This window comes from Opisthocomus hoazin, chromosome 6, assembly GCF_030867145.1.
Source record: "Opisthocomus hoazin isolate bOpiHoa1 chromosome 6, bOpiHoa1.hap1, whole genome shotgun sequence".
NCBI classification, from domain to species: Eukaryota; Metazoa; Chordata; class Aves; order Opisthocomiformes; family Opisthocomidae; genus Opisthocomus; species Opisthocomus hoazin.
Window position 1 is genome coordinate 54,987,546 of NC_134419.1, and position 257,425 is coordinate 55,244,970.

At 44.7% G+C, this 257,425-nt stretch overlaps 7 protein-coding genes across 11 annotated transcripts; 4 read left to right on the forward strand and 3 right to left on the reverse strand.

Annotated features, from left to right (window-relative positions):
• Positions 1 to 4,342: 4,342 nt before the first annotated feature.
• On the forward strand, positions 4,343 to 114,744 carry MCU (mitochondrial calcium uniporter). Of its 2 annotated transcripts, none has more exons than XM_075423192.1 (8): positions 4,343 to 4,498; positions 94,993 to 95,062; positions 102,448 to 102,618; positions 103,550 to 103,654; positions 106,797 to 106,957; positions 108,514 to 108,717; positions 111,550 to 111,666; positions 112,819 to 114,744. In XM_075423192.1, exons 1-8 carry the CDS (start codon positions 4,373 to 4,375, stop codon positions 112,894 to 112,896), a joined length of 1,032 nt encoding a protein of 343 aa, XP_075279307.1. In that variant the 5' UTR covers positions 4,343 to 4,372; the 3' UTR covers positions 112,897 to 114,744. The 2 variants fall into 2 exon arrangements, with proteins under 2 accessions (XP_075279307.1, XP_075279306.1); XM_075423191.1 differs by having other exon boundaries at positions 112,823 to 114,744.
• A 5,527-nt stretch (positions 114,745 to 120,271) lies between these two features.
• OIT3 (oncoprotein induced transcript 3) lies at positions 120,272 to 145,184 on the forward strand. Its single transcript, XM_009934925.2, has 9 exons — positions 120,272 to 120,441; positions 124,779 to 125,153; positions 125,630 to 125,740; positions 129,531 to 129,653; positions 132,567 to 132,689; positions 137,433 to 137,593; positions 138,245 to 138,660; positions 142,923 to 143,022; positions 144,505 to 145,184. Exons 1-9 carry the CDS (start codon positions 120,378 to 120,380, stop codon positions 144,691 to 144,693), a joined length of 1,662 nt encoding a protein of 553 aa, XP_009933227.1. The 5' UTR covers positions 120,272 to 120,377; the 3' UTR covers positions 144,694 to 145,184.
• A 3,371-nt stretch (positions 145,185 to 148,555) lies between these two features.
• PLA2G12B (phospholipase A2 group XIIB) lies at positions 148,556 to 160,058 on the reverse strand. 2 transcript variants are annotated; one of them, XM_075423194.1, is made up of 4 exons: positions 159,704 to 160,058; positions 153,422 to 153,498; positions 151,705 to 151,870; positions 148,556 to 150,041 (listed from the first exon to the last, which is right to left on the reverse strand). In XM_075423194.1, exons 1-4 carry the CDS (start codon positions 159,936 to 159,938, stop codon positions 149,923 to 149,925), a joined length of 597 nt encoding a protein of 198 aa, XP_075279309.1. In that variant the 5' UTR covers positions 159,939 to 160,058; the 3' UTR covers positions 148,556 to 149,922. The 2 variants fall into 2 exon arrangements, with proteins under 2 accessions (XP_075279309.1, XP_075279308.1); XM_075423193.1 differs by having other exon boundaries at positions 153,410 to 153,498.
• Positions 160,059 to 165,540: 5,482 nt separating this feature from the next.
• Positions 165,541 to 208,059, reverse strand: P4HA1 (prolyl 4-hydroxylase subunit alpha 1). Of its 3 annotated transcripts, none has more exons than XM_075423197.1 (15): positions 207,910 to 208,059; positions 194,074 to 194,190; positions 193,075 to 193,171; positions 190,439 to 190,590; positions 189,252 to 189,389; positions 186,513 to 186,752; positions 185,142 to 185,332; positions 184,438 to 184,614; positions 180,524 to 180,594; positions 174,731 to 174,830; positions 173,104 to 173,157; positions 171,085 to 171,150; positions 170,513 to 170,581; positions 169,713 to 169,809; positions 165,541 to 169,255 (listed from the first exon to the last, which is right to left on the reverse strand). In XM_075423197.1, exons 2-15 carry the CDS (start codon positions 194,159 to 194,161, stop codon positions 169,185 to 169,187), a joined length of 1,611 nt encoding a protein of 536 aa, XP_075279312.1. In that variant the 5' UTR covers positions 194,162 to 194,190; positions 207,910 to 208,059; the 3' UTR covers positions 165,541 to 169,184. The 3 variants fall into 3 exon arrangements, with proteins under 3 accessions (XP_075279312.1, XP_075279311.1, XP_075279310.1); XM_075423196.1 differs by lacking the exons at positions 173,104 to 173,157; positions 180,524 to 180,594 and adding exons at positions 173,221 to 173,274; positions 181,697 to 181,767; XM_075423195.1 differs by lacking the exon at positions 173,104 to 173,157 and adding an exon at positions 173,221 to 173,274 and having other exon boundaries at positions 165,542 to 169,255.
• Positions 208,060 to 215,559: 7,500 nt separating this feature from the next.
• NUDT13 (nudix hydrolase 13) lies at positions 215,560 to 221,280 on the forward strand. The gene is made up of 8 exons (XM_009934919.2): positions 215,560 to 215,642; positions 216,537 to 216,676; positions 217,328 to 217,435; positions 217,806 to 217,912; positions 218,806 to 218,931; positions 219,140 to 219,251; positions 219,893 to 220,047; positions 220,635 to 221,280. The coding sequence occupies exons 1-8, from the start codon at positions 215,560 to 215,562 to the stop codon at positions 220,827 to 220,829; spliced, it is 1,026 nt and encodes a 341-aa protein (XP_009933221.2). The 3' UTR covers positions 220,830 to 221,280.
• A 7,206-nt stretch (positions 221,281 to 228,486) lies between these two features.
• Positions 228,487 to 241,098, reverse strand: ECD (ecdysoneless cell cycle regulator). Its single transcript, XM_075423199.1, has 13 exons — positions 240,894 to 241,098; positions 240,518 to 240,635; positions 240,238 to 240,325; positions 238,470 to 238,648; positions 237,501 to 237,693; positions 236,517 to 236,645; positions 235,891 to 236,016; positions 234,913 to 234,998; positions 233,733 to 233,839; positions 232,690 to 232,867; positions 231,243 to 231,310; positions 230,894 to 231,114; positions 228,487 to 230,309 (listed from the first exon to the last, which is right to left on the reverse strand). Exons 1-13 carry the CDS (start codon positions 241,081 to 241,083, stop codon positions 230,079 to 230,081), a joined length of 1,914 nt encoding a protein of 637 aa, XP_075279314.1. The 5' UTR covers positions 241,084 to 241,098; the 3' UTR covers positions 228,487 to 230,078.
• An 892-nt stretch (positions 241,099 to 241,990) lies between these two features.
• FAM149B1 (family with sequence similarity 149 member B1) lies at positions 241,991 to 254,919 on the forward strand. Its single transcript, XM_075423200.1, is given in 14 exon segments — positions 241,991 to 242,588; positions 243,575 to 243,717; positions 244,349 to 244,468; positions 245,075 to 245,245; positions 246,940 to 247,127; positions 247,402 to 247,532; positions 248,111 to 248,164; positions 248,614 to 248,726; positions 249,371 to 249,577; positions 251,386 to 251,512; positions 251,837 to 251,962; positions 252,891 to 252,972; positions 254,736 to 254,764; positions 254,767 to 254,919. Coding segments are annotated over 14 exon segments (1,881 nt in total). The 5' UTR covers positions 241,991 to 242,351.
• The last annotated feature ends 2,506 nt before the right edge of the window (positions 254,920 to 257,425 follow it).

The window sequence follows — 257,425 nt, forward strand, 5'->3', positions numbered from 1 at the left end:
ACATCAGCTCAGCAGTGCCGTGATTTCAATTACTCTCATGCACTAGTAAGATTTAACCATCAGGAAAGCGTGTGCCTGAGTACGTCACCCAAAAGGGGCTTTTTTGGACGGCAGAGGAGCTGGGAGTGAAATGACACACCTCAAAAATAAGTGCAGCTGGGTGTCATCAGTGGCTGGGATTTGGGAGAGTAAGTGTTCCTCCCCCAGGACGGAGCTATGCTCTGGAGTCCCCATCTCAAATAGTTTCCACAGCAACAGGGGAACATAATATTTTTTAGCAATCTCTGAGATGGGATAGTCCCAAAATGTAAACTTGGAGGCTGATGTTTGAACTGAGGGAGGGACCCAGCAAACCCAGTAGAGGGATGCTATTTTTTCTGGGGTTGTGGATGGGCACGTTGGCTCATGGGGCCATGCCCGGCAGCTCAGGAATGGGATGGCACCAGGAAAGGAAAATTAGAAAGGCACGCCTGGGTCATGTGCGCCTCGGCATCTAGATCAGAGGGAGGATTCACTGCTAGGGAGGCTAATTTTAGATATTTTAATTTTAGTTGCTTCCAGATGTCTCTTAGGTTGGCTCTTTTCAGGCTTTAATGAACCCACCATTAAAAAATACATTTTCCGGAGGCATAAATAGATGGCGATTGCTCTTCAGGAACAGGAGAGGCTGCTGATTCCTGCCAGTGCCCTCCTGCAGTGAAAGCGGTGCAGAGATTTCTAGGATTAACCTTTTGGCAAGGCTTAAGGTGATGCCAGAGACTTGGAGGTGTCGCTGGGGGACTGGGGTGCAGTGGCACGGGGAGGTCTGGCCACCACTGACAGAGACACCAGACCCTGAAAGGAGATGGGAGGAGAACACGCCATGGTAAGCAAATGCTGGTGTGTTTGAGTAATTCGGGGTTTATTGTCGAGGTCCTGCAATAGGACAGGGACCATCGTCCTGCCCAGCCCAGGGGCATTTCCCCATCATATCTTGCTGCTCCACTTCTGGAAAATGGCCAGTGCCGTTCCTTTATCAGCAGGTAGACTCTGCCCCCCAGTCTCATGGCTGCACTGGGTTATCTGCGTTAGTCTGAAAGCACCAACCTTTCTTCTAAACAAAAGGAGATAAGATGCACTTAGACCCGGTATCCTCCTGAATTTCCTCATCCACCCACACCTGACGTGCCTGCAGGATTTTGAACGTGCATCGACCTCCACGTGTGAGATTTTGCAAATATCATTGCCCCAGACATCTACAGTAATAAAACAGGGTAAATTCTAAATTTAAGTAACACAAAGAAAGTGATGAGCCCATGGACTAAGAGACCATTTGGGTTTTTTTTGTTCCTAGCCAGCTTATTTAATCCGAGCACTCTGGCGCTTGCTCAGGTCTGAGCCAAAGTGTTGGGCTTGCCTATGGCTCATCACACACTTGCTTTCTCTTAAATCACTATTTTATTTGCAGGAGAACAGCATCCATGCTTCTGTCGGCAGTGTCCGGATGGTTTATGGGGGTTTGAGGCTTTAGCTTTCCACCTCACTCTTTCCCATGGCAATAATACTAATTACTAACGCTGGCGTGCTTTTCCCCATGAATTCTTCTCAGGAGCAGCTTTCCAGTATTCAGCCAGCTGTAATTATAAGCACCAGGAGAAAGCCTCATTAAATACATTATTTTATTTAGGCTTTCCAAGAGTGGAAGATGCTTCTAGCAGGGTACGGTGAGCTATTTGACCTAAAAAGACAGGGCTTCATTGTAGTGCAAATATCCTCTCCCCTTTTGCCCCCCGCACTCTTGAGAAGCCGTTCTGGCTTGTTTAATTGCACGGGGTATTGATCTCGGGGCTCGCGTTTAATTCCCATTTCTATGTGTTGTAACGAGTGCCCACTCGCTCAGCACGAGTTTGCTAACGAATCATTGGCCTATCCGCTGCCCTCAGCCTTTGCTCATAGCCCATATTCCCCCACATCTATCAAATACTCTCTGGAAATGTTTAAACTCTGCCTAAAATTACAACTTCAGGTGAACACTTCCAGCTCCTCTCTAAATAGAAATACCTAAATATACAATCTGAATGGCTGCAGGGGCAGGGAATAGGAGACAGTGGTTGGGGCAGGCCCGGAAGCCCAGGGTCTGCTGGACAAGCCCTGGCACTGCCAGTACTGACCCCCCGTAGGAAACCCCATGGGGAGGGCAGTGTGGGCTCATCCTAAACATGTCCCTGCTCCCACAGACAAAAATAAGCTTTGGGTTGGGTAGCTTATGGCATGAAGAGGTGGCTGTGTCCCAAAGCGCTGCTGGGGCTGCTCTCCCCAGGACCTTCCCCATCCTGGGGACTTCCTTCCTCCCCCTTTCCTGCCTCTCTAATCTCCCTTTTCCAGATGCTCCAGCTACACTAACCCAAATTTTGCCATTTTGAGGCTCTTAATCCCATTGTGTGGGGATGCTACAAACCATAGCAGGGAGAGATTGATGACCCCAGAGAGGGACTCCCTGGCTGTGGTCCACAAGGTGACTCTTCAGCTGAGATGTATGCGGGAGCATCTTCCAGTGCAGATGCTCCAGGGTCATCGCAGAGGGCTGCACTGTGCAAAATGCTTATTTTAAAGCCTTTTTCCTCCTGCCATCAATTTTCAATGTGGAAGGAGAGGGAAATACAATGAGCAGGGACTAAGCAAATGTTTGATCTGATCTGAGAAGTGGAGCTCAGAGCAGCTGCTCTAATAGGTCTCCTTGATCTTGCATGTAAAAGCAAATAATTACTGAAGTGCTAAATGTGCTATGCTGGAAAGATCATGGGTAAATCCTTCCAGAAAGACACAGTCGAGACTTGATGGCTTCAACCACGTTTTCCCAACAGACAAAGAGAAGCAAGGGAAAACCTGTCCCTGCAGGAAAACCTATCTGGAAATGAGGCCTGAGGTAGAGGATTGCTCAGGGATGAGCTGTGTGGCTCCAAAATGACGTTGCTTGGGGAAAAGCTGAGAAGAACCCATCAGCATCTGAGTGGATGCGCAGGCAGGACGTGGTGAAGGCAGCACTGGAGGGAGGTGGGGATGGAAGTAGGAGGGCACTGGTGTGGGTGATGGCATGGGCGATGGCTGAAGCACATCTGTGTCACCCCATCGTGCTCCCCTCTGTATTTTTAGAAGGTCTTCATGGCAAACAGGGGTGGTAAATAACAGCTGAAGTCTTGCAGCTCACGTGTTCCTGACTCTTTCGGCAACCTCCAGCCTCGTTACAGTTCTCTTGCCATTAATTTCCAGTGACTCTCCTTTCCTGAGCACCCTCCTCTCCTCAGCTCCCAGAAGAAGGTGCATCCCGGTCGCTCCACGTAGCGAGGACCCAGGCTCCTTGACTTCAATAAATTGTGATAACATAGGATCCCAGCTGCTTTATGCGAGGCACGTTGTTTCAGTCCCAGCCGTAACAGTATCACTGCACGTGGGAACTCCTTGTGCATTACTATTTTTCAAAGCTCCATTTTCTCACAAGCGATTCCGGGGCCACTTCCAGTATTAAAAGCAACAGGCTCATTTCTCTTCCGGACTATTCCTTCCCAGGAATTAAAAAGGAGCTGCCAGCAGTATTCTAACAACTCCCAGGCTGAAGGGAAAAGTCTTTTATAAGAAAGATAATCCAAGTAAGTCACCTTTCAAGAAACAGCTGAGCACATCTTATTTAGCCCGGATGCTGCAAGCTCTATGTTGGCAACCACGTATGCACGTACATCCCTCTCTCTGCAATATATATATATATATATATATATATATATATATATATGTATTTTTTGATCACCCACTTTTTCTGGTGTTTAGAGCTGCCAGGGAGTGGGATGACTGACCCGGCAGCCCCCCACGCCGCATCCCCAGCGCCATGGTGGTGCCTCTGTAGCCTCCCTTGTTGCACCCCAAACCCCTGCACCCTCTCCCCGCCGCACCCCGTTACCCTGCACCCTCTCCCCGCCCCTCCCCGGCCCCCTCCACCCTCTCCCCGCCGCACCCCGCACGCCGCTAGCCTTGCCCCGCCCCCGGGTGCCCCCGCCCCTCCCCGCCAGCCCCGCCCCGCCGGCCCCGCCCCTCGGCGCCCCTGCTGTGGAGTTTCCCTGCCCTCTAGCCCGAGCAAGGCCCCGCCCACCGCCGGCAGGGAACGCAGAGGCCAATCGCCTCTCCGCGTAGGGCATCCGCGCGGTGACGATTGGTGGCCCCGGCCTGGCTTGACGAGCCCCGGGCCAGCGAGAGGGGTGCTGCGATTGGTCGCCGCCGCCGGCCGGCCCCGCCCTGCCGCACCCCTGCCACCCAGCCCCCCCCCCCCCCCCCCCCCCCCGCCCGGGCGGCAGCAGCAACCGGCGCCGCCGCCGCCGCAGCGTGAGGGGGCTCCAGCGGCGCGATGGCGGCCACGGCGGGCAGATCGTTGCCGCTCCTCCTCTGCCGCCGCCCCGCCGCGCTGACGGCGGCCGGCTGCTTCCCGGCGCTGGGGCGGCGCCGCCAGCAGCAGCAGCAGCGACACCGGACGGTGAGTGTGGCGGGAGCCGTGCCCTTCAGGCGGCGGCCGGCTGAGGCGGGCGCGGTGCCGGCGAGCCGCGGGGCCCCCGCTCCCCCCCCGGTTCCACGGGTAGGCGGCGGGCCCCGGCCCGGCCCCGGCAGCTGTGCGTTATTCTTAGCGCCCGGGCGAAACTTGAGCGGGGCGGGCGGCGGCGGCCGAGCCCCCGGCCCTCCCCGCCGCCGCTCCGCCCCGGGAACAGCCGATCCCCCGCGCCCGCCCTGCGTCGGGCCGGCTCTTTGATCCCCCCGCTTTCCGGCGGGAGCGGCCCGGCGCTGCCCGGGGTACCGGGGCCGGGCTCCCGGGGCGGGGGTCGGGTCCCGCCGGGGCGCGGCCGCCAGGTGGCGCGCGGGGCCGCCCGGAGCGGGGGGGGGGCGGCAGGCCCCGCCGGGGGGGGGGCACCGGGCACCGGCGGGAGCGGGCGGGCGCCAGTGCCCAGCCGACCCTCGCTTTTAGTTGGGTTTTTTTTACTCAGTTTCCTCTTCTTTTTTTGCCGCCCCCCCCAAGGTCAGCCAGGGGAGAGGCGCTGGGGGCTCCGACCCGCTCCCAGGCGGTGCCGTCCAGGCTGGTGCAGCTGGGGGGGCGGAGGAAGCCGGCGCTGGTTTGGTACCTGGGGAGCAGCGCGCTGCGCGGCTCTGCTGGACCGGGGGCGACGGGCGGCACACGCGTGCCTTACTGCGTGCCTCGGGGCGGAAAAAGCTGTAAAGGCGGCAGGTTGCGTCTTGGAGCTCCAAAGATTTGCTAAAAATAACGGGAGGGTTTTTTTTTTCTTTTTAAACTGAGGGAACAGTATGTAACCGTGGGATATTCTTCTAGCTTTTGCCACAATCTGTTTTATTGCTGCCTATAAAAAAAGCTGCCGTCGGAGGTGGGCACCTGTCGCTCGCTTGTTTTGCTGAAGCAACTAATTGCGAAACTACCTAAAGCCACGGAAATCAGCGTGAGTCGGGTGATGGAGCAGGGCTGTGAGCTCCCTGGGCACAGCAGATAGAACGCCGGGTCCGTGGGGTGCTGGTTGAAGAGCAGCTGAGTGTTTGTGCCTTGGATCTTCAGGGTGCCGGGAGTTCCTCTAACGGTGCTGCTTTGTTTCCACAGCGGTGGGATGCCGGAGGTTCTCTCGGTATTGAGTGTCTCAGTTGCATGGGTCCCGTATTCACAGTGTGATCTTTCACGTGTGTGAAGCGACTTCTGCAGCGCTGGCTTCAGACTTTGTAAATTCCAGCCTGACAAGCGAGGCCACTGGTACCCTTGGGTCCTGGTCGGGTGTGGAACAGCCTTTTCAGCTTTTGTAACTATCGTTTAAGCTGTCTCTTTCAGCAGTCTGGCCCAGTGAACAGGAAGTTATTTATCTAAGTTGAAGTTGACCTTTGCGATTAATTTAACAGACTCAGATTCACGCTTGATTCCACTAGTCAGGTTAAATGTAGCAGGAAACCTGCAAGAAGATTAAAAACAACAATTAAAAAATACCCTGAATCTCTTCTGTTTGTCTGGGATACTTTGCTGCTGCCATGGTCCTAGCTGAGCAGACATGGCTGCGGTGTGGGCACACTTGGGAGCACGCTAAAATCGTACTGTCTAAGCAGTCTCCTTTGGGTGCTCGGGGAAGAAGAAGGATTTTGCTTGTGTGGACTGATGATTAGGAAGTTCTTCTGCCTTTAGTAGTACCGGTTGGGTTATGCTGTTTGATTTTTGGCAGCTTGGCTGTTGGCCATTTGTGGTGTTGCAGTGATTAGTTTGGGGGATTTTCTTCTTTGCCATAGGGAGATTGTGTGCAAGTCAGTCTGTTAGGTGTTGAATGGTGAAGTGTCCCTGTGAACCTAGGGGTCAAGTGAAAGCTTCCTGTGAGCGGGTTGGCACCCAGGATCCTAGGTGTTCCTTTTGATGGCATCTGTAATGTGCTCGTTTTATCTCCTCACAGACAAGACAAGTTATCCTTTCCATCACGCAGCACGTGAGAAATGCCGTGGACTGGTGGGGGAGAGTAGAGACCCGAGAGCTGCTAAATCCTAGAATAAATTATTTCCAAGGAGAAATTAAAGGAGATGGTAGGCTCTTCATAGTAGAGAGAAATTCAAAAGGAGGTTGCTGCAAAGAGGAAGCAGAAAAACAGAAAATCTGTGTTGGCCAGGAGAAGTAATGGGCTTACGGTGCGAGAAGAGGGATTTGGCTAGGTGCTGGGAGGTTTTTTACTGACAGTAAGAGTAGTGAAATGCTGAATTATTTCCTGGGAAAGCTGTTCAATCCTTGTTGTTGGAGGTGGTTAGGACAGGTTAGGCTGACATCAATCAATTGCGGCTGATGAAGAATTGATCCTGCTCCATGATAGGACTGGACCGTATAAGCTTCCTCAGTCGATAGATGATATGGAAGAGTTTGTGTAATATAGGTGTAATTAATAGAGTGATTATATTAGGTATGTTTGTGCAGTATTGTCTTTAGTACAATAAATTCTACTCTGTTACTTCTCAGGATGGCTGGTTTCTAGCAGAGGTGATGAATTAAATGGGCTTTCTTGAAAGAGGGTGGAAATGCGAAATGGTCTTATGGATGAATTTGTTCAAAATGGATATAGAATATGCTGGAAGAGCCTGGGCCAACTGGCCAGACTACTGTGAGAGGACAGTACTTTAAAACTAACAAACCAACCCCTCCAGATGCGTAAAGGGTAAAGAATGAGGTTGTGATAAGATCAAACAGTAGAAGGGGGCAAGGAGGTCCAAACTCTTGCATAAATACTTGGTTTATGAAGTTTCAGATGGGAATACAGTAATACTGGGAGATGTAGGGCTTGAATGAAGCACTCGCACAGCTTTCTGAAGAGTTTTGAAAGCGGAGAGAATTGGGAAAGGCCAGGCAGCTTGGCGTATTGATGTGGGGTTATGGCTACCCATAGAGTATTCGCATTAGGGCCCAGCTGAACAGTATCACAGGGTGTGAGAGATCTTGGGAGGAGGAAGCAGAAAATTTGAATGAGGAATTTGTTTACTGATCTCAGAATAGGAAGAAGCAGGCAGGAGGAAGTGTTTACTGATACTTGTGAATTTCCGCTGTGAAAGAGATGTTGTGCCTCACAGGAGGACCGTGAGGGGCAAGGGGAGAGTCAGCTGGCATAACCATGTAGAAAGTGGGGCTGGGGCATCCATAGTGTTGGAAGAAGACGACAGAGCTGAACAAATAGACGTGTAGCCCAAGCAGCTGAGATAGCATCTCTTTCCACTCTCCCAGTCTTGGTTAACATACATGAGAGTGGAAGAAGCCTTGTAGAGGAGGAGAGTCGGCAGGTACCTTCGCAGTGAAGAAACTGTGGAAGTAGGTAGGAGGGGTTGTAATGTCGGAGGGAGTGGGTGGATGGCTTCAGCTTTGGAGATGAGTACTGCTGAACAGTTTGTAGAGCGAAACGTCAATAGTATTGGTGTTTGTTTTAAATTGATGGTGTGTGCGGTTCCTCCTTGGGAGGGGGATGTGGAGATCTGATGCATTGCTGGGAGGTTGCGTGTGAAGCTGGGAGGCGGGAAAGGCACTTCGTTTAATCGGGCCAGGGTAACTTCTGCTGGTGGGAAGATCAGAAGTGGCAAAAGTTGGTATCAGCAAGCAAGATGAGGTGGAAAAGACGTGTTGTGTGTGGTTTCTTTTTCTATACACCAGCTATATGCGAGAAGTGGCAGAGGATGACGGAGGAGCAGCAAGAGTGGTGAGGAGGAGCCTGGCTGGTGCTGGTCCGCAGAGCGCTGGGCTGTTTGTTACAAGGTGTGCTGAGGAGTACGAGCGCACAGTCCTGCGCACCAGCTTCTTAAGCAACAGGGGTGGAACCGGATGGAGCTAAGTGCTTCGTGGGCGATTAGGTGGCATTTCTCTGTTTAGTGGTGTTTGTTAGGTTGTAAAGTGGTGGGAAGCATAGCAGCCGTAAATCACGATACTACCTGCTAATTAGGGCCCCTGTCCTGCGGTAATTTCCAGTGCTTAATACAAAAATTGCTGCTGTTTGCTTGTTAGACAGCTTGCCCTCAGAGGAGCGTGGAGAGAGAATTGATGTGGATGTTCCCTGGAGGAAACTTTCTTATGAAGAAAGGGTAGCCCTTTCCTTGACTCCTGCTTTCCAGGTGCTGTGGGTGTTGACGGTAAGCTGCCAACGGCGAGAGCTCCGCACCGCTGAGATGTGGTGGGGTTTGGAAGCAGTCCTGTGTGAAAAAAGGTTCACAAAGAAGTAAACTGGAAACATTTTTCAAATATGCAATGGTAGACAAAGGCCCTAAATGAAATGCTCTGCTTTTGCATGTTGAATGCCTAACCTGGCTTTCTTCCTACAAAGATTAGAGTCTCTTGTGTTGTGTTTCTTAGTGCATGTGGCTGGTGGTTGAGTTATGTTGGATCAGTATGTAATCAGCTGGTTCAGAGCTGGAAAAAATACCTGTAGAAAATCAAGGGATCGGCTGTATGTGGCGTTCCTATCGTAGTTAATCCTGGCAGTTCTGGATAGATCAGGAATAATGACTCCTAGTGACAACTTCTAAGCCGTAAAAGGAAAAACTGAGCCTAACTGAACTGCAGCCAAATTTCAAGTAGGTATCAGGTAACCTGCAGGTTTTTATGTCTGCTCCAGATGAGGACCAGGATCACTTGTGTCGGTCAGTCCTCCAGGTGGGTTAGGATTTTGGTGCGGTATCCCTGAATTAAGGATGCAGTAGAGAGTGTATCCCGCAAAGACAAGAGGACTCTGTGCCAAGGAAAGGTGTCCTGGGATGCGAGAAGCCTTACCAGGAAGACGCAGTGGCCATCATGCTGAACCTGTCCTTTACTTGGCTTAGATACAGTGTGAATTTGGTGATTTCTCCCCTTCCCCCTCCCCCCCATGCTGTGGCTGAAATTGCAGCATCAACTTCCAGAGAAGCTGTTGCTTGGCAGTGTGGTAATAATTTCCCTGGTGGGCCCCTGTAACCACCTCAAGCCCTTGCTGTCACAAGCAACAGTTTATTGCCCTACTGTTGCTCATCAAACCCAAACAAATTCATTGAACGGGTGAGGCTTGGGGCTCACAAAACTCGCGTAGTGGCAGCGACTGGCTGCGAGGATGGTGAGGCTTGGAAAAGCGTTTGGTACGGTGTCTGTATTTTTGCTGAGGGTGGAAGTTGACGGGCTGCTTTAATTAACTGACCTTCTATTTCCCTGACCTTGCATACTGCTGGTTGTAATTTTCAAATGAATGATTAAAAAGCTGAAGAGCTGGTGGCTGTCCAATGGTTTGAAGGGTCATAAAACAATTATTCTCGCTGGATCTTCGGCTGCACTTGTTGCCTACCCTGACCTCAAATGTTTCCCATGCTGGGACACCCATAGGAGCAGAGACATGCTGCAGACCAGGGAGAGATGAGTCCGGTGTCACTTGGGAAGTCAAGATGGGAAGTGGCTTGGACTGCAGTGTAAACAGATATCAATCCAGCAGAACAGTTATAATGTCAAGGAAGCCCTAGGCGAGTTGGTTTGACCATAAAGATGGGTCTATTGACCAAACCTCCCTTTTCTCCTGCTTCTTCCCACGCACACACACTTGCCGTGCTGCTGACTCCTCGCTCGCCTTGCCCAGCCAGAGGGTGGCAAAAACGTAGCGATGTCTTGTAGCTGCCGTTGCCACTTGCCCGCTCCCGTGCTGCCTAAATTGATGAAAATGCAAGGGGAAGCAAGGTCTGCTGCTGCATACCAGATTTACTGCCAGAGAGGAGGCGATGGCTCAATGCTATTTTGGAAGTTTCAGAAGGAAAGAAAAGTTTTTCAATGTTTTTGCTTCAAATGAGAGGAGGGATTCTGCCCTTAGCTAATTACAGAGCAATGGAATACCAGTACTAAGTTGAAAATTTTTTGCTTTTTAGCTTTTTTGTTAGATTGTGTTGGGATTTTTTTTGCTGGAACAAAAATTTAGAGGGGAATGACCAGCAAGTATTTTTTGGTGTATGAAAGTGGCCAAAACATTCTCTTAATCACTTTTGTTCTTACAGAGCAAAATAGGTTTTGAAGGGAGGCTGAATTAAAAAAAAAAAAGGGGGGGGGGGGGGCATTTCATAGCTTTTGATGTGCCTGTTCATTCAGTGAATAAGAAAAAAGCTTTATTTGATAGTGTCCAGAGAACACCCTTCCTGGGCTCTTTTTACATGAAAGAGGAGTACTGTACAGAAAGGAGTAGATGGTGGGGGTTTTTGAGAATTATTTGATGATATTACATTTTTTTTTATTTGTAACTCAGCCTGTGGGAATAATCAAAACTTTGTATGTAGGGCCTGTGATGGGAAAGGAAGTTACAGTCATGGTAAAAATGATCCAGTCATTAATACAAAAATTTCAGGACAGATCCCCTTCTCTATGGGGAGTGTTTCTCGGCTGCCCTCAGACAGGGTGGGTCTAGCTCTCCTTACCAGAGTCAAGCGTGAAAAGGAAAAAAGAAAAAAATTTTGTTGTTGTTCATTTTCTAAAGCTGTTTTTAGACTGACCATAGAGGTGAAAGTTTGTGTGATGAGGTCCCACCCAGTCTTGAGGGTGATACGTAACTTTTATGATTCCGTTTCAGATTTATGCTATGAGTCACTTGTTTGCCATTCTATAAAACAACATACAGGTGACACAAATCAGTAGTTTCAATTATTCTTCCATTTGTAGGTCCATGGAAGTGTAGAAGTGGTTTTAGATTTTTGGATGGCTTTATTTTTTGGGGTTTTTTCATTTCATTATTTATTGTAGTGTCAGCTGGTGGTCACTCTTCCTGAGATCCCAACTGCTGCTTTCTGCTCCCATGGCCTCTGGTAGCCCTGTGTGGGATGAGAAACTGTCCTTGACAGTTTTGCTGGATGAAACTGTGTGTTCTCTGCTCGCTGTGGAGGCATACTGCTAATCTCTGAAGTGCTCTCTGGGTGAGAGACCACCTGCGATACTGCTGATGCAATGCCGGTCATATTTCAGTAGTTGCTTTTTGAGAGAGAACGGGAGCGATCTGGCTTTAAGGACTGTTTTGTCCTGGAGTATTTAATGATGAAAACAAAATGACTTGTCCCTTTTCTATTAAAGCTTTGGCAAAGGGTTTTCTTCCTGTTATTAAAGTCTCAGTTGGTCATCAAAATGAGATGTCATTTTAGTGAAGATGAAAATATGCAGCACTCAAATGTGACGTGGAATTATTTTGCAGTAGGGAACGCATATGGGGTATCGCTTATGTCTCATGTAAAATACAAAGCATGTCCACTATTTTGTTTCTGCTTTCTCGGCAGCTGTTAAGGAATTAGGAAATATAGAATAACTTGCATAAGCAGGTGAGCAAAAAATGTGCAAGCAAGCTTGTTTCAGCGATTCACTTTTGTTGGCTTCCTCAGGAGGAAGGGACTACCATGCGATGAGGAAACTGTCAAATCTCTGAAACTGCTTGTTGGAGTAATTAAAACTTGAATTTCATGTGGATAGATAACTTAGGAAGGATTTACCGGGGGCAACCACCATAAGGTACCTCTGGGTGATTGTCTTGCGTTCTGTCCTGTAGCCTGCTGGAAGTAAAGTAATTCACTCTGAGGTCATAGCCTAAGAAGTTTTATAGGGTTTAAGAAAAGTTTTGTGGAATGTATTGTTGTTTTGAGAGTATTTTGGAATAATGCTATGGTAACAATTTTGCTTGTTTATGTCACGTAGGTCCGAAGATGCGTACGTAGCTTGCTGCTCCTTCCGTTATCCAAAGCTTATGTAGACTCAGTGGTGTGAGGCTGTAGAAATGGGGTGAGGGAGAATGGTTGCCCCATAAAAGTGATAAACCTTGGCTTTGCAGTGTGCCTCAGAGCAGGGTCTATTCCTCTGGATGTGTGCAGGAGCTGGGGATGCCTGAGCACTCTGTTGGATGGCTACCGCACGGAGCTTCTCACTGCAGAGCATCTGGATTTGGAGTTAGGTGAGGATGCCTTTGCTGGTGGATTTAACTTTAGTTAGTTGACACACATGGGCTGGAAGGAGGAATGGAAAATAACTGGATTTGTTGGATCAATGTGCGTGCAATTTCAGGTGGGGAAGCTCACCGAGCAGTTGATGAATGAAGTGACTGTAGGGTTGGCAACTGGCAAATGACATCCTTTCCTTCCAGATTGTGAGGGGAGTTTCCAGCTCATCCTCTGATTTTCTAGGTCAGTTGCTGGAAAAGAGTCTAAAGTTTCTCCATGTTTTCTCCATTCTGTGTCACCATGTTACCTTGAAAAGCTAGGCAAAGCTTTCCTTGTTTTATATGGTTATGAAGAACATTATGTTTCCTTAAGCTATACAGTAAGTTTATTTGGATGAGCTCATGTCAATTATTACAGTACCTTGGAGCTGAAAAATGTGTTCCCTAAGTGTAGTAACGGAGATGGCTTGCCTCTACATTTGAGACTTGTGTTTTGGAAATGGCTGGAACAGTAACTTTAAGAACTGTTCAGTTAGAACACGACATACGGTCCTTGTAAATTCATGGCTTTGTCAATGACTTGTAAAAGGTATAGTTTCCAATGAGCAAGAGGTACTCTCATGACATATGGGCTTACTCACTGTCAGCTGAAATGTAAATTGGCGGTATCTGCTGAACCATGACTGTTTACTCCCTGTCAGCTGCGCTTCTATTCTACACGGTTTCCTTCATCTGTGTGCCTATGTCACCTGACTTACATACCATAGACGCCCTCATTAAGGCATGGTGATAATTGTCTTAAGCCTCATTTTATTCTGCCAAAAATGACTTCTAATGATGCTGCGTTCTTTTTGATTTGTAGCTGAAATCTGTAGAATGAATAGCAAATGGATGTTCATCAGCCTGAATGCAGGTTGTGAAAGTTAATTAGAATAGTGGACTCTAAGGTATGTCTCGAAATTAAAGACATTAGCTGTGACAGATTATTGTAAAAGGAAACAGAGTTACTCTTGCCACTCAAAACATTTTTTTAAAATACACCTTCCGAATTTACTCATGTCTTTTTTCCTAGGGGTTTGGACTTAAGTATTCACTTTCTGCCCGGCAAAGTAACTCCAAAAGTGACGATTTTAAATACTACTCTGATAAATGATGGTTTTTTAAAAGAGAAAATAGGCTGTCCAAGATAGCACAAGAGTGACTCAGGAATTTTTCAAGTTGTGTGTTAGAAAGCAGTTTCTGGGGTCTGGGTGATGGTTTTTGTACAGAACTTTTCCTGTATGATTCCTATTTAGTCATTATGTACATCATGTGTACCACTGAGAACAAATTGATAGACCATGTCCCATTCATGTTTTCTGGTTCCAGACAAAACTCGGACACCATCAATACGCAATGCAGCAGTAACCTCTTTAAAGTAATTGAAATTAATTGGGAACGTGTCCAAAACATTGCAAAGATTCTTGTGTGTGGTGTAGATGGGAGGGAAGGCTGGCAGAGAAAGTAATTTTTCCTTGAAATAGCAGTGAACTGGAAAAGTGCAGAGATTTCCCAAGCGGAAAAAAATGCGGTTCCTTTTTTTGGTATGAAAATGCTCTAATTTATCATGTGACTTGGGAAATCCTCTTGGCTTCCTGCAGAGGGGAAAGGGGGAGTTGAATGTTTCATCGGATGACAGAGCATGGCATGTCTCTGATGTATAACAGCATCTGCTGCATAAAAAGCTCTCAAGGGAGACTGCTGCTTATTGCAAGGCTACTCCCATTATCAAGGGACTTGTTTCGAAGGCAGTGATAACAGAAATTCCATTGTCTAAATATTTAGTAGATTTGATAATTACACTAGTGCAGCGCTGTATGGATTCCTCTGAGTTTGGGGATATTGTATTTGAGGAGAGTGGGATTCTTCGCTTGGACGTGGGTGTGAGGGATCCAAGAGAACCGAATCTAGTCTCTATCTTAAAGAAGAGTTGTATTACAAGCAGTGTGTATTGCTAGTAATGAAACAAGCTCCAAATACTCCCCTCTGAATTAAAGGACTATATTAAAGAATTTTCCCTTCCAGTTGCAAGTTCCAGATAAGCTGCTCTTGTACTTCTTGAACTGCTTGGAAAACTTATGATGGAGTGCTATTTGGCTTTCATTCAGGCTATGGTCAGTGGCATGCATCATGCAGAAGGACTGCGGAAGCAGAGGGCATGTTGCTTGAGACTGTTTCCAGGCAAGTGAAGGCGGTAGGAGTGAAGTGTTACATCAATATCCAGACTCCATTTTGGCTGCAGCATCACTTGAAATTGAATGTACTGGCTTACTTGCAGCCTGCCTGCTGCAAAGTACCAGGTTGGTTAACTGGAGATGATTTTGCTGCTTTGAGGCAGCCGTTTTATCCTGAAAAGCTTTTTCATTAATAGAGCTTTTTTCATAATTTAAGAGGGTTGTTATTAGAACTTCTTGCGCTCTTCAAAAGCGTGTTACAGTGCCGTATTATTCACAGAATTTACTGGCCAGACAGATGAGGCAAGGCTCTGAAGGGAGAGAGGTTTTGAAACATTTACAGTCAGTCTCACTGTGGACCTTTTTTTCCGGGGGGGGGGGGGGGGGGGGGGGGGGCGTTCGGGGTTTTTTTTTTTTGACACCTGGAGAAGTGGAAGAGAGAAACATGTGTTGAACACACCACCAAGCAACCAGGAGTGGAGGTATTTGCGTCTGATTGCTAAGTAACAAGAAGCTGATGGTCCAAAGCAGAGCACTGGTTTAAAGCCAGAAAGCCATAGATTTCTCTGACCACAAAGTTGAAGAGTGATGGTGTCCAAGGTAAAATTAATATTAAGAATAATTTTGTCCAAAGATAAAAAACATGACTCAGATTTGCACACGTAATCATTAAAAATAAATCACAATTTTGAATCAGATAGTCACTCTTGTGTGTAGGAGTGACCATTTTCATATTTCCTTTTGGCATTTAATGCTCAAGAGAGTAACAAACAGTTTCACAAAATACTCCTCTTCATTATTTAGTTAGACTGAGTATTGCAGAGTATGAGACTCTGCAGATATGGTCTGCTGAGTTGGCAAGGGTGGTGTAAGAAAGGACTTTGAGAAAAGCATTAATACTACACAGGCACTTGTGAAATGAATTGTTTTGTAAATAGCTTTTTGAACAGATATTTTTTATCTTTCTCAAAGGTGGGCTCTTTCTGTTGACTGTTCCTGTATGTCATTCAGGTTTTCTCTACATAGAAGCTCCTTTTCTTGTGCTGATGTCTGCTTGTAATTATAGCATCATGCTTTTTTCCTTTTGCAGTCAACGATGCCCTCGTTTCATCTGTTGCAGGACATCCTGCTTTCTCCTGTCCCAAGCACGCAGGTAACGCAGAGCTCCAGTCTGAGTGGAGCGCTGAGGGCTTTGGATCTAGGGCAGTGAGTTTGGTGGAGATGCTGTTTTCGTCACCTACTGCTTGGGCAAGCATGGAAGTGAAAACCGCTCTTGGTGGTTCCAGTGATCTCTCATTGGAGAGATTTTTTTTGTAGGCTTTGTCTTGGGCTGAAAAATAATCAGACTCCAGTTTGATACAGTCTTACTCCTCAAGGTTCGGAACTGGGTGTCCTCTGAACTATTCAAGTGTCAGTGAGGAGTAGAGGAATAGGTAAGAACACCTAAGCATGGAACAGTGCTGTTTTCAGTATTTAAAACAAGCACTGTTTTCTTCTAATGAATCGTTTGTCGTGGTCAGCCAGATGTAATTAATTTCTTTGTCCTTCAAAGAGAGGTAGGTGTGTAATCGATTCATCCTGAACACTTTTATCCATGTTTTTACTTTCATTTAGGAGATTTGGCAACACTTGTAAAGCTGAATTGCTATGATTAGCCTGACATTTAATAAAGCGCGCCACAGAGGGCTGTTTGTTCTTGGAATTACAATGTCGAAGCGCCACAGCACTTTTCAAGGCAGTATTTAGATAATTTGTGTGGATTTCTACATTAGATGGAATCCGCATTGCCATGTGACAAGCAAATCATAGGTGTATCTTGGTGTTCACTGCGTATCCGGACTAGTTAGTGTACGGGTTTGAAGGCAGCACAGAGCTCTGCTTGCCTCCTTCAGGATGTGATTTTTCTAGCCACAAGTTAGAGCTGATGATGCTTCAAGCAGGACTCTGACTCATGAACACAAGTTTTCTTATAATCTTGGGAATGTGGAAATACATGGCTGCAGGCACGTGAAGAATGCTGACTTGCTATCATAGTGCTCTGAGACACCCTAGAGTCCGTGGAGACCCTGCTATATGGGTGTCCGAGTAAGCGGACTGTGGAAACTCGCGTATCACTAGGGATGCATATCGTTACTGAAGCCTATCATCGCTGAATTGCCTTGGCTGAAAAGTAAAGTAAGCCCTTACCTCCTTTTCACTGAACACGCATACAAAAACCCCCTGATTATTGCCTGGTAGTTTTTTTAATGCACTCCAGCTCTGTCACTCTGCCTCCTTCAAGCTTTTCTAAAAAAAAAAAAAGCAAAAAGGAAAAAAAAAAAGCTTTCAGTCTTTTTATTGTCATACTTTCCAAGTTCAGGACGCTTTCAGTTTTCATAGTACTAACTAGTATCCCATGCATTGTTTTTAGGTGAGGCTAATGTAGTTCTCAAAAGTATTTTCCTTTTGGTCCATTTGTAAGCATGAGGTAGTTCTACATGAGTTACTTCGGCCACAGTTTGTCTTGGAAAAAGCACCCTCTGAAACACTTCTTTCGGAGATAGTTCTACTTACCTACTGGAGTGTCCAGCTTGGTTTGCCACCCCTGGCAATAATATGCATGAAACTTATTTAATCTAAAGCAATTAGAATTTGCATTTTGTGAGTTGTGTTTATGGCTTCAGCTCTCCAGCTCTAACTATGCTGGAATGAAGCTTGCACCTTAGTATTACTTGTCTGTCATGGATAATCATTGAGTTATGAGGCTTTTCCCATCCTCTTTAGCAGTGTCTGCAAGGTTTCCAGCCTGAAGGTTGTACAAATGAACAGATCTACCTCTAGCTTGTCTGTTGTCTCAAGAAATATAGCTAGTCAAAATAGAAGAAAAGATGTATTTTGTTGTTGTTACTGTATCTTCCCTCCTACTGCAATGGTATTTTGCAGAGTCCCTCAACTTCTAGTGGAGGGTGTTTGAGACGCATGAAGAACTGCTACATAAACATGAGATACGCACTGGAAATCTGTGTGACTTCTCGGTAGAGAAATTTTGATTTATTATCTGAATGTAAAATCCTTCCAGCTCGCACTGTGAAAAATATCTACATAATTCATTGCAAAACTGAAAAAATATTACACATGTTGAAAGGACATTGTAAGTATAATAACTTAAGCTTTTTGAGATCAGTTAATGAAGTTCAAGTTGAGCAATGTTGAAAGTCAACTTAACTTGCTGATCTGTATAAATAAATCTCACTGACTCACTGGCAAGCTAGTTGTTTTCCAAGGTAGAGGAGAAAGAGAGTTCCAGGGAGAAAATCAAAAATGATGGGGGGAAAAAAAAAAGTAGATGAAGAATAGGATGCAGTTGAACTGTTGTCATCTGTTCATAGTCCACTGTGCCATCTATCATTATTATTATAAGTACAGGAATTTGACGGCACGTCAAAGCACTGCAGTGACTTCTTTTATATTCCTGATTTATATTCTGGTAACTTTGGTGCAAAGATGCTGTTCTTGACCACCACTTGGTCTTTCCAGTGCTATTGCTGCAATGTTACTTTTTCCCCCCTTGCTTAATAGTGTACTTATACTGATAAACATTTTTTTTTTACCTCACGCTGCTAAGGCTTTTGTCTAGCAGTGGAGTTTTTTCTCATCCTTGCTGTGAGAATGAAGACTACCAAGTTATTCTGGGGCTATTAGTTGTGCTTTTTTAAAAAGTCCTGAAGGAGTACAACCCTACACATGACTCAACACTAAATGTCTTAACTTTTAACAGTTGTAACTGCTGCTTGCAGGCTTAATTGCGATGTGGCTTTTGCAGGTAAATAAATTGATAGGAGAAAAATAACCAGTCTCTGACTAGACACTTCCTTCTTTTCTACCCACAGCTCTGAGCCATTAATTATCTTTCCCTCTACACAGTAATTGGGATTGACCTATGAAGCTCAGAGGTTGAAGATAGTATATTAACCCTTGTGTCCTGAAGAGAGGAGACGGGAAGGTATGCCTTTGTGATGCCTTCCTGTGACTAGAGTGACAGAGAAAAGAATCTGCTTTTGTCAGCTTTAGCTGGTGTTCATAAAAATATATGCTTTATAGAACAGCTTCTGGGTAATACTCAGGTAGAATTTAGAATAATAAAGTTAAAGAAAACATGTGACAAAGCGATGTGAAGCTTTCCTTTCCTGCTAAAAGCTGCTTGTTTCTTTTTTCTTATTAGCTGCATAGGAAACATCCCGAGTTCCTCAGCTATAAATACTGCTAGTAGGGCAAGAGGTTTACCACCTTTACATTGCAGTGTGGACCGTATGAATGCTAGCATTAGTTTTTGTAGTTATATCTAGTGTGCAGTGCTTTCTTCAGAGTACAGGACCTCCTCCCTCTGGACTAGCAGTCCTTGCTTCATCTGTCAGGAGACAAGGAATCTCCCTGGATCCTGTGGAACAAAATTAATTATTGCATATGGGGTGTTTTCCTCTTCAGCTGCTAGTTAAATGAAAATTGCCTTTGGATCTCTGAAACAGGCCCTTCAATGCTCCTTGTGACTGAGCATCATTTCTCTTGATTGCCAAGAGCTCCTTCCAGCCCCTGTGATACTGGAGGTACCCTTGCTGCTGCCGTTCGGGTGTGCCCGCTATTATATCGTCAAATGGGTGCACATCTAACGAGGTACAATCTCACCTTGTACATCAGTCCTTCTTTCTTTCTAGTGCTTGTTCTGGTGTTTCTGAGATGCTGTGCCCCTTTGTAGAACTACTGACTGTGACTAATGTCTTCCTTGCTGAAAAAGCTAAGTACCAGTAGCTGGCAAGATTAATTTTATATAATGTGCTGACTTGAAGCTCCAGAGCCTCCAATGATAAATATGTCTTTCTTGCACCTCTCCCTGTCCTCTCACTCTCCTTTTGTCTTCTACTAAGTAAAGTTTCTGAAAAACAGATAAACCCAAGCTCAATCTTACATGTCTGCAAATTAATTTTTGATTAAAAATTTGCGAAAAGTTGTAAAAGAATGCATGTGACATGGAAAGAAAAAAAGCCAAACCCAAACCAACTATGTTTTAGAGAATTGTTGATTGACTCATCTTGTTCAGACCTTTTGCTGATGATAATTTTCGGAAAAAATTATTACTTGTGCTCTAATTCTTAAAGTAGTACTGGGAGGCTTTTGGGGAACCTAGAACTTCTGGGGGCAGTTTTCATTCAGAATCCATTGAAACTGATTTTTGGAATACAAAGTTGAATATATGTACTTTCAAATGTCTTATCTTACTGTACTTACGTTAAGATTATCCTAGTTTAGAAAAATAACATGGAATTACTGTCAGTAAAACGGAAATCTGGCAGACTGCTGCGGTACAGATTTATATGGATATGCCATCAGTATTGCTAATAAATGACTTGCAGTGAACTGAGCAGAGGTTCAGCGTCAAATATTTCTGGCTTTCTTGTTGTTCATATTATAAATTCAGATGAGATCAAATGCCCCATGTCTGTTTGTACAGTGGGAAGTTTAGGTGAGAGTTTCTTTACATTTTGCTGATTCCACAGTCAAACGAGTGGAAAATGACTTGTATTTTTTTGAGTTTTATGGCCATCACAATTTTTTTTGCCTTCTCTTGGTTTCTTTGAAAGCATTTCTTGGCAAAGAACGGTTTCACAAGGCATCCCTGATGAAGCTGGAACTGTTGGACTGTACACAACCTCATCAATTTTGTGGTTACAGTTATAGTGCGCTCTGATTTGTATCTGTTTACTGTGGGAAAAGTTAATGTTTGGGTTGGAGGACTGTTCTGATCTGCCTTTAGAGTCAGAGGTGTGAAGGCATTCCTGTCTGCTTTTCATTAGCAGAAACTGGCATTGGCATAGTCCTCTGTCAGTAAAAGCATGCAGAATGACCAGCTGGCTGTTCTCCAGGCTTTACGGACGAGTACGTGTGGGTTAATAGGCAGGAGCTGCAGGGTGACCCTGCCCGGGAGAAGCGGCTGTAACTTATTTCATGCTGGCTTGGTAGTTGCCGCCGGCAGAGAGGCCTAGAATGAAGCAATTTCTGCAGTTCCGGTGCCGGCAGATGATTTACCTTTATGAATCCTTCCTTGTCTGGCTGCGAAAGAGCTTTTCGGAGAAGGCAGAAGCGGCTGTGGGGATTCTCTCAGGTTTTCTGTAAGTAAATACTTGGTTTCTAAGAATCTCTGCCCTTTGAATGGTGACCTTTGAATCATTGCTGGAGTAAATGGCATGCTTCTTAGACCTCTTGAAGGATATTTGACTTGTGATGTTAAACTGGCTATTTGTTCTGGTTTTAAAACTGCCTTTGGGAGTGTGGAGTAGTTAATGTTGCAAGTGTGAGCTGGAAAGAAGGAAGCTTGTTGTCGATCAGAGTGGTGTCGGTGAGCATCCCTGACACCAGGCTGCTTTGGTACAGGGTTTCTTCACGCAGGTCTTGGGGCTTGCCAGGGATGAGCAGAAAAGGGATGTCACTTCATGCCACTAAATGAAACCAATGTAATTAGTGTGAAGTATACTAGAAATAGATGTATAGTGCATAAAATGCGACTGGTTGTTTTTTTTTTTCAGTTGGTTATATCAACAGTTGATTTTCCTTGAACTGATGAGGTCTAATTCTGCAGCATGGCAATAAAAAATAATCACCTCTTCAAATATAGCGTTAGTGGTTTTGTGCTTTAGGAAGTATCTTTGTGGAGTTGAATCTGTATGTGTGGCTGCAGTAGCACGAGGGTTAGAGCTTGATTTGTATGCAGTGTAGTTATGCCAGGGTGGTTGCTGCCGCAGAAAGTGTGCTATTTGTGGACGCTTCGGAAAAGTGCAGGAAGCTTGAAGGGCAGAACTGCTTACCAGCCGGGGAAGCTACCCCTCTTTTCCAGCACCTACGAGGAAGAGAGTTTATATTACTTCCAAAATTGCTTCTACCATCACATTATTTATCTGGCTATTTTCTCTATGGCGTGCCTAGGAAGCCTTAGTAAGTTTCAGTGTTTTATGGCAAAAATCCACAAACTCTTAGGAGAGAGATTGAACCAGTTAAGAACTTTGCTAATATATTAACTGGTTTTAAATAATAAGTACAAATAACAATAACAAAGGGGAACACAGCACAATCCCTTCTGTTGTGCCTTGTCTTTCCTAGCAGGGGATTTTTCTGTCCTTCTAGCAGCTTTGCTCAGTGCTCAGAGCAAAACCAGCTGGGTAGAGAGGGGCCGATTGATCTCGGTGAGTTTGGAGGGACGAGTCCCACCTGGCCCCATGGGCTCCTCTTCCCTCTTCAGGGGTCCGATGGGCTTCGTGCCTGCTGGGCGCCGGAGGAGCGGCTGTGGAAGGGGCCCTGGCTCCCGGGTGAGTCCAGGGGATGACATCGGGCATGGGCTGAGCAAAAGGGCTGCAGGAACGCCATCCCCTTGCTTGGCGCTGCGACGGCTTTCCCCTGCCTCAGTACGGAGTGTGCGGTGAGTAAGACGTGTTATTTCTGCCTAGAGGGTTTTGGGCTGCTGCTTCAATTAGCCTTCCAAGTTACTTAATGTGTTGTGTTGTAATTATCTGGCATTTTAAGTCTGCTAATCTTTATGTGTTGGGCCAGTGCTTGGGGTGTTATGAATGTTCAGCGGCTGGGGGAAGTAAGAAGTTCTTTGTAAAGAAAGAATGTAGTATTTACCACCAGGACACTTGCCTGGGGGAAATAAGTTTTTTTGTTTTTTTTTTTTGACTTGCAAGCCTTGTTTTCTCTTCCACCCTTTCCATAGGCTTCGAAGGAAGTACGTAAGACTTGAAAACTATGGCATAGGTTTTTTTCAGTGCCTCTTATACTTATTTATACTTCGGTAATAACTTTATTAAAAATCTGTGGTTCAGGAGAAAGCATTTGGAATCTTTACAACCAAAACTTGATGTCTTGGTAGTTATGTGTGTACTTAGATCAGAATAAGCCTTTTATATTGGCAGGGCAAGGGATAAAGAATAGCTTTTTCAAGCATGCAAGTGGTTGGATAAAGTAAATCAAGGTAATGCCACACATTTCTGTCGGCTAATTGGATTGTGTATGATAATGTGCTGGGTATGTTTAAAATATAAAATATGGATGTTTAAAAAATAAAAAATTTTTGAATGCCAAAACCTGGATTTGCATCCTATTTGTGAGGGTAAAACAAGAATTATGTTCAACTTTTAGTAAGGGAAAGCTGACTGTTAAGACAATGTGGAGTGTGAGAAGACAGACAGCTCTCTGAGCACATGCTATAAATTTCTAGCTGTGCCGTCTGTATGAGGTAGGCTGTAGGGCTGCTTTCTAATGCTTCTGCCCATGGAGTAATTGGTTCTGGGTGAAGTTCTGAGTGAAAGCTGGTGGCATCTCTTATAACTTATCTTGGGAGTTGTACTTAGTGAAAGGGCAAGGAGTGTAAATGAATATATGGATACTATACATGTGGCTAACAGTTGTCATTTTTCTTGGGCTTGCTTTGGCTGAAGCTGTGTCTTCCACAGGGGCAGGTGGTCAGTGGCTTACTAACATGATGGTCACATATGATTCTTGTTTATCAACTGGGTGAATACTCTGCTTCTGTTGCTCATCTAAAATGGCTTTTTCTAGCATATATTTAGTAACTTTGGCTAAAGAATCTTGTCCAAGTGAGCCTATGTGTGTGAAACGATTGTGGGAGGAAGAACTTTGCCTCTTTCCCTTCTTTCTTCCTTGCGTTTGATTGATGCTTCCTGAATGTGTGGTGGAAAATATCACCTGTAGCTCTCCAGAAGTACAAAGTCCTCCACTGATAAACAGATAACCACACATTTTTTTAGTATTCTTGTTCCAAAACACTCAGTATCTGATCTAAAATTATAAATTCCTCCCTCTTGTTTACAAGTCAGTTTTATTTTTGGTTTTCAAGCTAACAAATAGGTCAATATTAAAAATTCTGCAGTTGCCTTTTCAACAGAATTGTGTAGGCATGATTATCTGGATTTTCCTAGAGGCAGAAGTCTAAACAAATGTTGCTAACAAATGTTTTGTGTAAGTCTTTATTAAAAATTTAAAATTGTTTTTATCATGACAAAATTCAAGTCAACTAAATAGCCTGAGGTTATATGTATCTTGTTTTTTCCTAAGGGACCAAGATCATGGCAGTCCGTGTAGGGCCTGAAAGTGTATATACTGTCCAGGCATAAACAGGAGTACAAAGGAAAGCTTCTTCTGCAGGATTAGGTATTCATAGAAATCTAAAATACAGTTCCTCAATGAGTTTGCCTTTATACTGATCATTAATTTTGTGTAGAAAGAGTAAATGAATTTACATACACAGTCTTCTTAACAAGAACTGATGAGGAGTCTTCTCTACTGTTGGAACTAGTGGCAGAGTTGCCCTTTTCAGCACTGCTTGGTAAAATTCAATTCTTTACAATATATTAATGTGAAATTTGTTGCATGTTTCAGACCAAGTAATTCCAACAAAAGCCCACAGTTTAGGAACTGCGTGAGTGACCTGCTGGGACTGAGTTATCAAGAGGTAGTGTTGATGGCCTACTGCAGGTGTGTATGCTCTTACTTCTCAGGTGATTTCACTTAGGAATGTAGATACTCCCTCTTCAAAATGGGCTCCTGAAACTGGGTTTCCTTTTTCTGCCAAGCAGAGTGTGGAAGCTGTGGCTATTGAGCAGGGGGCACAGAATTTGAGTGATGTTAGGAGATTTCGGTAGCAGTGTGACCATTTGAATGCCATAGGGAATGAAAACTGAAGTGAAATGTACAGGCAGATTATTAAAACTTTAAAAGGTCCTGCGGTAAATCCCAATATCAGTGGTGTGGTATTGTTGTTTCTAAGTTACCGTAGGCAACTTCTTAACTGAAAATGCATCCTATTAGGACCTTCAGATGGGGCTAATTTCCTGATAAGCAAAGAAATTATTAACTAACCACATCTGATAGGTAAAAAGTAGCGTTCATAGATGGACGGTGGTTTTGCTTGCAATGTCTAAGTGTTGGAGCACAAACTTGTTGGGAGTTTTTACGTTGAAAACTTCTAGAATGGAGAATCTGAACATCTTGAAGGATGTTAAGATAACTTAAATGATATTTATCGTGATTTTGTCGGTATTCAAGTTGCAAGAAGGGTCAAATTTTGCAAGTTTGTCTTATGAATGTTAATCAGCAGTAGACCTAAACCAGTGTTGAAAATGCTTGGGTAGTTTTGACTGAAGGGGACCTCTGCAGGTTGGCAACTTTAACCTATTCGGAGCACGGCTGGATTCAAGGCTACATCAGGTTGTTTAAGGCGCTGTCCGGTTGTGCTCTGAAAATCTAAGAGGATGGAAATTTGGCTGTCTCTTTGGGCTGTCTTTTCCAGTGCTGCACAGCTCTCATGGTAACTCTTCCACCTTTTTTGTGCCACTGAGAATTCTGTTAAAACAGTTTGTGTTTTGAGATTTTGCTGTGCACCCCTGAAGGCTCCATCTTGCCTGCAGTTCCTCTTTAGGTAGTAGGAGACTCAGTGGATCATGCAGCAGTCCCTTCTCCAAGCTGAACAACCTCTAGCTTCTCTTTATATGTGCCTCTACCATAGGCTCTTATATATCCAATGCTCCAGACCCCTGACCATCTGGTGGACCTTCTCATGTGCTCTTTCCGGTTTCAGACTTCTTCATTGTACTGTGGGTGCACAACTGAACCAGCTGTTCCAGGTATGGCCTCGTGAGGCAAATAACCTGCAGGCAGATGGAAGCAGTTATGATTTTGTTAATGCAGCACAGCATGTGGTTATAACTACATTTGGGTTTGAGCCTCCTGAGCTGCTTGCTTGCCCATACGTCTGACCTACTGAGATGCCTTGTCCTTTGGCGTATCAGCTATTCCACCTATCTGATGCGGTCTTTAAATGTGCTGAGAGTGAATTCTCTGCCCTCACCCGGGTCAGTGAGGAAGGTACTAGTGTTGCCCCAATATGAATTGGTGTATGTGTGGACTTACGACTTCAAACAAGACAAATCTCAATTTACAGCTCCACTTTTGCTTTCCATCTCTTATTTTAATGCCGCTGCACTAAATCTTCATTTGTCTTGAACTGCCTGCATTCTGGGGCTGGATACTTCTAGTTAAAAAATAATTTAAGTTGGGAATATGGCAGTACTGTTCTTTCCACACTTTCAATTAAACTCTTGCCTGATTAATGAGGTTCTTCACTGTTTCCCTTCCACCCCTGCCACATTACTTGTTCTCTACTGGTGTCTTTTTGTTTCTCTTCAGTGTTTTACCATTTTGATCTGCACGCTTTCGTCTACCAGCATGAAAGTGAAAAGCTGAAAGTTTTGGATAGTTAAGGTTTCAGTTCTTAGAGGTATGTTAAGAGATGTTGAATATCATCATTGATGCGTTTCAGTGTCTGTTAATGGTAATGAACTTCTGAGGCTTTTTGTATAACATGTAAAAGGCAAAAAGAAAATCTTTGTTCTCTATGTGCTAGTCTTAAAGTTTCATTAAAGGTGTGAACTGTTGATGTGCTTTGAAAATAACTTAAAAAATTGCACCATGTATTTGGAAGTCCAGTAGGGTTTTGACTGTTGAATATATCCTTCTGTTTATTGGGAAGACTGACCTAAAAATCATTTGGGAGGAAGTAGATGCAATTTGTTCAAAAAGTGATGTTAATCTGTATTTGTTTAAGGTTAGCAATGGCTGATGAATTTTTGAGTAGTAATATAGAATGGGATATGAATTATTATGGTTAAGATGTGATTTAATAGGTTTTCTGTATCTGCTGATGGAGATTGCTGTAGCATTTCTGAATGAGGTTGATATGGAGACCAGTCTGTTCATTTTGTCATGCCTCTGAGTTTTTCTGATGAGAGTTTAACTGTATACGGAAACTTCTAAGTCTAATACAGTGTATTTATCATTGAACTGTGTTTTAGAGCTCTGAGCGTGTTCTTCTCAGGCCGTCAAGTCAGTGAAAGGTGTAGAATGAGAAAGTCTCTATTCAGCATGGTGCAGCATTATGAGACCCACTGAAGTCAACAATCAATAGGGTGATTAATGCAACTACTAAGTCAACAGTGTTATTAATTCAGTGGCTGAATCTTATTAATCCTGTTTCCCTGTGGATGTAGCTGTGTGTAGAAGTTCCTGGCAGCTTAAAGCTGAGGATGAGGTGATGAATGCCTGTGACTCAGGAACCGGTGGGTGCAGTGGTCAGAGCTGTAATACTTGGTGGTTACTGTATTGCCTTGTTGCTGTTGCAGAAACTAGCTTACAGCTGAATAACTGCATTCATTTATGAACTACTCGGCACATCTTGAGCATGTGTGTTCCTGTCCTGCTGGGGAACTGACTGAATATTTGACCAAATGCAAGCTTTTATTTAAAGTCTTCGTTCTTGGCTCTTGTTATATTTTTGCAGGTATTTCAATGGATTTTTGGGAATTGTTATCACTATGATTGTCTCTCTCCAGGTTGCAGTACTGCTTTAGATGGCTGTTAAGCCTCTGAGTGCTGAAAGGATGTGGTAGTCTGTTCCTCTTGAGGACTGTCAAAACCCCACATTCTTTCCAATAAAGGCAAGCAAACAGAAGAAAGTCATAAGGGGTTTTGTGAGCTAGGAGTGTTTGCTGGGCAGAAAAACATCTTGGGTTACAGTATGCTGGGTCTTGACGAATCAAGTTATTCGCCTTCCTAATGTTTGACCTGATAGATGATTTAAAACAAATTGAATGTCCACTTTTATCAGTGAAAAATAATGAAATGGCAGATAAAACTGGCTTTCCTACTTTAGCTATAACTGTGCCTGACTCTTGCTTTCCTTCCTATGTGTTCTGGTTTTGGCTGCAGCCGGTAACAAAAGTGCCACGTGGCCGCCCCTCCCCCCGCTGGGGTGCGGAGGAGAATGGAAAGAAAGAGGCAGAAACTGTGGGTCGGGATAAGGGCAGTTTAACAGAGCAGCAAACAGAGGGAACAGTAACAACAAGGATACAGAAAAGGGGAATACACAAAACAAACCCACAGAACAGACCCGCTCTCTCGGACCGCACTGCCGCTGTGCCCTCCTGAGTGAGTTCCTGCTGCGCCGCACCCCCCCTCCTCCCCCCCAGAACCCAGCATGATGGCACATGGTATGGAATACCGGGCTCTGTTTGGCCAGGTTGGGGTTGGGTCAGCCCCCCCCGGCTGTGCCCCTTCCTGGATTCCCTTCCTGGATTCCAGTGAAAATTAACCCTGTCCTGGCCGAACCCAGGACATTATCCACTCCTTATTCCATACCATCTATGTCATGCCCAGGTCCCCCATTGTCCAGTTGATCACCACCACTTCTCCTGTCTCCAGATATCATTCCCTTAGTCTATGGATCATCACTCTAAAGTGTCCATTGAGTTCATTTAATCCATGACTTCGGGCTCCATCTGTCGTAATGGTCTTCCGTGGCAGGAGAGGTGATGTGTGGTGATGGGCAGTCACTTGCTGCATCCGGACCTCATGGCTGATGTATCTGGTGCGGCCCATGCCCACAGTCTGCAGGTTGGAGACGTCGATCTCGATGAATTTGCTGGGTGCCAGTTGTTGAAAACCAGGTCCAGTTCCATCATCGCTGTGCTCTGCTAGGTTTTCATCAAAAAGTCCATCCTTCTTTAATCTGGATGATTCTTACTACGATACTACTGGTACAAAATATAACAATCATAACAGTGATAACAGACAGTGACAGGGTTATTTAACAATTAACTTTATACAATTTATTTATTTATGGACTATTCTCACCCAAAATCAAATCCCCGTGAGGTACACATCGGACTTCCCCATCATTCCTTATTACCCACCAGGTACACCCAGGTCCTTCAGCAAAAGCAATCCCATGGACGGGCTTGCCTTTGCCTGAGGCAGGACTAACCCAAACTGTCTTCCCTAACATGTTCCGCATGTGCACTGCAGGGACTTTATCCCCTTCTACGGGGAGCTGAGGTTTTGACTGAGCAGGACCAACCCGGTTGGTGAATCCTCCGGTGTTAAACAACCGGGTGGCCTTTGCTAAATGAGTATCCCAGTTTTTGAAAGTCCCGCCCCCCATTGCTCTCAAAGTGGTTTTTAGCAGCCCATTGCACCGTTCGATCTTTCCAGAGGCTGGTGCGTGGTAGGGGATGTGATACGCCCACTCGATACCGTGTTCTTTGGCCCAGGTGTCTATGAGGCTGTTATGAAAGTGAGTCCCGTTGTCCGACTCAATTCTTTCAGGGGTGCCATGTCGCCACAGGACTTGTTTTTCCAGGCCCAGGATGGTATTCCGGGCGGTGGCATGGGGCACAGGGTAGGTTTCCAGCCATCCGGTGGTGGCCTCCATCATTGTGAGCACATAGCGCTTGCCTTGGGGGGTCTGTGGCAGTGTGATGTAGTCAATCTGCCAAGCCTCCCCGTATTTATATTTTAGCCATCGTCCTCCATACCACTGAGGCTTTACCCGCTTGGCTTGCTTGATTGCAGCGCATGTTTCACATTCATGGATAACCTGTGCGATGGTGTCCACGGTCAAGTCCACCCCTCGGTCACGAGCCCATTGGTATGTCGCGTCTCTTCCTTGGTGGCCCGAGGTGTCATGGGCCCACAGAGCTATAAACAATTCACCCTTATGTTGCCAGTCCAGATCCACCTGAGCCACTTCAATCTTAGCAGCCTGATCCACCTGGTGGTTATTTTGATGTTCTTCAGTGGCCGGACTCTTAGGGACGTGGGCATCCACGTGACGGACTTTTACAACCAACTGCTCCAGACGGGCAGCAATATCTTGCCACAATGGGGCAGCCCAGATGCGTTTGCCTCTGTGCTGCCAGTTGTTCTTCTTCCATTGCTGCAGCCACCCCCACAAGGCATTGGCCACCATCCAGGAGTCAATGTAAAGATAGAGCACTGGCCACTTCTCTCGACTGGCAATGTCTAAAGCCAGCTGGATGGCTTTCACCTCTGCAAACTGGCTGGACTCACCTTCTCCCTCTGCAGTTTCCGCGACTTGTCGTGTAGGGCTCCACACAGCAGCCTTCCACCTCCGCTCCTTCCCCACAATGCGACAGGACCCATCCATGAACAGGGCATACTGTTTCTTATCTTCTGGCAGCTGGTTATACAGTGGGGCCTCTTCAGCACGTGTCACCACCTCCTCTGGTGATGCTCCAAAATCTTTGCCTTCTGGCCAGTCCATGATTACCTCCAGAATTCCTGGGCAACTGGGGTTTCCCATTCGGGCGCGCTGGGTGATCAGCGTGACCCACTTACTCCAGGTAGCATCGGTGGCATGATGCGTAGAGGGGACCCTCTCTTTGAACATCCAGCCCAGGACCGGCAGTCGTGGTGCTAGGAGGAGCTGTGCTTCAGTGCCGACCACTTCTGAAGCAGCTCGAACGCCTTCATATGCTGCCAGAATCTCTTTTTCAGTGGGAGTATAGCGGGCCTCAGATCCTTTGTATCCCCGGCTCCAATACCCCAGGGGTCGACCTCGAGTCTCCCCTGGTGCTTTCTGCCAGAGACTCCAGGTTGGGCCATTCTCCCCGGCTGCAGTGTAGAGCACGTTTTTAACATCTTGCCCTGACTGGACTGGAACAAGGGCTACGGCATGAACTATCTCCCGTTTAATTTGTTCAAATGCCTGTCGTTGCTCAGGGCCCCATTCAAAATCATTCTTCTTCCGGGTCACGTGGTACAGAGGACTTACAATCTGGCTGTAATTTGGGATGTGCATCCTCCAAAAACCCACAACACCCAGGAAGGCTTGTGCTTCCTTTTTGCTGGTTGGTGGAGACATAGCTGCTATTTTGTTGATGACGTCCATTGGGATTTGACGACGCCCATCCTGCCGTTTTATTCCCAAAAACTGGATCTCTTGCGCAGGTCCCTTGACTTTACTTCGCTTAATGGCGAAACCGGCTTTCAGAAGGATCTGAACTATTTTCTCCCCTTTCTCAAAAACTTCCTCCACTGTGTCACCCCATACAGTGATGTCATCAATGTAGTGCAGATGTTCTGGGGCTTCACCCTTTTCCAGTGCAGTCTGGATTAGTCTATGGCAAATGGTGGGACTGTGTTTCCACCCCTGGGGCAGTCGATTCCAGGTATGGATCTGACGTGCCATGCCACCGAATCCACACCGTCCAATAAACCCGGTTGTCCCTTTCCTCCACCTGGCTGGAGGCAGGGCCCCTCTAATCCTGGTCAGAGAATTTGCTGCTCATCTGCTGTAAGAATGACTTGGAGGTCCCTTCCAGAGGATCGGAATCAAGATCAAACTGTCTGCCTGGTCTGGAGTGCTGGCTGCTGGAAACTGGAGCGGCATTTTTCCTAACAGAATCCCCTTTTGTGATTGTTTTACCTCGCAACTCACGCACTCGTGCCTCTAGGGTTGAGGTGGGTTTTCCATCCCACTTCCTCATGTCCTCTCCGTGGTCACGCAGGTAGAACCACAGGGTGCCCCGTGGTGTGTAGCCTCTGTATTCTCTCTCCTGAGCAGAGAAATGCTTGTCCCTAATGGCTGAGATGCTGGCCTGTAGAGGTGGGGAGTAGGGCATATCCTCTTTGAATTGCTGGAACTCCCGGGACAATTTATTCACAGATGATACAAGGGAGGAAGAGAGGCTTTCCTTATATTGCCAGAGTCTGACAGCCACCTCATCCACTGTTGGTGCCTCCTTACCTTTCCAGTTTACTACTGCCAGTGAGTTGGCATATGAGGATGGTGCGCTCTGCACAAACTTCCTCCACATAGATGCTGTGCGCTGGACTTCATCTGGGTCTGTGAGTAACTGCTCGTCTGGTTCATAGTAAACCAACTCCCGCACAGCTAATTCCCTCAGGTACTGAATACCCCTTTCCATATTGGTCCACTTGCCAGGACAGCATACAAAATCGTCACTGAAGGGGTACCTCTCCCTCACGCCTGACAGAAGTCTCCTCCAGAGGCTGAGGACTTGTTCCTTTTTCCCAATGGCGTTGTCAATGTCCCCATCCCTGGCCAGGGATCCCAGCTGCTTGGCTTCCTTGCCCTCTAATTCCAAGCTGCTGGCCCTGTTATCCCAGCACTGCAGCAGCCAGGTGGCAATGTGCTCGCCTGGGTGGCGGCTGGAATCTTTCCGCATGTCTCGCAGCTTGCTCAGGGACATGGACGGGGTGATGATCTCTGTCTCTATCTCCCGCAATGACCCTGGCTCATCGTCATCTCTCCTGGAGCGATCTGCTCTCTTTGCATCTTTCTTTAGTTTCACAGGGGCGACTGCTACTGGCACAGGTTGGTCATTGGGCTCAGCTGCGATGCCTGCAGCTGGAGCTGGAGCAGCTGCCGTGCCCACTGGGGAAGCCAGGACAAGGCCAGTGGCTCCAGCAGCCGTGGTGCCGGTCGGGGGGGCTGTGACTGCCTGCTGGGCTGGAGGGGCTGCAGGGCTGGCTGGGGGGGCAGCGCCAGTCGCAGTGTTTGCTGCTTCGTTTCCCCCCCTTCCCCTTTAGAGCACTGAATCAGGTTGAACAGGGCTTGGTAGGCGTGGGTCAGACCCCAGCACATCGCGGTGATTTGTGTCTCTCTGGAGTTCCCAGGGTGGCAGCACACTTTTTGCAGATATTTTACTAGTTTTTCGGGATTCTGCACTTGTTCAGGGGTGAGTTTCAAAGACACCAGAGGTGCCCACTGCTCTAGACACCTGCCCATGCTGTCCCACATGCCCAGCCACTCAGAGCTATCCTGCCCCGGGGCAGCTCTCTGCACGATGTTCTTAACTACTTGTTTAACCCTAAAAAAGACCCAAAACCCATTCAGGAGGCAGAACAAAAGGAGAGTGCTGCCCTGAGCATCCCACGGGTACTCGAAATTCTCAAAAGCCTAGGACTAGCCTGAAGGAGAGAGGGGGGATGAAAGAGTGGAGGAAGGTATCTCCTCTGGTTTTCCCCACAGATTGGGTTTGATTATTAATAAATTCTAAGACATAGGATCCGAGGTATGGAAATGACCGCAGTGCTCATGCAAATACAAGCCTAATTTCATGCACAGTGATGTTATCGTGTCATAAGTCAATATCGTACAGTACAGGAAAATCATCATCCTGGTCCTTTTTCCCGCGATGGTACACAGCACGGCAATGAACACATACAGCAAGTACGGATTCAAATACCAGAGCCATCTGATCAAAGTCAGAAACATTTTTACCGGCAACTGTTTAACTAACACAGTAAATGCGTACGATAAATTTTAACAAAATCTAAGAAAGCTGTTTTAACACACACTGCTCAGCCCTGCCGTTATCCCCGCCCCACGCTTGGGCGCCAATTTAATGTTCTGGTTTTGGCTGCAGCCGGCAACAAAAGTGCCACGTGGCCGCCCCTCCCCCCGCTGGGGTGCGGAGGAGAATGGAAAGAAACAGGCAGAAACTGGTGGGTCGAGATAAGGGCAGTTTAACAGAGCAGCAAACAGAGGGAACAGGAACAACAACGATACAGAAAAGGGGAATGCACAAAAAAAACCCCAGCAGAACAGAACTGCTCTCTCGGACCGCACCGCCGCTGTGCCCTCCTGAGTGAGTTCCCCCCGCGCCGCCCCCGCTGCCGGAACCGCACATGGTATGGAATACCGGGCTCTGTTTGGCCAGGTTGGGGTTGGGTCAGCCCACCCGGCTGTGCCCCTTCCTGGATTCCCTTCCTGGATTCCAGTGAAAATTAACCCTGTCCTGGCCAAACCCAGGACACTATGGCTGAAGTCTGCGTGCAGTGGTGTACTATGGGGTAAGACTGTTTTGTTAGAAGAGTGTCACACATGTCAGCAAGAGCCAGTTTAGCAATATGTACTTTGTGGTGTTTTTTTCCTCTTTTGAAGATACACGGTATACTGAAGGGTGAGCGGGTGGTAATGAGAGAGTTCTTTTATAGCTTCATCACATCTTCTGGAGTCTATAAACAGCAAGAGCGGGAGGACTGGTGCTGGAGGATGAATTTGCATTCTTGGCATTATTTGATGTGTATTTATCTGGCAAACTTGTAGAACCTTTGAGTACTATGAAGATTATCTCAGTATGCCCTACATACATCCTCCAGTACTGCTTTAGAGCAGCCTTTGCTGTTGTGACATCTGTTACTTGTTTATCATGAATGGTTAAAGCACAGGGAGTGTGATGACATTTTGCTGATGGCCTGAAATTGTAAGATGGGCCTGTATTTATATATCGGTTGTATATTTCAGATAATTATGATTCTTCTGGTATGTTCTGTGCTATGCAGCTCAGCAGAAACATGCAAAAACATTTGTACGAGTCTGTGGAAACATGCAAAATCTTTAGTATGAAGCTGCAACCGATCTTTTCTCCTAACCAGTTCAAATGTTAGCGATGGAATTCATGAACAAGCCTTTCAGGTGATGGTCTGTCTCTAAGGCTTGTGTCCATTCCGGTCTTAGATTTCAAGAAATAGTCTCAAATAATCTGGTGGACTTAATGCTTTTGTCTCATATAATGCAAATTTATTTCTTGACACTTAGTGGATTGCCATGATTAGCAAGTGACTTGGCTGATATTCTGTAGCAGGTCAAGAATCTGGGACAAATTCTATTTGGTGAACTTCTGTTGAATGTTTTTTTAAAAAAAAACGAAATAAACATGCTTTAGAGATTTGTCTGTTCTCTACCTTGCTTTTGTGGTAGATTTTGGCAGTAGATGCAAATATGCAAGCATGAGTTTGATTAAAGTAAATGCTCTTGATGATACCAAACTCCAAGGTGCTGTCTTAATGTTAGCGTTTTGATGTTACAGATGTACAATCATTTTTCTTTATAGTTAGACTGCTTTTAGCTCAAGTGACACAACACTTGTGTTTTAAATGGATAATGCATAGTTTACAAACATGTAAGGCTTTATGCTTTCTTTCCTTACTGAAGTGTTTCAGGCCAGAATCCCTAATACAATTGATAGGGTTGGGGGAGGACGATAGTAGAATAAAGGCAGGAAATAAATTTTTGCTTTTTTTCAGCTGTGACTGTTTTGCTTTATTCAGGTCAAAGTGAGCACCCCCCTCAGTTTGACAGACATTTAGTCTGTGTGGAGTGTTTTCTTGTGGGGTGGATTTTTTTGCCGCCTTCTGTACTGGACCTGTTCTAAATTGAAGCAAGACTTGTGATTTTTCAGGTGATAAACATAGTTCACATACCAATGGCTTGAGAGGGAATTTATTTAACAGGAAGCAGATGAAGTATTTTTTGAGTAAGTTCACCTGGTTCCTCTAGGCTCTCCTGAGTTCATTTCCTTCAAGGCTAAACTTGGGAGAACCTGATCTGTAACTTCATATGCAAAGGACGGATTGTGCGTTAGCGTGAGACTTTAATGCTAAATGTGTACATGAACTTGGTAGCTGTGCTCTGGAAATAAATTCTGAATACCTGTCATACAGCTGATTGGACTAACCTCACTTGCTCCATACTTTTATTTCAATGCCGCACTCGTATTCAGATAAACATACGGAGGAGGGCGATGGTAAACACTTGTGGTTGTGCACTCGTGATGACTACAGCAGTGTAAATTATACTTTGGGATGAAAGAACTGGTAGTATCTGTAGTTCTTGCGAATCTTGGCCAGGATGTTAGTTTCTGGAAGGTAGTCTGGTCATTTTCTCCCCCCCCCCCCCGCCCCTGAAAGCATGTATAAAAATAAATGTAATAGAAATGGATTTCTTAGTAGTTTTTTAATGAGGATCAAGATCAGGCATATGTAATAGTAGTGGTGATCACAGGTGCGCCTGGGCATCTCCGTAGGACTGCTGGCTGGGATAGCATAAGCAGGCAGGACGCATCCTGTCTCGCCTTGATACAGCTGTATTCTTTTGCAAATTTACCAAAAGGAGACAGAGACCTTTATCAATGGGTAGAGGGATTTGTGTGTGTGTAAATAGTGCAAGGCTGTTTAGACCTGTGTGGGTTTGGGGTGTGTCTGTCCCTCCTCCCCCCACCCCCAAGCTGGTGTTAGCTCATGGTGCTTCCCGTTGTGTACTCTGGGCAGATGGCAGGAGTGTAGGTATTGGTGATGTGAGTTGAGCGAAGCTTTTCCATAGGCTCTTGTCTCTGGCTTTTGTTGGTGGTTCTAGCAGAGTTTGTAAAACCTACAGTAGAGGGGCTGCTGAAATACAAGGCAGGATCAAAAATGTACTTTCCTCATGGGCTGGGTGAGGGTTTTTGTGTAGCTTGAGAAATGTTTGACCATGATTTCTGGTTTTCAGTTCTACTATTCATTTTTCTTCCCTACCATTAAAATAATATTTTTGATAAATTCTACTTGTAGAGTGAGGGTGATGACTTGGCCAAAGCCATCTTGAATTCTTAGTAAAAAGCTTAGTTTGCAGACTGACAGGTGAAGCGCATGGATCTGGCTCTGTTCAAACAAGTCCATCTCATGGGTGCAAAGCCAGATGACGCTGGACACAGGGTTGTACATAGAGTATGAATTCTGCAGCTTCACGATTTATCTAGGGACCAAGTGTTATTTAGAGCTTAAAATCACAGATAATCAGAGTGTGAACAGTGCTACGGATGTCAGGCTGTAACAGATTTTGACCAACTGAGCTGATGCTTCTGGGTGGGTTATTTGCCTGCTTATTTGTCCCCTGCAACAATGAGACCTGTTCTTTCCCAGATCTTTTTGTTTTTCCTCCCTCTTCAGAAGACTCCAGATGTTTTTGGAGGGGGTTGGTGGCAAGGTGGCATGTCTGAGGGTGTTGTGATGTTAGATAAATACTGAAAGTAACGAAGTTGGGCAGAGTAGAGGCAAGCTGTTGATCTGATTGAAGCTCTGAGAGGTGTCCTCAAGAAGCAAAGACAGACCTGCTTGCCCGAGAGCACTCTGAGAACTGATGCAAGCCTGGGAGGACTTGTCAGTGCTCTATGGCTGTCTGCAAATTGCAGTCTAATTCAGAGTTAGCAGGATTTTGCAGTAGCCAGAAGACTTGTGTGGGAGAGGGATTTTTTTGCAGCACCTTTGAAATAGGAAAGCTATTTCAAACATTTGTGCTTTATGTGCTTTCCTAGAACTTCATGTGGGCTAAATGGTAAGGCTGTACTCGCCAGCTGGGAAGTGTTTTGAGATACTTTTATATATATATATATATATATATATATATATATATATATGCACTTTTATTATTAGCATTGTGGGGAGTGGGTGTTAATGTGCTGGGGCAATGAGAAGGATGAATAGAGGAAGAACAGATGTGCATTGCAATAAAGGGCTTTAGAGGGGTCACACCAAACCATTTTACACTGTAACAGGAACAGATGGATCCAGACTTCTGAGTAATAAAGTCATCTGAGAGACGGAAAAGTTGTACTGACATGATAGTACTACATAGTACTCAAACCACAGCTGCTTACACCCCCTCAGTTTTGTTCCTTGATTATTAATGGAATGGGCTCCTAACAGTTCTTTGCCTTTTGCTGTAGATCAGCTGCTATGTGGGTTTCTGAGGTAGAAATCTCGGAAATTCTGTTGTCCCTGTCCAGACTTTGTGCAGCAGCTGTAAATAAAAGACCTGGCACATCCAAGAACATTCCAGATGCTTGCAGCCTTGAGGATCCTGTTGACGTTAACCTTGTGGATGAGCTCCTCTCTCTCCCTTCTCCTCCACTGTTCCTAACAGCTCTTAAACTGATGTGGTGGTCAGATTGGGGGAGAGCGAAGGGCAAGTGTTATTATTAGATGTATTTGAGAGACAGAATGAAGTCTTTTGAAGCATCAGGTTGCCATACATAAAAAAGAATTTCCTAAAGCACAAGCTTTTTTAGATTTTACTACTGAGAGCTGTTGGAGCCCTCCAATTCAAATTTGGTACCCAAGCACAGATGTTTATGGGGAACACCTACATATTACAGACAATTTTTAAATGCTTAACATAATTTTCACAGAAAATCCTGTGGAGAATGGATTTTCTTGATGAATTCCTGTGGCTATAATCATGATGTTACTTTTGGCAAAAATTACGTAATTTAATCCTGCTTAATGCTTTCTGAAAGAACAGGTAACAAAGGAAATGCAAATTAATACATTTCTCATTTTAGCAGGCTAGGATATGTCCAAATGTAACTGTTGACAAATAAAATATTACATGCTTTCCTCTGGTATTTGATAGAACTTAATGTAGTGTTGCACAAAAATGTAATGGAAATCTAGAACTCCAGCAAGAGATTGTGAGTCTGAATAGAGTTTTTTGTTATCTAGTTTTGACTGTTTAATGAGTTATGTGCTCTTTTCCTGTTAAGAGTTTAAAATCATAATGAAAGTATACTCGTGGTTTAAAATGAAAGCTGCAGCTTTTTTCTAAACCAGTTTATCATCCTTCACTGGCTTTTCAGAAGTCTGTCCAAATGTTTAGCTTGCTGCTTCTACTCCCTCCTACTGTTTTTAGCCCTGTGTTTGGTAGGAAACCACTGTGACGTTTGGACGCTGGTTTGTCATCTATGAGCAAGCTGTAGTGACTGTGTCTGCATGCGATGCTACTTTCTTTCATGATGGTTTAATTTGTCTTTGCTGCTTGAATGTTGTCTTCCCTTAGCCTTCCATTGAGACTGAAAGACCAGGTAATCCTTTTTTTTTTTTTTTTGAAGAAAGGAGTAGGTGAGTTCTGTGGGTAATGTTGTTTCTTACCGATACATCAAAGTTTGCCTTATAAACATTCTCAACTACATTGCTCAAGCAAACTCTAGTAAAACTAGACTCTTTTGATGGGTTTCAGCTATACCTACTGGGATGCTACTGCTTCATGGGGAATCTGTGGGAGTGGTTGTCTGTAACACAGCAGTGGACTACGCTTCACTTCTCTCTGGATCAAAAGTGCTCCACTGACTATAGAATGAGCAGTAGTGCTCTGATGTGTTCCTACTATCTCGTGTTAAGAGCCTGTCAAAACATACATTGAGATTTCATTTTTCCTCAAAGCATTCCTTACAGGACCTCTTCGCTGGATAGTTGGGTTACACGATGGGAGCTCTGAACCCTTTGGAATAAGGGCAATATTGTTTTATTTCCCATCATGAAAACTGTATGGGATGCACAAGTGACTACAGTACATAACTGTGCAGGCACATCAGGTGTTTTAATAGTGCTTATGCTCTCCTGTTCTCTGGCCAGCTTTCTCCTTAGAGGTTTGGGAAGCAGAACTGGTATGCAATAAATACACGAAGCCTTCAGTTGGTGTTTTCCTTGTAAAGCTGCAGAGAAACCGAAATATTAGGGATGCTGTGTAGAGTTTGTTGCCAGAAGCATTGGGCTCCTTAACACTCTGCGTAGTGTGCGGGTGCTGGTTCTTAGTCATGTAGAGGTAAGGGGAAGACCCATCTTGCCTGTCAGGGATATGAGGCTTGAGAGGAAAGGGAGGATTAAGTGTAGATGTATGTGCTGAGTGGCTTTAATGGGTGAAGAGTTCAAGCTCCCTGTCAAACTGTCAAGGAACCATGCAGCCTGGTTAACTTTGAGATAAGTGTTCTTGTTGATACAGCGCTCAGTTCGCACTAATGTCAGTTCATAGAAATGACACTTCTTTATCTTGCTTCCATTATAAATGCTTAGGAAACATGTTCTGTGGTCCATGTATCTGGATGTCAGTGTCCGACTTCTGAAGAACAGTGGAAACCCCTCATGTTGGTCACTCCTTGCTGATCTCCTGGGCACTCCCTAGCTGGGATCTCGTTTGGCATGGAGTTTGTTCTTACAAAAACTATGTGTGTCTAAATAAAAACAAAAGCTCTGCCAAAATCCCCTGGTATCTCTGTTATGAAACTTGAAAGTCAGCAATCCCAAGGCCTCCTTGAATCTTTCAATTCTGTTGTCCATTCATCGACACATTCTTACTCATTGCTGCTACAATTACCACTCTGTGTAAAATGTTTTGTGTGGTTTGAATCCATTTAAGGATCTTGCTGTCAAAACTGCAGTGATCATTAAAGGCCTTTTTCTGAAGGAGAGCTTCCATAAGAATGCTTCTGAGATTATGCAAGGTGGTTATTTTTGAAATATTGGCACCAGAGCTCCTTGCTCTGAATTCCTCTTTCCCCTTTATAAAGAGGCCATAACTAGTTCTGAATCTAAAAACAAAACAAAAACAGCCTCCCCCTCAAATTACTCATTAGAGACAGCTTGGAAAAACAATGACATCTCTAAATATATTGGACAGGAAACCTTATGTGAGAATCTCTATCTTGAAAAGAAAAATAATTAGTGTCAGACTTTGCTTGGTATTTGCCCCTGGTTAAATAGCGTTGCCCAGAACCTAAAATGATACCTACAGACGTGGGGGAGGGGGGCAAGTTTAGGTAATTGTAGCAATTATTTTGTATATGTCCCAATGACCAATTATCTAATTTTTCCTTCTATTTGAGGATTAGGGTTACAAGTTCAATAGTACCAACTGAAACTGGTGCATCTGAGCTGTGTTACTGCAGTCTGGCGAAGGACTAGGCATCTGCTTTGTAGCGAGTGACCATACAAGCACTCTTCCTCGTCTGCTGGGCTCTGAAATGAATGGGAGGGTATGAAACGCACCATCTCAGCATTTAAAAGTGACCTTCCATGTAGTGCAAGGCAGAAGAAATGCAGCTGTTGGCTGTTCTGCAGTAGCTGCCTGCATGGTAAATGTGTCAGCTCCCATGGCCCCAGAAATAATACAAATATGTGGCCTAACAAGGTGTTGCTGTCATTGCCCATATCGGGCCTAGCAGTTGAGTCAACTATAGTAGTTTGGATATTCTCTTATAAACACCTCAGTGCACTTATTAAAAAACGTGGAAGGTCTACTACAGTGTAACAGTGTTTTTATAAAATGAATTAAGTGTAGATTCAGTTGAGCTTCACCACACAGTTAAGAACGGGGTGCTTTGGGTTTTTAACTTAGTTGTACTGTTTTTGGGAGATAAAAGCTGTGGTCACCATCTGCTTTTCATATCCTCTGATAAGGACAAATATTCTTCCTTTCAGAGTCTGCTAGATGTATGTTGAGCTGTTACGCTCACTGTTAATGCTGGAGTGAAACACATGTTTGTACAGAAGAGAATGTCGCTTTGCTCATCGTGGCCCCAGATCCTTCCAGCAGCTTAATGTTTTTCTAGGCAGTTGATAGGATTGGAAAACCAATAGAGTTGAGACAGAGGGAAAAATAGATTTACCCTACTAAAATGGACTGTTCAGTTGCTGTCGCAGCTTCTGAGATGTAGCCACTTGGTGCCAAATAATTATATGCTCTCAGCTGGAAAGAAGCTGCTGCATTCCCTCTAGCAGAATAGAAAATTAATTTCCTGTGAATATCTGCTCAGCCCTACTTGAATGTCCTGTTTGGGAGTTTCTTGAATTGTCGAAAGGTTGAAGTCAAGGCCAGCAATGAGCTCCTCTGCTTTGTGAGCAACTTGAGAATTTTCTGGCCAAGTCACAGTGGCATTCTGCAATCCTGGAGCTACCAGGCCAGGCTCAGCCCAAAGGGACTTGGGCGGGTGTCTTGTGCCCTGGGTTTCTGCTGTGCATCTGCCATTCCCCTGCTAGACCTGAGCTGGTCCTTGAGCTCTTGGCCCCATCCTTTGGTGTGAGACTAGTGACCCCTCTCCATATGATGTGCTCCAATATGTAATGGTGTCACACACGCATCTCTGAAAACAATGCTGAAATTCTTAGAGCACAGAGCCTTTCCTTTGGAAAGATGACTTAAGAAAGCGAAGTTTAAAAGTAACTAACATATATGCTTAACCTCTTTTGTTCTTTTTGTTCTCTCTCCAGTGCCTGGCAAGTGTTTTGCCAAGTTCAACATTGCAGAAAGCAACCGCTTGTCCTGTAGGATAGAAATGTTAATAACTGGAGTTGTTGCTAGTGGTATCTCCACTTCTGTGCACATGGCCGTATCTGAAACAGGGACTGAAGTGCTTGTTAGTTTAAAGACTACTTTTGTATTTCTGGCAAAGGCAGTCCTTATTGAAGGAAAGCTGGTGTTGCAGGCAATTAGTGATTGCAGTGGCCCACTAATTTTCAACCAGTGTAAACTCTGCCTCCTGTAATGAATGATCTTCAGTGTTGCCAACTGTCAGCCCTAACCCAACCCCAACAGAATTAGCCTTAAAACAGGAATGCGAGAGCCTTGATAAGTCTCATGTAATCCCTTGCAGTTGGAAAAACACAGTGCACATCTCAAACTGTAAATTTAAGACCACTGGTGTAAACAGATGGAGCTTCCAAAATAAATGAACTGCAGGAAGATATCTGGAGAGATGGTGTTAGTGCTTTACCTTTAGGTGTAATGCATTAGGTAATAGTGAAGTGAACTATACCTGCTTAAAGAATAAAACAAGCACCTTCATCTAATCTTAATTGAGTATATTACTGGGGTTTTTCCCCCCCTTCCTTGACTGTGAGATGACTTGTCTGTGAGGATGCTAGTGTGGAAGGTATCTGAATATCGTCAGGAGCTCTGACATACCCAGTCTTCCTTGCTTTGGAGTAAGTAATTTCTCTTTCCTTTGAGGTAACAGAGTGAAGCAGAAGAGAAGACAGGCAATGGGAGACCTGAGGCTTGATAAAATAGCAGTATAGATGTATTCAGTGTTGTCCTCAGGCATTTGAGCTTGAAGTAATCTTCAAGTTATTGTGTATTCTTTCTTTCCGTTGTAGCCAGGGGGCTGCAACTCTTGGAAATTAATGTAATGCCTCTTCCATAAAGCCTCAGAAGCACTCGGATGATTAAGAAAACAAATATTAGAAGACTTACCAAAATGTACTCTTGCTTTCCCTTGGGACAAATTAACCTTAACATAAACTCCCAGTGAAGGGAATTCTTTTTTCTGAGCTGATAACTGTGGTGACAAAAGTGCTTGCAAGTTTACAGCCTTCATTTCAAAATAGCAAGCTTATATATATGTGTGTGTGTATGTGTCTGTGTATATATATATATATATATAAACATGGAGAGGATGTTGTGAATTTGCCTGGGATTTGGGTCGCTTCTTGTAAAACATGAATGTCTACCAAAAAAAAGAGGAGGCAAGGAAAAACCTATTGATTAAATGCTATTCGGTAAGAGGAAATAACAGTATTAATGGTTCAGATGTATCCAAAGTGTTTTAAAAATCCTGTTTTCTCTGCTTTCAGGGGAAGGCTTTTTCTTGTCTAGGAGAGTCTGGAGCACTGTCCCTGTGTAGCTTGGGCTTTCCCTTTCAGTATAAAACTGTCTCTGTGCTTTTGTAGACATGACTAATCTTGCAACTTGAGCTTCTATTTCCTGCAGGAAAACCCTCTTGAAGATGAGATTCAATTCAGTTCTGCAGTATCCAGTTCCTATTGTGTATAGCAAGGAGTCTTTCAGGTCTTATGGCAGCTGGTCATCTAAGTACTTGTCTCTAACAAGCAGCTTGGTGTAAGTTAACTTTGAATTAACTTTGAGCGAGGATCAAACTGTGGTGTCAGAAGAGGAATTTTAGCCTCTGGAATTTTCACTGATACTAAGCCTGATGTAATTCTTCAATTAAGGTGCTCTAAACCAAAATGGTCCTGACTGGTTTAGGTTTCTTGCCTGTGGCCCCGTGTAGAAAACTGTGGTTGATTTCCCCCCCCCCCCCCCCCCCCATCATCCTAATCTGACTGTCAGGCATTTTACCAGCTGCAGTATACTTGCCATGAGGTTGTGGAACTGAATGCTGACTTACTCTGCAGTCTTGGATGCTGAGGTGTTTAGAGAGACAGTACATTGTCTGTTACGAGCTTAATTGGTGTCTGAGCTTTGAATCAAAAAGACATTTGCATATAATTTTTTTTTGCTGTGGGGAGGCTCTTGCCAGGTGTTATGAATAGCCTGAAACAACATACATGCTTTAGGTAGTACTCAAGAACATCTACTGATTGGTAAGCCACAACTTAGTAAGCCACTCCCCTCTGGCATTTATGCAAGTTACATCCTCCTGTCTTTGAGGCCTTTATCCCTTTGCATCTTAGCATTCAATGGAGAGAGGGGGAACTAACGAGGCTTTATAGTCGCAGAAGTTGAATGTCTAGTCTTCAGTGACTTTTGGCCCTACCTATCTTTTAAGAGACTTTATTGGGAAAAAAAAAAGTGTAATTGACTCACTCATTTCTGTTGTTGCTTAGGCCCTTAAAGAAGCAGCAAACTGTTGCTGAGCCTGTCCCTTCATGACTATGATGGACCCTTGTGAGTGGTCAGACAGCAGTGGAACCAGCGCAATGGCTATTGAGAAGCACTGTGCCAGGGCAAGGTGCCTACAGGACAATAAACAATGTATAGCTGTGATATCACCCTGCTGCTTTCGTTCCTTTTGGTTCTCACTTTCTATGTTTCCTGGGTTAAAGATATGTTAATAATGACTTCCACTTCATTTCTTCACAAGGAAATTCTTCTGGGCTGGTGTTTTAAGTCCTTTGAAGTGGTTTATTCCATGTAAATTACTATAGGAGTTAGTCATATATCTATGTGCTTAGGTAGGGGGATAGAAGCCAAAGCTGATTTCATCAGTCAGGCAGAAACGCCAGGAGGCCTACATGGATGAACAAGGAGCTCCTGGCCAAACTCAAGCAGAAAAAGGAGGCCTACAGAGGATGGAAAAACAGATAGCTTGGGAGGAATACAGAGAAACCGTCTGAGTAGCCAGGGAGCAAGTTAGGAAAGCTAAAGCCCTGACAGAATTAAATCTGGCCAGGGATGTCAAAGGGAACAAGAAAGCCTTCTATAGGTATGTCAGTGATAGAAGGCAGACTAGGGAAAATGTGGGCCCTCTCTGGAAGGAAGCTGGAGACCTGGCTACCCAGGATGGAAATGGAGAAAGCTGAGGTGCTTAATGACTTTTTTTTCCTCAGTCTTCAACAGCAAGTGCTCTAGCCACACCGCCCAAGTTGCAGAAGGCAAAGGCACGGACTGGGAGAATGAAGAACCGCCCGCTGTAGGAGAAGACCAGGTTCGAGACTGCCTAAGGAACCTGAAGGTGCACAGGTCCATGGGGCCTGATGAGATGCATCTGTGAGTCCTGAGGGAATTGGAGGACGAAGTTGGCAAACAACTCTCCATCATATTTGAGAGGTCATGGCGGTCTGGTGAGGTCCCCACTGACTGGAGAAGGGGTAACATCACCCCCATTTTTAAAAAGGAAAAAAAGGAAGACCTGGGGAACAACAGGCCAGTCAGTCTCACCTCAGTGCCTGGCAAGATGATGGAGCAGATCCTCCTCGAAACCATGCTAAGGCACATGGATAACAAGGAGATGATTGGGGACAGCCAGCATGGCTTCACCAAGGGCAAATTGTGCCTGACCAACTTGGCATCCTATTACGATGGGCTAACAGTGTTGGTGGACAAAGGGTGGGCAACTGACACCGTCTACCTGAACTTGTGCAAAGCATTCGACACTGTCCTGCATGATGTCCTTGTCTTTAAATTGGAAGGACGTGGATTTGACAGATGGACCACTTGTTGGATAAGGCATTGGCTCGCTGGATGTACTCAAAGAGTTGCAGTCAATGGCTCAATGTTCAGCTGGAGACCAGTGATGAGTGGTGTGCCTCAGGAGTCTGTACTGGGGCCGGTGCTGTTTAATATCTTTGTCGGTGACATGGACAGTGGGACTGAATGCACCCTCAGCAAGTTTGCTGACAACACCAAGCTGTGTGGTGTGGTTGACACGCTAGAGGGAAGTGATGCCATTCAGAGGGGCCTTGACAGGCTGGAGAGGTGGGCCTGCGTGAACCGCATGAAGTTCAACAAGCACAAGTGCAAGGTCCTGCACGTGGGTCGGGGCAATCCGAAACACAAGTGAAGAGTGGCTCGAAAGCAGCCCTGAGGAGAAGGACTTGGGGGTACTGGTGGATGAGAAGCTCAGCATGAGCAGGCAATGTGCGCTTGCAGCCCAGAAAGCCAACCGTATCCTGCCAGCAGGGCGAGGGAGGTGATTCTGCCCCTTTACTCCACTCTCCTGAGACCCCACCTGGAGTCCTGCATCCAGCTCTGGAGCCCCCAATATAAGAAGGACATGGATGTGTTGGAGCAGGTCCAGAGGAGGGCCACGAAGATGATCAGAGGGCTGGAGTACCTCTCCTATGAGGACAGGCTGGGAAGCTCAGGAAGTATGGGCTGGATGAGTGGTCAGTGAAGTGGACTGAGAACTGGCTGAATGGCAGAACTCAGAGGGTTGTCATCAGCGGCGCTGAGTCTAGTTGGAGGCTGGTAACTAGTGGTGTCCCTCAGGAGTCAGTACTGGGCCCAGCCTTGTTTAACTTCTTCATCAACGACCTGGATGAAGAGTTAGAATGTACCCTCAGCAAGTCTGCTTATGACACCAAACTGGGAGGAGTGGTAGATACACCAGAAGGCTGTGCTGCCATTCAGCGAGACCTGGATAGGCTGGAAAGCTGGGCAGAGAGGAACCTGATGAGGTTTAACAAAGGCAAATGCAGGGTCCTGCACCTGGGGAGGAACAACCCCATGCATCAGTACAGGCTTGGGGTGGACCTGCTGGAGAGCAGCTCTGTGGAGAGGGACCTGGGTGTCCTGGTGGACGAGAGGTTGACCATGAGCCAGCAGTGTGCCCTGGCTGCCATGAAGGCCAATGGCATCCTGGGGTGCATTAGGAGGAGTGTGGCCAGCAGGTTGAGGGAGGTTCTCCTTCCCCTCTACACTGCCCTGGTGAGGCCTCATCTGGAGTACTGTGTCCAGTTCTGGGCTCCCCAGTTCAAGAAAGATGAGGAGCTACTGGAGAGAGTCCAGCGGAGGGCTACAAGGATGGTGAGGGCACTGGAGCATCTCTGCTGCGAGGAGAGGCTGAGGGAGCTGGGCTTGTTCAGCATGAAGAAGAGAAGGCTGCGAGGGGACCTAATATATGCTTATAAATATCTGAAGGGTGGGTGTCAGGAGGATGGGGCCAAACTCTTTTCAGTGGTGCCCAGTGACAGGACAAGGGGCAGTGGGCACAAACTGAAGCACAGGAAGTTCCTTCTGAACATGAGGAGGAACTTCTTCCCTCTGAGGGTGACGGAGCACTGGAAGAGGCTGCCCAGGGAGGTTGTGGAGTCTCTTTCTCTGGAGATATTCAAGACCCGCCTGGACAAGGTCCTGTGCAGTCTACTGTAGGTGACCCTGCTTTGGCAGGGGTGTTGGACTAGATGATCCCCAGAGGTCCCTTCCAGCCCCTACCATTCTGTGATTCTGTGAGTTGGGGCTGTTCAGCCTGGAGAAGAGAAGGCTCCGGGGTGACCTTATAGCAGCCTTCCAGTACCTGAAGGGGGCCTACAGGAAGGACTTTTGGCAAGGGTGTGTAGTGATAGGACAAGGGGGAATGTCTTCAAGCTGAAAGAGGGCAGATTTAGATTAGATATTAGCAAGAAATTCTTCACCGTGAGGGTGGTGAAACACTGGAACAGGTTGTCCCAAGAAGCTGTGGCTGCCCCCTCCCTGGAAGTGTTCAAGGCTGGGTTGGATGGAGCTCTGAGCAACCTGGTCTGGTGGAAGATGTCCCTGCTCATGGCAGGGGGGTTGGAACCAGATTATCTTTAAGGTCCCTTCCAACCCAAACCATTCTATGATTCTGTGATCTCATAGTAATACTTATTTGGAAAATCCTGTAGGGTTATTTACATTGGACTACTTTGGCAAGTGGATAACACTCATGTTAGTAACTACACACGGCAAAATGCACAGTTACTGAATGTGCATATTGAATATAACGAACTCTCAAACCTCTTAGTCTGGTTACTTCACCATAACAGCAGGAACAGAAACCTCGCAATTGAGTTGTGCTAGCTTGCCTTAATTTTAATAGTAATCTTTATTGTTTCTCTATAGCTGTGCCAAATAATAACTACTATATTGAAGTAAATATTGGTCTCTTCGGTCTCTATACTGTAACAAGACTTGTCTTTGGTATATTGAGTTATCTTCAAGGATTGAGACTGGTTTGTCTAGCTCTCATATGGTCTCTTCATAAGCAAAAACTTGCCAAGAAATAGCTTTTCCAACAGGTGAATAAGCGGGATGAAGTTAAGAAACTTGCTGGCCAGTTGCTATAATGAGTTCCTCTGAGGAACTGTCTGTTCTTTAATCGTTCATTTTTTGGAGAAGGGTTGCAGTTTTGTGAAGAGGCTGCTGTGTGGGTGTCGTGTGCTCTTCTCCCAGTCCCAATCCCTAATGTCCGTCAGTGATGATTTTCCCAACTCATTTTCTCTGACCTATGTTCCTATGGCCTTTCTGTTGGATGTGATGCTAGTGATGCCTTTCTCCCTCTCTACTTTACTACTTCTCTGATGTGATGCCTTCTAGTTTCTGTTGGCACTGTAGCCTAGCCTAATCTCACTGAAAAACCTGAACGTTGCTTTGCTTCCACCTTTCCAAACCGGGTAGAAACATTCATAGAACCTGATGACTGCCAGATCATTTGATAGTGTGCTGTTAGGTCAGGTAATAAGCCCTTGTGTATTGTCAGCTTGTTTAGGCAAACAGGGCTCCTGTCAACACTGAAAACTGGAGAATTTTCTAGTTTCGTGCTGGTCCTGAATTTAAATAAATGGTTCTGCTAAGGAAAAGTTTTAAGGAGAGAAACAAGGTCAATATTTCCAGTAGAACTCTATAAGAATCGTCATGAATTTCGGCATCTTAAAAGTTTGAGTCAATCATGCAGTGCTACTCTAATTTGAAGTGATGAAGGACCCTTGAGTGTTGCTTATCTGAGGCGAGAATTGGCACCTTCATACCACTCCGGTATCAACAATAAATATCTCTGATCTTGAAAGGAGGACTAGTGACTCGAGACTTGGAACTCCCCTGGAACTGCATCTTCCACTGGCTGCCTTGAAAGCCTTGGTGTAATACACCAGGTCAGGATATTTCCGGGAATGTGTAGAAATAGCTGTCTGATTACATCTCTGTATTTTTTCCTTGGCAGACTTGAACCTTGAAGGGCACGTTAAGGTGCATCGGGTCGGGGCGATGTTGGCAGTGGCAGGCAGCCTCATGTGGGTTCCTGCCCAGGAGGTTTGCAGGGCAGCCTTTGTCATGCCCCACTTGCTTTGTCGAAGCAACATTGCTTGGGCTCAGCATCACGGCATGAGTGCAGGTTTGGCCCATTGGTGTTGAAGAAACCTCTGTGAATTGAAAGTAGCCCTGGTCCTCTACACTTTTTCTCAGATGTAACTCTATAGTCTCAAGATTTTTATTTATGTTACTGCTTGGCAAGTGCCTGAATCCAGAGATACTTTTACTTAGCCTTTGGATGTTTTACCTGTTGTGCTGGACTGAAAATTGTTGGTCAAACTGTAACCACTCTTGTCATCCTTCTGTTTCCCTGTATGATTAATCTCTTGATTAGAGAGCAAGGATGTGTTGCTTTTTTGGAGAAAGTGTTTTATCTTTAGAAGAGACCACTTCCATTTCCTTCCTCTCCATGTAATTGTTGATGTGTCTCGTGTTTGAGTTAGCTTTTTCAAATGCTTCTCTCCATTGCTGCTGTTGTTTATTCCTCCTCCCATATGGTAGTATTCGTCAGTTTAGTTTTAAACAATGTCAAATCTTCGAACGTTGAAGTGAGCGATAAAGAGTCGGACAGGATTTCCCAAAAAATAGAGAATGTTCTTATTCCTGTTTTGTAAGTAGTTTTGTTCTCTTCTGAAGAGAGAAAGGAATTTTGTTCAGCTGATGATAATCTGCTGTTTTCTGAATTGAATGTACATAATCCATACTTGGAGAAATGTCTTTTATTTTTTTAGTTCTGTAATTTAACAGGATTCTGAAATAATTTTGGCGTTCCATGCGCAGATTAAAAGGGTGGAAAGGGCTTTTTGCTTCCCTTGAGCCATCACCCAGTCCTTCTGCTATGAAGACTTTCTTGATCAGATGATTTATGGATGAACTGTAGTTCAGAGATAAGAGCTGTTTGATTGATCTCTAGACTCTGCTTCTGGATAATACAGGAGACGTGCTATCCTTTGGAAGCTGGTCTTCTTTCTGCAGGAAAAGGGTGGGGATGAGAAGCAGTATTTTCAAGGTCTTGTTTATTACTGGGTCATCAGTGGAAAGTTGGAGGTTCTGCAGAGCAATTGAACAGTACGCCTCTGCAAACTGAAATAAATGACCTTGAAGAACTTGTTGGAGTAGCATTGGGGAACTGTTTCTTCACCTGTGGATCTTGTGGTGCACATGTAGAGAACTTTTCTGTTTCATCTCTTAAACTGCTTTCTTGATGCTCGGCTGTTTTCGTGAATACTGCACTTTCTCGTGACTTAAGTTCTTATACAGTACTGCACATAATAAGTATTTTTAGTCAAGCTTCACAATTTTATAAATTTTGGCTTAAAATCATCTAGCAGAAGATCCAGGGAGAAGAGTTGAGTGCAAGGAATTTTGGTTGTTCAGATAATGTATCTATAAAAAGACCTGTCTTCAGATGAATAAAGCACTGTGCTTGCAGGAGTTTGAGGCTTATGGTGGCTCTAGGAGTGACATGGATTGTGTAATTAGTAGCCGGTAGTATTGCCTGGGCACTGCCCCACACCTGTTGCTGTGCCAGTAGAAGCGAAGAAAAATTAAGATACTGTGGCATTTCTGAATGTGCAGTGGCTAATTTGGTATAATGCTTTCTGAAATAAAGCATGTAACATTCTAATCCCCTGAGAAATGTGTGCAGCTGTTTAAAACAAAGTTTCTGTTAAATAATGAGGCAAAATACTGTAGGAACCAAGATGTTTCACTTGGATCAACAGATTGTCTCCAAACTCACTTCTTGTATATAAAAAAAAAAAAAGTGGTGATACAGGTTTGCAAATACCATGAGGCTTTGATTACATTGAATAACTGTAATACATTGTGCTGTGAAAGCCATGAATCATGATGTAGAATGCCGAGGAACAAATATTAGTATACTGTGAGTTAATATTTTTATTAAAGGTTTGTTATGACACTTACCTGTGTAGCAATTGAGACCTTAACATATTTAGTTCTTTTGCATGGCTCTGCACACTATGATAAAATGGACAGACTGTAGAAATGCCTTCAGTGTATCAGTTATTTTGTCTCTTGCCTTAAGAATTTCTTGTTAAGAAACTGGTTGGCATACTGGAGTGGAAAAAGTATAAATAAATTCCAGCTTCAGACATTGCATCCAAGACTTCAAATCCAGGTTAGCAGCTGCTTGCATTGCCTTCAAACTACGATTTTGGTTGCCTTTGGCCCCTAAACTCTGCAGTGTGCCACGTGAGAAATGCATGAGAGTCTAATAGCTGGTAGAATATCCACTTGCGATGTCATTTGAGTTTTCTGTAATGCATCTTGCTATTTCATCATCTCTACTGCTTTGAAACAAGTATACACTGGAAGAATACTCCCAGGGACAAATCTAGATGTGGTATGTTATGCCTGAGACACAAGAAGAAAGCCTTTTTCTATGTAGCGGAAGGAAAAAATCTAATTAGCTGGTATCTTGGATACTTGAATTGTTTTAAAATAAATTTGTTGCACTTGAAAAGGCAGGTCAGTTGAGGTACAAAGACTGCCTGAAATAGAGATCTAAAATTGCTGGAATCTGAGAAGAAGAAGGGAGATTACTTGTTATTCATGGTGTTGTCCTAATAATTTTGGGTTTTAGCAAACTTGATTTTTATCATGTGATACTATTTTTCTTTAACATTTTGGACTACGTGCTACTACCCAAAACAGCTGAGGTGAGAAAGAATCATTTAAAAGAAAAAGTGAGGACTTGGGGATTCTACCATGAAATTAGGAGGGAACAGGTAACCCGAGTATTACTTACAAAAAAGCTGGAGTCTGGTTATAAAAGGCATCACTGAATTTTTAAATTTCAATGGTATTAGATGGTGGTTAACCAAACGGAAAACTACTTTCTTGCCATATCCTTCCTATGGTGTCATAACCTGACAAAAAACCTGCAGTCTTCTTTCCCTCTTCTAAAACTATTGCATGCAGTGTTGTGGGAGTGCTTTACCTGTGTGCCATAAACACTGCCAAAAGGGGCTTTGTGCATTGTATTCTTGGCTCTGTGTGGCTTGAGGATACCTAGCAAGAAGTCTTCGGTCAGTGAAATTGTGCTGCTGGCAGTCTGCCCACTCTATTTTGGCTGTTTCTCCTAGGCAGCAGAGTAGGAAAATGCTCGGTGGTCAATGTGTAGTTAATAAAGAAGAGGTTAACAACAAAAATAGATGCCTTGCTGTAAAGATCTAGCAGTTTGCTTGTCTTGTCCATCGACACACCAGTGGCAAGATGCTTTTACGGCCATTTTAGCAGGGAAGGGGGTGTGTATATCCTTTTGTGCTCCCTGTGAAGTGGGAGGCAATGCAAACGCTGCTCCACCAGCACTTTGGGCACACTGGTACAAGGGTCACTGGAAGTGTAAGGGTTTCAGTTTGCACACCTGACAGTGTGCGAGACTAGTGTGGCTTAGAACAGAGGTCGAGCTAGTGATTTCATATGTCAGAGCTGTTAAATACTTAGGCTGACTAATATTTAGCTCATGAAAACATCCTGCGGTAATCCGCTGTCTCCCCTGAGGATGTGGAGTAGCAAGGATAGAAGAGCAGCAGCTGTAACTTCATGTGTAACTGGCTCGTGAATTCTGCAGAGGCATATTGTCCCCCTTCCCCTGATAAAATCATTCCCTTTCTCTTCCTACAGCCAACATTTCTAATTCTCTGCAGCTTGATTAGTGGGAAATGTTTTTTTTTTAGGCGTAGGTACATAAAACTGGGCGTAGTAAAAACCAAGATGCAATCAGGTCTGCTGACAGTGGAATTGATGAGCTCTGCTTTCGAAAACGTACGCTATCATTTTTTTCCTTAAGACTTGCATAGTAAGTTCTTTTTGCATGTCGTTAATTATAAATGCTGGTAGTAATGATGGTAAGGTAAAGCTAAGATTTACTGGGACTCAGTTCTGCAAAGCAGGTATGGCTGGCTGTTGGAAGAGCTGTTTCTGTAGTGTATCTGTAGTAGGTGGGATGCTTACCTAACTGACCTGGGTTTGAATCTCCGTTCACAGAACTGCATAGGCATTTTTTCATTATTTATTGAAGAAAAATGCGTAATCAGGCCTGTTTTTCTATTTCTGTCTTAAAGCAATGATACTGCCAATGTAAGGGTAACCTTTCAGAGCTCCAAATGCAAAATGAAATGATGGTACTGTTTCCAAATCTGTTTATTCTGAGTTTTGTTACATGCAGTTTTATTTCTCTAAATCCCAGGGTTCACAAATCACTTATGGAAATACTTCTGTCTCTTAAAACATTAGTTTCCTACTTCAGTGGCTGCAGTGAAAATAGTTAGTGTGACACAACTCTCCTCCTTAAAGACATACTGAGTGAGGACTGTGCTAATGTTGCTTGTCATCTCATTTGTAGATTCCTTAATTAACAGGGTTGACAGGAACAGCTTACCTCAAGTGAGCTCTATCAAGTGTATTTAGAATAAATAACTGTGGCACATATTTTGGGAGGTATATTGGAATTGTCTCTACCTTTAAAATTTAGACTCTTCAGGACAGGGCTTTTTATCCTGTACAGCCCTGAGTACAGTGGATCTGATAACCTGGCCTGGTTGCTGTGGGAGGAGACTTGCTTCCTTAAGCTGCTTAAGTACAAGACAAAGCTGATGGGCTAATTGCCGCCTTTGTTTTGCCAGGTACTGCTGCTCTGGAGTATTATTTGCTATTGGCACTTACCATCTAGAATTAAAAAAAAAAAAAATCGCTTTTAAAGACTGTCTCTGGAGAAGTATCTTCATACTCAGTAGAAGGTATCTAGCTGAGACAAATGGTTGCATATGAACCCTTGCAGAGGGAGAAGGTGACTTAAGTAGGAGATTTAATGAAGTATGTTAAAAGAAAAATCATTGGTTGACTGGGCACGCAGCTGCCCAGAAGAGAAATTAGGCTTCTAGTATCTTTGATGCTATAGGAGTTTGTCCTGGACCACGGCTGGCTTTTCTGTGCTAGCAGTACGCTTGAAGAGTGATGGGTGAGCCATTCTGGGAATTGGGAATGCCTTCGGGTGGGAACTTTCTTAATGGTACTAGACAGTTTTCAGCGTGGCTTTCAGTATTCATCTGAGCCACCAGGGAGCTGAAGAATATCCTGTGGAAAGGACTTGGGTGGCTGTTATGGTTTGGCTGCGGCCGGCAACAAAAGCGCCACGCGGCCGCCCCTCCTCCTGCCCCGGGGTGCAGAGGAGAATGGAAAGAAACAGGCAGAAACTGGTGGGTCGGGATAATGGCAGTTTAACAGAACAGCAAACAAAGGGAACAGGAACAACAATGGTACAGATGAGGAGAAAACACAACACAAACTGCACAACCCAGAGAATCGCCCTCCACCACTGCTGCTGCGACCTCCCGAGCCGCGAGTGAGTTCCCCTTGCCCAGCTCCCCCCCACCGGAACCCAGCATGACTGCACATGGTATGGAATACCCGGGCTCTGTATGGCCAGGTGGGGTCAGCCCATCCGGCTGTGCCCCTTCCTGGATTCTGGTGAAAATTAACCCTGTCCTGGCCTAACCCAGGACAGTGGCTTTCTAAGATTTAATGAAAAGAAAACTAAAACTGCAGTTTTGCTGATACTGCCTCATAATGAGAGACCATTAGAGTGATCAGTCTAAGACAGGAAGCCAGAGAAAGCTTTTGGTCACATAATAACAGCTTGTGCCTAGGATCAAACTGCAGTATAGAATATTTTTTCTGGTTTGTCTGCAAGGTATACACACGTTGCTGTGTATGTGAAGGTACGGATCCTCGTGTTCCGCAGCTGATGTGGAGAAGGGGAGCAGAGGAAATAACACTCTGCCCAGTGCTGTTTCCTGTCCCAAACATAACAGGACATGTATGGATAGCCTGCAGTGGATCTCCTGGATATCACGGGTATTATTAAAACAGGGAAACAATTTCACAAAAGATTATTTTTAACCTGTTCATGTCATCTTAAGTTGACCTGGAAGGCACAAAATGCTTGGAGCTGTTGAAAATGCAGTCAAGGACTCTTCAAATTCATCATCTCAAAAGCTGTCATCAGTGTGTTGGTTTTTTCCAACATCGAGAGAATCCTTCAGCTTCTGAAATGGGAAGGCGTGAGGCTGGTCACTGTGGATAGCCGTGCAAACGCAAAACGTAAAGTGTTTGGAGGAGAGTGTGACTTCAGCTCTGTTTGCTTAACGAAATGGTCCTGGCCTAAGATTTTGCTTCTTGAGTGTTTTAGATAACTTATTGCCATAAAAGAATTTCCACTGTGCTTTCAGAGATTTTTTTGCGCATAACTAGTGGAAAAAAGATGGTGGCTAGATTCTTGCTGGCAGGTTTAACTACACAATTAGACACTACCTCCCTCCAAAAATAAGATCCAAGTAAGATGAGCAATCTAAAATCGCTTGGCTTTAGGGCACAGTCACACACTGTGTGGGTGTTGTTATTTTCGATGTATTTTAATAAGCGCTGAGAAGACTCAGTGTTTTCCAGGGTTGAAGTGCATCTCGACCAAACTCAAGACCATCTTCTCGAGCTTTCCAGATGTCACTTGACACTGGATGGTTTTCCTCTTGGTCTGACAGCCTCATAAAAAGCTACAGCTTTCCCTTACAAGGGAGGAAAAAAACAGTAGCCATGGGACACTGGGACTCCGCTGAGCTGCTGAGGGCTCAGGTATAACTTCTTAATTTGTGGGAATTGTGGTAATGAGGAACAAGTAGGTGACATAATTCTTACAATGGATCACTTGAATATTTTCTTTGTGCCAGTACAAGAACTGAAAACTGTTGGTTTGCCTTTTCGCCTGAAAGTTGCCGTTCTCATACAGGCTGGAAAAAATTGCCTTAAAATCTGGATCTTTGTAGAACTGAAGATGTTGACTACATAGTAACCAGCATAATGGGATCATAACATATGCTGTGAAGTTGCCCTACATAAATGCATGAAAAGATCATTTTGTTTTCTGAAAGTCGTCCCAGGGGTATCACAAGACAGGGGAATTAAGCTGAGATGGTTTTAATGTGAAGGTGCAGTGTTAGTCAAGTATGCTGTTAAAAATTGTCTGCCCCCCCCCCCCCCCCCCAAAATAATTCAGGGTATGTTCTTGTGTTTCCCATTCTATACAGCTTGTTTTAGAAATGTCTCGTCAGCCATACTTTCAGCACTGCTGTGTGTTGTGTGTGCCTGTCCCAAAGTACGTGGGGTTGATCTGAAGAGCGGTAGGTGCTAGGGTGCTCCAAAAGGCTGCCGGTGCAGCAGTGGGAAGTGTGTTGGCACAGCCTGCAGTGACACTCACACAGCGTGCACAGAGCAGATGTTTAATGTGCTTCAGGAGCAGATCTAATGGAAACCACTTCTGGTGAGTGTGCAAGTCATTCAGAGCATGTGAAGTGGATGGGGTGTCCCTTCCTAGGAGGACAAAGGCAGTGTGGTATGGACAACTGTGGATGTACGCAAGAGGAAAGCTGCCGAACACTTTTTTTTTTTTCCTCTTCTCTGAAGCGACTCCTTCAAATTTGGCTGATGTGAGAGACTTACACCTATAAAGCAGTCATCGTCTTCTCTTGAGTGTATTATCATCTTTTTGCTGCATATCTGTTAGGCCATCTTTAAGTGAAAGCAAATCTCGTGGGGGGGATGGTTACATTCTTAATGCAAGTCACTGGTGTTAAACTTCGCCCTTTCTGTAGAGGCCTGGACGTGTCTATGAGGTGATCTGTAAGGCGTTGAAAATGGTTTCATTTATAATGTCGAAGACAGCTAGTGGCAGCTGGCACAAATCTGTGTGAAGTGCTTCTGGTTTGGCTTGCATGCTTGTTGGGAACTCCAAATTGAAGAGCTTCCTGCAAAAGACACTTAGATATACATAGGCTCTCTGTCATGATGGATGTAAAAACTGTTGTTCAATCGAGCTTTATAGCAGTCTAAGTTAACTTAGCTTACAATTTGTTTAAAGAGAAGGTTTAATTGTATTGGAATAGTTATCCATGTGGAGATCTATTTGGATAGATTTCCAAAAAAATTCATGCTTTTATTCTTCCCTTTTAGCTGTATTACAGAATGCTATGTTCTTTTTCACATCTGTTGGCTGAAATATTTTGATATCTTTGATATTCCATTTAAAGCCATAGTAAAAAGATGCTAAAAATAGTGCTTAGGTAAAGCAGCTTGTTCCTTGTTTTTTCTGAACTGCCTACCCAAGAAAATTTCACATCAGAGCGATAGCTGACTTGGATTTGATTGAAAGAATAGTGGCAGCTCCAGGTAATAGTCGCTATCTAAGAAGTTGTGAAAAGGCTAGCAGTTTATAATCCTCAGAGATATCCCGTAGTCATCTTGTTTCTATTATCCTGATTACCTGACCTTTGACCAAATGGCTCTTTGGGGATTCTTTTTAAGACAGAAAAATTCTTGACAAGGGAAAACCAATGGACGTCATCTATCTGGATTTTTGTAAAGCCTTTGACACATTCCCTCACAACATCCTTCTCTCTAAATTGTTGAGCCATGGATTTGATGGGTGGACCGTTCGGTGGATAAGGAATTGGTTGGATGGTCGCAGCCAAAGGGTAGGGGTCAATGGCTCAGTGTCCGGATGGAGACCAGTGACGAGTGGAGTCCCTCAGGCGTCCGTACTGGGACCAGTGCTGTTCAATATATTTATCAACGACATGGACAGCGACATCGAGTGTACCCTCAGCAAGTTTGCAGATGACACCAAGCTGAGTGGTACGGTTGAGACACCAGAAGCACGGGATGCTATCCAGAGGGACCTGGACAAGCTTGAGAAGTAGGCCTGTGTGAACCTCATGAGGTTCAACAAGGCCAAGTGCAAGGTCCTACACCTGGGTTGGGGTAATCCCCGGTATCAATACAGGCTGGGGGATGAAAGGATCGAGAGCAGCCCTGCTGAGAGGGACTTGGGGGTACTGATAGATGAAAGGCTGGACATGAGCCGGCAATGTGCGCTGGCAGCGCAGAGGGCCAACCGTGTCCTGGGCCGCATCAAGAGAAGCGTGGCCAGCAGGTCGAGGGAGGTGATTCTGCCCCTCTACTCTGCTCTGGTGAGACCTCACCTGGAGTCCTGCATTCAGCTCTGGAGCCCTCAGCACAAGAAGGACATGGACCTGTTGGAGCGGGTCCAAAGGAGGGCTACAAACATGATCCAAGGGCTGGAGCACCTCTCCTATGAGGACAGGCTGAGAGATTTGGGCTTGTTCAGCCTGGAGAAGAGAAGGCTGCGGGGAGACCTGATTGCAGCCTTTCAGTACTTAAAGGGAGCCTATAGGAAAGATGGGGACAGTCTTTTTAGTAGAGACAACAGTGACAGGACGAGGGGTAATGGTTTTAAACTAAAACAGGGTAGGTTTAGGCTGGATACAAGGAAGAAATTCTTTACAATGACGGTTGTGAAACACTGGAACGGGTTGCCCAGAGAGGTAGTGGAGGCCCCATCCCTGGAAACATTCAAGACCAGGTTGGACGAGGCTCTGAGCAGCCTGATCTAGTTAGCGGTGTCCCTGCTCGCTGCAGGGGGGTTGGACTAGATGACCTCTAGGGGTCCCTTCCGACCCAAAATTTTCTATGATTCTATGATTTTTGTGACAGACTTCTGAATTTTATTGGTATGGAGCTAAAAACAAAAGCTTGTTGTGGTCGAGATGGCTGTGCTTGCACAGGAAGGTGACAAAACTGCTGATGCGTGCGTGGGGGGAGTCCTGATCTCACTTTGCCTCTATGCCCTATAGTTTTGCCTCGGAAGGCTTCTGGCCTGCGATGGGAGTATCTGCTGGGAAATCCCAATCTCCTCAAGAGCAGAAGAGGTCTGTTAATGCTACAGGATGAGCAGGTGGCATTTTAATGTAAGGTAAATGAAGCCCGGAAGATGACTCTGAGTATTCTGGAAATTTATATCTGCATTCCCCCTGCCCCTACCCAGGAAGGTGCTCATGTTGCATTTTAGATGCTTACCTGGAGGAGATAAAACAACCTGGAGGAGATAAAAAGTTAGTGAAATGACTCAAACTTTTATTACTCTAATACCTGAAACCTCAGCTGTTTTCACTGGAGCCCTGGCTGACTCTCATGGCAGTAGGGCATTCCCTATTTAGCAACAGGGACATACGATGTCTAGGGTCTCAAATGTCATGGAAATGAATAGGTGAGAATTCATTGGGACTTTCTCTTTGCAGCCTTCATCATCAAAGTATGTGCCTATTGCTGTGGAAAACATGTCTACCCCCTGATTTTATTATAGAAAAATATAGCTTTAATATTAGAATTGATGCTTTCATGCATCTTCTGCCTGATATTAAGGTACTGAGGTTAATTAAGCCTCGCAACAGGAAGTGAGATAAATTCAGAGACTGCTTCTTGTCTGAAATACGGATGTCCTGATGGGATAATAAAACAGTGCAAGTTTCTGGTACAGCAAAGCTAGGAAGTCGTATGATGTAAAAATAGTCATAGGAGATAGGAGCAAAGAGGAGACGTCTTTCTTGCCTGCTCATCGGAGTTTGGAGTTGAGCAAAAAAACCCTGAAGAGCTTGCAAAAACCTGCAGGATCTCTAATAAATACTTTGCCTGGGATTTTTTAGCCCTTTATTGTGATTGAAATCTTCCTCCAGTGGCACTGTCAGTTCAGCTCTGCTCTGCAGGGGGAAATGCTTTTCTTCTCATGCTGGTGCAGTTCACTGATCTCATCTCAGTGTGCCTGTGGGAGAAGGACCAGCATAGCCTTGAGGTATGTTACCTAGTGCACAAGAGTCCCTGCTCGGGTCGTGTGGGTGTCATGGGGTCATGTTATCTTTTTCTCCATTTTACTTCTGTCTGTATGTTATTCCTGAAAATCTGTAACTTTAGGATGAAAAAAAAAAAATGTTCAAAATAATGGCATGTAATTTTCAGCTTCAAAGACAATTATAGCAAGAGTGGTGTGGACCTGGAGTAATGAATGTTTTGTGTTTTTTTTTCTTTCCCTGAGATTGGATGGAAAATCTAGTGTTTTCTGCCAGGTGGACTGTGGAAACACCTTTGGGGATGGAAGAGAAGGGTTTTAGTCATCTGTGTTGAGTTGATAAACAGCGTCTTGTTGCAGGTTCTGTGTGTTTGCTAAGCGAAAGGATGGTGGTGGTTGAGGTTATTCAGTACTGGCATAGATTTTCTGAATGTGTATCAAAATTAGTAGCTGAAGAGGCAAGTGATGCTTCAAATCAATTTCTGCCTTATAAAATGGTCTTGAAGAAATGAGAAAAAATACTGTATTAAATGTCACAAGAGACTGTAGCTTGTATTTTCCACTTCGACGCATCTGCAAACTGAAATGTCTTGTCCTGAGGCTTGGGAGTCTGTTTCCTGGCTATACCGTTCTTTAACAAGGAAGAGAAGAGCTGTGTTTTCATTCATAGGCTGTGTCGGACTGAATGTTTTGAGAGCAGCTTCAATAAAACTTTTGCATTGCTGGTTGCTATGAGCTTGTGAATAGGAGTTTATTTTTGTCTGCACTTACAAGCCCTGGCACCTCCATAAACTAGAAACATGGCTTGCTGCTATGAAAATGGGAGTGAAATTGTGAACACAAGCTAGCAGCAGATTTATCTGTGCTCTTTATGCGCTTTAAAGCTTGGCGCCATCACTCTCATGAACGTGCAAGAGTGGTGGAAACAGGTTGTAAGCAAGGGTAAAGAGCTAGAGAGATTTAATGCAGAGTGTCAGTCAGAGATGTCTGCTGCTCATCATGCAGCCTTCAGGCTAAAATATGTGAGTTTTTCCCCGCTACTTGCATGATTATTAATATCACTCTGACACAGATGAAGTGTTTTAGTGTAAACGTGCTCCTCCAGCTATGTAATAGCCTGCAAGCTGTTGTCTTTAGGGAAATTGTATAGCAAAGCCTTGGAGAAAGAGTGAGGGCAAGAGCGTATTTACTTTTCCTCTGACTTACAGAATTACCTAATATGGACAGAAATTATCTCATTGTGGAACATATATGCGTTTTTCTTAAACTCATTGATACTGTGAATAAGAATTTTCCACTCTTCATAGTGGTACCACAGCTGATGAAAGAGGCGCGCTGTTTCATGTGAAGAAGTATTCTACTGGTTCGCTGCCTCCCAAGTTATTTTTTGCATGTGTGGTATCCAAAATGTGGCTGATGTTTACCCATTTATCGGTGTCATGCTGCCATTGTACCTGGGTGTTTATAAAACTAGGTATGTAACAGGATATTGGATAAATACACTGAGCAGAATATTCCTGTGTCTAATAAACAACAAAGTTTTAAGTTGTAAAATGTAGTTTTGTGGCTTGTCTGCAGCTTTTCTTTTTATGTTCTGCTGTTCTCCTTGTCTTTGAGGTGCTGAGCGTCCATGTAAGATGCTGCTTAGTGCTTACAGGTGGAAATGTTGTGCATCGTAACACACTGTTTTATTGCCTACTTTCTTCTTGTTTTGCATAGGGAGAGGTGTTCACTGTGATGAATTGCTTAATTCTTAACATTGGTGCTTGTTGTCCAAGAAGTTGTACTTTAATTGAATGAGTTGAGGACTTCAGGGGAGAGCAAGTACAGGGTGTAGGTGTAGATGGACAGTTCCTACAGGTTTATGTGCTCAGCTTTTGTGGGCAAGTAGTGGTCTCATGGACTGTATTTGCTGTACAGACGGATTCTGCATGGGTCTTCAGGTTTGTCCCTTCTTGAGCCTTTTCTGTCTTCAATGCAGCAAGTGATAAAGGTGTTTTGCTGCTTCTTGAAGACTGGGATTCTGGCTTGGAAGGGAAAAGCCAAGGAAAAGCACTTTCTGAATGTGACAGCCTTCTTCACTGCATTGCTTGATTTGGTGAGGTGCAGGGGCTGCAAGGCTGTGTACCTCCCGTGTGTGTTGTAGATGTGAAGCACAGGCAGCTGATTTTCCAGAGAAGTTTATTGAAATAACATACAGTCCAAATGAGTGATGTTGCATCTTCATATAAGGTCTGATTTCACCCCTGCCCTTCCTGTAGAGCTCTGCTGCAGCTGGAATGTGGATGAGAAGTTGCATTTGCACTTCCCTTCCCTTTAACCGCTCGGGTTCCCCATCACAGCTGCCTTCCTGCGCAGAGCCTAGAGAGGGGTGCCAAGCTGTGTGGGTTGGGTGTGAACTCCATGGGTATGTCTGCAACAAATGCTTCAGCCCTACGAAATTCAGCGGGCAGGTTCAGGTACCAGGTGTGATGTAGCTGCTAGCTTGGGCAGGATGTGAAGTTCCTCTCAGCTTGAAGTGGAACCAAACTCCTGATACTAAAAATGTTCACCTGCTTCAAAAATTTTACAGGAGCAAGTGGTGTGCAGGGGTGGGAAATCCAGACTTCTTCGTTTGCATTTGCTGAAAATCTGAAGTTACTCCATAAACATCCCATTTAGTATTTTCACTTACTTGAAACAGATACCGATCTCAAATGCAATGTAATTAGAAGTAATAATATGGAATTAATGGGTTGTAGAGCGCAGTATATTACTACACTGGAAACGACCATTGATGCAACCCGAGGACGTGTTCTGCCTGGAGCTGGGCACACTGTCTGGGGCAGGACTTGCCCTGCCCAGGGGATGCTGGTGTAGGGCTCAGGCACTCTGTGGCTGGTGAAACAGCGATTGTAGGAAACATAATGCTTGTTCAAGTCTCCTGTTTGAGAAATGGGCTGCTGAGGGGAGTAAGAGAAAGTAAAATGTCCAGGAACTTTCTGTTTAGTGTAAAGATTGTGGTGTGTAAGTTTATTTTTTTAGTTTAAATCCTTGTTGCTATCTCAGAATTAAGGCACTCCACCCATCAATCCTGTCTTCTGAATGTAGTGACAACCACTCTCATTTCTCACACTTGATTATTTTAATTTTTTTGAAGGACAAGACATCTGTTGGAGCAGGGAAAAAACCCATGTTGGTTCTTTCATGTAGTCTCCATAATTAGTTCTGCTGCTTAGTGATACATGTAGATAGAAGATGTTACACTGATAGGTGCACCACAGGATAAAAAGAGCCAGTTCTTAGTTTCGGCAAACACTGTAGCGTATTGCAAAGACTTTATTCTGCAGCCGTAGATAGCTGCAGTAGAAGCATTTGGCTGTAGTAAAGAGCAGAATGATTTCTGTAGGAATAACTCATAGAATTAATGCAGCTCTGGATCGTGCTTGCACTTAGGTAAGTAGTCTTCACAGAGACAAATTATTCCTTGTTTAGCAAGATGGGTGAATGCAAAGGATCTTGAAGCGTTAACATTTTTAGGCTAATTTTGCAAAGTCCATCTATGCTATATAAATATGCAAACTACTTCTGCGTGAAGCATTTCTGCATCGTTTTAGGTGGGTCATTTGTTGCAGTCTCCAATCACTCCACTGCTTTTTCAACACTATCTCTTCTATACGCTATTTTTCTGATATTATGTGGATTTTCTTGCTTTTGCTCTTAGAGCAGTGTGATTACTTCTGGGAGCAAATTTCCAAACAGAAAACTGGTGAGGTAGAAGTGTAAAAACATCTTAACGTATCTGCTGGTGTTGCATGCTGTAGTACACTAAGAACTGGGGGAGCTGATGACAAAATTTTCTGGTCTGTTCTTGTACATCCGTAGCTGCCTGCAGCTGCTCATGACTGTGAATGCGATGCAGAGATAAGGCTCTAATTTCAAAGCAGCAGGGCAACCCCCAGCACGCACGCACAGAGCAGCGTGTTGGAAATGAGACTGCGGAACTGCCTTGCGCTGCTGATGCTCAGTGTGGGAGTTCCCTGCAGCCAAGGTAATTCCCCAAAGCAGCAGTTGCTAGCAGCGCTGAAAAGAAGGAAAGAAAAGAGATGGAGATTCAGTTAAACTTGATTTCAAAGCTGCTTTTTGTTACGCCTTATTGAAATCTGTTCAGCAAAGGTATCCTATTGCCAGGGGAGCTGGGATTCCTCGTACCACATTGCTCTTCCCGCACTTTCCCAGTTAGTATGCAGGGAGAGCTGCATCGTCCAGCAAGGGTATCTCCCATCTCCTGCTCAGCAAAGCAAGCGGCAGTGGATGGAGGCAGCCCCTGCTGCCGATGCTCTGCTAATAACCTTCAGGCTCCTGCGGCAAGGTTGTTGGCTGTGTCGGCTGAAACCTGTAACTTCATTTCCCACATCGGGTTTTCTGGGCTGACCCTTTGGCTCTAAAGCAAGCGCCCTTTTAAAAGACAGGAAAAGAGAGGGGATTACACTTTGCTTTTGGAGCGTGCTGTTGAAAATGCTGCTGGTGGAGTAGCAAAATTTGTACTACAAAGCCTGCTGCTAACAAGTAGGTTTCCTTTCTTGAAAGAGGGGAAAATATGTATGTGATAAGGAGACCTAAACAGATGGTCTCAGTGTGTTTGGTTTGATCAGTGAATTCAGAACCAATGTGATTTGAGTGCTCTAGTGCCAGAGTGTGAATTATCCCGGGGGTTTGCAGAGCAGGATGGAAGGGAGGCGTTTAATCAGAAAGAATTGCTTCCTGTGCAGTCACATTAAATGGAAATCCCTTTGTATTCATTGCACTCCTCAAGTATTCTTCATTTTGATATGGACCTTGCTGTGTGACTTGGCTGGTTAAAGTGATTATTATATGGAGGGCTTTCCCAGAACAGCCGTTTTTGCCCTCACCTTGCTTTTCAAAGTGACTCAAATATTTTGACCTGTAGGCAATGCAAGAGAAACAAAGGTCACTGTTAGGTTATTGCCTGTCTGCAGGTTGACATCACTGTCTCAGCTATTGTCCTGTGCTTTACTAATGTTGTGTAGTAGAGATTAGATAATCTTTCTGTAGCCCTTTGCTTAGCTAGACTTCAGTTCTACACTCTGCAGACAAAATATGATTGTATATGATTTTAGACTACTTGAAATGCGAATCTGTGTGTCAGAGGTTGTAGGAATGAACCACTGTCACTTATGCAGATACTAAATTACACCATCTGCACTGAAAAATTACTCTAGAAATGTCAGAATCAGTGTGAGACTGTTTTCAATCTAACCTTGTTGTATAGAATATATTGAGATTACAGTTCAGTTTCTCTGCATGTGATTTTTCAGGTGTTCTGAGTACCAGCCCCGGTCCTGGTGACTCTGCCAAGCCGTACTGCATTCAGACTTGGCTTTTGATGTTCCCATGTAAACCATCAACACCTGTGTGGTTTTGCACTGGCTTTGGTGAAGGCATTGGTATACCAAAAAAAAATATCTGTTTTTATCTTGCCTAGAGTGAGTTCAGCATGACAACCCTGTAAGCTATGTATGTTGTCAACCCTTTAAATGAAACAAGGAAAACTGTTTTTCAAAGAAAAAAATGCTCAACTTGTGTAGGGAGGCTTCTAGGTGTGTTTTCAGATAGACTGTATATGAAGAGCTTCTGCTGGAAGTTTAGGAGTGCATGTAGGGACTTGCAATATGAATAACTGTTGCACACTTGAGGATATTGACTTCTCTGAAACGTGCTGCATATTTCTACAAATTATAGCCAAATGTTCTTGAACATGAGGTGCAGGTTAATTGGTAAAATCCCTGTTAGGATATTTCTGCTTGCATCTTTTTCTAAGTCTTTTGTGTGCTTTCCTTGAACTCGAGGCTATATACAGGTTGCTCTGTACGTAATGTTGGAACTGGTCCCCTGAGCTGTGAAACACCAAGCAAGGTGACTGTGGAGTGGATCATCTCCTGAGCATCTTCCCAGGGCCCAGAAGTGCAAACAGCCAAGGAGTGGCACGCTGGAACAGGGGGAGAGTTTGTTCCCCTCTCTGAGGAAGAGAGGAACAACTGCTGCTGCTGTGGTCAGGCAAAGCTACAGGCAGCAAAGAGATGGTCCTGGGCAGGAAGGAGTCCTTCTGGAGATCCTGGAGGTGGGCTTTCCATGTGCCAGCTGTGTGGGCTTGCTGTGCTGAGCACAGGAACAGCTATTGGTGATGAGGGACGTAGGTTTATCATAGCGAGGGTGCTGGTCCTGTATGAGGAAGATTTGATCAGTCTATGTGTTTTACAGCCTTGAAGTTTGGTGGTAAAAGTAAACCAGCGGTATTGTTGTGCAGTGAGCATGCAGAGTGAGGCGGTGTGGTGTTGGTTCTGTTAGTTATTGGCGTGAGTGAGAAACCCATCACCCGTTTGAACTTCAGTTCTCTACAGCTGGAAATCTGAGAGGGGTCCTGTTAAGGATGTTTGTGATCCTTATCATTCAAACAAGGCACTATTTTCTAAATAAATGCTGCTGAAAACACATTCCAAAAATCCATGGGGCTTACAGCTGCTGGGATGGGATCAGGCAAGCAGGGAGGGAGAATGATTTTCTGCTGTTTTGCCCTTAGGACTCCAACTTCATTTTAACTAAACTTTCCTTCACGCTGCGTATGAAAGGTGGTGTGCTTCAGTCCGTGCTGACTGAACCGATGCTTTTATATTTTGCTAAAAGCTGCAGTGCTCTGCCTCCAGCAGATACTGAGAAGGTGTATGGTACCAAAGCTGGCTAGAAGGCACATGGGTTGGATGATTTATTTGTATGGCTTATGTACAATCTGTGCTTATCATTTTCCTGTGTATGTACCGGAAGAAACATTATTTGTCTTCAAGAGGTTCCTTTTGAAAGGAATAGATACTCTATTTTTATAAAAACTGACTCTTGCTTTACTTTTCTCCTGCTTAAATGGCTGAGTAAGGTTTGTGTTACGCGTTCTACATGGTCCGCTAGCCAGAAGGAAATGGGGGTCAGGCATCTTGCAACTCTCCTCAGATTTTACTGGGCAGATACCTGTCAAATGTACCAGATGGTGGCAAATAAAAGAAGGTCCACTCTTGGCCTGAGGATCCCAAAGCCAGGCTGTTGCCTTGTTGTGGTGCACAGTGTAATAATTGCTGGACTTGGTTGTTTTCAAAGGGTTACTTAACAAAAAGCTTTGAACAGTTTAGGCAAGTCTTGCATTGGAGGAAAGGCTGGTAGACAGAGGTTTGTATTTTGCGTTGATGTTTCAGGTTGAAGTTTATCAACATTTCTTAACTTGCTTGGCTTTAACAGTGTTTCTCAGCTTGTGACCTGACAGAGGAAATGAAGCAGGAGAAACAGGCCCTTGGCTCATCCTACAAGCAAGCCACTTGGAGGTGTACTGAAAATGTTCGTAATTTATTTTAAGCACAGTGAGAATTTGAGACCTTAAGACATCGTTGCTCTAGAAGCCTGACTTCCAGAAGCACAAGCCCAGACTAGTTAGTTACTTGGGGCACCTGTCATGCTGACGTGCTCTTTTCGCCAAAGTAAAACCCGCTGTGTAAATTGAATGGCACGAAGGGTTCGTTAGGCGATGGGCGTGCTGACAGGAGCAGCCCTGCGCTGGTGGAAGGACAGGCACACTGCCGCAGCCTGGAGCTTACAGCCGGGGTGGCATGCAGACGGGTTACTGCTCTGTAAGCTGAGAAGGATGGAGAGGTGTGAAATGGGTGCTGTGGTCTTTGGGGCCTCTCTGTACCAGAGGACTTCAAGAAAATACATGCTTTAGAAATGATCACTTGCTACGAAGCAGAACTTGCACAGGGTAAACCTTGCAGCTGTCAAGGTGAAACACAGCTGTCAGTCATGGGTTGGCTGTACTGGGACACAGTAAAACATATGCAGACTGATGCTACTTTGTTTGGAAATATATTGGGCTGTACAAACAGCTTCAGCTGTGTTCACATTCCGGAGCGGACCTCTGCACTGACTTTCAGAGCATGGCAGTGAGTCCACACTTATTTGAGGCCTGTGTCCTACTGGAAAACTTCAGTCTTCTAGCTGACATGAGGAGGAGAGGCACAGTAAAAGTACTTGACTCTCCATGTGTTAGTGCGTAGGTGCTGGGAGTCTTTTAATTGCCTTTTCCTTGAAGGTTTATGATAACCTGGTATCTTAGTGCACACTGGCAAACAGAAACGAGTAGGCATGAGTGATGAGTTATATTACTTGGCTGCCAGCAGATTCAGCAGTCTTTCGAACCTTACTTTATTCTTTTCCTGAAGCGCTGAGTCCCAGCATCTGGACATCTTCTGCCTTTTCTAGCTGTTACAAAGCATGTAATTACAATGGTAGCGGAGGATGAGATAAGCCTTGGGAGACAGCTGAAATGTGGCAGGGCTGATCTCTTCAGTAGAAATTCAGTAGCTATTTCAGGTAACCCTACTTTGGTTCCGCTGAAGGATGGATGCTTTTACATCTCCTGCCCACTCAACAGTGGGAAATTGGACTGGGGGAAGAAGGGAAGGGTTAATTTTGGGTAACTGTAACCCTGAAGGTGGATGGAGGAGCAAGCTCAAGGGGCTGCTTCTGTGCTGCTTAGTATGGATCTCGTTTTGATTCGATGACTGCAGCATCGACAAGCGTTCTTCTGCCTGAGGGAAAGTTTAAGGTAGATGCTCACAGAAAATGTGTGTGTGTTGCTGAAGAAAGATAAATTTGGCTGCGAACCTTGGTTTATTACGAAGTGATACTGGGGTTGATGAGAACAAATAAGCTTTTCTGCGTGTGTCTATCCGAGTGCTGATATTGCATGGACTCCAGAGTGAGTTTAAACCCCATCAATTTAATAGTGGAGTTTTTATTGAATGTTTAGTTAATTAATACAATGGTTTTCTTTTTTTTTTTTTTTAATGGTGATGAGAAAACAAAGGTCTGACCCAGCCACGTGGCAATGGCCTTGTAGGGGCAAAATGTTACCACTTTGCTTTTATGGCAGTAAAGTTAGAAAGTTCATCTGAGGAACTCGTGTCTTCCCTTTGTGGACAGCAGAACTCTTCTGAACAGTTAACACGATATTTGAGGCTTTATTTTTTCTTGACTTTATTCAATTAAAGGCATCAAAGCTTCAGCTGCTGCTTTTGGTGATGCTTGTGCGGTTTTCACTGGGGAACAAGGATGAATGCAAACAAAGATCTGCCAACAAGTGGTACAATGCTTAATAAGGTTAAGCTTCCACTAATGCTAGCCTTAATTTCTATTTAGAAAGAAAAATGTCAGCCCCAGATGTGAGCAGGGATGATGGGGTGTTTCTTACCTTCCAGTTGTGTGGCTAGGCAGCAAGATGTATTGATTGTCTTATCTAGCTGATAACTGTCCCCACAGGAAAAAAAAAAATGGTTGCGCTTGAGTGCGCAAGAGGACATCAGAGCCCTGTCATGGGCAGGAGTTGGAAGTCAGCCCCTTTCAGTGGCAGCACAGTCTGGGCTCTACTTAATTAAAGTAATGCAACAGATAGCGTTCTGGTAGTCACCAGGCTTCATATGAATAGTAAATTGAGGTACATTTTATAGGAACAACTCTCAGGATTCGTGTAATCTGTGTTTGTGTTAGCACCGACTGGTCCAGGGAAACCCTCCCTAAAGCTTCGCTGAAGGTGAAATGCTCTGCAGACGCTTAAGACCGGTGTGAGATGGCTGGTGCATGCTGACAGCCTGTGGGGAATGCGTTGGCAAGCAGGCAGCAGAGACTCAGAGAGGGATGCAGGGGATACATCAATGTCAAAGCTTAGTCTTGTTTAAAACGCAGCCCCAAGAGGGAGATGAAGTGTTGATTCCCTGGATTTCCGATTGGCTGCACTGTTGGGCACGATTCTGGGTTAAGCTTGCTTGTGTCACAGAACACCAAGGTAAGTGTTTTGGCAATTAATGTGAAGGGTGAAGAGCTGTGAGCTGCATGAGATTTGAGCAAGTAAAGATCCAAATGACACTGACACATGAGGTGTAATAATAAAAGTACCAAACGAGAAGTATTTCCCAGAGGCAGCGTTTGGTGGTGTTGCGCAGTCTGAGGTTTTGGACTCTAACGTTTGGAAGATGCACAAAACCTTGCCACACCAGCCCAGGGCTGCTGGTGTAACTGCCACCCACCAGCATGAGGAAAGCTTTGTGATTTCTCCTCACAGTGCAGCTGTTGCTGCTGTGTTTCTTGGTCTGGGAGCAGCATGGGTGAAGAGCAGCACTTCAGATGGAGGCATCCTGAGAGTGGGAGTCTAGTTCTGATCCTTGCACCTTTTGGCAATGTTTGCTTTTGCAAACAATGTTCATTTTAAAAAAAAATGTTGCCAATATGTTGACAGAATTGGTTTAGTTCAGGAAACACTTGCAAGAAATGCTTCACTGTGTCAGTTTGTGTACAGTGCTCTGCGTATTTTGGAGGGACTGACGAGGCAATCTTGTATTTCTGATTTTTTTTCTGTAGTGTAGCAGTTTGATTAGTTTTCCAGGATACACATGTATTTTTAAAAACAAACAAAACAAAACCATAATGAATTTCTTCTTTCACAGGTGGGTTCTAAACAAATCTATCATTTTATATGAGTACCTGAACTGTTGTGCTACAGGGTTCACTCAGTCTCTGCTGGTAGAGCTACCCGTACTGTAAATGCGACACGCATTGGACTGGGCAGGAATGTGTCTGTCCTTGTTACTGTGGTCCTTGCCCTTTTGGTGTAATGGTCATGATTTTTTTGTGAGTGGTGCCTCTGCATTTCTGAAGCTTGCCCATTTAGAAATTTCTGAATCTCTGAGGCTCTTCTGTGTTGAAATAAAAAAAGGTGAGATCAAATCTCTAGAATCACTATTAGACAACTCCTACTTTAAAAACCCCTAAGCCTTGCTTGTTCAAAAGCTTGTGTTTCTCTATCTGCTCACCAAGATCTCTATACCCACTGACCACTGTAACTGCAGTAATGCTTTTGAAGTGGCGCCTCTTAACAGGATCCAAAACTATTTTAGTGGATTCGTCAGTCCTGTGCCAAGTGGGGAGAAAAACGGGTTATTTGAGTAGCCTTAGCCATGGGTCAGCGTTGCCTGGGTGAGCAGGGCTGCTGAGCTGGCCAACGGCTCCCCGTGCTTCCCTCGATGCTGCTAGCGCAGGCAGAAGCTCTCCCTGAGCATTTTGGACAAGATCTCTGCAGGCCACAGCTTAGGGTGGGGGAAGCCTCCGCTTTGTGTGTGCACTGCTTGTCCTAAAGGAAATAAAACCACTGGCAGAAAGGGCACAGAGCCCTGAGTGTTACTGGGATTCCCTGATCTTTGTTTATAGGTCTCAAGCACTGTGGAAAGCAACCAAAAGCAGAAAGTACTGGGTGTACGGAGTGACACGCATCTTGCCCTGAGCAAAGCATGAACGGGATGGCTGGCTTTGAGGTCATGCTTAATGCTGATGCAGTTAGCATAATAATAACTCTGTCTAAATCATTCTTTTAGCATAATCACTGGCAGATTTTGCACAGATTTTGCAGACAGAATAAATTTAAATTCACTGTCTGAAGTGTGGGCTAGATGGGATAATGGGCCTACTGAAAGATGTCAGCTTATTTTTTAAAATTTGGGAGGGTACCAAACAGAAAGAGCTGATATCTGTGGAATTAAATGGGCAATGACTATTTCATCTCATTTGCAAGAGACTTCCTCTGCCAGAGTCAGTGAAGTGTCTTTCTTTTTCTTTAGCTTTGGGCAGTTACAGCTATATTTTTTGATCACAAGGCAGGTAAAGCCAAATGCAAGACATTGACTTTCAAAATCAGAAGTCAGGTGTCAGGCTTTGAATATTTTGTGATGAGGATGCCAAAAGATCTATTTTTGTGCGTGTTAACTTTATCAGACTTATTTCTTGATGCAAAATAAGCATAAATAGTCTTAAGTATGCTAAAGTATTTTAATTATTCTATTCTTGTAAAACTTGACATGTTCATGTTTTAAAGGGGAGCTGCTTTTAAAATACAGGCCGGGAGAAGGGATTATTCCTCATCATTAAGATCACCTTCTAGTCTGTAAAAGTCAGAATTGTATGTACTATGTTAAATATATTTTTCTGCACTTGCAGTGGGAAATGCAAATATTCCGTAGTTTTTTCCCAGGTGTAAGTTTTTTAGCCCACATATGCTAAATTTTAATATCTCTTATTGAAGTTAACAGGAAGTTCACATTCCTTAACTTAAATGTTATGAATAATCTGTGTTTAGAATATTGATCTATCAAGTACCCTTAAGGTCGCTACATTTGACTTGGATATTTATATTTCAACTTCAATCTGACTAAGTCGTAAACATGTCTTATTTAGTAAATCTCTTTGGTTTAAATATATCTAAAAGTATGTGAACTACATAGCTATTTAAATGCTGTGTATTTTCTGAGATAATATGCATAATAATAAATGGGGAGCAATTATTACATGGTCTGATCAATGCACCTTGAGTATAGGTAAACCTCATGTCACTGGACATGAGCTGCATTTCGGGAAAATAAAGTAGAAATGGTGAATATATTTAGGTTTGACTATTTAAAATTAATTTTCTTCCTTGGTGACTTGACTTGTGATTGAAACTAGACATTCTTGAAATTGCTTGGTTTTGAAGTCGTATATTCCTAATTTTTGTATTGTGGTATTGCTAACCCAGCCGTGAAGAATGGGTAAGCAGGTTTTGCCAGGCTTGATTAAATCCAGTAGTGTTTTTTTTTTCCTTACTTGAGAGTGGATATAACTAACCTTTCTGCTCTTAAGTGTTAAATCCTTAAGAACTCTAGCTAAAACTGACCCAAGCATCAATTGCTGCTCCCAAACCCCTACATGGAAGCTTTATTCTTTTTCTCTTCTGTGCGTTTCACACTTTAACATGTTTTTCTTTTTATCAGGAATGTGCCTTTGAAGGTAACTGGGTTCATGTAGATTGCAGCTTATTCATTTTCTAGATATATCTTTGCTGCTCCTAAGTACTGTGGGCTGCTGGGGGAAAACAGGACTATGAAGTCATAATTTGAAACTTATGCTTTTGTTAGAACAAAGATTAGCTTTAGTGAATGTATTTTTTTTCCCCTCCTCTTCCCAAGTGCAGGTGGAGAGTTACTGTGAAGTCTGTCATTGGTATATAGGTTTTTCAGGAAAAATACCCAAAGTCTGGATAGTACCATAATTACATCCTGGGTAGCACTTAAAGGCACTGTCAGGGATCACCTCATGATCCAGGCTAGGCTCTGTCTTTGCACAAGTTCTGCTCTTTGTTTTTCTGTGGGTGCTAAGAAAGACCTCCCTTACAGTTTTAATGACAATTAAGAATATTTTTCCAGAATTTCAAGTTGCTTGGCTAACGATGTGCCCAGTCCTTCTCTGAAACAAATTGCATGGGAATAACATGGATCATAACTGGTTTAAGTGATTTTACCTTGGCATTATCAGGTGGCAGTTCTGTTGTGGTACTCGTCGTGCTCCCTGTAACCACTGGATAGTGCAGTGATGAGGTTAAATGAGGTGGGTGAATGCAAGTTAAATGATCTGGGATATCTGCTCTCTGGGCAATAATGTTATTCAACAGCTAAAACAGGGCAGGGGGGAGGAGGATGATGCTTTCCCAGAGCAGCACCTGAAATCCTACCTTCACAAGTAGAATTACTAACTTTAGGTTTTCTTCTTAACAGATGTCTGAAGCTACACACAAGAAACTAGCTTGCTAAGTGGTGTACTGGTTTTAACAAGGTTTTTCTAAGCCTGTATTGCTGAACAGAGCAAGGTGGAATGACACCGCAGTTGAAGGCTGGGTGAAAGGGTGCTAACTGCTGGGAGGGTCATGGCCTCAGCGAAGAGCGAACTCGGCCAGGGGAAGTGAGTAGAGAATTCCCATCAGTTCTCAGGGCGCGTCCCTCTTAGCTCTGGTTACAGGAAGAGGGGCTATGAGGGCACAGCTCTGAAATGCATCCTGGCGTTAGCCATAACCTCAGCGGTGCCAACACACAGCGTGTGGCAAACAAGGGCAGCAAATGGCTGCTGAGGTCATAGCTACCCAAAAAAAGCGGGGCTTTTGCTTTTTGTTTTGGGGCTGGGTGCTTTTGCTTTAGCTTAAATGCGTAGCCTCACAGCCACTGTTAGAATCATGACCAGCAGCCTGCCAGTAGATGCATGCTTACCCTCCCCTTGTGCGCCCTCTCGGACTACTGCCTTTGAAAGGGCACACGTTCTTCGAGAAGTCTTTGCTCGAAACGGCCTGTTAGCTTCAGCCTTTCTCTAATGCAAGCACAGGCTTATCGCCTGCTGCCCTCCCCTAGTGTCCTTGGGTGAAATGCAGGCTAGTAGATGAATTCCAAATGTTTAACAGAAAAATTGCTCTAAAATGTTTATTCAGTAATTGGGTTGAACGGCTTTTGCTCTTCAATTTAATCAACTATTTTATACCCACTTCAGGCTGCAGGTAATAGACTGAACTGAATGTTTTGTATCGTACCTCTTTTGCATTATTCATAATCTATTGTCTCTGTTCTCATCTTGCGAGATAAATGACCTCTGTTTTCAGCAGTTAGGTTTGATTTATTTTTTTTTCAGCTTGTGTAATATTTAACCAATTCCTGGACAGATTTGGAAGGTAACTTCTTGAAGATACGAAGTTTAGCATTGCATTGATCTAGCATCCACTGATGCATCAAAATGACAGCATCCATTTGAGGGGAAAGCAGACCGGGAAGAACTTATATTTGAAGATTGTAAGTTGTCGCTTCCACAAACCAATTCCCCCACCCCGACAGTATTAGAAAACCAGTTCCTTTTAATCTTATCCTGATGACTCATCTACTCTTTGATACTATAAGAACTATCTAATACCACAAGTTGTACACTATGCTTTTCAGCAGTAGAACTGTTTTAAGAAGTTTGTCCCTGCAGTTTGTCCTGTTTAGCACAGCGATTGCTTAACTCCTGTGCAATGCATATGCTCTGTGCAATGGCCTGAGGGGCTGTGCTCCAAGGAGTGCCAGGTGTAGAGGTTAAACCTAAATCATATAAAACAGAACATATAAGTATTGGAGGTTTTAATTTAAGTAACAGTGATGTCCTGGCAGCGTACCCTTATACAGTGGGTGGTAGGATCGCTGTGGGTGAATGAGGAGTTTGGGGGGTAGTAAAGCAAGAGCTCGTAGCAATGAGAATTCATCCTTATTATAAAACGGAAGTTTATTTTACAGGGAGAAAAATAAAAATGGCTATTTGGAGCTGGATGACGTATTTTGACTTGTGTTCTTCCCATTTTCTGAGTTGAACAATCTATTGTGTCAAATGTCCGTGTCAAATCCTTCCTAGGGAGGAATAAAGTTTATTGACTGGAGGAAGAACACTTTCTGTATGGAGGTACGTGGATAAATCACTTGCTTTTTACCCGAGTTACTTCTTTTGGTTCTTTCCTGCATGAAATCTTTCATTTGAAAGAACCTAATGAGTAGTTTAAGTGTGGTGCAAACAGAGGGTTGTAAAGAGTAAGGCAGTGACCCCTTGAGAAGTTACACAGCTAGTTTACACTTGTTAGTTACTTTAAATGGGAAAAAAAAAATCGTTTTCAATTCAGAGATTACACTTGAGTAGCTCCTTATGGAGGAGGATAAAGAGTGTGAGTGCGTGCATTCACACGCGTGTGCCTGTTATGGAACTGTTCTGCAGTGTCTGTTCTGTAGTTTCTCCATTTTTGGCAAGTCCTTGAGAATAGTTTTGTGATTAATTGAACTGTTGATGTACATCACAAAGCAATGATCTCATGGATAAACTTGCTTAGAAACTACTTTCTCAACTATTGTAACAAATTTAGCCAAGCATTGAAATGCTGCAATTTTTTTGTGTGTTTCTGTGCCAGAAATGTTTTAACTGCATTAAATATCCTTGGATATCTTTGTATGAGCTGGTGATAACTTTTCTAATGTCCGTGAGCCAAGAAGATAATTAAGGTTGCACAGTTCAGTAAAATACTTTTCTCAACTTTGCTGCTGTAAGGAAACGGTTGTGGAAGTTTTCCTGGACTGTAATAAAGAGCAATGAGGGGTCGAATGACTGGAGGCAAGGACACCTGAAGAGGGTGGATGTTATAAAAGCCTGTCAAGAGCATCACACTGTGCACAGTACTGGGGTTTGGCAATTCACTGTGGGATGTACTGGGCTAGTAACAACACAGTACAGTCCAGATGACTGGAAACTTGGGGCAGTAGGTATTGGTTTCCTTCCTCTGGTATATTTGACTTGCAGTTCCAAAATGTTAAAATACTGCCTGGCTGGTATCTGGGAAGAGGAAAAGCTTGACATGAATAAAATAACCGGCAAGGCTGTCGGAAGACAGCCTGCTGAAGGGGAGGCTTTTGCTTGTTGAGCATGTGCAGATGTGCTAGTGAAAAGCAAATGCGGAAGCTGCTGATTTGTGATCTGTTGTCTGTTCCCAAAGGATGGGTTCCAGGTTGAGTTGCTGCAGTCCTTCAGGCATTCAAGCCATGTGCTCTGTGCAACAGGATGGGGTGACGTTTGGACATTTTCTTGTGACCTGTTAAAAAACCCTGAAATTGGGTATGCTAAGGGTCAAATTAATATTTTCAGTGCTATGTAGAAACAGGCTTCAAGTTTGTACCTGACATTTAGTAACTGATTCTGTTTTGAGTTTGGCTTTGATCCTGGTGTCTCATACTGATTTCATGCTACTGAGTCTGGTGTTGTGGACCTGCTTCCTTCCTCATGCTTCACCACCATGAATTTGCTTCTGGAGAACTACAGCTGAGCCACCATTTCTGATGTAGAAGTATGGAAAATTCTTCTCCACTCTTGTATTGTCCCCACAACTTTAAAAAAAAAAACCCAAACCAACAAATTCCCCCAAACGCAAAGTGAAGTACCTGAGCCTTTTCCTTCAGAGCAACTTGGTATTTCTGCTCATAACTAACGCCCTTTATCTTCTGTCTTCTTTCTCTTCCAGGAACGCAGAGTTTGTTTTCCCTGTGCAATGTGATTTGAGCTCTGAAATATGTTACTCTGTAACTGGTGACTGGCAGAGGCATGTTCCACTCAGATTTTAAGCCACAACTGGTAGTCTTTGACGATACAACATAGGTTTTCACTTTGAGACTAACCATGTAACTCTTGACCAGTCGTGCAGTTATAAAGAGAAAGCTTTAGCCTTTTTGTTTCTCCCTGTCTGTATGGAGCAGTGCGTGAAGTGCTTATGTTGGTAAGGTATGTATAGTATGTGGTGTCATGCACTGTGCTTTGAAGATGCTGAGGTCGGAAGTCGGGGGGGGGAAGCTGGTAAGCGGGGCAGGGGCAGCCTCTTGCACATGAGAAGTGCTAGATGACTGGTGACAGCTGGTGAAACAGCTGCAAATGTAATGCATAAGGTTGCCTAATATGTGGCATAGCCCAACCGTGTATCGCTTCTTGTATTTTAGGTTTGCTCTGAGAAGGTGTTACGAATAAAACGTAATCGATAGTGCTTTATTAGTCAAGTTCAAAACTTGCTCACTCACTGCCTTTCAAAGATGATTATGTCGTTGGGTTTAAGGACTCATTTGGGGGTTAGTGATGCAATGGAAACGTTCCGTAAAGATCTTTGCTTTCAGCTAACTTTGGCTACAGAGAGCTTGTGGAAATGTTCAGGGTGACAACAGAGCCAGTGCTTTTTGGAACTGACCCCCTTCCGCTACGCTGCATGTACCTGATAGACACATATGGATGCTTTGAAGGTGCTTGCCACTGTTTTATTTCACACTGAAATGGGTTACTGATCTGAAAGTCTACTTATCCCCCTCTTTATGTTGGTCACTAGTGACCCTGTTGTTCAGAACTGTAGTACGACTACAGCTTTAGACAGCTTCTTGTGTGTCAGATGTGGATGCCACAAAGACTGTAAAGATTTGTTTAAGTTGTACTGAATCCCTTGCTCCTTGTTTGCAAGCTGTGTTTAAAAAAAAAAAGTAATGGAAAATTACAGTCTGAAATGCACATAAACTGGCTGAAGAAAATCTCCCATGTCTTGTATGTGTGCATGACATCTGTTGCTTGCTACATGCAGTAAACTGAATGCTATTCTCCTTAAGGGGGAAAAAATCAGTAGTACAAGTGCACTGGTTCAGAAAGATAAACTTATAGTAACGTGGTCCTCTTGCTCATCTCCTGATTTTTTTGGTTTTGTGTATTAATGTTGATAATGCTTTGTGGTTATGCGAAGCCCTTAATTTTTCTTTCACAATTAAAAAGCTAAAAAAACCTCTGTTTTTTCAGCTTGTGGAGGGTTCTGAGAAGTTGTTCACGTTTTCATAGCATGGACATCCATAAACTGCCCTGATAATACCATCTTTGATAGCTCATGAATTTGCTATTCATTTTGTTCTTGTTGACAGCCATTAAAGCTGTTACCAGATGATGGCTGCAAAAATGATGGTGGCAGAAGCTTGAAACACTACCACTGTCTTGCAAAATGTTGTTGTAACTACACAAATCAGATGTGCTGTCAGCAACAGTTTTTAAAAAAGCCAGTTGGCTTTGCGTGCTTTCTCCTGTTCATGCAGTTTGTTCCATGGCTGGTCATTTCTAAGATGACCATGGTGACTTCTACGGAGACGGTCTAACCCCCTGCCCTGTGAAGCGTGAGCAACTGTACTTGGCTGACATGTGAAGGCAAATAGCTTCTGCAATGATCAGCAAAGTACTCAGTCTGCATTGTATTTTAAGGTCAAGTCAGTAAAGGAGACCTTTAAAAGCCCATGTAGAATTTGATTTGGTTCCCCAGCTGTGCCAGGTTAGCTGCTTCTCCATGGCCTGGGACTGTAAATTCTGCTATCGTGGCAGAAAAGGGGGGGAAAGGATTCCCAGGATTGGCTTGCAAGAGACCTTGGAAGTTTTTTTTTTCTTGCGATGTGGCAGAATGGTATAAGAAGCATTTGTTGTGTTATACTTCGGTGATTTCTATCATGTGAGATTCCTTTTAAAGGATATGGAATATCTTTTCTAGACTCCTCTTGTTCCCAGGTGCTGTTGCGCATAGGAGAGGAAACAAAAAGGTGCCAGTCACCCATGGCTGTTGTGAAATCTACCTTCTGTGAAGAGCAAACGCTGACACTAGTTTAAAGCCTCTATTATCATCTCAACCTTCACTACAAGCAAGCTCTTTGCTTTTCCTTGCTGTTCCCGAGGCCCCGACAAAGCCAGTGACTGCACAGAAGGCAGCTAATCGGGGATGCTTGTCTGCCCGAGTCAACTGTTGTTTCCAGCTCTTCACATGGTCCACAGTTAAAAGAAACTTCATGCCACTCTGGAATTGGTAAAGACGTAAAACTGGTCAGCCCTGTTCAGGTGTATGTGTCTGCGTAGCTTCGGTTTCCACTGTCAGCCAAGAACTTCACAGACCCATCCTTCTTTTGAAGTGGAGGCTTGCACGTCTACTCTTTCTGTATAGCATTAGACTTAGGTTGCAACGTATCTAGTGAGAATCAAACCAAATAACTAGGTGGAAGTTGATGTAGAACAAAGTAGACATGAATTTTGAGGAAGCTCAGCTGAGCAGATGAGATCTGATTGAAAGAAGATACAGCTCAGAAGTAACACTGTATTTCCAGGTGCTTTGCAGTCATGTGCTAAACTGCAAAATGCCTGCTATTGAGATAATAAATCCACTGCTATGAAATCTGGACTTTGTAACTGCCTTTCATTCTCGCACTAACAAAGAGGAAAGACTTAGTGGTTCAGAGACAAGGTGTGGAGGGAATGAATTGCTGAAGCAGTTGCTAAGCAGGTAGCTGACAAAGTCAGTAACTGTGGTTGCTGCAGCAGAAGGTCTCGGTGTGTCAGACTTGCAAAATGGTTCCTCCGTGCAAATCTGTATTTTGGACAGAAGGAGAAATTTTCCTAGAAGGAGAAAGCAGGTGTTTTGAGCTCAGCTGTTTATGACTCCTTGATGCTCTGACAATCAATTTGGGCATGATGACTTGTTAAATGATTTCTTACTGTTTACTTAATAATCTAATTTGGGATCCTTGAAGGAATCACCAGGTGGAACAGGTGGAAAAACACTCCCTTCATAGACCTTAGCCAGCTGTCAGGCGATTTTTGAAATAAGCTTATCACTAAACACCGTACTGTCTAACTTTGTGTTCACTTGAATTAGTCTGCTTCCAAATAGATGTGAGGCACAGGAGTCTTTTTCAGGTAGCAGCAAATGACTGAACATGCTGTATTTTCTTCTAATATGGTAAACACGTAAAGCAGCATTTCAAAGTTGGAGCTGATGGGCTCTAATACTCTTTGCTAGAACATGTCATAGGAGGTCTCAGACTTCAGGGTTGTAAAAATTAAGTAGGAAGGGTCTTTGCACAGTCGATGCTGAAGTACAGAAGGTCGATGGTCTTCTACTTGGCTGTTGCAGCTCATATGTACAGTAGTGCTCCTGAAGTTACCCACTGGTGGTTCCAATATCTATCTGTCATGTTGTCCTTCACAGATGACCTTGGATGCGGGGTGCCAGGCAGGTTGGAGTAAAGTTATGGCTGCTTGTTTTGTCTTTGTTGTCAATGATGAAGTCTCTACGGTTCCCCAAGCAGTGCTTTTAACAGCTGTAGTCATAAGCATGTGCAATCTAAAGATCAGTGGTGATTGTTTCTCGGGAGTCTCCCTCCCCCCGGCCACTAAAATTGAGCATTGCTCTGTCAGATGGAAAAGATACCACATGTCAGCTAATGATTTGCTTAATAGTGCAGTTAAGCACCAGTGCAATCAATCTAGTGACAGAGTTAAAATTATCTCCTAATTGCATTGAGAATCAAAGAAATCCTAGCTTGTGGAGGGAGGAGGGAAGCAGGGAAAGAGATTGCATTTAAATGCAGTTCTAGGAAGGTTTGAAGCGTAAAAGGAAGTTCATGTCACCCTGTTAAGGTGAGCCTGACACTTTTGTGTGAGCTTCCTCTAGCCAGATCAGAAGCAGCATTTTAAACCTGTTGCTGGGCTGAAAATGGTGTGGGAAAGCTTACTGAAATATGTTTTGGGCTACTCAGGCTTCCTTTCTGTTTATGTTTCTAACTTCCTTTTATACGAAGTCTATGAATACTTCTTTTTCTTACCCAGAAATAAGCTACTGCCTAAACTAGCAGGTGTCAGAGGTGTTGATTCTTCTGTGCAATTCTTTTAAATAGGGGATAGTGGGGCAATTGGAACAGCACCACACTGTAAATCTCCCAGTACCCAAAAGGATACGAGGTGGACCTCTACAAAACTGCGGGGGCTTGTTTGTGACTTGGTAGTGTTGGGGTGGCTGTGAAAGAAATGTCCGCAGGGGCTGCTGCAGTGAATGCCAGCTTCCTGGTGTGCAGCAGGGGACCCTGATGCCAACGACACCCGTAATGGGGATCAGTGAAGTAACAGCACCATGGCATGAAGTTGAGTTGGCTTTGCGTGCTCGTGGCTTTCAGCCAGCAGGGACGAGGGGTGCTCTAATTTTCTGCTGTGATTTCTGGGGGGATTCGGGGCATTTAAACATCATGGGAGCTGCCTCTGTCCAGGGAAACTATATACAGATCTGACACTTTGGTAAGAGGAGTGATTTGTACAGGATGCTTTCCTAGAGATCTTGCTGCTTTGGTGAAACCAGGTATTTAATCTTCCTTAGGTAAGACTTTGTCTGGAAGATGCAGAATTCCAAAACAGGAGTTTCAAGTTATCTGAGTTAAGAATAATAAATGTGTGTGGGAAAACTCCCTCTCCTGGAAGAAGTCCTTCAACTGCCACATGCTTTCCTACAAACTTGTCAATGGGTTTTCCCACAAGTCCCCAAAACCAAAGGGATGGTGGTTGTTCAGTGGTCTTGGAGATGATGCTTTTGAATTTTTCAGTGGTCTGGAGGATGGAGGTTTTGGCAAGCCTTTGGTAATCCAAAGAGTCATGGTGTTAAACTCAGTGAATTTAATGCTCTAAATTTAAATCTGTCTTCCCTTTCTACAATAAGCAAGGAAGAAGACGAGGAGAACAGCAGTTATTACTGATCAGACTTATTACTGTGTAGTGTTGGTCTATCAAACTTACTTCTGTATTGTTAAATATATACTGCCTGTATTAATAGCAAGTTGCACCTACCATGAGAAATAAAACAGGTCTCGCTTATGGGTGTTCCCAAACCAGTGGCCACTAACAGACTACATTCTAGCCTGTAAAGCTGTTACTGTATCTTTTCATTATGGTTATTAATTAAGAAGCTGAAGTACTGTGTTTTGCAACGTACATGATGATAGTAGCCTCCTGGTTTAAGTAGGGGCTAGTGACAACTTATGGTTGGTGATGGTCTCATTCAGAAAGGCTGGAACAGGCCAATGTTTTTCCCCATCTTTCCAATACAGCTTAGCCTCATAAATACCTTCTTAGCTGTTGCATGCTGAGAACCTCTCAGTGCCACCAAAATAGCTGGTGAACTTTAATTAATCTTGTTGCTCTTGTCTGTAGGCATATTGGAATGAGTCTTCCTTGGTTTCTAATGTGGAACAGAAATTTGTCCCAAGAGGAGGAGGGTGTGCCAGTCGCCCACCACCCATGCGTGATTTCACAGACTATATTCCAACTCTTGCAATTGTAACTTGGGCTTAATTTTTTTTCCAAGATAATAGTTATGTTCTTGAATTACAGGAGCTCAACGTAGAGATGAGACTTTTGCCTTTTTAAATCAGCTTCAAAACACTGAAGTGCACTGTGCCCGCTGTGAGAAAGGGCAAGGTGAAAGGATTTTGGTTTGCTCTCCAGCCTCCTTATTGACAATAGCACAAGGTTATTCTAAATGCTGCTGCAGAAATCGTGCTTGTCTGTGGGCAAACCACGTCTTCTTGTCATCCATGTGGGATGTACTCTGACTGAGTGGATTTACTGTGTTTTCATATTCCTGAAACAGTACTGTTTGCAGTTGGTGCAGTGTCCTGCTCTGCCACACAGCATTGTAGCAGGGCTCTGAGCTTTGTTCCTTCCGTTTTGCTGCTCTGTGACCATGCTAGCTACCGCTTTTCAAGCCATGCTTTGTGCATGTTTTTGGTTTCCATCATCACTGTTTTCCCTCAGAAATTAGTGATCTTTGATATTTAATCTGGAATTGATGTAAGTATTACTGGTTTGCGTATCTAAAACAGTGGTCTGCTTTCGCACTGATTTTTCTGCATCTAGAGCTCTTTTACGGAATTGCCTAGTATTCAGCCGGACAGCCATTTCCATTGCTTATAGCCAGCGATTTCAGTACTTTTCTTAATGCTTTCTCAATGGCTAATGTGTTTTCACTGCTGTGCCGAGAAAGCCAAAACTTGGCGTGCTATCTGAATTGGTTTGAGTGCTGTCAGGGGACTTGGTCTCTGCAAATATAAATTGTTTGGTTGGAAGTGTCTGGGCCTGGTACCTGAACTCTTAGCTAGTAGTGTCTTGCTGTATTCTGTCTTGTTTTAGTAATAAGCTTTGTCTACACCAAAAAAAAAACCACAACAGTGAAAAGAAGATTTAGCTTTCAGTGTCTCATGAGAAAATTTCTGGACGTGCAAGCTTTTAGCAGATGCAGTTGGAAATAATCACGAGTAGCAGCTGTGACAGCTAATTGTGGTTCACTTACAAGTTGTTTTGATCCAGTTCACCCATCAGTGAAGTAGCATAAGCAGGCAGGGATGAAAGAAAGTGATTGTAAAGTAGTCATAACCCTGAATCACTCTTCCTTTACATCTGGATCTTGAAGTCTGTTGATGCATATTTTGGACATGATGGCAAACTGTGCCTCGATGCAAGTAGAAGACTGAAGAACTGTAAACCCAGCAGGTTTCACAAGCTTGGAAAATAAAGCAGGGTCCTACCAGTATGTCAGTGGTGGAAACTTGCTCTCTCCATTATTTGTTTAGTCAATACAGCCGAAATAAGACTACATCAAGACTCAGATGGGAACTTCGACCTGCTTTAAGATGATGGCATCCTTAGTGTATAGGACTTCAGCTTTTCTGGTTAAGGAATGACCCAAACTGACTGACTGGTCCTGGTGAAGGTCTTGATAAATCTTCTGGTGTGTTTAGCCTGTTCTCGCTTGCACACGTGAAGTTCCTGTAGTGCGGACAGCACGATGGAGTGTAACTTGTCTCCAGTGCTGTGGCTGTTCTGCAACAACTTGCTTGCATCAGTTGGCTGGTTGTAGGGGGAAGGTATTTGGCTCTTTGCTCACTGGCTGACACCAAGGCAGGGGGTGAAGTTGTCAGGAGGAGGTGTCAGGAGGAGGTGTATGTATCTGGGAAATTGCAGGGGCTTTTACTGGACTTGCATTAGCACAGGCTGTGGATGTGTGTGAGGTGGAACAGTTGTGTGGTGGCAGAAGGGGGCTCTCTGGCCTCTTAAGACTGTCCCCTTAGAGGAGAAGAAACCTGGGATTCAAGGTTGGAAGAATTTTTAAGTAGTAATTAGTATTGGATCAAAGGAAAAGTCCTGATTCCCAGGCCTATTTACTGCAGTGAAAAAGCATTAAAAAGGTTCTTGGAAAGAAAGTGTGGAGAGTATGCTATTCTGCAAGAGCTGAGGCAACCTCCTTGCTTGGATCGAAAGCGTATGTTCTGAAGTCTTTATCTTGATGCCTGTCCCTCCATGGTTTTTCCGCAGAGGCTTTTTTGCTCTGTTTCATGTGTATATTTAATTTTCCTGAGAAGAATGATTCAATTTTCATTAACTACCTGACAGATAAAACACAAACTGTAAAGGTGTCTCTGACAGGTTGTGATTCGGGGCCAAACTGTGAACTGCCTTCTCGGCCACTGAACCCTGTACAATATATTAAACACAGTTTAATTGATTTGGAAAAGCTTTAAGGAAGTGACCTAGCCAAAGATCTCCTGTTATTCTCCATTCCAAATCCCCCTCTTCCAGAATGATCTATTTCCCCAGGACTGTTGATTCTTAAGTGGTCTTAATGACTAGAAAAATGGTAATTATTTTTTTTTCTAGTGGTTTGTTTCCGGGGCTTCTCAGTCTCTGGATATGAATTAAGCCTCAGTGTTCATATTGGAAAGAAGCATGAACTGCAAACCCATTGTAGTATGCATGTCTCTGATATGTAGTTTACAGATTATAATTGGGCAAGCAATTATAATTTGCTTTTTAGGACTGGCTGTTGAAAACTGGTTTGTTTTGTGTTGGATCTTCCTTGTGTCTTATTCTTTGGATGAAGCTGCAACAATTTCTGTGGCAAAAACTTTAAAACTTTTAGATGGGTAGAGGTATAAACACAGCAAATGTTATGTTCTGAATTTGTAGAAGAAAAGAAAAATACTTGAGCTGAAACAGTCTGAAAAATTTCAAATAAAATCTTAGTAAAACAATCCTTGTGGTCTGGATGGCACAGAATTAGTAGAAAATAGTATTTTTAAATCAAAAAACAAAACGGAACCAAATGTTTGGGAGCTCCTTTCATAATGCTCCCCTGTAATCCTGGTTTATCACGTGTACTGGCAGTGGATAACTTGATAACCACTGAAAATGTGTAGGAAAGTTTTTGGTCTGTTTTTCTTTAAGGTTCTTTAACTAGTGATTTAACTCGGGTGCATTGACTTAATCATTATGTAAACAAAAGGTGTGTTTGTGTGTAGTGTATGTGTCTGTAAACCCCGGTTCAACTAGTTTCCCGAAGGCAGAGGAGGGAGGTGAAGGAAGTGGCAGAAGTGATGGGTGCTGACGAGGCCCTGGCCGCGGGCCCTGCGGTGGCACCTGATGGGGAGAAGCAGCCCTGCATTAGGGTGCTCAGCCTCTCGTGAGGAGTGATGGATGTGACGGAGCTTGCTCTGGCTATCAGATGAGATGATCAACTTCAGTTATTAGCTTTCCTGGAACTTTGATTAGCTGTTAGTGCCTCTGTCGTGCTTTCATGCGTTTAAGTGTATGTTGTTCAGTTTTGTAGCACAGTAATTCTGTGCAGGAGATGCCGAAATTAATAGCTTTGAGCTAGTGAGTGCTACTAGGAGATGCTGTTACAGTCATTCCCTTGATCAATGGTCAATTAAGTAAAAACCTTTTGATCTCTGGGTCTCCTCCTTGTCTTCCCAGAGATGACTGATGATGAACTGGTTGGTGCAGGCACTGGAGTTCCAGTCAGACCCACTTGCTGCCAGGGTTGGCAGCAGGGTGTTTTGGGGAGCAGTCCCACAGATGATAAATCCTTGCCATCTCCAGAGGAGCTGGACCAAAGTGGCTCTTCTGTGCGCTCCCTAGCCAGGCTGGAACTGTAGCGCAGTATTTCCCAAGCTCCTCAACACTGCTGTGAACTTTGCGTTTCTGAAACCGTAGATGGAATGCTGCAGGGTACCATACGGCTGTGCCTTCTGCTGTATGGAAGGGCTCAACCCCCATTTCCTATCGCCGCCTCTCGCAGAGTGGCCAGGTGAGATGGGCTGATGAAAGCTGAACTGGGAAACCTTCAAAACTGCATTTAATGTGCTATTTAAATGTCAGGTTCAAAATAAGCATGTCTGTGTTCTTACTGCACTTCATTAGTATGTCGGTAAAGATCAGCCTCTGCAGAGCGCTGCCCTTCACTTGCGCTTGACTTTGGCGGAGTTGCCTTCCCTGGACACATACCGATGGCGCACAGTAGGTGAGCATTGCACTGTTTCCTCTCGCAGGTGGAGGTGGGAGGCTGTCCAGTGAAACAGTCAGGCACAAGGTATATATCATTGACTAAAAGTTATTAAATATCAACATAGAGGGATATTAAGTTTGCATGTAAGTTTCCTTGATCTTTGGTCTGTTAGTATAATGAAACAATGCTCTTTAAAGGCTTTAAATATTCATATATTTTTGTTGGAATTTTTTTCATTTTCTTCTGTTGCTTTCATATGACGATACCTTGCCAGGGAACAGAAGTGATTTACAAATCAGAGATGCACAGTAGCAATCCTTATGGCAGATAGCATATCTAGGGGAAAAATGTCAGGCTTGCACCCTTAAATGGAGATTTTTCCAGGGCTTCATGAGAAGATGTTTGTGGGACTAGAAAAAGGATTGAATTTTACTGTAGCACGCACACCTGGAAGTGAACTGATGCAAACTGACTGTAGAAAGCGAAGCAGCATGCCAAGCTGAACATCCTATGCTTTGGTATCTTACGTAAGAAACCTGGCCAGTGTTAACTGGGCACAGATATTTGTAGCCATTTATCAAACTTGTGTTCTTTGTCTTAGAACCTAAACTTCTGAATGTGAGAGTTTCTGTAAGGCTTATCTGGCACTTCTGGGCAATGAGTTCTTAAACTTGCAATGTAGAGTTCTTAAATTCCCCAACTAAGTGCCTTGTAAAGGGTTAAATCCCAAAGCTAATTCAGTCTCTGAGCTTACCCTGTAAGGCTCATAATTTGGGAGAAGGGACTACTTTTTGTCTTTATGCTTGGACTGACTTGATGCGACTTTGTGGGTACAGAAGGATTGCCTCTTAGTGTCCGAGGCACTCCTCCGCAAGGACCGCTACATTTCTGCTCCACCAGTTCCCTTTTTGGACCAAACTCAGGTAAGGTTAGATAGATGAGATTTTTTTTTTTTTTTTTGCGGTGGTGTTTCCTGCAGAAAAATGAGCTGGGAATTGATGGTGTAGGATTCCCCCAATACTAGGATGTAGTGGGCTGCTGTGGCTTGCAGAATGTTGAACCTCTCTGTATTTCAGAGCGTGCAACTTTTCCGAAGCTGTACGTACGCTGGCGCCGACTCTGAAGTCTGCGAGGGCCTGCTGTTTCTTTTCAAGAGCTGAAAGCAAGGGTATCTCGTTTCTGAGGTCATTTCCCTGGAAAACCGGTGCGAGTTGGCTGCTCCCCAGCATGCACCAAGGCAGAAAGAATTTCCTTGCACTTGTGGAAATCTCACTTCATAGTCCTGCGTATTGTTTCATTCTTCATGGTAAGTGCCAGGGATGTGTCCGTAAGCTGCTCTTTCCTCATGAGGAGGCTCTTTGTGCAGTAGGGCAGTGAGGTGGGAGAAGAGGGTAAGAGCTCTTCTTTTAAACTGGCTCTAACACAGACAAAAGGAATTGCCTAATGGGGTTGATAAGTGCTAGAGGAAGAAAAGCAAAAAACCAAACAATAAAACAGCACTGGCTGCCCTGGGGGAATCGCTGAGAGGAATCCGCCTGTTTCCTTCTCTTTGGTTACACAGTTTTCAGCTGTAAGTGGCTGAAGAAGACAAAATCATGAACCCTGAAATCAGTGGGATGAGAACTCACTAAATTCTTCAAACTGCCTTTTAAACCAGGGTTGGTAGCCCCTTTAGTTTGAGGAGAGAGGTACCATCCTTTTCAGTGCAGGAAGCTTCAAGTACTGAATCTGGAAATGAGGAGAAGGATTTCAGCTGTGCCTTGTCTTTGTGCTCAGGTTTCAAAGCTGACACAGGCTTAAATATATCATGGTATTTTGTTTGGTTTTTGTTTTTCAAGCCTTCAGAATGCAAGGGAAGTAAAATTCTCAGCTTTTTTCCAGTAACCTCGAGGGCTGTATTAAAGAAATGGAATTCAAACCATCCTACTCCAGTAAAGCAGAAATATTTTCATAGTGAAACTGTGATCTGGCACCACAAACTGAAAGGGAGATGTTCCAGCCCCGCTTTGGGTTGCCTGCTAGAGGTAGGAAGGACTGTGTGAAGTTTTGGATGAAAGGGGGAATATGGTGGCCTGGTGTACCGTGGTTATCATCTATTTCAAGTAAAGTAGGAATAGTATAATTTTCTTTGTTGTTGACGCTTGCAATAAACTCGGGAATATAAATGGAGAGAAGAGGTTTTCATTTGGGCTTTTGTTTTAGTTTGTTGTTATGGGAAAAGTGGTGTGGATGGTGGCAAAGGGAAGCATCTGTTAAAAGCAGTAGAGACTGCTGGACCAATGTGCTTAACATGTCTGTTAAACTTTTTCTGTTTCATTACCTGCTCTTCCCTTTCTTGCCCCCACGAGGCTCTGTCAAAGTCATCAAAAGCAGTGATGTTTCTGTTCGAAGACTCCTGGTTGCAGCATCTCCACAGCAGCAGTAATGCCTGGGAGAAAGGTGCAATGAAGAACGAAGAGCAAGTTGCTTCATCCCTTTTTTCCTTTTCTGCAAAGAATGAATCTCCTTCCTCCTGCCCCCACCCCTTCCTGGACACTATGGATTACCTGTTTCTTTTTAGGCAGATGGGCAAAGGAAGCAGGATGAGAAGGGAATATTTATAGCTCACCTCCTGTTTATGTTCCTTTCCTAGCAGATGTGATGAAGCTCTGTACTAATGCTGGAAGAAGAGAAAATTCAGGGAGGAACAAGACCATTTGCTAATGTGTAGGTCGTACAAAATGCTTCCAAATGCAAAGATTAACACTTCCCACATCTTACTGGCATTGCCTTTTTTGTGTCCATCTCAGCCTGATTTTAAGACAAAAAAAGAAAAACAAAACTAAAGAGGAGCAGCACTGCAGTTCACATGGGTTCTCGTTTGCTGGACCTTCATCCACACAATCATTGCCCTGTGGAGGCAATGGGTGCGAAATGTTCTTTTCGGGGCAAAATCTGACCTTTTGAGTGGGACGTGAGCAAGGGCGTACTGGCAAAGAGGAAGAAATGAGTTCAAGCCAGTCAGATTTAATCAGGCAGGTGCTTGGGTCCTGCAAGACAAGCTGTATGGTTTAAAAAGGCAGCCATTTGGACTTGTTGGAAACTGGGGAGAAAATTGTGCTCAGGGGCATGAGACTTCTCTGCTTTTGCCACAGGCGAGCTGCCGGAACGCAGCTCCCAGGCACAAGGGCTTTCCCCAGCGCGCTCCCCTCCCGGGCCCAATGTGGGGGATTTGCAGGGCAGCAAAGTGGTGTGGTGTGAGCGCTACCCTAGTGAGAGCAAGTGCTGTTTTACTGCATACCAGGCTCTAACAGAAGCACAGTGTGTGCCTTGAAGGAAATACTTCACCTAATAATATTTACTATGCAAATATATCCAGAGACTGTTATAAAAAGTTGGAGGTGGTCTTCCGTACAGGGTTAGTGATTTGTTGAACAAATCCCTGCTAAAGTTGGGCTCAATTTCAGAGGAAGATTGAGACTTTTTTCAATGGGAAATCATGGAAGCAGACTAAGGTGTCCAGATGTCTCAGGAGAATGGAGGTGGCAGAGAAGGGGGTGAGAGATGCAGGCAGAGATCTCTGATGCCAGACTGGCCCATTTTTATCTCTTTGGAGGCTTCTGAGGAAGCCAGGGAAGATGCTGAAGAAGACATTTGAAATGTCTTCAAATGCCTGCTGCACCTGGGTGCTGGCAGCAGCAGGATCCCTCTTTGCTGGTGTTGTGGGCATTAAGGGCTGCCATGAGGTCTTCTCCCTGACCCATTGCTGTCCTCAGGCCCACATGAGGGACTGCGGTAGGTGTCCATGTCAGAGGAATGAAGAGGTCCTGTCTTGTCAGAGCCCTGCATGGGTTCGTATGTGAAGGACTTTATTTGCACCCTCTGCTTTAATAGTTGCTCTATTAGGTGCCATGGGGTGAGGAGTCTCTATGAGGAGAGGCTTGCACTGCCCCAGGCTGGTTCCAGTGACCCCGGGCGAGGCACAGCCCAGCCCCTCAGCCCCGCTGATGGTGCCTTGGGCAATCTGAAGTAAGAAAGAGGAAAAATGCTGGAAAAAGTGAGAGGAATGAGGGGAAAAACTGAGAGGAACAGCCCCACATGCACTGAGGGGGGAGGAGGAGGAGAGGTGCTCCAGGTGCTGGGGCGGGGACTCCCCTGCTGCCTGTGCTTGGGCACGGGGTCCTCCGTGGGCTGTGGCCAGGTGGATGGTGCCAGAAGGAGCCTCCGTTCCCCTGCACTCCTCAAGGTGGGAGGAGTTGGCAATGAAGGGATCCTGTAAATCCTTCAAAAAGGGGTGGGGGGAAGGTGTCGTAATTTGTTTCTTGCTGTTATCTGCTTTAATTGGCAGTAAACCAGCCTTCTCCTAGTGAAGCCTGTTATAGCCCTGATGGTATCTGGTGAGTGATCTCCCTGCCTTTAACCTGGCCCACGACCATTTTCATCTTGCACCCTCCTGTCCTGTTGAGGAGAGGAGTGAGAGCGCAGCTGGCTGGGCAGCTGGGCACAGTCAATCCACCACAGTTACATGTACTGAAATCCAGTAGGACCCTACTTACTGGTGCAAAAAATACTGGCTGTTTTGATAAGTTACACGTCACGGGGCTTGAACAGCAGATTTCTGGTCAGAACACAGTTTTGTTCTGTGTCTCCTCTGCTTTGCATACACAGCTGGTGTGAGGGGGAAGCAAAATGGGAGGACAAAAGGGGACCCCATGGCATATGATGAAAGTAATGTTTTCTGGAGACGTAAAAATGTAACAGACTGAGCACAGGAGCAGAAGCAGTTGCAGTCCTGAAGTGAGGGAAAGATGGATAAACAGAGCTCTTCAGCACTTTTGAGGTGGGTGATTTGGGCTACTGTGATTGCTCAGGGAAGCTTGCAGCAGCTTTTGTCACTGAGATGCTGGCCAGGAGGTTTTAGGATAACCACTGGTAGAGTCAGGAAAGACATTCAGTTTTTTATGCTGTGAAAGTTGGGCTAGAGAGGAAGATAGCTGTTGCTTGTTGGAAAAGGTGACTTGCTTCATGTCAGACTTAAGGCAGCCTCATTTAAAGGAGGCCCTTCATAAATTGCGAAATAGATGTTGCTGCTGGCACTTGCAAATATATTTCTTAGAGTGTCACTCATAGTAAGAAATTTTTACACGGAGAATTTTCTGTTTTTCACAAAAGCTCTGCAGCTTTTGTTGGACTGATACTTCAGGTAATGAGTTAGCAGCATTGTTGTACTTGTGTTCTAGATTGACATTCACCTTTTCCATGCTTGGGGTGGGTTTTATTTTTCCTAGAATCGTAGAATCACAGAATGGTTTGGGTTGGAAGGGACCTTAAAGATCATCTAGCTCCAACTCCCCTGCCATGAGCAGGGACATCTTCCCCTAGACCAGGTTGCTCAGAGCCCCATCCAACCTGGCCTTGAACACTTCCAGGGAGGGGGCAGCCACAGCTTCTCTGGGCAACCTGTGCCAGTGCCTCACCACCCTCATACACCCTCTGTTTCATGGACAACTTATTTTCTGATTTTTAGTTACAGTTTGGAGACTTGGTACTCTGAAGTTGTCACCATTCTGTCATTGATAAATACATAAAATGCAGAACATGAACTCTGCCAGATTGCTCCTTTTCCCATCAGAGAGCACTTGCTGGTAGTCTTTTCCAGTAGGGCTTTGATTGACTTTATCTGTGTAGAACTGAGGTAGCTACGTTAGGGCCTATAGAGATGCTGTTATTTTTACCTTTCGATTGTCCAATATAGACCTTGACAAGGCTGGAGGAAGTGCTGGTTTTGGATGAAGGACTGGGAGGTTTGTTTTTTTTCTCTTGCTCTCTTAAGCATTCTGGGAGTGAAGCTGCTGCGTAACCCCAAGCCTCTTAACATGCATCTTACTGCAGATAAAACAGGAAACAAAGGATCAAATGGATGTGGAAAGTGAATTCCTGCATGTGTTCTCTTGAGACCCAGGAAGTTATTCCGGTACTTAAAGCTTCTGATTTCAGTGGTCTGGCTCTGGTGCTTTTCACACTCGAAATATCACTTATTTTGGAAGTGGTGGGTGAGTCTGTCTCAACTGTAACCTGGATGTAGTTACTCTGCACTTCGTTGCTGAGGTGGTGAGCTGTTGAGTATTTGTCTGCAGGCAAATGATAATGAGATCTGGTCAGCAAAGCTTGAAACGAGTTCCTCTTCCCCATGCCACACTGCTTCAGTCCCAAGCTTCCGCCTTCTGGCTCATGTCTGCATATTGCTGTTGAATTACAAACATTGGATAAAGGATTCAGACATTTCTCTCCATCTTAATTTTAAAACAACAGCCACCCTTCAAGAATAAGTGATTGATGATTCCTTAAGCTCTCACTAACCTTGGATGACAGGAGATGGCATTTAGGTCTCCGCTGACTTCGAGTTCATTTGTTCCTTTATTTCTTTTCCTAACCAGTAGAGACTGTTTTCTTAGGAAATTTCCAACAGCAGCATGTATCACAAGGTGCAGTTCAGAACTGCAGGTGTGACAGATACATACAGTTTAACCAGCATCTCTTCCTGTGAAACGTAATGCTAGCATACTACTGTGGGGTTAACGAAAGACAGAATTGGTTCAGACCTGAATCAGGATGCAGGAATTCTCAAAGAGGTTAAATCTGGGGACACCTCAGCTTTTTGATGAGTCACCTAACATGCCCTGTTTTTCAACCCATTTTGCCATTTCCCCCATTCTTGTCTGTATTGTATGAGGGCAGGTGACTTCTGGAGCTAGCTTATACCTGTCAAATACTCACGGTCTTAAGGTAGAGTCTTTGCAGATGTTAGCTGATATTCTTTTTCAGTTACATAGCACTCTTGGAATGGGATAATGCTGGGTTTAGTGGGCTTTAAAATTTTCTGAAAATTGCTACTAATTTTTTGGACTGCTGTGCAAATCTGGTGTAAAGGCAGGCTCTTGATGTGCGGTATTTCAAAAATCTATTTTGATTTAATGCCACGTAAAAGGGAAGAGTGAAGCAGTGAAAAGCACATGTCTGAAAATGCCAGCTCTGCCATGGGACTGGGTAAAGTAAGCATGTAAATAGTGCTTTGTGGTAGTGCTCTCTGACAGGAGCTTTTGTGTCTCACGGTGTAAATTCTGCCCACTTATAATTGTATCTGGTGTGATACTATTTCTGCGAGGATTAAAATTGAAGTTGCTGGTTTCAAATAGGGAAAGGGTGGGTTTTTTTAAACTTCCCGTAGAGGCTTTCCCTCCTGAGGTCAAACTTGGTTCTGAAAACTGGCTTACACGTGGTGCAGTTTCTGATCATTGAAGCTTCTGACTTTTTTTGTAATATTAGAGTGATGCCAAGACAGCGGAGCTTGATTTCTCCAGGATTTGAGGCTGTGTCTGTGTCTTGCTTGGGTGCTTTTGAGTTTTAAACCTGTTTTTCTCAGGGTAGCAGAGGGTATCCTGATTGGTCAGGAGTAGCAGCACATGGGTGTTTGTCAGTCCAGACAACTTGATGTTTTTGAATGTAAAAAGGCAAATTTTCCCTTTGGTTCTGAACACATAAGGCTGCTTTTTTTTTTTTTTTTAAACATTACTTTTGCCGAAACATGCAACTTCCCACTTCAGTTACAGCTGTTTAATGCCCAGTTCTCTTTTGCTGTTGGCTGACTGACTTAACTGTGGGAAACTGAAAATGCAGTTGCCAGGAGGAAAATTGGAAATTACTTGGTGGAGTTTTCATTGTCAAGACTGAGAAAAATGCAGTGTAAATACAGCACAAATGAGTGACTTTCCAAAGCTGTTAATGCACTGACCACCTGGGCCATGGGTCCTGTTTTCGAGAGAGACTGCTGTGGTTGAAACTATCCTCAATTTGCATTAGCAGGCTTCAGAAGAAAAGTGAAGAAGCAAATAAAGTTGTTTGAAGTAGAATATTGAAAGCAACATCACAAAATATGGAGGTCTGGACAATTTGGCAGAGAAATAATTAACAGCCTGGGTTTTGTTTGCAAACTTCCATCAGAAATTTACTTAATTAAGTCCTATCTGTGAGATACCTTTATAGAAATGCAGATTTGGCAGCTGTATATTAGAAACCAACAAAGAAAGAAAATCCCAGACCATAGCAATGCCCATATTGGACTGCAGCTGTTGAAAAATCTGAGTGCTAGTTGCTGAAATAGATACCAGCATAGAGAAATGAGGGCTGGTGTTGCGTTTTTTTGTGTTGTTTTTTTTTTTTTTTTTAAATTGGGCTCTTCTGTGCTAGAACTGTAATTTCACTGTTGGGAGAGGATTAGTATGTAACTAATGTAACTTATTCTAGAAGACAGACTTGAAGTCAGTCTGATTCTAGATTTTCATGAACAAATTAGACCCTTGCCAAGGTTGCAGAACATACGAACCATTCATGAGCTTTCTTATTAGGCTCTTTTTTTTTTTTGTAGCTCAGCGTCACAATTCTTGTTTTCATCTTGAACAATTTGTTCTTCTATGAACAGGCGTGTTTACTACTTGTATCTTAGAGTTTGGTTTCCCTCTGTAAGGCAAGAAAAAAAATACATGTGAAAGGAGGAAACAGCCTAAGAGAACGAACCTCTTAATCCACAGCTCCCGAACTCTCACGCGCTGCTAGCTAAAACTTCGTTCTTTAACCTTTAACAACTGATGTTGTGTGTGATTTCCGCTTTCCATGTGTGCGTAGTAATCCAGATTGGTTTCCTAAAACTGATTAACTCAACGTGGCTTTCAAAACACACTTTACATTAAGGAAAAAAATCGCAGCTGTTCTGTGAGACGCACTCACTCTAAAGTGCGTGCGCTGCGGATGAGGTGTGCGGAGGTGAACTTGGCGGAGGGGGGGAAGCCCCGCTGAGCGGCAGATGGTGGGAGAAGGGGCTGTTCTTGCTGATCCTAGAGGTTTTTTCCAACCGATGATTCTGTGGTTCTGGCCAGGCGCTCCGGGCTGGTGGCTGCCCTGCGGCGGGCGGGAGGAAGTGCCTGGCGCAGGCCCCGGGGTGGGCGGTGGCAGGAGGGGGGACAGGAGGTGGCACCGGGGGTGATGCTGCCAGGCGAGCGGCGCTGAGCATGTGGCCCTTTTGCTGTGCTTGTGTTTTCTAGGTGCATCAGAGGCTTTCTCCGTGGCAGAGTGTGCGAGTGGTCTATTGCAGTACGGTAGTGCCCTCCGATGGTGAGTATTGGCATGAGAAAGTCTTGGCTCACTTTGGGCTTCACTGACTTAAATCATATTCCCTGACCCGCTTTTCTGGATGAGGCTTTTCTGGCTAGAAGGTAGTCCAGTTTTGAACTAAGGAAGTGACAGAGAACAAAGTCAGTCAAGAAGAATTAAGGAAATGGTCAACTTTTCTGATAACTATCCTTAGAAAACCGGACAGGCTTTATAAAGAAAGATGTAATTGTGTGCAATTGCGCGAGATTTTTTTTCCAGACTTTCTCTTGATGTCGCCGTGAGGTCTCTGATGCCTAGCTTTCAGGGTACCGTGTGCCCTGTTAACTTTATTTATGTAAGGAAAGTGCAGTTCGTACCAGCTACTTGCTCAGACACTTGAAAGCACCGTTTGCTGCATTGAACAAGTTGTGAAGCCAAGGCAATTTTTGTTCCTTCATTTAAATTCTGGGACAGCTCAGACATTAACCTTTTATAATAAGGTTGTCGTAACATAAAGTAAAAGTACACACTTGTGGAACTTCAAAATCTCAATATGCCAAAATGCAAAGAGGAAATGACCAGCATCTGCATGCTGTGCACAGACTAGGGTGCTTGTGCTGACTGACACCAGCAGTCAGTGGATCCTCTCCCCATCAAGGCTTGTTAATAAAGCCTGACAGCTAACGAAGTGAAGGGATCCGGCACAACTGCTTCCCCTGCCAGGGTACTGGCTGTGTGCAAATATGAAGAGAACACGACTGTTGTGGAGAACACGAAAGAAAAACCTCAAGGCTTAAATAGGTAGAAGTGTAGAGGACAAATGTGAGGTAGAGAGAATAATATGTATTGCTGCTTGCCTCACTTGATTTTTGCCTTTTCTCATATTGTGCTTGAGTATTTCTCTTGTTATTTCGTCCAATAACTTCACCTTTACCAGTAGTAAATGTTTAACGCTGACTTCCTTGGCTGCACCTTTTTTTTTACTGTACCTTATTTTGGCCAAATGTGGTGCTGAAGTTGTTCTTATGCAAGAACAGAAATCTCTGAAAAGTACTAATAACCTGTTACTGATGCACATATGGTTGAGTCAAAACTTTGTGGTGCTCGGATGGGATTTGTATCTCGAAACAACCTCATGCTTAATATAGCATGTAAAGCTTGTAAAATCCTCTGTGGTCTTATGTAGCAGCATACCTGGCCAGGCTGCAGGTGTCTCTGAATGTAACTGAAATACACTTGTATGCAATTACTTTCTCTTACTTGTCCCTTGTATTTAAATACTGGCTTAAAATTTAATCAGTGAAGATTAGCCAAAATGTTAGCTCTGTAATTATTGAAATGCCAAAATGCTTTGTCCTCTTAGGAACTTGCCGTTTCCCTCATGCAGGCAATCCACAGGGCTGTCAGCAGAGGAGAGCAAGGCAGACAGCTATATCAGTGTCGTCTTAATAACTTGTACTGGAGCTGTCTGTTGCTGTCTGTTAGGTTTCTGTTATTGACATGTCCTTTGGATATCTCTTTTTTTGTTTGCCTCTGAGCTCTTCCCTCTCCAATGCAGTATAAGTCTGACCAGACATTACTTGTGTGGGAGGTGATGAGAGGATCAAACTGGAATTATGGACTTTCCCTGCTGGTGAATTAGGCTAGAAGATTACTTCTGCAAGCTTTTTGTAAGGCAAACATAAACCAGCTGTAAATCCAGACTTACTGAGCCTGCCTTCTGAAAGGAAATAATTTGGTCTTTACCACCTCACTGAAGCTGGAAATCCTTGAGGAAGTTTTTGCGTATGCTGCCAGTGCTGATGACTCCTGGTGCAGCCTGGCCTATGGCGTTTATCACTGCGGTCTCTGTCTGGTCTGTGGAGGGTTCAAATGCAGCAGTGCTGGTGCTGGTAGGCACTTCCTCCAAAGCTGGCAGTCGTGGAGCTGCGTTGTGTTGTGCTGCTGGGGATACTCAGAAAACTGTTGGTGCAAACGTTCGCTTCTGCTCTCAGAGAAACTGACTCACTGCCTGTATGATCAAGGTAGCATTTTAAATAAAGAATGTTTTTCATGTCTTGTGGTTAAGTGGTACATAATTTAGTTGTATGTGCTGCTCACAGAACCAATGAATTCAATGCTTCAGTGTCTATTTTAAGCTTCTAAACATATTGATCATTCCTTCTGAGCCTGTTATCACAACTGTGGCTAATGCTAATCTATTTCTTACCAGTCTCCTGCTCAAATACTGGAGTGAAAGAATGCAAAAAAATCTGATAGCTGGTGTCATAAGAGTTGCTTATAAGACACTTGAAAGTCTGTCTAACTGTCCAAATAAATTGGCAATATGCTTTATTCTTTTCAGTAAATATCTGACTCTTGTCTCTGAGTTTCAAGCTTCGAAACACTAAAGCTACTAAGATCCTGTCAGGTGTCTGAGTCTTGAGAACAGGCATTTATAGGCTTCCAGATACTGGGGCCTCTTGGGATGCTTTAGTCATTTTAGATGTCCATACTTGGTCATTTCCACCTAGTCTTTAAAGACAACGTGAGGACCTCTTTGTCTGCACCGAATAGTAATCCTCTGGAAGAAGGAGGAAAAAGCCTTTATACGTGTCATGAAGGCATGTGGCAGTAAACTCAAAAGCCCAAGAGAACTTTTCTTACTTTGTAAAAGTATACTTGGTGCATCCTTTCTCAACATCCACAAAGCCTCCCTTTTCAGAAGGTAGGATCTATTTTCAGAATAGATTGGGCGGACCCAATCTATTAATACATGGCTCTGTGGCTGGTATCACCGTCACAACTTTGGGATTTTTGTCAATGGGATGGCCTACGTGACACCAGGCTTGCTGGGGTCAAATGGGATTCGCATTTCTCAAAAGGGAAAGAGGGTCTTTGCTCAGGAGCTTGTGGGGCTCATTGACAGGTCTTTAAACTAGATGTGAAGGGGTAGGGGGAACATATCAGGCTTGCCAGTGAAAAACTGTGGGGTGATACTCAATGATTGGAGGGACAGGGTGTTAGTATGGGCCCTCAGCCTGTTACCCAGAGGCGTACTGGGGACACTGCAGCACAGTCAAAGGCTTGCGGAGATGAGCTGGGAGCTCCTGAGGTAGCAAGAGCCAACAAGGCAGGGAAACCAGGCGTGTTCCTCTATGAAGGTGACATGGCCAACAGCCCGGATGAAATGCCTCTGCACGAACGCACACAGCATAGGAAACAAACAGGAGGAGTTAGGAGCGACCGTGCTGCTAGAAAGCTGTGACCTGACTGCCATTACTGAAACTTGGTGGGACAAATCCCATGACTGGAGCGTGGCCATCGATGGCTACAGGCTGTTCAGAAGGGACAAGAGGGGAAAGAGGGGTGGAGGCGTTGCCCTCTACATCAGAAAATCAGTTCAGTGTGGGGAGCTGTCCCTGAAGAGTAGCCACGAGCAGGTCAAAAGCCTGTGGGCAAGAATCAGAGGCAGAGGCAACAAAGGGAACCTTGTGGTTGGTCTCTACTACAGGCCACCTGATCCAAGGGGAGCCTGCTGACGATGCCTTCTTCCTTCAGCTCCAGGAGGCTTCATGCTCGCAGGCTTTCATCTTCCTCGGGGCCTTCAACCACCCCAACATCTGCTAGAAAAGTAGCACAGCAAGCTGTAGGCAATCCAGGAGACTCCTAGAATGCACTGAGGATGACTTTTTAAGCTGGGTAATTGGCACCCCTACCCAAGGGGATGCAATACTGGACCTGATGGTCACCGATGCAAGTGAGCTCATCAGTGATGTCAAGACTGGAGGCAGCCTGGACTGCAGTGATCACGCATTGGTGGAGTTCACAGTCCTGAGGGATACAGGAAAGGTGAGGAGTGTAGTCAGGACCCTAAATTGTAGGAAAGCCAACTTCCAGCTCTTGAAGGAGTCAGTAGGGCCCCCTTGGAAATGGTCCTCAGGGACAGGGGAGCAGAACAGAGCTGGCAGATCTTTAAGGACACTTTCCATGGAGCGCAGGAGCTGTCAGTCCCCAGGTGTAAGAAGTTAGGCAAGGAAGGGAAGCAACCATCATGGCTGAGTTGAGACCTGCTGGTCAAACTAAAGGGCAAGAGGGAACTGCACAGGCAGTGAAAGCAGGGACAGGTATCCTGGGAAGAGCTATAGGGATGCTGCCTGGTTGTGTAGGGATGGGGTCAGGAGGGCCAAGGTGCAGCTAGAGCTGAACTTGGCAAGGGATGCTAAGAGTAACAAGAAGGGCTTCTGCAGGTATGTTAACCAGAAAAGGAAGGTTAAAGAAACCGTACCCCCTGCCAAAGAACAAGAATGGCAACCTCGTATCAACAGCTGAGAAGGCGGCTGAGGTACTCAACAACTGTTTTTTGTCCCAGTCTCCACTGGCAACCTCTCTCCTCACCCCTCCCAAATCGATGGACTGCAAGATGGGGACCAGAGGGGTAAAACCCTTCCCACTGTCTTAAGACCAGATTTGGGACCACCTGAGGAACCTAAATGTACATAAGTCTGTGGGACCTGATGAGATGCATCCCAGAGTACTGAGGGAATTGGCTGATGTTGTGGCCAAACCAGTCTCTGTGATATATGAGAAGTCATGGCAGTCAGGTGAAGTCCCTGGTGACTGGAAAAAGGGAAACATTGTGCCCATTTTTAAAAAGGGTAGGAAGGAGGACCCTGGAGTCTACCGACCTGTCAGCCTCACCTCTGTGCCGGGGAGATCATGGAACAGATCCTCCTAGAAGCTATGCTAAGGCACATGGAGGGCCGGGAGGTGGTTCGAGACAGTCAGCATGGCTTCATCAAGGGCAAGTCCTGCCTGACCAACCTAGTGGCTTTCTATGATGGAGTGACTGCATCAGTGGACAGGGGAAAAGCAACAGATGTCATCTATCTGGACTTCTGTAAGGCCTTTGGCGCAGCCCCCCCCAACATCCTCTCTAAATTGGGAAGATACAGATCTGAAGTGTGGACTGTTTGGTGGATAAGGAACTGGTTGGATGGTCACATCCAGAAGATAGAGGTCAACGGCTCAATGTCCAGGTGGGCGCTGCTGACAAGTGGTGTCCCTCAAGGGTCTATACTGGGACCAGTGCTGTTTTAACGTCTTCAGCAATGATATAGATAGTGGGATAGAGTGCACCCTCAGCAAGTTTGCAGAAGACACCAAGCTGAGTGGTGCAATCAACATGCCAGAAAGACGGGATGCCATCCAGAGGGGACCTGGACAAGCTTGAGAAGTGGGCCTGTGTGAACCTCGTGAGGCTCAACAAGGCCAAGTGCAAGGTCCTGCATATGGTTTGGGGCAACCCCTGCTATCAACACAAGCTGGAGGATGAAGGGATTGAGAGAAGCCCTGCCGAGAAGGACTTGGGAGTACTGGTGGATGAAAAGCTGGACATGAGCTGGCATTGTGCACTTGCAGCCCGGAAGGTCAACCGTATCCTGGGCTGCATCAAGGGAAGCATGGCCAGCAGGTCGAGGGAGGTGGTTCTGCCTCTCTGCTGTGCTCCCCACCTGGAGTCTTGCATCCAGCTCTGGAGCCCCCAGCACAAGGCCATGGAGCTGTTGGAGCAGGTCCAGAGGAGGGCAGCAAAGATGATCTGAGGGCTGGAGCACCTCTCCTATGAGGAAAGGCTGGGAGAGTTCGGGCTGTTCAGCCTGGAGAAGAGAAGGCTGCGGGGAGACCTTAGAGCAGCCTTTCAGTACCTGAAGGAAGCCTATAGGAAAGACAGGAAAAATATTTTTCAGCAGGGCTTGTTGTGACAGGACAAGGAGCAACAGCTTTAAACTAAGGGAGGGTAGATTTAGACTGGATATAAGGAAGAATTTTTTTACAATGAGGATGGTGAAACGCTGGCACAGGTTGCCCAGAGAGGTAGTGGAGGCCCCATCCCTGGAAACATTCAAGCCCAGGTTGGACGAGGCTCTGAGCAGCCTGATCTAGTTGAAAATGTCCCTGCTTGCTGCAGGGGGGTTGGGCTAGTTGACCTGTAAAGGTCTCTTCCAACCCAAAGCATTCTATGATTCAGAAAGACATGTCGCCCCAAGACTTTTCCTAATATGTAGATGGTCCTGTGATAAACGAGTTCATCATCTGGCAAGAGATCACTGAAAGGGGAGGTATAAAGGCCATTCATGGCAAAACTTTCTGAACAGTAGCATGCTGCCAAGTAGTTTCCTTTGGTAGTTAAAACTACATTATTTGCTTCTATTTCTATTAGCACTGACTGCTTTGACCAACTGCTTTTGATGTTAGCTGCTTAAACTGACTTGGCATGTCAATACATGAGCTAGATGAGTTTAAGTAGGTGGTGTGGTTCATGTAGTTGGCCAAAGCTACAACAGGTGGGAATACTAAGCCAGATGCAGCGTGGGTGGGTGCGACTGCACAATCCTTGAGACATGGCAAATGCTCTGTGCAATAAAAAAGACCTTACATATTTACCTAAGAAAAATACGTAGCAATCTAAAGTGAATAATTTTTAGGCATGCTGCTGTATCTTGACAACTACTGCACTGGGAGAAAATTTTGATTTTGTGACTCGGTGGATGACTTGAGGAATACAAACTCTTAAGTTCTTTTTTCTATGTATAGATATCCTGAAGCACACAGAGTGGGCTGTCTTTCTGGCAGTAAAATAATAACTAGCTTACAGTCCGTAGAGGTTGCTACCGTAAATTTTAGAAAGGTGCAATGAAATCCTGAAGAATGCTCTGGAAAAGGCTGCTGACAGCACTGAAAATATGGGAAATGTTGTTTTATCTACATCTAAGAAGCAATGTCTATCTTCTGAAGTACAAAGTGTATTGATCCTGTGAATTTTAGATTAAATGACCTTGAAGCTTAAACTCAGAGCGCTGCTCCTGCAACCTCATACTCCTGGCTTATCTCTTTAATATTTGTTGCCTTCAGACAAGGAGGAGGAAACCACAACTAAACAAGAATAAAAAGGCTTGAAGTACGTCTTTCATTGATGTTTCCATATATACACAGTCTGCCTTTATCTTCTGGGCCATAAATTGCACAGTGTTTTGTCTTCCATAGTCCAAAACACTTGGGTTCTTAAAAACTAATCAAAAGATACTATGTTGTCATGTTGTGGCTCTTATATACTATCTTGCATTTAGTATAAACAGGATTGTGATTAGAGTGAATATCTTCTACTTTTCCACAAAGCACACAAAGTTTTAACAGATACTGCCAAGTTAATGGGAGTGAAAACCTCTGACATCCCTCAGTTTTTCTTTGATGAATGCATCTCTTGATGAAACATGAACCTAAAATTTAGGTGAAAAAAAATTAAAGTGTGTTTCATGTTCCGCTCATAACCATGTTTGCCTTTTTTCTTCATGGGATAAATAAAGAACTATTATGAGAAGATCCGTTAATTTTTGAATACTAAACTTGTATTTTTGTTTTCTTTGTAGAAGTGACAGTGGTTTACCAAAACGGGTTACCTGTGATTTCTGTGAATCTTCCATCCCGGCGTGAGCGCTGCCAGTTCACGCTTAAACCTATCTCAGACTCTGTTGGTGTGTTCTTACAACAGCTGCAAGCAGAGGACCGAGGAATTGATCGGGTTGCAATCTATTCGGCAGGTACTGCTGTTTACAAATCAGTTGATTTACTTGCTTGCCAGCTGTTTTTATCCAGCCTTTTGCTTTTTAAGTCAGTTTGTTATGGTGTGATTTCTTCGATATTTCTGAAAAAACAGAAGGCAGAAGTGCCATTCCTAGAGTAAGAATGTTGTTAGCAATCCCTGTGTAGTCAGGTTTGCCAAGGAAATTTGACTGTAGAGTGAAGGAGAATGAAAACATTCCTGATGCTTAGCTTACAGACATTAGTCCTAATGGAGATGTTTTTGGTGAGTTTCCTACTATTTAGAAGGAAAGATGCAAGCTGTGGAACCTCTGTAGAGATTCTAATTGGTTTGTAAGGAATTTGGTGTAAAAGGTGGTACAAGGGAAACAGTATCTTGCTTGACTGTGAAAGCTCAGTTACGTTTCGTTTCATGTCTTACTTCACTTTTCTGTTCAATTGCTATATGTCTGCTAGCCACCAAAGCTCTGAAACATTGTTAGGATGTCTTATGAAAGTGCATTCAAAGCAGGTATTTCCTTAAAGTCTTGGCCAGGGAGGGAGGTGTTTGCTAGGTTAGTGATGTCAAAGCTGTTCAAAACCAGAGATTGACATAATTTCTAATGCCACTGGGGAGAGATGAAGGTCACTTAAGTAGATTGTATTGCAAAACATAGTAAAATATTCCAAGTGTGTGGGATGAAGGGAACTGCTTTTTGTCAGATGACATCAAATGTGACAAATACAGAAAAGCAGCTGCATACGTAGCTCAGCTAGTATTTGCCACGTAAGGTCTCCCAGTATATATATCCATCTTGACAAAGAGTATCATTTGTGGGGAAACTGTAGAAGTTCAACAACTGGATTTGGGATTGCATTACAACTTTGCCACAGCATCTTTAGGTACTTTTGTTTCTGCTGTTTAATAAGTCATCTGTGTTTGCCTTACAGATGGCACACGTGTTGCCTCCTCCACAGGCATAGATCTGCTTCTGCTGGATGACTTCAAACTGATCATTAATGATGTCACGTACCATGTTAGACCACCAAAGAGAGGTAAACCAGCCTGGTTGTGGTAAACATCAGAAATAAATTTCAGTATTCAGTTCCCTGTTTAATTGCAGTGTGCTTTATTAACTTGCTCAAGAACATGAAGCCTTATTTCTAAAGGAGATCTTGAAGTTTCTAAACCTGTCCTTGGAGTCTAATTTAGAGATACCCAAGTGACTGGAACAGTCAGTAATGAAAAGCAAATATTCATTCTGCTGAAGGGTAGTAGTCCCCATAAGAGGAATAAATGAAGAAATGTAATTTCTAAATTTTTCTGAATTTTCTTCTAATTACTGAGAAGTTATTTAACTCATTCTGAAGTATTACAATACAAAATGGGAATTAGGTTGAAACTTACATTATCTGACTTGGAAGAATAAATTGTTCCCTCACCTGACAGTTAACACTGTTTCCTTTTAAGTGTGGTACTTTGCATATTGCAAATAAACCTTGAAACCTTGTTAGATAACAAACAGTGAAATAAATGAGACCGTGCTCTTACAAGGTTTTATTACTAAGAATCAAATAGGAAGGGAAGTCCACCTATTTTGAATCAATAAGCAAATCCTTTTCAGTGATGGGCTTTGGGTGTGAAAAGCTTTTGGGACACTCCGAAGTTACTGGAGGAGGCGGGAACTTGGTATTTTCATCTACTGTCTACTCTTCTCCTAGGCAACTTTTTATACACTTCATAAAGCACCTGGTTCTCGTATGTCCGTACTTAACTCTGAGGAGTTAAGTAAAAGGACCAGTTTTGGAAATATTACTCTGATTGTTGCTTGGCTCAGATAGTGGGGGATTTTTGTCTAGCTTATTGTTCTGCTATTGTTGTGAGCAGTAACGTGAAGTTTGCAAGCAGTGTTTTTATAAAAGCAATTTTTAGCCCTGTAGACAGGAAAAGAAATTAGGAAGGATCTGTAACTTGACTTGCATGTCCAGTTGAGCTTAGATGGTGGAAATGCCTTCCTGATTTATCTAGATGTTTTCCCTAGTGTTTCAGACTTCCTCCCTTAGGCCTCTCTTCAAGTAGTTGATCACAAACAAAATGAGTCATAAGGCAAAAGCTGCGAGGGAACTGCTAACGTTCCTTTTACAATCTTCAGCAGCCTGCATAAGACAACAGGCTAAAGGAAGTTGATCTATCAGAAATCAGGAGACTGACCATATCTTTTGGGTCTGAGGCTACCCTGGGTGGCTGACTTCTAGGAAGATCTGCTGATAGATGCCATCCTGCTCTGTAGATGTAGTTAGCTTCCAAGGACCTTTTTGCAAGGAAAATAATAAAAATGTATTGTAGCATTTTATTGTTCACAATATAAAAATGCCAAGTCAAAAAGAAATTTCTGACTGGGGGAATTTTGTGCAGCCACTTATTCTTAGTGTGTGGAAGACTCTGGAATTAGGGAGTGCAGTGTTGGTGAGATGCCGATTCTACCCTGTCTGCGGGTTTGACTGACATCCGCTAGAGATGTTTTTTTCCAATCTCCTTAAAATCAAGTTAACAGAAAACTGTTATAAATCGCTGGATATCATACACACACACAAAAAAAGTTACACTCTGCTCTTTCACCCCACTGCTCTGTGTCCTGAATGTGGTGTTTTCACACACTTATAAGACATTGTAAGCCAGAGAAGTTGGAGGATGTTTTTATCAAGGTATCCCTTCCAACTGTTAGCCCCTGAGAGCAGATGGTGGTGATATCAAGCCCAGCTGGTCTAGTCTGTCATTTTTAATACAATTAGATGAGAATACAAACATGGTGTCTGTTTCTGCACTGGAGAAACTGCTGTCCCAAGGTAAGGCGATTCATACATCCCACTTACCTAATGTTTGAGAGAGCAAACATTAGTTTGCTAATGATGCAGACAAAAGTCTGCATCAGCGAGTCGGCGTGGTTTTGGTTAGCTTGCTTGGATGATATACCCGTTGTGCACTGGTAGGTGAGCTCTGGGATCACCTAGGTTACATGCAGTTGCCACCTCTGATTGATTTGCCAAAAAGATCTCTATAGTTAGCTTGTATTAAAAGGAATGTGCCTGTAAAATAGGCAGTGAGATTAGTTCTGTTAAACTTTTCAGCTATTGCTTTTCCAGTTTTACAAAATCACTGTGTGTATTTTGAAATGGAAGTGCCATAACCCTGTAATATTAAATACTAAATACTTTTTGATGGTCACTTTAGTTGGAATACTTTTTTTTCTTCACAGGGGAACAGGAGCCCCTTTAGCTGGGAGGGGCATGCAGTGTGCTTTCTGTGTGCCTTGGCACAGACAGCCGAGTCACTTCTTTCCCTTGAGCTGCTACTGTTAAAACTTAAGTTGTCCAGAGCTTGTTGTGCTGGTAAAATTGTATTTTGAGAAGATAACCTAAGGTACAAGCCCAAGGATGCTACAAAAATTAAGTCTTAAAAATTTATTTCTTTATTTGGTTAATGTCAAGTTCTGTTGCTTTAGTTTGAAACTTGTGGTGGATTTTTTTTCCCATATGGAGTGTGGAATACAGTACCACTAGTCACAGCTCTTTTATTTCATCTAGGAATCCTTTTTGTGTTAAAATGCAGGGATAAAGGCAGTTTCAGTTAGTGGCCCTGTTACTGTCTGTATTTAAATACTGTGAGGGAGAATTTCATAGCCCTGTAGGCAGCACAGCAGGAGGTTGCCTACAGAGTGTTGGGAAACAATTCCTGACTTTGGTACTCAGAATAATTATCATAAGACTGCATGTTCTGGGGTAACTAACCCAATATCTTCAGTTGCCGTCGTCGATAACTGTTGTTGCTGATGGTCTGTTATCTGAATTCTGGCTGTTTCTTGACATCTGGTGTGATGGATCGTACTACTTTAGTTGTTCTTTTGTCTTCATTAAGTCTTGTATATAAGTATGGATCAGAAGCAGCTGTTGATATCTTGCAAGGTAATAGCATGTATCTCTTTTCCTTGTTCTTATCAAACTTTAGGAATATCCAATAATAAAGACGGGTTTTCTTTTGAAGAAATTGCATTGTCTTGGAGTGATGGAGCTCTTCCAAAGGCTTCTTGGTTTAGAAGATAGTTTTGTGTGTTTCCTGTGCAGGCTAATAGTGGTTTCTGAAGAGTATGTAAGAAGTTCTGTGGATAAATGCATATAAAGCAGTCTCTTTTTTCCCTAGAGCTCTTAAGCCATGAAAACGCAACGACGCTGAATGATGTCAAGACACTGGTTCAGCAGTTGTATACCGCCTTGTGCATTGAGGAGCACCAGCTGAACAAAGAGAAGGAGCTGATAGGGAGACTAGAGGAATTGAAGGAGCAACTAGCACCACTAGAAAAAGTGAGAAGTTTCTTATTGTATTTTACTTATCCTCCAAATGCAGCCTTAATTTATTTCAAGGTTTTAATTAGGTCCCTGGCATGCTTCAAATAGTTTAAATTCACTGAAGTCTAAGATGCACTAATGTCTGTTTCTGCTTTCTGTGGAAGTATTTTTGTTTCCTTTATGTAATTGGAAATGAGCTTAGTAGTAAATAAAAACTGAGGCTAATGCAACAGAACATCTCTGAACATAGAGAAATAAGCAGCTTTGCAAGGTATCCAGAGCATCCTCCTAGGGAAGCTCAGGAAGTGTGGGCTGGATGAGTGGTTGGTGAGGTGGATTGAGAACTGGCTGAATGGCAGAACTCAGAGGGTTGTCGTCAGCAGCGCTGAGTCTAGTTGGAGGCTGGTAACTAGTGGTGTCCCTCAGGGGTCAGTACTGGGCCCAGCCTTGTTTAACTTCTTCATCAACGACCTGGATGAAGAGTTAGAATGTACCCTCAGCAAGTTTGCTGACGACACCAAACTGGGAGGTGTGGTAGATACACCAGAAGGCTGTGCTGCCATTCAGCGTGACCTGGATAGGCTGGAAAGCTGGGCAGAGAGGAACCTGATGAGGTTTAACAAAGGCAAATGCAGGGTCCTGCACCTGGTGAGGAACAACCTCATGCACCAGTACAGGCTTGGGGTGGACCTGCTGGAGAGCAGCTCTGCGGAGAGGGACCTGGGTGTCCTGGTGGACGAGAGGTTAACCATGAGCCAGCAGTGTGCCCTGGCTGCCAAGAAGGCCAATGGCATCCTGGGGTGCATTAGGAGGAGTGTGGCCAGCAGGTTGAGGGAGGTTCTCCTTCCCCTCTACACTGCCCTAGTGAGGCCTCATCTGGAGTACTGTGTCCAGTTCTGGGCTCCCCAGTTCAAGAAAGATGAGGAGCTACTGGAGACAGTCCAGCAGAGGGCTACAAGGATGATGAGGGGATTGGAGCATCTCTGCTACGAGGAGAGGCTGAGGGAGCTGGGCTTGTTCAGCATGAAGAAGAGAAGGCTGCGAGGAGACCTAATATATGCTTATAAATATCTGAAGGGTGGGTGTCAGGAGGATGGGGCCAAGCTCTTTTCAGTGGTGCCCAGTGACAGGACAAGGGGCAACGGGCACAAACTAAAGCACAGGAAGTTCCGTCTGAACATGAGGAAGAACTTCTTCCCTCTGAGGGTGACGGAGCACTGGAAGAGGCTGCCCAGGGAGGTTGTGGAGTCTCCTTCTCTGGAGATATTCAAGACCCGCCTGGACAAGTTCCTCTACAGCCTACTGTAGGTGACCCTGCTTCGGCAGGGGGGTTGGACTAGATGACCCACAGAGGTCCCTTCCAACCCGTACCATTCTGTGATTCTGTGGATGATTGCAAGATACTGATAGAAAAGAAGTCTGGATTTGTCTGCATAACCTAGACTCAAATCTTACATCTCAAACCATTTAGGATTTAATATAAATACAACGTATTATTTTTACATTAGCTCTTAGTTATATTAACAGAGGTATTTTGGATAATATAAGGTGTATACTTCTATCTCCTGCAGGTAAGGATGGAGCTCAGCAGGAAAGCAGAGAAGAGGACAACCTTGGTGCTGTGGGGAGGCTTGGCCTATATGGCCACTCAGTTTGGGATTCTGGCCCGCCTTACCTGGTGGGAGTATTCTTGGGACATTATGGAACCAGTCACTTATTTCATCACCTATGGTAGTGCCATGGCAATGTATGCTTATTTCGTAATGACTCGCCAGGTAGGACTTGTTGTGCTGAAGCTCTGAGCTCTACTCCCTAGAAAAACAGGAAAATTGTGCCAATTAGAAGTTGCTTTGCCCCTTCCTTATCCTGTTGGAACCTAGATGCCACTTGATTTAATTTGTGCTGGCCAGGATGGGTGGTGTATGGTTGTGGGGTCTTCTGGTGGTCATCGCTGCTGATTTCCTGATTGTCTTACCATAAATGCTTAAGTATGTTGTGTGATTGACTGCTTTAGCTATACAGGTTCATCTGCTGGCAGGTAATGGTTTCTGCACACACGCACCATCGGACACACTGACTTGCACTGGTGGCCTCTAAGTGCTGTGATTTATTAGCCCAAAAAACTGTGGATGCGTGAGGTACCTTCTGAGTTGCAAAGAACACAGCTCTGACATGAGATGCTGGACCTCTTGAAGAGACAAAGGTTCAGGAATCATGTTGGAAATGCTTCTGTTTAGGTATTTCATGGATCTGGCCTCCCATCCAGATGAAAGATCCTCCTCTGGATCCTTGTAGTTGTGACGGATTCTGTATGGATTTCCAGTACATGGTTTGTCTCGTCACTCCCATTTAAGCTTTGTTATCCCACCTAGATAATGGGGTAGGACTCGAAGAGTCTCTACTGTCACAGAACCATCAGCGCAGATGCTGCAGGTGTTCCAGCATGGTGTCCCAGGGGTCTGTCAGCTGCATCATTTCAGTGGTTGAGGACTCATGTGCTGCAATAGTTTCTGCCCAGTGCGGTTGGAACTTCTGCCATGTTTGAACTCAGATTTGATGTTTTAATCATTATCTGTATCAATTAGTACCTCTTCTGCCAGACCTTAAATTCTCACTGTTTCAGGGATGGCTTGACTCTGAATGCAGCTTTTTCTCCACCTGACAGCCCTGATCATTGGATGTATACCAGACACAGAGGCTGTATGATGTTCCAGTGCAAGGGAGAGTTAACTTCAGCAGGCAGACCTGTGCTTTGTGGAGGCTATGTGGGATTTGGTGTGAACAGCTCTGCTGCTCCAAGTTTTCTGCATGCTCTAAAGAGGTGTGACTTTTTGCAGTAGAGTATCCTAGGCACAAGCTGTGGTAGTGGGTTCCTGTTCTCGCTTGCATGGCTTGGTTGAGAGATGAACTTACGAGCAACTATTGTTGCTTTAGTTAACCATTGCGTGTTTATGATCTTAAGAAAAAGAGAGTAAGGGCCATCTCACAAAGGCTTTCTTCTGGTATTTATTTTTTTCTCCCTTTCTCCCCACAAACTTGTCCGTATTGGAACCCTGGAATGTGTTAGTTTTTGGTGTCTCTGCACAGAAGGATTCACACATTTGGGACAGGAGAGAGGTGATGGTAACTCTGCTGGAGTGTGCTAGTGGAGAAGCAAATGCCTGGTTGTACAGGGTCTGGCTGGGATGGAGTTAATGTTCTTCATAGCAGCTGGTATGGTGTGTTTGAATTTGTGACCAAAAGAGTCTTGATAACGTGCCTATGTTTCTGCTGAACGGTGCTTGCACAGCATCAAGGCCTCACCTGTTTCTCGTTGCTTTTTCCCCCTGCCCCCAGGAATATGCTGTGGGTTGACGAGGTGTTGCAAGGGGACACAGCCGGGACAACTGACCTGAACTGACTAAAGAGATATTCCATACCGTATAATGTTATGTTCAGCAATAAAATGGGGGGCAGGTGCTCCAAAGTAGCTGTTGCTCTGTCACCGTTTAGAGCAGGGCGGCAATAAACAGTGGCAGATGCTCTCTATTAACCCATGTCCTCCCACCAGAGGAATGGGAAAAGGAGGAAAAGGGAGAGAGACTTACAAATTGAATGTAAAAACAGCTATGCTAATAATACTAATAATATTAGTAAGATAAGAGAAATAAAACCATGTACAAAACCGACACTGAGTTTCCTGCAGTTGGGTGCTGGGCGCTGGCGTCCCGCCAGCAGCCACTGGGCAGCACCAGGCAGTCCCGGACTGGCCTCTGCCGTAGGCAGGAACTAGACTCAGGAATGCACGGATTGGGATCTGGATCAGGATCGCAGGCAGGTCAAAGAGCCGGCCATGGACAAAGAGAGCGAGACCTCGTGATCCCCCACCTTTAAGCTGAATATGGCGTGTATGACATGGAATACCCTGTTGGTCAATATCGGGTCACCTGTTGTGTCCGCCCCTCCCTGCAAGTTCGACCCTTTACAGCTCCTCTTTTGCGGAACCTAAAAGGTCTGTTGGTGACCTTGGCTGCTGTAGTAATCATTATAAACAGGGGCCTTTTTCTGCATTCCATTCCTACCGTTAGCTCAGTGTCACTACAAAGATTAGGTGTTACCAGCTTTGGAGTGGATGCTGTCTGTAAAATACGCAGCCAAATTCAGAAGGATGCAGCTACTTAGAAGAACTTAGGTGTAAGGAAGATTGACTAAATGAGAATCGGTTCTGTTTTGACAAACACCAGGATGAGCTCGGAGACTGGCTGGCCATTGGTCTGCTGGTGGGAGGTGGTGAGTGATTGCTTTTGCATCACTTACATTTGGGTTTTTTTCCTCCTTATTAAACTGTCTCTATTTTGACTTAAAAGTTTTTCTTGTTTTTTGCCCTTTTGATTCTCTTCCCCCATCCAGCTGTGGGAGAGAGGTAGTGACGGAGTGGGGGCTTAGCTGCTGGCTGGGGTCACCCCACCTCACTGGGTGACCTTAGACAATGCGGTCTGGTCTTGTGCCTTCACTGACAGGAACTAGTCATCCTCCCAAAACACACCTGATAAATACTATGCTAGTGGTATCCTGTGTTGCATCCTGTTGATTTGTTGTTCCTATAGTCCCTCCTTTTATCTTTTTAGGAATATGTTTATCCAGATGCCAGAGACAGACAGTACTTATTATTTTTCCATAAAGGCGCCAAAAAGACACGATTTGATCTAGAGAAATACAATCAACTCAAGGATGCAATTGCTCAGGTAATTTTTCCAGAAACAAGACAAAGAAATTACTGCTTGCTAGTTCTTAGCTGCTATTAATAGATGCACCTCAAATAAGAATGGATGTGTCTTAAGTTTTTAGCTCATTTTCTTGTCACAGCCCCAGTATGATCACTGAATTTGCTTTGACGTGACCAGGAATAGAACTGCTGGATGCGTAAATCAACATGAAACGGTTGCCTGTATCTATCTGTAAGGGCCTTTTAGAAACTGCTGGCAAATCTTGAGTTGCTTCAGGCACTTCATGCCTCAGAGGAGCCTAATTCAAGATTTCCTTTCTTCTCAGCTCCTACACACCAGATGGATTTAGTGAGGAATGAAGACTTGCATCCATTCAGTTCATGTCTTCCTGACATAGCACTTCAGTGCACTGGGTTGCAGTCCTGGAAAATAATGTTCAAAAAATTTAGCTGTGTTATTAGAAGCAATGGGGGCAGATTTCTCATTCTGGAGACAGACCCTTTTGGTACACTGTCCACATTGTGGGATCTGTTTGACAAAGGAGTCGGGTGGAGATCTGTCCTGGTGTTTCTGAGAGCCTTTCAGCAGAAGGATGGCATAAGCAGGAAAAAGCAGAGCTACCACATTCTCGTTCACTGCCTTGTTTATTCCTGGGCTCTGGAGATGACAGTGTAGGATATCCAGGGCAAGATGTGTTCTCCCCCTGCCTTGGAGAAGGAGCTGTGCAAGCAGTAGAGGGAGGTCAGGGCTAGGCTCTCGTGGTTTCGTGAGAAGAACCAGAAAGACCTCTGGGTTTGCTTGTGCTGTACTGAATACAGATAGCATTGGGTGACTGTATTTTCATGCAGCTTTTCTCCTAGAATCAACCATTCCCATTAATCTAGTTTGTTTGGTTTTTTAAAAAAAAAGTCCAGTGAGTTTATGAGGATCAACTCTTCCCTGCCATATTCTTTTTAAGTGGCTGCGTGTAGACAGGTTCAGAAATGTATAAAGCAGATGTCTTTCAGTAAGTGCCAAGAATGTTTTTTCCAAATATAAGCCTGTGACTTTGTTTACTTCTGGGTAGGAAAAACAATGAAATACAGAAAAGCTTTCTATTCTGTAAAGGGGGGTGGGATTGGTGGAGGTGTATTGGGGGCTTGTTTTTTATAATGTCTCTATTTCTTTTAGGCAGAATTGGACCTTAAGAGGCTTCGAGACCCACTGCAGGTTCACCTGCCCATCCAGCAAATTGATGAAAAGGACTGATCAGCAAAGCAGCTCTGAACCCCGGCAAAAAACCTGTTCATAGCTCTTGCCTTTTTAATTAAAGCATTGCAGGTGGAAGCTGGGAGGTGGTGTGCGGGTGGAGGGTTTTTACCTTTAATCAAGACAAAGGACTATAGTGGGGGAAATCTCTTAAATTGAAGATGGGACATTGTGGAATGTTAGTTCTGAAAAGGGCTTGGAAAATAGTCACATTTAAAAACTGTATGAATTGCTATTGTGTACAATACAGGATTGGGGGGGTTCATAAAAAGAATGTAATGCTGGGGTGTAGGGGTGTCTTCTTCCAGCTTTGCAGGGTCTGCCTCTTGATAAGACACCAGCAGCCTGCTTAGCTTTTTAAATTTACCTTTACCTGATTCAAATCTCTTTCTCTCTCAAATAAAAAAGGAAAAAAAAAAAACAACCAAGGAACAAAGAATCCAAGCCACCTGGAGCTATGGCTGGTGATCAGAACATGCGCTCCACCGCCATTAACACGCACACTTCTGATCAGACCTGGTCTCTTTTATAAAGTTACTACAAGACTGCTTTCTACTGGAAAACCGTGAGCTTCCCCTTCCCAGCCCACCCCGTGTGCTCCACTGACTTTCTCCTTTGCTTATTTGTAGCACAGATTGGTTGTAGCCAAGTGAGAGAAGGAACAAGTTTTCTTCTGGACATTTGATAATCGATGTTTTGGATTATTCCATAATAACTATATAAACTGCGTCCCAATGCCCTTGACCTCCTTCTAGAAATCAGTGGCAGCATTGCATGAGAGATTTTTTATATTCAGTCTAAAGGGAGGGAGATTCCCCTCTTCCTACCCCAAATTTGATAGCCACCTGGACTATGAAATTATGAAGGTTTAAAGGATTATGAAACTGTCACAAAATCGTGACTCCTGCTTAAATGAACACTTTTGGAACGTGGAATAATTAAACTTGATATCTGACTGCTTGTGTAATGGGATAAAACGTCTCATGGTCAAAGCATTTTCCTTGCCAAGAGGCTTTTGGAAAGCCTGGGGCTCTTAGAGTGCAGGACAGAACTACTTCAGTTCTCTAGCACTTTCTCCCACTTAAGTAGCTTTCAATGAACTTTGCGCCCACAGGTCAGAATTTCTTAGGAGTGGCTATTGACATCTCTCTTGGCTAAGAGAAACAGAGGAAGGAAAGTCAACCTATTGCCCTCTTTTCTACCCAAGGCTGGCTGATTTCTAAACAGATAAAACATCTCTTCATTCAAAGCAGGTCAGCCTGTTTTAGCATCCTGCTGATAAATACTGTAGAGACAGGATGAAGGTGGGAGAAGGGCACTAAGCTTTACATACAGAAAAGATGGCTGCTTTTTTGATGTTACACTACTACTCCTCACTGTGTCATGGAAAGAGGCTTCTGTTTTTTTGGAGAACCATGTTTTAAAAAAAAAGGGAAAGAGAAAAAACAAATCAGTATTAACTAGATGCCAGGTGCCTTGCAGATGTGGAAACACAGCTGGGATTGCTGCCTCTTCTCACTCAATGGCATGTTGGACCGAATGGGTGCATGTTTCTAGGTTTTTTTCCCCCCTTCCCCTTTTCCTCTGTCTTTCAATTTAATTACATTGTGTGATTATTTTTTTAATCTGTTTTATCCTGTTTGTGTGGTGAGTTTTAAAGGGAAAACAATGAACACGATCTTGTAGCTGAATCCTTGGTGTGTGTTTGGGATGAGGGAGGGAGCATGGAGAAAAGTCCTTTAAAAAAACAAACTGAACACGTGTAAAATCCTGTATCATTTATGAAATATGTATAAAAGAGCAATGTACTTCTGGAACAATAAATAACTATTCAATTTTTGAATCAGCGCTCTTGAATAATGTTATTTTCCCCAGCTGAGAAGAGAATATTGTATATATGGAGCTGTCTCCTGAGTTTCCTCCATTTCTTTTTGTTTAGGTTCTTTCTTCTTGACCTTACATCACTGAGGCTCTAGTGATGCAGATAATAGCTTTCCTGAAGAAGCTTGGATGGAGATCTTGTTGCCATGCCTAGCTGCGTAACACAGGGATTTCGGGAGCAGTTGTGGTGGTGAGGTAGAGGTAGAGATGTTTGGTCTAACAAAGATCTGCCTTTGACCAGCATAGTGGATGTTAAAAAAATCTGGAGACGTGGCAGGTTGCAGGATAAGAACATATATGGGCATGTAATGCCCAGCAACCTAAAATGTAGCAAGTGATGTCACTATATTTCTGTATTGCATTCAAGTGCTTTTTCAGAGGAAAACTGAAGTTTTAAGCTTCTGTTGCTTTCTTTCTGGGCCCTTGAGTGGCTATGGTTTGATTTGTCGTGATGGCGTTTTGTTTGTTCATTAACTTTGGGAATCAGCGGATTGTACTTTGTCTGAACGTCATGGGTTATTAGCATGAGATGTTTGGTTCCAGAAGACTTTTATCATGTCCTCTGACTGTTTAAAAAAAAAAGAATAAAAATCCATACTTGGCGGGTTCTTAAAGCAGCCAGCTCTCCTGTGTTTTTTAAAGCAGAGAGGATGGGCTGAAGCTGTTAGCTGTTGTGAGCTACCTTTAATCACTGTTGAAATTTAGTTCAGCAGTGCTGACAAACTCTCTTCCTCCAGGCGGCGCTTAGTTGTCTGCTGTGTACAGATGAGCTGCTGCCCTCCCTAGACAAATTGCTTGGAACGGTTGCATAAGAACTCATCCATTTTGGCATCCAGAGGAACAGAAGACTTTGATATCTAGCACTACAATACCTATTCTGAAAGCAAGAAAATGCTGTGACAAAATTGTTCCTGCACATGCTTTGATGTTGTTCTAGAGATGATGTAGGAAAAGGAGTAAAATAAGAGTCTACAACTGTACCCTGAAATTTGGGCTGTCCAGTGCGTCTTGTTAGTCTGTACATCTGGAAGATTGCTGTCTCGCTCCTTTGTGCACATGTGGTCTCTGCCAGGGGTGGATGACATGCCTCAAACTGAAACCTCGGTGCTTCTGCTTTTGTTCTGCTTGAATGCTAACACTGAAGAGAAGTGTGATGTTTGTTTACTTTCCTGATATACACTGTTGTATATCAACATCAACAAACTTTCTTGCAGTAGTTATTTCTTGCCTAGGAGCTGGGCAGGTAATGGAGTCAGGTCCCCCTGGGAGCAGTTTAAGAGCAGGGAGTGCTGCCTGAATCTTCACGTAACGCTGCATTCTTAAGACCCTATGAAGGATAAATGGCAGTGTGCGTTGCAGTGTTCAGATGCTTTTTCTACCAATTTTGCTATTCATTTGGTTAACCTCTCTTCCCTCTCTTTCTGTGAGGGAGCTTTCAAATAAACATGTCAAGTTCAAAATTGTCTGGAGAAGTGCATTAGGTTCCCTTTTTGCCATGCGTGCAAGGCTCTACCTTGCAAACCTCTCCAGATGGGAGTGTTCATGGCTGCTATTTCCAGAAGAGCAAAGAAACAACCCTTTTCCCTGTAACCCTTCCTACCTGGCAGGCAGTGGTGATGATCATCTTGCTGCAAGTTCTGACACTTCCACGCTGGCTCTAAGAGGGTTTGCATGATGCTCTGAAGCTGCTGTTGGTTGGCTGTCAGACCTTGGTGCTATGTCTAGTCATGTGAAGCTCCCCAAGTTGCCTTGTCTTTCTGAGCCGATGAAAAAATTTCTTTGATGTCCTCAGTGTTTTTTGTGTGGAGTTGTAAATGTGAACTGCTTTCCTGTGTGCCACATTGTATGACTTTATTTTCACATAGGAAGGAGATTTTTATATCAAGTGTTTTTCTACCTGTCTCTAGAGATTCTAATTATTCCCTTTAAAAAAAATATCAGTTTTATTTCTGTACTAACACTAAAGAGCTGTAAAGTACAGAATACAAATCAAACTTGCAGTGTATCTAAGCCCTGAAGTATGGGAGAAGCTGGTGTTATGCTGTGTCATTGTGGCTCTGTGAACTTGTAAAAGATGTGTCCTACCCCTGTTTCTGCCCCTGAGTAGTTTAGCAACTGTGGGTGTCTGTGCCCTAATTCTTCCACCTAGAAATTGAGGGTAATTGAAAACACACTGGGTTCTGTTGGACCTGTGGAAAAACACTCTCCAAACGCCGAGTTCTGCATCACCAGGCTCCACTAAGGGAAAAGAAATAACTGCTGCGTTTCACTGGGAGTTATGTACTTGTCCGATATTAATGGCGTTTTGGTGTTTTACTTTTTCTTGCATTGAGTTGTCTGATACTTCACCAAACTTGTGTTCAGTCACTGATCTCAACATCCCTTCCCATTGTTACAGTGTCCTGGGACAAGCTGTTTACAGCAGTCAGGCCTATCTCTAAGTCCTTGACATTCGTGCAATCTGTCTCGGCAGCCTGTCAAGGCTTATTGTGAGCATACATCCTCAGATCAGTCGCAGGCAGGGATCCTGTTGTGTGTGTTGGGTTCTCCTCTCTCTCAGCATCAGGAAGTGCTGATTAGCTCATCCGCCTGCTCCTTCTAGGCAGCCTTCAGGCGTTACTCCTGCACCAAGAGCTGTTCTTCACACACCTCCCTTTCATCAAACATGGGTGTGTCTTGAGAGGTGACACTAACAAAGACAAGACCAGCTTCAGCAAACACCAAAGCATATTTATTCATTAGTCCATTACAAACAGTATGAGGCTTTCCAACCTAGCCAATGCTTTGGATTTAAATTTGGAGAATTTAAGTTCTTGTGTAGGGATGGTAAAGCCCTCCAAATCTCTGGGACGCCCAAGAAGTGTGGTTGCCACCTGCAAAATTAGCATCTTTTCTTGCATTAAGAATAGATATATCCAGGTTAGACAGCTACAGGTTTAGAAGATCCCATCTCTTGAGTACCAAATAAAATACTAGCCGTCTGTTCTAATGTTGCCTTCCCCCTTTGTATATTTTAACCCATACTGGTAACTACTCTGAGGAAATACTGACTTGATCCTGATTCTTCTTGCTTCTTGGGAAGTCAGGTTCATTCGTCTTTGGGGTGGGAAGTGGAGGTCAGGAACAACAGCTTTACCTGATCTGCCTAGAGAGTGTAGGCCCTACATCATCTAAAGTTCTCCATTGGAACTGTATCCTCTTTCCCAGAAGGTCTGTTTACAGGAGGTTTTTTTATTTGTTTGTTTTTTCCCATCTTCCCCTCTCAGGAATAATTGCTTCAGCTCCCTGAGGCATAGATTTGCAGTGGTCTACTCCAATATAGGCTACTATTGTTTGAGGGGGAACTGGAGCTATGTATGTCACCTGAAATAGCTTGCAAAGCAAAGAGAAAGTGCTGATAGAAGAGTTGCCTCTGCTGGTGCTTCTTCTGGAAGACTGAGACAGTCTTTCTTTTTCCTGTGGATCCCAGAAAAGTTTAGAGGCAGCGCACTGAATCTTGTCCAGCTTTAGACTGTTTTCTTGAACTAAATGTTATGGTGATTTGGGGTGGTGTCATCTCTGGGAATGCTGGGGCATCTCCTGCTTTAATCCCTTTTGGAGAACATGATACAGCCTGATTGTGACACCTTTGAGGCTCAAGACTGCTATGATGCAGTTATTTCCCTATGTTAATTGTCAGTTGTCAGTCAGTTACATATAACTGTCAAAACATTACTAGTATCAGACCTAATATGCCACCTACAAAAATAAAAGCAGCTCATAATGTAACAGTTTAGAGAAATATACACACCTCTAACACAAATAGAAAATTGAATTCAAGCTTGTCAGTTTTATTTACCCAGGATCTTAAGTATGAATCAACTTCTCAATGAAAATGGCAAATTAAAAACTTCCTGTGGCTTGCTGTATTATTCTTCATTCAATTTTAGTTTCTCTCTGGGAATTCACATAATCACCTTTTGAGGCTTATCTGCCTTGCTGGCTTTGCATAGTGAGTTTGTTCTCCTTTCCTGTTGTTGGAAAAACTTTTCTGGTACTGCACAACTGTCAGCACAATATAACCACAAAGATTTTTTTTTTTGTCGGTAAGAGCAATGACAGTCATTTATAAAGCTTCTTTTGATTTTCTCTAGAGTCATTCACCAATTCACCACTGAAAAAGACTCCTATGCTAGGATGGAGCAGAGCAACACATTGCACTTCACTGCCAAAGCAACACCCAGGCAGAGAGAGGCCACTGAGGACTTCATATAACAAAGAATCCCTACAAAGCGGGCAAATACCCAGCTCCGTGTCTCATGCAGACTGAATATGAAATTAACGTAGCTAATTTTTGCCTACTGGGATTTGAAGCTAGCACGTCAACCCTGACATTATTCCTTACACCAGCCTGCTGCAGGATGCAAAGGAAATGGGGAAATGCCTCCACTTGCTTGATTGTGCAATTACTGTAGGCTTAGCTGTACTCTTTGCTGATGGAGAGCTTTCTGCCTGCAGGTGATTTCATGGAAGAGAACTGTACAATCGTAATGAGGGAGGGACCTGTAGATATGTATTTGTACGTATATGTTATAAACAGTTTTAAATCTATTCCCTATAAGAAGAGCTACAGCTAGTGGGACGAGAGGGAAGATCCCTTTCTGCTTATTCATGTTGTCCTTGGTATCTCTTGCTGCTAATCGTGGTGCTTGGTTTGCTTTAGTAGAGAACAAGTTTCAGTGTGCTACGTCTCATCTATAGCTGGAGCACGTGGTTATGACCTGCAACTCAGCCTAGTTTGAACCAGTAATGCAGAGGTTCTTGATTACTCAGTTTTGTATGGAAGTTAATTCAGTACTGTTGGGTTTCTTGACTGTTGGTTTGGTTTGGGGTTTTGTTTGTTTAAGACAGACATCATAAGACTACTGCAGAAAGATGCCTTTATTTGCTTTGTTTGATAATCTCACTGCACTGGTCAGGTTATGTGATCAGGAGTGGAAAGGGTCTTTGTAACATAGGAATAGCTTATTTCCCTATGGGACAGCAGTCCTTCACTTTGACTGATGTTCCCATTGTAGCTTTGCTCCAAGCACTCGTCTGCAATCTCTGCTCAGAAGGATCGGTTCTCCTTTGGCCGCTATTTCCTGCAGTTAAGGCTCTCTAGCTGGTGTTTTCTGCCTATGGGGAGCCATGAAGTCCTATGACTTGGGGAAGGAGCAGAGATAACAACAAGCACCCATCTGTTCTTCCTTTCCATCCCTTCGGGATGTCCGGGTGTCCCCTGGTTAGAATTTTTCTCCGGATAAGATAGTGGATGTGTCACTGTGGGGCGGTCAGGCCAGAAAACAATAGCAGGTCGAGTCCAAAAAACAAGATTGATCAGTAAGTACATCTCTTGTCAATAAGGGGCAGAGCTGCTCTGTGGAGGTCAAGGCTGGAGCTGTACCCCACATCCCTTCAGCTTCTTCCTCTGGTAAACTTCCAGGAGAGCTGTCACACTTACTCTTCAGAAAGCCTGGGGTCAGAAGCTCCACCGATAGGAAGGCTGCAAGAGCCACAGCGTGTGCAAGGGCTTTCAAGCCTCTCTTACTGGAGTGGTAACTGTTCCTTGGCTGAGTGGGATGTTCCAGTACTTGTTTTTCTGTATCTGTTTTGTCATCCAGTTGCAGCCAGTGTCTTCAATGGGTGAGTAAAGAAGAGGCATCGCCTTTAAGCTTATTTCTGTTTGCTGTCTTTAAGGTTTGTGCTGAGCCTTGGTATTCTTAAGTGGAAGACTGGAAGATGTGAGAAACACCCTTTTTCTTTGAAGGTGGTGTGAAATTTTTTCCTGTTGGAAAGATCTTTCTGTCGCAGATATGAAGGCTCCCACACTGGGAGAATATCTACTGCCAAGGCACTGTGGGATTTTCCTCTTCCTTCGGAGGAGAGGCTCTGTGAATAGATATTATGCTACTTTTTCACCTGCTGCTTTGACAAATCTTAACTGAATTTAGTGTCATAATGCAGTTGCTGCTCATTTCATTGTTTAGTTGTGCCAGAGCAGAGATCTTCAGTTACACAATACACACAGGATTTATCTCTCTGCAGAATGGTTGGCTTATGAATGCTTGCTAGAGCCTGATTTGTTATCCAATATATATGCTAGCGTGTCAGCTAGAGAACTAATGATGTCATCAGGATTACAAATTGAAAAACTTTACTTCATAGCTAATGCTTGTCAGGCTGAATTGATCCGGCCACGCAGGAGGTGTTGGGGAGGAAAAAACTGAGCGAAGAAAAATGAAAAACAGAGGGAGTTGGAGACAGTTATGTGTCTTGTGCAAAACCCCCATGCTTTCATTGCTTGGGGAGAAGAGATGAGGGATTGATTGGTTGCTTTATATTTTTGTGGAGTTTTTTTCTTGAAAACTCAGATTAGTTTTCAGTAAATTGTGTTGCCAAAGACTGCTTGGTGTCTGCATGGAGGTTGGCTTGGGACAGCCCTGGCAGTTGGAGGGTGGCCATTGGTGGTCTGCAGTGTTTGAAAGAGCACTGTCTGCTTTTTGTGCTTCTCTGCCTGCCCTTTACTCCTGCCTGAATCTCAGAGAAATGAAAGGTGGGAGGGTGTGCTACCCCATTCCCCTGAAATGCCTTCTTCCAGTTCCCTCAGCTGCTGCATGTTCGTCGCAGTTAATTTTGTCTTTAAATTATCTTCTCAGTGTTTAGGAGACAATGTGATCTTCCTAGATGAGTGTTTTCGGAGGCTGACGACAAAGGATATTTCGTAAAGTTAATTATACTATATGAGAGCTAATGAGAGTGTGTGTATTTTTGGTGTTGCCCAGCAGCGAAGCTGGCAGGGCATTCCTTGCTTCATCTCATTTGGCTTTTAACAACACAAAAACCTTTCAATCAGTCAGTGACTCACCTTAGGGCAATACCAAATTGTCTTGTGGAAACCAAGTGAGTTACACTGAGGGAAGCCCAGAGGAAGTGTTTTTCAGCTGTGTGCAAAGAGACAGGACCCTGCCTGTGACCTTTCCTGGCACAAGAAGTTAACCAAGCTTTTGGAGGATGGGATTTAACAGTGCCGCTGCTGCTGTCTGTGGCTGAAGGGAGGCAAGGAGAGGCAGGTGAAATCGAGAGCTGAAGAGGAGTTGCCTGGTGAATCTTATCAGAGATTCCTGCTGCAGTTCCCCCTACACTGCTCAGAACTAAGGGCTGCTTGTGGTGGGAGTGAATCTGCTGCTCTGCGTGTCTTTACAGTTATGGCACTAGACTAGTTCATAACCCAGAATTGCACTCCCTGTACCACCTTGCAGCTCTGCAGCACTCAGGACTACAGCAGCTGCTCCTGCCTTTTGTGCTGGGTTCGAGGCCAAACAAAAGTGTCTCTGTCTGAGAAAGGTGTAAGGGTGTTTGTCCAGAGAAATGTTGTATCTGTGAGAAGGTTCAAGATACATGTCAAGTGAGGCAGATACTTACAGAGGTTGCAGCTAAATAAGAGTGACTTGAAGTCCATTCTCTGAAGCACTCGTAGTTCCCACTTTAAAGTCAGTGAAGCAAATCAAAATAATAAACCAAGAAAGTTTGTCTGCATCCAGAGCGTTCTAATAGGAACAATATAATATCTCCACCCACCCAAATTGCATCGCCCTATTGTTTAAACAAAGCAAACAGCAATTTCAGAACTGAAAAATCAAAAAAGAAACGTGGTGTGGAATGTAGAGGGTGTTCCAGTCTGAGATGCATTTAATCGGAATGATTGGTTTTATTCGCCTAATTCTAGCAAATGGTAACCAATTTTCCATACTCAAGACAGTATTAGCAATAATTTTGCTTAATAGGGAATAGCTAGTCATGGGTAAGTGGTGCTTAATCAGGTATTAAATGTAAGTGAAAATGAAACCTCTGGACTTTAGTGAGGAAGCTGCCAAATCAGGATTAATTAGGAGAAGACTGAAAATGTACTGAACACTTCAATTCTTCATTTTTTTTACTCCCTAAGGTATTGTTATGTTTAAATTGTTTGCAGAAGGTTCAGAAAGGCCTCTGAAAGGGGACATGCTCCTTGAGCACTGGATGAACAGACATGCAGATACCAGGAGGTCCATGTGTTTGTATCTTGCCCTCACAAACATCTGATCTCCTGTGGAGATCAGGAGGGTTTGTGGGCTTGCAAGGAACATGGCTTTGTAAAGAGCTGAACATTTTGCTCCCCAGAAGGTCCTGATTCAAACCTTCACGCTCTCTAGATTTTACGATAATAAAAAAGATTTGGGGAAGCTGTTTCAGATGCAGGGAGGCGGCAACATCACCCAAAACCACGATAGATGCTGTGAATCATAGAGGTGGTTAGCATTTGGCAGAGAAAGGAGTGGGGGACAGTGTCTCTGAAGGGGACCAGGGCACACCTAAGTGGATCTTTAACTACAAGGGGCTGCAACCTCTCTCTCTTGCCCTACTGTAGAATTTTACACAGTGCAAGGATTTGAGTTACAGCTCTTTCCACTCACCTTAGCATAAATGTACTACGTGACAGCGGAGAACAAAACATCAGGTAAATGGTGCAGGGTCTCTTTCTTCCACCTCACCTCTCTGTGTGCACTCTTGGTTAGAGACAGCCTGCTGGGCTATAGATCAACTTCATTGTGACCTGGGATAGCAGTTCTTATATTTAGCTGTTTAAAATTGTACCCTGAAGGGAGCAGGAGCTGATAAATTATGCTTAGAAATCACTTACAATAAAATAGGTGTCTAATCACTGCAATGGAATATTTTCTTTCTGTACACCATGAATCATAGAATAGAATCATAGAATCGTTTAGGTTGGAAAAGACCTTTAAGATAGACTCCAACTGTTAACCAGCACTGCAAAGTCCACCGCTAGACTATGTCCCTAAGTGCCACAGCTACATGCCTTTTAAATGCCTCCAGGGATGATGACTCCACCACTCCCCTGAGCAGCCTGTTCTAATGCTTGACAACCCTTTCGGTGAAGAATTTTTTCTTAATATCCAATCTAAACCTCCTGTGATGCAATTTGAGGTGATTTCCTCTCGTCCTATCACTTGCTACTTGGAGACCGACCCCCACCTCACTACAGTCTCCTTTCAGGTGGTTGTAGAGAGTGATAAGGTCTCCCCCAAGCTTCCTTTTCTCCAGGCCAAACAACCCCAGTTTCCTTAGCCGCTCCTCATAGGACTTGTTCTCTAGACCCTTCACCAGCTTTGTTGCTCTTCTCTGGACACGCTCCAGCACCTCAATGTCTGTCTTGTACTGAGGGGCCCAAAACTGAACACAGTACTCCAGTTGTGGCCAGTGCCAAGTACAGGGGCACAATCATTTCCCTAGTCCAGCTGGCCACACCATTCCTGATACAAGCCAGGATGCTGTTGGCCTTCTTGGCCACCTGGGCACGTTGCCAGCTCGTATTCAGTCTTCCCGTTGCATATCTTGCAATTCACATTTTAACCAATACTTTTCAAGGTGACCTCCGGCTTGTGATTATGGCAATTCAACTGTGAGGGCTGACACAGGCCATGGGTGTAATTTTTAGAGGCTGCATAACCTGTTTGAAGTCTGGTCCTCTTCTCCAAGGCCTGTGGGAGAGTTACCAGTGACTCCACGACGGGCTTGCAGGTGCTCAGTTAGCACTTGACCGAAGGGTCGATGTCCTACGCTTGATCCAGTGCTCCGAGGACATATTTTCTATAGCAAAAATCACTTCCTGGACCTCAGGTTTATTTGTATTATATTTTTTCCCCTGTTGTACTCTACTGCAGCTAAACAGCTGTTGCATAATGTTGTAAGAGCTCTATTAATTTACTTTTTCTGCTAAGACATTTAAGCTGAGCTGTCAGAATCTTCCATACGGCAATTAGTTAGCTGGTATCACTGTTTCTCCCCAGGGATCTCTATCACAATGATTCTGTCAAGTCAAGAATAGAAAAATAAATTATTTTGTGTTCCTTGTAATTATCAGTCAACAACTAGATTTGGTATCTACCAGATGTTCTCTCTTGTCTCTTGCTGTGTCTCAGCCCTGGACCCCTGCTCTGCCTACATCAGCCTGAATGAGCCCTGGAGGAACACAGATCATCAGATAAATGGTTCCCACGGCCAGCCAACATGCGACAGTCAAATTGATGGGGAGTGGTATCGCTTCACTGGCATGGCTGGCGATGCTATGCCTACCTTCTGCATCCCGGAGAACCACTGTGGCACCCACGCTCCCATTTGGTTGAATGGCAGCCACCCACGAGAGTCGGATGGCATCGTCCCACGCCAAGCCTGTGCCAGCTTCAATGGGAACTGCTGCCTTTGGAATACCACGATTGACGTCAAGGCGTGTCCGGGCGGGTACTATGTGTATCACTTAACCAAGCCCAGCGTTTGTTTCCATGCGTACTGTGGGCGTAAGTAACTGCTGAGATCGCCTTTCTGAAACCACTTTGTCCCCGTGAGGCAGGAGAGGCAGTGAGCATCCGTATAGCTGAGAGAGGTGGTGACTGGTTTCTGGCTTTCTCACCCAGAAGCGTTTCGGGTGATGCAGTGCAGATGGTGGCCTCTCTGTAAGAGATCAATTAGACTGTTCCACCTCCTTTGTTCAGCTAGAGGAAATCTTCCGTAGCTGACCTGGCCGCAGTGATTTAATGGTCTCTGTGGGCCCTGTGGTTTGTCTTGGCATGCTACCAAAGCCAAAATTTGCATCTGTGACTTACAATAATTAGACTAGATTGTCTCTCATCAGCTTCAGTGGTTCAGCTTTCCTAATGTGGGCTAGGTCTGTAACTGATGGACTACACATAGAGTGTAAAGCTGATTGTACAGATACAGTATTTCTGGTGCATGCTCAGTGGTTTGTGCTGACAACATTTTTATCATGCCCTAGATTTTTATGACATCTGTGATGTGGTGGATTGCCAGGGTTCCTGCCTGGACACCAGTGACTGCACGTGTTCCCTGGGGACAACATTAGGACCTGATGGACAGACATGTCTTGGTAAGGGTGGAAATAACTTGTGTCAGTTACTGATGCTTTCTTTCCACTTTGTTTCATTGCTTGCATCTCAATCCACTGTCTTACAAAACAGTATAAAAAAGGAGAAGTATTCTGAGAGGAGTTTTTCCCCCTTGCTGCCTAGAACAGGTCTTTGATTCTGTAAATAGTTCCACATCTCTCCCCGCAGGGTGAGGTACAACATCCCATGACTGAATACTTTCTGGTGCCCCTGGAGCTACGCAGTTACAGAGGCTAGGTTTGCTTCCTGCATGGTCCAGCTGCTGAAGGCAGCAGCTTCGCTGTCAGTAGCAGAGACCTTTTGTAAGATCACAGTACAGCCTTGTTGGTATTCAAGAATAGCTGTGCAGTCTGTCATCAGAGACTTCCTTTCACTCGCTCTATTGAATGTGTCTTTCTACCAAGAAAAGTTTTGCTGACTGGTGTAGGGAGATGGAGGGCTGTAAGAGCAGAGTGGGGAACCTCAGGGACTTGTGAGGGAATCCCCATGAACCCCTGAGGCAAGGACAGCTGTGGTTGAGGAGAGCACGTGGGCTGCGAGGTTCTTAGGAGGAAGAAAGGTCTGTGGGGCAATGCAAGGGGCTGGGAAGGGGTGGCTGTTCGGGAGCTGCAGAGCCACACTGATGGATAGGAAGAGGTGGTGCGGAGTGAGGAAATGGTGCTGATGTTCGGGACAAGTGGGATCTCATCTTTGTCTTTGAGGCTTGATTTGGTGGAGAAGTTGAGAGCAGGGTTGGTCCAGCAGGCTGCATGGCAGATGAGTTTCTTCCATATGGACTACAGCTGACAAAGCAGGTGTGGGTGGTTTCTTTCTTCACACTCCTCCTGTCTTTGGGCATCAGGGTAGAGCCCACAGCCCTTACAATCTGTGGAGAGAGCAGCTCAGCACTGCTGCAGATTTATGCTTGCTCACACTGATTTTACAGAACATTTTTGCGAAAGCTGCTCCACATTTCTGCATCTGAGTGGCTGACTTAGCTCTCTCAGCTAATTAAAAGTATTTATTGGCTGCTTCTCTGCAAGACTTCCAGGCACCAGCACTCAATAAATATGTGGCAGGTTCACAGGAAAGGATTTCCTGCAGCAGGGAGACGTGCAGGAGTCCTGAGCCTGTCTGCATGTGCTGGAGCTGCCTTCATCCCCTCACGGCCAGGCTGGGCAGGAATTGTGCACTGCTACTTCTATTCGTGATAACCAGATGGCACAACACCTCAGCTGTAATAATCACATTGGTTCACCTACCTGCAACCTCTCTTGTTGCATGGATCATTCATCTTTCTGATGACTTTCTGTTGTGCTGAGTAATTGTGCAGTCACATATCTGAGAGCAGCTGTGCCGGCCTTCCAGAGAAATGAAACAAATCTGTGTTAACTTTTCCTATGCCTTTCCTATATGGAGAATATTCTTCCTTTCCCAGCTCACCCTGAGAGAGGGGCTGAAGATGATAAGCACCTCTGTGAACCTCCCTGTTCTAGGCTGACTTCTAGTATATTATTTGCTTTGAATCCCAGAGTAGAAATGTCGATCCTAAGTTATATTTTCATTTGGAAACTTAGGGGTTAGATTAAGTCTTTGACTTTGTCACGGAACCACCAACTCCGTGCATGGCCTTTGACCTCTTGAATACGTGGATCCGTGTTGGACTAAGCCATTGTTAAATCAATTCAGCACTCGTCTGACCCAGTCTCAAGAAAATCAGCTTGTGTCCCAGAAGGGCTGGTTGTCACTGGTGTGGAAGAGCAGGGACAGGTCTGCTGTATGTTGTAGAACTTGGAGGACCTGCAAGGTGAATTGCTGGGTGCAGCCCTTAACCAAGCCAAGCTCTAGTACCTCCTAACAGCACCTCTCTGCCTTTGCCAGTAGCCCTTTCCCTCTTCACCCTCTGTTTTTAAGCAGCTTTAGTTTTACTGTTAGAAGGGAAAGTGTGGAGCCTGCCACAATGTCTGTGTGTGCCTCCTGGACATGCTGCTTGCTTCCCAAAGCAGGGTGCCAGCCATTTCTTTGGCTAAAATTATTCAATTCATGTCGCTTGTGGAAGGAGAGAACACCACCAGCTGCAAGCTGCAGGTGCTGTGTATGAGTGGGACCACTCATACCTAAGAAAGCTCATCTCTGACCTGTCTCTTAAAATGGTATTTTTCTTTTTTCTTGGTTTTAAGCTTCTGACATCTAGTAAATGGTAACTTCTAAGCTGTTTTGGAGAAACCCCATGTGAACCTTGATTTATAACCTCAGCATTCTGGCCTGCCTAAGAGAAATCATTAGTTTTGTGGCTCAGCAATAGCAATGACTGTCCCATCCTCTCTATTTAATTCCCTTTTGGCACACAGTGATTAAATCAGGTTGAAGAATGAGAATCTCAGAGAACAAAGTACCTTTCAAAAAAAAAAAAAAGACAGGTATAGAGGAATTTTAGCCTTTAAAACAGAGAAAATTAGGCGAAGATTATAATATTATAGAAAAATTATATATTATAGAATAATATAAGATATTATAGTATATATTATGTTTTATTGTGTTATTATATATTATATTATTATAATATATTATAGTATAAAATATACATAATGTAAAAGTATATATTATAGAAATTTATACCAATAGATTCAGAAGCATATGCTATGCTTTTTCCTCAATAAAGAGCCTCAGCACCCTGGAGGGCTCTAACCTAGAGCTGAATGCAGCCAGCACAGAAACATGACACTAGTACTATTCATTGGTAAATTGTTTTAGCTTATTAAAACTTGGTCCAGCCCTATTACAAGGTTATTCTGCAACCTGTATTCAGAGTCTTCTCCAGAAAGTGTGGAATGCCAGTTCAGGCACTCCTCTTTCTTCTGAGCTGGAAAGGTAGGAGCCACAGTTCTTTGGAGCAGAGCAGGGAGGGCCATCATGGGGCAGTGAGAAGCCAAGTCCTCAGGGAGAGCAGCTCAGAACTGAGCTCTTCGTCTCTTTTCTTGGTACAGAGTGTCTGAGAAGCTAATGGTTGTGGTGGCCTGTGCAGCACCAGCACACAGGTTAGGTCTCACCATTGTGAGCTAACATTTCTGTTCTGCAAGAACATCTGAGCTTTCTGGGACAGGGAGCAGCCAGAGCTGGGGCAAGAAGCGGAAACAATGAAATTTCTCATGACATGACTTTTCTTTGGGAAGCTTCATGGGGTTCATTAAAATGTTTTGGTTTGATTTCAGCTTTGTTTGTATGTTTACAGCTAGTTTTCATTCTTGTGTCTTTATTCTGAAATAAGGATTGAATCATTTAAAATTGCTGTAGGATAGTTGGCCATGTGTAGCAGTAGCAGGTGTGATACAAAAATAGATAGGGTTTATTTTTGACTGATTCTGATGTTCACCTACTTTTACCATGCAGTGAAGTCATGTTATCTTCATTTCAGTGTCTTTGTGAGGGGAGTGGGTAACAGTTTAGGGTGAGAAGACAAATGAAAACATGAACTGCCTCAGTATCTGGAACCAGTTTGGGAGTTTCCCAATTGGACTGTGTCCATCTTCACTCTGAAATGGCTGCTGTGTGCATGCTGTCTTTTCCCCCAGGTCTGCTTTGCTCCCGGGTTAGACACAGCATGACAAAACACTCTACTGTCAGTAGATAGTGGTCTTTACGTTTAATGGGATTACTCATCTCTGCTGCCTGATCTAGGTCATGAGGCCAGGAAAGCCAGTCCACGGTCTAACCAGCACTGCCACGTAGTAGCCCCTTTCTGCCAGCCGTGTGTTTACCCAGAGGCATGTTCTGACAGTGTCTTTTTTGCAGATGAAAACGAATGTGAGCAAAACAATGGTGGCTGCAGCGAATTTTGTGTTAACCTGAAGAACTCCTACCGCTGTGAGTGTGGGATCGGGCGCACGCTGGGAAGCGATGGGAAAACCTGTGAAGGTGAGGTTTCAGCTATCGCAGTCTGTTGGAAACAAAATAAATCATTCCTCTTCCCTTGCAGCACTAGTTGTCTCTTGGCTCCTTGCAGCTGGGATTACGTGTCACTCACATCACTTCTGTGCTTGCCGGTGGTGGTGTTACTGAAATGTCCTTCTAATCGAGCAGAGAGGAGTCTCCTTGTTGCTTTCCCTGCCTTGTTCATTTCTGTTAGGTTTTGCTTGTACTTTTGGCTGTGGGAGGAGAGGCAGCAGTGGATCTGGACGATCGGTCATCCAGACAGAACTAGTTATCACTGGAGATGCTGCGATTTGGCTCTAGAGATTTGTGTGATAGCTGTGCAGGGGCAGATTTAGCACTGCCGGTTTTTGACAGCTAGCGTTAGGTATGGGGTAATGTCATGACTGTAGAGTGTGAGGATTGCTTAGCATCCCAGGATAGAGACTGAGGAAAGAGGGTGCCAGTCTGTAAACAGAAGCTAGATTTGAGATTAGGGCTGCGTTTTGGCTCTTTGCTTTTTGTACCTAGTAAGTTGTGGGCTCTGCTGTGTGCAGCTGCTACAGTTACTTCCCAGTGGTGAAACAGCCAGGTTGAAAACTGTTGATGAGTTTATAGTAGCTTAGCAGGGGCTTAAAGACCAAATTGTAGGTTTTATCCATTGTCACTAACAATGTACAAACATCTCTGAGCAGAAATATGAAAGCCCAGCAAAAACTGACTTGTGCCTGATGTTTCCTTTGGTTAGCTGTGACGAGCAGTGTGCCCCCTCACAGGCAAAGCTGCTGTGTTGTATACTCACAGATACTGTGGGGCCTCAGACAAGAATAACAGCTACAAGTGTACCTTGCTTTCAACCTGCCGGATTGCCAGAACTGAATATGTCTGCAGCCTGCATGCAACCTTACCTTAGCTGCTGTGTGGCAGACATCCGTGGTGCAGGGAAAGAGAGGGAATGCCACTGTATTTTTGAGCTGGACTCTACCCTGCTTTATGGTTCACTGACAGATGGCTCCAAGCTGCAAGTTTTGTCCCTGTTTTCCCCCTCTGTGATACCAAAGCATGTTTCATCTCACTTCTGTGGCAACCTCCTCCCTGAGCTGTTAATAAAACATCACTCATCCAGGCAATGACACTTCCCTGGGGAAAGCTGCTGTACAGAGTGCTCCTTCAGTTCTTGTTCAGTTGTGCGGGGCCAGAAGTAGTGTGTGGGCTTTGTCCCTTCCACATGCAGCACTGAGCTGGTGGGCTGTCAGGTAAAGCAGCTGTGTTGTGTGGCAGTGTTTATTCCTGAGCACTGCACTCTGCTGACAGGGCTGGAATAGTGGGAGCTTGGAAACTCATTTGTTTCTGCTTTCCAAAGTTGGATTTCAGGGCCTTTGATGTATCATTTAATTTCCCCTTCTGTAAGAAGGATGGTGCTTTGCAAGAGTTTAACACGGCTGCTGGGGATTTTTACAATCTTGTTAGTGAGTTTTATTTCTAAAGATGTGCCCTCAGCTTTGTGAGCCATTAGAGTACGTGATTTACTTATGAGCCACCTGACAGCTGTTGCTAAAAAGAACAAATGCAAGAGATTTAGCTTGATTGTGTGAGCTGGTGAGGCTGAGTAGGGTTAAGAGTACTTCAAAATTTCCCTTGTAACGCTTTACCCATTGCTTTGACTAATGTGGAGTGTTCACGCTGTTGTTTTCCATGCTATATGTAGGATTGAGTATGGAATTTTCATTCTTTATGTTTCAGTGAAAATCACACAGTTATTTCTGATGGCAGGCTTAGGAAGAAATGTTTTGTATTGATGATTTGTTTATATTATGTGTACTATTTTACAGAGAACATCTAGCAGTATTCATCCCAAAGGGCTGAAAGAATCAAGCAGTTAAGGTTATTTTTTAAAGAAAACCATGCTACTCTGTTATTTTCTTTATAATAAAAAGCAAATAACAACTGGAAATGGCCTTACTGGCCTTAGATTTTCATATCTTCAGAATGTATTTGAATGAGCTTTCAGGCTCTTTTCTGCCGCTAGGAATATGTTTTACATGAAAACTCATATTCTCAGAGAATTGCCTCACCTGAACAGAAAAGATCTAAGACAAGACATGAAAAATGCCACAATTAGCTGTACTGCCCTCTCTCCTATGCACTTTAGAGTGGGGGAAAATTAGGAGGAGAATCAACTTTATACTGTGAACTTGTGTCATTCTTTCCCTGTGATAATGCACCTCAGGGCAGCCAGCCTCTTAAACATAAAACGCACAAGCTAGCAAAATTCCTGCTAAACAAACTCCTACAAGCAGAGTTTCATCCTCAGCCTACAAAGGGGATGCAGGAATCCAGTATGCCCACCTCCATCACAGCTGGGAAACCCACGGGCAAAGAGCGCATTATCTTCTCTCTGGTGTTCCCTGATGGGAATAGGAGCTGGCTACCTGCGAGTCTGTCTGTCTTCCCCAAGACACCCTCCCTGCCAATCTCAGGGCTTTAAGTCTGGTGATGACTAAGGGAGTGAGTATGGTTCCACAAGGTAGAAGTTTTAAAAGGATTTCCCTCTCACCTTTTTTCAAGTAAGAAACAACATGAAATTTAGTTTAAGAGGATGTCTCAGAAGTTAGAGAGGGCCAAGCTGAAGATGGCCTGTTCAGCCTTCTTACGTATGCCAGTTATAGCATGTGGTTTAATTTGGTAAGCTTTTTCACAGAATTCCTTGTTCACTTCACGGTGAAATGGCAAACCCAGGAAACTTTACAATTAAAAATAGGTTTCCACTGCATTTTCTTGGAAGCAAGCTCTCACCATGCTGTTGCCTTTGAGCTCTGTGTTGGTGATACTGTTTGTTAGTCAGCCGGGAGTGTATGTTGGGGCCTGCTATGCAGCTGCCTGAGGAGCAGGGTATGCTGATTTTCCTTTCCTTTGCAGAAATTGAAGGCTGTCACAATAACAACGGAGGCTGCAGCCATACTTGTATTGAAGTGGAAGACAAGTACCAATGTGAATGTCCAAGAGGACTTGTTCTGTCAGAAGACAACCACACTTGCCAAGGTGGGTCAACAAAGTCTCCCCGACAGCCTCTATCAAATGGAAATAAAAAATAAGTCTGAAGGAACTTTTCTTCTTGTTGGTTTTTGGTTTTTTTTTTTTTAATGTTCTCCTAGTCTGTCCTTTCCAGTTTGGTTAATGGAGTTTTGCCATTAATGACAGATCATCCAAAACTGAGAGCCTGGAGACATTGCTCTTATTACCAGGCAGGAGAACAGAGGCACAAGACCCAGCTGAGTGCATCTTGCATCACAGGCAGTTTTGGCAGTGTTCGCTTACAATTAAGATTGCTTAACATCCCACATTCTATTGCTCTGCTTCAGCTGTGTATGCCTTGGACAAATTTATGCTGTTAGAACTGAAATTTTCCATGCTTCAAACTGGGCTTTTAAAATCTCAGCTAAAGTGGTTCAGTCCCTTCCAAGAATGGGGTTAAAGAGAAAGGCTTTTTTTTTTGCCCAGGTAGCCATTCCAGTAAGCATTCCTCTGTCTTGAAGCAGGACACTTGTTCTGATACAAGGTGTTTCTGCTGTCCCTTGGAGAAGTGCCGAAGACAGCATGTGAAAATTGACCGTTGCTTCCCCTGCATAGAGTGACGGGCAATGTTATCCTTGGAAGACCTGCCATCTGAACTTTACTCCATTGCTGTATGCAGTGAGTCCTTCTTGCTGACTCATGTGCACCCATAGCATCCACATAGGATACATATGTTCCCTGTTTTGGGTTGGAACTGCTGAGCGAGATTTCCTTTGCAAATAGATCTAGTCACTTCAGCTCTGTAGCGGTAAGTCCAGGGAGCAGAGGAACAGGGAGGAGTTCCTGAAGGCATTGAGAGTTAAGCAGAGGGTCTGTAGCTCCTCATGCAATGACTTACAATCCAGGTCTTGCAGGTAACATTCTTCTGGGTCTCATAATCCCACAGCTAGCTGAGCCCCTGAGGTGGTGAAAGCTTCATGCAGTCTGTGTCTTACAGAGCAGAGGTCTACGACGATCCACTGCTGAATAGATAGATGTGCAGTCAAAACTGTGTTGAGGAGAGCTGTGTGGGTGTGTGAAAGGCAGACAGAGGTAATGCTCTCTGGTGGGCCTCATCTGACTTGTCTGACCATTTCCCAGACCTGTCAGGCTCAGCACAAAGCTGGAGAAGGCACAGCTCTACCCTGGTAGAGACAGGCATAGCTCTCTGCTTGTGTTCTGCCTTGGTGGGCCCACGAAGAACCTGTGTGGTTGCTTTCATATATTTCAATGGGAATTTGCTAATGGACTGGACTCAACCCATAGCCAGTGCAGGATCTAAAATGCAATAAAAGGGAGCCTGCCATGGGCTAATTCACTTGGGCTTTAGATAATACCAATAAACTGGTGTTACTTGGTGTGCTCAGAATCTCCTGCAATCTGATGTGTTACAAAGTGCCCAGACATCAGTTAGAGGAACAGATCCAGACTTCGTGGTGGCCAAGAGGGCAGGTGTGCTTCAGAGATGAAGTTGAAATGGTTCTACTTTATGAAATTTCTGCTTGTTAAGTTGTTTAGAAATGCAGGGTGCTGTTTTCAGGGGCGAGCACAGCACACTTGGGATTCAGTAGTGCTTATTGCTCCAGCAGAGCCAGGTGGTGAGGAGGAGATGGGGATTTCGAAGAGCTGTGATTATACTTCCTGATTAAAGGTCTGATTGATGGGTGCGGGCCAGAAGAGAGCAATGTTCTTCAATCCTGGCTCCCTGAGGCAATCCCAGCAGGGTTAGAAGGCTGTGTGTTTCCCAGCCAGTGTTTCTCCTTCTTAGGAGGCTGCTAACGAGAGCAGCAGCACTGCTGGGTGCCAAGCTGAGGCTCCTAAAGTGAGATTGCTTGTTCTTTTGCATTTCATGAATTTATGCCCCCACACAGTGGTCTGCAATTTTGAGCAGATATGAGAGAATATATCTTGAACTGAGAGAATATATCTGGAACTGTACCACACAATTTTTTATGGCATCTAATCAGGTTTGTAGAGGCACAACTAACAGTGCAGGGTAGGCACAGTTGCCTGAAGCAATTGGATCTGCAGCCTATCAACCCTCCCCTGCACTGTATCTACATTCAGAACAAACGTTAATAATCTTATACAGAAATCACAGCTGTGGCTACAGACCGTCCTAGTACCTCACCTCTTTCTGAAGCGTGATGGTGAGCTGCTTTTCTCCCCTCTCCCATGCTCAGGCCTTGTGTGCAGCCAAGCAGGGTACAGTGGTGTAGTGTATTTGTGTTTGTAGCAGTGGCTTCCCAGCACCAGAGCGCCTGTTCTGCTGAGCAGTCTGTGCAAAAAGATAACCTCTGCTTCAAGCAGCTCTACTTTGAAAGGCCAAGGAAGGAGCCACAGGCTGGACAAGGAACATGGTGCCAACAACAGCAGACAGCAAAAGGAGTGTAGAACTTGCCACAAAAGCTTCCCACCAGGGTCAGGGTACTTGCAGGCATTGGTGCAAAGCTGAGTTGAGTGGAAATGAGGAGGCTTTCTCAGTACTTAGAGGTGCTCTGCGGTGTGTGAGGATGGAGAACCGAAACGTTTGACTGGTAAAGACTGGGTGAGGCTCTTGGGAGCCTTGCAGGCTGGGATGAGTCGAGGGCAGGGAGGCAAGAGGTGGATGCTGCCAGCAAGTCAGGAGAGTGCAGCTCTCTGAACAGATGCAAGAAGCGATGAATAAGGGAGGATTTCTTGGCACCCAGGATAACTCCTTTCTGCTGGCCCTCTCAGTCCTGGCAGTCAGGACCTCATCGCTTGCCGTGGAGTAACATGTTTGCGTATAGTCACGGCTACCTTGCCAGCTCCTGTTCAGCTCCCTCTACAATGCTGTTGCTGGCAGTCTGTCCTGGGGGCATCGGGCCTGCTCAGAGCTGAGCCGCGTTGATGCGTGCAGTCTCTCTGCTGGCAGCAGCACTGTTAAATTGGTAGAGCTGAAACACTGTTTTCAGTATTGATTACTCTTCTATGTACAAATGTCTAGGGTGGTTTGAATTACATTCCCAATTACTCTGAGATGGTTAGTATGAGGAGTTTCCCAAAGTGTTTTCGCAAATAGCGATGAGTTGGCTTGAATCAAAAGTGGTTCTGCTCACAAGTTTCATTCACTTGTTTCTGTGCCCAGGTGGTGGAGTGCACACAGACAACTTCTGCAGTGCCAGAGCCGAGGTTAAATAGGTGTCTTCTCTTTCTTCCCCCTTGTGCCAATCAAAGATATTTAGGAACAGAGATAGCCTGAACCAAATTGGTCCTGAACTTCGGAGAATTCCAGTTGGGATCCAAACTCTCTTGCCCTGAATTACGCCTTTATAAAAGCATTACATTTTCTTATTCAGCAAGGAGTTGCTAGAACAGTGAAGCTTTAAATCCAAATTGAGCCAATCAGTTCTCCAGAGGATATTCATCTCTGCATTGCACTGGGTTGTCAAGAGTCACTTTGTCTCCTTGTGAGCTTTGCTATTTGATGTGCTCAGTTGTTCCTGCTTGCCTTCTACTGTGGATGGAGGAAAAGTTAAGGTAATTTCTAGTTCATTAATTTTCTGTTCTAACCCAGCAATGTTGTTATGAGAGCACATTGCTTTGGGCACACTGCATGCATTTTAGCATATCACCTTTAAAAGATCAACTTTTAATAAAAAATACCCCCTGCAGGTACACACTAGCTATTACAAATACCTTAGCTGGGACCTGAGAATTTTTTTAAGAGTTGTAAAAGATGTGGTTTAGCAGTATGCTATCCAAGATCTAGAATCCTGGATTATATAATTAACTTGATTGAAACTAAAGGAAGACAGATCATATGAATGTCAAGGATTGGAACTATAATTAATTTTAGAAAAAGCTTGGGGAACTATTATGTTTGCAAGCGGTTTTGTCATGTGGGTTTAAAATAAGAGAAATGGAAATTGTAGAGAAGGTTTGTTTTTCTGGCTGAGAAGAGACCAGAATATATGCACCAGTGTGCTTGTCCTGTATCTAACTGAATAGATATGTATACACCCGGGGAATATATACAGCAGTTACTTTTTTATTGAACATTATTCCCTCTTCTTTCCTTTTTCATTTTGTCCAATCTCTGCTTTCTCCACTTCTTATGTAATGGAATTTTAATTTTAAAAAGTTCACATGGAGATCTATATTAAAATTCAAAGGTTGAAAGGATGTGGAGTGAGTGAGCTAATTGGGTTTGTTTGTCAGAGCTGGGTTTATTGCTTATAAAAATACTGTTACAGCATTTTGAGATGCTTGCGTTCTAGCTCAGCATCTATATGGAATTACTCTGCTTTGTTTTGACATGTTCTGGGTTTGATGTAAAACCTAATAAAGGGTCTTAAAAAATGGGTTTGCCTGGGATGTTGTGAATTTGATATCCATATCTGGGAAAGACTATTCCCAGGACATAGCAGTGCAAGAGATATCTGTCAAACCTGTTCTGAGTATTAAGTGCAGCTGCAAATACTGCATAGCAAAGTTTCTGCTGCAAGTATAGCGGTCATCTTCGTCATCTTTTGTGGTGTCACTGCACCAGGAGCATTTGAGGCAGTGGCAGCTCAGGAGGTTTGTGATGTGTAGATGGGTAAGTTAGGTGGTTAGATTACTATGGTTAGGTGGTATCATAAATGTAGCATATGATTGCCCTTTCTTTCCCCCACTAGTAATTGGTATAGCCCTTCCCCACCTCCCTGATACTGATACTTACTGATAGTTTTGCAGTGCCAACTGTTATTCTGGAGACTTTTCTTGTAGTTCCAGTGCTGTGCAAGTCCAGCTCTATTGAGGTGAGCATCCCAAAGGACCTGGTTGGAGGCCTGGACCTTTCCCTCATCAACACTTCCTGCAAAGGAGTATCCAATGGCACTCATGTCAACATCCATTTCTCCTTGAAGTCCTGTGGCACTGTTGTAGATGTATGTATACCCACTGCTGTCCTGTCTCCTGGGATCTCTCAGATTTGGGGACTTGGCTATGGCTTACTTGGGGCAGAAAGTTGATTTAGCTGTACCATCAGAGCAGTTTCCTGTGTTTCCGTGGAGCTGGCCCCAGACTAGACCTGGGGTGGCATCCCAAAGTAGGAGAGCTTGTTCCATCTCCTCTCCAGTGGTGTGTGTCTGTCAGCGTGGGTACTGCTTTCTGCTCACCCACCGCTTCACAGAGGCAGCTTCACCATCATTCCAGTGCAGAAAAGCACAAGTGGTGTCGCTCCTTCACCCTCCTGTAGAGACACAATCTAGTCCTGATAATGATTCAAAGGCTACACTGGCAACTGGTCAGGAACCAGAGCACTCATCTCAGCAGACGGGTAGCAACTGGAAGCAAATTCCTCTGCTTCATGCAGGAGTACAGCGTGTTGAAGTTGACAGCAAACTGCTAGAGGCTCTTAGGTCATGGGTAAGGGTGAACATTATTCTGGCTGCAGCATATAAATTCACAAGCTGTACTTTCAATGGCTGGTTCGTGTCTGAGTTTCCTGAACAAGATAAACTCAGCTGCTAGTCTGAACTCAGAGAGATCTTGCTCAATGATCTTTCCTTTCCCTTAAACTCCTTTCTTTGTTGCAGGTAATAAATGATAAAATCATTGCCACCAATCTGGTGACCGGCTTGCCAAAGCAGACTCCAGGAAGCAACGGGGACATCATTGTCCGCACCAGCAAGCTTTTGATCCCAGTGACCTGTGAGTTCCCACGCCGGTACACGATTTCTGAAGGTTATGTGCCCAACCTCAAGAACTCACCCTTGGAAATCATGAGCCGCAACCAGGGCATCTTTCCCTTCACTCTTGAGATCTTCAAAGACAAAGACTTTGATGAACCCTACAGGGGTGCTCTTCCCACCCTCAAGCTTCGGGACTCTCTGTACTTTGGGATTGAACCCTTGGTACATGTCAGTGGACTAGAGACACTGGTAGAGAGCTGCTTTGCCACTCCCACCTCAAAAATCGATGAGATCCTGAAGTACTACCTGATTCAAGATGGGTGAGTTCACTCTTCCCTCCATGGCTGACTATTAGACGGGAGTTGGAAGTGGGACTAAGCTGCGTTGCCTGTGTGACACAGGAAACACTATCACTTCTCCACAGCAGCCTGTTTGTTGTGTTCCCAGAAATCACCAGCAGCCAGGCCTTTCAGCCATCAAGCTGATACCTCCTGTCCCATCAAAAGTGATTGGGAGAAACAGTGGGAGACAGTGAAAGAGGTTACTCCAAGTGCAGTTTTACAGGACGCATTTCCCTGTAACTAGCCTTGAGGATAAACGAGTTGGCTCCTGTAGAAAAGACAGCCTTCTTGATTTCCTCTCTCTGCCAGGCTGCAGAGTGCCAAACCAGTCGGCAGAACCCCCTGATGCCTGCGTACCGCTGCCACGCAGCCACCACAGCAACTGGAGCAAGTTTCTTAACTTTCCCATGATGGTCATCTTATAGCATGAGCCAGAAGATTCCGTGGCTGGTCCTGGTTGGAGCTCCAGGAGCTCCCCTTGCTTTACTCTCTCTCTCTGATGCTTGTCACTGCAGTAAGCTTAGGGTCCTTCAGTTTGGCTGTAATGTTCTGAGGTGTTTGGTGTTAGTGATCTTTCCAGGATGTGCTAGTAAAAAGCTCAGGGTGGAACTGTGTGTTCACTGTAACAGGTTTTGGTCAGAGGTTTGGGGAGCATTGCTGTGGGCTCTGCTGTGGCCCCTAAGATGACCCCTGTTTTCAGACACTTGCTTGGGTGCTAACATCACAGTGCCACGATGCAACGTTGCTGTGGAGGGTTTGCATCCAGCAGTGCCTGGTAGCTTAACCAGACAACACTGTGGAAATGTCAGTTTACCCAAGTGTCATAGTCAAGGGACTGTGCTCATCTAAATCCTGTGTTCTGTCTGCCAAACTGTCTAATGAGGACAACAATTCTTTCCTTAACTGCCAGGCTAAATCATCCACCGTTACAGCTGGTGATGACAAGTCCTGTGTGATTGTCTTGTAGCAAAAGGGCCTTGCAGAGTACAGTGCACAAAAATACTCTTTTCGTTGCCTTCTGACAAAGGTTTCAGCATTAGCTTGCTCTCCCTCCATCCTAGGCTGCAGTTCTTCTGTGCCTGACATTTCTGGGGCGTATCAGCAGATTTGTAATTGGAAGGATTGATTTATCGACTCCCTGGCTTGGCTGTTCCTATGAACCCTTCACAGAGTCAAGGCTCCAAACATTCATTCATTTCCCACCACGAGTTAAAATGATGGCATTCGAAACAGAGGCCAAAACCTGTGCCGAACAGAGAAGGGAATCCGCCGCGGCACTAGCTGGAGGATTTACGGCGGCAGCAGCCCCGCTGGTACTGCTCTGCTGCAGAGGGCATGAAAACTTCACCGCGGGGAAGAGGGGGCTGGAGCCTCCCTCTGCCCGCTCCGCTCCCCAGCCCTCACTGCGGGCCCGGTGTCCCCAGGCGTGCCAGCCCCGCTGCGTGCGCAGACCGAAAGCTTGTGCTGTGCTGTTGAGCTAACTGGAGTTCTTTGTGTCTCTGTGCGCTCGCAGCAACTAAAAAGTAAAATTAGCTGAATACGCTGCTGATTTGTCCCTGCTCCGAACATTTCTGTAATAACCCAGTTTCCTTCCATCAGCCCAGCCACTAAAGCCCAAGGCAATAAAGACGGGATTTTAAATCGGTTTGATTATGTAGACTCAGACCTGCAGGAGTTAACTGCAGCTTCCAGAGGGAAATGCTGTGTCAATTCGAGGGGATATACCTTAGGCTGAGGGATGGGAAAATTCCTTCTCCTGCTCTCTTCCATGCTAATTCCTTGCCATCTCCAGTAAGCAAGTGGTGGCAGCCACTTTCTGTGGAGCACCTCAGCCCTCTGCCTATGCTGGTGTGACCATGCTGGAAATTAGGATCTTCCCAGCTCCCTCCCCACAGTCTCTGTAGTACCCTATGCTGCTGCTAGCCCAGCAAGCCAGCCCTAGAGCAGCTCTCCTGCTTCTGATCTGCTTGCTTTTTCTCCGAATAAAAATAAATAACAGGCATTGACCAGTTGCATGGATGATAAACATTGTGGTTCTCTGGGGCATCTGGAGCAAGGTCATGTCACTGGGGGCAATCCGTTGTCATCTGAAGTGGTCAGGAGCTGCGATTTATGTGAGCATGACGTGGTTAAGGTAGTTCCATTACAAGGCTCATCTTGTTACACCTCAGGCTGCCCCCGTAAGATGAGGTGGTTATTTTATTCTCCAAAGCCCTCTTTTCTACCTTGCAACTGCTCAATAAGCGGTCAGAGCACAGCTCTAGTGGCACAGCCGCTCTCTGCTCCCCTAACCTGAGCACATTACGCACAGGAGAGGGTTATTCTCCTCATATCCTGACGAGGGTTGCTGTTCCTTCCCTACCTGTCCTCCCTGCCCCTTCTCACTGCCAAGATGGCAAGCAGGATCTGGGGGTTTCCTAGGTGTGTGGGATGAGGTGTGGCCCCAAACACAATGCAAAAGGGCTTGACCCTGTGACGCGGGAGGTCTCTCAGCTCTTTTGGTTATGCTGCAATGCATTTGTTGGAACTCGCTGTAAGACACGCTTAGGGGCATGGTAGGGGCTCCATGTATCCCTGATTCCAACTTGTTTTCCCTCTCCCAAGCCCCAGACCAGTAGATTTCTTGCCACCAGTGTGGAGGACCTTTGGAGAACCTGGGATTTAGGAGTCAGTGTGAGCCAGTGTCCAAGAAGCATCACAGTTTATATGAGATGACTTTATGGCCGCAAAGCTTGGCCAGTCAGTTATGAAAAGTCTTTAACTGTCATTCTTTACAATCAGTTGCCTTCAGGAATGCTACTTCTAAAAGCAATTTTATCCTAAACAACTTAGTAATGTGTAGTGTTTGGCCTCAAGGGGGAGGAATATATGTCAGTTTTTCTAGATGCACAGTATTAATTTATTAGTTCGCCTTGGATGACTTTTTATGTTTGCCTCCCAGGCAAGTTAACTAGACAAGCGCTGCAAGCAGGGATGTCCCTTTAGACCATGGTCTCCACTGGCTGAGAAAAGCTGCAGTAGTAGATGGTGGTGAAAATAACGCTAGGATCAGACCACTGCTTAGTGGTGCCATGAGCGTGCGCTGCTCCACTGCACGGAGCAGACGGGCAGTTCTGGGAGGGATTGCTGTAGGCTGCCACCCACGAAGCTGAGTCAGACAAACAGCGTAGAGATTTCCAAACACGTGATCTAGTGAAAGCAAAGCTACATATAGATGTGAGGTTTGCTGCTGCTTGATCACCGAACGTGTCAAACGTCAGCATTCCTGACAATGCCTGGCGTATTTCTGGTGTGAAGATGGAAGCTAAAGGTTGCTGCAAGAGTAGGACTTCTAGCTGCTACACTGTTACCTCTTGTCTCTTCCACCACCATTTTTTTGTTTAAGATCTTGCAAAGTCCACATTTCTGGAATTAACTTGCTAGAAAGGACAAGCTGCTTTGTAATGCAATATAAAAGCAGCATTTGGGTCTCTCAGAATGCCTAAAGCTTTGCAATAGGCAGCAATAAATATCAAGTCACCGTAACTTTTTGCTTCCTGTTTCTCTCAAACTCTGAATAGGTTGTAATAGTTTATAAATAGACTGCACCTGAACTATAACTTTCGTAAAAGTAGTTTATTTTCTTGCAATTCTGTGACCTGTTGCATGACTGTATAGTGCTAGCAATGGAGACATTGAAATTAAGAATTTGAGCTGTAAGGAATTTGAGCTGTCTGATCAAGTCCAGCATGACGAAAAATATGAACGATGCAAAGCGAAGTGGATCTTCATTTTTTAAAAAAGATCATCTGTGGTATTTTAGCAACATGGGTAACAGCTTATTCATTTTAAGTGTGATTTATGTGCGCGTATATGTGTGTACAGAAAGTGCATAATACATTATATACCGTATAACAGTTCTGTTGATCGCTGCAGACTGTTGTATAGGAAGGTGAAATGAGGACAAACTTGCCTGCAGCTCTCTGGCAGTCCCTGTGCTGATGGGCCTGGACCACGTCCTGCCAGCTCTCTGCTGCTGAGCTGTTCGTTGTCTGGAGATGCTATTATCATTGCTGTTGTTTTTCCTCATCATTCCCAAATTTTCTCCTGTGGCCAAAGAGGAAGTAAAATGGATGGTAGCTTAGCTCGAGACAGCCAAGCCCTCCTTTTCTTTGTTTGGTTAAATAGGCCAGGACGTTTTTTTCTCTTTCTTTTTCCATTTCTGGTAAACCCATTAAAGCCTATCCCTCTGCTTTCCTCAGCTGCGTTTCTGATGATTCGGTGAAACAGTACACGTCAAAGGACCATCTTGCCAAGCATTTCCAGGTTCCTGTGTTCAAGTTTGTGGGCAAAGACAATAAGGTAAGCTCCAAACCAGCCTTTTAGATATTGCATCAGCCCTGATCTGACTGAGGAGTCTCCGGACAGAGTTGGCTGCATTAGAGTGCAAAGGGGAGGAATAGCTGGCCCAAGGCAGATGCTGCTATCCCTGTTCCAGCAGTTGTGTCTTTCAGGAGCCTGACACAGGTACTTTAGGAGAGAGTGATGAAAACAACTAAAAGTAAATAAAGTGTGAAGGACACTTGTGGAACACCAATGCCATAGCAGGTTAAAATCATTGTTGTTTCCAGGGTAGTCTTAGGGGACCGTTGTATACTGGGCAACAAAAGTGTTCCCCGTCACCAAAGAGAAACCCAGGGGGGAGTTAGGCACATTACACAGTGTCCTGTCTTTAAAACAAGACGGTCTGTAGTTTTGAATCTCTTCAACCTACAACTTTTCTAGCTCTTGTGAGTTCAGATCCCAGGTTTCTAGATAAAAGGCCACCATACCGTTTAATTCAGCGTGAAACCAGGCCATCCAGGCTGGTGGCACTCTGGGGCAGAAGCTTTGTAGTGGGAGGAGAGTTGAAGGATAACACCATTTGCTAATGCTTTCCTTTTCTGTGTTAGAAGAAATCAGGTCTTTCAGTCATTCTTGTTGTGCTCAGCTAATGCTGCTTGCTCCAAAAGGCGTAAAGCTGCCCTTCCAGCTCCTGGAGAGCCTCGCTAGGGTTAAAACGAATGAGATGTTTCAAAATTCAGAAATTACGCTTGGCTGTCTGATTGCCACTGCTGCCTCCAACCTGCATCCTCCCAGCCTGTGGAATGGATTTTGCTTCAAACCTATCCATTGACCAAGCATTCACAAATATTTGCTTCCCTAATTGCAGCTTGCAGGGATTTTGTTTACTCTCCTTGTCATTTAGAGGGCAGGCAGCAGCAATCCTGTCACTGTCTGCCTTTACTGTGCAGAAAGAAAAGGCAGCTGTCTCCCTGCCCTTTGTGTTCTCCTTCTCCCCTCAGCTACCAGTCTTAGCCCCTCATCAGCCTGTGTTTTCCTGCTTTGCCCTTCGGTCTCCTAGCTTTGTTTTCTCAGCTCATGTCAAATTCTCTTGCACGTTTCTATCATCTCTGTGTGAGGCTTCATGCATTCTTGGCCTGCTTCCTACCATGCAGCTCCATGCAAGCTCTTCCAAGCTTATTCCTGGCATTTCGTCCCTTCCTCTGGAGGATCATTTCACGCCTTCATATTCCCTGTCTGTCCCTTGGCTAGCAGATAGACGCCGTGCTCTGAGATCTCAGCCGGGCACTCTGGAAAACGTGCCCTTTCCTGGGCACATAAGAAAATAGATGGAGCAGCCAATTTGGCTGTGGATGGCGATGGTGGGTCTTGTCGATGTGGGGACAGGAATGACTGTACCATGGGAATTGTGTCACCTGTGGTCTGCGAGAGCTGGCCGTGCTGCCGGTCTGATTCCCAGAGCTGCGCGTTGACTCGGCGTGCTGTCTCGCCACCCTCCAGGAGGTGTTCTTGCATTGCCGCATCCTCGTGTGCGGGGCACTGGACGAGAGCTCTCGCTGCGCCCAGGGCTGCCGGAGACGGGTGCGCAGGTCGGCGGCGGAGGAGGAGGAGGAGGAGGAGGGATCATCTGGTCATGTGGCAAACCACATCCTGACAGGCGGCCCCATCAGAATCGACTTTGACGACTAACACCAACCCACTGGAACAACGGCTCTGCTTGAGACCAACCTTCCTTGTTAATGCCTTCTTTCATGGTTGTTTGAGAGACGAGGTATTTGCTAAAGCCCCACTTGAACCTCAGGACTTGTTTCTCTAACTGTTTGATGATTGTTTGTGAAATATGTTGGGCACACGAGGCAGCCCTCTGAGTGCAAACCGGACCACAGAGCAGTTTGGTTTTTACCTGCGTTTCTTCCCAACAACCCTACGGTTGGAGGGACCCTGTTGCTTTGCAGGCCTGAAGCATTACCCGACTTTGTCTTTCCCTACATCCGCCTGCAGGCTCCACAGGACTGTTTGTCCTTTGCTACACAGATGTTATTCAAGCCCTTCTTTCATCAGACAATACAAACAGTGTCGTAGCTGAATGTGTTTGCTGTGTAGTTCTGTGAATGAGGCTGAAGATTTTGGATGTGCTGAGATTTTGGATGACCATTAATAAAAATCTGTATAAAAATATATATCTTGTAATGTGTAAGTTCCTTTGAGCTATAAAACAGTTGTCATTACAGTCAGCTAAAGCTCAGATCTATCAAAGGCACATTTAAATGTTATTTTTAAATAGTAAAAGGTATTTAATAAAACTTGATTCTGTTTAGTGTCTTTTGATAATTGCACACAGTTTAACAGTGTTTCCTCTGGTGTTTAGTGGATCATTATTCTTCTTCCTCTTCTTCCCTCACTGAAAATTTGGTGCCTTTCGTAAGTGCTATAGCACCTTCATTGTAAGAAAAAGACCATTAAACATCTATAAAAATCCCTCTCCCAAGCGTGCTGCTACCACATCTTTGTCTGAAATTTGTAATGCATTACCCTGGTCTAGAGAGGCTGTGGCTCTGACAAGGGGATTAGAGGAACGCACATTAAGTATTTATAGCAATCATTGCTAATGTGGGTAGCTCTCGGGACAGGATTGTCCCCAGTGAGCCTGGTGACAGGAGACATAGCAGCGTTGTTTGAGTGACACTGTGCATTCACAGTCTCCTCGTGGGGGAGAGCTGCCTGGGGATCAATTACTGGTGATGGATGCGGCATCGTGCTTGTCAGGAATCCCTTTGGGCTGTCAAGATCCTTTCGAAGAAAATACAACAGATGATCAGCTTGGGCTCCTCTGAGCTTCGTTCAGGAGCAGGAGCACTGTGTGGTAAAAGACGAGAAATGTGGGGTGAAAGGAAGGAGGCCCAGCAAGCAGTGACGGACAAAGTAGGAGAGGCAGGGCTAGAGGGTGAGAGAGGAAATATCTGTCTCCACTGTTGGCTGTGGCACTGCAGTGTGTCATGAGTTTTTCTGCAAGAAGCTTCATGCTGTGCAGCTCTATCCCGTGTGTGTGTAGGTGTGCTGGAAGTTGCCCCTAGCCTGCATTACCCGTTTTCTACTTCGGTTGGAAGCAGACAAATTGCTGCCAAGGCCAAAATTTGTTGCTGCTCTCAAATGGATGGGAGTCCGTTTGAAGGGAGCATTTAGAAGGGAGTCACAAATCACCTCAGCAATATTCCATTTCACAGATTTATTTCTTCTGGTGACTATGATTCTAGTGAGGAATGGGCATTTGATGGGCTGGGAGTTTCATGATTTTTCTAAACAGCTTCATGGCTGCTTTTCCAATCTGGTAATATGTGTGTGCATGTGTGTGTGTTAGAATAAATGAAAATGTTTCCATCATGATAAGTAGGTATAAGCAGAAAGACACTTTTCCTGTGTTATCTTACCATATGTGCAAGAAGAAGAAATGAAAGAGCCTCCTGCTTGCATTGTTGTGCATCTCCTGGTTCTGCTGATTCAGGTCTGCATTAGGACCATGTGGGCAATTTCCCATTATCCCTTCTTTGTTCAGGCAGCCACTGCTAAATACACTTGATTTGATAAAACAAGAGCTGGGAAATGAAATTAATTAGCTAGTGCCTTCTGGAGAGGGAACTGGTGGTTTTTGTTTATGTGAAAGGGATGTGGGGGAGTGGTGGATGGAGAGGTTAATTTGCTGGCTTGTTTTAGTTATTGTGCACTTTATTTCATTCTTCCTGACAAATTCACATGAAGGTAGCCTTGCTGCTCTGGAGCTTTTTGGTTGAATAATCTGGAAGAGAAATGAGGAGGAAACACTGGTCTGTGTGGCCATGTGAATGGGGTGGTCTGGGAAGGTGTCTGCTTTGCCCTGCAAGCAGGATAGTAGGTCTACTATCTGCCACTGCCCTGTGGCCATTCCTACTCTGACGTGGAGAGTGTGGCTCCTAGGCACAAACAAAACCATTTTTCAAAGTCTTTTAGCTCTCCCCAGTTTACCTCTTGCTTCCATCCTGGTCATGAAATCAAAGGCCAAACTCATGTAAGAGCCAAGGGATTTGTTTGTCTGGTTAATTTAATCTGCCATGCCACAGAGTGAGAGCAAAACACACTGCACAAGTAGGCACTGCGTGTGCAAGAAGGCAACGTACCCAACGAGTGCTCCCGAGGGTCGGACCAGCACCGCCAACCATAGTTCTACGTCCAAGCTGCATCAGTGCTGCCCGATGTATGTGCGGTTGGTGTTCTGGCTGGTGTCATCTCATTCTCTCTTAGGTTGTAAAGTGAAAGTCTGAACATTGGATGTCCAGGAGTAAACACCTATTACCTGCCATCCTAGTGCATGCCTTCTGTTCTCAGCAGAAATGGAGATTGCTGCTTGAGGAGCCATTACTAGGAGAGGGCACGTTGGCCAAATGGGTTGAAGATCAGCAAGAGTTGCAAATAATCCTGCCAATACGCAAAGTCGACAGAAGGCCATCAGGTGAGCATAGTGTTGTCTTCCTGTTCAGAAGAGGGTGGAAGCGAAGATGTCAAAGATGTCGTAAGGTTTGTGCACTGACCTGGAGAGTCCTGTGATCAGCTGCTTCAGGGGCTGTACACCACTGAGTAGCAGGAGCGGCACAGAAGGCAAGCGATTTTTAGTTTTGATGCAGAAGTTTGACTAGTTCATGTGGTGGTTTTCTCCTACACAGGATTATCTGGTGGTTTTCTTGAGTCACTGCCACCACTTCAATGTTCAAAAGTTTCCTTACAGAGCTGCTCATGGGTTTTTTAAGATTACCACAGTTTAGCTTTGTAGTGAAAAATGCACTTATTCAGTAACTCCCTGTGTGCAGCAGTCTGTGGTGTTTTGGGATGAATGGCGGTCTGAAAGCATGAAGAAATGCCTGGTTTATATTAATAGTGTCTCCAATGCATCAGTGTGTGAATAGAGAGATTCTGTTCAGAACCTTTCAATTTATCCAGTGTATATCATCATCTGTCATCAGTTGCTAGGCCTGGCTTTAATCTGATATCACTTGAACTATGAAATGCTTTAAAACATTTGCCAATCGGTCAGCTATCGAGCGTAGACAAGATAGATATTTTTTCTTTTTTTTTTTAAATTGTGTCATTTAATCACAAGAGTATGCTCACATTTAAAACTGGCAACAGGCACCATTTAACCAACAAAATACAAAGTTTGGGAAGTGTCTGGAACAAGGAATATTTCTTTCGCGTCCCTAGCCAAAAATATATGTTTCTTTGACTGATGATCAGATTGTCTGTCCAGCCTCATGCTCTGATAGACACACACTGTGATGAACCTTGGCAGTGCGGCATTCACTCCCCAGTGGCATTAGCACAGCTAGGAAAGGATGTCATTGCATCTGATCAGTGTAAATTAAGGTGGTCCTCAATGGAAAACATCCCAGTACCCCTCACGCGGTCATTCCATTTTCCTGGTCTTAATACTGGTGGGCTCTTGTTGTCTCAGTCTGTCTGGGGCCAGATGAATATCTCATTGCTGTTCACTGTAAAGCAAAGATGACTGGCAAGAACAGGCATATAGGGCTTAAATAATTTATAGCTCCACACGTTCATTTAAACACAAACTAGAAGAAAAGTAACTAAGACAGACTCTTTCCATTCTTGTTATATCACCCTTCTGTAGCCTTAGCTTTTCTGTGGCAGATGGAAGAACATAACCATAAATATGTTTGCAGAAGATGCTGAAGTATTTATGTGGCATGGCACACACACCCGGTAGCAACTTCCTTTCAACAAGAAGCACAGATGAAAGCTGTCTGTAAATGCTATATGTAGATGAAATTCCACATACCACTTTAAATCCTAATTTTGCATGCAAGAAAAGCTCCCGATAGCAGATGGAAGTATTAACCATGTTTTAGGAAGAGTGCTCTCTGAGGCTGCTGATGGCTCCTCAGCTGTCAGTGTCCCTGCCCCACAGAGGTAGCATGCAAGCCCTGCCACCCAACAGGTAGGTCTCTGGGATTTCGAATATCTCATCCGAGGCAACTGTGAGCCTCCTGTATCCCTCGTGCAAAAGATGGAGGTGGATAACCAGCCATTTTGTGTCAAAAGGGATCCTAAGGGAAAAGCTTTGTTAAATGATATAGGAGGAAAGTAATTAAACAGATCTGGATGACACTGCAAAAGAAAAGCAGCTTCCTCTCCTGAGGCTGTGGGAGATTCCATGTCTCAGATGTGATGGGCTTTGGTCCCTTTCTGCCCAAACAGGAATTGTGCCTGTATCACAAACACTGAAAGTCCTCACACTTACCAAATCCCTGGATGTTTTAAGTCATTTTAGGATCCACAAAGTTTTTAAATAAGCAGGGATGTCAGGGTGAGTAATGATAGGATGGAAAGTGTCAGGGATGGGCGTGAGCAACATACTGGAAGCAAATTACCCCTCTTCTTCAGTCTGTCACCAGTGGTGGAAAACTGTAAATAGTGTGTCCATGGACTGGGATTTTCAGGGGCTGCAGAAACCCAATGCCTTACACTGTAAATGAGAGTGAAGGGGCGGGGGGAGCTAATACACGTGTGTCTAAGGCAAGCAAACAAGTAAAGCCCCTTGTTTATAACCAGTGTTGCATCCTGCTTGCCTCTCCTGGTCAGCCCGCAGAGAAAATTGGCATCAGATCATTCAAGCTGATGGACTTGGAAAGGGGTAGGGCTGTTGAACTGTGTCTGTGGTGGACAGCAGGCTTCGCTGCCTTCTACCCACAGGCTGTCTCCCCTTTCGCAGCCCTCTGCCCAAAAGCTGAAGTTGATGTGTATTGCTTGGCCCAGGTTCCCCCCCCGTCCTGTGCCAGGCCAGAGGGCTGACAGAGTTCACTGTGCTGAAGTGCGGTATCAGAGAGGAGACACTGGGCAGCAGGCTCGTGGAGGCCAGGCATCTGCTTTCCCTCACAATTCATCTCGTTCTTCCTCGCTGCAAATGCAGGCACTCCTCTGGCTGTTCATGAAAGGCCGGCAGCCCAGGGTCCAGACAGCGTTGAACACTGTGTCTGCCACGGATTCGCAAGCTGCAGAGAAGGGAAAGATCGGGCAAGTAAGCAACAAGTGGAAGCACCCTAGCCTGAGCCCTGCACCGAGTTGTGTGGTATCTGCAGCTGGAAGCGTGAGCCGGTTTTTTCTCTCTGGGTATGCATTTTTATAAATCTAGAGGTTTCCTTCTGCTGAACTGGGGGCTCTTTTCTCCCCAGGGTGATACTAATCTGGCACTAACTTCTCTCTCCTCTCCCCCCCCCCCCCCCCCTACCTCTCTGAGGCTTTTCTAGTTGATGCAGCATTTGGGGCACGGCAGATAGCACTGTTTACCAAACAGATTTCCCAGAAGACCTCCATATAACTGTCTTTCCCCACAGCTGCCTATAACCACTACTAACCAACCTTTTCTGCATCTTGGGAGGTACAATGACAGCTGCCAGGCAGTATGAAAAATTCTACTGTGGTTACAACAGCAGAGCTATTGGTACAGTCTGAAGGAGCTACTAGCCCCTTGTCTCCCCCCAAAACCACCCAAAACTGCTTGTCAATAAATAAATAAATAGGCCTAATACCAGGTCTTTTAGGGTTTACTCACTGGCACTAACACTGATTGCTGTATGCACAATAGATCTGGGAAGACCCTGCCTTTGGTAGTCTCCTTCCATCTCAGCCTCTCCAACCACCTCGCTCTGCTCCTGCTGCTTTAGGAGTCTGCTGGGTTGGAGAGGCTGTAGTGAGTCAGTGGGAAAAGTGAAGCTTTGCGTGACTGGCAGTGCTGCAGCTGGGATGTTTGTGCCCACATGAAGGGAGCAGAGCTGCTCTTCCCCTGCCTGCTTTCTCTGAACTCCTGGTGACTCAGTGGAAAGGGTCCTAGATAATAACTGGGAAGGTGGTGGAGGACTGTGTGACGGGAGCTGCTCAGAGCAGCCCTGAGGACAGGGAGCAGCAGGTATAGAGCACAAGGCAAGCGGAGCAGAGGACGGCTCAGAGGTTCCTTAGTGTTAGCAACAGTTGTGCCTCCTGTGGCAACCAAGTCAGAGATGCTGGAGGAATCTTGTCCTAGCTGACTATAGGCAGAGTTGGCTTGGCTCAGAAAAAATAGGCAAAACCAGGGTGGTTCTTGAGCTGCTGACACATGTCTAGAGCTTTGTTAGCACAGAGGCTTCTGAGCAATCCAGATCTCCCTGCAATGGCTCCGCCACCACCCACGCTGTGGTGTGTCTCTGGTGCCATCGTCATCTCTTATCTGTGAACCAGATCCCGGAGGGCCTCTGCCCTTGGCTCTCCTGGTTTGTTGGCCCTTGGCCACATACGGGTTTCCGTGTGTGGCTTACTGGCTCTGGAAGGCTTTTTGATCTCCCCTGAAGCTGTTTAAACTCTCAGGGAGGGAATCCAAGGGTTGAAGGAGTGGCTTCTAGGGTTTTTTTTTTTTGTTTTTTTTTCTTTCCACGTGTGTTTTGTAATGTTTTTTAAATGTCAACTTCAGGTCTCCAGTCTTGGGACAGACATGTGCGTGGAGGGGACAAGATCTCAGTGTTCTCATTCATCTCTGACCCATCTGTGACAAGCACAGGACAGATGTGCTGCTTCCTACTGCAGATTTTTGCTTCTTTTGGCAAGGAAAGGGCTCCCTGCCCACCCCCTCCCTCCCTGCCATTGCTTGTTCCCTCTGCAGGGGATGCGAGCTGGGAAGCCTACCTTCCACCTTGGAGACAAACCCGAGGCTGCGCTTCAGGTCAGAGCAGATGGAGTGGAGGCACCAGCGGAACTTGGCATCGCAGCGGTATTTGTTTGCCCCACAGGTGTCATAACAAATGTCCAGCTGGTTACAGCACTTGGTCATGGCGGGGATGCCCAAATCTAGCTGGGGAAAGAGAGAAAAATAAGTGTTGCTTGGCTGTGTGCTGGACTCAGGCTCAAACAGTTGCAGCTGGGTCCTCTTCCAGAAGCTCCCCCAATAGCTGGGGCAGCAGGAGGGAGACGAGCTTCTCCCTCGCTATCTAAGGAAAGCAGCGACAGCAGTGTGGGTCCAATGCAGGGTAGGCCATGTTGCCTTGTCTCCTCTCTGTCGCGGGGGGTTAACCTCTGGTGTAGAGTGGGGAACAGTCCCTCCATGACCATTAGCTAGCTCTCATTTCTCAGAGCTCATCGGAGAGCCTCCTGTCCTTGCCAGCAGTGGCAAAGGCCCCTTTTCTCCTTCCTCCTTTTCCTGCAACCTGACAAGTCCTGCTTCTTGGCCTAATAAGTCTGCTCTAAGTGTTATTAATGCCGTACTTCTCAGAGGTGCACTTGTGAGGCCAAGAACAAATAGAGCTTGGTCAGAGGAGTTCTGCTCGCTTGGAAGTAAACAGCAAGCTTAGCTAATAACCATGGGGGTGCTGGGGTAGAAGGCCTGCCTCCTGGAGAGGCTGGACTTGTTAGCTTGTTATAAATTCTTCCTCTTTTTGGCCTTCCTCATGTAATATTTAGGAGATGAGTTGCTTCTTCGTTGCGCTTAGTGCTCATGACGGCCTGCATAAGGAGGAGGTACCGCAGAAATGCCCACAAGGTGTACAGTGAAATGTAGTTTAAGGAACTAATCTAACATGAAAAATGGGCTGTAAAGGGAGGGTTTTTCAGAGCAGGAATCTGCCTAATTGCTGCAGACTTCATGGGCAGCAGTAATGCATGAGCTAAGTAGCAGTTCCTGCTCTTAGAGCCTCCTGGGAGTGCTTTTCCTGGTGATTCCAATATGATTTCATTAATTGCCTTTAAAGTGGTGAATGGGTGCAGCATTAAAGCCTGTCGGTTGATTTCAGTGCTCAGCAAGGGCAAAAAGCATGGGAGGGGACGAAGGGCCAAGTATGCAGAATACACTCAAGTGTTGCTGTTTGCACATTATGCTATGCCACTGTGTTGAACGTGTTCCCTGTCATAAGGGCACAGGATTGATCAGGGCTTTGATAAAAATACGTTTCTCCACACTGGTGCTCTGCTTGGTCAGGTACCCCTTTTCTTCTTCTAGTGCTAATCTGCTTGGGAAGCTTTCTCTTTTCTCTTTCTCAGGACCTACTGAAACAACCAGAGCAACAGGCCAGTCCTTCGTAAATATAACTCCTGTCTATGTGACTCCTTTTCCGCTGCCACCAGCAGCTGAGATCTTAATGTTTCCCAGACTGACATGTTTGCCTTGCTTGGCATCAGCAGGCAGCCATGTCTTTTGGCAGTCCCAGGCAGATAGCTTGTCCCTTAACACAAGTGATATTTCCTCCCTTTTCCAGAGCTCTGGCTTCAGCTGTGAAGGGAACCCATCACACAGTCAGTGCATAGCACAGCTAAGCCTTTTCCCTCCCCAGTATTATTAGCTGGTTACTGTGATTAGAGAGTCACATCATTTGGGGATTGTGGATGTGGCAGTACATACACTTTGAGGTACCTTGAGCCCCAGAAAATGGGAGCTACAGCCGTTCGGTTCCTGGGGTTTGTAGTGAGGTCGCGGCATTGGAGCCTTCCCTGAGAGAGAAAGGAAAAATGTTAGCAAAGCCAGTCTTCCCAAGAGTAGCACAAAGAAGCAGGGAGTGCCAGGCAGCTCCCCTTCCATCTGTATCCCCAAACACTTCATTCTCTTACAGGAGACCCAGAGACTGAAGGACAGGTACTAGAGCTGTCTAAGACACTGGCCCTGCTCCCAGATCAGTCCTGTCAAGGCTCTGCAGCCTGGCTTAGCTTGCACCGCCTCTGGCATGGCTACTGGCGCACTGTGTTGTGTGTGAACTGGGTCCCCAATGCCTCTCAAATGTTTAAGCCGATCTGAGTCCAGTCCCTGGGTCTGGGACTCTCCCCAGCTCTTACAAATGGACAAGTCCCCCTTTGCAGCGTGGGGTTTTGCAGTTGAGCAGCCCTCCATGCTGGAGCTAGAGCCTCAGACCTCCCAAATCTCCTAGGAGCTTGTTCAGGTGCTTCCTGAGAGCTCTGCACAGCTGGGATCACCCAGCTGTGTTTTTAACTCCTGCATGAAACTGCCCGCTAAACTACTAACTTAGCAAGGGGATTTCTTTCAATCCTCAGTTTATTCTCAGAGTGTCGGTGAGCTATGGATCTCCACAAAATTGTGCTAGACCTTCCATGTCGGATCTTGCGCTGAGCAGAAGGTCTGTTCTGTTTTCTGTGTGTGGTGACACACTGTCACGTTTTGCAAATAGTTTCTATCCCTTTATCTCTGCCTGCCCATAATAGGCTTCGTAATATGCATAGAGGAGCAAGAATTTCCTCCGTGGATAATTATTTACTCAATGTAGAAAGAGTCCAGCAGAAAATTGGCTAACAGTGGCTTCAGCAGCAATTTAATCTGTTTTACTTTGCTTTGAAGGTGTGCAAGCCCTCCTGTCTGCCTGCCAGCCCATCCTGGGGCTTGATGTATGGCTGACAGAATGCTCTGGGTGTGAGGGGTGGGTGCCCAGGGTTTGGGTGGAAACTGTCCATGTGGAAAGGAGATTGGTCTGTTCCCTGCCTTGTCTCATTCTCTTTCTCTCATCCCTACCTCAGCCCCCATCTCCATCTAACCTAACACCTCCGGTTTGGGGAGGACAAGTCACCAGGCTGCTCGTGTGCCTTGACCTCACTGTGCGAGGAGCTTGTGTCAAGGTGGAAAAGGATTCTTCCCTGGAGAAGTGGTGGAGACCGCCCATCATGGAGTTGGGTTTCTCTGTACTGTCCCTTGATGTGTGTTCAGTGCTTGTTCTGTTTCTGTCCCAGCTGGGTTTATAAAAGGGAGATCTCACATGCAGAGTGATGTGTTAAAACAAGACATTTGAACCCTGCTCTGGGAAAACTTTGTAAGCTGTGTGAATGTTCCAACAAAAACATGTGTGAGTTGAGCCTTCTGTATGTCTATCATCTCTAGGGTTAAGTTTCTGCTTCCCTGAGCACCGCTAGTATATAGACATAAAATAGATCTAATTTAGCCCATCAGGCAGAGTTGGGCTCTTTTAAGCTTGATTTCCACTGTTTTCTTCTTGTCAGCACTGATAATCATTTAAGATGCTTTTCCCCTTTTTCCTGTCAAGGTACCCAAAGTACCAGTGGTTAATACAGCCATGAACCTTCTGTGTTCTGGAGAAGACCTCACAGCCAAATGCCTCAATAAGTCTTACGTAGGAATGTTCCCAGCACCTTCTAAATTAAAAATTGTCTGAGCAGTTTTGTTTAAACAACAGATTTGCAACAAATAAACAACAAACTGAAATCCTGTCCAGCTGTGAGATGCCAATAGCCAATTTTTTCCAGTCCTACAGAAATGCAGTAAGGATTTAGCTGTCTGCAAGCCAAGATAAATCTCTCTAGTTGTCATTTACCACCAAGTGATGGCATTTGTGTGGGAATTTATTTCTCAGTACAGCAATTACTGCTGTGTTTCTACCTTTTTGGCCCCTTTTGAATAGGTCAGATCTGCTTCGTGCTCCAGATGTAATTTTCTAGTGCAGAAAGCATTGTTGCTTGGAGCAGGTAGAGCTGAGTTAACCACAGACAAAGAGCACGGATCAGCTGGTTGCAGCACACCATCATTACGGGATTATCTTCGCACCAAAACAGAAGTCCTCTGAGGTATGCTGATGCAAGGTAACTTCTGAGTATGTGGCACATTGCACATTACACTATTTTGGTGGTTATGCTATAGACAGAAGGGACTATGTCTAGATATGGGTTGAATCTATAACCCAGTGCTCCCCAACAATATAATGAGAGAAGGGCTGCGCCCAGGTCTCAGTGCAATTCACAGCCTAGTTGCTCACTTGGAAGCGGGTGAGAATTGAGACTTGGAATTCAAATGTCCCTAAACTGAGGTAGGAGGCAGTGGAAAGTTGAAAATCCAAGGTGGATTTTGCAGGATGGGGTCAAATTTTAATGACTTGCTTGCAATACTGATGATAAATTATGTTCCTGCAGCACATTGTCAATTAATGGGATAAGGTGGTTAAGTCAGAGTACAAGTGAGACTATCTGGAAGTATGGAGGTAACGTTGTTTCCAGAGAAAACTTTCCATTAAGTTGAAGTTACTGACGTTATAATGTCTTAGAAAGTTGTCCTGAGAAGAAAAGAATCTCATATGAGAATTGTGGTGATCAACAAAACGTTGAACTGCCTTCAGGATGAGCTCTTGTAGGAAACCTGCCCCCCTCCTCTCTGAAAATCAAAGCGTAATCATTTGTAAAGTGCCCCTTTGAACTCTTTCTTAGCCAGATAAAGTCCGAGACACCACAGTTAGCCTTTCTCCACATCCTGTTTTCTGCCTAGCAGGAAAACAACAGCAAAGCAGAAATAACAGGCGTTCCTGACTCTACATGAGCATTGACTCTGTGCTCTTGTTATCATTTGTTGCCTGCCCATCCTGATAGGCACATCTGTGGCAGGGAAGGGACTTGGTGGGTCGCACTGGCTATTTTGCTAGCTGTATTTCACCGGGGGCCTGTTGTGGTCTGCCTGCTTGCTGCAGGGCAGCTGGGGAGAGAGACAGCTGCAGGCACAGCAAGGACCTGCCCAGCAGCACGCTGCAGAGCGGTGCTCGTGTGTAGAACAGCATTGCTCAGGAAGCCTGTTCTTCGGACAAAGATGTATTTCAGGGTGCACTGCCTTGTTGGCATGGCCTTAGAGAACTGAAGTTGAGTTTCTAATAGGAAGCGAGTTTCCCTGATGCATTTTAATATCTTCAAGCTGTTGTAGCTATGCCGAGAGACTGGAAAACAGCCAGCTGGCTAGAACAGTTGCTGGCAATGCAGGAGGTCTCAGACACTGCAGTACTAGTACACGGGCAGGGGGAGGTGAATGTATTTCCGGGTGAATAGATGGTCCTGGGGCTCCTTGCTCTTTTGAGAGGTCCATTGTTATTTCTCTGTCTCAGATAAGCAGGCTTTCGGACAGACATATCCCATACTTACCACAGCCTTTTAGCACTGTGTTGGAGAGCCTGACTTCAAAGGCTCTTTTCCCACAGCCTGGATGTGCCTCCTCATCTTAAGCCTCTCAGGACGAAATGCTGGGCAAAACATTGAAGTCCTGCCTGGCCAGACAGCTCAAGGAAGCTCCCAAGGGATTTACTCCCAGTTCAGGCTGTTTCACTCCCTGAGATGCCCAGAGAGATTTTGTAAGGAGGAGGAGAATATTTGCCAGCAAATGCTAGTGTAACCCTAATGTCCTGATTTAAGGGAGTAATCCATTAACTTGTTTGTTTTCAGACCTCACTAGCTGCTGAAAAATCAGGAGGAGGGAGGAGAGTCTTACAGCCAGAACAGCCAAGTGCTTTGTGCTCAGCTGAAGATGGATGTGGCAATCACAGGTGGTTCCTGACCTTTATCGTAGCAAAATAAGCTATTATTGGTGTCACTTGGCTGAAATGAGAGAAAGTAGAAGGCATAATTTTTGCTTCTTGCCTGAGGAAAAAGCAGTTGGGCACTGATTCAGCAGCAAGATGGTAAAGATGGTTTGTGTTCATTCTCCTGGGCACAGATACCTAGTGTCACTGGTTTAGGACTGTCCCTGCATCCCGTCCACTTGCAATTTGCGATTGCCCTTGATGGCGCATGGGCAGCGTTTCAATAGTTTCCTCCTTCAGCCAGTGATTAATGAGTCGTTCGACAGAGGACAAGAAGAGGGCTAAAGATGTGCTTGTTTGTTTTGCTTTCTAGGTAAAGCATTTCTCCAGTAAGATGCTCTCAGCGCAGGCATTTGCACCACTCTGTGGAGATGCTGTTCCCACTGCCCCCCAGACAGTGGCAGGGAGAGCCCCAGCATGGGGTTGTGCCCAAAACCAATGACTTCTCCAGGACTTGGTGAGCCCTGACACACCCTGAAACAAGCTCTGAATATCAGCCTTCCCAAACCTCGCCTCCAGCATGCTGTGGCCTCAGCCACATTATCCCCACTGCCCGGGTTTTAAGTCACCACGTTGAGAAGGGCAGGTCCCTTTCTGCTCTGAATTTGGAGACTGTCGTGGACCCAAAGGGAGGTTGTGACGCATGGCATGGGGCTGCCAGTGTGGACCTGGGGCTGGGCTGCCTGATGGGCGGATGGCCTCACCCTGTGTGCTAGAGCCATGCCGTGGTGTGGACGAGGGTCTCCTCCTCCAGCCACTGCTCCCCCAGGGTGCATGCTGCCAGGGCTGGCAGCACCAATGGGCCCCACAGAGCAGCCTTGGCCCTTCAGAGCTGCTGGAGAGAGACAGCCCTGGCCGGGGAGCGTTGTGGGGCCCTGGGCTGAGGGACTAAGGCTGCAGGGCTGAGGTGATGGGCTGAGATGCCTGGCTTGTTGTGAGCATGGGGCCCCAGAGCTGGCAGGAGCAGGAGGACAGATATATACACGTTCTTTACAAAACAGAACAACCTAACAGCTTAATGCTGATTTTTAACTATCCTTGTGGCCCTGCTTTGGCTAAGGGTGGCCCATCTGCCCTCTTGCCCTGACAAGGAGCTCGGGTCCCAGCCCTGCAGCATCCTTGTTTCTCCCGGCACCCTTGCTGCTGACCTGGGAGGGATGGGAGGTGCTTCCCTCCGGCTGCATCTGTGGGGGACCATTACAGACAACGCCGTGCAGGCTAGAGAGGCGCAGCGTGAAAGAAATGGGGTGCATACATACTGAAACTGGGTTGGTGGGACCTTTCCAAAGCGTGAAGTCTATGTCTGTGAAAACCAATGCTCAGGGAAGGAGAGGGGTTGAAATCTCCTTTGTGCTCACAAGCATCTTGCCCAGGCAGTCACTAGGGATGTGGGATGAAGCTGGGGGAAGCAGGGCTGATGGGCAGTTGTGGATGGGCAGGCTGTGGTGACAGAGGACAGTTATTGCTGTGAGGACAGTCATGGGAGGCTGGGGAGAGGACAAGTTCTGTAGGAAACCTCCTAGATGATCCTAAACAGGTTGTTTCAGCAAGTACCTTGCTGATGGCTGGTGCTGCCTGTGCCTCCACCTGCCCAGCGCCCCACAGACCCGCACCACAGGGGCTGGCCCTGCTGCACCGCTGCGCACCCAGTCCCCTGCCCTGCCTGTGTGCCTCCTGCCCTGTTCACTCTGAGGTGTCACCCCCTTCGTCCTGCCCACAGGACGAACCAAACTCTTCCTTTTTGGTAAATCGTTCTAGCGTCCAAGGCAAGCAGCAGCTGCTTCATTCCACCTCGAGTACTAAAGGTTCCTCCATGGTGACGGCCAGTCTCATTCACCCTCTTGTTATCTCCCCCTCTCCAACCCATGTTGCTAGCCAAGTCGCAACTGCTGAGTAATGACACTCCGAAGGTTGCTGATGTTAGGGCCACAGGCGACACTTAACAACCACTTCTGAGTCAGATCTGCAGGCACTTCTCGTCCTCCCCTCCGGTGCCTCACTGCCTACTCAGGTCCTTCTCTCCAAGGGTCCAGGCAGCTGGGCAGCCTGGTTCCCTGTATGTCCTTCTGTAAAACCTGCGTCCTCTCCTCTTGTCCCCTGGCACGCAGGCACGTGGCTTCAAGATCAGACTGTTCTTGGTGAGAGGGAAAGATGAGGGTTCAGTGTCCCTGTGCTGGCACTAGCAGAGAAGTTATGGCTCTCTGCAGTGACTTTTCTGTGCCGAGCGTATCAGGGGTCCGGTCATGGATAGGAGCTGGTTGCGGCCTTGGGGAAGGAGAGTGCTGTGAGTTTCCACATGAGAGGGAAAGAGGGGAAAGGATAAGGAGAGAGGAGTGAGGTTCACTTACCATATCGACATCTGTACTGACAAACACCGTTTTTCCCCCCAAGCAGTTCCAAGAAGGAGTCGAAGTAGCTGTTAACCGTTTCAAAGCTGTCCCGGATGGCCTCGATGCCCCAGTCTGAATAGGATGACTCTGCTCGGGGAGCCTGGTGGACGGTGTTCTCCTGTGTTGTTTCCTCGCTGCATTGCCCAAAGCCCAGGGTCAGGCACAGAACCACTGTCTCAAAAAGCAGCCGCATGCTGCAGTCCAGATCCCGGCCCCAGAGCCCTTGTTCCAGCAGATATGCAGGCAGGGAGGAGTGGGAGCGAGCTGCTGTGCGTAGGAGGCAGGTGGGCACCCCACTCCCCTGGACTTTAAACACTGCCGAGGGAGCCGGCGTGAGGTCACTGCAATCAGAGTGCAAAGTGCGCTGTGGGGATTTGGACCAGGTTTGTCGTGCGGAGAAGAACCAGGGTTTGATTTTGCACAATCCCGCTGGAGCAGGGTCAGTGCCTGCGGCGGGGATGGCTCCCTGGGGTGCCTGCCCAGGTTGTGTGGCATACAGGAGACCCTTTTGCCCGCCCCACCGAGGCACTGTGTGGGCTGCCCCGCTCTCTCCCCAGCCGGTTGGGAGATGAAGAGTATCTCTTTGTCCAAAATTTCTGCGGCTCGGGCAACAGGAGTAATAGATCATCAGCGGACTGAGGAGCACACCTTGGCTTTCTCCTAGGCCTCTTGGGCACATAGTGGAGTGGGATGAGACATCTGCCCAGCCTAGCTGCTGTTGGGGATTGCTCCTCGCAAAACCTGTGGGACCACAGGGCTGACACACTTGTGTGAAGGGGCTTTCCATGCCTGCGCGCCCGGAGTGGGCTCCCTTGCAGGGCACGCCTAGGACAGAGAAGGGTGGCAGAGAGCAGTGTGCCCTGTCCTGCTGTGGCTGGAGGGTGCTGTTGGGCCTCACAGGGGTTGATCCAGAAGCTAGGAGTAGTTTTGGAGTAGTTTGGGTTTAGAAACGCTGCATTCAGGGCAATCCCTTGGCAGGTCCCCTCCAGTTGTAGGATCAATGATGTGGGTGAGTATTTGCCTTCGATGGGATTCCTGAAGGCTGGCGTTGGATGGCTGGTTGTTACAGCTTTTGTGTAATGCCATCATTGCTGAGTTAAACGTGTAGCATAGGTGGCCCAGAGCGAGGAAGGGCTGGCACCAAAACCCGAGGCAGGCAGCGGGCTTGTGGGGGAGCTGCAGGTCCCAGCTCTGGGGTGGGACTGGCCTGCTAGGACCCACGGGCCTGCACAGCAGGGTGGAGGTTTCAAAGGAGTTACTCATTAAAAGAAAACAACAAACCAAACACCAACAGCAAAAGGCAATGCAAACCACTGATAAAGAGTAGGGAAGGGAAACAGCATGGGAAGGCTCCGGTTGCTCTCGGAAAGCTTCTCAGATGTGTCCCAGCACAGCACTGCCTCTCAGAAACAGCCGTTCTGCAGCTGGTCGCCAGATCCAGCTGATCTCTGTGAAGTCCAGTGGCCAACTTCAGCAGCCTTTTCTGTTTGGGTGGCTGGGCTGTCAAGTGGAGACTCTCCAGAGGGCAAAGGGGAGCTGGGCAGTGGGTCTTTCAAATATATGGCAAGCATAAGTGCAAATTATGACATTTTATTGTTTTGCAGGAGACTCAGCCCAACTGCATTGTAACTTCTGAAGCGCCAGAGCCCTGTGGCACCTCTCTGCCTGCATCTTTCTACATACAGCCGTCATTATTTTGCTCCAGATGTGGGGTAAGGAGGATGGACTGCAGACTAATGTTGGTTTCTCAGACAGGTAAGACAGAGAAGAAGTGGGGAAGAGGAGCAAACAAGCTGGTTAGTCCTTTCCTGTGAAATGAGGTGGAGCCGCAGCCAGCTGCTGCCTTGTTGCATCTGTTCTGCTGCGCACTGCTGACTGCCCCTCAGAAGGGGGTGTGAGCGTTCCTCAAGTCAACAGCCAGAGGTGATTTGGTTGTACAGCCACAGCTGATACTGTGTGGTGCCTCCCTGGATGCTGTTACACAGCCGGAGCTGCGCACCGCTGTCCCAGCCCATGGGAGGAAGCTTGGCTGAGTTACTGGATGAGGGGACATACAAGGTGTGCAGGACATCCCAAGGGAACCTCAAACCAGCTTTATCTTTTGGGAGATGAACCCGAGGAGAGAGGCAGAGAGCATCAGGAAGGGAGGCTGGCAGTGTCTAAGCTGCACACAAGGAGAGGGAGCACTGTAATGCCTGGTGAGAAATCGAGGTGGTGTTTTTGGTTGAGCTAGAGATGCCAGGTTGCTACTAGATGGTCTGTGCCCTGGGGCATGGGAACCAGCGAGACCCTTCCTCTCGTGAGCCTTTCTCAAGCAGGGCGTCCTCGCTGGCACAAAGCAGTGGGGACGCTCGTGAAGTGAGGACTCCCCTGCCAGAGCACTTTGCAGGGCAGAATAGGAGAGCTCAGGCCTGTCCCACTGTTCAGACCACGCTGGGGACTGGTCTGTCAGTCACGGGTGGAAATGGGCCGCTGTCCCTGGAATCAGTTGGCAAGGAGCCCCAGTGCAGGGAAAACCGGGTTCAAGAGTCCCACGCCGTGTCTTGCACTGAGGGGAGTCGTTCGTGTCTCTCCTGGCGGAGTCGCTGCCCTGCGTGATGTGCCGGATTGCAGCCCTAGTGCTCCCTGCCCCGAGAAAGAGCCTGACAGAAGTTAATGTGAAAAAGGGCAAAACGGCTATTCAGAAATAGCTTGGAAGCGCTGTGCAGAGCCTCTGGGTGGCTGTGCTTGGTGCCGTGCTTTCATGCGGAGCCTTTTAGGGTTGCTCTGGAGGCAATTCCAGAAAAAAGACTTTCTTTGTAGTCCCTGGTGTAGTCGCTGGTGGCTGATCCATGTGCTGCTGAAGGCGAACACAGAGGGGAACAAATGCCAGCAGGACTGCAGAGGATGCAAACCACAGTGTCCGTGCTGCGCCACGCAGGACATGCAGCCTGGAAGGGGTGGCTCTGGCCAGAGCGTGGAGCCCGGGCTGTTTGCAAAATCAGTCGGAATTCGTTAGGAAAGCTGAGAGGGGTGGGGGGGAGCAGCTGGCAAAGTGCAGAGCCTGGGAAAAGAGGAGTCAGAAACTTTCCTGCTAGTTTGTCACTTGTTCTCCCGAAGCAAAAGTTTGTGAATAAAATAGCAGTCGAACTGCTTTCCCAAAACGTGGCAGCCCCTTTGCCCTGCCCTGGGGATGAGCCACCCTCTTTCCTTCGTCCTGCTTCCTTCCACCCCTCCCCGCATGAGGTGGTTTCTGTCCAGCTGCAAACAGCGTGGTTACACCCAGACTTCAAGGTCTGAAGACCAGGAAAAAAGTAGAATTGCGTATAAACTAACAAATGCTACACAACACCCCCCCACACACACAGAGTTATCTCAGGGAATTGCTGCTCAGGCTCGGCAGCTGCAGAAGTGGGGACTTCCTGAAGTGGATGGGCATGGCAGGTACCTGCAGGTTCTCGGGCCTTACTTTGACCCACTGTGGTTGCAAATGCCCCCTTCCCTAGGCCGATTTTTCTCTCTAAGAATTTGAGAGATACAGATGTTGTTTGCCACGATGGTGAACTCTGACAACTGGTTTCTGAACCTTGTCTTGACCTCAGGTTAGGGAGCTGCTGCCTCCATGCATTCATTTCTGACTCTGTAATGCTTAAATATAGAGCAGCCCTCGGGCTGCCGTGAGTCACTTGCTCCTAGTGACCCTGTCAGACTGCTGGCAGCCGGCTCCTGTCGAACCGGAGGCAGAGCTGGCTCTGCGGGGCAGACACCCGTCCTGCAGCTGGAGGTGTGTGCCCATGTCCCCCCCGCGCTAATGGCTGTGAACCCTGTCCTGGCTGAAGCTGGAAACCCTCTTGGCTTTGCATTATCTGCCATGCCAAAGCAAACGTCGACCCTTGCGTCCTGGGCTTGGCTCCCAGGAGGGAAGCACCGGGGCTGGTCCAGCTGCTTTTGTGCATTTCATTTTCAGCGCACACGGTCATAGGCAGAGGTGCGTGGTCACGCGCTGGCTTGGCAGGATTCTTCCCTTTGTGTGCTGCGGGGGCAGGACAGAGGATTGAGGGACTGAGCTCTTGGTTTCGGCCAGCTCAGTGAGTTGTTTAAACATGGCCTAAGCAGAGGCAACAGGCAGCTTGTGGTGAGGGTTAGTGGGTAATCTGTGGTCAGTTCAAAGCCTGGTTTGAGAGCCAGATGTGACCCTGATTATTGGAACAAGAAATGTAGCTCGACGACGAAATGACCGAGTCCCTCATAGGGTCAGGTCTGAGTCCAGCAGCTGGAGGGGGATGCGTGGGTGTTTGAAGACCCTGTAGGTGTGGCTACTGTCAGACTCTTTCCTTTCTCTTTGTCGCATCCTGCCCTGCAGCTTTTCGCAGGCCTTTTTCCCTGTTCTGGACCTTACCCTGCTTTGCTCAGCTGCCACTGCGGCAGCTCTTACCCAGGCAGGGTTCCTGCTGGGGTTGTGGTGCCCCCCCATCGTTGTGCTCTAGGGGCACCTGTGCTGGAAGAGCCCTGCATCCCCAGGGAGAACGGTGGGAAGCCACAGGGCATAAACGCTGGTCAGGGGTAGCAGAGGGCCGACCCACAATCCTTCCCTTCCTCCGTGGGACGGGGCAAAGGCCACTGAGGCCCCCCCAGATCCTGGGCAGGTGCCTCAGGCCAGACGCCAAAGGCAGGGCTGCCCAGCTGTCTTCTCTCAGGAAGGACAGCTGTGACCTGTGTCTCGCCCCGAGGCCGCTGTGCTGCAGCCCTGTGCCGCTGGCTTGGGTGACAGCAGCTTGGTGACCAGGCTGAGGGCAGGAGCCTCACACCTGCCCACAAAGGGGCAGCCCCGCTTCAGCCGGTGCCAGCCTGGGGCAAGGAAGCGGTGTCCCCAGGCCAAGCGGGGGGGCAGGCAGCCCACAAACACCCCAAAGAGCACAAAGGGTTGGTGCCAGCCCTGTCCTCTGAAAGGAGGGAGCCATCTGGCTGCTCACATTCTCCTGGCATTGGCCCACCTTGCTGAGAGGGGCACGGCAGCAGTTCAGCAGCATGCATGGAGCGGCTGGGGAGGGCATCAATTCATGTTTCCAAAACATACGTAAAAAAAAAGTTGGTACCCCTTACACTTACTTCCTATCCCACGGTGGCCAAATCTGGGAGCACGTTAGCTGTGTCTGTGGGCTGCACAGGGAGGGGAGGTCAGGTCCCTAACAGTAAGCCAAGTGCTCTGTCACCAGTGCAAGGCTCTGTTCCACAGGCAAAAGGCTTGAGGCATCCAACCAGCCCTTGCTATGCTTTTGTTTTTTAAATTCCCGATGACCACAACTGAAGTATGAGCTCCACCATTTCGCAAGAGTGAACAGCAGGCCCAGCAGCCGTGTACGAACCACAGAACTCATGATGATGGAACACAGCAGCCTGCACCCGCGTGCTCTGTCCCCCTTGTGCCTTTGTCGCAGGTCAGGCTTAGCTTTCACCCCCTCCCTGAAACTAGTGACAGTAACTGGTCGGCTGGCCACTTGGCACCAGGAAATGGAACTATTTTCCATCCCTGGAAAAGGGTCTCTCAGCAGCTGACCCTTTGCTGTGCCTCTTTTTGAGTTTCAAGCCAGGAGCTCCTGTGGCTCCCATATCACTATTAAACCCCACACCAGCTACTGCCATAAACCAAGGCAGTAGGGAGCTAAAAGGGCCGGGCCACGCTCATCCTGAAGAGCAGTTCAGCTCCATTTTGTTGTTTTTTGCGCACATGCTTTCAGCCCAGCATTAGCTGCCCTCCCCTTTCGCAGTCCATTACTTCTGGGTGTTTCCAGCCGAGACACAAAGTTTGGGTCTGAGCATGTGTTTAATAGTAATTTGTGATACAGGCATCTTCCACACCTGCCCACCTAGATAACGAAGTGAAACAAAGGAGCTGTTTCCAGGAAACATATATGGTGATAAAAATCTGTGTGATCAGCTTTACAACAGCCATATACAAGGAGAGTTTGATGTGGAGGATTTTTTTCACTGCTAATGGCAGTGGCTTTTATTTTAAGCCCTTTTTTTTTTTTTACATTAAAAATTTTATTACAAAAAATTTAACAGTAAGGCAGTTTCTCAATAGTCAGTCACTGTAAGCCAAACAGTACTCAATGATCTTTAACACAAAACTCGATTCACACAGGAGCCACGCTCTTGATCCAAAAGCCCTTTGCGAAATGAAGGGGTAAGGCAGAAAGCCGCAGCACCACCCGCGTCAGTCCCTGCACATCCAGTGTTGGTGCCTGAACACTACTGCAGTGGAGTGCGAGGAAATACAGTCTGGCTGCAGCTTAAAAAAAAAAAAAAAAAAATCAGCTTAGCCTTTCTCCTCTAACACTGTGGAACGTTTCGGTCTGATGTGCCTCAGCAGACTTGTGTTTTAGTTTTGAGGGATATTTTTTTTTCTGAAACCAAGTGAAATTTTCTATTGTCGAAAGACTAAACTATTTTTGCTCCTCAAAGAATTGCAAGTCATGGAAGAGTTCACTGCTTAAAAACTCACGCTCTAGAACATGTTCACCCCTCCAAGCACTGCCTCTTGCATCCCGTTCCTTACACACTGGAGGCACTCACTGGTGGCTGAGCTGCGGGCAGTAACTGTTTGGCAAACTCCCCCAGACAGTCCCCAAACTCTCTCAAGCCTGTCACTCACCCTTTGGTGGTGGCTGAACAGAGATGGGCAGAAAAACCCCACCAACCCCCACTGCTTAATATAACAAAACTGTAACTTCTCCTTGCTCCCACCCATCCTTTCTTCACCCAACATCTAAGAGACCACAGTTTCTATTCAGTATTTCTCTTCTACCTTATGTAAATTGTACAACTTTCACCCTTTAACTATTTTGATGTGTTAAGTAATTCCTCTGCCCACTTTAGAAAAAAACAGCTTTTCTGGAAGGAAAACCAGATGCTGTTTTCTACATGTGTTCATGGCGGCAATACATCTATTTCTTTTTGTGCTTGCTAACGGTGTGGGATTGGCTTTTCTAAAAGCATTTATAGAGGCCTCCGAGCTACTGAGAGCAAATTAGTGCCCCATGGGTAAGACTCCTAACAGCACATCGTTCGTTGCATCCTTTTATTTGCAGGACAGTGGCAGGACTTACCTGCAGCCAAGGTTACCTTTTTTTGGAGCTTAAGACTTAAGTCAAAAAAGGGGAAAGAGAAAACCATTTATGGGAACAGAGATGAAGGACACTGTGTGGAAGGGAGAAAACAGGTAAGTAGGAATGTTATATCTGGGCTTTTTTAATGATTACAATTCAGTGATCAAACATATGCTCCAATTACCCATTTCTTGGTGAACGTATTTATAGCAGATACTGCTCCATTTACCAGCTACTTTGAATAAATGAGCAGCACAGACATGGAGACAGAACTATTTCTGATTTTTCTTTTTATTTGTTTAAGTGCTGGATGGACTTTGTTGCACACCTGCCAAAAGCACAGGCAAAATGCAAGAAGGATGCAGGGCTAAGGACAAACAGGTACGAAGGTCCCATTGCTAACAGGCTCAGGGGAAATTTAACAATGCATTTTCCAACAAAGATTTTAAAGTGTCTTCTGAAAGGGTGCAGATTCTCATACTCTATAGTACCTTAAACTGCATTCTCAGTATTCCAGAGGTATTTCTAACATGGTCACAGTTGGTTTCATCTACGTTTTGGTTCAATTTTCAATATTTTACTGAGGCAGAAAATCCCACTAACTAAAATTGGAACTTTTTCCTTGGTAAAGACTTCAGGTGTGACCCCTAAATCAGTAAAACCATCATCATCCAGAAAATCAGACTGTTTTGGTAGAGTCTGGTGCAGCTCACTTTGTTTCTTGTCCTCATGCTAGAGGACCATTGAGACGCTTTGCTAAAGATACTGCTGTTGGAGAGAGCTGGCTTAGGAAAGCGAACCTCCCTGCAGCCTCTCCCCGCTGCTCAGCAGCTCCTCCCGTGCCGGGGGCAGCAGGGGCCGCAGTTACTCCTCCCGCAGTAGCCTGACAAGCAGAACAGGAGTTCAACAGCTACAGCAGCCACAGTCTCATCTCCCTCAGAGGTTTCAACTTCATCTCAGTGTAAGGATGACTTGTCACAAACTAAGGTCCCTGAAAGCTGCTGTGAGCGAGTTCTTCCCTTGCGGGCACTGCTGACTTTCAGGACACTTTTTCTGTGTGGGTGGCATAAATGGAAACAGCTCCAGCCCTGGCTCGTGGGAAGAGCAGCACCAGAGCCTCTGGAGGAGGGGCTCCTTCCCAGCGCTCCCTCACTCACGAGTGCAGCAGCAACAGCTACAGCCAGGGGCAGTGGCGTGAGGTTCCTCTGCCAGGCGAGCAACACCGAACCACCCAGAGCGGGCTCCTCCTCTGGCATCCTGTGCAGAGTCACCCCCTGTCATGTCACTGCTGCAGCCTGCAGCCCGCATCCGCAGCAGAACACATTTGCAGAATAAAAAGCATCTAAAAAAGATTTAGGATTATAAATAGGCCATCTATTTCTCACAAAACCTTGAAAACTGGGAGGACGAGGGTGGAAAGCACTGTAAGGACTATGTATTGCCTCATCACCTGAAGTCTCATAACCAATTGGAAATTCCAGTGTCCTAAGGCACAATTATTTTGATTAGTGAAGACGGTAACATTCCCATCCCGCTGCCCAAGGAACAGATGTAAGAGTTGACTACTATGACAGAATAAAAGCAACATTTGCTTATGTGGACAAACATTAAAAAAAAAAAAAAAAGGAGAGAAGATGGGCTGTAACTGCGGTCAGGCTGCTGTGACGCAGGCATGTGTTTGACACGACACTGCTGAAGCATCTCATCTATGCGTATCTAACTCCTGGTTCACATCTTCAAGGCTAAGAGCCAGATTCCCCCCAAAGGCCAAGGAGGAAGGCAGTTTAAAAATTGGGGCTTTTGTGGAAGTGTAAAAACAGGCTAAAACACAATAATAACCTGTTCCCCAGAGAAACACAAACCATGCCAGCAGTTCTCAACGGTAGTGGTCAGGAACTCTAGAAAAGCAAGGAGTCAAACGTCTGGAAATTGAGCAATACGAGCTGGTTTAATTCAGCCTCTCTCAGAAGGGAGCCCTCCCATTAAAGCACCCCGGGGAGGGACCATTGCGAGGAGGACTCCAATCGAACAACCACTGGCTTTCCACGCTGATCAGAGGGGGCGATGGTGAAGGGAACACCACACACAACACCACTGTTAGTTCTGGCCCTGATCTGTATTTTGCCCTTTTTTTTTTTTTCTGTAACGCTCATAGACCTTAATATAGTCTGTTCATAAAACCTTAAGGGGATATTTTAAAGGAACTAAAAGCACATTTGGTTTGTCCACAGATGAAACACCGGTGTAGCTGAAGACTGAACCTGTAGTGGAGTGTTAGTCAATTGTAAACTGTAGGAGATGTGTGCATTTTACACAAACTGAATACAGGAGAGACAAAGGACGAGTCTGCATCATTCTGACTCTGATAAAGTGCATGGCCTTCGGAATTCCTGTCCCCGCTCGTGGAGCCATTTATTGGATACTGCAAAGACATAAAGGTATTTTATCACTGCACCTCGTTAACTAGTGCTTCCATTTAAGCTAAATACATGCTGTCAGCCAGCTCTCACTTAAGCACAAGATTATCTTCATTTTCTAAATTATTTTAATACATACACACAAATGTGAAGTTGGCCTAACAAATCCAAGAGGGGAAAAAAACCTTCCAGCAGCTGCAAAACTACAGAAGACTATTAAAGTAGATACAGTATTACATGTATGTTACATATATAAGAAGATATGCTACTATACGTAACATATATAGAGAGACAGATGAAGTAGATATAGCTAAAAAGTAGATTTCTTTATAAAGGACCTACTTTCTGGGTGCTTTTTATTCCACCGTGAAGTCCAGAGGAAAAAGAAAGCCAAGACAACCCCCCAGAGCAGCCCCAGACCTTCGGGTCACAGGCAGTGAGAACAACGCGAGGGGTACTTACCCCATTTGTTTCCAACTAGTACTGGGCAGGCTGCGTGCCTTGTACTATAATCTCCTTCTCCGCTTGGGAAGAGATTGTACCAGAATACAGCTGTTCCCTGAAATTGCAGTGCAAATCCTCAGCGTTTTGCTCTGTGCAATACACACTTTCACATCAAGTTACTTAATGATAAGGCAAAGGTATGTATGTATGTTTGTATTTCAGGTGAGCCTTAGGCTCTTCTCCATATTCTAACGTTTGCTTTCCTAAGGAATGTGTCTCCTTTGACTCATTCTATGTCTATATATACTTGGCTGTTGATTTTTAAAACCTAAGCCAGCTTCATTCAACTCTGACCAGTTTTAGAAAGCAAGATGATTTATTAAAAAATGAGCAGCAGGCCAGCAAAGAAAGACCTTATTCGTGACCCTTCTGAGGGAAAACACGTAACAGGAACACACAATTTCAGGCAGAACTCCCTACAGACGCCTCAAGATCACACCTACTTACAGATTTGAGTATTTTCAAAATGTGTTTTGAAGTATTGCAATGTTTTGCAAAGTCTATGCATTAGAAGCAGTTAAGTCCAAAACGCAGCTATGCGTTAACACGCAGAACGTCAGAGGCCCTTGGAATCACCAGTACTGCCTCCAGTCCCTTCCCGTGATTAGTAAGTACCTCTGTGCTCCCACGAACAGTGCTCTGATCTTCTTTATATAAACTCATTTTAAAGCTCTTTTTTAAACGTTTAAAATACATCTGTTCTATTTTTGAGCAGGCGGGGAGAGGAGCGGTTCGGCGGGATGAGAAGCCCTGCTTACCTTCTTCGGCCAAACGCTGGCTCCCACTTCAGGGAAGACGGTAGCTCCCCCTGCTGACACATCGCTCATCTGAAGGGGCAGCAAAAGGCACAGGTGAGTCGCAAGCCGATACATTCTCCAGTGTCACGTTTTAGCAAAACAAAATTAGGTTATCGAACAACTTAATTTCTACCTCCAATTAGTGAGCAAAGGCTGTGTGATTAAAAAGGCTGAAACCCACCCACTTTGTTCAAAGTGCAGCAGCCAGCCTTGCCCCCGAATGCTACACGCTTACATGTTTTGGCAATGAGCATGCTATAAATACCGATGCAGATATAAAAATGAATAGACAGTCAAATAATTAAAGTTGATGCTCAGTTTTGAGGGGAAAAAGCGTCCTTAAGAACATGCAGAAGAACCATTACTTATGGGTAAGAAGATACCCCGGATGCGGTACTGCTGTTAGTGGCTGCCTTCATTTGCAAGTCACTTCAGTAAAAAAAAACAAACCCATAATTAAAGCATTCAAGGGTATAGAATATGCAGTGATGGGTATTTTTGGCACAAGCACATGGCAGAAATATATCACTTACATAAAACAACCAAGTAGCAATTCTGTTGCCTGTTCCCAATTCCTTAAAAGCATCTGGCTCATCTTTCTGTGAATAAAAGCAAGCAGATTTAATAAGCATTTCATTTGGATTATTGAGAGGAGCCAATGACACACAGCTGCAGAGCCAGCAGTAGACACACTCATGCAGAAAAATTAATTCAATCCCTCTATTTGGAAGGAGGGGAGAACGTACTCTGAGCGTATCTATTAATTTAAATAAAGAAGGCATTTTAAAATTCTACAGGACAGGGATGGCATCAGCCCAAATTGTAAGTGGGCAAGAACAACTGCACCATGTGAAAATGAGTGAGTGTGTATGTATGTGTATATACCTCTCTCCTCTTCGTGGCCACAAACTTGATGTAATTACACTCACTTATGCCCCCTTGTTCTTGGCCAAGATGAGCCACAAGCAAGGACAGCTTTTCAGCCCCAGGTCGCTGCGGATCACACTGAGGCAGAGCCCTGCCGCAGGGGTGGATCTGAGCACAGCCCTGCTCCCTCGGGGTGGTTCTGCCTTGGGACCCTCGCCCCCCTGCCCGCTCCAGCCTTTACCGACTGCCAGGCAGGCTGCTGCTCAGCCCAGCTGCCCTTCTGCGCTCCTCCCCGGCATGCGGGAGTTACAGAGTGCCATCAAAAATCCAAGTGGTTCATTAAGCCGCATGGCGCCTGTGGCAGCCACTCCCCGAAGCTTTCGTCAGGAGCAAGGCACATCCCTGCCTAAATGCAGGAGAAGGCGCATGGCGTGGCTGCACCGTGTTCGCAGGGGAGGCCTCCAGCACTTCACCAGTGCCCGTTCTTTCAGCTGGGAGGAGGGAGGAAGCCTCAGCAGAGCAGGGGCTTGTACCAGGCCAACAGACCAGCCAAGGGAGCCGCTGGGTAGCGGAGAGGTTTTTATGACTTGACTTACAAGAACAAAAGCCCGTTTGGATGGTTTAGGACACCACTTTTGTCACACCTCTCTCTCTAATTCTAGAACCCACCCCTGTGGCCGGTATTTATCCAGGCTAAAATTTCAGCAATCATTACCAGAAATTAACCCATGCATTTCCAAACAGAACTGTTAATTGTTTGCAATGCTTTTCAGCATGTGCTTACAGAGCAGAGATTCTGATTTAGTTGGTGGCTTGGATTCACAGCGTAAGGTTAATCTGAAGGTGTTAAATAACACGTAAGTATGCCCAATAAATAACCAACTGAATTCAGTGGCATTATTTCCAGCAGTCTGCAATTTCAGCTGGAATAGAAATAAGTTGGGATTTTCAATCAAATAATGAAAAAAATAAGGGTGGTGAGAGATGAGAAGACCTTGGTAGGCATTTTCCAGTTTCAGGAGTCTGCTAAGCAATCAGCATGTAAACTACAGTAACAGAGTACTTAATATTTTGAAAATTTCTTCCAACAGCACACAAGATGCCTGCCTGCATCTCGGCTCTGGGGAAAGTAGCTCTCTCGCTGCATCGCAGGCCTACACAGTAAGCTGCAAAGCAGGCTTTCCTACGCTGCCTACAAAGCCTTCCTCACGGAAGAAGGCATTAAGCGCTCACCCATGCAGCCACGTTTGCCCGATTCAGCAATGCTCTGCACATGCCAGGAGAACAGGGTACATACTGAGTTTTTACACAGTTTAGCTGTACATCCGTCAGTGATTTTAAACAAAATGGCTTTACACAGCCAGTACTCTGGCCAGACAGAATATTTCTAAACATTTCCTCAGATTTAGAATAAAGCTAATGCCCTTTGCTCTGTTAAGAGCTATCAGCCATCTCCTTTTAATAATTCTTTTTTAATTACATTTTTGAAAAAAGACCTTATTGCTCTGTAATGCCCACAACATTCATCAGTTCAGCTGGTGGTTTAGAGGGCTTTCTCCACTAACATGGATTAGGAAAGTTGAAGAGCTACAAAATTTAATACACATTAAAGAATAAAAATTGTGCCACAGCCAAGAGGCCCAGGCTTCACCAGGTGACTATCTCTCCTCCATCTCTTTACTTGCCCGTGCAAAGTCAAAGTGGGGTTCATACTGTCCTCCCACTCCATAATTTGCCACCTGAAAAAGAGAAACACAGCGCGTGTGAAGAAGAAAGAGGTGGAGACAGAAAACAGGACTTACCCTTCCAAAATCAAAATGAGGCTCATACTGGCCTCCTACTCCGTAGTTGGCTACCTACGGCAAAAGGAGAAGCACAAAATCCAGTAAAGCAGTATTTCATCCAGACAAGAATTTGACTGTCACCTACAGCCTTTCAACAGATTAAGTTTAAAAATCAAGCCATAGGAAGTTACAAGTCTCTGCCAGCTAAACTGCATGGCATGCAGCAAAGCCCTAGTGGGTTTATTCACAGATAGCTCTGACCTTGCCCAGACGACTCCTCAGGGCAGAGCCAGAACCCAATGCCAGGCTTTAGGGTTTCAGCCCTTCAGTCTGCCTTTGCAGTTCTCAAGTGGACACCAGCTCCCAGCAAAGCCGCAGCTGAGCCCAGCCTTCCCCAGGGTCAGCTTCCCTTGAAAGCTCTTCTGCCCGCCCCCCGCTGACTCAGTGAGACATTCCCCCATTTCCGAGCACCTGCTGCCGTCTGATCCAATGACCTTCAGGGCTCAGAACCTGACCATGAAACTTTTGAAACTCCTGAAGACCTGGACAGCCACAGGCTCCGAGGAGCCCCACGAGGCCGGGCTACAAGAGCAGCAGCACATCCAAGACTGGCGCCGCAAGATGCATGTACTCCAGGTGAGGAATCTGGTACTTCCCCAGGGCAGAAAAGTGTTTCTCTTCTACAGAAACTTTCCAGGCTATATTCTCTTCAAAATAGGTCACGGAGCCTTTACATCATTCAAGTTTAAATCACTTTTTGATCTCTATGTCAATAGAGAGGATCCACTGTCCTTTTTGCCGATTGATTTTCTTTCCCCCCCATCTCTTCTGTATATTCATGACCTCAATTTTCAACTAGATGCTTGGGCATTTTATCATCAGGAGTCTTAACGGAGTAGCACAACAGCTTTTATAAACCACTTCCTAGGTGTCCTGCTTTCTAGGTATTAACGCTTTCTCAGAACCAGTGAAGCTGTTCCTTTAAAAGCCTCAAGCAAATGAGTAACAGAACTGCTAAAATAAAATTTACTCAAGTTACATGTACAGTCAGTCCTTCCCACATTAGAGACACCAGACACACCGTTGGCCTTCTAGGACCATGGATGGGATGGCAAACCTAAACACCCATCCTCTCCCGCTGTCCTTAAGCACCAGTCAAGCTAAACTTTTCACCGATCACCACGGCAATGAAGCACAGTTTTGTAGTATAAAGGAATGACACATCCACTTCAAACAAACATCAGGAGTTTCAATTATTACTGTTTCTGTCCAGCAACAGAAAGCCATTTCACACTGAAGTAAGTGCTACTCTGCAAAGACAACTTTGTTTCTTCCTCCCCGTAAAAACCCCACTCATTCTTCCCATGGCCTGGAGTCAAACCAGCCATCCCATTAGCTGCCCCTGGGGCTGAAGCAGCTTCTGTGGCCACCTCACCAACGCTACCAGAGTGAGGATGGTGCTGCACACAAAGCTGTCTAAAATGAAACGCCAACTGACGTTTGCCACCACGCTTGTCCGAACAGTTACCTGTAGTTCCTCTGCTGTGGAGACATCGAGTCCTGTTAGGTCCTGTATCCTTGTGTTAATGCGAGATACCACAGGGCTTTCATATCCAGACAACCAAGCACTGAGTGGAAGGGGGGGAGATTAATAAAATATGGTAGTAATAGGCAGTAAGCTAGCAATACAAATGAAACATTGGGAATTACTTTGAATTTGAGATTTTTTTTTTTTGTACTTTCCAAGAATTTGGTAGGCTGATCAGAAATATTTCCAGGGCACTATGAAGGCCTGCATTTAATAAACATGGGGTTTTTTTTAGAAAGAACACTTACAGCACTGGTTTAAGGAGGCTTTAAAACCCAGGGCCTTAATTCCCATACTGGACTAACAAATGACTGAAGGAAACATTCCAAACAGTGAAATCTGCTTCAAGCTGTTTTCTAAAACAGGCACAAAACACTTTTGCTCTTACCCATTCCAAACTGGTAAGTTAGACCCCCACATGTGATGCATTTTGAAGCAGCACTTGGGGAGGGAGCAGCTGAGTCACCGTATTTAGCATACACAGAGTCTATGTGATTGTAACTCAGCTCTTCCACATCAGGCACTTACAGGTGAGTGCTGTGACCTGTCCTTTCACATCACTTACCTGGGCAACGGTACTAAAAATCATTATGAAACCAATTAAATGACGCATAAAGCTACTGTTTTCCCTATTCAACAATTTCTACCAAAACAGCCTATGACAAATTTGGTATTTAGCACATGTTTCAGGTACACAATTATTTCTAAGGAGAAAAAGAAAAAACACCACACCCAAAACCAACTTTTTTTGTTCAAATATAAATGTGAAAGGTCAGCCTCACAGTTCCAAAGGCACCTTCAAACTAACTGCCTCCTACTGTAAATTAGAACTTTTCAGCTAGAAATACTGCATTTAAAGTCATTGGCAAACTAGTCCGCAGAGAATGGAATGAACCAGTAGAGAAGCAGCTCTACACGAGAACCGCTGCCTTCACCCAAACCCAGTGTACCACTTTCCCCTCTAACTGTTTGCTCATTCCTGAAAGCTGTGTGAGTGGGAAGCAGCAGTGTCCTCCAGAAGCAGCCACATCCCAGACTAGCCGTGTTTGGCAGAGACAGGCACAAGCTTAGTGTAACCGCAGCTCTGCACATCCCTGCTGGGCCCTTACCAGCCATGAACACCTCCAGTTGCTCACATTGAAACAAACACACATGCATTTTTCATTTCTTTACAAGACAAGCATTTTGTTCTTTTTGAAAAAACATCTATTTCACCTACCTACTGTACTTTTTTTTTTAAACAACTTATCTGCTTACCTGATGCTTGGTTTTCTTGCTGCTTTACTCATCCCATTCTAGCCAATGCACCTTCGTTTTTACCTGCTCCTCTCTTCCTCCTCTTGGCATGATCTCTGCCTGCCTGGTCCTCTTCTCTCTTTACCTTGACAGTCCCCTACTAGTCACCAATACAGATGATAGTATTGATGATTTAGGCCCCATGTTTTCCCCTTTTTGCAGGAGAATGAAGACAGATAGCTCTACCTTTTTTACTAGAATCTGACTCAGCCTTTTGGGCTCATCAGTGGTTCCTGCCACTTTTACAAGCCTGTTGGACAGGAACACATATGCTGAAACCCTAACTGGCAAGTACATCATAGTATTTCTACTCAAATGAACTTTGACATCTATACTAAATTGAGGTTGTTTTCTTTAATATAAAAATTGTATTAAAAACACGAAAACACTTTGCATGGGAGGAACAGTAGCATGACACGTGACACAAGGCACTGACACAGGTTACAGAATCTCTACGAGCCTTTTTTTAAATGACAAATGAACTATAGATAAAAGTATAAGATTTCTCAAGACAGACTTGCACAAACACATACACAGATTTATCCACTTCTGAACACTGTTAGCATAAGGAAGTGTTACAATGCAACCTCTGATTTAAGGTGATAGGAGCACACCAAGACTACTTATGTGAAGCACGTCCCAAAAGAAAAAGCAGCTATGCAGCCACATGCTACGCAGCCACGTTGAACAGGTCACAGTGATGAGCAACCCTAACCTCGCACTTCATCCACCAGGAAAGCCCCAACACAGCCATCAGGCAAGCCCATTGAGCCTTCCCCAGGCAGGCGCTCACTACCTCTGTCCAGTCTACCATAAAGGCTTTAAGGAAAAGAAAAAGCAAGCATTCTTACTGTACTGTAAGACATACACTATACCTTTTCACAAAGCACTAGTAATGTATGTTTTTTAGACATAAAATCAATTGCCCAAGGATACAAACAAAGCCTATGAAAGGTGGAGGAACAGGAAACTGAAACCGTATTTCAAGTGCCAGCCTGCCTGCTGAGCAAACCTTAGGGGCGGCACATAACCCTGAATAGTTTCCTGTGAAGAGTTACAGCGTGATTTAACCCTGTAAGCATCATGAATTCTGCTTCCATGAGGGCAGAGCGCTCCGGAGGGCCTGCAGAACCCTGCAGTGATTGCCCAGCATCAGGAGGCCTCTGGGCATCCCTAATACAGCAGGCACAACAAGGGCCTTCTGTTACTGCAGGCTTTGCCTACTGGCCTTCACAGAACACAGCCATCTGTCCTACGGCGTCCTATTTATTGCTAGTCTCAGCCTTGGTCCTTTGCTGACAAAGTGTGTGCCTAGTTCAAGGCTATTTATAGCAGGTATTCCTTCGTGCAAAGGACTCTTTCCTGCTCTTCTCTATTTAAAAAAAAAAAAACTCCCTTGAATGAACAGCATTAAATTGCGCTCAGCAAACTTTTTTCTTTCAATATGTGCATAGTCCAAGGTTCAACATGATTCAGGATATTCACATACAGTTCTACTCTGCAATGTACATTTGTTAAATTAAGTTGCTCACCTGACAAGTTAATGCACATGAACAACATTCTTCCTCACACTGAGCTCTGGCTTTTAACAACTTTAATATTCATTACAAACAACCAGCAGTAACTACATGTACTTCCACCCCTTATAATTCTGTATCAGATATATTATTAGAGATTTTAATAGCACAAGATTTATATGCAGAAATAATTTTAGACGAAGCAACATATAAGGAAAAAACAGACAACTGTCCAGATTCACATGACATACAAGGGCTTATGTGCCCAAAAGCTTGTCTGCTTCTCCAGCTGCACTAGTCAGTCTAGTACCAGACATTACAGAGGCCGTGGCCTTAGTCCCAGCAACACCAGCACTGCACCAGAATATTTCAACACTGCTTTTGTAACGGTCATTGGTGACACGAAATACTGGCATTTGTGTTTAAAAACTTTCAAAAGTGTACTTAGTATGTAAAAAGTACCAGTAGAGACACAACAGGGAGTGAATAAAAGCACAAACTGGTATTTCTGAAGTGGAAATTTTAACATCGTATGCCACAAGCTCCGACTGGCTGCTGGGAGGAGAGAGAAAAAGCAAGCAGCTGCCTTAAAAGCACTGTCAGAGTGGCTGAGTTTATTCTGGTACGGCACACAGCACGGCTTGACAGTGCTCCTCACAACTGCTGGCAAGACGTCCCTCTTATGCAGCCTGCCACGTACTGCAGAGTGAACAGTAGTCCTCTTAAACAGAGGAATGCTGTAATTTAGAAGTGTATTTGCTAGGAAAGAATGTTTGAAAGGGGAAAGCAGCCATCTATTAAAAAAATAAAGCAAGCATTTTTTGGGTTTCAGGAGCAATGATTCATGTGGAACCCAAACCAGCTCAAACAGCTCTAAGAGAAAGATGTTTCTACCAGAGTTTCTGCAAGAGAAGTTCAGTGATCTGTAGCATTAATAACGTGATCCTTCTGAAGCAGTCTGGCTTGGGCTTTGGGGTTTTTGGGGGTGGTTTTACCTCCTACTGTAGATTTAGGTCTCAAGTTCTCTTCCAAGACAAATACATCCTAAACAATCTGCACATGGAGGAATGCAAAGACAAGGGGAAGCATGAGAAGGGAAGTACCCCTCCATCCTCAAGTCTGTTCCTAACCTCAAAACTTTGTCTTCACTAACTTCACGGTGTGCTGTGCCCCATTTACTTGTACGTTTCTTCACAATTCTCATCCCAGTTTCCAGCACGACATGGAATTAAAAATCTGAGCTCAGTAAAATCTGATATAATTCTGTGAGTTCCTTAGGTATGTTGGAAGGAAGTCCCAGGGTGCCACCTTTTTGAGCACCAAACCTTAAACATCTAAGGGCCTCAGGCACCAGGCACCAGCCACAAGGCTCTGTTCTGTACTTGCAGCACACCACACCAAGGAGGCAGCAGCACTTCACAGACAACAGCTGCCCTTATCCTTCATCAGAGAATCCCGAGGCAAGGTACTGCACACAGTTAGTTCCAGATTAAAGCCCCAGGCGAAACAATTCTCTTGTCACATCACAAAGCCATTAATAAGGTGATGGCAAACAGGATCTGGCTGCACCATCAGCTGCCCACATCCACGAGGGAATCGGCTTCTCATAGTGGGTGTTGTCTAGTACTATTTGTTCTGATGATGGCATCTGCAATGGTCTCAAGGCATAACGCTTTCCACTAATGAAAAATCAAAGCTCTAAATAAATAGTTATTTTACTAAGGATCATCCATTTAAATAGGGGCCAATTATGCATCTCAATTTCAATTAGCAATCTGGCCACCTTCGCTAATTTCTATTATTAGCAAATCAAGTTTGACAGAAACTATAAGGACGTGTTCAAATGGATTAACAAGTTCCTTCAGTAAATACCCCAGAGTGGTCTGTGTCACAGAGGACAAATCCTGAGACCAAATAAATGCTGTCTTTAAAATACACAGTCACAGATAACCACATAAGACGTGGACATACTTTAAAATTAAAAACAAAAAATAAAAATTAAATGCAAGACATGTCAAACAGGAAGACGTATGTTCCTGAAGTCATTCTGAGGGGACCTAGTTTTAGAGAGCAAATGCATAACAGCTCACCAGACAACTTCCAAAGGACTCTTGCTCCTGCATGCGCTCCGGTGACTAGGCAGACCTGCATGCTGCTGAAGGTGCAAGGCAGTTCTCGGTGTATAAAACCAAAACTTTTCAACTTGTCACTACTTGTAACAAGCATGGCTTTAAGGATCAGACTTCAACTACAATGGTCTTCTAGTTTCCATGAGAGTTATAATCATTCCTGAATCAACCAACTTCTTGTGATCCAGTATTTTAAAAAACTTTTATCTTTTTAAAGAAATTAATTGCTAAATAAAAAACCCTAGCCATTCTAATTTGAGTTGTTTTTCAAAGAAGCTGAAAGAACACTAGTTTTCTATTAAAGCAGCAACTAGTTTCAATCACTTAAGCAAATTCTTTAAAACTATCAACTAGCTTTGGTTTGCACTGTTCCTCTGAATTACAGCAGCTCATCAGTGCCTAGTTTCAAGCAGCACGTATCAATACTGAAGTTCAGTGGTAGAGGTGAGCTGCACAGGCAGCCTCTTTCACTGTTTGTCAGCGTAAGCAGGACCCCGCGCTGTGCTAACGGTTTAGTACGTTAGTTGTGCTAGAGAAGCCATGCGAAGCAAAGAGGGCACTTCCATCTTGGCTGCCACTAACATGTAGAACTATTTTCTATGCCAGCAGACCACTTGCTTTGTTATATGACAGCTCAGTTTGCTTTAGGCCATTCTTTTTCTTCTAAAGAGAGACTAGGGATACGAAAGTTACACAAAATCCTTATTTGCCCCATGTTTAGAGATGAAGCAGTACAGTTCCAGAACAGACTTCCTCGGACTGCGTATACCTTTGGAAGATGTCCCCCTTACCTCTTAGAGACTCTGTAATGTGCTGTGGTCAGTTTCCCAGTCTCAGGGTCATGAACAGTAGCACGGCTCAGCTACAAAAAGAGAAAGGACAAGGGCTTACCCACCTAGTAGGCTGCTTTTTCGCCAAGCCACAGGTGTTTGAAAGGGTTCCGATTGGTCTGGATGGTATGCAATGCTCTTAAATTAGCAATATTGGAAGGGCAACAGAAGCCGTAGCTGCCATGTCCAAATCAAAACAAATTGGTTGGAAAAATTTGGTTAGATTGTCCTTTCACTTTTTTCCTCCTTTTTTTTTTTTTGGTTTTAAACTAGAGACTTTCTGCAAATAATTTACAATGCTGAGTTTTACAGACAATTCCTCTTCACCCAGAAGTTTAACTCCTTTCAGAATTTTGGCTTAACGCAGATGGAATGCGCAGCCAATCTTTAATCACCACTACTGAAACCGGTGGGGGGGTGGGCAGGGGGCAGGTGGTTTTTTTTAAAGCCAGCCAGTTTTGGAAAACATTGGCTAAATTCAAGACTTGTAGCACTTAATAGACAAGCTGGAAAGTATCAGGAGCGCAGTGAAAACGAGCTTTCGTTCTGCCAAACTTGCATCAGCAGGAGGTAAGAGAGCCCAGACAGGAGCACAGGATTATCTCGGACAGTGAAATGCTGTGTGACTAACAAACGTGTGTTTTGCATGCCCCTCCAGCTGTCACACTCGGTAATGACTTGAAGCATCTCTTACATATGTAAAGGCTCTTCAAGTGGTCTGCGAGATTGTACAAGGAAAGGGAGGGCAATTTTTGATTGGCGAGAAGAGCAAGGGGAAGGGAATATAAATTAAAAAACCCCCTAGGTTCTACTGCAGGTTTTGTAGCATCGCATACTTTTTACACTGATTGTAGAGACCTGTTTCTTGTACAGATCATCATTTGAGAGCACACACTGAGAAGTTGACCAAAAAAAAAGAAGAAATCAAAATACACCCCCAGAACTTCTAGCTGGAAGGAAAAGACTGAGAAACTCAGCAGTAACAGCCTGTTACAGATCTGCAGGTAATAAAGCGGTGGACTACAAAGCCAAAGTTGTCTTTTTAGGCCACCTCTTTTTTTTTTTTTTCCCCATAATGAGCAGAATCTACACACTCATTACAGGCCCCAAGCATCTGGCATAGAGCTCTCTTACCTTTTGCTAATTCTGTAATGTGCCGTCTCCAAGGCTCCCGTTATGGGGTTTGAAATGGTGGCTCGCCTCAGCTGTGAAGCGAACCATCAGAATAGTTGCATTACAAAGCACATACTGCATCACAGCAATCCGACCATTCAGAAGCCTAAGGGGAAATGTCACACAAGGCGCCACGTGAGCCACCCAGTCACCTTCTGCGGTGGTTTTTCTTTTATGAAGGGGGTGGAAATTCATAAAGCAGTGATAGGGAAGAAGAGGGGATCTCCACTTTTACTAGAAGAGAGTCTTTTAGGCGCTTTTGATTTGTGTTTTTAAACAGAACGTTAGAGAAGACCAAGTTTTCCAGGAAGTAATGTTTCCATTTCTGTAGCAAGAACAGCTGTCTGAATAAAGTAAACTAGAAGTTTGTTTCCTTCATGTTGCAGCAACTGCTGGAAGCAGTACAATATTATGGCATGGGTACAATTGGTCCTTTGTTAGCACTCTGTCCTGCGCATGTAAGATGAGGTTTACAGTTGAATTGAATCCAGGCGACACTGGGATATTGTATAAGCAAAAGATGAATAAAACCCTGCCCTTTTGATTTTTTTCTGTTGAACTCCTTTAACACTGACTGCTAACGCAAACTCACCGCTTAGCAATACAATGTAAACATGTCTGTGGACTAAGTTACACAGAGAACTCTTGGTTCAAGGCCTTCCTTTCCCTCTGCTGTGCTCCATTTACTCAATGCCACCCATTAATAGTCCGATTCAGAACTTTGTGTGTGCCATTTCACTTTGTTCATGTAACTGTCAGACACTTTCCACCATTCGTAATTGGAAAGCTTCAGTTGCAGAGCCCAAATTCTGCAAGAAGTTCCACATTTTGGAACTCTAGGCACCAAATGGCATACCAAGTCCCACACCAATTAGAAGCAGTATTTTTCTACTGTTAAAATAAACTAAATCAAGGCCTCTCCTGGCATGCTAACAAGAACGGGTATTGGGAACTCTTAATAAGCTGCCTCTCATCTCACGCAGATGCATATAAGAATCAAGGCACAACCTACGATTCCAGCGAGAATCCCAAAGCTGACTAATAGGGCTTCATCCTGCCAGCTTATGCCGCCTGCACAGCCGAAGGCAGATCAGACAGCACTGTCTTCCGAGAGACAGCGATGGTAACATCCCGAGCAGCAGGAAGGAGGAGATGACCTTTCAGTCTCAAAAAACACAGTCCTCCTGCTACACTTGCTTCTGAGCCCTGCAAGGCCTCAGCCATAGGAAATTTGTGGAACGCTAACCACATACAGATGCTTCTACATTAATAAACTACATGAATCTCCAAGTTTTTACCACGAGCCAAACATTTGATAGGAAAATAATTATCTCCACAAGTTCAGAAGTTTAAATCACCACGTTTCAGAGCTAAGACTTTTTTCTAGTCCATAAAGAAATTATTCAGTCATATTCCACAGACATAATGCCAGAGCTTTCACAGCAGCAAAGGGTCTTAATCATCAACAGACAAACAACTGGGGCTCTGATTTTCACACCTGCAGCAAGGCTGCCTGACAGGAGAGCAGGAAGAGATGTTTTACAGGTAAAGAGAATCATTTGTACTTCTTGCTTACAGTTCAGAATGTTACCACAGAAATACAAAGCATCAGCTTTTAGTAAGCTTTAAATTCGCCTTCAGGCTACCCAGTACTCAGTGTAGTGGCCAAGGACAGCCTCATACTGGATGTGCCCACAGATAACCCACAGCTGGTTTACTTTGCAGCAGACCAAGCTAACAGTTTGTCCTATGCTTCCTGCACTTATCCACCTAATCTCCATTTGCTCAGCTCTCTCTGGACAAAAAGCCATTTAGGCTAAAAACAAAGAAAAATGCAGGAAAACTGTGTTTCTATAAGTTTAAACCTTCTTTTAGAAGTAACTGGTAATTGATGGAAAAATAAATTAATTTAATTAACTACATCTTCAACGCACATCTGGAGATGCAGAGTCGCACCAACTGGATATAGAAGGCAACTCCATCAGTTTGCTGTTAATCTTGGACACTCCTGTGTACTCCAAGTGTTGAGCTGCCCTGAATTAGTCTGCGTTCAGAAATAAGAACCTTGGCATGCAGTTTCTGAAATAGGATTTGATGAGCTGGCACTGTGAATAAGAAGCTGAGTACCACTGATTAAGTACTGCCCTCTTACAGCTCTTTCATCTGCAGGCAATATCAAAGCCCGGGAGACATAAATCAGTTTTATACTGACTGGAGAATGCAACCATTCATTCCTGCCTATACAATGCTGTAGCATTCCAGGACCAAAGGAATGGCTGCCTTTCCCTAGACGGCACTCTTCTCCATGTTGCGACTTTGGCAAATACAGACTTAAACAAAAAACAAAAACCAGGAAACCAAACAAAAGTGAGGTGACAGGTATATTTCAAGGCAACCTAGCTGCAGTACATTTGTTTTCTGTTGTAGAGCATTGTCCTCCTTATCTGAAACAGTGGGCACTCAAATTGTGTCTGCTGGAAGAGTCTGACAATCCTGCACTGCTGCTACCTGCCTCTCTGAATTACACAGATTTCCAGATTCCCCACCGTCTCCTTCTAAAAGGGCGTCACCAAGAGCTACAACGCGAGAAAAGCAACATGTAGACACATCTGCATTCAAGAGGAGACTGAATCACATGCTCACACAGAAACCTACACCTGAAATTTAAGATTCCAAAACGCAAAGAAGCGTAAGGCATTTACCCTCGGCTTTGCTAGTTCTTTCACAGTTTCGATCTCTTCATCAGAGATGACGTCAAGGAAGCGAACAATTCGAGGTTTGTCCCACTCATCTTCCTGTTTGACAGGGCCCAGAATGTATCTAGGATTCCTGTTTCCGTCGTAGTAGCGACAGAAGAGTCTTTTTTGTCTCCGAGGAGTCTGAAAGCAAGGTGGAACAAGAGATAATCAGAGAACTTCCATATGACATTAACATTTCTAAGAAACAGAAGAGGTTCTGAGAACAAGAGACAGGAACAATTCACTTTCCCTACCTTAATGTTACATTACAAGGCTTTAAGCTTCAGAAATTAGTACTTTGAGCACATTAATGTAATCCATAATGCTGCAACTAGCAGTACTTTACACAGTCCTATTAAAAATAATTTTATCACTAAAAAACCACCCTCATTCAATTCCATACGTAAATTTAGACTTCCAGCATCCTTATTCAATTAATTACAATTACGTACTGCATCCAGGCTAGTCAGCAGTGCCTGCAGCAGTATTACTTTTTGTCTACTGGACAGAATGAAACAGGGAAGAAATTCAACACATGCTAATCCTCAGTCCTACACACTCAGCCAACTGCTGTAACAACTTCCTTGCTTTCACGCTACATACAAATTCTTGACATTATTTCATTATGGTTGGTTTCATACATCTGAAAACAGTCTACTCCACTTTACCATTTTGAGACCCTCCCCACGGCACAGCATTTCGTACTTCTGTCTCTCGGGCAGGTAATCCTTTTTCTTAACCTCACTTTCCTTCTCCATCTGGTCTTCTGAATCCGTATTGGACTTATTTGCTTCTTTTTCTTTAGCCATGATATATTCAAAATATTTCATGTTCCCATTTGCTCTTTGATGTTCAGGATCTATTGACCAAAAACCAGACAAGTATCACTGGCAAGTTTCCGACTTGTGAAGAAGCATCTAGAAGAGGCTATTTACAAAAAGAAAAAAGCAAACAGATGCATGCTATTGCTTCTCAAATAGAAATTAGAAACATCTACTATGGTTTGAGAGCATTCACAGGATAGCTAAAACGCTGAGCTAAGCTGGAAACGATGCTAGCCTGCAGCATGCACATATCCTTGCTCATCTGCAGGAAAATACATAATGAGCTTTCAGAGCTAAGCCCAACGCGTTCAGTTAAACTGCTTATTGTGAGGCCAGGATCCTCAGCAGGCAGAGGGGTCCAAGCACTAAGAAAAAGAGGTCGGCCATTCCTCCCACAGAGGGAGAGACAAGGCAACAGGGACAGGGAGAGAGCTGGGATAGCATGACTGGCTTTAAACCTAAAAACTTTCCTGATGTGACAAAGCTTTTAACAAACACTAAACTTACAGAATCCGCTTCAGTTCATAAATAAGTGGTTCTCACTAGCCTTCGCTAAATTAGGTTTAGTTCCAAACCTCCCACTGCTTTACACAGTCCATTAGTGGAATATTTACAGAAGCATAAATATTTTTCATATTTCATAAAACAGACTGAATCTTCGCTCACTGTATTGCATTCTGGTTTTTTTTTTTTCTTTTTCCAAGTTTTTCACCTTAAGTATTCTTAAACTGCATTTAAATAATTTGCAGATTTTGGTATCGCCAATTTAGTTTCAATTTCATTAATTTTGTTCTTGCCTGTATCTAAGGGGAATTAATCTCAACACAGGAAAATAATATACAGTAAGAGAACCAAATTTCAGGCAGTAATGACTAAGATGGGTAAGTGGTTAGAAGCCAACAGTGACAGGAGGCAGAAAATACTTCAACAGAAAGGAGCAACCCTTAACAATGACACTTTCTGATGTGGTAGTTGAGACTATAATTGCCCACCTAAAAATACGGTGGCAAAATATGATTTATGGTAACATAAGTCTTATTTTACTGAAAAGTACACTTAAGATGTTAGTGGTAATATCAGTAATAATCCATTTTAAAAACCCATATACAAGTCAGAAGAGAGGCAAGACTGCACTCCTCAGTACAAATCCACAGCCAGCACCTGCTCGAACACAGAGCTAGATCCTGCTGAGCTGTGCATCTCTCTCTCACATACCCAGTTCCAGCAGGCGTTTGGTGAGCGTCATGGCTTTGCTCAGATCCCCCTGCTGATACACGGCGTAACTCAGGTAGTCCAGAATGTAGACTTTATCTGCAGAAGACACTTCTCCCTCATCCAACTGTTTCAGAGCTTGTTCCATCCAGAGCTCGGTGTGGTAGTAGTCAGCTTCAGTGTAGGCAATCTTTCCCAGCTCAAAGCAATCTTCAGCTGTTAAAAAGGATTTGTGCTTCACACCTGTATTTAAAATAAAAGAAACCAAATTTACACAGAATTCCAGACCAGTCTTTGCAGTAATGCTCAGTTATTTCTTATTCTTCACAGCACAGTTTATTTCTGTTCAACATCTCCCTTCTGTGGTGGCTATTTGTTGAAGGCTCAGTTTAAGTATCTAAGGCCTGTAAATCCTTGGCAGAACACACAAGCGGTTAGACAGAGTTTTCCATTGCCAGAATACCAGCAACCCGCTAAATGTCTTTAACATTAGTGGAAAATAAAATAAACCTTCCTTCTTCAAAACCCAAACACTTCGAGCAAGAGCAATAGTAAGACAAATACAAAGTTTCAGAAATCTGTTTTCAAAGTCATTGTATTACCACTTTCAAATGGTTACTGAAGCACATCTTGTTAGCAACAACTTAATGGGGGAAGAAAAAGAAAACATCACTCAGTAAATTCCCAGCTGCTTAAGATTTTTGAAGTCAGTCATTTGTAGAAACATCTGAAAAGACCTCTGAAAGATTAAAGCACTAGTAAGCAAATTACAGATTCCTATTTCTACCACTGTAAATTAAGGCCCAATGAAAAACCAAATTTAATCTTGTAAAAATGAAACAGGACCTGCCAGTTTTACAACTAAAATTACAATCCTGATTTACGTCTTAATACATCCTGAATGTTTAACAGCGGCTCCCACAGCTGTGTTCCAAAGGGGGAATTCTGTTGCTGAAGACACGCCCTAAGAGATTAAAAGGCTCAACAGGCAGTCTGCGACAAGCGGTATCCCACAGAACAACTTTGATTCTTCTAAACTAAAGGTGTCAACTAAACACCTTGAGGTCCAGCCTGCAATAGCCAGTGATTTCAGTTTTCTGAGCCTGAAGCTGTGAACTCTAAACTAACACAAAGATTAGGACATCGGGTGCAGCAGTGGAGTGCTCTCTGACAGAGAGATCCTCTGGAACCAGTAACAGGTTGCAGGGCCACAGCCTGGTACACTTCGAAGCAACACAACACCCACACATGAAAAGGCAACTCTTAAAAGGGTGCTTAAGACAGCAATCACCAAATAGGGTTGATAATTAACATAAAGAAACAGCACAGCCTGTAATGCAGGAGAGACTATTAATAAGCGATGTGACAACAGTAGCTAAGATTCTGATTAAAACTTGGCGACCTGGTCAAACAGAAATTCCCTGAGGACAACAAGGAGCACAAACAAGTGACCACATGGGATATTCCTCTCTGGAGCTCTGAAGAGACCAACCTATTCTCTTTCATATTCTAGAACTTTCAGGTTCTGCAATTACACTTTATTACACACAGTTTGAACAGCTTATTGCTTCAAAAAAGCAATAAACTACAGGCCACCCAAAGCACACGAAGTTTTAAGAAAACAATAACAAATTGCTTATTGTATTAGAAAGAATCTGTAGGTCTTTGAGACAGTCTTGAACTAAACCCAGATGTATCATAACGTATAAAGCCAATTACCCTTAATTTTATTAGGCATCTGACCACAATGAGTACTTGCAAAAACACAGATGGATTGTATAGAGTTCATTTTTTGCCAGTTGGCATAGCACTGTTTTTGAACAGAGGAAACAAGGAAAACTCAGCAGAAAACGCATTTTCTAACACGAAAGAAGCGTTTCTTCTCCTCCACATAAACCTGTTAAAGATTACCTCAGGTAATGCCACACACTGTCTTTTGTTTTTCAGTTTATGCACTCCATTAAGTTTAAGCTCAAAGAAACTTAAGTCACTCACAATCCAAAAGGTCCACCTTACCAGTGGCAGGAAAAGGGATAATAAATGATAGAACTGTTTTGTTAAAATACATTACATTGTTCAATAAAACTAGGTATCTGCCAGGGAACATCTACTTCAACACAAAAGGAAAACCCTCACCCAGGCAAGATTATATTGCCATTGATTTTTACAATAAAAACTAGTAACAACAAATTACCTTACCATAAGAAGAAAGATGCAGACTTCAACTGAAAAGAAATTTTCAAGTCCTATCACAAGCAGAAAATGAGCACATGACTAGAGTGAGGACAACAGGACAAAGGAGAATCTCAGTTCAGAAAGAAACTTGCTTTCTGTGCAGTGCATTTTATCCATGTGCACTTGGGCAGTGTGCTGGCAGAAGAAAGCCCACCAGGCCAGGAAGCCAAGCGGATGCAGTTTCCAACAGAACCACCACAGCTAGAGAGCCAACAGCATGTCAGAGTAGGTCAGCTCTACCTGGGCTCCGCTTCACCAGGACAGCCTGAAGCAACAGGTTCCTCTCCGTTGAGGTGTGGCAGAATTAAAACTGACACCTACATCAATCTGTGTTCAACAACCCATAACACGCCACTATTCATAAATTCTTAGCTAGCTCAAATACCTTCCTATTGTTACCTTCACACAATGCAGTTAAACAAGAAGGAACAGTCTCACATAACTTGTAATCAGGACTTTTCGTAAAAGTTCACAGTGTCTTCTGAAAGGAACAGCAATGACTCTTACCTGGAAGATTCCCTCTTGAGAGAGTGTCTGTGTCCAAATTATATGTGTCTTGAAGCCTCAAGAGGGCTTTTGCTGCACCAGTCTGATCCTCGTCATTTGGGAAAAACTGCCGCTGGATAGTCATGTTGGAGATAAAGCCTGGGAAGACAGGAAAACACTTGGCCTTCTTTGTCCCAGGAATTCTATAAACTCTATGCATGAAATGACTCCCTACTCCGGGGAAAGCTAACATTTCAGGAAAGGCCATTAATAAGTCAGGAAAAGCTATTAGCCCTGCAGAGAGCCAAAGACCATAAGTTTGTTTCTAAAGGACAGGAGTACTCTTTCAGTTTCATACAGAAACTATTTTTCTCTTCACAGGTTAAAAAAAAGTTACATATAAAAAAACAACACACACACTCCCTCAGAGAAGGGCTTAAGATGCACTGGTCCAGATTTCTGGCTAGCAGGTGCAAAGCCTCTTCAGTTGGCATATTCAGTTCCTCACAGCAACATGCAGGAAGCTGAATGTGCTGAATCCTTATCAGAGATAACCCTGGGTCTTTTCTGACTACAAACCTACATCTGTCAAATATAATCATCCCAGCTTCCTTGCTGCCAAGTGTCCTTCACAGTCAACTATTCTATGTTCCGTTCCCTACTGAAGAGCTTCTACTCTTGCTGAAGAAAAGAGGCAGCAAAGTGTCTACTACACCAATTCAGATCAGTTCCACAAATGCTCAGTCTCTGCCAACACTCAGGTTTCAAACCATCACACCACCACACACCGAGTGTATCAGCAGCAACAGCACTTCACCATACTCCAAGACAGCCCCACACGTCTTGCACTCAGAAGAGTTTCATTCTCTTTTTTCCGTTCAGCAGAGTCACCATACTTCGAGAGCTGAAATTTTCTAAAATACTGGTTTGCAAGAAGTGGGAGAGTACATGAAGCAAGCCCTGATCCCTCGCAAAATTTAAAGCATCCAAAGAGATAATTCAGTTTAAATACTGCAGTTCTCCTAAATTTTTGTAAAGCTCAAATTATAGCACACTAACAGCAAAATGGCAGATCCTCTAGTATTATTTTTCATGAAGGCACCTCAAAAGTAGACTTACATATCTAATTCAAATCATGACATGTAAAAGACACAGTCAAGTAAATGCAATTATAATGTGATCCTTGTTCTTACTACAGGCATACTTACCGTCTGACATGTCCTTCAGAACCAGGCTCTCCAGCTCACCCCACTCTGTGTTAAGCCGTTTCATCAATTTGAATGCGTTTACAGGATGTCCCAAAAACCCCTCTGGGTCTTTCGTAGCAGTATCTGTCAGCTGATCCAATTTCTCTGCCCATCTACAGTGAATATATACATTCAGTAAAGTCTCTTGTAAAAGTCTGCCAAGTGCACTATAAAACTGATTTCAAGCTACTCAACAGTCTTCGCTAATAAGAAACCCAAAACAAATTGCAAGCTTTTACATTATCTATATATAAAGCTCTCCTAGAAGGAGCAAAAGGCGGTTTTCTTGTGTTGCTCTTGTGGTCTTTGTTGGAACACTGCTGAATGAACTCCCTCCTACAAATGCTACGTGCAGTATGCCAGCAGCTCCATTATGAGTTCTCATACAAGATTAATAAAAAACAAAGCTTCACCCGCATTTTTATTTTTAAATGTATTTCTTCCTAAAGTTTACAAAAAGGTAGTTCAATGCGGTCTCAAATTATGTTACTTTTTAAAATACCATTTCACTTTTAAAATCTATGATAAGCCCCTTGCCCCCCATCACAAAATTGCCTTCCATACTGTAAGCTTGTATTAAGAAACATAGTTCTCATGCTCCCAAATGGGGAGCCCAGATCAACTTTCTGGTGCTACAGTTCTGACTCCACAAACCTCTTTAACACTGTCAGGGCCACAAGCCATTCACAACTCCAGTGCACTCTGAAACAAGCACACCTTTCAACAACTGCTGCTGTTCATCTGTCATTTTAATGGAAACATAAGGAAGTCTGCTCCAGTCTCAAGTCAACGAGCACATCAGCCATGCTATAAGCACCAGCACTACACTACTACATGTCTGCAGAACAACCAAACTTCCCCTCTCCATCCAAAACAATGGAGATCTAGAACATGACAACATGTAACAACACCCTGAAAACAGGATACATTAACATCAGAGAAGCCACACCCCACAGAGAATACCAAACATCAACACCAACATTAAGCAAATACAAAATCCGTAGCCTGGAGCAAACTCTGTACATGAGCCGGCATTCAGCTCGTTCCAGAATTTGGTATGCCCGAATTAAGTTTGCCTGCTTTACCTGAGACAGGCAGATGTTTACAACTGTTAAAGGTGACACTGTTTGCACTCGCTCTGCCCACACTGTCTTTAGTTGTTTTCCACACTCTGATAGCCCCTGTCTGGGTTCTTGCCAGCAGCAATGTGAGTGGTGGAGCTCCCTCCAAAATGGAGTGCTCAAAGTGCTCCCGCGGACCAATGTCAGCTTCTAGCAAGCTGAAGACTGAAGGAACAAATTTCAACAAATTGTGCATTCACATTGCACACGGTCAAATCCATTGTACATTTCCCACTGCATGTCTACCAAACCTAATGAGTAGCTGAAAGTCACTGCAGCCATGAGCCACAACCACAAGGCCAGGATTTCTTTCAAGTAGTTTCTGTTTCATAAAAGCCTCCACCACGAGCCACCCACTAGGTGCGAGCCACCCTCTGCATTTCGGTGCATTACCAACTTTCACTGAGCTGAAGTCAACATAAGCTACCAATTCTTCAGCCACAGCACAGAGCCCAAACTCAAATGACGCTGGTATTTTTTCCAGATTCTTCTATCTGTGACAGTAATTTTAACTTTTCTGACCTTACAGTGGCCATCTCTAATATAATACAAACAGAGCTGTAATGCTTATACAATAAGCTGCATTTGCACATTTCTGGATGCTGAATCTGCATGCTCCCAATTTAATCTGTAGCTGTAAAGAATATACTCAGAACATTCCAAAACTGTGAGCAACTCTGACTCTGTATTTTAAGTGATAAATACAGGCTGACAGAAGTATCTTTCCTCCTGGATGACAGAATGTAATACACAAAGTCTGAAATAAAATTCATGTAAAACTGTACGTACAACTGTTTAAACTGACAGATCTATACACACTTCTGAAAGTCATGAAACCATCCTGTTCAGTGATACAAATCTCTAGTTGTGATAAAATCTGACATCGTGCTCTAGTCCTCACACCTATAGAGCCGAGCAACATAGTAATGGCAATAGTCAGGTCTCTTGTTATTTTTAAAAGCAGTAAAGAGGTTTTATTTTGCTTTATTTTATTTTTAAATCTAAATATAGCACGTAGAAAGATACAAAAAAAGTAGTAATAACCCACTGCTCTGGCAGTGGGTTATTACCATTCATTGGTTAGCCACTCATGAGTCATATGGTCACACCAACACTTTTTAGAGCTTTTAGATCTAGTATATCATTGCAATCCTTGTAACACTCATTTGGAGATTTCTTGTGTTTTAGTTTCCACTAAGCAGATTGTCAAAGAACCACATCCCCTTGGGAATCACATGCAAGCAGGAATCTTAAGGTGAAGGTATCATAGAGAAAGTGAGTTGATTAGATTTTATCATTAGAAAGCTGCGTAAAACAAACCAATGGCTCAGAGACAATAACTTAGGTCAAAACCTGCTAGTTTAAGCTTTGCCTCAGAGGAAAAATTCCACAAATTTAATCAGCCTTGGGAAGCACTTTTTACATAAGGGTGGACTCAAATTATTAACTATTAACATTATGAAACAAGCTGCTTACTTTTTGATCTGTTCCAGCTTGCTTTCTTCTGCCTTGATGTAATCTTTCAGTGACACGACCAGATCTTTTTCTGTATTAATTAAGTCTGTCATGTGACCTAGAAAATAAATTAATTTGGTTAGACAAGGAGAAACAAAAACAACCAAGAACTAAATTAGAAGCATTCTTCCTCTCCTACTTTCTTCCCCAAAGACCTTCTGCATTTGCTTCAATAATCCTGAAGGAGTATTTGAGTATGGCTTCTTGCTTCTTTTTTTTTTTTTTTTTTTGGGGGGAGGGTGTGAGAAAAATCTCATGTTGCACCAAGCTTGTTGCCATGGAAATTAACATATTTATTAACAGAACTAATTTAGGATTCATTTGGAAAAGGAAGCAGCTTGCAACAGAGTAATCTTTCATTCAAACATACACAATGTAGAGCAAATAAAGACAAAGCTACAGAAACATACAAAGCCTTCACATTTGATATACTAGTTCAATATTTTATTTTTAAGATTACTTACATGACTTCAATGGGTCCCCCTAACAGACTCTGTTATTAATTAATAATTGCTTATTTCCTGCAAGGAGGCAGCTGAAATGGTTCATCATGAAGTCATACAGCCCACATCTTCAGCTGTGTCACAGGCCATCAGAACCCAAGAGAGTACTCTGACATACTGGTATCATTACGTACTCTTAACATTAACAGCTGTTTCGCTTGCTTCTACAGATGTGCAACAGTCCACACCAAAATTTTGTTTAAAGGTCAACACCTATAAGAATACATAACAAATACAAAGCCTAGCCTGGGCCATTAGACTAACCGGACTGACTTAACTCAAAGGACGTTTCTCCCAAAAGACGTCAATAAGGTTGTAAGAACTAATAAGTGGATTTAGTTCTGTACCAATTAAAGCCTTGAATCCTATTAACACATCATTGCAGAATCAGTTTTGAGAGCCATCAAGAAATTCTTTTAGCTACATACATTAGCATGAATACCAAAGTATGTCTCACCAATGGAAGTGAAGAAGTCCGTATGGGCGTAAGCAAAGGGCAGCAGAAGTCCAAGGGCTACAGTATACCAAATCTTGCTGAATGCCATAGTTCAATAGCTGTCACCTCACCACACACCTACAAAAGGAACATAAAGTAGGTAAAAAAAAAAAAAATCCCTAGTCAAAGAGTTCAATCTACCTTCAAAAATGACAACTTATTCTCCCTTGGGGCTGCCACTAGTTCTTGAGACAGCAGAAACTTGATAAGCTTGAGCAGCTCTCACAGAGGACTGATGCCCTTCTGCAGACTTTCTTAGACTCTTGTCTTGTGTGGCAAGAAGAAAGAATAGCTTGGAGACGGAGTCTTCACAAGCACTCTTCATCTTTTTGACATTTAAGACAAACTGTAGATAGAGCTGCTTCACAAAAAGCACCAAAACCCCAAGACCAAACACTGAAAAAAAAAAGTGATACCAAGTTAAAATATGTATTATCAAGTTCCTCCACCCAATGAAAAATGTAAGTTTCCTTTGGTCAGTCAAAAAGATGCCAGTGGAACAGATCTAAATGAAAATCCTATACAGCCAGTCCAGAGTAAATTACTTGCATGCTCCTGCTCTTCAGCTGCCACCACCACGAAGTCAGGCCCCGTACCCGATACAAGCTTTCTCTGTCAGCCGGTTCATAGTTAGCCCCTGGATTAGTGCATAGCAGGCTCACAGGCAGTGCTTTCTCCCACAGACAGCAGCCAAATTCTCAGTCTTTCAAGATCGTGAGCCCTTTTAACAACCTAGGATTTCCTCACTACTGCATACTTTAAAAGTAATTATGCTGTCTTGGAATTCACAAGATTTACTTTTTTCCAAACATGAAAGCTTAACCTCTCATGTACTCTATCTGCTCAGAAAAACCTAAATGCATGTAACTAATAGAAACTGTTTTACAACTCTTCCAGCAGCAAGACAACTAATGAAGAACAAAGAAAAAAAAAAAGCAACAGCACAAAGCAAGCCCAGCTACAAAGTGGTTCGGCCTATTTAGGGTAGAAAGCAATATGTTTTTGAGTAAGTTGACAGTACTGATAGCAAACAACATAAAACCAGGTGTGCCATTCACACAAGGAAGGTGTAAACAAAATCAGGAAAGTGCAAAAGTCACACCCAAAGAAAAATGCTTCCACCCACAAGTGGAGGCATTAACAGGAAACACTCCCTGACTCCAGAGTGCAGGACCTCTTCCCACATTGCACCTGAAGGGTCAGTCAGGAGGCAGTTCCCTCCTTTCCACCACTAGCACTACAGAAAGAGCAGTGCTCAGGTTTAGATTTGCCAACTCTGTGGACTGCCTTTTGGACAAGGCAAGCACAGTTTCACTGGCACTAACAGGGGGAGCAGGAGACTGGTACAAGCCGAGAAAAGCAGCACAATCTCCCATTCTTGTAAATCATCTGAAATCTGCATGACCAAAATTGAAGGGATGAAACACTCCAACACATTCACTGCAGAAAGTAAGTTATAAAGTAAAAATCTGGGAAGAGAAGACTGGAGTCCTGCCTTTTCCCCCAGGAAGGGTCAGGCACCTCAGCCTCACTAACGCTCTAAACCAGCCCTGCTGCCCACAGCAGTATTCCTTACCTCCTCCTCGCTTGCTTGTCCCCTCCACAGGCAACAAACTAAATCGGACTATTTCAAACGTAACTCATCAAAAAAAATCTCCCCAAACACCCATTTCCCTCTGGTTCAGTTCTGCTGCAGTTCACTGTATGGCCATGCAGCATCCACACCAGCACAAGAGGGCAATTTGGAGGCAGGAACTAGCAGCCAAAGACAGTAAAGGAAGGCAAAATTGTTGTTTCTGGTAGCAGCACAGATTTAATCCACTTCTGACCAGCCCTAAACATAATGAGCAAATACACAACCCTCCAGCCAGCCTCTAACACTTGCCTAGTTTTCAGTACAAACCAGGGATCTTGGTAAGGGCTATACAACTGTACCTACCTCTTCCGTGACTAATAACAGTCTCATTAAATGAGAGCTCCAACTGAGTAAATGCTGTAAATTAATGGGTCACATCTGGAAACAAGTTTTCTTGCTGCAAATTTCCTTTCACTCTTTACCTAAAAAGAACCTGCATCCACAAGTGCAAGGACACCAATGTGTACCTGCACTCTGTCCTGGGTTTGGCCAGAACAGGGTTAATTTTCACCGGAATCCAGGAAGGGGCACAGCCGGGGGGTGGGGGCTGACCCCACCTGGCCAAACAGAGCCCGGTATTCCATACCATGTGACGTCACGCTGGGTTCCAGGGCAGGGGGGGGGGCAGCGCGGCGGGAAGGCACTCGCGGCTTGGGGGGGCGCAGCGCCGGTCCGGTTTCGGGAGAGCGGCTGTTGTACGGTTCGTGGTTGTGTTTTCTCCTTATTTGTATCGTTGTTGTTCCTGTTTTCCCTCTGTTTGCTGTTCTGTTAAACTGCCCTTATCCCGACCCACCAGTTTCTGCCTGTTTCTTTTTTTTTCATTCTCCTCCGCACGCCGGCGGGGGGAGGGGCGGCCGCGTGGCGCTTTTGTTGCCGGCGGCAGCCGAAACCAAAACATTTAAATTGGCGCCCAGACGTGGAGCAGGGATAACGGCAGGGCTGAGCAGCGGGTGTTAAAACTGCTTTCATAGATTTTGTTAAAATTTATTATACGCATTTACTGTGTTAGTTAAAGTCGCCGGTAAAAATGTTTCTGACTTTGATCAAATATCTCTGCTACGTAAATCCTTACTTGCTGTATGTGTTTGCCGCCGTGCTGTTTGTTACCTCGGGAAAGAAGATCAGGATGATGATTTTGCTCTACCTTACGATATCGACTTATGATATGATAACATCACTGTGCATGAAATTAGGCTTGTGTTTGCATGCGGCACTGCGGTCATTTCCGTACCTCGGATCCTATGTCTTAGATTTTGTTAGTAATCAAACCCCATCTGTGGGGAAAACCGAAGGGGATACCTTCCCCCACTCTTTCGCCCCCCCTCTCTCCCTCAGGCTGGTCCTAACGGCTTTTGAGAATTTCGAGTACCCGTGGGATGCTCAGGCCAGCACTCTCCTATTGTTCTGTCTCCTGAATGGGTTTCAGCTTTTGTTTAGGGTTAAGCAAGTCGTTAAGAACATCCTGCAGAGACCTGCCCCGGGGCCGGATAGCTGTGAGTGGCTGGGTGTGTGGGACAGCATGGGCAAGTACCTAGGGCAGTGGGCACCTCCGGTGTTTTTTAAACTCACCCCTGAGGAAGTACAGGATCCGGACAAACTAGTAAAGTATCTGCAAAAAGTGTGCTGCCACCCTGGGAACTCCAGAGAGACACAGATCACAGCAACGTGCTGGGGTCTGGCCCACGCCTACCAAGCCCTGTTCAACACTGTTCAGTGCCTTAAGGGGGAAAGGGGGGGAAGCGAAGCAGCAGGCGCTGCAACTGGCGCTGCCCCCCCAGCCTGCCCTGCAGCCCCTCCAGCCCAGCAGGCAGTCACAGCCCCCCAGACTGGCACCTGCCGCTGCCACAGCTGCAGGGTCTGCCTCGGTTTCCCTGGCAGGCACAGCAGCTGCTCCAGCTCCAGCTGCAGGCAGCGTGGCTGAGCCCAATGACCAACCTGTGCAGGTAGCAGTCGCCCCTGTAAAACTAAAGAAAGACGCAAAGAGAGCAGATCGCTCTGGGAGGGATGACGATGAGCCAGGGTCATCACGGGAGATAGAGACAGAGATCATCACCCGGTCCCTGTCCCTGGGCGAGCTGCGAGACATGCGGAAAGATTTCAGCCACCACCCAGGCGAGCACATTGTCACCTGGCTGCTGTGCTGCTGGGATAACGGGGCCAGCAGCTTGGAATTAGAGGGCAAGGAAGCCAAGCAGCTGGGATCCCTGGCCAGGGATGGGGGCATTGACAAGGCCATTGGGAAAAAAGAACAAATCCTCAGCCTCTGGAGGAGACTTCTGTCAGGCATGAGGGAGAGGTACCCCTTCAGTGACGATTTTGTATGCTATCCTGGCAAGTGGACCAATATGGAAAGGGGTATTCAGTACTTGAGGGAATTAGCTGTGCGGGAGCTGGTTTACTGTGACACAGACGATGAGCAGGTACCCACAGACCCAGATGAACTCCAGTGCTCACAATCCATGTGGAGGAAGTTTGTGCGGAGCGCACCCTCCTCGCATGCCAACTCACTGGCAGTTGTAAACTGGAAAGGTAAAGACGCACCAACAGTGGACGAGGTGGCTGTCAGACTCCGCCAATATGAGGAAAGTCTCTCTTCCTCCCTTGTCTCAGCCGTGGAGAAACTGGTCAAGCGACTAGACAGGAATATGTCCTACTCCCCACCTGTACGGGCCAGTGTCTCAGCTATTAGGGGCAGGCATTTCTCTGCTCAGGAGAGGGAATACAGAGGCTATACACCCCGGGGCACCCTGTGGTTCTACCTGCGTGACCACGGAGAGGACATGAGGAAGTGGGATGGAAAACCCACCTCAAGTCTAGAGGCACGAGTGCGTGAGCTGCGAGGTAAAACAATCACCAAAAGGGGACTCTGTTAGGAAAAATGCCGCTCCAGTTTCCAAAAGCCAGCTCTCCAGACCAGGTAGACAGTTTGACCTTGATTCCGATCCTCTGGAGGGGACCTCCAAGTCATTTTTACAGCAGGTGAGCAGCAAATTCTCTGACCAGGATTAGAGGGGCCCTGCCTCCAGCCAGGTGGAGGAAAGGGACAACCGTGTCTATTGGACGGTGTGGATTCGGTGGCCTGGCACGTCAGATCCACAAGAGTATCAAGCTCTAGTGGACACTGGTGCACAGTGTACTTTAATGCCATCAGAGTTCAAAGGGTCAGAGCCCATTTGCATTTCGGGAGTGACAGGGGGGTCCCAAGAGCTGAGTCTACTGGAGGCTGAAGTGAGCCTCACTGGGCAGGACTGGCAGAAACACCCCATTGTAACTGGCCCCGAGGCTCCGTGCATCCTTGGGATAGACTATCTTAGGAGAGGCTATTTCAAGGACCCAAAGGGGTATCGGTGGGCTTTTGGCATAGCTGCTGTGGAGACGGAAGAAATTAAACAGCTGTCCATTTTGCCTGGTCTCTCGGAGGATCCTTCCGTTGTGGGGTTGCTGAGGGTTGAAGAACAACAGGTACCCATCGTGACCACAACGGTGCACCGGCGACAATATCATACCAACCGAGACCCCCTTCTCCCCATTCATCAGCTGATCCGCCAGCTGGAGAGTCAAGGAGTGATCACCAAAACTCACTCACCCTTTAATAGTCCCATATGGCCAGTGAGAAAGTCTACTGGAGAGTGGAGACTGACAATAGACTACCGTGGCCTGAATGAAGTCACACCACCACTGAGTGCTGCCCTGCCAGACATGCTAGAACTTCAATATCAGCTGGAGTCAAAGGCAGCCAAGTGGTATGCTACAATTGACATCGCTAATGCATTCTTCTCCATCCCTTTGGCAGTAGAGTGCAGGCCACAGTTTGCTTTCACCTGGAGGGGCATCCAGTACACCTGGAATCGACTGCCCCAGGGGTGGAAACACAGTCCCACCATTTGCCATGGACTAATCCAGACTGCACTGGAAAAGGGTGAAGCCCCAGAACATCTGCAGTACATCGATGACATCATTATATGGGGCGACACAGCGGAGGAAGTTTTTGAGAAAGGGGAGAAAATAGTTCAGATCCTTCTGAAAGCCGGTTTTGCCATTAAGCGAAGTAAAGTCAAGGGACCTGCGCAAGAGATCCAGTTTTTGGGAATAAAATGGCAGGATGGGCGCCGTCAAATCCCAATGGATGTCATCAACAAAATAGCAGCTATGTCTCCACCAGCCAGCAAAAAGGAAGCACAGGCCTTCCTGGGTGTTGTGGGTTTTTGGAGGATGCACATCCCAAATTACAGCCAGATTGTAAGCCCTCTGTACCACGTGACCCGGAAGAAGAATGATTTTGAATGGGGCCCTGAGCAACGACAGGCATTTGAACAAATTAAACGGGAGATAGTTCATGCCGTAGCCCTTGGTCCAGTCCGGTCAGGGCAAGATGTTAAAAACGTGCTCTACACCGCAGCCGGGGAGAATGGCCCAACCTGGAGTCTCTGGCAGAAAGCACCAGGGGAGACTCGAGGTCGACCCCTGGGGTTCTGGAGCCGGGGATACAAAGGATCCGAGGCCCGCTATACTCCCACTGAAAAAGAGATTCTAGCAGCATATGAAGGCGTTCAAGCTGCTTCAGAAGTGGTCGGCACTGAAGCACAGCTCCTCCTAGCACCACGATTGCCGGTCCTGGGCTGGATGTTCAAAAAGAGGGTCCCCTCTACGCATCATGCCACCGATGCTACGTGGAGTAAGTGGGTCACGCTGATCACCCAGCGCGCCCGAATGGGAAACCCCAGTCGCCCAGGAATTCTGGAGGTCATCATGGACTGGCCAGAAGGCAAAGATTTTGGAGCATCGCCAGAGGAGGAGGTGACACGTGCTGAAGAGGCCCCACTGTATAACCAGCTACCAGAAGATAAGAAACAGTATGCCCTGTTCATGGATGGGTCCTGTCGCATTGTGGGGAAGCAGCGGAGGTGGAAGGCTGCTGTATGGAGCCCTACACGACAAGTCGTGGAAACTGCAGAGGGAGAAGGTGAGTCCAGCCAGTTTGCAGAGGTGAAAGCCATCCAGCTGGCTTTAGACATTGCCAGTCGAGAGAAGTGGCCAGTGCTCTATCTTTACACCGACTCCTGGATGGTGGCCAAAGCCTTGTGGGGGTGGCTGCAGCAATGGAAGAAGAACAACTGGCAGCGCAGAGGCAAACCTATCTGGGCTGCCCCATTGTGGCAAGATATTGCTGCCCGGCTGGAGCAGTTGGCTGTAAAAGTCCGTCACGTGGACGCCCACGTCCCTAAGAGTCGGGCCACTGAAGAACATCAAAACAACCACCAGGTAGATCAGGCTGCTAAGATTGAAGTGGCTCAGGTGGATCTGGACTGGCAACATAAGGGTGAACTCTTTATAGCTCGGTGGGCCCATGACACCTCGGGCCACCAAGGAAGAGACGTGACATACAGATGGGCTCGTGACCGAGGGGTGGACTTGACCATGGACACTATTGCACAGGTTATCCATGAATGCGAGACATGCGCTGCAATCAAGCAAGCCAAGCGGGTAAAGCCTCAGTGGTATGGAGGACGATGGCTAAAATATAAGTATGGGGAGGCTTGGCAGATTGACTACATCACACTGCCACAGACCCGCCAAGGCAAGCGCTATGTGCTCACAATGGTGGAGGCCACCACCGGATGGCTGGAAACCTACCCTGTGCCCCATGCCACCGCCCGGAATACCATCCTGGGCCTGGAAAAACAAGTCCTGTGGCGACATGGCACTCCCGAAAGAATCGAGTCAGACAATGGGACTCACTTTTGCAACAGCCTCATAGACACCTGGGCCAAAGAACACGGTATCGAGTGGGTGTATCACATCCCCTACCATGCACCAGCCTCTGGAAAGATCGAACGTTACAATGGGCTGCTAAAAACCACTTTGAGGGCAATGGGGGGTGGGACTTTCAAAAATTGGGATACCCATTTAGCAAAGGCCACCTGGTTGGTTAACACCAGAGGGTCCACCAACCAGACTGGTCCTGCCCAGTCAAAACCTCAGCGCCCTGTAGAAGGGGATAAAGTCCCCGTAGTGCACATGCGGAACATGTTAGGGAAGACGGTTTGGGTCAGTCCTGCCTCGGGCAAAGGCAAGCCCGTCCGCGGGATTGCCTTTGCTCAAGGACCTGGGTGTACCTGGTGGGTAATGCGGAAGGATGGGGAAGTCCGATGTGTACCTCATGGGGATTTAATTTTGGGCGAGAATAGTCCATAAATAAATTGTATAAAGTTAGTTGTTAAATAACCCTGTCACTGTCTGTTATCACTGTTATAATTGTTATATTTTTGTACCAGTAGTAGCATAGTAAGAATTCTCCAGATTAAAGAAGGATGGACTTTTCGATGAAAACCTAGCAGAGCACAGCAATGATGGAACTGGACCTGGTTTTCAACAACTGGCATTTAGCAACTTCATCAAGATCAACATCTCCTGCAGACTGTGGGCACGGGCCGCACCAGATACATCAGCCATGAGGTCCGGATGCAGCAAGTGACCGCCCATCACCACACATCACCTCCCCTGCCACGGAAGACCATTATGACAGATGGAGCCCGAAGTCATGGATTAAATGAACTCAACGGACACTTTAGAGTGATGATCCATAGACTAAGGGAATGATATCTGGAGACAGGAGAAGTGGTGGTGATCAACCGGACAATGGGGGACCTGGGCATGACGTAGATGGTATGGAATAAGGGGTGGATAATGTCCTGGGTTTGGCCAGAACAGGGTTAATTTTCACCGGAATCCAGGAAGGGGCACAGCCAGGGGGTGGGGGCTGACCCCACCTGGCCAAACAGAGCCCGGTATTCCATACCATGTGACGTCACGCTGGGTTCCGGTGGGAGGGGGGGCAGCGCGGCGGGAAGGCACTCGCGGCTTGGGGGGGCGCAGCGCCGGTCCGGTTTCGGGAGAGCGGCTGTTGTACGGTTCGTGGTTGTGTTTTCTCCTTATTTGTATCGTTGTTGTTCCTGTTTTCCCTCTGTTTGCTGTTTCTGTTAAACTGCCCTTATCCCGACCCACCAGTTTCTGCCTCTTTCTTTTTTTTTCATTCTCCTCCGCACGCCGGCGGGGGGAGGGGCGGCCGCGTGGCGCTTTTGTTGCCGGCGGCAGCCGAAACCAACACAACTCGTATTAAAAAACTGCTCAATTCACATTTTGCTCTGCAGAAAACCAAGTGCCTCCTGCTCATTCAGCACTCAGGCTAACACATCTGTGAATCAATTACAAAACACAAACAGTTCTACTACACAATAAATATTTGCTAACATTATCAGTACTCAGAATCCATTGAGCTATTTGTTTCCTATACTCAGTGAAACTCAAGGAAAGCTTCAGAAAGTTTACTTTTTGCTATTAATCCGTATGAAACTTTTCTAAAACACAAACAAAAAATACCAAAAAGATGATGAAAACAATGCCTCCTCTCCACGTATGGCTCTTGGTGACAGCCTTCCACCTTACAGGACAGAATGATCCCACAAAGCCTATTTGAGCAGCAGGCTTTGGAAACAGTTTTTTCTCTGCTTTACAGGCTGCTCCAACACCGGATTGACTCCGAACGCAGCTGCAACCCTATTCCCTCCTCACTCCTTCACAGGCACACAGCAAGAGGAGTGGCAATAGTCACAAACTGGAAAAAGGGAAGTTCTAAGCAGGTACAAAGTAAAAGTTTCTCTCAGTGACAGCAGTTAGGCACTAGAAGAGGTTGGCCGGAGAAACAGGATCGCCCACTCTTGGAAGAATTTCAAAACTAAATAGGCCAAGCCCATGTGCAGCCTAACCTAACCTCCTAGCTCACCCAGCTTCAAACAGGAGGTTAGGCTAGATGACATCCAGAGGTCACTTTAACTTCATTTTTGTTTCCTTTCACAGTCTCCAGCTTTTCTGTCATTTGCAAGGACTCAGACTCCTATAATAGCTTTCAGCCACCCAAGATTACTTCCCTCCCAGCCAGAATTCGGAGTCGGAAACTGAGCCCAAGGCAGCAGCCAGCCAAGCTTTCACTGCCGTAACAGCAGTTGCTAAGTAGAACGGCTTTCAAAACTACTGCAAAAGGATCAGCTACAGGTTCCCGAATCAAAGAAAATAAAGCTTAGGCAAGATAGATGCTGAAAATCTCTTAGACACGCAGGCTGCCAAATAAGTAGGCTTAATTTCTTCCTGTCAGTGACACGAAGTAAAACAAGACAAAAATCGTCTCTACAGTAATCCTGTCAGTCTGGCTCTCCTCCTCAGCCATGTCCCTCAGGCAGACAGAGATGGCAGCTGAGCATCTTGGAGAGCAGGGAATCCACTACCCACACATAGGAGTGGGAGTCCAGCTGACAGCTTTAACACAGGAGCTTCCTGACTTTCCCCGAGAAGTACATCTGCTAAGCTTTGAAACAGTAAAACATTGCACAGCAGGAAAAAAAAAGGGGGGAAAAAATAGCAAAGAACAAACACGTAGATACCAGTAAAACAAAGCAGCAATTAGACAAATGATACTGCCAAGCGTAGCACAGGGCTCCCCAAAGAGTAGTGATACACAGCAAATGCCATTTCAAATGATGAAACTTTGAGGCAGGTTTTCAGAGGACTTTTAAAAGAGTTCAGCTCTGCTCTACAAGTAGAAACAACCTGCAAGAGTCGTAGGAGAGTGGATGTGCATGTAGCATCCATGCAAGCAGAAGGAAAAGTGAAGTTAATACAAACTACAGAGAGTGATAAAACCTCACAACAATCAAAGTCATGTTAATTGGTGGTGAAGACTGATGCATTTATTATTACACAAGTCTCCTCACTACCAATTCCAAGCTCCCAGGTGCTTACCAGGATCCAGAAAACAAGACAGAAAATGGAAAGCGAGGGAGTAATTCAACATGGAATTATTCCAGAATAGCTCTACGTTAATTCCAACACAGCTTCTTTATTTAGGTAAGAAATAGATGATCTAGTCAAAATTAAGGCTGCTGCAAGGCCAGGAGTCAAAACTGTATCACCAAGATCCTCAACTTTTGATTTAAATATTGGTCCATTCTCACAATCCTTACCGTATCCCACTGTATGTAGAAAAAAAACCACCACACCAAACAGTTAAACTGAGCTGAGTTTAGGCGGGGGGAAGAGAACAGCACCACAAACGCTAGCTGCTCACTGCACTAAACCTCTGCTGTCTCAAGAACAACTGAAGTTATAGTTGTATGACACAATGTGACTGGAAATACTACTCAGAATAAAAGAACTTTCCCAGAGTAAGTACTAAGTACCAAGAACATTTACCTGTCATCATTGCTTAACAGTTTCACAGAACAGAAACTTTAGAATCCAGTTCTCTAAGTTCTCAAGCACGTTATATTGAAAGGCTGTTTTAAAATTAAGATCCAAGCAGTGAGAGAAGAAAGATTTTCTAGAATTGCTGCTAACAAGAGAATGTGGCATGTTTTAGGCTTCTTTTTAATAACAAAGTTGTAATACAAGTAATGTTATATATGTAAAAAAGTAATATCATAATCTGAGATGAGAATCAATTTTAGAGTCATGTAGGTGACGCGTTTTTAACTTATGTTTTTAAATGGCATCATTTATTGCCAACTTGAAGACAACGTTTGTGAGTCAGACAGGTGTGTTCACATGCAGATTTGTACCCAAGGAATCAAAGCAAGCATTTCCTTGGTTTCTTCCAGAGTAAGACTGAATGGACACAGCCCTCTCAGAGCCCACTTGTTTTAACTTTCTAAGCCAAGACAAAGAACACTGGCGATGGAGCAGAGCGCTTGGCTTATTAGACACAACAAGCAGAAGACTACCCTTCTATTTATGCTTCTGGTCAAGGATTAGCAGAGTATCTATAGAGAAATACAGAAAGTTTTCAGATATTAAGAGCGATTATAAAGAAACCAGAAGAATCCCAATGATCAACAGCTGAAAAACAGGAACAGATAAGAGCCCTTTCAGGGTGAAGCTGTAGCCCTGCTACCAGGCCGTTCTGCAGTAGCAGAAAGCCTGCTGCTCCCGAGGGCAACAGCAAGTCCTTCTGAAGTTACTGCAAGACTGCTGCCTAGAAACACACAGCAGACATGACAGCAAAGATCCTGTTTCAGCACAGCCTTTATTTACAGTCTTTCCTCAGTTAAACAGACACAATTTATCAACAAGTAAGGTTTTTTTTCAACAAGTATATTCTTTCAGACCACTTTTTTTTTAAAAAAAGCATCTTTATATCAACCTCAACATTGAGGCAGAGTTTTCCTCCCACAACCCTCTATTTATCCTCACTTGTTCCACAGCGTTACTCATTATCTATCCTTCATGTTTTTCAAACTGCATTGTATTTTGTAATCAGTGTGCATGCCTCAAAAACATAGCTATAAATGCTGGATTACAAAACCATTCACGATGCAACAATGTTTACATTTCCACAGGTCAGAGCACTGCTCTCTCTTCTGGCTGAATGCACAGCTCTCAATGCATACACTAACCCTGTTGTTCAACCAGTTTCTGCAGCAGCTCCCCTCTCCACACCACCACCTCAGCTGTGCCAGCAAATAACCAGTCGTGTGCAGGGCTACACAGTGAATTAGCAAAGGGAACTAATCCACATCAGCTATTTTTTGCTGGGAAGTGAGGCAGTGATTTCCCCTCATACACTCTTTTCTGATGTGGTTTACCAGACGTGCCAGCCCATGTTTAGAGCACAGAGCATGAATTGCTTGGGACAGCACTGCCCCGGACAGCAGTTCATGAAATGGTGGTGTTTCTTCAGTTTCTAAATTAACAATTAGAAGAGACATTCCCAGCTATGCCACAATCACTGCTTAAATGGCAGAATTAAAACGTAGTGTAGCAAGATTTAGGCAGGTTCCTGTTACTTTGAGTCCCAAGAGGAGGGGGGGAAAAAAAAAATAAAAAAGAAAAAACCCAGTACTGATTGTGTCAGCACATCATTAAGAAGCAGAATACTCTAGGTCAAATCAAATGCTTTGCAGTATGGTTCAAGACTTTCAAAAGTATCCACAATGATCCAAAAGTAGTAATGTGTTCAGAATAGCAAGAAGGAGAACACACCTTACCCCAAAAGCAAGCCTCTGCTTCCCAGACAAACTGGGAACGCACTGCCTTTACTTTCCACCCCTGCCAGAGTTCTGTTTGCATCCTTAGCTGAGCGGTGTCTTTTGCACTGCAAGAAGCTGCATTTAACATTTATCTGCTTGCAGTAAACGACAGCTTCTTTCATTTACTAAAATCTTGAGCACTGAATCTTCACATATCTGAGGTGGATGAACACTCACTTCAGCACTCGAGTGCCTCTGCAACTCCTTAGTGAATTCAGCAGAAAAAAACGTGTCAAACTGAACGCAGGGCAACCCTTTTGATACCTTCTCTTTGTAACCCCGAAGCATCTCCCCTCTCAGAGCATGCAGCTCTTCCGGCGAACTGGAAGATTCACTCTAAGCGTATGTGACATTTTTATTTTCTTTTCACCCAGCAGCATCCTCCAGACTCCAGGCCGGAGCTTTTCCTTCCGGTCAGGTTACAGCCTACCGGGATACCTGCTCCAGGGTACAGTTTACCGCAAGGTTCGCTGCGGAACCGCACATAACGCTGTCAGCTGAATCCAGCCCAAAGCGGCAGAAAGAGCGGCAAACCGCGGCAAGCCTCGCTCCTCGCCCCGCACAGCGCCCGCGGCTCCGAGCCCGCTGCGCGCCGGCCAGCGCGGCCCCGAGCCCACCCGAGCGCTCCCGGCTCCCGCGGCAGCACGGCCACCAGCTGCCCGCCGCGCCCCTTCGGGCAGCCCCCGGCCGCACTGACGACGGCAGCCGGCTCCCGGCGGAGGAGAGCCGGTCCGGGCAGCTCCGCGCGGCTCGACGCCGGGAAGGGCCGCGGCCCCGGCAGCGCTGTGCCTCCGGGCCCGGGAAGACGGGCGGGCCCTGCCTGCCGGCGCGGCGGCGCCCTCCCGCCCCCCTCCGGAGGCTGCTCGCTCCCGTGACGCAACGGCCCAGAGGGCCGGGGAACCGGCCCCTCGCCGGGAGGGCCGGCGGCGGAGCGCTGCCACGTATCGCCCCCACCCCCGCCCCCGCAGCGGCCGCCGCCGCGCCCGAACCCCGACGGTCCCCTCGCGGCGCGCCGCGCCCCGCCCCGAGCCACCCGCTCCCGCCCACCGCCGCCGGTGCCCAGCAAGGGCGGCCGGGACTCACCTGAGCTGAGGGGTGGGGGGAAGCGGCAGCAACCCGCAACCACGAGCTGCCCGGTGGCGTAAGGGACAGCGCGCGGCCGGCCCCGCCGAGGCTTTTATAGGCGCCCAGGCCACGCCCCACCGTCTCGCGCGGGGCAGGGCCGGCGGCCGGCGCGCTACGTGAGCTCGGTCACAGCGGCGGCCGCGGCCGCGCCTGCGCGGTGGCGCCGTCCCTCCACGTGGGCGCGCGCGGTCCCGGGGGTCCCTGCGGTTCTTCTTTATTAAAAAAAAGAACGCAAGACGCGCGGGGGGCCGCTTTTTTAACGGCAGAGCGGGAAAGAAAGGAAGCGGAGGTGCGGGACTGCAGCAGGGCAGCAGCACCCGCGGGAGGGCCTTCTGAGGAGCGAGGCGGCCGGGGCCCAGAGCGGGGAGCCGCCGCTCGTCCCAGCAACGTTCGCTCTTTGACCGCACTGGCGTGTCGTGGGTGACGGCTGCGGGGCGCGGTGCGGTGTGCTCTGCCCAGGCTGCGGCTGCTGGAGCCGGGTCTCTTCCTCTCCTCACGCTGGGGCTGTCTCATTTATCTCTGACGGGTGCTTTAACTTCTATCAATAATTTTGATCCTAAACCAACCTTGCACCTCCCGCTCTCCGGCTGGTGTTGCAGATGCTTTCCGTTCCAACATCCGAGTCCTTGCTGGTAGCCAACACCTTCGCTTGTCTTCTCCTGCAAAGCCCAGGCACAGACACTTCCAGACGGACAGTACCTTCATCAAGTGCCGTTCCTGAAGCAGCCTCCCCTCCTCCCAGGGCCTTCATCCGAATGCTGCTGGCCACAAAAGCATCTCGCAGGGCAGCAGCGCACAGCGTGTCACCCCTCTGGCTCACAAGAGCCCTCGGATGTCACAGGAAGACACTAACCTGCCGGATGTGACTTGCTGTGACAGACCGTGCTGACTCTTCTTTGTTTTCTAGGCATTCATAAATAAATTAGTTATTTGTTCATTGCAGTTCCAGTAATTCAGTTAGAATCAGGGACTTTTATAAGCAGTATTTCCTTTCTTTTTAGATGGGGGCTTCAAATAAGAATCACCTCCTTACTAGCCTGGCCAGCCTGTGATCCTCCTCCTTTGTAAGACAGACGTTTTTGGCCACTCCTAGGTGGAAAGATTTCACAACAATTACAGAGTCCTGGCAAACGTGCAAGACGGATCAATCCCTGAGCCTTATTTTAAAGTGGTTCCAGTGGAGCAGGGAAGGTCACAGGCAAGCGGCAGCACGATTAGAAATTAGGTGCAGGTATTAACGCACATCCAGTGCTGCTCTACTGAAATCCTGGAGGTTGTTCTGCACCTTTCAAACCCAGCTGTATCCAGTCACTGCTGATGAGTCACGAAATCCGCTTCTAACACACATTCTTTAGCTGGGTCACTTTCATCTTGCTTAAAACCACCTCAGTCATAAGAGGTGACTGGAGCTTGCAGCATGATCCATAACTAAGATTTCTTCCCTGTACCTAAATTGTTATCTCAGCGTCCATTCCCTCAGTAATGTCTTTTAAAGAGCAAGCATCGCAGCATCGGGTGTTCTGTCCCATTTTGGGGAAGACTACGAGATACAACATCTCTTGTACGAGAAACAAACAACAACATTAAGTGAATTTAGTCATTTCTCATCCAGATGTTGACACAGATGTGTCCACACAGCCAACTACATCACCAGTACTGCAAGTGCTGCTGTGCCAGAGCAGGAAGAAGGCCAGTTTTTAGTGGAACTATCCGTCAAAAAATAAGCCTTCCTTTCCTCTTGTTTTGGTCGTCTTCCAACAGAAATACAACTCCTACAACTAGCAGGAAACACTGGAATGATATCCAAGCTTCTAGCTGAGGCATCTAGTTAAAGCCCTGTTATCCAAAAAGTCCATAATATCTAGCCAGAGATTTAATAGCAGCTTCTAGAGATTTGGCAAATCCTCACACACTGCAGAGTCATTCAGATTCTTTCTAGCAAGATTCACCGCTTTCTTATAATCTTTTGCACTATTCAGATATTTTTAGAAAGTAAGGCAGACAGTGGAGAACAACAAGAACAAGTTTATTAGCACGTTTAGTAGTGGGCTTGCTGGTATTGGTCAGCATGGGGCTGCAGGCAAAGAAATTTCTCCTAAAAGGAGCCCAGGATTTTGGCATCTACAAAGCAGTCAAATCAAGAGTTGTTTCCAATAGTCATGGCACCACCTTGTTCCATAAATCTGTTTCTGCCCCTTATCGGTGCTTTCTGCTGGTTAGGCAGAGAGCACTTACTCGTTTCCTGCCTTCCTCAACTCCAGCATAGTTGCTGATGTTCCAGTTGCATGAAAAGATTTTTTGCAAATTGCTCTGTGCTGGACTTGAGCATTATCATCTGCTGTCAAATGCTGATGGGACTGGGCAGCTTCAAGCTGGCCTTAGCAGAGCAATTTGTTATGTTGGCACCTTGTTTAGAAGCACTTACTATCTCTAAGATCAAGTGCAACAGGAAAGCTTCTCGAGAGAGAACAGCAGCAAAACAAGTTGCTTTCAGACTTACTTTCAGATTTGCAGAGTCCTGTGTGTTTTCTAGCAGAAGCACCGACTCCTTTGTAGCAAGTACAAGCCTAACAACACTCTTCCTTTCCTGAACAACCCTGCAGAAGCATTCCATAGGCCCTAAGCTGAAGAATACTAAAAGAAAGGCCCATCCAAAACAAGAGTGAAGCACAAGAGGCCACCTAAGAATACAACTGTAGTGGCTCACACCAAAGCTTCGTTTAAGCCATGCTGCCTAGAGGACTGTCAGGGCTTCCAAACACTTTTAACTTAGGGATTTTCTCAGCCTGATGTGGTCTGCCTATTTAGTAATGCTCAACGGAGTTCTCTGCTAGGTATTTCATCTCTCTTGAGCTAGAACTGTTTGCATCCACAACATCCTTTACCTAGCAGTTGCGGCATCTCTTAGCCAGGGCTCGGAAAACCACCTCCGTTTGATCACTGGGAATGTGGCTCCAGGTAGATAGATTTGATTGCCCAGGTTCCTGCATGGGATGAGACAGCAAACAGTTGGTACCTATCCCTTACGCAGGCTGAAGCGTCAGAGCCTACACAGTTCCCTGCAGTGGCCGTATTCCAACTCTTCATCATGCTGCTTGTTGTCCTCTTTGAACCTTTCCCAGTTCTTCAGTATCCGTTTGGAGACAATGGGCTATGACCTGCACACGGTGTTTTAAGGCACAGGTGAGTCATCTTGATATCATACCGAGTTAGCTCACAGTACTGCTTAGCTTTTTAAAGTGTATTAACAACTTAGGTGTACCCTTTGTAAAAAGCTTCACCTAGTTTCTCACACGTTCATCAAATGGTGCTCATGTGTGTCCTGGGTTTGGCCAGGACAGGGTTAATTTTCACCAGACTCCAGGAAGGGGCACAGCCCGGGGGGTGGGGGCTGACCCCACCTGGCCAAACAGAGCCCGGTATTCCATACCATGTGACGTCACAATGGGTTCCGGGGGGGGGCGGCGCGGCGCGGCGGGAACTCTCTCGCGGCTCGGGAGCATGCGGCGCCGGTGCGGTCCGAGAGAGTGGTCTGTTTTTGTCGTGTTTTCTCCTTATCTGTATCGTTGTTGTTACTGTTCCCTCTGTTTGCTGTTCTGTTAAACTGCCCTTATCCTGACCCACCAGTTTCTGCCTGGTTCTTTTCATTCTCCTCCGCACGCCGGCGGGGGGAGGGGCGGCCGTGTGGCACTTTTGTTGCCGGCGGCAGCCGAAACCAAAACAATGTGTCAATGCTAGTCTGCTCCCGAAATGAAGTTGTTACTTGCAGTCAGGAGGCTGGATCCTGTATCATCAGTTATTTTGAGCAGTGCAGCAAATCAGTGCCAGAGTTTGAGGATCTTCCCTAACCAACAGCAACAGGGAGGGGAAAAGACAAAACATACAGGCTACCCAAATAAGATCAGATGAGCAAACCCTACCAAAACGTCATTCAGATGTTAAGGTGTCTCCCCTACAGCTGTGCAAGTGTTAGGAGCACAGAATGTGATCCGCAGTATCAAATTAGACAGTTCTAATTGTCTCCTCCCTGAGTAAGAGAAACTGTAAGAGTCCATCATATACGTAATATACACTAACTTTAGGGACTAAATAATTTACACTAACTTTAAGGACTAACTTTAGAGAAAAGCCAGATTTGGTTAGTTTGCATCTCAAATTTAATGATAGAGGGAAAGACTACTTATTAACTTTCTCTTTAAAGAAGTGGTTTGTCTTTCCTTGGGCTCTTCCTAAAAAAGAAATATTTTTTTACCAAGAAGTTTCTTGTGGCTTGACCATAAGTTTTCAATGGGCGTTTGCTTGTTTTATGTATTTAAAGCAATTAGCAGTTGTTTTCCAAGGGCCAGCTGTTAGCAATTCTAATGCTTGTTTCTGCTCACTGGGAAAAACAGGAAAGCTGGAAAGACACAAAACAGAACAGCAAGAAAAAGCAAGATTACTAGTATAACCACGATTAGCCTAGAATTACATTTTCTAGCCACTTTGGCTTGAAAAAATCTTTTACCAACTGCTAATACCAGTATGAATATTTTACAAACCCAGATTTAAAAAAAAAAAGATCTTAGCAACACACTGCCTATTTTGCAGTCCTGTTCGTGTAAAAGATCACAAGAATTTGTTCCCAGTGCTTGTGGCCTCCTTGCCTGCTCCTTTTGTTTGCTCTTCTTGCATCAGCAGAGTCTCAGGGATTCGCTTCCTCTGGTGGCCTGCCAAAGCTCAAATTAGTACGGTACAGGAAGCTGTCAGAGATGCATTTGTAGGGCCAGGCCTTCACTTTGCTCGCAGGATTGCGTCTCATGTGGAGTACGGCATCTGCAGGGAACAAATAACAGCTCATAGATGCGACTCACACAACTCAGAGCCCAGCTCAGAAATACTTGCAAAGAAGCAACTCACTGCAGAAGTGACAACTGATATTTGTGCTCCTCAAATTAAATAATCACGTGAATAAATGATGAGAAAGCCTCTGTTATTTTCAAGATCATCTGCCCCGCTTACGTGCTGCAGAGGTATTTACTAGGGCAAAGCGCCATCAAATGCAGGTGTATGGACCCTTGGAGCAGGCACAATGAATCTCCCATATGCAGTCGCATGGCCTCCCACCAGTCAGATCAGTCATGGAAGTGACTCTAATCTCATTTTCTCTGCGTATCTGCACACAGCACAGAGGCCAAGTACACACAATTGGGCTAATCCATGATTTTTTTCAGCTGCATATAGCGACGAGAGGCTACAGCACTGCACTGCCTTCGAAGGAGTCTTTACACTGCAGCATAGTGCTCTGGCTTTTAATCCTTCACGCGGATAGGGGTGTGCTGACCGAATGACTGATTGCTTTGGGGTGAAGAAGGTAGAAAGGCTGTCCCAAAATTTGAGGTCCAACGCATCTCCCCTAATTGCTTCCCTCTAAAACCAGCTCTTCTTGCAAGATCCATTTCTGGGGGCAGTTAGGGTCAATAAGTTTGTTTTAACAGCAGGGTGGATACTTCCCTTAGAGACTGCATTTCAATCCTTTATCTTATTAAGGGAAGATGTGTTTTGTCCATTAATCCAATTAGCCTCGTGGATTAATAAGACTGGGCTTGCTCTGTTTCAGGAAGCACACAAATTGCAGTCAAGCATAATTAAACCTAAACTTGTAAGTATCGCTGGTAACAAGAGTGCTATTTCCCTGCATAATCTGTTGATTATTTTTACAAGCTATGCTCTCAAATTACCTGACGTGAATTCTCAATTAGAGTGTCTCTATGCATGCCCAAAAAGCAAAAGGCTGCCCTGAAAACGTTTACTTTCATAAGTTTATAAAATTATCTTTGTGGTAAATATAGACAGGTAGGTTCCAGCCCAGAATAACGTTTTCAGTACTTGAGAGGAATCTGTTTGTTCAGCTATAAAGGCATGAAAATAACTTGTCGTTATTCTGACCTCTGCCCCGGCCAAGCACGCTTTCCAGTCGGAGCTATCAACCTGAAGACTCCGCTGCGGGTCTGGGGGCTTGCACACCGAGCAGCTCCGTCCTTGAGACAGATACAGCTCCTGGCGTGTTTCCCTGCTCGAGGACGTACGGTCCTTAGCTGTAAACGGCGCTCTCGCGTTAGTGATTAAAACAATCCAGAAAGGCTTGGAAAGAAAAAGAGAAAGGAACCAGCGGGAGCAAACCTCTCTGCCCCACACCACCCGCACCGCCGCGGCAGCGTCCTTCGGACAGCGACTCCCGCCTGGCAAAACCCGGCGGGGCGGGGCGGGGCATTCACCCCCGCTCCAGGGGTTACCCGAAACCCGGAGCGGGGGCTCCCCCGCCCCGGCCCGCCCGCAGCCTCCGCGGAACTACATTTCCCGGCGCCCCCAGCGCGGGCTCGCGGCCCGCCGCCGGCTGCGGAGCCGCCCCGAGCCCGGGCTGTCCCCCGGTTTTCAGTGCTCCTCGCCACAGTCTGGCACCGTGGCTCCTGGCAGGGAAGGGGTTAAACGCCCGCGGACGTCGCCTTCCACCGGTTCCAGGTACCGGTCGCTCCTCCGGTCCCCGCCGCGGTCGCGTCCCCCTGCTCGCCCCAGCCCCGCGCTGGCTGCCGCACGCCAGGCTCTGCGAGGAGCGACGGACCCGGCACCGCGGGCCGGGCCCCGCCGCCGTCCTCAGCCGGGGCCGCCCGAGCCCCGCTGGTGCTCTGCCGGGGGCCCCTCCCGCTGAAGACCACCCTCAGCCGAGACAGCGGGGAGGGCGGGCTCGGGGCAGGGGCGGCGGGGCCCGGAGCCGCTGCCGGGGCGCCGGCCGGGCCCGGGGGCCAGCGCTGCCCTTCCCCGAGAGGAGGGACGCGCGGACTCCTCATCGCGCTGCTCCCGAGTCTGTGAACCGAAGCAATCCGGCTTTCCTCCTTAAGGGGCTTCGAGTTCTACGGCTGAAAACTGAAATATTCAGAATAACCGTTAAGGACTGCGAATGGCAGCTCGCTGTTGTTTGAGATGATGTTTCGGGCTATCTTCTGGCGCCCTGAAGCCGAGCTCAGACTGCAGTCTGCGACTGCCCGAGCTGAAAACATGGCAGGATCCTTTGGCCCAGAACACCGTTCATGGCTGGATATCATCCAGTTCAGCCGCATCTGCTGTCTCCCATCTCATTCGGGGAATTCTCTTCCGCAGCTGACACTTTGTCTTTCATTCTCTCCTGGCATCAGTGCCTTTCCCACAGATCTACTGTGTGCTGCCACGGGATGTGCAGCTGGGTCGGGGCCATTGCAACTGTGTAAGAGACAAACACGAGAGCAGCCGCCTCCACTGCCCTTCTCCCCAGGGACACAGAAGTTTAGGACGGGAACACTTAACCTAGTCTTACAGCAATTCCTGTAAGGTCTTCTGTGCACACTCACAGATGGAAAATAACGGTGGTATCTTGAAACAGTCTTAAAAATTGCCTAAAATCGTGTTTGATGTGTGACTAGAGACTAAGACCAAAGCAGTCATTTCAGAAAGTAAATACCAACACTCTGCGAGAGGGAGACTTCTGGTAGCAGGGGGTTATTGCACCTTTTAAATCAAACTTAACTTTACAGGGCCGCTGCATTACATTCTATGCTTCTCTTTTTAGGCAGAGACAGGTACCTGCACGTGTTGATTATGGCTGCGATTTATCAAGCAGTGTTCAGACGAGCTTCCTCTCTTGTCTGCAGGTTGCACTCTACCTATGTTAGAAAAATGAGGTAAGTTCTCATCTGACTCTTGTGTGCAGTGAGGAGACCAGAGTCTGGCACTCATGTCCACCGTCACAAGCAGCCCTACCTCAGTCCAACCTGGCGGTTAATCTTCTAACAGTTCAGCAATAATCTAGCAATGCTGCGTGAGCTCTGTAAATGATAACAGCCACAATCTCTCCAGTCCCTTCACCGCTGATGAGAACTGGTTCTCTTGGGCTGAAGTCCTGTTAATGAATACCTACGCTTGCTGTCCTAGCTAAAGATTTCTTGAAATACAAGGCAGACTTGAAGTGGTGCTGCTCACCTTGTTTTAAATGCTAGTCTGAATGATGTTTTAAATGACAGTCTGAAAGAAGCACATCCTTTTTCCAATAATTTTTCCAGTAATTGCTTTTCCTAACCCAGGCCCCAGCCAGCTTGGTCTTTACCCCTCACGTCAGTGTGACAGGTAGAATGTACCCTGCGGTAAGGCACGTAGCCTGACAGGAAGCGTGCTCAACATCTGAAGCGCCCAGTAAACTTGCCAAACAGGACTTAGAGCCATCCAGACTGGGGGAATAAAGGGGAAGACGAAGGTTCCCTGCACACAAACGATCATGTCTATAAAGCAGACCTCTTGGATTAAGAGACTGATCTTCTCGGATGTCCTGGACTCAAGGCTACTTGTGTGGCAGCAGGAATTGCAATGTTTTTTGACACACGGCACCTTCACTAAAGGCTACAGCCCACCAAAGAGTAGACTCGGCTGTTGAAAACTCTAGAAGCATGTGGAATACATAAAATCTGTACTGTCCTTTCAACCTCCCTGCTCTGTGCAAAATAAACTTGTCCAAATAAGCATAGCACAGGTTATCTCAGCATGATCTTGAATTTGTCTTCCCAATTCTTTTCTTACTGCAGATACTTAAATGAACTAAAGGAAGATGATAGCCTTTGTAGACAAGCCCAGACCTCAGGAACTTTCTACCTCTTTCACAATCTCTCCCCCTTCCTGCAGAAAGTTGGGAAGAAATATTTGGTACCACAGCTTAGTGCAGCAGGTAAGCAGGTGTCAGGAGAGAAATGTCCCCTGGATCACACAGCTCAGATGATACACAGTCATTTGCAATAAGCAGCCCCTTACATGGGGGTTGAAAATCTACCAAGCTGTACAGGAACATCCTGCTATATGCAGCACGCTATTTGTTAACAACCAAAGACTATTCAGAGTTTAAAACCGTGGCATACAGACACAAGCTCATGCTCTTCACACAGAGATGGTATCAACATATACCTGATCGCTTTTGAGATGATCAGTTTTAAACATTTGTGAGCACGCCTTTTGAAGAGAAAGGGCTGGCAAGAAAACAAGCAAGGTCTAACAGACAAAGGTTACTGGTGTGATGGAGGAAACATTTTCTTTGAGAGAAAGGTATTGGCTGGTGTAGGACAGAAACAGAGTGGACAGCTGCTCCCCAAGCACGAAAACATTCGCATCTGTAGCTCGACACGGTCAAAACTTCCAACAGCTAGGAGGAAAGCCAGACTTTTGGTCTCCACCTGGGTGGGACCACTTGCCTGGTCCCCTCTCTCACATAAGCACTCTGCCTTGAGCCAAGATTGCATGCGCCTTGAAGATCCAGAGAGAGCATCATGGTTGTATGAATTTGCTTTCATCACAGCTTTTTCTTCCCCTTTCCCCTGCTGTTTAGAGATGAAAAGGATCCTGGAGAAATTCAAAGAGACTGAACAGTGGATAGAGAAGTCGGTGCTGATCGGTTGTTCAGAGGAACACGTACCACAGTTTGCCCTGGATTTAGGTTGGGATGACTCCTCTTCCGTCTGTGTCAGCATCACGTTTGATGCACTGAGATGAAGATGCTGCCTCGGCAGCATCCCTAGTCCTTGCTGGGTGAACGCTTGCTGCCAAAGAGGGCTCGGCTGAGTCTCTGTAGGAGCTGTTGTGAGCATGACGGGTCAGAGCCATAGAACTGCACTGCTGTTCTGCACGTGTGTTTGTAAAGGTGGGCTCTTGGCAGGTCACTTAACATTTGGGAATGGTACCACTGATCTGATGTTGCTTCCACGGGAACTTCCAGAAATTGTATACCGGAACAACAAAGGGCATAAAGTTGGGATAATAACTGCAATTTATCAGATCAAAGATTTTGTTGTTGTTTTTTTAAACAGGAGCCTTGGATAAATCAGTCATTGAGTCTGAACTTGAGGGATCGTTTACTGACATACGAAAGGCTCTCTTCGTAGTGGATAAGAAAGATTGTCCTTTGCTGGCTTCGGTATTGTACAGTATTTTTTACTTCAAGAAGCTGCGATTTCTATCAGCCCTGCTCCTTGTCTCCAATATTGTTTTATGATTTAATACGTGTTGTGGAAGTACCTAAGGTACACTTTCAGTGACAAAACACACAATAAATTACAGCAGCTTTCCCAAATTTGTGATCCCAAAAGCAAGCTACAATGGAAAAAGAAACAGACAAGTGGCTTAACACCAGCCATGGTAATTAGCCATTTAGCATCAACCTGCTGTAAGTCCAGTGTGAAACATGCTGATCTTATCAGTAGACACAGCAATCCCAGTTTGTCCTCAGTTTAACAACTATCAGGCACTAGTTTTCTGTAATCTTCTAGGCAAACTGAATTTCGTGAACGAACTTCTAGATCTTCTCTCAGAGCCACTCTTGTAAAAATACTCACTTATAAGCTGTTACTCTGCAGATGCCCTACGTTTGGAAGCCCAAAGAGAAGACCTGTGTCTGAAAATCAACTGTCCTGACCCATAAGTACAAATAGCTCATTTGTTTTCCTGATCTATAATGTTTGTGGTCCTTGGGCTATTTTTCAAGAAGCTATTCCAGGTTGGAGACTCCTTGGAATAGTTCATTTCCCATTACTACTCTAATTATATCCCAGTAAAGAACAACTCTTCCCCACCTCCCCCAAACATGCTCAAATTTGGATGCTAAAGCAAGAACCACGTAACACACACTGCAGAATCTGCCATTTTTCAAAGCAGTACTCGTACTTGATTCACCTTTCTGAGGCTTCAAGTTTATGCACATGACTGCATCCTGACGAGAAGACAGCAAAGTACCATTCAGGGAGACTGCTCTGAATCATCTCTTTCCTTCAGGTATAAATAAGACTTGTGTTTCTCTCTTGGTGTTCCCAGGCCAAGTCCTTGCTCCGGTGGCACGATTCCCACCAGTACTGTAGCAAAACTGGACAGCCCACTCAGAAAAACGTAGCTGGCAGCAAGCGTGTCTGCCATGCCAGTGGAATAACTTACTATCCACAGGTGAGCACCTGAGCAGGAAAGGTAAGCAACACAGGGTCTCTGTGGCGACAAGCCAATGCTGCTGGGTCGCACGGAGAGGAACCTGTAAAAGGCAGGAGCGCTGTGCATGTAGCTGGGTACTTTTCCCTCAACCAGCTAGGAAAAGCAACAATTTGCACTTACTCCTTTGGTCTGAACTCCTTGCTTTGCTTTTTGCTGTATTTGCTAGATGTCTCCAGTGGTCATCATCCTGGTGTCTGATGGGAGCCGGTGCCTCCTCGCACGACAGCCCTCATTTCCCCAGGGGATGTACACTGCTCTGTCAGGCTTCTGTGACATGGGTAAGGCGGTCTCTGATCCAGCACGGTGGCCTTGGATGTGCAGGGAGCGGGGGGCAGAACAGTGGGATATCAACCAAACTCCTGTTCACAGAGGAGGATGGACACATAGGTGGTATCGGGGAAAAAACCTACTAGATCTAAACAGTGTTGCCATTCAGAGTCCAAAATAGCTGTTATGTCTGAAGAGAACGGGAATTATGGGTGTGTATCAGTTGCTCTAGTCCCTGATAATAAACACAAGTGTAAGACTCCCCAGGTTAGAACCCCGGATAATTTTTTAGTCTGTTTTGTGTCTAGTGCTGTCTGGCTCAGAAGAAAAACTACAGACCTCTTGTTACAGGAGGGAAAATGGCTTAAAAAGGGAAATGACAAAGAGAGGCAGCATTGTTATGTCCGCTAGTTGTATACAGACAGAGCCAAAAATGGCTCTGATGCCTCTGTTTAAAGGAGGTAAGCATTGTTGATGAATTTAATTGAGCATCCTGCTGACAAGTGTTCCCAGGTCAGCATAGTCAGAGCTCCTGTGTGTGCATGAGTGGTCAGGGCTGGAACACCTCAGAAATGAGTGTGCCTACATGTTCTTTGCCACGGTTTGCTGCCCTGAGGCCAGGCTGTCCTTACCTAACTCTGGTTGCTTCTAGGTGAAAACGTGGAGGAGACAGTCCAGCGAGAGGTGGCAGAAGAAGTGGGCCTGGAGGTGGAGTCACTGTGGTACTCGGCTTCTCAGCATTGGCCCTTTCCCAGCAGCTGCTTAATAATAGCTTTTCACGCCTTGGTGAGAGCACAGCAGGCTGAGGTGAGCAGACTCAGGTTCCCTCTAGGCATTTCACTGCCTGCCTTGCATTGCAAAATCTCTTTCAGTCCACAGGCTTTAGTCTGGAGAGCATCAGATCCTCTCTAAATGCAGTTTTCCATCGGCTTTCTCTACAAGCAAAGAACAAAATTAAAAATATTTGTATCTTCTGTTGCAACATGGCAGATTATGCACAGGTCACTGTATACATACAAGCCCAGAGTCCAACACCGCTATATTGTATCCTCTAAACTTTGCAGAGAAGGTACTTTCTAGTATTAATATATTTGCCATAGAACATGCAGATTCTGCTGTGTTAATTAATGTGCTCAGCCACTGGTACTTTGCAGGCCAGTGCCATGATGGAATAGGGCTACCTGATCTGTGGCTTCCCTAAGGAAACCAAGACAACAAAGCACGGGTGGATAGTAATGTCCTTTCCTGTACTGGCATCAACATTTAATTCAGGCATGGATAAAGCACCCTGGGCATTCTAGCATAGGATCTTTGCAGGTGTAAGAACAAAAAAGGTACTGCTGCCCACATTTAAATCTGATTTAAGGTACTGGTACTCTCTGAATTCTTTCCAGATCAGTATGAACAGCCTGGAGCTAGAGGAAGCCCGTTGGTTTGGCCTGGAGGAAGTCGTGGAGGGTCTCAAGAGAGAGCCCAGATCTGCAAAGCAAGACGATGGTAGTTTTTTACCCTGGTTCCCTCCCAAACAGGCCATTGCTCACCAGCTGATTTGTGAGTGGGTTAAGCAACAGACTTCCCAGCCGGCTTAGGCATGACTTCATCAAGTCTGCAATTCCACCAGAACTACAAAAGCTCGATACAAAAGCTTCCAAAGTTACTGAAGGCAAAGTCTGTGTTACAGTGAGGATAGCACCAGACTGATGGCAGTTTTACACTCAGATACATAGACCTACAAAGACATTTCTGAACTGATCATCCTCAGACAATTCCACGTACAGTGGATCACCTTTGAGATCCCACGACTTGCAGTAAATGTACAATAAAATCCTTAGTTCCAAAGCATCAAATTTGTTGTGACCAGCTGCTGCTGTTGCCCAGCAAGCAACAGAACAGTGAGCCCCTGGCACTATGTCCCATTTGCCTCCATTTCATCCATCTTGGATCAATATCAATGCGCACTTTTTCCAGAAAAAAGTAAAGAGACAGTGGCACCTTTCAGTGTTCACATTTATATGGATCTGGAAGAACAATCAAAAAGAGACCTTTCCCATTCCATCTTCCCATTTCATATAAAACACCCTAATTTTGTTTTTTTGCAAATGTTAAGTGGACTCCTACTTTGTTGAGATATCTGAGCAACTAAAAATATCTCTAGAGACACCATTTTCCCCACTAGTAAGACAGTGTTACTTCCATCCTAAGGAAGAGAGAACAGAGCTGTCTGGTGGTAGAGAGTGGAAGAGCAGAACTTACATATATTAGAACCACCCAGATAATGCAAAGGTGAGAGGAACTGCTGCAAGAAAGGACTGCGCTTCCGACAGAGCAAAATCCTGAAAGGCACAATGCCTCTTACCCCCGTGCCAAAGCCTGTGGCTTGCCTGGAGAGCTGGTCTCGTTTTACTGATGGAATGGTATCTCTTCTCTGGAGGGATAGTGACAAAGACAGTCTGGACAAGGAAAGCTTAGTAAAAGAGATGGAAGGATGTCTGATCTGCTGCTGATTCATGCTGACAGTCATTTCTGCCTACTTGGTCAGAGTTCAAATGCCAAGACTGCAAAGCCACCAGTACAGATACTCGAAGGGGGAACAGGAATGTATCACTGACTGCCACCATTAGGATTCATTGCAGGTGGAAGACCTTTTGAGCAGTGGTAAAAATCGGGAGTCATGACACCTGAGCATTAAGTAAAAAGAAGGCTTTCTCACATTGTTAAGACATGCTTTGTTTCCTCAGAGTTAATTTTACTTTAGGAGGTTGGGAGGGGATTCTTTCAGGCCACAGTGGCATGTGCAAACACCTTTCCCAGCCTCACTGACTCTCAGTCAATAAAACCCACGTGCCAGAGCACAGTCTTTCATGTTTATGAACTCGTTCAGTCAGTCATTCTGGCACGAATGTACTCTGGTACAGCCAAGGGCATTACTTCCTTCCCTCCAGCCCAGCCAGACGCACCACAGGAGCCCACACACCACTGAACTTCACTGCAACGCTCCTGCATCCAGTTTCCTTTGAAACATGTCTTGCTGCCTCTCTTCATAGTAGTTCCTCCTGCTTTCTCTCCCATCACACCACTTTAATTCTCCAGCATTTATCTGTTCCTCTGTCATCTCTGGAATCTGCCATCTTCATTTTCAGCCTCACTCCTTTCTTCTCCTTCTCTGCAGTAGAAGATATTGAGGAGTTAGATACCCGACAGCAAGATAATCCCACTTCTCATCGTCCCTCCTACCTCTCCTTAATGCCTTCCCAGCTCACCCTTACATAGCTCATTAACGTGCCCCGAGCTTGCTTCCAGTGTACAAAATCCAGCTCGAGGTACTTAGTACTTTTTAATATCTGTACATGATCTGTTCTCCCAGTGGTAAAAAAGTAAAAGCAGCAAAAAAAGTAGTACCTGTGAGCGAAAGGAGGAACGGCTGTGTGACTCCTGCAGTAATCTGAGCTTTGTGTGTTTTGTTTTTGTACTTTCACAGTACATATTTGCAGTTTGTCTTTGTCAAACCAGCTGCAGCGTGATCAGATTCAACATCAGACAAAATTCACCTGTGTTTGGGAAACACTGGGTTACTCTGCTTATTAAATGATGGTTTTTAAACATCCACGTGCAGGCTATCAGTGAACTCTAACAGAAAGCAAGAACTGACTGACACCAGCTCCTTCAGAACCGTCCCTTCTGCATTGCTGATACAGACCCATCTTGGTAGGGTGTCCCTTTGGGGTGATGTGGGCACCACCAAGATTTGGAGACACAGCATAAAGCAGGCTGGTCGCAGGAGATATGATCATTACTGCTGCCTGTTGCTCGATGCTGGTGGGCCAGAAACTGCCCAGGCTGAGGCTGCTAGATACTCGCAGACTTCAGGACAACTCTAAGTTACAGTCTACCTCATGCTCTTTTTCAGATTTCATCAGTTACCACCTGTTTCCTACAAGATAAAATTTAAGAGGAAAAGCAAAGCTGTTTTTTAATTTGTTTGCTTCTGTAACTCTCCTTTTAAAACACAGTTTTAAATGTCTGCATGTCCCTTTTAATTATCAATTAGAAAAAAGCCTTTTGCGTCTACTCAAATACTTTTTTCTGGTAGAGCAAGAACAAATCCAAAGCAGTATTCCCATCACATCTTTTAAAAGTCCTCAAACTTGAAACCATTTAAAAAAAATCCTTAATCCATACTCTTTTGACTTCGGTATGAAGCCATAATCGTGGCCTCTGTTCCTGATGTTATAAAAGCAGGAATCATTACAGGCAATACACTGCTATGAACAGGACAGAAAAACGAGATGAAAGAGACATTGTTCTCACTTGCATGCGCCTCAGAAATCTGGCTGAAGCCTGAGTAATACTCACTGCAGTCAAGACAGAACATGCTGCCTAAAGGCAGGTGGCCTGGAAAAAGAAACAAGCAATTCCTGACAGATGCTTCTTCAACAAAACACAGCAGGGCTTTTCCATATAAAAGATATCAAGCAGGCAAAAGGCATGTAGCAACATATTTCTCTCAAAAACACATCTGTTAAATGAATCCTCGTTGAGGACATGTGGCTTGTAGAAATCACTGAAACTCCACTGTTTTCAGAGACTGCAAGTGCTTGGGACTTACAGCAAGTAAGTCTGTACCGAAAAGCAGTCAGCCTGTGGCATTACCACCCAGTTGTTTACAAGTATTACCACTCAGCAGGATACATGGGCAGCTATAAAATAATAGCATTCATTTGAATAAAATATTGAATATTGAAATAGCTTTTTGGAGAGCAATGCAGGCAGGTTCAGAGCAGCATTCCACCTACCTACCAAAAGCAGCAGGGCATGAAAGTTACATTTATCTCCAAGAGGTGCCAGCAGAGGATTAAAGCAACCAAACCACTTGACACAACTTGTCTGACTGAGAGAGCACAGAAAAATCTTACCTGGAAATGGTGTGGATTGAGAATTCACTTAGCACGTGTTCTCCCATCACCCTGGGCTGGTCACATTTTCCTACCCAAAGGGGTACTCTTCTATTGTGAATGGCGGAAAGTCTGCATTACAGGTCAAGGCGGAAGCTCTTATATCAATAAATTACTTCACCTTAAAACATGCTCTGAGATGTGGTGGGCACATGCTGAATCTGATGTCTAGCCTGAGAGGACATGAGCACTTAGTAGAACACCCTGGCAACCTGACCGTGTTAAAGTCATTTTTCAGATAATCATTTTTCAAGTAACCACGAGCAGTTCAACTCTGGCAGCTGCAAGGGACAGGTTGTCAGAACAACTTGTAATTACACAAGTACAATTCCTGTGCTTCAGTCTGAAGCACTGCTGAAATGAACTCAGCAGCCCCAGCCTTCAACTCCCATTTAAAACTTGTTCACTCTTCAACTTAGCAACAGATGGCAAGCAGCTGTATAAGGGAAAAAAAATATCACCCGATGTCATTCATGCAACAATGCATACACCTGGGAATGAATGAGCACCACCAAAACTACTTCTGTTAAAGAAAAGAGGCCAGGTTGCCAATCTGGAAATGGTGTGACTTGCATTTTTTTTAAGAGCTGTCAGTGGTATTTTGTAGACAATCGGGTGCACTCACTCAGTGATGTCCGAAATCATCACTACTCAAAGCAACTGAAGCTGGCATCAACTGTCACAAACATGAGAAAGATCACAGGAGCAGAAACACAAAGCCTCCCTGGCTCCCTCCTGTGGAGAGCAGTATTGGCACAGGAACAGAAAACGCCAGTACAACATCCTTCTCCACTGGGCCCTCTGCTCAACTGTACGCAGCATCTCTTTATATACAGTGCTCCACAAAACTTCACATCTAAAGAAAATACAGCTACAGAGGGACATACCAGAAGTTAGGAGGCAAGGCAAGAAAGAGATTTTTCGATAAGATTTGAAGTGATTGGCAGAAAATAGTGATACACAGTAAGGTTGTTCTAATGGCAGAAAGTGCAAAGGCAGCCCTGTTTCTATTAGTAGAAATGTTGCAAAGGCATCCAAAAGATTTACTAGTATATTAATAGAAGCAGAAAAATAAGAAAGATGAGGTTTGGGTAGGGACAGAAACAAATTCACACATCATTTTGATTAATAAGTCTGAGAATCTCAACGAGATCTTTCAAGGAATGGGAAGCTGAAAATTCTTAACTTGACACTAAGCTGGAGACTGCAGTCAGGGTACTAAATAAATGTGTGTTGGACTAAGACAAACGCAGCTATGCAGCTTCACCTATGAAACATTGTTGATTAATTTAACAGCAACACAGCAAAAGCAAATAGATACTGCACAAAATTCAGTAACTGTGATCAGTCTTTGCAACAAAAACCTGGGAAGTTTTTATTAGTGAAAGAAAATACGTCTACAGTCACAAGGGGTACATAGTAATGATCTGAGGAAATAAGATAGTTAAATGTGGCTGTGGTCAGTATGCAGCATGGAGAATGCCTAGATAAACTAGATTATATTCCAGCACTGTAACTGTATGGCCTTATAACTGCAGGTAAGGTTAATGGCCCTCACCAATTAAAAAAAAGAGTCTGAACTAATTTAGATGAAAATCACTGCAGTCATTGGATATTATTACTCCTTTTTCCCCTCAAATTACAGTCTACTGGAAATACCTCATTTTCTGCCCCCTACCTGCAACAGTAGTCAAGTCACATACATATTTTTTTCTGAATAAACTGAGCTTTACCTTCACAGTAGCTTTGCTCTTCACTGCCCATCCTTGCATGCTTGCAAAATTGTGAATATCCACCTGAGAGTGTTGACCCACTTAAGTATAGGCTCTATTCCAAACAGCAATCCACACTTTACACAAGAGTAACACAAAACGTGATATTCTTCTGCCTCCGTTAATTACTCCAATTATTAGCTACCATTTCACACCAGAAACCTGTGAGCTGTTCATGACACCGCTTTCCATGTCACTGCACTCCACAAGACAGTTTCCTAGGCTGGAAGCATAGCCAGCACATATTCCTAAACCTGCCTGCTGTTCTGTCCTATTTCAACAGGACAGGTCATTATGTATGTTACTGTGAGAATTCAAACACAAGATAAACTGAATCATGACCACAACAGCAATCTCAGTTATTTGCCCTGAAAGCACAGTTTTGCTGTTGAATTAATTATCCACTATTGGCACTTGGAATCTGTAGTAGACCTTCTCCATCCTCATGAGGTGGTAATCAGGTTCCTCCGCTGGTGGCTGAGGAACACACTTGATGCACATCAACTAAGGTGATGTCTAGGCTTCACATCCCTGACTTTACATATTCTTGAGCAACCCACTTCTTTTTTTAATAGCTCTGTATTCTGCTGTGAACCCCAAGTGCCCTCCATGGTGATATTTTCTTAGCAGAATAAACAAAGTTGGAAAAAGAAATAAATTTCCATCTCAGACCTGCCAGAACAGATGCTCTTGTGTTCCATTCCAAACACGTAAATGGCAAGTGGGAGGGCAGCTGTTGCTGCAGCTTTCACAGCATCCCAAGGGATCCTGAGGTGGTACAAAGGGCCTGCCCTGGCTCCTGCTGCTATTAAAAACAACATCCAGCTTCTCATATGAAAGTCACATAAGTAGCTACAGCAGAAGCTGTGCAAACATTCATAAAAAACGCTTTTCCACCACTGCAACTAACATATGCCCTGGAGATAACCGTGACTCCTACACTGCAGTGTTAGAAAGGAAAGGCAGGAGGTAAATGTCATGCAGGGAGGTGATCTTTCATGGCAACAGAGGAGGCTGACATCCACTTACACAGGAAGGATGCTAAAAACAGTTTATTTGCAGGAGATCGATGTAAACACAGGGACCTCAAACAGCAGGTTGTATCACTGACCCCAAACTGCACTTGAACACAGCTAGCTGTAGTTAAATACCATTCCTCCTGAGCCACACCTCCTCCCCACTGACCAGACAGGAGTTAGATTCCTGCTGAAAGCACTGCTACCCTGTGGGCTCCCAACTTCTGAGAAGAACTGCACGCCCTCCATTAATAGAGCAAATAAAGACTCTCTTTCTTAGGCTCCTTGCTATTCCATAAAGCTGGCATGGGGAAAGAGCGGCAACAGCCAAACTGCCCACATGTTTAGAAGAGTTTTAACAAGTTAAAGGCCTCTGCTGTCCCCTGGGATTAGTTTCAATCTCATACATGGAAGATGAAAGATCCATTATTTGTTTTCTTGCTTGAAACATGCTAGTCAACAACTATGCCATTCAGATCTACAGGGGTCAAGCCACAAACAAGAACACTACATTTCTGGGAAGGGGCAGAAGTTCAGGACAGGATGATCAAGGCTGTACAAAAGGCAGATGCTCAAGTGAGCAAAGCGAGTAATTGTGTTGGAATGCAGTTCTAGTTAAACTAATTTAGAACATAATGGAAGATACTGCACTTCTCTTCCCTATTTAATTCTATCGGGCTTCCTTTACTAAAAATACTCTTTCAAAATTAAAACCAGAAACTCCTCATATGTTACTTCAAAGCAGTGGGAGAGGCAGCATGGAAATGCTTATTCTTCGATGGCAAATTCTCTTGTGAGCAATTCCAGAGTCCTGAAGGTCTCCACTGTGAAGCTGCTAAACAAATGTAAATAGTTGGAATAAGTACAGCCCCACAGAAATAACAGTCCAATTGACGGAAAAGTAAGATTATCCTAGAAGCAAGATCAGCTGAAGTCCTTCCAAAAGAGCAGCTTTGTTCTGAACATTAGCTTAGAAGTCTTCTTCACATACTATATTACAAGAGCCCTTTGATCTATTTTGACCTTTTATATAGTACAGGCCACATGAGAGTTTAAATGTGATCATTCTTGAAACTGAATTTTTTTTTGAAGTATCTAAACTTGATCTAACTACTCATCAGTGGAGAATTTTATGTAGCTTCAGTGTTAATTACCTTCCCTGTTAAAACACAAATCCTTTTTAAGGTTCAAGTACATCTATTTTCCACCACTAACTGCTGGTTATACTTGTCTGCTAGATTCAAGAACTCGTTACCCCAATTTTTCCAGTGCAGATGTGTCTAACTCAACCCCATTCCACCTCACCTCTCTGCAGTCCAAACTTCTCGAAATTCAGCGGCATCTTTATACTTCCAGTTCTTGTGGTGCATCTCTAATCCCTGCCCAACTTGCCAGTACTGTCCCTAAACTGCTGAGAAAGTAACTTACACAACATTGACATAGCCATCATACCTTTCATCCACATTCATTCCACGCATGCACATACAGAATCCCCAATACTTAGGATATTGTACAGGAGCATTTTACTAGCTATTTGTCATTTGCAAAAACAAACAAAAATTTGGAAAAAAACCCCACCCAAACAAATCATAAGCATAGATCATACGGAAGTTAGCAAGTAAGCATTCCTTGTATGTTGTCAAGGTCTCACGAATTTCAATGAAACTATGCCAAATGTGTGACTTTCAAATAGTTTTCTGTGCATTGGTCAAACTCAGTTGGCATGGCAGTCAGATACTGCAAGTCATCATCCAACAAGCGTCCGAGTCCTACCTGGAAACAACTTTTGCTACATTCTGCTTTGCCAGTTAAAATAATGCCAACACTTAACATGCAAAAAAATTAAAACAAAGACTTCAACTAAATGGATTCCAAACCTTAAGACTAATAATAACATCAATAATAATAAAGATGATGATGCAGTCCTTTAAAAGCAATTAAGTATGCCTTCAGGATCAATCAGGCTTTTGCATCATTGAACACTATTTTTCTGAGTATGTTTTAAAAAAAACCCAAACAAAATCCGAAAACTCAAACTATGAGCTTCTCTTCTACCAGTTAAGACATGACTAATTGTTGTGTGGAAGAAGAAATAAAGACTCACAGAAGCCGACTCAGATCTGGCAGGACTGCGTTTTTGCTCTCTGTATATCAAGAATTTCTATGTATTTTATTTCAAATGTATCTTGTTAAAACTAAGTCTTCATATCTAGAATAGATTTTTCATTCCATCTGAAAGCAACACGCTGAAGGCCTTCTAGCTACAATTTCAATGAAAAACAAAACTAAACTCTTCAGACTGGGCTCATATACTGCTACCGCTGGCACGATACCAACATTCAGCAATAGTGGAATTAAAAAAATGCCCAATTATGAAAATGCTTTAACTCCAAGAACTTCTGATATTGCACTGAAGAACTTATGCCTGCCTTCAGAGAAAAAAACCCACATCTCCAGTAATCAAGCTGTATTTCTGCTTTTATTTAAATAAATTCAAAAAATACTTATATCCAATATTTACATGTTCAATCCAATTACTCTTCAAATCCTTCTGGTTAATAAAGGACAGATTTTTACAATAATTATCAGAAGTTCTTACAATGAAGCACTGTACTTTTGGAAGAGTGATTAAGTGTCTCCTGAATATTTAACTAGTGTTCCCAAACCCACAAGAGAACACTGTTCCTGCAATATGGTATTCCTCCATCTCCCCCTGAAGGCAAGAGCATTGTCAGAACATGAACTGCTTTCCAGATATTGAAACCACTCAGTAAAGGGTAAAAGGACATTTTAGAAATACGGCAAATTGGATCAATTTCAAAAATTGAAGAGAGGTTTTATAACAGAACTTTTCATGTCACAACATCACTTTTCAGTTTTCTGAAAACATGTTAGCACTGGAAAAATCCAATTTGTATCCAAGACAGTACCCAAATAGACAGCTTTTGCAGGTAAATTCACTTTGCATCTTTAAAGTAGCACATAACTAATGCATAAAATGCTTTAAATTCAAACCTTATGTCTCTTCTTCCAAATACTGCTGGCCTTTCTGTGCTTCATTTCTTAATCAACCATGTCTTCCGAATTAAGACAGTCCTTTATTCTGTTGCTCCCTTATTAGAGCCAATATGATCTGCATTTTCAGGTAAATACACTCCCATGCTCTGTAAAATGTTAGAGGTGGGTCCTGCCAGTCCAGACTGAGCACTATAGGATTCAAGCAGGTTAGCTACTAGGTTCATATCCACATCAACTGGTGTTAGCTCAGTATCTTCAGCTCCAGAATTAGGGCCAGCATTTTGAGACATATTTGCATTAACAGAACTTGCCTATAGGAAGTATAAAGAGAAAGTTTTATCAAATTGTATCAACGGGTTTAAAAGCAAAAAAAAGACAAACCACAAGAGAAAAGAAACAAGGAAACAGTTCTGCAGCCAAAATTCAGTACGTTCCACACTGTCTTGGCTTTCGTTACCAAATGCTCACACCAGTTAAAAATCATCACTTTCCATTACACAGATTAAGTTCCAAGAGAAGGACAGAGAGGGTTGCTGAGTCCTGGCCCAGTTTCCTATGGGAGTAATCTGCTACAGGGCCTCAAGAAGTCAAGCTGCAGATGCCTGCCTTGCTACTAAAACAGGGAAATGAAACCAAGTCTTGGAAATGATGCGAAAGTTAAAGCTGAGCTAAGGTGTTTGGGTTTTTTTTCCAAAAAAATATACCATGGTGCAACTGCAGCACATTTTGCTTGCAGGTGGGATTTTTCTTTTTTTTAATAACTAGTTAGCACATGATCAGAAGGCAGAAGTTTTTGATCATGTTACTCAGAATGACCATTTTTAGCCTATTTCCTCTTTCCTACTAAAGCTCTCAAAACTATTATGCTACAAACTACAACTGAAGTCATACTTACCCCTTTCTTTTGGGTGGTGAAACTTTTACCAACATTGGTATGTGCCAGTTCACGGTCCATCTCATTCATATAGGACTTGAGACTGCCTATAAGCTCATTAGGCGATAGCTTCTGATCTTGCCTTTGATTTTCGGCATCTAAGTCATCATCATCCTCATCTGAGAAATCAAACTCCTCCTCTTCATCCAAATCATCAGAATCCAGCTCTTCCGAGTCTGCCCCTATGTATTATTTTTTGTCAGTACAGTTAGCAAACAAATCAGCACAATGCCCATGGGTGATCAGAAAACCCAGGGAAGCCAAATAACCATGAGATATTCTGACAAAAGAAACAAAGAAGCAATCTCACCTAAAATTCTGTCTAACGCTTTTGTAAAAGAATCTACATCAAAGGTAACAGGGGATTCATCAGGTGACCTGAAATATAAAAACATTATTAAATAAATAAAGCTTTTATGCTTGCATAAGCCTGACACAGGTATAAACCATATGGCATACTGATTTCTCTCAAGCCTAGATTAAAGTTGGGACATTTGAACTGATGGTCTTGGAAGCACTTAAAAGCCTGAGGCCTGTATGAACTAGAAATGAGACAGCAAGTGGAAGAGCTCCTGGCACGAAGGAGAAAAGAAAACCAACAACTTCAATTGTTTGTCATGCTCAAACAAAAATTGTACTGAAGGCAACCAAAATAAGCATGTCTGAATCATTCTGGAACAAAGCGGCGGTGGTATGCCTCAGACAAAGATTTAGAAAGCTAAGAATCTCTGAGGTCTCCTGCCTAGGAAGAACACTAAAGGTTTCATTCTGGTCTCTCGTAAGGCTCAGTGGTTTGCCTTATTTTTGTTGTTTTTTCTGTTTTTTTAAGTAACTGAAAAAATCTACATTATAACTCAGACACTGACACTAACACTAATTACAAAGCATCAAACAGTTAAGAACATAAATTGAGTAGACCCTTATACACTTGATATAGCTTACATAGCATTATTTTCTCAATATTAAGGCTATGAGAAAGAACCTGGACGATATGCTACTATGTAACACTGTTTTCAAAATGAAGACCTGGCCCCACGACAGTCACACACACTTTCCCAAGTACAACAGTTCATCTAGTGGCATTCTGCTGTTGTCTAAATAGTTAAGTATTTTCAGTTAGCAGTTATCTTCCACTGTTGGGAACAATGACAGGGATCCACAGTGATTATTTTCTCCTGCTTCTAGGTGTACAGTATGTGCTTCAGTAGTGCAAAACCAGGCCCAGTATACTCCAAATACTAATCTACAGGAAATCTTAATAGAGCTGTACCACAAAAATCAACAGTTTTCATTCACAGCAACAGATTCCCTCAACTTAAGTTTCATTTTCATTTCTGCACAGCCTCATCAGAAGCATCTTAGCGGTCTGAATAGTTTGTCCTTCATGGTAGAAAAATTTCAGCACAAATGAACTTGAGATGTATGTTTTAATAATAGTGCTAAGAACTATGGTAACAAACAACAGTAAGCCTTCAACTCAAAAGGGTTAAAAAAAAAATTTAAACACCACAACCAAACTAAGTAAGAGTGCTGGAAAACAGCACAACGTCCAGCATTTTTATCTGCACCATTGTCAGAGTGATCATGAAGTTGGTTTAAAAGCAACTACATATTCGCTACTAACATGGGTTAGTTTCAGGCCTCTGTGAAGTAGAACACTTCCAAACTTTGATTCTCTGCATACAGAATCAACCAAGGGGCTGCAGCAGAATGAAAACACATTCTACACCAGACGCCAAACTTAAAAATACTACTACCATGGCATTTCTGCTCCTTCATGCGTTGAGACTTTGGATACAAAAGCCTTCACACTTTCAGCAACTGCTTCCAAGTCATATTTCTGCTCTTCCTCATCTGAGGCAGGAAGGGACTCACTTCTTGCCTCCTTCAGCATCTGATCTAGATCATCTGGTGTAATCTCCAGCCAACTGTCATCTGAAAAAGTATAGGACATACTTGTTATTCTGCACATCTGTTAGCCCACAAGGCCCAATCCAGACAGTTGAGAGTACTGCTAGCATTTTGTAGCTTATTTTTGCACTATTAAGTTTTCATGCTCATACTAGATAACACGGGGTATAAGGCAGTGAGAGACTGAGAAGAAGAGTTCAGGTATCATTTCAGTACTTTAAAACTTCACTTTATGTGCAGCCTCAAACCAGCAGGTATTGTTCTAGTCACCGACAATTCTTCTGCCACTAAATGAAGGAAGAAAAAGCTTACACTATAACGGGAGAGCCAATCCAATCTTCAGCTGTGATCATTAATACTGAATGTTGGATTTCTGTGCTATTGCATCATTCAGAAATACAGACGTGACCTGTACTGCACACTGGCAACAACTACATTTCTGTCAAACAAGTGGAAAAAACCCCTATTACATAAACGTAATGCTGGTCTTATATTGGCCATCAGAGTAGATCAGATAGTAATTAACTTTGTATGGTCAGTACTGGAATTGATTTATTATTATAAAATGTTTAAATACTTTGTTTGGTAGACAGTTGACACAAAGTACTTGATCTGGTGTAAGTGTGAATGGTGTTCCTGATCTAGCGGCATCAAACCAGAAACCGGACTGCGTATCTTGCCAGTTTACAGCCCCAAGCTTTCTGGCTTATACAAATTAACTGGTTGCCTCAATCTTAAGTGACGACTCATGAATAACATCTCTAGCAGTCACAGGATAGGAGACAAACTAAGTAGACAGAGAGACTGGTACAGTGCTGTGAACATTCACCATCTCCCCCCACAAATAATCATTTGTGATAGGAAGAGTCCACTCCCTCAGCCAGCTCACCATCCTCTGGAGGAAGACAAGCTGCTTCTCTCTCAAATTCCTTCAAATCAATGGTGGTTGTCTGTAGCAATGTCAAGATTTCATCACCTGGGCTCAATTCAACAGAGCTAGAAGAAAAAAAAAAAAAAAATCAATTTACTGAGATGGACTTTCACTAGCATTACAATGTCAACGGCATCACACACTCTACATGCAGGTTTTCACTCAAATTCCTCATTATTTCTTCTGTACAAATATGTCAAAAAGACAAGTGAAATCTAGGGAAGTACCAAAATACTACACAGATAGTACTTGCCAAAACAAGACCTAGTCAATTACTGCAATTCCTTGTTGATGGCTCCAAAGCGCATTTCTCATGTTTCCTTTGTTCTCTGTATTTTTGTCTTGGTATTAGGATTGCCAGATCCCAAACAGCACAGACTGGAACTTCAAGCAACTAATAGCCAAGATATTACGAGCTGGCAAACCCTCAGATATTTTTGTAATGACTTATTTTTTGGATTTGATCTTTTGGAGAAAGCTACAGCCAGCTGCCTGTCTTGAGTAAAGGAGACAGATTACTCCATATTTATTATTCACTGGGATTGCTTTTCAATGAAACTTTTAAACACTTTCTATAGCCAACAAACCAAATGATGCTTTTCAGTCACCTCTTAACCCACTTGGAATAGCTTAGCATTTTACAAAACCAATCTAAATAGTTACTCAAGCAATAACTTCTACTAGTAGAGAGTATTCTAGAGGAACTAGAGAGGGACTTTTTACAAGGGCACGTAGGGATAGGACAAGGGGCAACAGCCTTAAACTGAAAGACGGTAGGTTTAGATTAGATACAAGGAAGAAAGTCTTTACGATGAGGGTGGTGAGGCACTGGCACAGGTTGCCCAGAGAAGCTGTGGCTGCCTCCTCCCTGGCAGTGTTCAAGCCCAGGTTGGATGGGGCTCTGAGCAATGTGGTCTAGTGGAAGGGGGTTGGAACTAGAAGATCTTGAAGGTCCCTTCCAACCCAAACCATTCTGTGGTTCTCTATGAATTAATGTCTGTATGACCGAGCCACAGCACCTTGTTAAGTGTATAATGGATAAAAGGGTTCACGTTTTTTGTAAAAAGTGTTAAAAAAGCTTACAGACTTGTAGGTACACACTGTGTATGTTTACTCCTGAATTTCAAGTAGTTCTTACCTTTCTGGCTTGGCAACAGATTGCTCGAAGTAATCTTCTGCCATATGCAACAGTTCCATATACTTAGCAGATCCCTCCATTTCTCCCTATTTAATACAAGTCACAAATATGAATCTAAACAATTCTCCCTCTCCTCCCTTTTCACAGTCAGGCTGCATAACAATGACTAAATGTCACACAAATTTAATGCTGAGAAAATCTAAACAAGTAATACTGACTTGCAGTATATACTTGGAACAGAGCACAGTGAATGGGCATAAGGTGCTTTCACAGTTAGGTACGAATTAAAGACTTATGCTGCAATATCATACGGTGTACACTAAAAACAATCAAAGACAATACTACGATTCCCACAACAGGGTGGATTTACTGTGCCCAGGTTAGAACTGTACAGGAATTTTGAATAAATCTCTTGGTGTTTGGGAATTACCCACAGAAGTGGCATTGCAGTACTGTGAAAATATTCCCCTCTTCCTATTTTAACTTCAGCATTTTGATAGAGTTGCCCAACTTTATAACGTTCAAATAAGTAGTCAAAGGCATCATTAAAAAACAACCAAAACCCAAAACCCACACAAACAAAACATACACTTACAAGGGCCCAGATGGGTCCATGGATGTTCAGTATAGATCTTTAAGAATATTTAATTCTAGAGGCATGTAAATGAAATGTGAAACAGTGAAAAAAGTTATACCGACATACAACCATATTGTTGTTGTCCATCCTTTATTCAAGTGTATTTACCCTTTCTTTAGATGAATAAATTTATCCCCAAATCCCGCTTTTTCCTTTTTAATTCCCCAAAGAAATTAACTAATTTCAAAGCAGAATAAACTGCACATGCCTCCTTTAAAGACATTAATTGATTTCCTATAGGCAGAAGCATTAGATTTCTTGCCCTGCTGTAATTACTTACACAAGTTCAAGAGATAAAACATGTTTTTCCTGGAATGTTTAAAAGACACACACAACGTCACCTTAAAATAATGCTTTTCCTTCAGGCTGCTGAGGAATCTCTCCCACAGGGGACTGCGTAACACATTTCTCTTGGAATCAGGAGATACTTCACTGCACTTGGAGCACAAAATTTCAAAGCCATGAGCCTGTACAAGAGATGCAACAACAAGAGTTTCTCCAGATGTGACAAATTTAAGTGCACCTTTAGACAACTGCACAAATAACTCACTATCATCAAGCTCCCGATGCTGCCATTTGGGAAGGTGCCAAACCCAATTATGCATAAGGTAGCAGCATCTTGCTTTGGAAGGTGGAATCTGTCTTGCTACAACAATACTGAATCGTTCTGACTTTGCGAAGTTTGTCTACATGGGCAGAGCAACCTAGAAGACAGATCTACAGTGCACAGGCTACTCCTCACATATGCACGAAGACTTTACCTGTATTCATAATCTATGGAAGTACAAGAGTGCTCTATCCTGTAAAAGAAAACTCCCATGATACTGTACTTCCAGAAAAATGGTAACTGCGAATTTGCTCACATTTTTCTCTACAAGCAGGCAACTTACAAGCAAAGAGTCATTTCTTGGACACACGTAAACAAGCAAACTAAAGACTGAGTACAAAATGCGTAAAAAATAATTACCAGTTTCATGCCCAGTTCATAGGCTTTGTATTGTGGGTGAGATGGGAGGGGTAGTGTGTATCCACTGCGTCTGTCCGGAAGAAACTTCTGCTGCACCAGTTGTGCATACAAACACTTTGTGAAAGTAACCTGAAAAAGCCAGAGCAAAAGAAAAACACTCATTGCAGTGTGACTGTGTTGTGTATGGGCACCAATTTGCCACCAGTCTCCTCTAAATTTTGTTTTAGAACACCCATATTACAGACAATACCCGAGACAGAATTCAAAATATATCTTAGATACATTTGCCTAAGATATGTTGCTTTTCAGATCTTACAGAGTATTCCAAGCTGACATCTGTAAATAAACTAAATACATTAAAAAAAATCCTCAGTATTCATGTCAACAGGGTATATTTTGAAAAAAAATGTTAAGGGCTCTTTTTAATTAACAAAACCAAAGCTGAGATTTCAAAAACAATCTACACATCTACAATTTGACTCCAAGGCTTATTTTCAGGAGTCTAGGGGTATAAGTCTGTAATGCAAATATATCAGATACAACACTGCTTGGACAATGCTCAAACAGCTTTCACAGAGCTGCGTAAGTACAGCTGAGAAGGTGAAAAGCCTGGGAACAAACAGCAAGGCATATTGAGCAGCAACTGTTTATGTTGGCTGGCAGTGCTGTCAAACTGCTCTGACCACAGAATTAGATCAATTTACTCAGCAAGCATTTCAGCAGGACTACTAGCAGTAATCTCTGATTTCAGCAACACTTATATCATGATTAGCCATTTGGAAGTTTAGCCCTGTCAATCTGAAGGCAGAAAAGCTATTAACATAATGAACTGGAAATTCATGTCTAGCGTCAAAAGAAAAAAAAAAATCAGAACACATGCCATTTTAAAAATTAAATCCACATAGTTAGATCACTTGACCACAGAACCTCTGTCAAGTTACAGAATGTAATTAAGTGACACGGTGCATTAGAAGGATCACTTACTACAGTCATCACACGCTCGTCTGGAGGGAAAGTTTGAAAAGAGCGACATGCTCGTAAATCTACAGGATCTCGCAGGTAAAAGGCCTGGACTGCTGCAGCCACCAATGAAGGGCGCTGCCTCAGCACTGCCACAATACCTGCTGGAAGGTAGCAGTGGGCTCGGTGGAACGAGGCCTGAATTTTCTCAGGATACCTGCAACATACAATAGCAACATTGTGTAGTAAGAGTATTGCAAGCCCAAACCACTCCTTTTTAATTATTATCCCCATTTTCACTTTAGTATTAATCTATATTATGGGCCAAGTGCCAGAAGATTATTCTAAACTAAAGTTAAAATGCAGCTAATCCAACACCTGGAATGTCTGTTTATATATGTGTATACGTATATACAAGGCTAATAAATAAAAAGGCATATATAAAAGGCTAATAAAAATTTAATCCCCGCATTGGTGAATTGCCTCACTGTGAACTTGACTAACGTGTCCAGCTATACAGCATCCTTCACTGGACTGAGTGTAGAATTCATCTGGCTCATGCTGTCAGATCCTTGCAAAAGAGCATGTACGGTGCCGAACACACCAGTGACAAGCTGACGCTCTGAAAAGCATGCTGGCTCTACATTTTAGTTCGCAACCTCTCTCTCGCCCTGCAAAGGGCTCCTAAAGGCTCACAGAACTTTCAGATTTTTCAGTACAAGAAGAATATGAAGGAAGAATAACTCTTGTCATTGTCAGGTGTGGCATCACAGCAGTGTATGACTTTCTGAGCCCCCAGACAACACACAGCCTACAGTGAATTGGTTCCCCTCTTTAGAAGAATGCCATAGAAAAACTTGCAGCTGATGGTTTCTGAAAAGAAAGCAACTTTATCACATCTAACAGGAAAACGACCAAATACAAGCAAGCATCCCAGACAGTCCAGAATCAAAACTTGCTGTTGCAGAAGACCAAAATAAAACACCCACATACCCACTGATGCGTTTATACACTGCTGTTCTGATGGGTTCTGCAGCCAGGAACTCCGCTGAACGGGCCGATAACAGCGCTAACGCCTGCGAGATTGTTGGACTAGCAGCAGAGAGGTCGCATTCCTGCTCGTGAGCCTCTGACAGCGGAATGATGTGCAGTTCTCCTTTGTAAAAGAACACCTGGCAGATAGGAACATTCTCATCAGATGGGATAAGAACAGTCACACACTAAGCAACACAAAATTTCATTTCATAGATGAATGTATTTGTTCACCAACAGAAATAATAATGGAAACAGCTAGGGTTTTTTTTGTTGTACAGGGGATAAGGTAAATACAGATGCCAGACATCATGGTCCAACCAGTAAATAAAAAAACCCAATTTTAATCACAAGAAGTTTGGTCAAATGTACCTTGTTTTCTTAATAATAGTAGTATCAAAAGTTTATCTTCAACTAGAGAAAAATCATTATTTCATGGGCTACAGGTGATCTCTGTTGGTTCCTGATCCTAAGAAAAAACCTGAATGTAACATTATCAACTCCCTCATTCCATCCACTCCCTCAAACAGACAGAAAATATGGTGCTGATAGTCCAGATACAGGTTTGCAATTAATTTTTGTGTTGTGTTCTGCCCCTTTTCTTTTTAAGAGTCTTGTGGTAGGGAAAAAAAACCCCAAACAAATCTTTGCTAATGAAAAAGATATTTCCATTTAAATCCATTGCCAAGAAACTCAGTGACGTAAATACCAGCAACCACCCACAGCGAGGTGATCCGGCTGAAGACTCTGGGTCAAGGAGTCTGCTCATTAATTTAACTATGGCAGAGCCAGTCCATCTCCCTGTAGAGCCAGCAACGCTCCAGTCCTGGGCAGTCCCCAGTCTGAGGGCAGCAAACCCTCATGCCTGAGCACTTGTGAATACGGCAGAAAAAAAAAATCTAAGTGGCTATAGCACAGCTAGAAAGCTCCAGTGGATCCAAGAGTGCTGCTGAGGAGAGCAATATGGTATGTTTGTATTACGCTGTCAAATACATTCCATAGTTCCCATGTTATCCAAGCTTTCCTTGCACTCCAATAACCTAGAAAATGGAAAGATGGCCAAACTTACTGATTCTACAGATCAATCAAGAGCACGACAGCTTCACTGCCTTCACATGTGCCACCATGAGTAGCAAGTTTTAAGAAGTTTAGTCAGCTCTCCGTTAGGGAACAACCCTTGAAGAATGATTTTTGTGCAACAGTCAGATGTAGCTGAACAACATAGACTCATGGCCTAGCAGGCTGGTCTGTAGTCTCCATGTGAATGTTATGCCATTAGTATAAGAGCATATTAGTGTAAGAACTTTCTCTTTCTTCCTTCCATCAACAAACCAATTCTAGAACCACCACTTGATACCTGTAACAATTTCCCTACAGCAGTTTCTCAGGACACACTCACTCTACATAGCATTCCGCAAGAGCACGCAGAGCAGAAGGGAGTATCAGAGGCTTCCAATGGTTAAGTCTCCCATTCAACATCCACAGCAAGCATAAAGAAGCTCATTAAAACCAGAATGAAAACAGACTGTGCTGAAAATAAACATGCTGTTAATTAAAACCAGTCTTGAGCCCTGACCAGAAGTTTCTTCACTAGTAAGGGACAGACAGCGCCTGGGATTTTCAGCGACAGACCACTTGGCTAGGTAGACAGACGTGCAAGAGAGAACTCCAGCTGATAAGTCAAGGGCCGCTGGGAGCCACGCGCCCACGGGTATGGAGCTTTACTCACCCTGTTGTCACTGTTCTCAGGATTCAGCCACTTTGGGAGAAAATCCGCTGCTTCTATCAAGAGAAACTCCCCATCGCTGTCATCGATCCTGGCCAAGAAGAAATCGGTTTCTTACTAGGGCAATCCTTGCACTGCACAGTAACACAGGCTTCTAAAGGCACGTCCGCATTTTTTTTTTTTCTTTAACAGTAAAGACAGGGCCTTCCGCCAGCCCCCGTCAGGGAAGGCGCTGCCCTGTCGCACCCCGCCCCAGCCGCGGGCACCTCAGCGCTACCGCTACCTGGCCGCCAGCCCCGGGAACTCCCGAGTGATCTCCCGCACCAGGTAGACGATGAACCACTCGTCCTCCACGTTGTCCCCGAACAGCGTGCTGCCGCCGATGTGCGCCGGCGTCTCGCCTGGCCGGGGGCACAGAAAGGAGGGACGGCTCAGCGGCCCGCGGGGCTCCCCCCCCCCCACGCCGTTCCCGGCCCGCCGGGCTCCCCCCTCCCCCGCCGCCGGTTCCCGCCCGCCGGGCTCCTCCCCCCCCCCCCCCCGCCGCTCCCCGCCCGCCGGGCTCCCTCCCCCCGCCGCCGGTTCCCGCCCACCGGGCTCCCCCCCCCCCTCACACGCCGCTCCCCACCCGCCCCCTCACGGCCCCGTCCCCCGAGGCTCACCCCGCGGCGGGGCGTAGCGCAGGCAGAAGGGCTGCTGCTGCCAGATGTAGGCGGCCAGGAGCGGCGCAAACCGCACCACGATGGCCTCGGCACAGCGCCGCAGCAGCGCCTCGCCGCCCGGCCCCGTCGCCGCGAAGAGCCGGTAGCGCACGGCCTCCTCCGCCGGCGCGGCCCGCCCGACTCCCTCCATGGCGCCGCGCCGGGCCGAGGCGGGCGGCGACGCTCCGCCTCCCCGGGGGGCGGGACGGCGTCATGGCGGCGGCGGGCGGCGGCGGCGGCGCCGCGGCGGAGCTGAGGACGATCTCGCGATACGCGCGGAAGCCGGTGCCCCTCGGCGCTGCGGAGATGTGAGTCGCCGCCGCCGCCTCCCCCCGGGCCCCCACCCCGCCCCGGGCCCGCTTCCGCCTGGTCCCTGCTGTCGAGCCTGCCCCTCGGAGCAGGCCCCGTGTCCGGAGAGGGGGGTCGCGGGGCGGGGGCCCGGAGCCGCGGGTCGGCGCTGGGCGCAGCTGCCCGGGAGGCCGGGGCGGGCCGGGTTTGATGGGGGGTTGCGCGGGTCAAGAGCCGTACCGGCGGGGCGGGGGGGAGAGCCCGCCTGTGCGCAGTCAGGGAGCTGCGGCCTGGGGCGGCGGGGAGGCGCCGGCTGCTCAGCAAAGACCGCTGACTCCGCGCTGACCCGAGAGTGGAGTGTAACGCCTCGATTCCCAAGCTTTGGTAACGGGAATTAGCCTTTTAATAATAATAAACGAGCTCTGGTATGCAAATTAGCGCCTTCCGTGAAAAGCAGACACCACCACCAGCCCCCCACCCCCCCCACACACTGTGAAGCTTGGAAACTGCCGCTGTTCGTTCCGACAAGTGACGCCCGGGTCCGCTGCCTCTCTCAGACGCGGCCTGCCGAAGCGCGCCGGGCGCCACCCGCCGCCGGAGCCGCGCCCAGCTGGAGCCAAGGCTGACGGCCACGGCCGGATCGCCAGGTACGCGGTGCGGCGCGAAGGGAATCTTTGGCGACGGGAGCGAAGCCGGGCGCCTCGGTGTTACCCGTCCAGGAACAGCACGGTCGGTAGGCTTAGGCTTTGCCTCAGATCTGTACCATTTCGGAACGTGTCCTTCCTGTTTCGGAAATAATAAAAAGTGTGTAGCCGTGTTCTGTTCCCAGCTCGCAAATAGCCTGGGTCATCTAATTTTATGGCAGAAACAAGAGGAGAAAAGACAAAAATAATTGGTGAGTGGTGCAGAACCAGGACTAGAAACAGTCTGCAGCTTCACTGAGATGTTTTTTGGAAAATCTACGTTTTGCTTGACCTCTAGGCTTCCTGTGTCATTGAGGGTGTTAGGAGTTATAGTTGTTACAGTTGTTACAATTACTTGTGTACTGTGGCTTCTGCTTAAATGCCTCTGAAGTACGTATTTACCCTGTGAAAACTCTTAACCGTTGCTACAACCTCTTCTGATGTATCTATGCTTTTTTGTACACACAGAAGAGTTTACTTACCCACTTTATTTGTCCATGTGTATTGTTGGGTTTTTTTTTTTCCTTTTTTTCCTCAACATGTGCATTTCAGAGAGTCTGAAATCTGGAACGAATCAGACGACCCTGCCGTTACTTCAGCTGACCATGGGAATTCGTGGTCTGCGAGGCAGAGTTATGCCAACACCTCCACCAAAGACAGCTCCGCCTTCTCTTGGGGCTATGATGTGAGTAGTACGTAATCATCCAAACCAAATGTAGGACACTGAGTAGAAGGACATTTAAAATGCCATTGCAAGTACATTTCAGGATGAAAATGAGGATTGGATCTGTCAAAAAATTGTGATAGTGGTTATAGAAAGAACATATTTTTTACCTCTTCCCCATCTTTCCTTTCTCTCAGATCAAAACATATTAGGCTCTTATTATTCAATTAATAGTCTGCATTTCCATCTAAAACTTGGGAAATGCAAATCATTTAATGCATGAGTGTATGTGTCCAAGAAAATAAATGCTGTTATTGTGGAATCCCAAACCTGAGTGGATAACTTTGAGACACTTGGTGTGAGTTTATCAAACTTCTGCATACTTGTATGTTTCTCAAAATACTGAAAGTCCCTAAAACATTATTTTCATCTAGAAATGTTTGTTTTATTCCCCATCCACCAGAACAAAGTGTGCTATTGCTTTCTGTGAGGTGAGATGGAACTGTTTAAGTTACCCAAGAACCGACCCCATTTTCTAGCTACATGACAACATGAAACAAAGGTCCTGAAGATCCTTCACTTTTGCAGTGTTCCACACCCATCTGCATTGCTTTTTGTTTTGCTGTTGTCTATGGACATTGCAAGCAACAAATTTTCCATTTCATTAAAATGTCACTGAATGTTATCCTTCCTGTTCTGTTTTATGTAAATAACTATGTCTTTAACTTCATGTAAAAATACAGATATTTCAAAACATTTTAATAGTTTTGTGTCAATGTAAGCCTTTTATGTAGCTACCATCAGTCCTAACAGCAGTCTGTGTCATCTCGGAGGGAAAATTACTGGAAGTTAATGTCTTTCTATGTGAAAGAAATAGAACTGTTTAAATCAGTCTTGCTAAGTTTTAAACAAATAGTTGTCTTTTTCAGTTATTAAAAAAAAAATCAATTAAAAACCCTCTCTGAATGCTATGGACTAGGTATTTATGGGATAACTTTCCTGTCTAGGAATTTGATAAAGCTGCCACACAACAAGTTCAGCAAATGTTCAGACAAATTGATGAGCTTCTCTATGAGCAGAAAGAAAATGTGCATGTTGAGGGACTGCGGGAAGAATGCCACCTGTGGACAGCCAACTTTCCTCATCTCAGGTATTTTATTAATAGGCTAATGCTAGTACCATCACAGAGTTATAAAAGGGTAGGGGTGGAAACACTTGGTTTTAAAACAACTTTAGTAGCAGGGTGGTTTTATGCAATTATATTGCAGATGGAGATAAAAAGATCGCTCCGCTAGTCTATCTGCCATTGCCATTACTAAACATTCTGCTATCTCACATGTGGTTCCTTGCCAGAGGATTATTGCTACTTGCAGCTGACTTGGCCATAACATAGCAAAATTCTCTTAGAAAAGATGTGTGGTGTAGCTAAAAGCTTAAAATAATTTTAAAATCCTCCTACTCTGGTTCAGTGGTCCTTATGGCTATCTGGAAACTTAAATTTTACACCTTCATTACGTGTACTTGACAGTTTTGTCCATATTTAGAAGTCTTAGAATTAGCAGAGCATAAAAAAACCAAGAAAAATTTTCTTACTGTATTTACCTGACTTGAAGCAATCTGTACCAAGGAAAGCAACTGAAACCACGTTTAACTATCGCCAAGAAAACCACATAGCTTCCCAGTAGAATTTTTAGGATTTGCTGCTGTGTGTTCTTACACAATTCAATAGTCTCACTTTCAGCGTTTTCTGATTTATTTATCCTTTGCTTTTGCTATGGCAGGGTTGTGGGGAAGCAGATAGTGATCCCCACAGATGAAGGGTATGGATGGTATTCAAGTTCACCTTCTGGCAGTTTAGGTTCCTCAGATGTAAGTTCACCACAAGAAAAAGATTCCAATGAGTAAGTACCAGCGGTTAACCCAGACCATACCCAGGTGGGAAGGTAATTTTGCTCTCAGCTGACTGCAGTGATAGGCTTCTTAACATGTGACGCCTAACTCCTTTCTGTTAGGCTCAGTTTTGAACACAGCACACTTTTGTTTGTTTGTTTTTTTAACTGAAAGTAGTACATTCAGAATAGCAAGACTGTGTAGCTGTGCTTGTTGCTAACTACAGTAAACCAGTCAGCAAACAGAAATACCTTGCCCGCTACTGACTTCTCAAGGAGAAGTATTTCAGCTGGTTTTATTGTTAATTATCTATTAAATTTTATAGAACTTCAAAAATACAACTCACTACATTAGTACTACTTTTATTACTTAATGTTTTAGAATGCTTTCTAATTAGCTTAGAATTTTTTTCTGAAGTTTCAAGTTCCTTAGCAAGAATTCAAAAAATACCCAAACCAAAAGAGTTTGTATGGTGAGGCATAATTCGTTGGCCACCCTGGTGCCTGGCCCTAACTACCATGTTGTCTCTCAGTCTCTGAGTTCACCAAATGCTGCTACTTGAAGTGGAATAACAACTTATTTTCATTTCTGCTTTTTGAAAACTGTCACCTGTTCAGATTTAGTGTTTTTGGCAAGAAGGTACCTCTTTCTGTTACTCCCGTTCACAAAAAGGCTGACCATTCCAAGTCTCCGACCTTGTGTTCTCCAGAGAGTGAAGAAGATGAAGATGGAGTAATCGTCTCTGAAGGTGTAATGGAGGAATATTTAGCATTTGACCGCAGAGATGTGTATGTATTGAATATTAAAATAGCAACTAGTACCAGTGTCCTGGAATTCCTGCTGTTAAGATATATGTATTTGGTTTTGATGTTAGTTGATAAAGTATTTGATTAATTTAATTTTTGATGTCTTTCCTCTAGGGACCTTTCAAAAACCTGAGGTTGTTGAGGCACTGGGGATTGTCCCAATCCATTTCCTAGAACAACTAATTTTGCTAAATTATTTTTCTGAATTTTTTAAATTTTTCATACTAGGCATTTTTGTGCCTGATTTTTAAATAGTTCATTCCATCATAACTAAGAGCCTGCTATGTACTTGTATAGTTAATAAAACTTGTTAAATGCCATTTATTTTTTATACTAAGGTAAATTCATTGTTGTTTGTTATGCACTTGCAATGTGCTGCTTTGGTTTTGCACTAGCATTTTGGGTGGAATTGTACCTTTCCAGATTTTCAGTGGTAATTTAATTTCGTGTGGATTTGATGCTTTCTTACTGCTATTTTTATCTGAAGAAGAAAGGATTAAGGGTGGCATAAAGAGGATTCTTTTTGCTCCTTTTCTTTATTCAACCCAACAATATGAACATATGGCCTGCATAAGGGCTCTGAATGGTACTGTCAGTTGCTAACTACTTAACTGGTTTTAATAAATAAAGCCACTTAGCTGCATGGACTATGAGATGCAGATTGGTAGGTGGCATGCTTTGACCAGGCCAGAGAGACATTGCTGCAGCAAATAATATTGCCATCTCTACAAAATAATAGTAAAATGCATTATAACTTTTTCTAGTGGTATCTCCTATTTTTCCAAGGTTTGTAGCTTTTTCGTGTTAAGTACTAATTCAGGGACCAGTTATGAAAGCCATAATAAATGTGCTCACATCAGTATTTTTCTCCCTTCTATAGTTTCTTTTGGCAGTTGAACATAAAACTTTTTTGAGCAGTTGTTTTCCAGGTTTCACACTTCAGAATACCTCTTGCATTGTGGAAGAGTGTGCAGCAAAGACCCTTTGGCTGCTGTGAATTAGGGTTTTTTTGTTTCTCTCTTATTGATTACATATAATTTTCTAAAAACTGAATTAAGCCCTTGCCCTGAACACCTCCTGGCTGTTAGTGTAGCTGGCTAAGAGTGGCATTAAACAGTCGTGAGTAGCAACATTCCTCTCCCTTGTCTTCAGAATTCTCTAGTGACATTTGATATGGAGCTTAGCAATGTGATGAACAAATAACACTGAAACTATTAATATTTACTTTTAAGTGGAACTTTGCTCTCCTTTGTAAATTATTTATTATTCATGAAGTATCATTTATAGTCACTGTGTACAGGGAAACCAAGGTGTTCAGTAATAAGGTGACTGTCTCAGTCATTTCTCATTTAGGTCAGTAGCAGATTCTGGAAGAAATAAAAGTTGAAGTGCCCAATGTACAGAAGCTTGCTTCTTTCAATATTAGACTGTTATTTGATACTGCTGTTTATTAAACTGTCAGCTCTCAGAAAATAATACTGTGTGATAAATACAAAACTTCTCCCGAAGTAATGTCTTCAAGCTATTTGGCCAGCTGTGCCTTGACCTATTTCAGTTTAAGAGAAAATAGAACAGAAATGCAGCCTTAGCTGATGTTTTAATCCTGTTAAATGCAACAAAACATAGGAGACAAAGGAAATGTGTTGATGGTACAGGTAATGCTTATGTTTTTACAGGGAGGAGGAGTTGCATGAGAGGAAAACAGGACTGTCTTCTGGTAGATGGAAACTGGGGTTTCCTGCTCTCTCTCTGTATTCCTGCCTGAAGGATTCTGTGCTCACATTTGTGTTTGATGATGTGTGGAGTGAAGTCCTAGGCTGCATGGAAGAATTAATTTGCAGACACTGGGAAGGGTCAGCCTCTGGTAAGGATCACCATTTAATGGACGATTCAAAAGGGGATTTCAGTTACTTAATTTTGCAACAATGCAATGAGATAGAGCTGTGTGTCTGGGAATAATCTCTTCAGAGGGGAAAAAAAGGGTTATTCTCCTAACAGCGTAAGACACGCCTTCAAAAGATTTAATAGAGTTTAACATCTAAGAGGATTCTAAAAAAAAAAATTGGATTTATAGCACTGTCTACAACTAGTAATGCTAATAGTCTGTATTTACTGGAATTCTCTGTTGCTTTGCATAGATGATGAGAAAAATATTGTGACTCTAGAAACAATCAGAGCAGATGCTGGAAGCCCTTTGCAGTTTGATCCTCTGCCAGCGTTGTTACCGCGTGTGCCACAAACTAAAATGCCCTCAGTGACATCAAATCTGGTAAGTATTTTTAGCCAGCTGGTTTGCGTAGGGATGAATCAATACAGCGCTACCTAAGCAAACAGACTGGAGTATGTCTGGGGACTATTTAGACACATAACTAGTTTGGATTTTGTGTGAATGCTGACTGTCCTTTCTAACACTTGAGTTCTGTTATTCCTCAGTTGCAAGTTTTAATTCCTGCTTTTCTCTTTAAAACGTAGTATTTTATGTATGTATTGGACAGCCATGTGGTGACTGTTTGTGAATGATGTAGTTCTTTCTACATTTGAATAGTTTGAACTAAATTGTGAGACTGAGTATTGCATATGTGAGATCCTATTGTCACTGGCTTATTGATAGTTAACTCAGCAGGCAATAGAGGACAAATCTCAGTGCAGTTGTAAAACAGTTTTTTTTCTCAGACGCTGAATTTGACTGTATAATCTGCTTTAAATAATCTGCTCCTAGAGTGGTGAGCACCAAAGTGTTATGTTATTCCATTTTAATTCAACTCTTTCCTTCTTATTTCTTTTTATTTCTTTCTCCTTCATTTCTACCCCTACCTCTTGCTCGTGTTCCCCTTACTGTATGCGTAGTGCCCAAAACCCAGATGTGGCCGCAAAAGCAAAAAGAGGAGAAAAACACCTCAAGTATGTATGCCGGAGAGATTAAAGCTCTGGTATTTTCTATTTGCTGTTGTTACGGTGGGTGGAATTTGATGTTTTTCCAGATCAGTTTGTATTCTGGGAAAGGGCATTGCAGTTCCGTTCTTGACATAAAATGTCAACATACACTGAAAATGAGTTTCGTAAAGCTTCTGATTATAGCCGTTGTTGGAAGATCCTGTCATGCAAATGAGAAGCTCAGATGGAAAATATTAAGTATGACATGTTTTCTAAGCACTACCATTTGCAAGCAAAAAGGAATGCTAAGATGCCTGTCTTAGATGGGGAAATAATATAACTGAGTATATATCTGGATGTCATGGAAGAAAGTAATTTCTCTCCTCTGAAATTATTTATGAGGGCAAAATGTGTGTAAATACATGTATATGTCTTTGCCAAATAGTAATTTACTTACTTATTTTTCAAACTATCAGGTAAATCTCTCTCAAGGGTCAAGTAGTGGCTCTCAACGTAATCTAAATGGCTTGATGGTGATACACGGGATCCAGTTACAGCAAAGGAATCTGCCTATAATGGAGAAAACACTGTAAGAACTACAGATCATCTGTTGTAGAGCACTCTCACGGTGAGAGGGATTCAACCCAAAATACTGAGAGATAACTTTCTACACTGGACAAAGCAATTCTCAATTATTTTCCTGTTTGTTTATTTATTTGTCCTCTACAAAATAGTATACTGCCAGTACAAGTTTTCTGTTCGATTGCTGCTGGTTTACCACTTAGTCAACAGCTGTGGCATTACTGTTGGCACTAACAGAGGTCCTGAAAAGAGATGAAGCTCAGAATGGGACAGAGAAACTGATTTGCTTAGTTCCTAGAAGTGTACTTGTGTTAGATCTAGGCTACAGCTGTGAAAACTGGTCTTTACAGTATGGTTTTTTAATCTGTTCTGTGATTAATTTTTACTTTTATACTGGAACCTTCAATCAGAAAGTTCATAGTCCAGTAAGTAAAAAAAAAAAAAAAAAAAAGACTGGCTCTTTTTTTCCATCCCCTATTCTTTTCTAATTTGGCTTTAAATTACTTTATATAGTTATGTAAAAATTGAAAACAGACCATCTCTATCCACACATAATATTACTAATGTCATGTGTAGATGAGTACTTTGCTAACGGGGTAGTTATCTGTCATGTTGACCATACCTCTTTTGGTTTTGTAATTCTTTTGTCAGGGACCTGGATGACAAACAGTCAGGCTCCAGTTCCATCCTCTCTACCAGAGTGTGGCCAAATCGTCCCCTGGAGCTCTGCACATCATCCCTGTCATGTTCCACGAGAAGGCGAAACCCACCACCACGTACCCTGCTTCCCATCAACACAAGCCACTCTCGTACCGGGACCCCAGGGTCTGTGGACGATGTCTTCAGGGGAACTCGATTGTATGTTTCAAAACCAGTTTCTCACTGCAAGTTACCATGTTTAGAGAACCCAGCTTACACAAAAAGCATTCATTTAAACAGAAAGAACATGTATTATTTGATTAAAGAAATTAACTGCCCATTAAAGCACAATCTCCCCTGAGAAAGCCGAGTTGCTAAAGTTGATGTTTACTGTGCTACAAGCTGCGATTCAGGGAATGGCATACACATTTAGGTAGTCTTGCACACAAACTGTAGACCTCAGTCTGTCCAGTACAAGCAAATACCACCATCTCTTGCTTGACATCAGCCTTCTTTCTCTGTAGCAAATTTTCAAGATGAACTTAAAAGTCTACAGTTTTTGGAGGTCAAACTGCCTGTTGCTGTCCTAGCCCAGACTGAGCTATAAAGGTGCTCATCTTAGATAGGTTATGACTGGCCAAAGGACTCTTTATGAGCTCAGTGAACCCACAATCACATCTAGAATATCTCACTTTTGTCTGGCATAGTGATCTGACTGAATGCAGTCATTTACAGGGACTGAAGGGTATTAGGAAACAATGCAGGTTTTAATACACTTCCATATTCCATGTGTTGTAAATTGACAGTTTCCTTTTAGCTTTGCAGTTTACCTATAAGCTCATCCAGCCTGTTATTTTTTGTCATGCACTGTTCAGAGACTTGTTCCTCATCCCTTCACAAGTGATGTTTCTGTTTCAAATATTTTATGCTTCTGTTGCCTTTCCTCAGGCTTCAATCAATTCAACAGTAGAGAGCACTAGGAAAGTCTTTTTCAAAATGCTGATTTTGGTTTGAAGCTTTTTTAATGTATTCTTCTGGAACATCCTTCAGTCAACTCTAGAACATATATAGAGCTAAGGCCTCTTGATCATTTCTAGCATTTTTCAAACATACGGTAATACACAGACACCTTTCATAAGAAAAGGCTTTCATATGAAAAGGCTGTATCTAGAAAATAGAATACTTAGCATTTTACATTCCTCCTGTGACTAATGCTTAATTAGTTTTGTATTTTGTGCAATTAGATTTGTTTAGCTCCCTTTAGAAGGCTTCTAAAAGCATCTTGCACCTGTTCCTTCAAATACTTGAACAAAATATGGGGAAGGTAGAAGCCTTGTCTTACTCCCAGACATTTCATTTGACGCTTGTAATAAGTGATAGAGCCACAATATGTATTTGCACTATGTAGCTTTTCTACTTGCTCTGCTTAAGATACGGCCTGCTGCTGTTTTCTGGGCTCGCTGTTTATCTTCATTTGCTAACTGAAGTTAGCAGTAAGCAGTACTTCATCCTAAAGGATACGAACAAAGGAGCAGAAAGTAAAGCTGTGTCTGGGAATGGGCAGACAAGATTCTACCATTGTATGGTAACTGCCCACAAAGACACTTTTATGTACACACACCTTGATTCTACAGTACCAGCCGCTCAGCACACTGCTTCCAAATACACTGGATGAGGTGCATTTTTAACCACAGCTAGCTTTTATAGACACCCATTACCAGGATTTCTGCTGGCGTACTCGTTCTCAGACTCACTTCGCCTATATGCTTATTATTAAACATTCTGAAAATGAGTAGTTCGTGTTAATAGATGAAAGATTTCTGCCAAACTTCACCCGCTGCAGAACTCTTAAATCGTCTCTGGTAGTCAACCCTAACACCAGCATCTTGCAGCAAAATACTGCCACCATTGCTCTTAGTTTTAACAGTTTGTCTACACAACGCCAAATAAACTGACAGTATTGTACGTTTACACAATACCAAGCATATGAACTGGGTGTGTTTTCTGTTCTTACTGGTGCATTTCAGTCCGACTGCACATGAGCAGCTGACCTCGCCCTCCCCACTGCCGCTAAGCCGCAATAATCTCCTACCGCCTATTACGACCTCCGCTGTGGCAGAGCACGCAAGCACTGCAGGATCCCACAAGCAAACGGTAATAGGCACAACAGTTTTACTGCTGGATAGTCTGAAATTGTAATCCCTGCTGATCAAATTACCAAACCCAAGAGTTTCCATTTGTTTGTTATCTTGCCAAGTGACAGGAACCAAAATAGATACAAAACAATGCTGCATCAGTTTTGACCAACAGCATCACCCGGAGCTGAATGCTTTAATTCCAATTAATGCCAGAATTTTCTTCCTCCCCATAAGCAGATGTAGAACGATCGACTTGAAAATTATCCTGTATTCCTAGGCTAATTATTTTAAATGTACTACTGCGATAAGAAAAAGTCATAACTGTTATCCTTTAATACAGAGATCTCGAGGGACGTCAAGTCGAGCTCATAGTGTAACAACAGATGAAGATACCCACCAGCAGCTACAGGAGCGGCTTTTCTTACCTGATCATTTCTCCAGGCCTAACACAACCAATGCATTCTTGGTAAAGCATGACAAATTATACCAAATCATCTTTAGTTACTCAGTAGGGTGCTTTGACAATTAACATAGGTAAACACTTCAGAACCAAATGTCACAGGTGATCAGTGCCAGGGAATTCATTAAGTTCACAGCTTGACTAGATACTTAGAGGTTAACAGAAACATATTGCTTGGCACTTCAGAAACGGGACAAGTCACTTGTTCACAGGTAACAATCTCACAGTACTCCCCACAGACAGCTCCGAACTACACTTACAAGCACCAGCTGGTGGTACTACACTTCTCTTGAAGAATCCAAGTTTGAGATGCTTGTGGAAAAGGCTAAGTGTTACTTGAGGTATAACATCCAATCTAGCATCTCCTGTGGAGGCTTAAGAACTGTCGTAGGATGCTTTAATGTTTTGCATAGACATTGGGAAATCATTCCTACAGCTGTGTTCAGAAACGCAAGGGTAGGATAGTCTTCATTGCTTTCTTGCACAAGTTCACTGTACTATTAATATCTAGTCTGTTTCAGGATCAGATGCTCTTGGTTTAATTTATTGAAACACCTACTCTACTGATATCTTGTCCTATCTAACAAAGTATTTTTATCTAAGCTTTAAAAGCTGTAGTTTTAACAATAGCTTTTAAATAGCTGCTGATTTGGTTTCTGTGTATATTTTGAAACAGAACAATTTCCAGAAGTGGTGAGAATGCCTTTAACTGGCCCCGTGATCATTCTAAGTAAGAGTGTTATAAAAGTGTATTGTCTACTCTCTAGAGTTGAACTTTAGGTTGATTTAACCCTCCTTAAACCTGTAAAAGCGATACTTAGACCTTTACAACATCTTACAAATTAGGAAATACATATGTTTAAGTAGTTTGTATTATAATCTTGGTGTTTAGATTTTTTCATGCAAAGATAAATAACTTGAACTGTCTTTTCAGCCAGATCCACAGCGCCGCCGTTCTTGCACCGTTACGGATTCTAGTAATCAGTCTTGGACAAGCAGAGGATCAACAGGTTCAGGTATGCTTATCAGTTGTAGAATTTAATAAGATCAAACACGAGGTATGCTTTTGAGACAGGGATGCATTTCCTACATAGGTAGTTACATTGAGGAGGTTTTTTCAAAGTTCTATTTCATGTTTTAAATTTTCCATTATACAAGTTTTATACTTGCATATAGAGTACGTTTGGGTGTGGGTTTTTTCCACTTAGGATTTAAAATCATTTAAGGAAGCTTAATGCAATCAGCTCTGATGCTTCTCATGTCAAAGTTAAGAGCAGGAGTTGCCAGTTTAAACAGAACTAGCAACAGCTACTTTCTGTCTGAGGATTTTTCCTCTGCTCAGCTATACCACTGAAAGAAATTGCATTCTGTCCAAAAGAAATTTATTTGCACTGTGCCCAGAAGAGATTGTACTAGGTCTTAGAATTGCAGTAGATCAACTCAAAGTATATTTTAAAGCCAGAAACTGTACCAGTACAATTCACATGCATATTCTGAAATCAAGATATGCTTCTACTGTTTAATGTGTAACAACTGAATGAACTTTGTGGAGTTATTGGCATAACCTAAAATGAATCTCATCTAAAATTACTTCCTTTTAATTGATCAATGTATCAAGGCAGCAGGAAGACATTTTTGTTGTGAATGTAATGCATACTCTTCCCTCCCGTTTCCCTTCCTTCACTGCAAAGTCATCGCCTTAAATTGTTTATGGTTAATACAGAGACCCCAAAACAACCCTGGTTGTGACCGTGTAGCTATTCCGAAGCATACATGAAAACTATATTCAAAGTGTTACAGTAGACCAATGAATCTTAACTGTTTCAGCTCAAGAGATTTAGGTTTTGACCTCTTGGCACACACAAGGGCTAGTCTAGTCAGTTGAAAGGGATTTTGTTCAAAGATTATGATAGAGCAGAAAGTTAACTTTTATGTCTTGGAACAGCTTTTCCTGAATGCCATCTTCATAGCTCTCAGCTAGAGAGAGTGCTAGAGCACTCCCCTGTTCACTTTGTATTGATGGTAAGGACCACCTGAACCCCGGAGGGGGTGGCACAGAGCAGGGCATTAGATACACTTCCTGAAAGCTAGGTCTGTCAAGACAAGCTACACTGGATTCCCTTCATCGAAATGGTTTGGATTTCCTTATGGAGGTGTCAGAACTTCCCACATAAACATATACTAAGAAGATAGGATTGAAGCTGCAAAGGTTAATGGAAGCTGCAAAGAGTAGCAAGCACATGGGTGATCATTAGAGGACAGGGGGGGTCTTTTAGCTTGTTTAATAGCTGAATGGCCTACTACCACTAATGTAAGCGGTACAAGAGGCAACTTAACATAGACACTAAACTGAAGTAACTTGTTTTTAAACAAGAAAGGAGTGGTTGCTACTAAAATTAAAATTTATGTGCTCCCCCTCCAAAAAAACCAAACCAGTATCTTTAAATGCACGGTAAGTTTTATGACTGCTGTATTAACAAAAAAAAAGAAATTGAAAGCAGCAGCAGAACTTTATAGACTTGAATACTTCATGAGACATCAAGCAATACAGTAGTTCCCTGCAGTGCAGCAACTATGAAAGCACAAACTTTGCCCCTTTTGGAAGGCCAGTCACTTGTCTCAAACTCGCCTAAGTTATACATAATGCAGTTGATGGCCACCTATTAGAATGAAAAGCCAAAAAAAGGCATTTTAGTTTTAAGCTAAAGGAGATGTATTTGGCACTTTGTTTTAATACCTTCCAGAAGTCTTAAAAGCATACATGATCTCTGTTTATTAGGTCTCCAGCTACATGGTTCTGTGAAAGCCCACCGTCGAAGTGCATCAGTCACAAAAAGCAAACAGGGGTTCTGACACGCCCTGAAGAAGTACCCATCCATCTCCAGAGTCACGAACCTCCACTCATTCTCAGCAACGTCAACATTGTTTACAGAGAGTTTTCAAACAGCCTTCCTTATGAATAGTTATTTTTATATAAATCTAAAAAGCATCTGCCAAAGATTAGAAGGGGTATAGTTAAACATTCCGTTTTCTACTAGTAGAAAAAATTATACTCCAGTGGAAGGGTGACTATACTCCAGTGGACAGTAAAGCCTAACTCCTAGAAAGTGTAGCAAATGCTCTCAGTCACTGCTGTTTTCTCATTACTGGCTTGTGACTGGTTCGTGTCATTACAGGCAGACACTGCAGAACCTGTTGATGTTTCTGATAGCTGTATGAAAGATTAATCAGGCCTTCCACAGTAGTAGTAATTTAAATTTTTAAAGCTATATTTATATGTTTAAAGCAATATTATACTATAAAAAACAAGCACTGCACACCATACTGCTATAACTCAACGTAGACAAGTTATGAATCTTGTAGTAATTGCAGCAGACATTAACACAGTTGTGTAAAAATAAGGTAGCAAAGCAGGTGAGCAGAACTGACAGCTTTAAGAGTAGCACCCCACTGACTCATCCTGTGTTATATACTTACATCTCTCCCTCAGTGACTGAAGAAGGTTTAAGAGGCAAAAAGGAGTCTCTTACTGCAAGTAGTTCCAGACAGTATTCAAAGAAAGTACACTGTCTTCCTGGTGAGATATTTTATGGTGATTTCACAGAATAGGTCAGTCTCCCTTTCTAAAAATACCTGCAATTATCTAAGATTTCTGCACTCTGCCGTGAAGTTCCACAACTCACAGATGCAACATAGCTTTTGCTAGATGCATTCTGCGCTGTGTGACAGACATACCGGAGGTACTTGCTGTAGTTGCCCTTGCGGTTCCAAATAAGACAAAAACATGAAATACCAGCTTCTCAAAATAAATGATTAGTTGAAGGTCTTACTCCCAAGCAGTAAGCGCCACACTATGAGTAAGCATAAAGACAAGGTGAGGGTAACCACTTACTGTATTTTAACAAAGCTAGGACACCGCACGAAAACAGTTGTTCCCTTCGAATCCAATTAAAGAGCAGTTTCTTCTAAATTTCCTTATTAATATTTTCCAGGTTACAATTCATAATGCAAAAAACTTGTCAGTGTTCTTTATGAAGTGGCTCCCCTATTTCCCCCCTCTAAGTTATGCAATCTATCAAATGTTGGTGGCACCTACAGAGCAGCTAATCATTTTTGATCAGTATTGAAGTTCTTGAGTCCAGTTAATCCAGTCAAAAAGAAGGGAAAAGAAAGCACAGCAGAACTGTGCAAATGTAACGGGGTTAACTTTCCTTCTCATTTCTAGAGGGGAAAAAAAGCTCTGGGCTCAATCTAAATCTCTAAGTTCACACAGAGATAAACTGATGCTAACAGGAGGCCTCTATTCACTAAACCCTTTCAAAATACAGTTTCTCTTAACAGCTAAGACTACTGGAACGCTGTACAGTACGTTATTTAGTTACCTCAAGCTAACTGGAGATAAGCATCCTGTTTACATTAGTGCCATTTCTCAGGGACCAAGTTCATTTTCCGTAGCCCTAGTGCATAAGAGCTACAAAAATATACAAATAAACTCAAATAGACTTCTAGTAACATAATGTAGTATTTTATAGCCTAGAGGAGTCGGTGTGTTAAAAAAGTGAAAGCAGTCTCACAAGGGTAATTCTTGGTTCCTGTACAAATGGTTGACGCCAGAGAATTCTCCTGGGCTGTGAGATACCTGTTTTGTGTAGTAAAAGTAACATTCAAGTTGTGTGTTATGCAGCATGATGAGATGCCATGCTCTCTCAGAATCGGGATAATTTTTGAAAGCAGCCAAGTAAAAGGGAAGAGAGTTACCATCTACCTCTAGCTTCCCCTCAGGAAGCTCTATTAAATAGTCAGTTCCTGAATGCTATCACTGAAGCAATGAGGGCCTTCAACTCAAAAGCAAGTGTTCACCTTGTGGCTCATAAGCCTTTGAAAAAGATCCACAAAATAAAGTCAGCCTCATTCCTTGGAGCTACTGCAAGCTGAAAACTAGTTACGCTTCAAATTCATACACATCCATACTGTGTCAAGCGGTTTAACAACAGCTGAAGCAAAAGCCTTCAAAGTATTCGCACATCTTATGGAAGTAATTCACTTCTGAAATAACAGAAGTGTTGACAAATACAGCCAAGTAGCTAATCACTACCATTCTACAGCAGATTTGACCGTGATGCTGTTGAAGTAACACGCAATACATTTCTTTGGAACTCCTTGTCATGGGGCATCACAAACCCTAGAAATACACAGAACCGACTCTGTTCTGTGGATTTTTACGTTTATTCCCTCCCCTCAGCGTGTGAGAGAATTTCTGCATAGTCGCATACATGCTACAGTCTCATATTCTTCCTAAAGCATCTGCCACAGGCAATCAAAGGCCAAACACTAGGTGGCCCTTCCATCTAACACAGCATCACTGCACTGACGCCACAGTTAACGCTACAGCTGTATTTGCAGCTGCTGTAGAAGTATGTAGCATTTACTGACATCAGTCAGAAGAGTCAACATGATCACTTTGTTTTG

What these genes read in the sequence shown, in the direction of transcription:
- P4HA1 (XM_075423197.1), bottom strand. Translation starts at nt 194,161, where the DNA reads ATGGCATTCAGCAAGATTTGGTATACTGTAGCCCTTGGACTTCTGCTG. An exon ending in CATTACAGAGTCTCTAAGAG is followed by an intron (nt 174,831 to 180,523) that starts GTAAGGGGGACA and finishes CCTTCCACTCAG; the next exon opens with TGCTTGGTTGTCTGGATATG. An exon ending in CCCACTTTGACTTTGCACGG is followed by an intron (nt 171,151 to 173,103) that starts GCAAGTAAAGAG and finishes TTTTATTCACAG; the next exon opens with AAAGATGAGCCAGATGCTTT.
- NUDT13 (XM_009934919.2), top strand. Translation starts at nt 215,560, where the DNA reads ATGGCTGCGATTTATCAAGCAGTGTTCAGACGAGCTTCCTCTCTTGTC. An exon ending in ACCACAGCTTAGTGCAGCAG is followed by an intron (nt 216,677 to 217,327) that starts GTAAGCAGGTGT and finishes CCTGCTGTTTAG; the next exon opens with AGATGAAAAGGATCCTGGAG. An exon ending in TGAGAGCACAGCAGGCTGAG is followed by an intron (nt 220,048 to 220,634) that starts GTGAGCAGACTC and finishes AATTCTTTCCAG; the next exon opens with ATCAGTATGAACAGCCTGGA.
- ECD (XM_075423199.1), bottom strand. Translation starts at nt 241,083, where the DNA reads ATGGAGGGAGTCGGGCGGGCCGCGCCGGCGGAGGAGGCCGTGCGCTAC. An exon ending in ACGAGCGTGTGATGACTGTA is followed by an intron (nt 236,646 to 237,500) that starts GTAAGTGATCCT and finishes TGGCTTTTTCAG; the next exon opens with GTTACTTTCACAAAGTGTTT. An exon ending in TCTGTTGCCAAGCCAGAAAG is followed by an intron (nt 233,840 to 234,912) that starts GTAAGAACTACT and finishes TTTTTCTTCTAG; the next exon opens with CTCTGTTGAATTGAGCCCAG.
- PLA2G12B (XM_075423193.1), bottom strand. Translation starts at nt 159,938, where the DNA reads ATGCGGCTGCTTTTTGAGACAGTGGTTCTGTGCCTGACCCTGGGCTTT. An exon ending in TCAGTACAGATGTCGATATG is followed by an intron (nt 153,499 to 159,703) that starts GTAAGTGAACCT and finishes TTTCTCTCTCAG; the next exon opens with GGAAGGCTCCAATGCCGCGA. An exon ending in GTTTGTCTCCAAGGTGGAAG is followed by an intron (nt 150,042 to 151,704) that starts GTAGGCTTCCCA and finishes CCTTCTCTGCAG; the next exon opens with CTTGCGAATCCGTGGCAGAC.
- MCU (XM_075423191.1), top strand. Translation starts at nt 4,373, where the DNA reads ATGGCGGCCACGGCGGGCAGATCGTTGCCGCTCCTCCTCTGCCGCCGC. An exon ending in TACGGTAGTGCCCTCCGATG is followed by an intron (nt 95,063 to 102,447) that starts GTGAGTATTGGC and finishes TTTTCTTTGTAG; the next exon opens with AAGTGACAGTGGTTTACCAA. An exon ending in TGTTAGACCACCAAAGAGAG is followed by an intron (nt 103,655 to 106,796) that starts GTAAACCAGCCT and finishes TTTTTTCCCTAG; the next exon opens with AGCTCTTAAGCCATGAAAAC.
- OIT3 (XM_009934925.2), top strand. Translation starts at nt 120,378, where the DNA reads ATGTTCCAGTACTTGTTTTTCTGTATCTGTTTTGTCATCCAGTTGCAG. An exon ending in GCAGCCAGTGTCTTCAATGG is followed by an intron (nt 120,442 to 124,778) that starts GTGAGTAAAGAA and finishes GCTGTGTCTCAG; the next exon opens with CCCTGGACCCCTGCTCTGCC. An exon ending in CCTGTGGCACTGTTGTAGAT is followed by an intron (nt 137,594 to 138,244) that starts GTATGTATACCC and finishes TCTTTGTTGCAG; the next exon opens with GTAATAAATGATAAAATCAT.